The 273,372-nt window shown below is 36.2% G+C and overlaps 12 protein-coding genes and 1 long non-coding RNA gene across 19 annotated transcripts; 5 read left to right on the top strand and 8 right to left on the bottom strand.

The window, feature by feature from the left end:
* On the bottom strand, positions 1-2,360 carry LOC121374090. Its single transcript, XR_005958184.1, has 3 exons — positions 2,251-2,360; positions 1,550-1,668; positions 1-43 (listed from the first exon to the last, which is right to left on the bottom strand). It is a non-coding gene; the product is annotated as an uncharacterized LOC121374090 (long non-coding RNA).
* A 13,382-nt stretch (positions 2,361-15,742) lies between these two features.
* On the bottom strand, positions 15,743-21,141 carry LOC121375443. Its single transcript, XM_041502899.1, has 4 exons — positions 20,993-21,141; positions 20,292-20,410; positions 17,559-17,831; positions 15,743-16,151 (listed from the first exon to the last, which is right to left on the bottom strand). The coding sequence occupies exons 1-4, from the start codon at positions 20,993-20,995 to the stop codon at positions 15,956-15,958; spliced, it is 591 nt and encodes a 196-aa protein (XP_041358833.1). The 5' UTR covers positions 20,996-21,141; the 3' UTR covers positions 15,743-15,955.
* Positions 21,142-30,352: 9,211 nt separating this feature from the next.
* Positions 30,353-38,656, top strand: LOC121374689 (leucine-rich repeat-containing protein 74B-like). The gene is made up of 5 exons (XM_041501794.1): positions 30,353-30,529; positions 33,068-33,175; positions 33,793-33,886; positions 34,438-34,487; positions 38,447-38,656. Exons 1-5 carry the CDS (start codon positions 30,353-30,355, stop codon positions 38,654-38,656), a joined length of 639 nt encoding a protein of 212 aa, XP_041357728.1.
* On the top strand, positions 38,371-48,487 carry LOC121375747. Of its 2 annotated transcripts, XM_041503361.1 has the most exons (7): positions 38,371-38,528; positions 42,754-42,839; positions 43,668-43,862; positions 44,417-44,512; positions 45,983-46,255; positions 47,433-47,518; positions 47,950-48,487. In XM_041503361.1, exons 3-7 carry the CDS (start codon positions 43,743-43,745, stop codon positions 48,191-48,193), a joined length of 819 nt encoding a protein of 272 aa, XP_041359295.1. In that variant the 5' UTR covers positions 38,371-38,528; positions 42,754-42,839; positions 43,668-43,742; the 3' UTR covers positions 48,194-48,487. The 2 variants fall into 2 exon arrangements, with proteins under 2 accessions (XP_041359295.1, XP_041359294.1); XM_041503360.1 differs by lacking the exons at positions 38,371-38,528; positions 42,754-42,839 and having other exon boundaries at positions 43,550-43,862.
* A 5,187-nt stretch (positions 48,488-53,674) lies between these two features.
* On the top strand, positions 53,675-74,201 carry LOC121374882 (leucine-rich repeat-containing protein 74B-like). Its single transcript, XM_041502002.1, has 12 exons — positions 53,675-54,499; positions 57,145-57,329; positions 59,118-59,225; positions 60,171-60,264; positions 63,797-63,846; positions 64,460-64,538; positions 66,407-66,492; positions 67,638-67,832; positions 68,351-68,446; positions 69,196-69,456; positions 71,598-71,683; positions 72,295-74,201. The coding sequence occupies exons 1-12, from the start codon at positions 54,358-54,360 to the stop codon at positions 72,461-72,463; spliced, it is 1,551 nt and encodes a 516-aa protein (XP_041357936.1). The 5' UTR covers positions 53,675-54,357; the 3' UTR covers positions 72,464-74,201.
* A 54-nt stretch (positions 74,202-74,255) lies between these two features.
* Positions 74,256-121,410, bottom strand: LOC121374881 (ankyrin repeat and LEM domain-containing protein 2-like). Its single transcript, XM_041502001.1, has 11 exons — positions 121,059-121,410; positions 114,189-114,340; positions 113,187-113,384; positions 109,339-109,533; positions 106,845-106,967; positions 84,053-84,119; positions 83,620-83,789; positions 79,348-79,466; positions 76,193-77,848; positions 75,065-75,196; positions 74,256-74,494 (listed from the first exon to the last, which is right to left on the bottom strand). Exons 1-11 carry the CDS (start codon positions 121,375-121,377, stop codon positions 74,305-74,307), a joined length of 3,321 nt encoding a protein of 1,106 aa, XP_041357935.1. The 5' UTR covers positions 121,378-121,410; the 3' UTR covers positions 74,256-74,304.
* A 709-nt stretch (positions 121,411-122,119) lies between these two features.
* On the top strand, positions 122,120-149,503 carry LOC121375380 (phosphatidylinositol 3,4,5-trisphosphate 3-phosphatase TPTE2-like). Its single transcript, XM_041502801.1, has 16 exons — positions 122,120-122,206; positions 126,342-126,603; positions 127,498-127,704; positions 128,503-128,637; positions 129,038-129,204; positions 129,796-129,860; positions 130,888-130,948; positions 133,779-133,860; positions 137,437-137,587; positions 138,159-138,239; positions 138,644-138,749; positions 139,912-140,009; positions 141,362-141,457; positions 141,812-141,885; positions 144,938-145,054; positions 146,046-149,503. Coding segments are annotated over exons 1-16 (1,737 nt in total). The 5' UTR covers positions 122,120-122,172; the 3' UTR covers positions 146,047-149,503.
* An 827-nt stretch (positions 149,504-150,330) lies between these two features.
* LOC121374266 (WD repeat-containing protein 19-like) lies at positions 150,331-196,478 on the bottom strand. 5 transcript variants are annotated; one of them, XM_041501299.1, is made up of 36 exons: positions 196,398-196,478; positions 190,639-190,730; positions 189,809-189,874; positions 188,738-188,863; positions 188,276-188,374; positions 187,518-187,731; positions 185,990-186,102; positions 185,574-185,655; positions 183,922-183,957; positions 181,307-181,398; positions 180,259-180,499; positions 179,512-179,626; positions 178,938-179,044; positions 177,607-177,732; positions 176,895-177,044; positions 176,250-176,330; positions 175,673-175,739; positions 175,088-175,099; positions 167,559-167,731; positions 166,571-166,706; positions 164,520-164,581; positions 161,988-162,098; positions 160,890-161,125; positions 160,509-160,584; positions 160,081-160,163; positions 157,559-157,699; positions 156,994-157,083; positions 156,332-156,456; positions 155,891-156,000; positions 155,013-155,156; positions 154,475-154,571; positions 154,164-154,288; positions 153,423-153,504; positions 152,218-152,492; positions 151,762-151,838; positions 150,331-151,301 (listed from the first exon to the last, which is right to left on the bottom strand). In XM_041501299.1, exons 1-36 carry the CDS (start codon positions 196,401-196,403, stop codon positions 151,172-151,174), a joined length of 4,098 nt encoding a protein of 1,365 aa, XP_041357233.1. In that variant the 5' UTR covers positions 196,404-196,478; the 3' UTR covers positions 150,331-151,171. The 5 variants fall into 5 exon arrangements, with proteins under 5 accessions (XP_041357233.1, XP_041357230.1, XP_041357234.1 ...); XM_041501296.1 differs by lacking the exon at positions 175,088-175,099 and having other exon boundaries at positions 175,607-175,739; XM_041501300.1 differs by lacking the exon at positions 175,088-175,099.
* A 2,625-nt stretch (positions 196,479-199,103) lies between these two features.
* Positions 199,104-208,545, bottom strand: LOC121375610 (ATP-dependent Clp protease proteolytic subunit, mitochondrial-like). The gene is made up of 6 exons (XM_041503153.1): positions 208,443-208,545; positions 206,360-206,533; positions 205,409-205,505; positions 202,639-202,826; positions 202,100-202,205; positions 199,104-200,428 (listed from the first exon to the last, which is right to left on the bottom strand). The coding sequence occupies exons 1-6, from the start codon at positions 208,455-208,457 to the stop codon at positions 200,310-200,312; spliced, it is 699 nt and encodes a 232-aa protein (XP_041359087.1). The 5' UTR covers positions 208,458-208,545; the 3' UTR covers positions 199,104-200,309.
* A 1-nt stretch (position 208,546) lies between these two features.
* Positions 208,547-222,107, top strand: LOC121375611 (amyloid protein-binding protein 2-like). The gene is made up of 9 exons (XM_041503154.1): positions 208,547-208,772; positions 209,949-210,200; positions 210,631-211,729; positions 212,235-212,359; positions 213,211-213,316; positions 214,560-214,764; positions 218,049-218,229; positions 219,028-219,200; positions 221,314-222,107. The coding sequence occupies exons 1-9, from the start codon at positions 208,735-208,737 to the stop codon at positions 221,586-221,588; spliced, it is 2,454 nt and encodes an 817-aa protein (XP_041359088.1). The 5' UTR covers positions 208,547-208,734; the 3' UTR covers positions 221,589-222,107.
* Positions 222,108-229,206: 7,099 nt separating this feature from the next.
* Positions 229,207-249,215, bottom strand: LOC121375634 (leucine-rich repeat-containing protein 40-like). The gene is made up of 14 exons (XM_041503181.1): positions 248,967-249,215; positions 247,925-248,106; positions 246,657-246,730; positions 246,042-246,171; positions 245,524-245,647; positions 244,728-244,870; positions 243,336-243,508; positions 241,948-242,038; positions 240,454-240,611; positions 237,867-237,974; positions 237,112-237,222; positions 236,714-236,791; positions 232,377-232,562; positions 229,207-231,685 (listed from the first exon to the last, which is right to left on the bottom strand). The coding sequence occupies exons 1-14, from the start codon at positions 249,118-249,120 to the stop codon at positions 231,580-231,582; spliced, it is 1,818 nt and encodes a 605-aa protein (XP_041359115.1). The 5' UTR covers positions 249,121-249,215; the 3' UTR covers positions 229,207-231,579.
* A 4,309-nt stretch (positions 249,216-253,524) lies between these two features.
* On the bottom strand, positions 253,525-258,037 carry LOC121375095 (deoxyhypusine hydroxylase-like). Its single transcript, XM_041502331.1, has 4 exons — positions 257,589-258,037; positions 256,029-256,105; positions 254,709-254,952; positions 253,525-253,904 (listed from the first exon to the last, which is right to left on the bottom strand). Exons 1-4 carry the CDS (start codon positions 257,866-257,868, stop codon positions 253,561-253,563), a joined length of 945 nt encoding a protein of 314 aa, XP_041358265.1. The 5' UTR covers positions 257,869-258,037; the 3' UTR covers positions 253,525-253,560.
* A 3,427-nt stretch (positions 258,038-261,464) lies between these two features.
* Positions 261,465-271,088, bottom strand: LOC121375094 (histone PARylation factor 1-like). Of its 2 annotated transcripts, XM_041502329.1 has the most exons (8): positions 270,836-271,088; positions 269,903-270,092; positions 269,645-269,698; positions 268,335-268,490; positions 267,265-267,463; positions 264,734-264,832; positions 263,853-264,088; positions 261,465-262,111 (listed from the first exon to the last, which is right to left on the bottom strand). In XM_041502329.1, exons 1-8 carry the CDS (start codon positions 270,926-270,928, stop codon positions 261,807-261,809), a joined length of 1,332 nt encoding a protein of 443 aa, XP_041358263.1. In that variant the 5' UTR covers positions 270,929-271,088; the 3' UTR covers positions 261,465-261,806. The 2 variants fall into 2 exon arrangements, with proteins under 2 accessions (XP_041358263.1, XP_041358264.1); XM_041502330.1 differs by lacking the exon at positions 269,645-269,698 and having other exon boundaries at positions 270,836-271,083.
* Between the last annotated feature and the right edge of the window lie 2,284 nt (positions 271,089-273,372).

The raw sequence follows: 273,372 nt of genomic DNA, 5'->3' as shown, positions 1-273,372 counted from the left end.
CAATTTTGCCCTCAAGCGCTTTTCGGCTTCGAATTCTTCAGCACTGTTAATATTTAAATAATAAACTGTAGATATAGTTGTCGAAACCACCAGCAGAAATTCATCATTATTATATAGTTATATTTAATTGTTATTAGGGCCTATTAAACAAAAGTTTTAATGTTAAAATTGGGGTAAAATTTACAATAATCCCAGGGGTTAACTTCACCGTTAGATTTATTGTATATGTCATAGTTTGTAATGTTATCAAATGATGTAGAAAGGAGACCGAAGAAAAGTATTACACAGGAAACGGAAGATGTTAACAAGAAAGGTGGAGCGTTTTCTCTACTGACCTGCGTAAGAATGCAGTACAAAATATAGCGTTAGACATTTTTGTTCATAAGCGTACGAGACAGAACGGAGAAGGAGGGAGGGGCAACTGCCCCCTGGTACTGAAGAAAAACTCAAATTCGGGCCAATACGATAAAGACATTTTGGCAAATTGAGCTGGCCACATAATTCTAACCACAATATTAGTTGTAATCCTTTATAAAAATGCGTAGTGATTCGTTTGCAACCCTATAGGCCTATAGCTGTTCCGCAGTAATATAAGGAAGAACGAAGGAAATGGTTTAACCCCCCCACCCCCAATTTCCCAATTCCCCCAATGGTTTACCCCTCGCCTGTTACCGACTACGGTTGGGCTGCTGGTGCTCCCTTGCACCTGTCAGTACAGGTGGTCCCTCCTTCATCCACCCCAACCCTTTCCTGTCCTGGACGGAGGAACCGGCTGAGGCCGGTACTTGTGCCCAGGACAGGCGTGCGCTACAACAGCTTGCTCTGAATGTGCACGTTAAACAATTTCCCAATTCCCCCAATGGTTTATTTAACGACGAACTCAACACATTTTATTTACGGTAATATGGCGTCGGACATATGGTTAAGGACCACACAGATATTGAGGGAGGAAACCCGCTGTCGCTACTTCATGGGCTACTCTTTTCGATGAGCAGCAAGGGATGTTTTATATGCACCATGATGGCATCACATAGACAGGATAGCAAATACCACGGCCTTTTGATGTACCAGTCTAATATAAATACCTGTTGTTATTCGGGCATTTTCATTTAATTCAGGCAAAAATCAGCCTGCACCCCTACAAAAATGGAAGCCCGTACGTTAGTTTTTGTTGAATCAAGGTAGGCGACCATATATTATATACACGTTGATAACAAATACATGCAGAGTGTGCTTTAACCTTAACTGGGCAAGCGTGTGTAGGGTTGTGTGAAAATCCTCACCCCACCCCCTTCCTTTTTTCAATGTATGTTCTCGGAGAGCATGACCCGTCAACCCCCAACCCTCCTAAAAATAATAATAATAATAAAATAATAATTAAAAAAAAAAGAGAGAGAGAGAGAGAGAGAGAGAGAGAGAGAGAGAGAGAGAGAGAGAGAGAGAGAGAGAGACTCGCTTCTGCAAACGCGTCTGCATCATTATTGAAAATAAATTAAAACGAAATTGAATATCTGATGTCTGTTCTTAGGATGTTAGCAGTGGCGCTTACCTTTTTTTCTCGCTTGGAGAAAACGACATGTCGCTTCCAAACTCGGCGTCAGGACTGCTGCTGGGACATGTCTGGCCGTAGACTGCCGCGACAGTCAGACACAGCAACAAGATAAGTTTCTGTGAGGAAAATATAATAAAGTAGAAGCATTTTTAATAGAATACGGTGGCAGATCCAGAAAATCCAATTAGAGGGGGCCCCATGACCTTTTTCCTTTTTATTAGTTGTTCCTCGGATTCTCAAACGTAAAAAAAAAATTAAAAAATAAAATGCAAAAAAAAATATTAATAAATCAGTGCTCTAGCGGTGTCGTTAAACAAACCAAACCAAAAATATCCATAGACCGCTGAATATAAATGTTATCCAACTTGGAATACAACACTGCGTATTTAGAGAAAGTATATAAGTTCTAATAGAAATATATCTTTGATTTTCTGGCCAGTGCACCACGACTGGTATATCAAAGGCCATGGTATGTACCATCCTGTCTGTGGGATGGTGCATATAAAAGATCCCTTGCTACTAATGGAAAAAAATAGCGCGTTTCCTCTCTAAGACTATATGTCAAAATTACCAAATATTTGACATCCAATAGCCGATGATTAATAAATCAATGCGCTCTAGTTTTGTCGTTAAACAAAACAAACTTTAACTTTTGATTTTGTGATAATAATAAAATAAAATAAAAAAATTGTACTTACCATATTTGCTGGCTTGTAGACGATTCCAATTCCTGATTTCTAGTCGAAGATCGCCTTCTTGGAGAGTTGTCTAAGTCTTAAAACCGCTACCGACATTCTCAATTTATAAGATAACCCGTTTATTTTTTAGCCAATCACGAATTTTAACAACTTGATTTCCGGGTTATAAAAGTGAATTTTAATTTAATGAAAGGATCTTTTCATGAAGCAACCAGCCAATCACATTACAACTACATTTCCTGCTAGTACCGTGGATCTACCCGAACGGCGTGACTAACATATATAAAATTCATAAAGTCTATTATACTGCTTATAATCTATTCATTAATAATAGGCGACATCGCGTTATGTGAACATTCAGTAGCCACGGGGGGGGGTGTATGACGGCTTCTGATGTATTTATCATGAATGGATGGGTGGACGGTCGCGGGCATTCTACGTGGTGTCGTACATGGAGCTAAATTAAAACAGCTGGGGGGAGGGGGGCTGACACCATCACAATGGTCTGGAGACAATAATAATACTAATAAAAAAAAAAAGCTGGGGGGGGGGAGGGGGGGGGAACAGCCAGCCAGTCAAAAGTACTTTCAACTTAAAGGGCTTCTAGAAAAAAATTTTAATCTACTAGCCATGGGATCAATGATTTTAAAAATTTACTAGCCACGATTAAAAATCCACTAGCCCTACTTTACTTTTAAGTTAAAACAATTTTAATATATAATAGTAATGTCACCTAAGGAGGGAAATAGAGCTTAAAAACACCAACATTGGGGGGTTGGGGTGGGATCAAGATATTTATATTTACAAAATAGACTTAACTGCAACATTTGACACAAAAAAAATCACTAGCCGTCGGGCATGGCAATAGTAGTTATTTACTAGCCCAACATTGAATATCACTAGCCATGAGATTGGGGCTACCATAATCTAGAAGCCCTGTTTTAAAATTTGTCTAGAGGCTACTACCCCCTCGCTTGGTAAAGCCCGGGACATAAGTATCTGTGTGTGTGTGTGTGTGTGTGTGTGTGTGTGTGTGTGTGTGTGTGTGTGTGTGTGTGCGAGGAATTGCTATAGGAAAAGATTAGCAGCAAGGGATCTTTTATTTGCGCTTCCCACAGGCAGGAGAGCACAAACCATGGCCTTTGTTGAACCAGTTATGGATCACTGGTCGGTGCAAGTGGTTTACACCTACCCATTGAACCTTGCGGAGCACTCACTCAGGGTTTGGAGTCGGTATCTGGATTAGAAATCCCATGCCTCGACTGGGATCCGAACCCAGTACCTACCAGTCTACCACGACGCCACCGAGGCCGGTTTGCAACAATTACAACAGTAGTGTCAGACACACACACACACACACACACACACACACACACACACACACACACGTACGTTTTTTGTACGTGCTATTCGAACCCCCTCCGTCGTCCGGGCGTAGGTACTTTATAGACGATTCCTTAAAGGGACACGCCCTAGTTAACCATTACGCCGTTGTTTTTCGCTATTAAACCCATTTTTTCACAAATAAAATTGCACTTTACTTACCGTTTATTATTTAGAATATACATTTCCATTCACCTGAAGTGTTTTTTGGTAATTCTGGTAATCCTGGTGTTTGTAATACCACAAAATGTATTTTTCGTATTTCATAAAATGCCACGGGCCTCTGAGAAAAAACCGTTGAGCAGACAAGGTCTAATCTATTTTTAGAGGGGATATTCCCATTTCAATGTCACAGACGTTGGTATACCACGTGACCGTTATCATTTTGGTTCGGTTTGTTTTCTCGTGCACGGTTCGCGCAATCAACATCCGATTTATTGTCGTTTGCTTGTTGTTCATTTGTGAGATTTTTCTTCACAGTTCGTGAACATTTTCAGTAACAATAAAGTTCAGACAAGTAAGTATCTCAATACAAAACGTTACAAACCCTTAAAACCAATAATTTTGCTAAGTCTTACGATATCTGGAGAGGGGATACAACCAGGACAGAACAGTTGGAACATGTCCAGGAGAGGTGAAAGGAACGCACCCCAAGTCTGTGCGCACTCTGTGAAATTTGTCGTGACGTAGGCATTGTTGTGCTTCGAGCGACATCTACCGGTGACATCAGAATACTAACTTTCAAAATTATTTCAAGCAATTGGGACATGGGGATTCCCATGGTATTTATCGATATAAAACCTGCTTTTTCACTCCATTTGATAAAAACGTGATCTAAGTGTGTTACAGGTTTGTAGATTAACCAAATTATAATTTATTTTCGCTGGATGGAACTAGGGCGTGCGGCTTTAAATGGACTGTCCTGTGTTTGCAGCCATTATAAGATCTAACAGAGCCTTGTTTTGCCACTATAATTACATATATTCAATACATGTTTCGTTGTTTGGTATACTACTGCCTGTATATCCAATGTGTTTGCGGTCGTATGCTAATGTCTGTAGCAGTCACTCTTGATTTTACTTCATAATGTGTTTTTGTTTTCGTACGTACCAAATGACTGGAAGGTAAAATCTGGTTTGGGCTACTACAAACATTAGGACAACAACAAACATCTTGTTTATGTAGATAATGGCATTTTAAACAGGAAAATATCTTTAACGTGTAATTATAGTCATAAAAAGAAAAGATATATTGTTCGTAAATATATAAATATATTACAGTACCTTTTTTGTTGTTTTTTAAACATATGTATAAAAATAAAGGTTTCCATTTTGTATTTCTAAAACAGCTAGCAAATCATTTGAACAACTGGACCCGTGCTTATAAAACTTAAAGTCTAGACTTTAATAAAGTCCAGACTTTAACGTCATGGCAACGCCATTCAAATAGCATTACGTTAAAGTCTGGACTTTATTAAAAGTCTAGACTTTAAGTTTTATAAGCACGGGCCCTGGTCCCAAAATATACCGGCCTCGGTGGCGTCGTGGTTAGGCCATCGGTCTACAGGCTGGTAGGTACTGGGTTCGGATCCCAGTCGAGGCATGGGAATTTTAATCCAGATACCGACTCCAAACCTCGAGTGAATGCTCCGCAAGGCTCAGTGGGTAGGTGTAAAACGACTTGCACTGACCAGTGATCCATAACTGGTTCAACAAAGGCCATGGTTTGTGCTATCCTACCTGTGGGAAGCGCAAATAAAAGATCCCTTGCTGATAATCGGAAAGAGTAACCCATTGTAGTGGCGACAGCGGGTTTCCTCTCAAAATCTGTGTGGTCCTTAACCATATGTCTGACGACATATAACCGTAAATAAAATGTGTTGAGTGCGTCGTTAAATAAAACATTTCTTTCTTTCTTTCTAATTGTTGCAATATACTGTTCAGTACGTAAGCTCGATGTAATAAGCATTTACAAAATGCCGGTGATGGACATGAAGGTGTCGGTCCGAGAAGTAGAAAATCCTGTTTTCGGTAGTACCGGTGTAAACGGAATACAGGTCCGCCGGAACCGAGGTCCGCCTGGACTCTATCTCCTAGGAATGCAAGTCCTAGGTCTAGCATGACTAGGTATGGAAGTCCTAAGACTTACGTTCCTTGGGAATTCAGGTCCGCCTACTAGGAATTCAAGACCTAGCCGGACCTGCATTCCTAGAAAACCGAAATACAGGTCCTATAGCTTACATGTATGCAAATAAAAATGCAGTTACACAATTTAAAACAGTTCAATTTATTAATTGTTTTATTCAGTTTTACGTGTCTTGGCTGCAGGCACATCCGTCCACACTTTCAAATTGGCACCGTTTATGGCACTTTTTAAAATAATTCCATCTGTTGTCGACAGCAAGTATGATCCGCTTTTTGTTACCCCTCTGATGACGTATGGCCCAATCCAAGGTTTTTCCCCCTTACCACCTTTGCGGTCCTGGCGTCTTAAGTTTTTTTTTTAAACCTTTATTCCTACTGGTAAATTGGTGTGATAGTATTCATTAATCAAAAACATTGTGGAAACTAAATGGCAGCAGACTTTTTATGCACGCCTTTCAAAGTACTCACCTCCCGTACATAAGGTAAAAGGGAGAAAACTTTGTGCTTGCATGTTTGGATGTGTTGTAGGCAAATGCAACTTGATACAATAATGTGTCCCATTCTGCATCACCGTCGAGCTTCAAAAGCATGTTCTCCAGTGTTTGGTTAAATCTCTCTGAAATAGAACACATTGAGTTATCACTTTAACTACAATCTAAACGGATAACACGCATCTCATACAACAAAACGTTCTTTCACAACGTATCTTTATCAATTCACAAATTCTGTTGGTTTACATTGTGTTTTTACATATGATACAGAAATTTAAATATACATGTATATTAAACCATAACTACACTAATATATAATGATGTTATTTATTTGACAAAGGTCTTTGGCCAAGATGTTGGGAAGCGGTGTTTTTATATATGACATTCGAGTTATTATTCTAACGATTATCACAATCGATATTTAATACTACAGTAAACGTGTAGCAATAATAATAAAACGTTATAATAGGATGGCCCAAACTGATGTAGAAACAAGTTTACTTAGCATGTACAGAGTGTATGTATACAGTGTGTATGTATACTACCTGTCAGTCCATTACACTGCGGGTGGTAGGCGGTGGTGCGGCGGTGTACAACTTTTAGAGCATCTGTAATAGCATCGACGACGTCATTGTTGAACTCACGACCCTGATCGCTGATAAGTTTTTTGGGAAAACCAAAGCTGAATTAAAGTATTACATTTAAATTCAGTAGTGAAAACATTACATTTATTAATATTTATTTAGTTTGTAAAAAAAACAAATATTCACTACATTATTTGCATACATTTTTATTATTAATAAGAGATGCACATTTGTATGCATTAAAGGAATTAATAATACGCACCATTGTTTTAAAATAATGCTCATGAATTTTCATTTCATTTTTCAAATAATAGGAATGATTTTTTGCATTTAACGACGCACTCAGCATATTTTAATTACGGTTATTTGGCGTCACACATATGGTTAAGGACCACAGATATTCTGAAAGAGGAAATCCTCTGTCGCCACCATATGGGCTACTATTTCCGATTAGCAGCTAGGGATATTTTATAGGCACCATCCCACATACAGGATAGTACATACCACATCCTGTTACACCAGTTGTGGAGCACTGGCTGGAATGAATAATTTAATAAAGTTACCATAAAAATAGCTCCAGTAAAAACTCGGCAACACCAGATGCTTGCTTCGTTGGCAAAGCTTTTGCTTGAGCCCACTTTGTGTAATAGCACGTCACCGTGCAAATATATTTGTTCCCATTGTCAGTTTCCCTCAGAGGGCCAACCAAATCTATGCCGATCTATAAAATATAATTTTAATAATCTTTATATTTGCATGAACAATTTTTTTTTTTTAAATGTACGTAATATTTTGTAATTGAGTTGGAAAGAATGTCTGGTATCATCGATAGCTTAAAAAAAAGTAAAATTTGTTTTATTTAACGACGCCTCTAGAGCACATTGATTTTCATGTTATCATCGGCTATTGGACGTCAAACATATTAATCTTTTATATGCACTTTTCCACAGACAGAACAGTACATACCACTTCCATTGTTATACTAATCATGTGACACTGCTGGTTGCAACGAAAAAAGGCCTAATTATAGACATCCACTGAGGAGGATACATCCTGCGATCTCAGCACCTCAAGCGAACGCTCTATCATCTGAGATAATCACGCATCCCCCCAACCCACCCCTTCACCCCCCTCACCCAATGGTTTGACAATTACTAATGTGAATATGTGTATGAGAACGAGTGAATCAGTATCTTCAAAACATTTATTATAAATAACTTACTGTTCGCCAAGCTTCGGGCTTAGGAGTGGGGCAACTTTACTGGGTTTCCTGTTGACCCGCTGACATCTTTCACAGGCCTGGAGAAATTGCTTAACGTCAGTAACAAGGTTTGGCCACCAATATCTTTTTTGAATCTTGTCTAGAGTTTTATCTCTGCCAAAATGACCACCTAAAAGGAACAACATTGAGATTTATTAAGTTTTATAATATTTATTAGGATATATATATTTTTAATTTATGCAATATAATTTAATTGGTAAAATTAATACGCATTCAAAATAATATTTTTATATAATTATGCAGACGTATACAATAATGCTATTTTAACATTACATTTAAAATAATGTATACATTTTATAAATGTATTAATTTTAATAAGTAGCTGCCTGCCTATACGTACCCAATGGGCTGGCGTGCATAGAATTCAAAGCTTCTTGAATGTCTGTGTCATTCATTAGCACTTTTCGCCAGTTGTCACTAACACCCGAAGAGCCCGTTCCATCTAGAAGATCGTCATTTTTGTTTTTGGTTTTTATTTTAAAATAAGTAGCTGTCTGAAACAAAAAAACAATGACAACAATATACACATATTATAAAGTGAAATTGTTTTTATTATAATAATTAAAAAACTGTTTATTTAAAAAATATATATAAAGTTTTATTTACATAATTGCAAAACGGGTGCCCAGCCTTGGAAAGAAAGTGTAGCGGGCTTTGAATATTATGAATGAAAGTCCGGCGGACTAGGAGTACTAGGAATGAAAGTCCGGCGGACTAGGAGTACTAGGAATGAGAGTCCGGCGGACTTGGAATACGAGGAATAGAGGTCTGATGGACAAACATTGTGAGAAATAAACGTTACACACGCTATGACATATAGTATAAATATGAAACTATACTTCATAATATTATGTTATAGTGCTTACTTTGAAGTTTGTTTTGGCTGTCCTTCTAATGGCCCGTTTCTTCGAGTTTGTCGTTCCCCTTTCGTAAAATCCATCTTGCAAATATGAATTTTTTTCTTGTATCGTTGGTTTGAAACGTTTTTGAGTTGTGTTTTCTGTCATATTGAAAGCACGAACATGTTTGTATGAAGGCGTTGGTTTATATACGTTTGGAAAAAGCAAGATGCACGCACTGGTTTCAACTTCCAATAAAAGTGTAATATGATAACAGACATTTTATCACGTGTGTATTGTGTAAAACATGTCAATAGATTAATATATATAAAAAATTTTTTTACGTTGCTTTGAGATTCGAACCCATACCTATCGCATTCAGAACACTCCACTTATCCATTACACTACGAGAGAGAGCGGACCACTATTCCTAGGACTTGCATTCCTTTTACACCGGTAAGCCGAATAATAAATGTCCCGGGAAGTAGAAAATCCTGTTTTCGGTAGTATCAGTAAGCTGATTAATAAATGTCCCGGGAAGTAGAAAATCCTGTTTTCGTTAGTACCAGTAAGCCGAATAATAAATGTCCCGGGAACTAGAAAATTCTGTTTTCGGTAGTACCGGTAAGCCGAATAAATAAATGTCCTGTGAAGTAGAAAATCCTATTTTGGGTAGTACCGGTAAGCCGAATAACAAATGTCCCGGGAAGTAGAAAATTCTGTTTTCGGTAGTACCGGTAAGCCGAATAACAAATGTCCTGGGAAGTAGAAGGGTACAATTGATTTGCATGTTCTTCATTGTTGTATGCGCCGTGTTTTCTTTAACAACGAAGTGAGGAAGCGTATTCGCATAGTGGATTTTTTTTTTTTACAGCACTACCCTTATTATCTGTCAGGCGCGGGTCCAGGTGAAGGGTGCTGGGGATGCGCACCCGCTACACACCCAGCCTCGTCCTGAATTACGAAGTGCTCCCAAAAAATCCAGTGTTTCGGTCCAAACACAATAGTGACATTTTAATTATTAATCGGTCTCTGATCAGATGAAGGTTCCAGAATTGACAGGGCGATGTTTTGGGGTGGGTTTTTTTGTTGTTTTGGGTGGGTGGGGTGGGTTTTTTTTATATATATATATAGCATGGATTGCACAGAAAAAGTGGGTATATTTTAGGTTTTATGACCTCCTCACCTGCCTTGGTTCCTCCTCATTGGCCATGATACCCCAAACGCTTTCCTCCACGTTTTTCATATAGCCAAGGCGACTTCTATGACTTCGACTTTGCCCCCAAATGACCTCATTTGTACCCACAATGTCATGGCAGTGGCGGATCCAGAAAGTCCATTTATGGGGGGGGGGGGCGTTGACATGAGGTGGAATGCCAAGGGAACTTTGGGGGAGGTTTGGAGGGGGTCGTAAAAAAATGAAAATTAATATATAATAAAATTATAACTATCGCAAAATTTAGGGGGGGCCCTAGATCCGCCTCTGCATGGCGTGTCACAATATTATTTGTTTAGCCGGCATAACATTATTTCTGGTATAGATGGTTTCGTTGTAGCTACCGCGCGGAATTTGAACAAATAAAAAAGGTTGACGCATGTTTTATTGCACCCACTGGCGTATAGAGGATTTTATATCGGGGGGGGGGGGGGGGGGGGGGGGGGGGGGGGGGGCAACCCATATTGGGGGGACAACACCGTATGTATGTATGGATACATGGGTGGATGTATATATGGATGGATTCGGTGGACCGATCAAAAATGCGTTCAAATTGCGCACGTTTTTCCATTTCCATTCCAAATTCCATAGCACCAAAACCAATATAATAACATATGAGCATGTATATGTATGCATATGGCTTTGTTTATATTTGATTTAGGGGTAAAGCGCTCGCTTGATGTGCGGTCGGTCTGATATCGGTGGCCACTTGGGCTATTTCTCGTTCCAGCCAGTGCACCACGACTGGTATATCAAAGGCCGTGGTATAAAAAGTCCTTGCTACTAATGGAAAAAAGTAGCGGGTTTGCACTCTAAGACCATATGTCAAAATTACCAAATGTTTTACATCCAACAGTTCTCTAGTGCTGTCGATAAACAAAACAAACTTTATATTAAATTTTGTTTTATTATATTTTCATGTAATTATGCCATATAGACAACTTGATAATCATACCCAACTAAATAATCAGTGACATTTGATGAATCTGTTGATGTATCTGTGTGTGTGTGTGTGTATGTGTCTGTGTGTGTGTACGTGTACGTGTACGTGCATGTATATGTTTGTGCATGTGTATATGTTCGCGCGCGTGTGTGTGTACGTGTATGTGCGTATGTATGTATGTATATGCTAATGTGTGTGTGTGTGTGTGTATGTGTGAGTGTACATGTATGTGTGTGCGTGTGTGTGTGTATGTGTCTGTGTGTGTGTGTACGTGTACGTGCACGTGCATGTATATGTTTGTGCATGTGTATATGTTCGCGCGCGCGTGTGTGTACGTGTATATGCGTATGTATGTATATATGTATATGCTAATGTGTGTGTGTGTGAATGTTTGTGTGTGTGTGTGTGTGTGTACATGTATGTGTGTGTACGTATATGTGCATCTGTGTGTTCGCGCGCGTGTGCGTGTGTGTGCGTTTGTATGTGTACGTGTGTGCGTTTGTATGTGTACGTGTGTGTATGTGCGTGTATATGTATACATGTGTGCGTGTGTGTGTGTCTGTCCGCGAGCGCGTGTGACAATGGGGGTGTACATAGATCGTATATGACTTCCTAAAATGTATAACAGTTAAAGTAGCGTACGTGGCGGCATCGGTTTTCATTTAACAAAATACAAAGTGATGTTTATCTGCATTTTCTACCTTACAAACGATATATTTTTATAATTTCAACAACAAACCCCAGCCAATCGCATAAAGGAGGTATTTATTGGTGATGTCGTAGCCCTTCCTCGGATGAAAAAACTTTCCGGTTTGGCGCCGCATAGCTAAGCAATTTAATGTAAAGATAACAAACAAACAAACAAACAAACAAACAAAAAAATAGAAAAGTTGTATATACTTATTATAGCCTAGGGGTGTATGTAAGTCATCTATTTAAACACTTCTAGTATTATTAAAGTACATTTAAGGACTTATAATCATATGTGTATACAAACGTACGTGTGTGCGTGCGTTCATACTTAAATAGTCTACGTACGTACGTACGTACATACATACATACATACATACATACATACATACATACATACATACATACATACATACGTATACATACGTATACATGAGGTGAGAACGGATTTAATTATCCCCTGCGCCAGTGTGTTAATATCTATGTATGTAACAGTCAACCTCGACATACATACAATATATAGATATTCATACGTACTAGCCAGTACCAGGTCTGCCCACTGTGTCATACACGTAAGCGGGATCGACCGCGTAGATTGTAGGCCTCATGTATGTGATTTAGTTAAACAGCATACTTTTTTTTATGGATGCCTGGATAGCTCAGAACTCATCGTGGTTAGTCAGCAATTTGCGAGCGATTCTGTGCCATAGGTTCGAGTCCCAACAACGGCATGGGACAAGAGTCAATGATGTTATCCCCAGTGCCAGTGTTTTAATGTTTAAATGCATTAAACGGGTTAAACGCTACATATTTTGACATGGATTACAATTAATATTGTGAGTAGAATGGTGGAAATACATGGTGAAAATTGTTCAGGCCAGCTCATTTTGCACAAACGCCTCCATCGTTTTTATCCCCCTCCACCCCCCTCCAACTTCCCGTCTTGTACGCCTATGGGTCTTACTAGCAGTGTGGTCCTAATATCGAGAGGGGATATTTTTGACGCGACACGAGGCACCTGACAGTTATTCATGGAAGCAGTTATGACCTTGTCTAAACATCCCTTTGACTCTGTTTTGTGTAAAGATCCAATTATTAATACGATAACTTGATTTGCCGTCCATTAAGATTAAAACCTTGATGTCTCAGTTACCGAATTAAACGTCGGTAGGGGACGCGGACGTTTGGTAGGAGACGGGATTTAGCAGTCGCAAGAAAGTTATGTTTGTTTTGTTTAACGACACCACCAGACCACATTGAATTATTAATCATTGGCTGTTGGATGTCAAACATTTAGTATTTTGACATATAGTCTTAGAGAGAAAACCCGCTATATTTTTCCATTAGTAGCAAGGGATCTTCTATAAGCACCATCCCATAGATAGAATAACATATACCACGGTCTTTGATATACCAGTCGTAGTGCACTGGCTGAAGCGAGATATAATGGGCCCACTGACGGGGATTGAATCTCGGCAGACGACGCTTTACCACTGGGCTACACCCCACACCTCTTCTTTGATAAATAAGGACCCAGTGCTCTAAGAATTGAGCCCACTGACGGGGATTGAATCTCGGCAGACGACGCTTTACCACTGGGCTACACCCCACATCTCTTTTTTGATAAATAAGGACCCAGTGCTCTAAGAATTGAGCCCACTGACGGGGATTGAATCTCGGCAGACGACGCTTTACCACTGGGCTACACCCCACACCTCTTCTTTGATAAATAAGGACCCAGTGCTCTAAGAATTGAGCCCACTGACGGGGATTGAATCTCGGCAGACGACGCTTTACCACTGGGCTACACCCCACACCTCTTTTTTGATAAATAAGGACCCAGTGCTCTAAGAATTGAGCCCACTGACGGGGATTGAATCTCGGCAGACGACGCTTTACCACTGGGCTACACCCCACATCTCTTCTTTGATAAATAAGGACCCAGTGCTCTAAGAATTGAGCCCACTGACGGGGATTGAATCTCGGCAGACGACGCTTTACCACTGGGCTACACCCCACATCTCTTCTTTGATAAATAAGGACCTAGTGCTCTAAGAATTGAGCCCACTGACGGGGATCGATCCCAGACCAGACGCGTATCAGGCGAGCGCTTTACCACTGGGCTCCGTCCCACCCACCAGTCGGAACAGTGCTCGGTTGAGATGATTGGTGTTTAGGTCGCAGGATCGAACCGTCTCTGTGGACCCATTCTTTTATATTGGTTTTTCACCGTTCCCACCAGTGCTTCACGACTGGTATATGAAAGGCCGCGGTATGAGCTGTCCAGTCGGGGGGGGGGGGGGGGATAAGATCCCTTGTAGCTGGTTTCATCTGAAGAAAACGTTTGTTTTGTTGTTTAACAACACTAGAAGAGGAAGGAAATGTTTTATTTAACGACGCAGTTAACACATTTTATTTACAGTTATATGGCGTCTGACATATGGTTAAGGACCACACAGATATTGAGAGAGGAAACCCGCTGTCGCCACTTCATGGGCTACTCTTTTCAATTAGCAGCAAAGAATCTTTTATATGCACCACCCCACAGACAGGGTAGTACATACCACGGCCTTTGATATACCAGTCGTGGTGCACTGGCTGGAACGAGAAATAGTCGAATGGACCCACCGACATGGTTAACGACACTAGAGCACATTGATTTATTAATCATCGGCTATTGGATGTCAAACATTTCGTAATTTTTGACATATTGTCTTATAGAGGAAACCCGCAACATTTTTCCAGTAGTAGCAAGGGATTTTTTATATGCACCATCCCACAGACAGGATAACACATACCACGGCCTTTAATATACTAGTAGTGATGCACTGGTTGGAACGAGAAAAAACTCAGTCAGTGCAATGGATCCATCGAGGTGGTTCGATCCTGTGACGCAAGCACCTCAAGCGAGCACGTAACCGACTGAGCTAAATTCCACCCCTCATCTGCAGACTACGTGTATCAGAATTATCATGTTAGACATCCAGTAGCCAATGATTTATCAATGTGTTTTAGTGGTGTCGTTAAACAAAAACAATTTTAGTCCGTTTGACCACTACGCCGACTCCTCTCTCAGGTAACCACTAACAGCTAACCACTAACAGCTAACCACTAACAGCTAACCAATAACTCACTCTCCTGCAGTCAGCCAAGATAGTTGAGCTGAGGTGTGTGCTCAAGATAACGTGCTCGAACCATAATTGCATATAGACACGAAAATAAATTTAAACTAAATAATTACCATTGTTTGACACCCAAGTATTCAATTTTATTCTTTGTGAACGATTTGTATAATGTTTAGCGAGCAGTTTATTGTAAATGTGGTAATTTAAATGCATTGTAAAATGACGGGGGAGGGGGGTCAAATTTGTGTGATTTTGACAACGTCTTTAATACTTTTGTTTAACGATACCACTAGATCACATTGATTTAAAAACATATTAAAGAGAAAACCTTCTACATGTTTCCATTAGTAGCAGGGGATCTTTTTATATGCACTATCCATAAAGAAAGATGGCACATACCACGGCCTTTGATACGCCAGTCGTGTTGCACTGGATGGAACGATAAATAGCCCAATGGGCCCACTGACGGGGATCGAACCCAGGCAGACCGCACATCAGACGAGCGCTTTACCGCTGGGCTACAACCAACATCTCTTCTTTCATAAATAAGGGCCCAGTGCTCTAAGACATAAGTTGACATAAGTCGACAGCTGCGCCCATGGCAGGCGTGCGCTACAAGATCTTGGCCACGAATGTGCACTTAAGCCTTATAACTTGACCTGACCTAAGAACAGAGCTAAAAGGGAAAGCTTCGCTAGCTGCAATTAATTATATTAACTCTACTATACCGATACTGGTTTTTATTTTTAAAATGCTATTTAAAATATCCGCAATAAACTAGAACAAATTCAAATGTGTACTTCATTGATATTTATTTTTTAAACAAACATTGATGATGACAGTCTTTCGGGTTTTGTTTTGTTTTGGTGCAAGGTTTACAGGTGTTAATCCTTGCGCGAAGCTGGGCGTTGACGGACCTTTAAAAAACAAACATATTTGATGATGACAATGTTATTCCTTTCAACTGGTCACATTGCCATGTTTGTTTGTGTGCAAGCTTTGCACTTGTTAACCTATGCGTTTTCTGTAGAATATTTGTTCGTAACAGGTACAGTCCTGAGGCAGATATAGATAGTGGAAGTTGATACCCGCCCTCCATCCACCGATGTTGGTACTGCACCATCCAAAGAACCATACTCTAGTCCACGCCGTGGGAAAGCAGAAGGAGTTGCCGCAGTTACAGGGACTTGCACATTTCTTGCGGCTGTTGAAAGAAAGAAAGAAAAGCAAAAACATTTTAGGCTATGAATTTACAAAATGTCATGTCACGGTTCCTGTGCAACCAATGAATGTATACAGAATTGTTTTTATTTGGAATGAATGAATGTTTAATGACACCCCAACACAAAAATACACATCGGCTATTGGGTGTCACAAATTGTAAGTATATGAAAATATTGGAATCTGGGCCCGTGCTTATAAGACTTTTAGAGTCTAGACTCAATCTTTAATGACGTCAGGCACATACAATTTGTATGACGTTGCCTGCCATGACGTTAAAGTCTCAGACTCTAATAGAGTCTCGAGTCTTGTCATGTCATGTCATAGGGTTTTACGTGCACATTCAGAAAAAGCTGTTGTAGCGCACACCTGTCGTGGGCACAAGAGCCGGCCTTGGCCGGCTCCTCCGTCCATGACAGGAAAGGTGGGGGGAGGGGAGAGGATGGATCGCCTGCACTGGCAGGTGCAAGGGAGCACCAGCAGCCCGATCAAATCGGTAGCAGGCGGGTGGGGGTGGTGGTGTTGCTATGTAATTTGAATGGAGCAGTTAAATGCCAAAGAGAAAAGGCTGCGCAATTTTGATCGAGGGAATTTGGCGCAATTTTGAACGGTCTGTCGAAAGGTAAATGGCCGAGCTAATATAGGTTTTGATATTAGTGAATCGAGAGTAGCTCGTTAATTTTAGACCTCTACGATGATGTGGTGTCTCCCTAGGTTGCCCATAGGGCCCTTATAAAGGACCTGACCGCTTCTGGTTGAGCCATCACCAAGTACCAAGTTAGTCTCGAGTCTAGACTCTAAACGGTTTATAAGCGTATGATGTTGTTGCTTGGCGTTGTTGTTTGTTGGTTTTGTGTTTGTGTGTGTGTGTGTGTGTGTGTGTGTGTGTGTGTATACCTTTTTGTGTGTATATATACATGAACAAGAACGTGTGCAAGAGGGAGAGTATACTAGCGTGCATGAGCATGTGCGTGTTTGTGTGTGTGACTTCGCCGAACGTTACGGAGTGGTCAGTCAAACGTTTAGGATTACCAGAAGATGTAGTAAATTCCTGTTATACAAACCACCGTAAAGTGTAGATAAATTGGCGAGATGCACACACACACACACACACACACACACACACACACACACACACACATACATACACACACACACACACACACACACACACATAAACACACACACAACATACACGCAAGCATACATACACACACATGCATACATACACACACACACACACACACACTAACGTAAGCACAGATATACATACATACATACATACATACATACATACACATACACACGCACCAGTGGTTGGAACGAGAAATAACCCAGTGGACCCACGAAAAGTGGACATAGTCTTAAATTTGCGATTTATAAAACATACCTGCATGTTACTACCCGGACTTGCTGCCATGGTGCGAAGATGACGAAACATCTGTTCCTGTGGAATCTGTACAAGATTCTGGCGTTTGGTGGACACGGCTCGCAGTTCCTCTGCCAGTAATACCACCAGTTAGGTGCGATGCTTTGTAGTTTGGCGGCGGCGGCCGCCCGCCGCACCCTAGAAGATTCGCACCTATCTGCCGACTTCATCGCTGCAACAGCATCACGTCCAATTTTGCCCTCAAGCGCTTTTTCGGCTTTGAATTCTTCAGCACTGTTAATATTTAAATAATAAACTGTAGATATAGTTGTCGAAATCACCAGCCGAAATTCATCATTATTATATAGTTACTTTTAATTGTTATTAGGGCCGATTATACAAAAGTTTTAATGTTAAAATTGAGGTAAAATTTACAATAATCGCAGGGGTTAACTTCACCGTTAGATTTATTGTATATGTCATTGTCACGGGGATTCTATAATTCCCGTAACTGAATAAAACACGATTATCAAAATATCTCTCCTAACTGTATATCTATTAGATCTCTCTGTAACAGGCGGTTAAACCCTAGTATGGCTCGTCTCTAGGTATGATCAGAGATACGATCTTATATAAAGTATATATTATTATAGCACGTTTAGCTCACTAGAAACACAACAAAAACACAATACACTTTGGAATCTGTATTAATCTACGCTGACAAATGTACAGCCGTAGTAGTTAATTAATAACAACAATAATAACAACCCAGAACTGATCACTTAATTAGTTAATCTCTAGGTGTCTAGTTACACAATATGCGAATCACTTCACCGTTACACCACACCCACACGTGTGATAATTGAGAAACGCTTCCAGGAGAACTTAATTAATAAAGGAATTACAGCTCTATTCCTAACGGGTTAATTTTTAATTACCCCTAACTACTCATTCGGTAACCTTGTAACACAGAATTAATACTGGTACCGATCACAATAAAGACAATAACCTACAGTGTACCTAGGTCGTCTAGGATGACTGGCTAAGCTTTATATTACCAAATACTCGTATAATGTTAGAACAAAAAGTCTACGATTTACTTCGTCAGATGACCGAAGACACTGTCTAAAGAATATTGGTATAATACAGTATTAAAATATTTAAAGTCACATCAATCACATCAAGGTTATACACAGAGCAGAAATGATATTTACCAAAGTCCAACGGACTACGTTCCCTGGGAGCTTCCTTTTCGTTCTCCTCGATATCTCTAAAAACTAGCTATTTATTATAAATCAGAATTGGCCTGGGGGTACAAGGCGGTACCTCCCCCTATCATCTGATATTTCACCTCTACTAGCGTCGGTATATTTCTCTCTGATCGTCAGACTTACTGACGCCATCGTCGCCAAATCACGGTTGTAAAAACCGCACTCGCAGAGGTATTACGTAACTACTCGCCACATGGCCTCCACAGCTGGACTAAGTGCATATTGGAATGCCCGATCGCGCGAAGTATTACGTAACAAGTTGCCCACCTGCGCTAAGTGCATGTGGAACTGCACACGGCCCTCTAACACAATTAAAATCGCCACAGGCGAAACAAATTTAAGCGCATGTTCCGTCACAGTCATAGTTTGTAATGTTATCAAATGATGTAGAAAGGAGACCGAAGAAAAGTATTACACAGGAAACGGAAGATGTTAACAAGAAAGGTGGGGCGTTTTCTCTACTGACCTGCGTAAGAATGCAGTACAAAATATAGCGTTAGACATTTTTGTTCATAAGTGTACGAGACAGAACGGAGAAGGAGGGAGGGGCAACTGCCCCCTGGTACTGGAGAAAATACTCAAATTCGGGCCAATACGATAAAGACATTTTGGCAAATTGAGCTGGCCACATAATTCTAACCACAATATTAGTTGTAATCCTTTATAAAAATGCGTAGTGATTCGTTTGCAACCCTATAGGCCTATAGCTGTTCCGCAGTAATATAAGGAAGAAGGAAGGAAATGGTTTAACCCCCCCCCCCCCCAATTTCCCAATTCCCCCAATGGTTTATTTAACGACGAACTCAACACATTTTATTTACGGTAATATGGCGTCGGACATATGGTTAAGGACCACACAGATATTGAGGGAGGAAACCCGCTGTCGCTACTTCATGGGCTACTCTTTTCGATGAGCAGCAAGGGATCTTTTATATGCACCATGATGGCATCACAGAGACAGGATAGCACATACCACGGCCTTTGATGTACCAGTCTAATATAAATACCTGTTGTTATTCAGGCATTTTCATTTAATTCAGGCAAAAATCAGCCTGCACCCCTACAAAAATGGAAGCTTTTGTTGAATCAAGGTAGGCAACCATATATTATATACACGTTGATAACAAATACATGCAGAGTGTGCTTTAACCTTAACTGGGCAAGCGTGTGTGGGGTCGTGTGAAAATCTTCACCCCACCCCCTTCCTTTTTTCAATGTATGATCTCGGAAAGCATGACCCGTCAACCCCCAACCCTAATAATAATTAAAAAAAAAGAGAGAGAGAGAGAGAGAGAGAGAGAGAGAGAGAGAGAGAGAGAGAGAGAGAGAGAGAGAGAGAGAGAGAGAGAGAGAGAGAGAGAGAGAGAGAGAGAGAGAGAGATTGACTCGCTTCTGCAAACGCGTCTGCATCATTATTGAAAATAAATTAAAACGAAATTGAATATCTGATGTCTGTTCTTAGGATGTTAGCAGTGGCGCTTACCTTTTCCTCTTGCTTGGAGAAAACGACATGTCGCTTCCAAACTCGGCGTCAGGACTGCTGCTGGGACATGTCTGGCCGTAGACTGCCGCGACAGTCAGACACAGCAACAAGATAAGTTTCTGTGAGGAAAATATAATAAAGTAGAAGCATTTTTAATAGAATACGGTGGCAGATCCAGAAAATCAATTTAGAGGGGGCCCCATGACCTTTTTTCTTTTTATTAGTTGTTCCTCGGATTCTCAAACGTCAAAAAAAATTAATAATAATAAAATACAAATATAATTATTAATAAATCAGTGCTCTAGCGGTGTCGTTAAACAAAACAAAACCAAACCAAAAATATCCATAGACCGCTAATTGTTATCCAACTTGGAATACAACACTGCGTATTTAGAAAAAGTATTTAAGTTCTAATAGAAATATATCTTTGATTTTCTGGCCAGTGCACCACGACTGGTATATCAAAGGCCATGGTATGTACCATCCTGTCTGTGGGATGGTGCATATAAAAGATCCCTTGCTACTAATGGAAAAAAATAGCGCGTTTCCTCTCTAAGACTATATGTCAAAATTACCAAATATTTGACATCCAATAGCCGATGATTAATAAATCAATGCGCTCCAGTTTTGTCGTTAAACAAAACAAACTTTAACTTTTGATTTTGTGATAATAATTTAAAAAAGAAAAAAATTGTACTTACCATATTTGCTGGCTTGTAGACGATTCCAATTCCTGATTTCTAGTCGAAGATCGCCTTCTTGGAGAGTTGTCTAAGTCTTAAAACCGCTCCCGACATTCTCAATTTATAAGATAACCCGTTTATTTTTTAGCCAATCACGAATTTTAACAACTTGATTTCCGGGTTATAAAAGTGAATTTTAATTTAATGAAAGGACCTTTTCATGACGCAACCAGCCAATCACATTACAACGACACTTCCTGCTAGTACCGTGGATCTACCCGAACAAGGAACTACCCGAATACCACACGGCGTGACGAACATGTATAACATTCATATAGTCTATTATACTGATTCATAATCTATTCATTTTATTCATTAATAATAGGCGACATCGCGTTACGTGAACATTCAGTAGCCACGGTGTGTGTGTATGACGGCTTCTGATGTATTTATCATGAATGGATGGGTTGACGCAGGCATTCTACGTGGTGTCGTACATGGAGCTAACTTAAAACAGCTGCGGGGAGGGGGGCTGACACCATCACAATGGTCTGGGGACAATAATAATAATACTAATAAAACAAAAAAATCGGGGGGGGGGGGGGGAGGGTGTGAACAGCCAGCCAGTCAAAAGTACTTTCAACTTAAAGGGCTTCTAGAAAGAAAAAAAAAATCTACTAGCCATGGGATCAATGATTTTTAAAATTTACTAGCCACGATTAAAAATCCACTAGCCCTACTTTACTTTTAAGTTAAAACTATTTTAATAAATAATAGTAATAATCCGATATGTCACCTAAGGAGGGAGATAGAGCTTAAAAACACCCACATTGGTGGGTTGGGGTGGGATCAAGATATTTATATTTACAAAATAGACTTAACTGCAACATTTGACACACAAAAATTCACTAGCCGTCGGGCATGGCCATTGTAGTTATTTACTAGCCCAACACTGAATATCACTAGCCATGGGAGCGGGGCTACCATAATCTAGAGGCCGTTTAAGATTTGTCTAGAGGCTACTACCTCCTCGCTAGGTAAAGCCCTGGACATACGTATCTCTCTCTCTGTGTGTGTGTGTGTGTGTGTGTGTGTGCGTGCGTGCGTGCGAGGAATTGCTATAAAATAGGAAAAGAATGAACGAACGAATAGATGAATGAATGAATGAATGAATGAATTAATTAATTAATTAATTAATATTTAACGACACTCCAGGGCGAAATACACACACACACACACACACACACAGATATATATATATATATATATATATATATATATATATATATATATATCGTCACACATACGCAAGCACACACACACACACACACACAATCAAACCTGTCTTAAGCGGCTACACAAGTGGGTACACAATTTTGGTTTGTTTTATTTAACGACACCACTGGAGCACATTGATTAATTAATCATCGTCTGTTGGAAGTCAAACATTTGGTAATTATGACTCGTAGTCATCAGCGGAAACCCGCTACATTTGTTTTCTAATGCAGAAAGGGATCTTTTGTATGCACTTTCCTCACAGACAGGAAAACACATACCATGGTCTTTATCCAGTTGTGGTGCACTAGTTGGAACGATAAAAAAAACCCAAAAACAATCAGTTGAATAGATCCACCGAGGTGGTTCGATCCTGCGACGCAAGCACCTCAAGCGAGCACTCAATCGACTGAGCTACCTGTAAATCCCGCTCCAGGTGGGTACACAAAGGCAATCAGATGCATTCCAAAGTCATACACAGTAGATATATAGGGACTAAATGTTTTCATCGGGGATGTTCTAACGATCGCTTATTTGCTGCTCCGTGTTGCTGTTATTTAAACGCAGTTATTGTGGCCGCTTAATACAGGTATTTTAGCGATTTGATGTCGACACTTGGTCGGGAGATACCGAAACGAATCCCAGAATCCCCCATCCAAACCAGATTGCGACGTCTATGAACAAATATTCCGTTTGTATCCCTTTAGCCGATACTGGGACATGAACCCAATATCTGACAGCTTTACTTACTTACTTATTAACTGGTTTAACGTGTTCATATACCACTAGGGTTTCGAACACACCTGTCCGAGTTCGGCCTCCGATAAGATCGTGACAGCTTTAACGCAAGTTACTGTTCGCGTCGCAAAATAATGCAAAATTATAAAATATATCAGAGAAAGACTGCCAATAAATTTTTAGCAAAAGGAAAACGTAGCGCTTTAGTCAATCAATCAATCAACCAACCATTTAACTTGTGCTTACATCCACTGGAGGTTCAAACACGACTGTCGTGGGAACATCTTCCGAGATTCCCCGGTGGATGTGTCCAAAGACAGGACGCTTCAGTCATTTTACAAGACAACATCAATGTGGATTTTAGGACAGACAGACAGACAGACAGACAGACAGACAAACAGTTTATTAAAGTCTCACCTCATTACAACAGAATAACATTTAGCATATAAATAAAAGCAATAAAAATTATACAATTGTAATGAGCCACTCCATGCTGAGTTATGAGAGACCAGTCGCTAAAAGTATCTAAAAGACAAATAAAGTAAATAACCCAATATAGTACAACCCAGTATAGTAGGCCTACAGTTAAAACAATGGCAGCACACATAAAACAATAAGGTATGTGGATTTTAAGTGTTAAAAACAAAAGAAGCGTGAGCGAAAAGGTCGCCTAATGAGAAATCCCGTGTAGACCTTACACCAGTAGAACACATGGTTATAACAACACCGCGGTGTGGACGAAAGGATCTCATTAAGCAGATTGTTGGTACCTGCGATAAGGTGCTGATGCGTGTTATTTGTATTCGCTGGTTACAGGTTAGATTTCCCAGGTGCTGAAAAGCATAACACGTTGAAAAACATAAGGGTTTCTTTCACGTTAGATCGAAACGCAGACGAAGTGTGGCGGTTAGGATTATTACATAGCTCTTCGACACAAGCTTCTAGGATTCTGTATTAGCGGTAAATCTGGTGTAATCATTTCTATAGTTATATTTATTTATTTATTACTGAGCACTAAATAGAGAATAATACATAAGTGTCCGTTAGATACCATTTATCTCACGAGTTGTTTTAAAATGTATCTAACGAGCGAAAGCGAGTTTGATACGTTTTTAAGCAGCAAGTTGTGAGATAAATTGTATCTAACGGACACGAATGTATTATTCTATTTCTTACATATCCTGTTTTTACATCTTTTTCGACTAAAAGTTATTTACAGCTGTTGCACTTGTAGCTGATTTACGTGACACAGACACATAAATGTCACAGTCTAATCGATTTCCATCGTGTAGTTTTTCATTGGTTGTATGGCATTGGTGACCTGGACAGTCATCACCTAGGAGCTGCCAGTTGTATGTCTTGAAATTGTTAATACACGTACATGTATGTATTAACAACCATGTGTAACCAAAAATAACGCATGGTGCTCTCACCAATGGGTGTGTAAGAAACGTTTTTATTTAATGAGATGACAATCTTAAATATTAATTTTCTAACGATTTGCAAAATTAAAATAGTGTTTTTGAGAAATGTGTTGAATCCAAAATTGAGTTCCTGGAAGGTGTGTGTGTGTGGGGGGGGGGGGGGGGGGGGGCGTAGCCCAGTAGTAAAGCGATCGCCTGGTGCGTAATCGATCTAGGATCGACCCCCATCGGTGGGCCCATTTGGGCTATATCTCATTTCAGCTAGCGCTCCCCGAATTACGTAACAAAGAACGTAGTATGTACTTTCCTATCTGTGGGACGGTCAATATAAAAGACCCCTTGTTGCAAATCGAAAAGAGTAGCTTATGTACACATAAATTTCTTGATTGATATATAATACTTTGGAACATTACATGCATTTATACAGTAATTATCCTAAAATTGAGTAAATCCCCTAGTTTTGAACATTAACAGCACGGAAATGGATAATCTAAATAATAAAACTAATAGTCAGGGATCCAGAGCCAATGCAAATGTCAATAAAAATATCAATTATACAAAACGGCTCCAATAGTGAAAAATACGCCATATTGTCAGGGAGCCAGAGCCAATACAAATGCCAATAAAAATATCAATTATAAAAAAACGGCTCCAATAGTGAAAAATACGCCGTAGTGTCTAATAACTAGGGTATATCACTTTAGTATAAACCAGTGGTATATAATATGAGGGCTTATTGAAGAAGGCAGTAAAAGTACAAAACAAACTAGATGCACTGTTCATTTTGATTCAGTGGTAGCTGTATATCCCAAACGATGATCTTTCAGTCCAGAAATAACCGTAACCCGAAGACTAATGCCAACTCCAAGTTCATCGTACGGACTTTCAGAACAGAGAGATGTTCCCGCTTGTTTCATCACTGAACACATTCAGTGATTGGGGCTTTAAACACTGCATGGTTATTTTTGAATTATATCATTTTTGACAAATTATAACAACTCTATACATATTTATTAGTGGTCATGTTTCATATAAAGTGTCTGTGCATTAACGCATACTGCAAAAGTGTCTGCATTAACGCACATCGCAAAAGTGTCTGCATTAACGCACACTGCCAAGTGTCAGTCAATGAAGTACATGTTCGATTTAAATGGTATACCTCACTTTAACATCCTATATAAAACAATACACTCGATTGTAGTTAACCTTTAAATGATGTAGGGCTGGTATCTATATAGTTAACTGTGTATTTGTATACATTTGTAAAAAAACAAAAACAAAACCCACCCCAAAACATGAGAATGAAAAAAAACCCAAACCCAGCAACAATAACAACAAGAACAACAAATATCTAAGAAAAGTAACACCCACGTATTATAGCAGTATACTGGTCAGTTACAAGTAGCTTTCCCTACCTGCCAAACAATTGATACTGAGTGCAGAATGGATTTAGGAAAGCTGACTACGTGACAAGTAAAGCAGGATAAAGAAAAAGCGGATTGATGGTAGCAGAGCCTGAGAAATCAATTGCCTAACACTGACTTATAATGATGATTGTTTCACTGCAGTCTAAAAATAAAACCTCGTCCTTCAACTAACTTATCAGATCTCCCGCCGGAGAGGACCTAGCTTGTAGGAGGGCGTATTCTAATATCATTTGCAAAGACAAAATATCTCAAAGCGCTTCATGTTCAATTGGAAATGTTTCAGAAGTTAAAAAAAAATATCTGTCTGACTGTATCTTTTCTGTGCAAACATATACTGTTCACTGGTTAGAAATAGACTTCTCTGTGACAAAACAGACAATTGTATGTGGAGGAAGACTTATTTTTACGTGAAGATAAATGGTATATAATATATGCACAAGGTCTGTATGTACAGATAATGATTCCTATAGGATTATTATTCATGTGACGATACAGTATTCTCCGCGGTAAGACAGACCATTGGCCATGTAGAGTTAAGTGTTTTCGATGTAAAAGATACAGTTTTCTACAAGCAGACAGTTCGTTATATGAAGATAGATGACAGACCATTGGCTATGTAGAGATAAAGTGTTTTCGATGTAAAAGATAGGTTTTCTACAAGCAGACAATTCGTTATATGAAGATAGACGACAGACTATTGGCTATGTGCAAATAAAGTGTTTTCGATGTAAACGATACGGTTTTCTACAAGCAGACAATTCTTTATATGAAGATAGATGGTTCTCTGTGTATATATATACTGTTAGAACTCTATGTGAAACGAATGTTGTTTGTTTGAAGATACGTTTGCTTACTTAAAGGTGAGGTTATGTTAATTTGACGATAAATCATAATTAATACGCAGTGGCGTAGAAAGGGGGGGGGGGTTGCAAGGGGGCATGTGCCTCCCACACTTTTCAGATATTTTGCTTTATATTTGCTTTATAATAGTATAAAAGTGTGTAAATATAAAAGTGTGCCCCCCCCCCCCTTTTGGCACCTTCCTACGCCACTGATACGTAATAAAATACCAGTACCATTAGTAAAGACATAGTTAAGTAGATTAAAGGAACTGATTTGATGATGAATTGTTGGACATATCGGTACCGTTATTCCAGGCCTAACAAGTAAATTAATGTATTTGATGAATTACATAATTTCACATTTTGAATATATTGAGTTGATGATGAATTGTTGGTTTTAGTGACTGTTAGAATGATTGAGATTGCTTATTGTATATCAGCGAACTAATGACAATTCTTAAATATTGGAATAATAAAAGTTAAAGTTTGTTTTCTTTAACGACACCACTAGCGCACATTGATTAATTAATCATCGGTCAAACATTTGGTAATTCTGATTCGTAGTCATCAGAGGAAGCCCGCTACATTTTTCCATCAGCAGCAAGGGATCTTTTATACGCACTTTCCCACAAAAAATCGAATAAGAAAAGAAAAAAGTTTAATATAATACTAAACTTTGATACTCATTCACTTTAAAATAATACTTATTATACACGTATTCCCTGTCATATCATACTGTATTGCCTTATGTATGCTAAGCTACATTGCATTGCATTGTATTACGTTATGCTAAGTTAAGCCACGTTATGTTATGCGATGTTTGTTATGCTATATAATTATGGGTATTTTAATATGCATTAGCATATTTACTTCTCTCCCCCCCCCCCCCCCCCCCCCCCCACACACACACTTCCCATTTCAAACAAATATTAATCGAGAAGTAAAGCACTTAGGAATAAGTAAAAACGTGACTATCATAATATGAAAACAACTTTTTTTATATTTTCAAGGTCATTACTCGTGATAGTGTTCTACCTCTCGTGACAAAACGCAGACATTCTTATTTAACAGGGCTGTATATATATGCGTGTACTCAAGAGAAACTAACGCTGTCGCATGTTACTGGTGTTTTAAAAGCATATATTAGAAATGTTTAGGGCTTGCGTGCGTCAGTTATAGCCTTTCGTATCATTACTACACTGTTTAGACTTTAACAATTCTCTATATTGCATGTTACACACATAGATAAGCTGGTTTTAGGAACCATCTTTTTACACGAATAACATTCCATGTGTTTTAACAGAACTAGCTTGTAACATCGCTACAGATTATTTTAATAAGTTATCAGATGTAACAAGACAAAATCCGAAACATAAGTGGAAGCACACATAAAAGCGGTGAAACAGAAACATAGTCGTACTGTTTCAAATCGGCCTTTTCAGATTTCAAGTGTCCAATTCTGGACAAAGTTATCACGCAACATGTTTAGTCGCATATGCGCGTATCGCGTGTATCCTATCAAGAATGATTGACGTTTAGCTACTCAATTTCCACTTGTAAAACTTAGAACGAGATCTAACCAAGAACAATTATGGATCTGTTGTTATTTTGAATCTGACCACCTACCGAAGGACGATAACGTACGTACTGGTACAATATCGTGTATGCAAATCTCTAACAAATGTACGTTAAATATTTTGTAAAGGAATGTCTCGAACGCAAACTAACGTGCTGTAACTAACACCAGCAGAAGAAAGATAAATAGTTGCTACGACTTCATACTCTTTTTCTTAAACTCTCCAGTAGAATGTTATAAACATATTATTATTATTATTATTATTATTATTATTATAAATTTATTTACTCGTTGTGTTCTGGAAAGTGAATTTACAAATTACTAATTTTGTATGTTTCAGAAACACTGCCATTGCCAAGGAAATTAAACCTAAATTATAACCTGGTGATTAAAACAATTGGTTACAAGGCGGCAGAAAGGAAATTGTTCCTTCTCTCTGTCTCTGTTTGTCTCTGTCCCTGTCTCTCTCTCTCTCTCTCTCTCTCTCTCTCTCTCTCTCTCTCTCTCTCTCTCTCTCTCTCTCTCTCTCTCTCTCTCTCTCTCTCTCTCTCTCTCTCTCTCTCTCGCACGCACGCACGCACGCACGCACGCACGCACATTTCAGGCCCGTAGTCCATGAGGAGTCGTTCGACCCCCTCCCTACCGGTGGCTTTTTTTTTTTCAATATGCCCCCGGACCCCCTTAAGCGACTCGTCCATATTTGTCTCTCTCTCTCTCTAAACTTACAGAGACTACGACCCACCCCCCTTCTCAAAATCCTGGCTACGGGCCTGCATTTTTATCTAGGTGGGGAAACTCATATATTTTATTACTGTACCCTTAGTTATTTTAAGCTAGGTGTGGCCACAAAATGAAACATTTCAACAGTAGCTGTTTCTCTCAGATACTTCTGACAGACATGATGGAGACGCCTGGCGGCAGACGACAACATTCAGTTCATTAAAGATGCCCGGTCTTCCCCAGTTGACTAAAGTCCATCGAAGTCATTCCCGGCTACCCGACGAGAAGCTGCGAGATTTGGAGAACTGGATTGACAGCGTCGCGTCGTCGTCGAGTCTCACCGACTACAGCAACACCCCTCTCCCAAGAAACGGCTTTCCTGACGCCGACGCCATTACCTCTGTTTGCGGGACAGACGATGGTAGCTCAGTATTCGACAGTGATCAAGGTAACTTTATTAGGTTTGTTATTCATTTGGCTTATTTGTTTGTTTATTTGTTTGTTTGTTTGTTTTTATTTATTTATTTGTTTTAATTGTTTATTTGTTCATATATATAGTTATTTATATTAATGCTATTTATTAATTTACTTACTGGTTTTTTAATTATTTGGTTTGGGTCAGGAAGGAAGGAAATGTTTTATTTAATGACGCACTCAACACATTTTATTTACGGTTATATGGCGTCAGACATATGGTTAAGGACCATACAGATAGAGAGAAGAAACCCGCTGTCGCCACTTCATGGGCTACTCTTTTCGATTAGCAGCAAGGGATCTTTTATATGCACCATCCCACAGACAGGATAGTACATACAACGGCCTTTGTTACATCAGTTGTGGAGCACTGGTTGGAACGAGAAATAGCCCAATGGGGCCAGCGATGGGGATCGATCCTAAACCGACCGCGCATCAAGCAAGCGCTTTACCACTGAGCTACGTTCGCCGCTGTTACTGCTGCTGCTGCTGCTACTACTACTACTACTACTACTACTAATAATAATAATAATAATAATAATAATAATAATAATAATATACACATACACATACACACACACACACACACACACACACACACACTTATATATACATACATACATACATACATACATATATATACACATGTATATCAATTCTATTTATTTATTTACTTACAGTTTTTTGTGTAGTTTGGGTTTTTTGTTAGTTAGTTATTCATTATTAATACTACTACACGTACTACTGCTGCTGCTACTACTTCTACTACTACCGCGAAGTTTATGTATATCATTTTGTATTCGTTAATCATATTTTGTTTATTAATTACAATAATTTATTACTATAATATTAATAATGTAATTTTTTACGATATTTTACTCTTTTCAGAAGACCACGACGACATGGCACGGGCGAACTCCGTGGAGCTGCTGTCGTTGAAGGTGTATCGTAAAATGTGTAACAGACTGGAGATACCTCAACTGCGCACTGTGTGGAGTCAGCTCGGAAACGTGCAGCTCACGTTCAAAGATCTCTTTCTGTCTTCAAGAGGGGTCAAGGCCACGTGTTGTGCTCTTATGGTAAGTTTAGTTTTAGTTTGAGCTTGATTTCCATAAAAATGTGTAACGTGTTGCACGTGCATCCCATAAAATCTATAACACGTCGCAGATCACAGCATAGCAGGTCGAAGTTTACGTTCAGCTTAGTTTCAAAGATCTCTTTCTGTCTTCAAGAGGGGTCAAGGCCACCTGACCCCTCTGGTGTTAAGTTTAATTTTAGAGTAAGCTTGATTCCCATAAAATAAATAACACGTCGCAGATTACAGCAGAGCAGCTTAGAAACGTTCAGCTTAGTTTCAAATATAAGTTTCTGTTTCTGTCTCCAAGAGGGGTCATGGGATGGGACGTAGCACAGCGGAAAAGTGCTCACTTGATGGAGGTCGGTCTAGGATCGATCCCCGTCGGTGGGCTTATTGTGTTATTTCTCGTCCCGACCAGTCCACCACGACTGGTTTATCAAACCCTGTGGCATGTACTGTCTTGTCTGTGGGATGGTGCATATAAAAGATCCCTTGTAACTAATGCAAAAATACAGTGGGCTTGCTCTCTAAGACTATATGTCAAAATTACCAAATGTTTAACATCCAGTAGCCTATGATTAAGAAATCAACGTGCTCAAGTGGTGTTGTTAAACAAAACAAACTTTAAATTTAACTTTCAAGAGGGGTCAAGGCCACGTGCTGTGCATTTATGGTAAGTTTAGTTTTTAGTGAAGCTGGATTCCCATAAAATCGGTGACACGTCGCCCATCGTCGCATACTGCCACAGATCATATAACAGCAGATGGGTTTCAAAGATCTATTTCTGTCTTCAAGAGAGGTCAAGGGCAAGTGTTGTCCTCTCAGCCCTGTCAGTTAAGAAAACAGTCACATATATACACACACGCACGCACGCACGCATGCGCGCGCGCGCGCACACACACACACACACACACACACACACACACAAACATGCAGCGGATAATAGTGTCCATGACATTTTCCACAGTTAATGTAAAAGAGAGTAGTTTAATTTGTCAATATTATAAAAAATATAAATAATTACTTAAGAAAAGTGATATAAAAAATTGAAAGTTCCATGGCACAATACATGTTGCAAAAAAACAAAAGGAAAACATCGTGGTAATACGACGTTGCCTATTGCCGTGGTTAATTGCCAGTGATGGCTTATATGGAAGGCCTACGTTTAATTTTTAAGCTAAATCTGATTCCCATAAAATCTGTAACTGGTCGCAGACCAAAGCAGATAAATGGCAATTTATTTATGGGAATATAATCGCAGATGGTGTGCAACAGATCAGCGGCGGGTAGGGGGAATTGAATATCTTTATTCACAGTTTATAGTATGACATCTGCATCAATGAGAGAGAATAAAAAGGAAATGTTTATTTAACGACATTCTCAACACATTTTATTTACGGTAATATGGCGTCCGACATATGGTAAAGAACCACACATATATTGAGGGAGGAAACCCGCTGTCGCCACTTCATGGGCTACTCTTTTCGATTAGCAGCAAGGGATCTTTTATATGCACCATTCCATAGACAGGGTAGTACATGCCACGGCCTTTGATTTACCAGTCGAGGTGCACTGGCTGGAACGAGAAATAGCTCAACGGGCCCACCGACGGGGATCGATCCCAGACCGAGAGAATAAAACGTTAATTTCCCAGAGATATACTCTGGGTCAGACCAGTGAAAAGCTGTGTGTGTAGGTGTGGCTGTGGGCGTGGTTATTAAAGATTGATATGACATCGATCATTTAGACTGTTGTCTCTCGTACCTCAAAGCGTGCTCGCATTGGTCATACATACCTGACCCATTCATTTATCTTGAAGAAGGATCCTCCACCTCAGTGTGAGCACTGTCAGTGTACTCTGACGGTACGTCACATTTAAGATATATTTGGTCAAAGAAATATGATGGAATCTTTTATTGCAATTTATTCGTGATACTGAATTTTATTCTAAATTTTAAATTTACCTGTCTGTGATATTTATATTTTTCACAGTTCTTTACACTGTGCTTTAATTCACTTCTTGAATTTTTATATTAATGTTGATATTTACTATATTTTTGCATTTACCATAGTTTGACACGCAACCGCCGATTTATTTTTGTTGCTGGGGTGTCTTTAAACATTTATGCTATTTTCGCACCTCAGATGGTAAAATGGAAGTTTTAAATCTTGCTTTATAGCCTTTGCTTATTAGAATTCTGAAACGTAAAAACTGCCTTAGGGTGTTTCACCATGTTGCTACTTCGATGGGAGAAAGGAAAACCATTGGGATGTTTGGTACCTCATTTTAAACTAAGACTATTTGGTACCTAATATATTATAATTATTTTCGCAAATGCTTGATTTATTCATTAATAATCACAGAATCGAGCTTATGGTGCCTTCATTTTCCGCATTCCGAATCCACTTTGCACTGACGACTCTCCAAAAAAACCCAACAACCGCGCATGTGGAATACGTCCCTATCAAAATTACTAGTGCATTTATTTTTGTTGATTCATCGTATACTATGTCTAAAGCAAATGATTGTTTCTTATAGTATGAACCAAACACAGAAAATCTTGATTTGTCAGGAAACCATATTGGAAAGAAAGAATGCGACTACGTGGTCAGCATACTGGAACAGACAACCTCTATATGCGTTTTGGTAGGTAAACATGTTGTGGTTGTTGTTGGTGCTACATCTTGTACTACTACTTTTCTTCAGATCTAATAATATCCAGGGAGACTAGATATTTATTTGAGCTCACACCTTTGATGGCGGGAATAATCGCTTTCTCATTAATGACAAAAGCACAACATGAACTTAATTCTCAATCGGTGGCAACTATATTATTATTATTATTATTATTATTATTATTTAATTTTAATTTTAATATCATTATTATTAAATCAAATTCAGTGCCAATATAACACATTTTCAACGATCCATGTGTTCACTGAAAACGTTTTAGTTTATATCTTAATATTTGTTTTTGAAGAATTTAGTTTTTACGTTTGTCAAATGAATATATTGTAAAGCAGGGCCGATCCATACCAGTGGGGACGAGGAGATGGCACTTGCCTTCCAAGAATAAAACAGAAGTGCCCTATTTGTTAAGTTGGATACGACACTATATTGTTTTACCCTGATTTTATACAGACGCACCCCCCCCCCCCCCCCCCCCCCCCCGTTATTTTAGGTTAGATACTAGTACTATTTGTAAATGTTGAAGGCCTATCGTCAATTTATAATGGTATAACATTTGTAAATCATCTTTCTAGGATCTCTCCAACAATGAACTTAGCGGTATCAGCATACAGAAACTGGCCAGCTGTTTGGTAAAGAATGCAACAATTGTATCATTAACACTCTCAGGTAAGCAGCAACACGGTAAAAGCCAATACACATTCTGACCTCTGTGAGTATCAGTGAACACATAAATGATAATCATTAATATGATCTTTAATTTACTAAAACCCTGAACGATAAAACAGTTATCATGATGAAAATACATGTAGTAACTCTGCAGAAGGAAGAGTCAAATGGATGCTTTGACAAGGTCGTGACTGATCTCATTAACCATTGATAGGTGTTTCGCCTATAAGAGGCCTGCCATTACCCAGGACGATACATGTTTCCCATATGTAGGCGAACTGCCTCTCTCAATACTGGTTTGACCAATCTAAACCTGCATAAGACAGAGCTCAGTGGATATTGAGACTGGTGCGATTGCATGCACTCACGAATAACTGACGTATTTGTCTTTTGACAGTCATGTATTTAACTTTACTGGGTACTTCAAGACAATCCATTTTAGTTTCATATGCAACGAACTTAAATTGATTTTATAAGATAGATTTAATTAATTTCATTAATGCAATAAGCGTGATTTTAATTTGTGGTCTTTCGTCGTCTTGCTATTTCAGGGAACAAACTAACCGACGGAGACGCCGAGGCTGTCGCCTTGATAATAGCAGTAAGTTTACCCATACACACCGTTGTTTTCATTCATTCGTTTATACTTATTTTCGTACTTATATTCAATTCGATGTCCAGCGCTCAGCTATCTGTGCTATCTGTCCAGGTCAGAGGGTTAGTGGTTAGTTTTTAGTGGTTAGTGAGAGAGAAGAGGGTGTAGTGGCTACATTCGGGCTGGGTGGGAGCCGGTACCGGAGTGCGAACCCATAACTTACCAGCCTTATATCCGATGGCCTAACCACTGCACCACCAAGGCCGGTCAAAATAATATATATATATATAATTAAAATAAAATAAATTTAAAACGTAACCAATCTATCATAATTTCTTATTATTAAAGGCACATTCCTGAGTTTGCTGCATTGTAAGATGTTTACGACTAATATATTTTCTTGTTTAGAATATCAGTGTCTGTATATTCACTGTGTTTCTGGCCGTTGTAATATTTGTAAGAAGCCCAAATTGGATTTTGTCTTCAAATAATTTCATACGTACGAAAAAAAAATATTTTAGGAAATAAAATGAAATTTAACTTACAAATATTAGAACGATCAGAAACACGTTTAATATACAGCCACTAATATTTTATGTAGAAAAATATATTTGATATGTAATTCCAATCGTTAAAAGTCTCTGTTAGTCGATAACATCTTAAAAATTGAAGCAAACTCAGAAATGTCCCTTTAATAAAGCCTAAGGGCAGATTTCGAGAAGTATTCAAGTGAAGTTAATTCAGCAGTTACTCTATATCTTATTGACATTTTATAAGTTGTATAAATCTAGATCACTATACTAAACCTGTTATGCTTCGTCGAATGTAATGCTCCATTTAATGTTCTACATTTATTATTTGTGAGTTTATTATTAGAAAAATGTCTATATTGTTTACACACAAAAAGTCATCACTGTCTTGGAGAAACTAAATTGCGTGTTAACATTTTACTACTAATAGCATGTTAACAGTGTTTATACAGTATGTACACCAGACCTCGACGCTTAAGGGGAGCTATCACTATTACCAACATCACTCCCCTGAACCTAGTTCAAGGAGAGTAATTTATAGATCCTTTTAGCTTACGAATTTATATGGTATCAGTATTCTACTATCTTAAATGGCTTCTCATAATCTAAGTTACCGATGAAATTAATCCCCACCCACCCAATTTTTTTTTTTAATCAAACAAATTATATATATATATATATATATATATATATATATATATATATGTATGTGTGTGTGTGTATATATATATATATATATATATATATATATATATATATATATATATATACACACACACACAGTCAAACCTGTCCTAGCGACCACCTGTATTCAGCGGTCACCTGCCTTAAGCGGCCACTTTTTTCCTCCCAAACGATTTATAATATAAATGCACCTGTAATATATATTTACTACATATATATACATACACATATATAAGGCTTCGCTTGAACTAAATTATCGGTCCCGTCTGTGTTATTAGCTATATTTCCCTCGAACTGGTGATACATCAAATATCAAATGGAAAACCACCGAAAAGGGCCAACAATTGCCGCGCTCGCGCAGTTGGTTATTACAACCTTTGGATTATAATAATTTAGGCGGAACGAGTTATAGATGGACCGGAGAATCGCGACACTAGCCAAGCGATCCTTTCTTTACCATACCTGACATGTTGTGTGTTCAGCCAGCAGCTATCGGTAAAAGTCTTTCAAGTACAGCTAGTGTCACGGTGCCTTTTCGATGAAGCGTGATACCAATCAAACAATTGGCCTCGGCGAGAAGCGTTACTCTGAACACGTCTACCAGACCAGTTTTCAATGAAACCAGGGGCGAGGTACTCAGCTATCATCACTTCGGCAAGGGCTTCTGCATCACAGGAGTAATTTCTAATAAATCCTTTCACTCTGATATTTTGTTATATAACACACTGATGAAATGTTTAAGTTTGCAGTTAACAAAATAATATGGTAACAGGTCGTTTCGCCCTTATTACTAGTTCACCCGAGTCGTTTTGAACAGGGTTGATTCGTACCTCTAACCGAGTCGTTTCGCCCCATGTTTCGATTCGCACGAATTTTTATTTTGTTAATAAAGTACATTTATTCATTGATTTGTCCTATATCCATTGATTTTTAGATGTCACACATTGCGTGTTTATATTTACAGACAAAAATAATATTATAATTTTGTTTATTTCCAGTATCATTTACTCAAGCCATATACATGAAATACGTACAGCCCTTAGATAATATACAGACAATGTATTCACATTAATAATTAATTTATGAACAGTCACACTGCATGCTACTGATGTGCTGTGGTTTCTTGTTAAATGTACTACATACCCAGCTGAGGTTAAACGACTCGGTACGAATGAGATTTAGGGCGAACCAACCCTGGGTGAATAGGACTAAGGGCGAAACAACGCAGAGTTCGAAATGGTTTTAGGGCGAAACGACTCTGATTCGAATAATATGTATATAATGCTTTCGAGACGTTTCGGCCCCGCTACACATTCGGCACCAGTCGTTTCGGTCCCGGTTATTGTTGTTTTATAAATCAAATTATTCAGTCACTTGTGTTTTGTTATTAAATTTTATCGTAAGTATTGTAATTTCTTTCTCTCGTTCTCTATCTTTTTTTCTTTCTTTGTCTCTTTTTGTGATTATTTTTAATTGAACATAATATCCGAGTGTTAAAGAATAAATAAGAGCCAACCAACCAAAACTGTATTTAGCTTTGATAATCCAAAAATGAAAATGAACTGATTTTCTTGTTTGTGTAAATACAATTTAATAAATTGCAATAAATTGTTTTGCGTTGTTTCTACTTAATTATATTTCCATGTAGACCCTTCCTATAATAAATGTGGCTAGAATTGGAACCACTGATATTTGACGTCAGTAGGGGTTACATGTGTACAGAAATTAAGTACGATCACAAAGAATGTTTTCCATGCGGAGCACTCACTCAGGGTTTGGAGTTGGTTTCTGGATTAAAAATCCCATTCCTCGACTGGGATTCGAACCCAGTACCCACCAGCCTGGAGACCGATGGCTTAACCGCTGCGCCACTGAGGCCGGTAGGTAAATTGAAAGTAGCATCATTAAGACATGTTTTAGTTCAGTTCAGTTCAACTTTATTTTCGTGCTTATATCCCATTAAAGTTCAACCAAGCTGTCCTGGACACACATCTCAGTGTTCCAGCATTTAAAAGAAACCGCAAAAAAACACATATGGATGCACAGTTCCTGAACCTAGTCTGAGTTGTTTGTGATGGCATCGTGGGTTAGGTAAGTTCTGTCTTGTATCACTCTCTACCACTTGAATCGTTAGTGAAACAATGTTAAAACGTAATATACAAACATGAAAGTCTAAACATACTAAACGTAAGTTTCGCTTCCTTATTTTATCACCATATCATTTATCAGTGATATTCTACATGAACACGATGACGTACATGTTTATGTGTGTATGTGTGTGCATGTCACGGTGTATAATATGTATGTAGGCCTGTTTGCATGTATGCAAACGTTCTGACACCTATCTAATTCAACTTTCTAACTTATGTTACGGAAATATCCGATGTTGACCGAATGGTTCGGTCGAACTACCCGATGGGTCGAACACTTTCTCGAGCACCGACGGGGTTCGAGCCAACGAGATTCAACTGTGTGTGTGTGTGTGTGTGTGTGTGTGTATATATATATATATATATATATATATATATATATATATATATATATATATATATATATATATATATATATATATAAATTAATTCATGTCAGTGTCTGCTACGTATTTAAGTTATATAACCTTTTTTTATTGAATAAATATCTTATTCTGTTGAAAAGTCAAATTGAAAGAAAAAACAAATGTTTAACCTAAGTGAATTTTATATCTTGTAAACAAGAAATGTGAAAAAAATAACTTTAATATTTGTTTTACAGCAGAACCGCAGTATAACCCGGCTGTATGCCAGTCATAACGAATTCCGCGAGGAAGGCGGAAAGGTCATAGGCAGTGCAATAGGTATGTATAATCATGGACACAACTCTATGGCAAGGTCAGAGGTTGTGTCCACAACAGGCGTGTTTGAACAGTTCTCTAATGGAAGCACTCCATACAAATTACCCATACCTATACTAAACAGTTACTAAAAAGCTTAACTCTTGCGTTCGGAAAACTAAGACAATGGTAAAGTGTACCATGATGGGATCTGCCATCTAATATTGCACTGTTACCCTGATACTCATTGATGTGCAAGACAGTGCCAGTGTGGCGCTGGGGATTTAGTAAATTCAAGGAGTCAGTGGCGGATCCAGAAAATCCATTTAGGGGTGGGGGGCAGTGACATGAGGTGGAATGCCAAGGGAACTTGGGGGTGGTTTGGAGGGGATCGTAAAAAAAGAAACTTGGGGGTGGTTTGGAGGGGGATCGTAAAAAAAAAAGAAAATATATAATAAAATTATAACTATCGCAAAATTTAGGGGGGCGGGCCCCCACCTCCTAGATCCGCCTCAGAGTTTCCAAGTTAATGTCACATGTCTATCTCCTGATTCAACTTTAGTTGACATTTTGTCATAAGACGTACGAGTTTAAACCCTGTCTGTTAATGGTATAAATATAGCATCAATTTTACAACAACAAAAAAGGTTTTGGAGATGGTTCTCACTTTTTGTCTTATTCTAATCATACATGTGTATGTAACTATTATCCTGTTCAATTATTTAGACCCAAAGTTTTTTGCAAATGTTACGTTTATTTCCTATTTGATATTTGTTTTCTTTGCATTTACATGAAAACAAACCCAAACCCCGACAGGTGTTATATACAAATCATCATATAAAATGCACGAAGTTGACTTAATTCCACTTTTTAAAAATCTCTGTGTCGTTTGAATGCACGTTATTTCTCCTATAAATAACTACGGTCATTTGCATATCAAAAGCATCATTCTATAGTGCGTTTCAAACTAATGTTCGGTTCTATCGTCCTATCCGCACAAATCGTAGTATGACCTATATTTAAGAAAATATCTGTAAACATGAAGCAGGCGCGGATTCAGGTGGGGAGTTCAAGTGACAAAACCTCAGTTTGAAAAAAAAAATATGTATCAAATATTATAATTATATTGTGGAATACACAAGCGCGCGCGCGCGCGCTGAGAGGAGAGAGAGAGAGAAGAGAGAGAGAGAGAGAGAGAGAGAGAGAGAGAGAGAGAGAGAGAGAGAGAGAGAGAGAGAGAGAGAGAGAGACGTCATTTATGTAACGACGCACTCAACATATTTTAATCTATGGTTATATGGTTATAGGGAGAGAGAGAGAAGAATATGGTATGCATGCGATTGGTGGAGGTGTGACCCTCTGCACAACCCCCAACCCCACTTAAGGCTTCTTTTGTATATGGAGCGGGACGTAGCTCAGAGGTAAAGCGTTCGCTCATGGTAGTCGACTGATCGATCCCACATGGTGGACCCATTGGGTTGTGTCTAGTTCCAGCCTGTGCACCACAACTGATGTATAAAGGCTGTGGTATGTGCTATCCTGTCTATGGGATGGTGCATATAAAACGTCCCTTATTGCTTATCAAAATTGCTTATCGGAAACAGTGGCCCATGTGGCGGTAGCGAGTTTCTTTCTCACTGTCATAATGCTCCTTAACCGTTTTGTCTGACGCCACATAAACGTATATCAAATGCGTTGAGTGTGTTGTTAAATAAACATTTCTCTCGTATGTATGTGTAGTCTATATGCATTTCTAGTCGATTAGTTTATAGGTTGTTAGGTTGTTTGATAGTGAATGATATGGAAATAAATAGTTTTTGGTGTTAAAGAGTTCATGCATACATTAAAGTAAAACTCCTGATGGGTATGGAGAAATAACTTAATCAGTCGACGAACTCATTTCTTCATCACTATCTTCGTTAAGGGGGACTATCACAGGGGGTATTTTATTTCTTATAAAACTATTTTGTTTTCTAAAATCTTCTTCGATCTTTATTACATGTTTAACTGCGTCAGAGAAGTGTGTAGGTGTGACAGAGTTCAATGCATGTGCAAGTTCTCTCCGCACCGTGGTCATTTTACCATCATTATGACTAGCTATGTGCCCTTTGACTCGACTCCAGATCAGTTCTATCGGATTGAGTTGAGAATGTCTTGGCGGCAGTCTTAGACACAAGTCCCCATGGCGTTCAGCAATACCATCAGTAACAAATTGCTTTGCACATTTGTTACTTTTCACAAGTTCATAAAGAACTGGCTTTGTCATGTTACTCTCAAAAGGTATATTTTTGTTTCGTAGCCACGACTGAATTTCTTCCTTTTTAGCGTTTAGTGCAGGACATCGTGTAATCTCAGTTAATTTGTTGTGGTAGCTTGCGTTATCCATGGCGATAACAGAAGGTTCTGGTAGAGAAGGCATAAGTTGTTCTTCAAACCATTTGATGAAATTGTCATGATTCATCTCACCATGATAGTCTCCGTCTGTTTTTTTTGAGCCTCAAAGATCAATTCACAGCCATCTATCAATCCATATTTATCACAGCCAGCATGACAAATAATAAGTCTTTTTCCCTTCCCAGTCACCGAACAAAGTTTAGGAACTCGATCAGCAGCATCTGATTTCGACAGGTGATTGGCAGTACTTGTGCCCGGGTGGATATCTGTCCAGTGGTGGGATGTTGTGTGGTTGACATTCACCCAGGTCTCATCTTGATACACTATTAAATACCCCTGTTCTCGTAAACTGGATATTTCGTGGAGATAGGACAGTCTCCTGTGTGATATATTGGCGTCCTCAAAAATCACTTTTCCGGTTGTAGACATATGTTGGTATTTAAAATCGAGGTCATGGAGTGTTCTTCGTAAAGTTGATATGGATATGTTGATTCCACATTCCTCCCTTAAAGCCACGTTAATCTTATATAATGTAGGTAATTCGCCCTCTCTATAAAATCTGTATACTCGTCGTCTAATAACATTTTTATCAAATAAATCGATGGGTTTTCGGTCGCGTTTTTTAACAGTGATTTCTGTGCTTGGATTCGTAGAGGTTAGATTTTTCACAGTTCTTTTTACTGTTGAAACCGAAACTTTAAGTGCAACGGCAACTCGATCGACAATTCGATAAGAAGTATACCTAGGTCTACCGCGCTGATATTCATCTTCAAAATAATCGAAAACGTTCTTAATACACAATTTTACATCAACTGAAGTGTTTTTCGATTTACCCATATTTTTCCTCAAATAACAATAACAAGAATGTCGACTACTACATTTTCAATGAATTTATATACCCTACCTAACTTGTATTTTACGTGGTTTACACATTGCTACAATAGCACGTGCAGTCATAGATCGAAATAATGATGTTATTGACCAAGCAATGCTATCGTATTTTGAACATTCAGGGCTGTGTCTGCGGGATGAAAAAGTGGTTGAACCCATACGAGTCCGAACAATAGCCCTTTGGTTTTTCGCATTACAAATGTAACACCCCCACCCCAAACCCCAGCCCCTAGCACCACCCTAAATACTATATATATATATATATATATATATATATATATATATATATATATATATATATATATATATATATATATACGTATGAGTTCCCAATTTAGAGGCAAATTAAATAACATTTTTATTATTATTTGATGTTGGTGGCCTTTGACATTTTATCCCCCCCCCCCCTGGTCTTCTGGGTCCGGCCCTGCCTTAAATTTATTTATAAATTTGGAAAGCACATTCCTGCGGTGTGTGAGGTGATTTGTGTTTATTACTGTGCTACACCTCAGTTGTGTTTACATTAGCTAAATTTATTAAATATAATGCACCTACAAGAAAGGGTTACATGTTCTGTTTGTTTACATCTATGTTTAACGGAAAGATTAGACAATGCTGTTACACACTGCAAAACAATAATAACCTTGATTTAGTGAAACAAGCTATAATGGCCTTCACGTAGCCTCAGATCCCAATGTTTTGATATGCAAATGACCTTAGTTATTTATAGGAGAAATAACGTGCATTCAAACGACACGAAGATTTTTAAAAAGTGGAATTAAGTCAACTTCGTGCATTTTATATGATTATTTGTATATAAAACCTGTCGGGGTTTGGGTTTGTTTTCATGTAAATGCAAAGAAAGCAAATATTGAATAGGAAATAAACGTAACATTTGCAAAAAACTTTGGGTCTAAATAATTGAACAGAATAATAGTATGACTTTATTCTTGTTCACGTACAGGACGAAATACCAAACTTCTGGATCTGGATCTGAGCTGGAATCACTTGAGACGAGCAGGCGCAATAGGTATCAGTCGGGGACTCGAGGTTAGTGCACATTTATGGTAAGAGGGATGGATTGATTTTGACGAATGGGTGGATGGATGGATGGATGAGTGGGTGGATAGATCGATAGATGGATAGGTGGATGGATAGTTGGTTTTATGGATGGGTTGACTGTATGGATGGGTGGATAGGTAGATCTAGCTGACTGAATGCCTAGATGGATGGATGGATGGATGGATGTATGGATTGATGGATCCGGAAGGACGGATGGGCGCACATTTATGGTAAGATGGATGGATGGATTTGGATGAATGGATGGATGGATGGATAAATGGATGGATGGATGGATAGATAGTAAGATGGATGGATTGATTTTGACGAATGGATGGATGGATGGATAGATGGTAAGATGGATGGATTGATTTTGACGAGTGGATGGATGGATGGATGGATGGATGGATGAATGAATGGATGGATGGATGGATAGATGGATAGATAGATCGATGAATGGATAATTGGTTTTATGGATGGGTTGACTATATGGATGGGTGGATAGGTAGATCTAGTTGATTGAATGCCTAGATGGATGGATGGATGGATGGATGGATGGATGGATGGATTGATGGATCCAGAAGGACGGATGGACGCACATTTATGGTAAGATGGATGGATGGATTTTGACGAATGGATGGATGGATGGATGGATGGATGGACGGATGGATCCGTAGGTGGATGGATAAACGGACGGACGGGCAGAAGGACGGATGGACGGACGGATGGATTGATGGATCGATGGATGGAAAATACTCCAACGTATTAAATTTTAAGGGTTTATTGATGTTCACTGTATTAAATTTATTGTCTTTGCAGGTAAACCAAAGTTTGAAAAGTGTCAATCTGTCGTGGAATGGGTTCGGGTTCGAGGGAAGTGTTGCTATAGGAGACATGCTAACCAAAAACTCGACGTTGCTGTCTCTGGATATATCCTCCAACCGAATCAACCCCCCTGCCGTGATGGAACTAATGAGAGGGCTCACCAAGAACAAAGTGCTACAACATCTGAAGGTGATACAAATGATGCCCAATGCTCAGCATGCCACTATAGTACAAGTATACAGTTTATAAATAAACCAATCAATCAATAAAATAAATAAATAAATAAATAAATAAATAAATAAAAGGACTTTGGTGTCAAAAGTATCATCTTCACAACTGGTCTAGACCAGCCAGTATTAATAAAAATCCAGGAATATCAAAATGATTATATTTTTTAACAGATACGTAGGTCCGAATAGGTCCGAATTTAGGAAGCCTGTTTTTTGTGGGGGGGGGGGGGGGTTTGTGGTTTACACAGGGGTTTAAGCATTGTAAATGTATGTAGTGCCTCGTTAAATAAAACATTTCCTTGTAAATATATGTAGTTACACGTGTGTAAGTCAAAAACAGGCTTTGTAAATTCGGCCCTTAAGTCTAGGCCTACTACAGGTCAAAGAGAGAGATAATCATGTAACAGATATAACATGTAATTCCTAGGACTATAAAATACACCTGTAAATACTATAGTAGATATTAATATACAGTTTGACTGAATAAATATATTTCGTTTTCGCTATTTACAGCTCGGTCACAACCCCATAACAGCATCGTTTTCAAGTGTCATGTTGGAGGCTATCAAAAAGAGTCCCCATGTTGCGCTACAATCACTGGATCTGGAGGTGAATTAAACATGTTGTTTGCTGTTTTGTTTTCGAGTTATAGTATATGTTATAAAGATAGCTAGAACCTGAAGGAACCAGAGGCCATGTTTATAAAATTTTAACGTCCAAACTCAAGTCTGTGCAAGCAAGTCTCTAGATTTTAAATAAATAGATGTACGATATGCCCACTGTCCTGAGTTTAAAGTGTGGGGGGGGGGGGGGGGGGGGGGGGGGCAGTGGTGAGCGAAATTTTCAGGCTGGTCGGGTCATGATTCCCAAGAAAATACAATAAAAAAGAAGAACATTATATTGGAGGGGGCGGGGCAGGTGTCGACTCTTAATGAAACAAACACTTACCTCTATTCATATATGTCCATAACCACATCACAGGAGTTAGTAGTCGTCATCAGGTAGTGTCAGATCTATACACATTTTACAGTTATATACATTTAAAATAAATATGCTTATTAATGTCACACAGCGATTCTGTTCGCACATTTCTGAAGTTAAACTACATTCCAAAGAATGTACGTAGTATCGCTATGACATCAATACTCATATTAAAACGTAAACGCATTGTTGACGTCACGTCTAAGGAATACTGACGTTTATATGGTAACGTTTTCGACAATCTTCGTAACTTAACGAGAAATCCAAAATGTCGACTTTTATTTTGTTTTGTTTTGGGTTTGGGTTGTTTTGTTTGTTTTTTTGGTTAGTTTGTTTTGTTGGGGTTTTGGGTTTTTTGGTCTTTTTTTGTTTGTTTTATTGGGTGGGTTTTTTTTTTTGGGGGGGGGGGGATTATTTTTTTCAAAATGGAAGTATAAGGATCAGATTTCCAACAAAATCATACCGGCCTCAGTGGTGTACTAATTAAGCTAACGAACTTGACACTATTAGGAACAGGGTTCGCCTCCCGATACTGGCTCACACCCAGAGCGAGTTTAACGATTCATTGGGTAGGTATAAGGCTAGTACGCCGATTTCTCTCTCACTAACCACTAACAGCGAACCGCTAACTGTTTTGGACAGACAGTCCAGATAGTTGAGGTGTGTGCCCAGGACAGCGTGCTTGAATAAGCACAAAAATAACTATAAATGAATGAATGACAAAATCATGCGTATGAACGTCAGTTTATTATAACTACGGTCTTGTGGTGGGGAGTTGCAGGATGGGGGTTCAATTTCTTTTTAAGTGTGCCAATATATACTTCATTTGTTTTAATGCAATATGTAGCTATTGTTCCTACTAGAATTTAAACAAATATTTCCAAAGAGAGATCACGGGACCACTGTGATCCCCTTGGACCCGAGCCTGCCCCTGTTGATCATGAGAAGATTATACAATGCTTGATACCACACAGCAATAGCACATAATTGTGTCTTAAATATTTAATTATTTGTTAACACACCCAGAACACAGAATATCCACGTTGTATCGTTATGTATTGTAATCCTTAACATATTTCAAGGTCGTTTATGTTGCAGGGAATTGTTGTGGACAAGGAGTTCGAATCCCTAATGAATGACATCAATACGTCACGGCATCTGGAAGTGACGTATGAGATTTCTCTACCAATCGCAAAAAAGAGTAGAGATAAAATGCTGAAAGAACTGGAACTTCCGCAGTCGTTCAACATCGACCCGCTGCGCATGCTCCATCTGTTGAAGGAGAAGAACAGGGCTCAGGACTTCTTCCGGAAAATCAACAAAGATGACGACGATGGCTTGACGAGAGATGAGTTGTCTCTCTTGTTTAAGGTCAATAAAATGTTGTTTTACCTAATGAAGTTACTCACAATCGGTGTACATTTACCATAACAAAATATAACACATTCATTAAATTGTTTTTAATGTCAAATCCTTAGCGTGTCATGAAGTAGCCAAAACCCCTGCGAATACAGATCCCTCTCAATAATGTCGCACTTAGTTGGGGGAAGACAGTTCTCTCCTCAAACGAGAGAGAGAGAGAGGGGGGGGGGGAGAGAGAGGGGGGAGAGAGAGAGAGGGGGAGAGAGAGAGAGGGGGGGAGAGAGAGAGAGAGAGGGGGGAGAGAGAGAGGGGGGGAGAGAGAGAGAGAGAGGGGGGGGAGAGGGAGAGTGTGTGTGTGCTCGTCTTCGGCGGACCCATTGTTTGGGTTATTTTATCGTCCCAACCATTGCTCCATGAACTTGTATTTTAAAGGCCATGGTATGTGCTGTCCTGTCTGTGTGAAAGTTCATGATAATAAAAAAAGATCCATTGCGGCTAATGGAAACATGTAGCGGGTTTCCACTGAAGACTAAATGTCAGAATTACTAAATGATTGCATCCAGTGAGCTCTGACCTTGTTTTTCAGTTTAGTGCCAATGGAGAAGACCTATGCTTTTGTGGCATGGTCTCTTTACTGCATCCCCGGTTATTTTAGACCAGCTACGGTCCTGCTCAGTACCCATCTTTAATATTAAAATATATAAATTGCTTTAGTAGTTTGATTCTTGTGGGCAATAACCTGATGCATGTGGTAAACATGGATCTGATACAATGGAATTCTCAACTATTTCTTTAGGATACCAGAAACCTTATTGTTAAAGGGTAGCTCGGAATTACTGTTCGTGTTTTATATGTTTAGTAATCCGCTGCACAAATACGGAACCTCATACATACATACATACATACATACATACATACATACATACCTCAATAGCTCAAAAGGTATCGTGGCAAGTCTGCAAAGTTGCGGACGATTCTGTGCCATAGGTTCGAGTCCCAGCAACGGCACGGGACAATTTGTGAGGCCAGAATGGAGTTAATTATCCCCTGCGCCAGTGCGTTAACATGTAACAGTCAACCTCAACATACATACAGTATATAGATATTCATACATCAATACATCAACACATACATACATACATACATACATACATACCTGATAAGAGTGATTGTTTTATATCTACAGGAGGCCGGTATCCCAGTCACTGTGAGTGTCATTGACAAAATCATGGAGTTCATGGACACCAATGGAGACGGAACCATTGACATGGCGTACGTTGAATTTGTTCATCTTTTGTTTCATCTTCATTTCTGTGTTCAAGTTCGTTGCCATTCCAGTCTTCTGGATTCCATCCCCAGGACAGCGAGCTTGTACATGTTTGTTTAATACAAAAACGTATAACTGTAAACAGAATACCCTTATGGTATCAGTCAAGGCGTGTTTTTTGTTCTTGTAAAAGTTGTTTTATTAAAATTTTAAATAATTTCTCACTTTAACAGTCATTTATCTCTAGCCCATATGGTGTCAGATTATTCAGTCTTGTATACTTATGTGCTTGTATCGTATAATATGCACATGTAATTAAAAGGCAGCCATTGTAATTATATTTTCAAAAGACTGCCTGGAGAAGAAAAGCTTTTTTCCGATATTAGTCTAGCAGAACTTTTCCGAAATATTATTTGTTAACAATGATGTATTGCAGTGAGTTTCTGATTGGTGACCGGAAAATCACGAAGATCTCTCGGAACCAGGACCAGTCCGCTCAGTCACTGAGGAAACGAGACGCGCATTACATCAAGTACTCGAGGACATTCCGCAAGGCGCACATCGACCCAAAGAACTTTAGTCTCAAAGTGGAGGAGTCCAACAATCGGTTATCTCCCATTGACACAAAGCCGTCAGATCTGCGCGCGTTACAGTGGGAACAAACACCACTGAACAAATAACAGTTTTCATATAGACTGATTTCAGTGAAAACTTTGTTTAAATAATGCTGAGGAGAAATATTTATAATAGCAAAAGATAATTAATAATGATGGTTAAGAATGGTTTTTCCCAGAATTTAAATTTAACACCTTTAATTATAGTGTAATTCCAACAAACGCAGTGCTATGTGAACTTTTCTAGTTATTTATTTATTTCATTTCAACTTATGTTCGTGCTTATATCCAATTAAGGTTCAAGCACGCTGTCCTGGGCACACACCTGAGCTATCTGGGCTGTCTGTCCAGGACAGTAGGTTAGTGGTTAATGAGAGAGAAGAGGGTGTAGTGGTCTTACACCTACCCATTGTGTCGTTAAATCTCCCTCTGGGTGGAAACCGGTACCGGGCTGCGAACCCTGTACTTACCAGCCTTATGTTCGATGGCTTAACCACGACACCACCGAGGCCCAATTATTTAGGTTTTTCACACGTTTAATATTGTACAAAAGTTGCAAATAGAGGTTTACACTAAATGAACTGTTGGTTTGAGGGGGAAGTTTTAAACGTAAATACGTCAGCGTAGTCTTGATAATGACAAATGGAAATTACCGGTTATGCAATGCGACACAGATGCATATCGCATCTCAGTTATTATGTCATGCAAAACAAACGTTACGCACATACCAGGGGAACATCTTAAGTTTACGTCTGTGACTAGCAATTATACCGGCTATACGTTTACATGTGTTTGGCATCTTATTTCACGCAGAAACTTGCATCATTACAGAAGATGGAACATTTTAAGGACCAAACAAATTGAAATATGTGTATTTTAAACTATATTAGTTTTACTATTAGTGGTAATACGAATTGTGGTTTAGTCGTAAATTTACGTTTACGTGCAAAACTAGGCTTACGATGTTTTGTGAAATTGGGCCCCAAGTTGGTTACATCATGTAATTCGGCCTGCGTCGGACATGCGTGCAAATGCGTCTCGGGTGATGTTTTGCTATAGTTTATTTAGTACACGAGTGAAGAGAAATTCAAACATAATTGTTACCTTGCTGTACATCATTTTGCATTGTGTATGAACAAACAGCTGGGGAGTTGAGTCTACCAATAACGAATTTGTTATCGTTTTATGCTTTCAAGTGGATCGATTAACATTGCATTCTCTCAGAGAGTATTTTATTGTCGCTGGAATCACAAATGATCAGTCACAAACGGTATAAACTTGGGTAACATCTGTAAGAAGTCACCAGTATACGTGATTCATGGCATCCGTCTGACAAATATGTTTAACAGAGCCACTGTGTGTATCAGTGAGAGAGAGAGAGAGAGAGAGAGAGAGAGAGAGAGAGAGAGAGAGAGAGAGAGAGAGAGAGAGAGAGAGAGAGAGAGAGAGAGATGTTTTTTCCTTCAACACTAGAGAACATTGATTTATTAATCATTAGCTCTTGAGATGTCAAATATTTGTATCTGTAACATGTGGTTTTCAGAGGAAGCCCGATATATTTTTTTCCATTAGCAGCAAGGGATCCATTATATACACGTTCCAACAGACAAGACTGCACATATTACAGTCTTTAATATAATAGTCATGGTGCACTGATTGGGATTGAACCCCCCCACTTAAACAATAGGTTCACTGGGGAGATTCGATCCTTCGACCAAACATTTCTGACGCGTGCTCTACCGACTAAACTATAAGCTAGATCCCACCGAGACGGCGCGTATGGCCATGTTCTCGAATGACAATCGAATTTACACGCACACTTTGGACATTTGTAGAAGAACCTAGCTTTGGAATATAAAATTTAGTTCTTTGTTGTTTAGTATAGATGGACTAACCTTATGTAGTACTAATGTTCCAAAATACGAGGAACAGTCAGAATGTTCGTATAACTATGTATTAAAGGTAGGGTCAACTCAAAAAAGAGCCTTATGTGTTGGAAAGATGCATACCCGGACCACCAACACATACTGACACTTTAGCAAATGAAAAACGCGTAATTTTAGAGTTAATAAAAAAACATGATTATTCCTGCTAACTGGGGGCAGCCATTTTGTTTCGTTTTTGTGACGTCCGGTGGGATAGCTTGGGGCGAAGTGACGTCAGCTCCTGACCATCTCCTGTATATACAGTGTAAACAAAAGCAGTAATTTTCGACAAGGCGCTTCTCTTTGATCAACCTGACTTGTAAAATAGCATAAATGACGTAATAATATAATAAACTATTTAATTAAATATATTTCAAGTTGCATTAACGGAACAAAATGGGTTATAGTATTTTTCTCTGTTTAATAAACCAAAGGAAAAATGTACACTATTACGCCTATTGATATGCTACGTTGCAGCAAAAACGACAACCCACGATACCCAAGTGATAATTTTCTTTTCTTTGGGACTACGTAATTGGTCAGTTCTGTGGTTGTAGATGGAAAAGTCTACTTAATCAATAGTTTTACAGAACTATTTACAGTAATAAACCATGTCCATTACAATTTTAAGGGCGACAGGTAATATTCCACAATACCGGTATGTATTTTTGTGTCTAGACAGCGTCAATTAATTGGCTTGTCTGGTTACCAATCAAATACACACCTGCCAATCAGAAATCACAGGTAGAAGCAACTAACAGCATAGACCAATTAACTAAGAAAACACTCCGTGTATCATTTCAGTACGTAGGTTAATGCATGGGAAAAACATTGTTAATTGTTTCGACTTGTTGTGTAGCCACTTTGACAATGGTATTTTATTTTGTATTGAAAAATAATATATATAGTGTTGGATATACTTACTGTTGGCTTACTGGGATGTGTATTATTACAAAACATTGCAATGTACGACTATTTATCATCCCGCAAAAACCAGGTAGATTGTGTTTCTCTAGTTCTAAGGCTCATTCCTGACGTGACGCGTTAAGTATTACGTAACCACCAGCTCGCCAGAGGGCGTACTCACTAAGATGGTACAAAATGGCTGCGCCCGTTATATATAATAGCCGTCACATTTAACCGTTTTATTAATTAACTATATGATTATACGTGTTGATATTAAGCAATAATGTGCATTATATATCGTTGAATATGCATACCAGGCCAAATGCCTTAATTGTCCTCTCCTTTAAAAGCGATGGCAGTCCAAACGTTTCTACATTATATTTTAATATAATCACCCTTGACGTCAGTGCATTTGGCCTATTTATCCCTAAAGCTACTGATGCCAAAACATTTCTGGCTGGCCTATCAACCACTCTTCTATGGCAGTCTTTAGCCTTTCAACATCTTCAAACCAGGTACCATGAAAGAAGGCTTTCTAATTCCAGAACAGATAATAATCACCCGAGGCCAAAAACCTCACGACCTTGGATCATCTTGAAAGCTTTCACGTCCTTGCTTACATTTAGCAGACCACTTCACACTTGTGGAATAATTGGTATATATATATATATATATATATATATATATATATATATATATATATATATATATATATATATATATATTCACCAACCATTTATTTCAGTAGTGTCTTCACCTTCCTTGGTGAGAAAGTTGATGACGGCATTGTGTTTCAATCTGGTCAAATGCATGGTTTAGATAGGGTAGGTTACCAATATGTATTATATAGCAGAGATATAGACCAGAAGAGTCATGTTATTGATAGAATACTTGTATGAAAGAACAAGCTTTTTAAAAAAACCACCTCAAGCGATGTTATTTATAATCCGTCCCGACACCGGCCTCGGTGGCGTCGTGGCAGGTCATCGGTCTACAGGCTGGTAGGTACTGGGTTCGGATCCCAGTCGAGGCATGGGATTTTTAATCCAGATACCGACTCCAAACCCTGAGTGAGTGCTCCGCAAGGCTCAATGGGTAGGTGTAAAGCACTTGCACCGACTAGTGATCCATAACTGATTCAACAAAGGCCGTGGTTTGTGCTATCCTGCCTGTGGGAAGCGCAAATAAAAGATCCCTTGCTGTTAATCGGAAGAGTAGTCCATGTAGTGGCGACAGCGGGTTTCCTCTCAAAATCTGTGTGGTCCTTAACCATATGTCTGACGCCATATAACCGTAAATAAAATGTGTTGAGTGCGTCGTTAAATAAAACACTTCTTTCTTTCTTTCTTTATAATCCGTCCCATCCTCCTACAAAAGTTATTTTTTGTAAATAATATCATTTTGGTTTGACGTAAAGAAAAAAGTAAATTTGTTTTGGAAATTGAAAAAATACTATTTTTGTGTGCAATTTAAAACAAAAACCGGCTAAAAAACAAAAGTTACAGTAAATTCCGTAGTATAAAAAAGGCGTTCCTTGTGTAATGGACTATAGTTCTACGAATTTTAAAAACTGTCTGTTGTACTATTAAACCTGTATTATATATAGACAATCTCCTCTAGAAATAACTAGTTAACCAGGATATGACTTCTCCGACCCTAAATTAAAAACAAATTGTATCCAAACACTGGAGTATTTGGGTAGTTTGATACTGGAAGGATGGTTGCGCATATCCAGCACTATACTTTTCACGTGTGGTTCTGAATTATTTAATGGCAAATGAACGACAAAGTATGGATTTATTAAAGCAAGTTCATTAGGCTTTCTGTTTGCAGTCTTCATCTGCGATTGTTAAGCACTGTCAATTCATGAGGAAAAAAAATCAAAGTTAACTTGACAGTTAATGTCACTTGGCTTAATTAATTAATTTTGTTTTGTGAGTCATTGATATTGCTAAAAAAAAAAAAAAGAGAGGTTAATTCTATATTTGGTATTTTGATACCTTTCTTATGTATTGTATAAGACCTTGTAACTATGACAAACAAAAACTGAATATGTGAATATGTATAGTATTGTCTTCATAATTATTAAACTTGTCCGAATTAATTTGATTTTTGTTCCTTTGTATTTGTATATTATAAAATAGGAGAGAAAGAGAGGGGAGGGGGAGAGAGAGAGAGAGAGAGAGAGAGAGAGAGAGAGAGAGAGAGAGAGAGAGAGAGAGAAGGGAAGGGAGGGAGAGTGTTTGTGTGAGAAAAATAGAGAAAAATGGGGGGGGGGGGGGGGGTAAAGGCACACAAGTCTTTACGAACATAATAGCCCTACACGAATATATCATGCAGTGTATAAGTATTGGCTTTGTTTTGCACATTCACTGACGGTATTCCCAGCTCTTAAACTGAATTCGTTACATATTTACACAATCAGCTGTTTATGATTGTTTATAATCGTGCTCTTATTTGTCGCCGAATGATGGATCACAGTGCAAAGTTATATACTATTTATAAACTCAATCTGCTTCGTGCAAACAAACAAGTATACTACACAAGTACTGGTCAAATTGTTGTTTGGCCAAAAGTTAGCATTATGTACAGTGTTACGTTATTTTTGATTAACCTACAAGTCAAAGCATTACTGTGAGGTTTCTAACGAAACGTGTTCAGCCGTTACAAACGTGGATATGTTCGCCAATTTGTCGCATTACCCAACAGCAAGAGCGTGTCAATAAGAGTTACGAAAGGGCGATTATCAGCATGGCTAGCGGCCTGAAAAGGACCTGGTCATGCCAACGATTGTTCTGACGTGGTCACCACGAACCAGTTCTTCGTGGTTTTAGTCCCCTGGGCTCACTTGACTGGACTAAACGCTATTACGTTCTATTGTTCAGGCCCGTAATAAGGCCAGCATTGTCCCACTCTAGTCGACTCCACGTAAAGGGCAGGACACGATTATTAACGAACGCACCACGAGAGTTATATAGTAATTTCTGAATGATTTCTAATTAAAAGACCTGTGGTTTATGATAGGTGTCAACAGGAGTAGGAGAATACCAACTGGACATTCTTCAGTTATTCTTAGAGTATGTTTGGGAAAAGAACCCACCCGTTGCTTGCTAAATGTGATTCATGGTATTTGTTGATGCCCAGGTATTTGTAACATTCTTTCAGCCAAAATTCTTGATTTAATGTAGATTGCTGTGCCTGGTACGCTGAAAAATTTGAATTAAATTTCAAATATGAATTAAAATAAAACAATAAGTATATTGTTGAATTAAACATTCATATACATGCAAGAGTGGACTTTGGGTAAATCTGAAAACAAATTGTTGAAGATGATTTGGGTTTTGATTTTCTGGAATAATATACTGTGATCACACTCATCGGAAGATTGTTAATATCTGGATGTCGCTTTCTGAAGTCAAGGCTGGTGTAGCCAATAGGACAAGTGCACGAATGTCCAGAAAGAAGAGCCATGCGGCCAACAAACATGTGACTATAACAACAACCGAAATCAATGAGGATTTCAGAGATGATTCGTCAGATGGTGAGTGTTTAGAACTTGTTTTGTTTAACAACACGTTTAGAGCACATTGATTTCTTAATCATCGGCTATTGGATGTCAAACATTTGGTAATTTTGACATATATTCTTAGAGAAGAAACCTGCTACCTTTTTTCCATTAGCAGGAAGGGATCTTTTATATGCACCATCCCACAGACATGCTAGCACATACCACGGCCTTTGATATACCAGTCGTGGTGTACTGGTTGGAAATAGAAATAGTCCAAATGGGCCCACTGACGAGGATCGATCCCACATAAGTATTTAGAGTATAGAATTGTGGCAAAAAAGATGTTATATTAATAGAAGTAGAACAGGGTTTTTTTAGTTTTTAAAAAAAATATATAATAAGTATATAGGCCTCATGGTTTAGCGGCCTTGTATTACTTTGTAAAATCAAACACCCTCATGTTTACAAGAGTTAGACAGGGTGAACACTTGTCACCAATACTTTTTACTTCGTATTCAAATAATTTAGATTAAAAATACAACAACAAAATCTATTTGGTAACAGCAACGACAACGAAATGTATATTTTTACATGTAAAAATATACATGTATTATAAAATATTAAAAGTGAGTAATGTGAAGATTTCAATAGATCATCTACTTTTGTAGATTTGTGAACGGTTTTGTTATCTAAATAAATAGTAACATTATTTTATTATATCTTAAACATAGCAGATCATTTAACCAAACATAAAAAAAAATCTAAATCCTCATCGACGGGATGTAGCTCAATCGATAGAGCGCTTGCCTGAGGACCTTGGGTGGAAGGATCGAATTGCCTCTTTAGACCAAGCCAGTGCACCACGACTGGTATATCAAAGGCCGAGTTATGTACAGTTATGTCGGGGGAGGGGTATATAAAAGATCCCTTGCTGCTAGTGAAAAACGCAACGGGTTTCTTCTTAAAGGGACTGTCCTGAGTTTGCAGCCATTATAAGATCTGTACGTCTAACAGAACGCTTTAGGAAACTAAAATTACATATTAAACACATTTTCTCGTTTACATATCAGTCTCTGTATATCCAATGTGTTTGAGGCTTGGCGCTAATGTTTGTAGCAGTCATATTTCCTTTACTTCGTAATGTATATTTTTTTCATACTTACGAATATTATTGGAAGGTAAAATATGATTTGGGCTCCTATAAACATTAGGACCATAAACACCTTGTTTATAGAAACACTTATATTCTAAACAGGAAAATATCGTTAATGTGTAACTTCAGTCATTAAAAAGACGCTGTTAGTCGTAAACATTTTACAATGAGAGCAGACACACGACAGTCCCTTTAAGATTACGTGTCACAATTACCAAATGATTGACATCCAATAACCGACGATTAACGATCTCTAGTGGTGTCATCAAACAAAAGAAACTTTTATCCCAATCCTCATACATCTAAGTAAGCTATTGAAATGAGGTGTAAGTTTCCGTAACCAGAGACCCTGTGCGTGCTGTCCTTGAATTTTTTAATGCGACAGACGCAACCTAGATTGAAAATAAGACACCCGAATTAATAGATAAGCGCTTACGAATGTCTCGTATTAAACGAACCTATATTCAAGGAATTACCGTTTCATGCCGTGTATTCATAATACCGAGTCGAGCGTTCAGAAGATGCATGGAACTATTATGAATACACGTTTGTAATTCAATAATACTCTGTGTGCTATCATTTCTTAACTCAGCCGTAACCGCTTTACGTAACTTGATAGAATTAAAAACAGTATCTGTTTTGTTTATAGTTGATGTATGTTGTATGTGTGAAAATAATACAAGCTAGATGATATAAGATTTCTATTCTTGTATGTTAATTATGACCTAATTTGTGCACTTTGGTACAAGCAAACGTGTTAAAACGACCGCCTTTATTAAAATCACTTGTATTAAGATGTCATATTACCAAACCCCACCCCTAAAAGAACAACAACAACAACAACAACAAAACCCCACAACAAAAACAAACAAAAACATAAGAAAAACAAAGCAAAACGAAACGTAACGAAGCGAAGGCAAGCAAAGCAAAGCAACGCAAAGCAACGCAAAGCAAAGCAGTGCAAAGCAGTGCAAAGCTAAGCTAAGCTAAGCTGAGCTAAGCTAAGCTAAGCTAGGCTAGGCTAGGCTAGGCTAGGCTAGGCTAGGCTAGGCTAGGCTAAGCTAGGCTAAGCTATGTTAGGCTATGTTAGGCTATCGTAAGCTAAGCTATGCTAAGCTATGCTATGCTATGCTATGCTATGCTATGCTATGCTATGCTAAGCTATGCTAAGCTATGCTATGCTATGCTATGCTATGCTATGCTATGCAATGCAAAGCAAAGAAATGCAAAGCAAAAAAAAAAAAATATAGGCACGTGGGGTTTTTTCGAGACCATTAAAAACAAACAAAAACACAACAACTTTGGTGGCATTTAAAACACATTCCACTGTAGTCGGAAATTCTAGGACATTTAAGATCTTGTGGTAGTGGTTGTGGTTGTGGTGGTGGTATGGTTGATTGTGTGCGTGCGTTTGTGTATCTGTGATACATATTTTTGGAGCGTCTCAAACAAATTTATTCTGACATTTTGAGAACGAAATAGCCATTTTTAAAGATACAATTCATCAGCTGTTACTGTTTGTCAGATGGCGATAAGAAGGTACGCGACTCCCCAGTGACCACCCTGCGTAACATGTACAGGCAGATGTGCAACGTGCTGCGCGTGATCCCCAGCACGCGCTTCACGCGCCAGCTAGGATCCACGAAGGTGGTCATCAAGGATTATGGACTACACAGGAAAGAACTGAGAGCCATCATCGCCACTCTCCTGGTAAGATCATCGCTACTCGCCTGGTAAGATCATCGCCACTCTCCTGGTAAGATCATAACAAACAATAAGTGTTTAATATATACGTGGAGATATCCAAAAGCCATCATCGCCACTCTCTTGGTAAGACCATTGCCACTCTCCTGGTAAGATCATAACAAACAATAAGTGTTTAATATATACGTGGAAATATCCAAAAGCCATCATCGCCACTCTCTTGGTAATATCATCGCCACTCTCCTGGTAAGATCATAACAAACAATAAGTGTTTAATATATACGTGGAAATATTCATAAGCCATCATCGCCACTCTCTTGGTAAGATCATTGCCACTTTCCTGGTAAGATCATAACAAACGATAAGTGTTTATTATATACGTGGAAATAACTGAGAGCCATCATCGCCACTCTCTTGGTAAGATTATCGCCACTTTCCTGGTAATATCATCGCCACTCTTCTGGTAAGATCATCGCCACTGTCCTGGTAAGATCATCGCCACTCTCCTGGTAAGATCATCGCCACTCCCCTGGTAAGATCATCCACACTCCCCTAATAATATCATCGCCACTCTCCTGGTAAGATCATAACAAACAATAAGTGTTTATTATACACGTGGAAAGAATTGAGAGCCATCATCGCCACCCCCCTGGTAAGATCATCCACACTCCCCTAATAATATCATCGCCACTCTCCTGGTAATATCATAACAAACAATAAGTGTTTATTATACACGTGGAAAGAATTGAGAGCCATCATCGCCACTCTCCTGGTAAGATCATCGCCACTTTCCTGGTAAGATTATAACAAATAATAAATGTTTATTATATACGTGGAAATATCCAAAAGCCATCATCGCCACTCTCTTGGTAAGATCATCGCCACTTTCCTGGTAAGATCATCGCCACTCTCCTGGTAAGATCATCGCCACTCCCCTGGTAAGATCATCGCCACTCCCCTGGTAAAATCATTGCCACTCTCCTGGTAAGATCATAACAAACAATAACAGTTTTTAAATATTGACAGAATTCGAATGTACTTTACCGATTCCAGTGGCATTAGACAATCCTTGACATTGAGGGCTAACAAGTAGATCCCTATAAATCCCAGGAAGGAACTGAGAGTCGCCATTGCTACTCTCCTGGTAAGGACAGAATTCGAATATACTTTACTGATTTCCATGGCATTAGACAACCATGCCATTAAGGGCCAAAAGTTAGATCCGGCAAAATGAATAAGCGATAAATTCCAGAAAGGAACTGAGAGTCGTCATTGTTAATTTTGGCCCCATTCCACGAAAAACAAAAATGCACTTGAGGTGATCTTAGCTTTAAGATCGCTTCGTGGAACGGGACCCTGGTAAGATCACAAAGAAGCTAAATGTATTCGATGTGGAGGGAGTGGGCGAAAACATATGTATCACTGGATGGTCTCAAACATGAATTCCTCAAGGCGGATAGCTGCGTCTAGCCTCCCTGTATTTGATGTTGGGGGGGGGGGGGGGGAGACATGTTTTTATCTTTGGGTGATCTCAAATATGATTTCCTCAAGTGGGGTAGCTGCCTCTAGCCTCCCTGTTCCTATGGACTTGTTTTAAACACGTTTTCAGAGTACTCCTCGCAGTGTTGGTTGGTGTATCGGACTTGGCGCCAGGCGTTACAAAGGAGTACAGTACAGTTGTAAAGATTCCCATTCCATCTAGAACGAGGATGACTTAATTTCATCTGTAATGTTTAACACAAATCTAATATTTATTATATTTCCTTTTTTCTCTCTCATTTAATTCCATTGTAGAACGATTCGGAGTTTCGAGAATTGGAGTTTATAGGACAACGATTCCAGAGGAAAGAAGCTACCTACATATCTCGTTTAGTGCACGCCAAGCCCATGTTGACTCGTCTGGTCAGTTTATATAACCTAGTATACTTTCAGTTCTGTACCAAACACATATATGTACCAATTTTGTTTTATATTTTACACGGTCATTCTTAAACGTGTTTGTAAGACAACTATTTGCAATGGAAATCGTTCCAAGTTGGAGTTAATTGTTAATATTAATACTGCTACAATAAGCACGTAAGCTAATGTTATGAAGTCGAACGATTTGGCCTCCAGTTTACAACGCATCTCGGTTTCTGGTGATCATGATGTATTTGTTATGAATTCAAAATGATACATGTACCCAAATGAAGAATAATTATAAAGCCATATACATGTATTTCTTACACACCCGTTGGTGATAACATCATGCGTTATTTTTTATAACACATGGTTGTTTACACACGTACGTGTGTTAACAATTTCAAGACATACGACTGGCTGCTCCTAGATGATGAACAGGCCACCACTGCCATACATCCAATGAAAAACAACACGATGGAAATCGATTACAGTGTGACGTATAGTTAACCTGACAATCATGGGTCTGTGACACGTAAGCCAGCTGCAAGTGCAACGGCTGTAAATAACTTTTAGTCGAAAAAGATGTTACAATTTGCTTAAAACCTGTTTTTTTGAGGATATGTAAGAAATAGAATAATACATTCGTATTCGTTAGATACTATTTATCTTACAACTCGTTGTTTAAAAACGTATCAAACTCGCTTTCGCTCGTTAGATACATTTTAAAACAATTCGTGAGATAAATGGTATCTAACGGCCACTATTGCATTAGTCTTTATTTTTACTCTAATTTCTTTGACAATGACTGCATTAATCCATGTTCGATCATTAATTCTAAATATTTAATGGATCGATTCAGTATGCATACAAAGATGTAAAAAGTTTTTAAATTAACATATTCGCGATAATAAAAGTAGTAATTTATATAATGAATATCCATTTCAGGTGATTTCAAACAACCACTTGAGCGGCCCTTGCATGAAGATTCTGTGTGCTGCACTTATAGACGCCTCTGCCGTGAGACATCTCAATCTCTCTGGTATGTACTGTGCGACAGTGCCGTCCTGAAATTTTAATATTAATTCATTAATGGACACGTCGACTCTTAATGGTATATATATATATATATTGCAGGCTGGCCCGTTTTAAAACAGTAAAATTAGAAGACGAGTTTTAAACTTTTAAAATATCAGTATCATAACAAATCACAATGAGCAGATTTTTGTCGACTGCAGTTACTAAATCCTGATTTTACAAAAGAGTTATCCTCAACATGCCAGCGTCATGACAACTAGAAATTGTGCAACAGACTGTTCCTATAGAACGTTATTCCATTGTTGTCTTGCACATCATAGTCTTAAACCAGTCGAGATCTTCTGCAATGCATCTGCATGAAGTCTGTAGTTGTGTCTTACTCTTAACATCAGTCTCTCTATAATGCATTCATGTGGCTTTTGCCATCCAGTATAACGTGTTAGTAAAAGAGTAGCCTACGTGGTTTTCTGTTTCATATTAACCCATTAACTTGCTCTTTTCTGTTGTGGTTTAACGTATCTAGTACAGCGTTTTTCAGATTAATATAAACACATATGCCCCAAGTTCTGCCAGCAAACTACATTGTATTGTCATGTCATGTCATAGGGTTTTACGTGCACATTCAGAACAAGCTGTTGTAGCGCACGCCTGCCGGCTCCTCCGTCCATGACAGGAAAGGTGGCGGGAGGGGAGAAGAGGGACCGCCTGCACTGGCAGGTGCAAGGGAGCACCAGCAGCCCGATCAAATCGGTAGCAGGCGGGTGGGGGTGGTGGTGGTGCTATGGAATTTGAATGGAGCAGTTAAATGCCAAAGAGAAAAGGGTGCGCAATTTTGATTGAGGGAATTTGGCGCAATTTTGAACGGTCGGTCGAAAGGTAAATGGCCGAGCTAATATAGGTTTTGATATTAGTGAATCGAGAGTAGCTCGTTAATTTTAGACCTTTACGATGCTGTGGTGTCTCCCTAGGTTGCCCATAGGGCCCTTATAAAGGGCCTGACGGCTTCTGGTCTAATTGTATTTGATTGGTTCCCGACGTGGCCATTTGGTTTACCGTGAAGCGCATAAACCAGCCTCGCGAACGTTTTTCTGACCAAGTGTCGCACTATCAATATTGTTGTATATATTTTGACATATACTCTTTAAAAAAATAGTAGGGGAACTCTGATAAGAATTTACAATTGCCAAAACTGTAAGGTATATTAGCTGTGGTGAATGGTTATATGATAATAGTGAATTAATTGGGCTACATTACAACCGGTAGTTCAGTATTACAGTAGGTTTTATGACCACCAAAGATCTTGAAGGACGACTGGGGTCAAAAATGAAATTTGAAAGTTGACGGGGTTTTTATAAGTAAATCGCAAATTCAAACAATAAAAATGACTAAAAACAAAACAATAACATCTGTATGATCAACAGACAATCTAATTAAAATTAGCTCCAGTATTACATGTGATCTAACAGCAGCCCATTGGAGTTCATGTCCAGTTGATCTTTCATTAGACCAATCAAAACCTTACTTGTAAAATCATGCCAGTGACTTGAAAAGAATTTGAAAACATTCGGGTTTATGCCGAGGGTATACGAAATGATTCGGGTGAATTACGAAGTGTGACGGAAACTTAATTTCAATATAAAATTGTATATAAAATACGTTTCAAGACGGAAAAAAAACCCCGTGATGATATAGCCTTAAAATCTGTTTATATTAGTATACAATCCAGAGTTTATTACTGCACTTTTCCCCCTGTTTTTTCTATGTTGAAATAGACCAACAAGTTTGCCTATAGTCTCGATCGATATTTTTAGAATTTGTATGCTCCCGAATAACGTTATAAAAGGCGAAGTGTATTTGGTCAATATTTAAATTGTTATTTATAGATGAAATGTCACCTGGACATGGGAGTCCACGCAATGCTGTTAGATCTACTGGCGAGACCAGTAGAGGTAATTTTAATCAGATTGGATCAACAGAATGAAAAAGATTGACAGAAATAATGTTCCACAGTGATTAATGGACCTTCCTGGAAATTGTCAAAATCGATAATAACACCCCACGCACGTGTACGAGGCAACTGCGTGATGCACGTGCAAACTATGGAATGTGTTTCGGTGTGTTGATAAACAGACCTGAACGTTCTTTACTAGGATGTCTGTGGTCAAAACGTATGTTCGGTCTAATAGTTGATATTAACATTAATATTTCAGGTTCCACTACTTTTTTTGAAGAGTATATTTTGACACTGATATTGTACAGAATATATATATATATATATATATATATGCAAAAGTGAATGCTGGTGTGCAACCTTAAACATCTACCATCATAAGGGTGGGGGTATATCTTAGTGGTACAGCGTGTGATAGATCATAGGATCGATCGATCTCATTGGACTCCGCTTTTGTTGTTGTTTATTCCCACGACTGATACTCTTCTTTGTGGGGAAAATGTACATAAAAGATCATTGTAATTTAAGGCTCAAACTGCCAGCTGACAGCAGAAAGTTGGCCAACTCGACGGTTGCGTTGTAATTTCCCCAGCTCCCGACTTACGACGGGTGCGCTGTGATTAACAACTAATGGGTTATACGACGATAATCGAGTTATGACAGAAGAAAGTTGGCCAGCTTTCTGCTGACAGTTGGTAGTCTGAGCCTAGCATAATATCTTGGTAATTGTGTAAAATATAATGAACACAGACGTGTTTGTCTTGTCTGATGAAAATATATTTGTGAACCGGTAAAAAAAAAAAAAAAAAAAAAAAAAAAAAAAAAAAAAAAAAAAAAAAAAAAAAAAGAGAAAAAGAAGAAAAAAGAGAGAAGTAAATAAAGAAGCGATCAGTGACATGTGACGCAGGCTTTATGACTGCGCACAAGACATCAAGTAGTAAAATATGTTCCGTCGACTCTAAGGGCGGTCACGCGCTACCAAATCATGATGCCCTGTCACATTGACTGATGATGTGAAGTGATTGCACCAGCTTCTGAACTGGTGTTTATTACCGATGTCGTCTTGACCATTGTGGTCGTCTGTGTCATGTCAACGAATATGTGCTAGCGGGTCACAGCGTAGCTAGGACTTTTTGTTTGGTGGGGCAACTGAGTAGTTGATAGTCTAAAATGGTTAAGAAGTGAATTTTCTTTTAAGTTTTTATAATGCTTTCCGGATTTAGCTACGGCCCTGGTGTCAGGTGTATTAAAACTGTGGTCCATGGGCGTACATAGGATTTTGAAAAGGGGGGTTCCAAAATAGATTGCAGAGATATTGGGCATATATTTCTATGTTGAGTTTTGAAAAGGGGGGTTCTAAAATAGATTGCAGAGATATTGGGCATATATTTCTATGTTGAGTAAATATAATAATGACAGATATCAATGTCAGACATATTAAATTATAAAAAAGCGATTTCAGGGGATGTTCGGTCGAACCCATCGAACCCCCCCCCCCCCCCCCCCCCCCCCCCATGTACGCCCATGTGGTCTATCAATGAATTACTTAATTTTATATTATTACAGGAAATTTCATATATTACAGGAAATGGTTTGCTTGACCACGACTCGGACAGTGTCATTAAACTGATCGAAGTAAGTATTGTTAAGAAGAACGTTTCTCAATACACGGCCATATCTTCTATCAGTTTCCATGTAAAAGAAAGTATTTCTTCGTTTTAATCAATCGTGAGTGCGTCGTAAAATATAACATTTCCTTCCTTCTTTTTTAATCAACCATGAAGATTATATATATATCAGAGAGAGAGTGAGGGGTAGAGAGAGAGAGAGAGAGAGAGAGAGAGAGAGAGAGAGAGAGAGAGAGAGAGAGAGAGAGAGAGAGAGAGAGAGAGAGAGAGAGAGAGAAAGCGAGCGAGCGAGAGACAGAGACGGATGCAGATACGGACTGTCAAAAACAGAAATTTAATTCACTCATGTGGTCAGTTGGTATTCCCTGTAAGAAACAGTATTTATTGTCAAATATTACATAGGCAAAATATCTTGATAGTAGAACAGAGAAGTGTATCAATCATTTTGTTTAAATGTTTGTCTGAGCCCATAAACACAATTAGCAGTAATTCTATCATCGCGGGCAATCAATATTGATATATCGTGTGTCAGTATCTATCGACAGAGAGCGCTTTTATTTAATAAAAATGTGTACAACTCGCTAACTGGAACTGAAATCACTGTTTTGTCTTTGCTGCAGGAGATGTCGGGTCTGAGGGAATTGATTCTGAACAACAATGAGCTCGGCGCCTGCGGCATTCAACTAGGGAAGGCAATCGGTAAATCACCAACTCTAGCATAGCGGTAACTAGATGAGGCAGCGGAAGCAGCTGTCCACCCCTCCGAAAAAAAATAAGGCTTTTTCACTTTGGAAGGAAATGTTCTATTTAACGACGCACTCAACACATTTTATTTACGATTATATGGCGTCAGACATAATATGGTTAAGGACCACACAGATATTGAGAGGAAACTCGCTGTCGCCACTTCATGGGCTACCCTTTTCGATTAGCAACAAGGAATCTTTTATATGCACCATAACACAGACAGGATAGTACATACCACGGCCTTTGTTACACCAGTTGTGGAGCACTGACTGGAACGAGAAATAGCCCAATGGAGCCACCGACGGGGATCGATCCTAAACCGACCGCACATCTGACTGGAACGAGAAATAGCCCAATGGGGCCACCGACGGGGATCGATCCTAAACCGACCGCACATCAAGCGAGCGTTTTACCACTGAGCTACGTCCCGTCCCCTTTTTCATCTTGGAAGTGCTTTTTATTTGTAGCTGGAGAAAAGCCTGTATTGCTATGTACTAATTGGTTTTGCTGCCCACTCCCTTGATAGTTATTTTAAACCAGATACGACCCTTCTTAGTAACTGCAAAACGAGAACAAAACACGAAACCATAAAATTATCTTTACTGCCAGGAAGCCATTTAATTACACCGGTGGTCTCTGAAGTAATCCTAATGTCAAACGCAACACATACAACTAAACACTATTCTTGGAAAACAAACACGTGTGGAAGTCGTATAAAAGCAGAGTTGAACGAAATACAAGTCACGTTATGACATAAAAATCGAAACAGCTGATTAATTTGGAACAGTAGAGTGCAACTGTAAGATATAGAAAATATTTAGAAAATAATGCTCTTGAGTAGTAAATACGTCAAGCACCATTTTATCTAATGATTATTCAAGGTCAAATAAAACGTAAATTTGGGCTTGAACATTCCAAAAATTATCTATTAACTAGGGTCCAGTAAGGACCTAAATCAGAGATTAGACAATCTGCTTGTTAAGTAACCGTTATCTAGCTTATTAATTAGGATCAAACACAGGTCAGTATCATGGATTGTACATTCATTAAGAACGTTATGACGTGTCAAATTGTATTCTAAATCAGCCATTATTACACGCCTGTTATTAAATGCTTATACAAAGGTAGAGCCGGGACAAGTATTGTTATCTAAAGCCAAATATAAACCATAGCTAACAGTAAGGTTTAGATCAGGGGCCTAATTTACAATGGTCTCTTAGGCTCTGCTAGACAACAAAGCATCCTCTTTGCAAGTCTTTTAGCACTGCACTGCGAGATCGCAAAGTTGCGAGAGTTTAGTGAATTAGGCCCCAGAACAGCAATGTTTTATTTAGATATTTATGGCTGATGAATACATAAAATTATATATGTTTAAAAAGTGTGAATTGACGGGACAGTTCCTCGTTTATTATGTCCTATCTTGGACACATCGCTGGCGCCTACGACGCGAGTGCTTATAAAACAGCTTGCTCCCACGAGCGTAGGAAGGTGCCAAAAGGTTGGGGGTGGGGGGGGGGGGGGGGGGGGGGCGTTTACATTTACACACTTTTATACTATTATAAAGCAAATATAAAGTAAAATATCCTTTTCCTACGCCAGTGGCTCTGATTACAAAATTAAATCTTTACCTTCAACATCATGGGATATCTCAAGAGATAGAAGTAAAACAACGATAAAATAAATCAAGAGGATGAAGAATCACACTTCAATTCAATCTAATCAAAACATTCCTCTGTGTTGCCCCTTTGGCACCGATGAATGTATTGCTTTCCCCATATCATGAGAGGAGATTGTAAATATTTTATTATTTATATACGCAGGCGAGAACGACACTATCAAATTGCTTGACCTGAGCTGGAATCATATCAGAGGACAGGGAGCTGTTGGGATTGCCAGAGGTCTTATGGTGAGTAGGCAACAGGTGATAGAACTGGTCTCAACCTCAAAACCGTTTGCAATAATCAAAACGGTATTTTTTACACAAGTTAGTCTGATGGGGCAATTTGGCAAAACCGTGATTTTTTTTCATGAATCACTATCGGGTGCCTAGTTTGTAAGACTAATTTAATAAATAAGAACTTGAAAAGAACAGGTTAGTGATGTGTGTGCGTGTACGTTCATGAATCATTGTCAGCATCGTGGAGGAAAGGAAGGAAATGGTTTATTTAACGACGCACTCAACACATTTTATTTACGGTTATATGACGTCGGACATATGGTTAAGGACCATACAGATATTGAGGGAGGAAACCCGCTGTCGCCACTTCATAGGCTACTCTTTTCGATTAGCAGCAAGGGATCTTTTATATGCACCATCCCATAGATAGGATAGCACATACCACGGCCTTTGATGTACCAGTCGTGGTGCACTGTCTGGAGCGAGAAATAGCCCAATGAGCCCACTGACGGGAATCGTGGTAACGGGTGTTCACAATTTTTTTTTAGCATATCCTATCCCTTGAGCAAGTTCACCTCTGGTTTTCACTTACCTTAGAATATAGATTATGATTGAAAAACAAAATCCAACTCATCACAAGTAGAAGTTATAAGCACCAAAATTGTGTGTACATCAGCACCTATTGTTTATATACTTTGAGATTCGGGTTATGAATGGTAAAACCATAGGAGCAACTAGAAAAACAGGATTAGGTATTATTACGACTTTTTGTTGGTTTGTTTGATTGATTGTTTTAAAACAGAAACCATTTTATTTGTAAAGGATAATATAACTTTACTGAAATATAGGGTGGTAAAGCGCTCACCTGATGCGCGGTCGGTCTAGGATCGATCCCCGTCGGTGGGCCAATTAAGCTATTTCTCGTCCTAGCCAGTGCACCACGAATGGTGTATCAAATACCGTGGCATCTGCTATCCCTTCTGTGGAATAGTGTATATAAAGTTCCCTTGCTACATTACTAAATATTTGACATCCAATAGCCGATGATTAATAAATCAATGTGCTCTAGTGGTGTCGTTCAACAAAACAAACTTTTTTAATGGAAATACATACGTTAAACGCACCGTAGCATGTATATACGTTCATTACTACAGGAGAATACAAGTTTGAAAAACTTAAACCTTGCGTGGAACGGGTTCGGCTTTGAAGGGTGCGTGGCTCTGTCACAGGCTTTACAACACAACACCAACCTACAGATACTCGACCTGAGCAACAACCGAATACACCCACCAGCCATCTGGCAACTCATCGAGGGCGTCGTCCAGAACAAGACGTTGACTACACTGAAGGTAAGAACAGATGATGTTGTCATGGTCAGTTAGATATAGAGAATACCGAAGATTTAAACATGTATTATGGCATACATGTTATTGTGATACCTTATACATCAACAATTAGTTTTGAGGGGCTCTTTCCATCCTGCAGATTAATTGTTCAAGAGCTAAATAGCAATAATTGGCCAGAGATATTGCTATTTCATATTCACAAGTCATTAAAACTAAATAATATATAAAATTAAAGATTCCTTGAACAGAGACGGCTAGTTTCGTTAGTACAAAAAGTGCCACAAATACCATACCCTCTAGATTTCATACAGAATTTAACCAGACCTTATTGTTGAATTTACAGGCAACCTTTAAAGTTTGATGGTTTATAAACACGAACATTAAGCGAAGCAATGGTTCTTCGTCTGATGACATTTAGTTTAAAATTACTGACGTTAATATTTACAAATTTATGCTCAAATGATTAAATCCTTAGCATTAACAAGATTACATTACATATTGTGCATTTACTTTTTTTCCAGCTAGCTCTGAACCCGATTCCAGCTAATGTAATTTCAGTTGTGCTCGATAGGATATTCAAGAATAAACACTGTGGACTTAAAGAACTCGACTTGCAGGTATTATAATGAGTAGTCAATGCATCACCTCAAAATGCCTGGGAGTTGTGTTCTGTAATTTTACCTAGTCTGTTTGAAGTATCAACAAAATATCGTCGATGGTGAAGATCGATCTGATTAAAATCAGCTCCACTGGTTTAGAAGATATTACAGACAGCCATCAAGGGAAAGCATTCCTTATAGCGCTAGTTCTTACCATATTAATATAGAGAACATATAGAATTGAAGGATTGGAAATGACTGCATCAATCTGTATGCCAACTACAACGATGTCCAGTTAGCCTAGACTATATAGGTCCGTAGGAACATCCGGAGGAAGAGAGAGAGAGAGAGAGAGAGAGAGAGAGAGAGAGAGAGAGAGAGAGAGAGAGAGAGAGAGAGAGAGAGAGACTGACTCTCTAATGGAGGGGGTTTACAGCCTCAAGTAAGGAATCACAAGCCATGCTTTATTTTTATTTATATAAAAGTACGATAAAAAAACACGTACTTTTTTTTTGTCCTCTTTGGGCGCACACCCAACGACCGGTTACGAAGGGTCTGCTAAAGCTTAATTTGGTATGGCGGTTTCATAACGAGAATGGCTACTAAGTTTTTGATCCATACTGGAACAAGAATTAATCCATTTGGGAACAATTTACAGAAGGCGACAAGTAAATTATTTTTACTTACATTAATTTAATTACAAATTGTATAATGAAGCACATTTAATAATGAAGTCTCTTTATAATTAAGCATTGTTATCTTACTAGGGTATTGTTGTGGATATGAACTTTCTAGAAACGTTGGCTATGCTGGAGAAGGAGCGTCTGTTTCTGGTCCGCTACGAGACGATTCTAAGAAAGGGCGATAAGAGTCTGGTGGATGTCACGTGTAAGAACGTGTACAACGTGGACCCGATCAAGATCCTCTTCTTCATGAAGCACCACCTCCGCTCTATTGATCTGTTACTCAGATATGATACAGACTCCAACGGCGTCCTCTCAAGGGAAGAGCTTAAGAACGCATTTGAGGTGAGTTTAGACGTAAAACTAAGCATGTAGCAAATATTAATGAAGTTAAACAAAAGGCTCAGCTCCCTAGACCTCTTTATCAGATATGATGCATACTTTGGTGGGGTTCAATCCCAGGAAGAGCTTAAAAAAACATTTGAGGGGAGTTCATGCGTTTAGCTAAACATCATCTTTCCTCCATAAATCGTTCTCTTGGATATGATGCTAACTAATTGTTACAGTGTTGTCTCCAGGGAACAGTTTAAGAACACATTCCACTTGAGTTATACATAAAACACATGCTAAGCTAAGTGTCACCACCACTCTTCAAATCTATTAATTAGATATGATACGGACTCTAATGGTGTTCTCTTCACAGAATGCATTCGAAGTGGGTTTAAATTAACACAAAACATGGAATTCACTTTTAAGTTAAACAAAAGGTTTTGCTCCCAAGCTCACTTACTCAAATAAGACTGATGGGGTTTTCACAATGGAAGAGCTCAACAATACATTCGAGGTGGTGTTTAACACTGAATACATACGACGTTAAGCGTAAGCTCCTCCACAGATCTCCTACTCAGATATAATACAGGCTCTACAGTGTTCTCTCCCAGGACTAACTCAAGAACACATTCGATGTTTTTCTTGATGAACTAATGTAGGTTTAGATGTGAAACTCTGCCCAAGGCGAGATGGGTTCCTGAATCAATCTTGGTAGATCCAGTGCATTTTTTAACTCGTCCGTCAGAATGTTTACTTGCATTTGGCGAGCAGGCGAGTACTTTCTGCAACCCTGCCATTAGATAGTTTCTAGTTTTTACTAATGCTCCACGATTATTACAAAGGTTTTATTGCTTGGTTCTATGTCCCAATTTTTTTTTTAAAAATTCAAGAATGGCACTAACCCTTAATGTTCAGTGCTAGTCTGTTGTTAAATGATACATCATACACCCTGGTAAAGTGCTAAAAAACACATGCACCTGTTCACTAGAAAAAAATATATACACATGTATATACCAGGGGTGGGGAAAAGCCCTTTTCTCCCGGTCTGGGACCGATTCTCGATCTCTGAGACCGAAATTATTTTTTTAAAACGTGTGTTTGCCGGTCCCACTTTTGTCATTCTTGTTGGTCCGAAGCACCTGTCCATTTCTATTATTGGAACAAATTCTTATCCGTCAAGTGGACCGGCCTTCCCAGACATCGGTATCTCATGCAGGATTTAAAAGAATAAATAAATAGTAGTCAATATGGCTAGTGGCAAGACGTCTGTGATTTTGAAGTCTGCCTAAGTATATATCGTCAGTCCTACAGTAGTGTCAATCCACAGCCACTAGGCTAGACATTAATTTTGTCAAAGTTGCTGAGCCGGTCAAGAGATTAAACAGACGTTAACAATAACACCATTCTTGGTGAGAGAGCCATCAACGTATTACACTCCAATTAAAACAAAGGACCCAGAGTTTGCAACTGGTTACAATCAACACCTATGTACGGAGCTTTGTCGGGTCGAGTGTCCCAGTCCGAAGCAAGAGACTTTTGTGCAATACAAACTGCTTGAAATAGCATAAAATATACTGAAATAATCTATAAATGTATTTATTGTTGACTGTTCAATGTAGTCTATGTTCAATGTAGTCTATCCAATAATTATAAATGATTTTAAAATTAACAAAAGGTTTCCACTTTTTTGTTAACAAGTGGGAGTAAGCAGAACAGCTACATGTACTGGTTATCGCAAGAGCCAATAGAGGTCAAATTTCGTCCAATCAGTGATGACGTTATTAATCTCTTTGTCTAAACATGTGCTAGCTCAGGCTGTCAAACGCTTCAACGGTGCGATCTTTTATTAATTTTCAGGACAGTGCTGAATACTCGTACTTTTTATACGTATATGGGATTTAAATTCATAACTTTTATTCCTTTTTTATAATATTTATTCCATTATGTAAAATATATACAATTTGTGGGTGGTTTTTTTTTTTTTTTTCACTGATGTTATGTTTTTTTTATTCCTTTCTTTTTTCCTCCTCTCCCCCCTCCGTTAATGATGACATCAAGCGGGACCAATTGACAATTTTATTTTCCCCCACCCCTGGTATATACCACATGATTCATATCATTCCATAGTAAAAGAGAACTGTATGATCAATCTGCAGGCAGAGGGCTACCCGATCAGCGACTCAGCACTGGACACAGTCATTAACTACCTCGATGTAAACAATGATGGACAAATAGACCTAATGTAAGTATTTTAACTTCTTGTATCTCATTCAGCAACTTAACAAGTAACTCCTGTACAAGCATCGGAAAATGCCAGAAACTGAGTGGCCATGAAGGCTCAGTTATATAATCTTTGGAGATGGGTGGGACTGTGCCCCTTGGGCCAGGTGCAGATCTGTGGGGTGGGTCGAGGGGGTCCTACTCACAATGAAAGAAACAAAAATCCCCCCTTTTTAAAATAGATTCTCAGTAATATACAACTTCTATTGAAATAGTTGGATATAGCTCCCCTCCCCCACCTGCAAAAAAATACTAGATCTGCTGGTTTCTTGCTTTTGATGGCTTTGTACAAACATTGAAAAATGTTTTAGTGTTAACAAATGAATCATGGTCAAAGCACGTCAAGACTATCAGTATTTAACTGACACAACAAATTAAATTTTTACCAAACCTCAGAATGTAATGAAATAATGTTCCATGGTTTTTTTAAAGCACCTAAGAAAATAAATTATGAATAATTATAAAAACTACCATGATGTCAGGTGGTCAGTCAAGTTCCAATTAAAGTTACAATACAATATTTAACATATTCTGAGTCTAGAATTAATGACCCCTTACAAAACTGTATTGCAGTGAGTTGATCGAAGGTGAGAGGAAGATGAAAAGAAAGCAACTAAAGAAGAAACAAGACCAAGATTATCTCCTGAAGCTGGGAGATCTGTCAAAGAAAACCAAAATGGATGAATTTTCACAGACATTCAAGAAACCCCAGAAAACACTTCCCACTCAGAAGAAAAAGTAAACATACAAGTTCTGTCATGTACGACATATTCTCCAACAAAATAACATCTGTGACAGAAACATGCTTAAAGGCAGCATGATAACAGTTTACTCTGAAGTCTCTACTAAAAAAACCTCTATGAATTATTCTCAAACCCAGTGCATATATACTCCTGGCCACACAAATATTTGTATTTGAATGTCGGGCAACAATCTGGGATACAGAAGACAACTGAAAATGTTTGTCGTTAAACGGAGACCTGTTTCATAACAATTCACAGAATAGTAGATGTGATAAGGAAAACGGTATACAACACCGTCTCTAATAGGGCCAAATTTACAAAAGGTGCTCATCAGGGGCCTAATTCACAAAGCTCTCTTAGGCTGTGCTAGACAACAAAGCATCCTCTTTGCAAGTCTTTTAGCATTGCATTGCGAGAGTTTAGTGAATTAGGCCCCAGGTGTTCAAATGTTTATCTTAAATGCATGAGAGTCTGGAACATGGAAAAAAATAAGACTTGTATGCTTGTGGTTAAACACCTGTGATTATCATAAACTGTTAAATATATAGCTAAGGGAAGTTACATGCCACTACCTTGTGTTAAATTGGCCAAAACTGGGTGGACGGGATCCTAAAGTTGTTCTTTTATGGATGTGTGATTGATCAGCAGGATGAAGCATACATTAGGGCCTTTCTCTACATATTTTAATAACAATATAATATGCATGCAGTTGTATATAGTTGTAATGTGGAGGTTCGCCCCCCAAAACACAATATATTGTTTATGAGACTGAAATCACTGTGAGATCCAAATACTATACCAGGACACTTTTTGCACAGAAGCATCAATAATGTGCTTGTAAATGAATTTTACCACTTTTATTTTATATTTTGTGTTTAGCATATGTACTTCAACAAATGTGATATGGACACCTGTAACACAATCTGAGTGTATTATAAGAATTATACACGATAGTTAAATCATAAAACTGGAAGGACATTTTGAGACAATGTAGTTCCTTTGTAATGTGATGCAAGATGTACTGTAAATATGTAAATAAAGAAATAAAACTATATGACAATATGATAAATAGTTTGTATTCAATTACTTCTATGACCAAACAGTACACTATATACATTGTACTCATTTTATTTTAATTGCTGTACCAACAGAGCCAACAAAATAACCCATAGTAGGACCTCAAGCTGGTTCTTCATTCATAATGTCCTGTTCTTTCAACATCTTTAGCCAAAATATAATTTGGTATACCTGTTTTAAGACTTCGCCATATACCTTCCAGATCACCGAGAATAGAACAAGATAACATGATCACACACCCAAATCACTTAAGAGGGCTATTGCTGATACTCCCATTTATATTCAAATTAAGTACACAGAAAAGTAGTAAGAGTAGAAGACATAGCCCCTTGTCAAAATAGTCTATTTATTAAGATTTGGTCAAAAATTAAGAACCAGCAAGCAGTAACACAGCTTGGTGAAAATGAAGAAAAGTTCTCTTAAGTAGCCCAACTGCTTGATTTTGATGGAGTCTTAGTACAGGAATGCTGAAATGGACACGGCTGCATAAAGCAAGGTATATGCCTAAAACTCTCAAGGCTATAAGAATGTGACTTTAATTTGAATGACCATAAAGCCACTCTCTTTGCATAATCAAGAATACTACAACACAAATATGAATGACAACAACAATAAAAAAAACCCATCTTCTTCCATTTTCTTTAACTACATGTGATGATTAAAACATATACACTCAACAAGAAAGACTAAGTATCATAAACAAAGGAACAAATATTTTGATATTGATAAGTAATTTAATGAAAACTTTAAAACCGACTATGACCTAACTGTCATGTGCGGCTAATTTGGGCGACACTGGGAACAGGACTGTCCTGGGATCTCCATCCACACTGAGAGGTGAAAACGCCAGTCTTTTTGACCTGAACGAGGAGCTACCTGTAACCAGAGGACTCAGACACGAAGTGTTCTTCGAGAGTCTTGCTTCAGAGCGCAGTCGTGATGGACTTGGCCAGCTGCAATAAATAAACACAGAAAACTTAAGAACATTTTATATTTGATCTCAGATGTAATTTTGCCCGAATTTTAACAGATACATCCACATTCGATACAAAAGATTAACTTTTTTCATCAGCAGTATTATATATACATGATTAGCTTTATCCTAATGTTTTCGTGTTACTTAAGCCCTTGTATTAAAACAATACACGTGTACCTCAAATTGATAATGCATGACAAGCGTGCACTAAAACAGCTTGTTCTGAATGTGCACGCTAATCCCTATACCATAACCATACCATCAGAACTGATGTGAATGGGAATTGTAACATTTGAAAAATGTGTCTTAACCTACTGGTTACCAGACCTGTAATTTATAACCTGTACATGAATTACTAGTACCACGCTCTATGCTTATTTCGATGTCTGCATTTATAAACTAGGTCACACAAACGGTAAAACACAAACCACCAGTATTAATATTTTTAAAAATCTTTTATTTTTGTTTTGTGTCTTCTATTGATTTCAGTCTTTAATCTTGTTCATCTCTACCTCCTCTACCTCTCATCAACATTCTGCCTACAAACCTTTGTTTCGTATCTGCTGACAGCATCATCATGCGTTCCATCCACCGATGTGTCAATGGAAATTTGCTGGCGTCTATAGGTGTATCTTTGATAGCTCGATACACATCCAAGTCAGTCTTTGAGTGCCTCAGCCTGAAATTGCCAAAATACACATAAATTTGTGCGCTTGGTAAAGAATATTTTTATTCAGTTATGTTACAAATATACACTACCATAATACAGACTACTAAGAATATCCCATAGTAGGCTAGTGTTTTTCCTAGACATTTGGCAAGGCATGGTAGACTGAATACTTTGGGGTCATTTTCTCCATTTTCAGGGCACTTTTTTTGGATTAAAGACAAAAAAATAATTGAATTAAAAAATAAATGTAATTATCATGTGCTTGCTTTAATAAAAGAATGGCAAAATATACTGATGGAAAAAAATAAAGGATCACACAGATAGCAACAAGAAATAATGACTGCATCAAAAATCATTTCATATTATCAGAAGTTGACTGGAAACATATAGGCAGCACATTCAAAACAGCTATCATTCAATCCCACATTACAGCTTGGTATGAAATGCAGACATTACTATGCTAGTTGTGAATTAAATTTGGTCTACAATTTGATGTGTTCTCTTATTTCTTTCCATCAGTATATATAACAGGGATATTTTATTAATAAATGATACATTTTTTGAGTGTTTTCACTTTTATAAAGGCAATTTTAGAATTAATTACTGTAAAAGTCTTGCTTAATCTCAGGGTGGCATGGCTCTGATTAAGACAAGATGGTGCTAGATTACCGAGCCCTGGTTCCCCACCATGCTAAAACAAGACGGGGAAAACACAAGTTGGCTATCCATCATTTATTTTAAAATGAAGCAAAATTATTATGTCTGTTCCAAAACATAATTATTCTATTTTAAACTGAGGTTGCATTATAAAGAGCCTGTCACATACAGAGAGGGTGTACACAAAAAATATCACTCTTCTGTAAAATGGTGCAAAGTCTGAAAATTACAGTATTAATATTCTTTCAAATTCACTATGTGCTCACTCCTGTGCATGAATCTAGAGGAGTGTATTTTTCAAACATGATAGACTGATTATACAAGTTAAATCTGTAAATAATATCTCACCCCAGGATATGAATATTGAAGTTTGATTCAAGATCAGTTTTGAGGAACAGTGCCTGGACCGGTACCGTGTGCTGTCTCAGATTGTACTTCTCCTCACAAGTAACGTCCACAGTGACCAGCCGAGGAGATTCCAGACCCAGCAGCCTGTCTGCAAATTCCTGACTCTGGAGGGACACCACGATGTCAGGAAATACATTGTTCACCGAAGTCTTCAGGTCCTCATCCTTTGAGACCCAAACGTCAACCACAATTTCATGCTTCTCGGAATCACAGCTAGCAGGGGGAACACCCCTCTTGATGAGGACAATCACAGGTGCATTAAGGGACAGCGAATCGTCTTCCTCTTCCATTACTTTCAGATCCGAAATTCGTCGGAATGTTTCAGCTGCGTGGTGAGATTTACCTAAATTCAGAGTTATTTGCCCATATGGCATTGTAGTAGGGGATGTAGAAAACAATTTAGTATTTTCAGGTGTAAACATTAACTTCGTCTCAAAGTCGTTGCACAGATTACTAAGATTTGTGTTAAAAGAGAGTTCTGGTGTTTTCGGACTGGAAAACACACTAGATTCGTCAGCATTGGTATTTGTTGACAATGTCGCTGGATCCTCTTCACCATTGGAGAGTTTCAACTTGGAGAGAGACACGAGAATGATGTTTTCATCATTGTTACTCTTTGATGATGACAACTCCACATCCTCTTCAGAATTTCGCACATCAGCAGCTGCTGTGGGTGAAGTTTGTTCCGTTTCAGATGACTGACGTCGATAGGCCCAAGTATTAGGAGTATTGCTTTCCTCCCTCCTCTGACTAAAGAGTCCAGCTTCATCAGTCGAAAGAGATTGGTTACAGTTTTGTTCCACTTGTCCTGAAGGTCTCAGAGCTGATTCTTCTTCTCCATCACCAGGATGTGAAGTGATTATGCGTGTGCCTGAATGTGCAGTAACTGAGTTTGAGTTCTGATGTGAAGTGGGTGTGTCTGTCTGAGGACCTGGAGTGATTGAGTCAGGAGTATGGAACAGCGAAGCTCTAATGTGTGTGACCGTCTGGCCAGACATAACAGAGTCTTCTTCTCCTGCAGATGCATCATCACAGTTGACGCACGCTGACTTGGTTTCCGGCGACTCTGGCTCGCCGCTCGGATGCTGCTGTCTGTACGACCAGGTATTCAGTTTCGGAGTACTCGTCAGGTTACCAAAAGACCCCGAACCATCAGGCTGAGGATGACCCAACCCATTTTTCACTGTACTGTCACCCATTGCCACTTTTTTCTGATCACTATCACCACTGCCACACAGACCGTAGCTCTGGTTCTTGTGGTTATCACCGTTAGAACAACCCGAGTGGGATTCAACAGCAGATCCTTGTAACCGGACTCCGCCAGAAGCAGAAAGAGAACTGGCCTGAATAAGAGATTTGTTGTGTCGTCTGACAAAGCTGGAGCCAAGGTCGCCATGGTGATGAGAGACGGACGAGCTCTGAAGGATGTCCTCGGGGTGGATGTTCTGGAGACACTGTGTGAACGTCAGAGCGGACTGCTGTTTCTTGAAGTGTTTCTCCAGCTCAGTGACTCCGCTCTCTGCACCCAGGTCGACAAACGCATCCAGGAACTCCCAGTACTCCAACCATGGGATGCGCATCTCGTGGGCAAGCTGTCTGCAATACAGAGCAGTCATAGTGGGTTAAACTGTGTCTTTCAGTGTACCAAATGTTACATGGAATTGGTTTTAAAGAAGCATAATCTAATCCTTACCAAAACAATACTCAAATTTGTATAACTTAAAATATACATTGTCAATATATTGCTAGGATTGTATTTTTAATAAATTAAATAGGATACTTCACACAAATACCTAAAATTGTCAATATGTACCTGATATAAAAAAAAAAAATTAAATCATCTAGGAAACACAAAAAGCTATGGCCATTATATGTTAATTATTAAGTCACTTACAGGATTTCTGCCAGAAAGAAATTTTTGGGTATGGCGCTATGAAATTTAATATTTTCAATGTGTGTGCTGAATGCAACAACAGTCCCCTAGAAAGAAAATGAGTTAGAGTTAAGAAAATCAAACAGTAATGATATGTCATTAATTTTGTCAAAAGGTCAACTTAAAAAAAAAAAAATCTGCAAAACAATTTGTATATAGCGCCATACCCGTTTTACCCTCTGGCAGAAACCCTGACTCCCTGCTCCCGTCCCTTTTTGCTATAAATCTCATTATGAATTGCTACAAATACCAGAATGGTCAAAACACATTAGATTTGTCAAATTTAACAATTTAAATAACAAGCTTCAAGTCATGAGTAATTTAATTTTGGTTTTGAAAGCTAAATTTATGCCACACTGCCTAATAACTAGGGGTCATATCCTTTTAAGAAATGCTATCCATTGTTAAGCCATCGTACAGGTCGGTAGGTACTGGGTACACATCCAAGTACAAGCTTCCACTCGGAGGGTTTTAAACGACCCAATGGGTACAGGTATAATGCCACTACACTAACTTCTCTCTCACTAACCAATAACAATTAACCAGTAACCCAATGTCCTGGTCAGACAGCTCAGATAGCTGGAGTGTGTGCCATACTTGAACTTTAATTACATATAAGCACGAAAATAAGTATAATGTCAATGCCATATTCCATACTGAATATTGTAAATCAGGAAAAGTTAGCGAGCATAAAATGTTAGTGAATTTAGCGAAACCATACAAGACACCAATATTTCATGACGCCAAATTTAAAGAGACATACAACAGACTGTTCCAAAACGTTTGTGTGGTTGTCGTCTGTGATTAATTGAACTCGCAACAATGGTTAGATGTTATTGGTTACACCAAAAGGACAGCAAACAACAATATTTAGTTAGCATGCACATTACTGTAATTGTCTATTAAATTCAAGATGTCTGTAAGCTGCGTAACGTCAAAATTTGTCAAACAATTCTTTTTGCTGATTCTACAACTTCAGCTTATTTGTTTTTTAGTTTCTGATATGATGACCTCGTTAAAGTTTTCCGTCGCTAATATGTCACTTATTTGGATTTCGCTAAATGTTAAGATCACTAATATTTTATGATTTACAGTATTCAGTGTTGTCAAAAATGACTTGCTGTATCAGTATCCAGTTACCCAGACAGCATTGCGTACAAACCTTCCTATTCTCTCCAGCCCCTTGTCTCCATCCTCTCTCTTGATGCTGGCTACAGTCTTCCTGTCCCCCACTGGAGAGTGAGAGCGAGGCGAGCTCCACTGGCGGTAAAACAGATGTGCCTACAACACATTATACTGGTTTATTAGAGAGTAGCGAGCTCCACTGATGGTAAAACAGATGTGCCTACAACACATTATACTGGTTTATTAGAGAGTAGCGAGCTCCACTGACGGTAAAACAGATGTGCCTACAACACATTATACTGGTTTATTAGAGAGTAGCAAGCTCCACTGACGGTAAAACAGATGTGCCTACAATACATTATACTGGTTTATTGGAGTAGCGAGCTCCACTGACGGTAAAACAGATGTGCCTACAACACATTATACTGGTTTATTAGAGTAGCGAGCTCCACTGACGGTAAAACAGATGTGCCTACAATACATTATACTGGTTTATTGGAGTAGCAAGATCCCATGACGGTAAAACAGATGTGCCTACAATACATTATACTGGTTTATTAGAGTAGCAAGCTCCACTGACGGTAAAACAGATGTGCCTACAACCCATTATACTGGTTTATTAGAAAGTAGCAAGCTCCACTGACGGTAAAACAGATGTGCCTACAACACATTATACTGGTTTATTAGAGAGTGGCAAGCTCCACTGACGGTAAAACAGATGTGCCTACAAAACAGTATACTGGTTTATTGGAGAGTGGCAAGCTCCACTGATGGTAAAACAGATGTGCCCACAACACATTATACTGGTTTATTAGAGAGTAGCAAGCTCCCATGACGGTAAAACAGATGTGCCTACAACACATTATACTGGTTTATTAGAGTAGCAAGCTCCACTGATGGTAAAACAGATGTGCCTACAATACATTATACTGGTTTATTAGAGAGTAGCAAGCTCCCATGACGGTAAAACAGATGTGCCTACAACACATTATACTGGTTTATTAGAGAGTAGCAAGTTCCACTGACGGTAAAACAGATGTGCCTACAACACATTATACTGGTTTATTAGAAAGTAGCAAGCTCCCATGACGGTAAAACAGATGTGCCTACAACACATTATACTGGCTTATTAGAGAGTAGCAAGTTCCACTGACGGTAAAACAGATGTGCTTACAACACATTATACTGGTTTATTAGAGTAGCAAGCTCCACTGATGGTAAAACAGATGTGCTTACAACACATTATACTGGTTTATTAGAGAGTAGCAAGCTCCCATGACGGTAAAACAGATGTGCCTACAACACATTATACTGGCTTATTAGAGAGTAGCAAGTTCCACTGACGGTAAAACAGATGTGCCTACAACACATTATACTGGTTTATTAGAGAGTAGCAAGCTCCATTGACGGTAAAACATATGTGCCTACAATACATTATACTGGTTTATTAGAGAGTGGCAAGCTCCACTGATGGTAAAACAGATGTGCCTACAACACATTATACTGGTTTATTAGAGAGTAGTAAGCTCCACTGATGTGCCTACAACACATTATACTGGTATATTAGAGAGTAGCAAGCTCCACTGATGGAAAAACAGATGTGCGTGTAGGAGGTTTTATTTTTAATGTATATAGTTTTTTCAATATGTTTGTCAAACGATATTATATGTAGTAGTTGTCTGCCAAGTATTATAAAATTCTGAACAGCGGTTGCACGTGCAACTTGGGCTACACAGCACGTGGATTGGTTTCGCTGTCATTTCAGTCTAGCATAATTCTGCGTGGTTGTGGGGTTGTGGACGGAATTGTCGGAGAGGTTAGCGTTGGAACATATTATTCCTCATAGTTATATGTACATAATTCGTATAGTTACACAGACATATTGTAAGTTTATTTAAGCTGTACAGGAAAGAATTACGTAGGTAATTCTTGATAATACGTACAGAGTAATTTGTTGTAGTTGTGGAGGTATGAATATATCATTTGCTAATGTTACGCTTGTTGTAGTTTATAATACATTAGTTGGTACTAGTTTTGACAGGAAAAGATTTATTTCATTCTCTGCGCAACTAGCGTTTATAGGTTAGGGTATTGAGTTAGCGGTACAATGATAAAATTAATGTTAGTGTATTTATGTTGTTAATGCCTTTCTGACTATGGATTTAAAGTGGTATATTTAGTCAGGTAATTATATTTTATACATGTGTATTTTATTTAAGGAGTTCGTGGGTTGATGGTTTCAAGTTACATGTATTGGTCACCTGGTTTCTTGAACGGGTGAGTTGTATTTATGTAATGTTGTATACATGGACATTTTGTATACTGTTATAGATATGTATTATTTCAATATGTACTAGGATTAGATAAAGTCTAGATGTTTATTGATGACTGTAGCTGTCTGTCAAAGGTGTAGGTGGAAATGAAATAGTACATTAAGGTATTAAATGTAATATTGTGCTGCATAACAATTAGTATGTGGAGTAATGTATTTTTATGAATTAGGTTGTGTCATGAAGTGATATTGACAATGTTGTATTTGATCCTTTCAGGGTGTTTGTATTTGTATCTCAACAATCTGATGTTTTGTTGTAACTTGAGCCACTACCAGAATAAAGAACCTCTCAACCCTTACAGCGAGTCGTTGTCCCATTCTGTGGTGTTGTCGGCGATAAAATTGTTAGCTGTTACAACACATTATACTGGTTTATTAAAGAATAGCAAGTTCCAATGATGATAAAAAAATTTTTGCATACATAACAGTATACTGGTATATTAGTGAAAGGTTAATTCCACTGACTGTGATGTTGTCAGATTAAACTAACATGAAACCAATGAATACTGGTCTAGCTGCCAGCCTACATGAGTATATCACACGAAAGGCCTATAGGTAGTACTAAACCACATAACTTCCAGCTGGGTCAAAGTTTTGATAGAGAAGTTAACACAACAAGTCCTGTGATTGGTGATAAATGTGAGTGAGCCGACTGTAAAAAGAAAATTAGTTTCATCTGGGCAAAAAATGTGTGTCAAGTAGCCTTGTACTTGAAACATATATGGGGTGCCTGTAATAAAAAAAAGTACTCAAATTTTGTGTGGAACTAGGGTGGTCATAGACGCTACCAGTTATCTCTGAAATGAGCAGCTTGACCCCTATTTTTTTATGAATCATTTTACAGGTGAAGGGTGGTAGTATTTATATCTGTGGTGTTTATGTTGATTGATACGCTGCAAACGGGCATCTTAGCCACACATGTTACTATGATCATCTATGGGATTTGATTTGGTAGTATACACCATGTACTGGTTTAGTGGTCAGGATATAAAACCTGTAGTGTTCATTAGTAGGTGGAAGATGACTATATTTGGCATCACAGTATCACAGTGACTGAACTCAAGAGAATATAGCTGCCTATTTTTCTCAATGAATACTTTCAATAATAATAAACGTCCTGAAAACCTTCATGATTACGTTACTATCATTAGTATATTAACGGCAGCTGGCTTAAACAAAAAACACTGTGTAGAGTTATCCAGCTTAAAAAACACACAGAATACATGTGTCCATGTACTTGTAAATTAGAACCAAATCTAGAACATGGTTTAAACAGGGTTTCTGCCAGAAAGAAATTTTTGGGTATGGCACTATGGAATTGAATATTTACAATGTGTGTGTTGAAGGTTTAGGGTTAGGGTTAAGAAAGAAAGAAATGTTTTATTTCACGATGCACTCAACACATTTTATTTATGGTTATATGGCGTCAGACATATGGTTAAGGACCACACAGATTTTGAGAGGAAACCCGCTGTCGCCACTTCATGGGCTACTCTTTCAGATTGGCAGCAAGGGATCTTTTATTTGCGCTTCCCACAGGCAGGATAGCACAAACCATGGCCTTTGTTGAACCAGTTATGGATCATTGGTCAGTGCAAGTGGTTTACACCTACCCATTGAGCCTTGCGGAGCACTCACTCAGGGTTTGAAGTCTGTATCTTGATTAAAATTCCCATGCCTCGACTGGGATCCGAACCCAGTACCTACCACCCTTTAGGCCGATGGCCTAACCACGACCCCACTAAGGCCGGTAGAGTTAGGGTTAAGAAAATCATATAGTAATGATAAGAGTCATTAATTTTGTCAAAAGTTTTACTTAAAAGAATATAATTTGCAAAAAAATTGGGTATGGTACTATACCCGTTTTACCCTCTGACAGAAACCCTGGGATAACCAGTTGACACAACAAGGCAACCTTACTTAAAATGTTGGACATATTTATCACAAATGTTAAAAAATAAGAAATGGAAGTAGAACCTTAGAAGGTGACATGGGACCAGCCCGAGCACGAACAGTCAACTGGGGATCAATGGGACTTTTCCCAAGGTGCATCACTGGACTGATGGACTGATCAGGTGACCATGGCTGACCAATCAATGGTGCTGATGTGTTGTCTGTTGACCTCAACAGTGGAACATAGCACAAACCTGTGTATTAAAAAAAAAAAAAAAGTCATAATAAATCATAATGCAGTTCCGATTTAAAGATTATGAATACAAATAAATGGGTATTCATTAATAGTTTTAAAAAAAGAAGTAATATATTAATGTGGTAAAAAGGAAGTGTGTGTTGTGCTGTTCTTGTTTTGTTTTGGGGGGGTTTTAGGTGGGTTTTTTCACTCTTTCCATGACTGTCCAAATAAGGAATTTGCAAGCAACAAAAGAATGTAATTTTTTTTTTTTTTTTTTACCTTGCAGTAACTCCATTATTCTGTCCTGCACATTTTTCAATGGAGACTGGCATCTACTGCATATCATCTGAAACACAAACGATACCCATAAAACAAAAAGGGATAAAATATAATTGTTTGTGCACAATGATGTTAGTGTAGTTTATTATCTATACACGCCTCTGAGTACTGAAGCATTTATGGGTTATGTAAAAACAAATTCAGGTAACAAATTTAGTTTTTAGCTATCCCACCAAGAACATGCAAGTGATGTAAAACATTTAATGCACAAACAAAAAATGGGTTAAGGAAAAATGGGTTACGCAAACTATATTTACGCGAGTGATGCGTGAACAAAACTATCGCTCTCGCAATTTTCAGAGACCTGTGTATAGTAGGTGAACAACACTCATATATGGGGGGGGGGGGGGGCAGAGGATATAGCCCAGTGGTAAGGGGCTCGCTTGATGCGCGGTCGGTGTGGGATTGATCCCCGTCAGTTTCTCGTTCCAGTCAGTGCACCACAACTGGTATATCAAAAGCTGTGGTATGTACTACCCTGTCTGTGGGATGGTGCACATAAAAGATCCCTTGCTGCTAATCGAAAAGAGTAGCCCATGAAGTGGCGACAGCGGGTTTCCTCTCTCAATATCTGTGTGGTCCGTAACCATATGTCTGACGCCATATAACCATGAATAAAATGTGTTGAGTGTGTTGTTAAATAAAACATTTCCTTCCTTCTTCAAATATAGTACAAATCAAACAACTTCAAACATTACATAACTTTGATGGTGAACAAGTACTAGTAGATGATTAAATTCTATAGTCCGCCCCATCCTCCTATAAAAATGTGGGGGGTTTATAAATAATTTCAGTTTTGCTGGACGTAAGAAGAAAGATAAAAGAGTTTTGGAAATAACAAAAACAAATACTATTTTTGTGTGCAATTTAGAAAACAATTGGCTCAGAAATAAATAACTTGTAGTAAATTCTACAATATAAGTAATAAACTACATGTAAATGAACACTACTCCATAGCCATACTGTCTATATAAAGGAAGGAAATATTTTATTTAATGATACACTCAACCCATTTTATTTACAGTTATACGGTGTCGGACATATGGTTAAGGACCACACAGATATTGAGAGAGGAAACCCGCTGTTGCCACTTTCAGAGACCTGATCATGTCATGCAGCATCATTTAGGGTATGATAAATCAGTTATCGCATAAACTTACTTAAGGTATACATGGTTATTGAGCATTTTTAATGTTTTGATGGACAGCAGATACACCTATAGACATTTAAGCTGTTGCACTCAACCCTAACAGTTGTCAATCAAATCATCAAAAGTATGTAATGACCATGCATACCACAAGTAAGTTTATGCTGTAATGTTAACTAAATATCTTACATGTCTAAATGTATTCACATTTACATTTATGACACTGAATCATTTACCATAGTTTAACACCCAATAGATGATGTATTTTTCATGCTGGGGTGTCGTTAAACATTCATTCATTCATTCATTCATTCATGACACTGAAATTGCTCAGACATATTAGTGTTTTTACAGACATTTGGCAAAATGTAACTCTTGAAAAAAGCTTTGTTTAGGTCTGTAAGTCAGGTTTTTAGTACCAGTAATTAGCACAAGAAAGTATAAAATTAATACTGGTGTGTTTTGCATTAGAAAGAAGAACATATAATAATCATCTGCTTGCTGTTGCCAGGGAATGCTGTCCAATGTCCCATTTTCCTGGGCCTGCAGCACTTGCTCAGCTTAATGGAAGGCCCTTATCTCTATCCATATTTAAAGCAGTGCCTCCGACTTATTATACCTATTAACTCTAATTAATAGATGTGCTACTGAACAGTTTTTGTTTTCTTCCTGGTTCATTTAAATATTATTATTTACTATTATTTTTTTTTATATTTTTTTTTTCAACAAAACTGGCCCCTTGTTTGAGAATAAGCCCACCCCATGCTAAGCTCACAATGAGTTGTCTTATTTCTGGTCAAATACGGTAGCAGTATTTAAAAGTCAATAAAAGCCACCCAAAATACTTTAAGTAATTTTGCCAGTGGCAAGGGCTAGAAGAGATCTCTATATGCAACAGCAAACAAAAACTACTGGTAGTTATAATTATTTCTTTAAAATAGGAAAGACTACTGGCTTCACTCAGGGCATTACATAGGGTGCAGAATTAGAATGACTAAATTCAGTTTTATTTTCCATGGGTCAAGGAAGCTTCCCACTACATTTAACTAGAAATGATCTAGTAGATCTGAAGAAACTACAGTTTAAAAGTTTGTTTTGTATAATGACACCACTAGAGCACATTGATTTATTAAAGGAAGGGACAATCAAGGCATTTGACCTGGTATGCATATTCAACGATATATAATGCACATTATTGCTTAATATCAACAAGTATAACCGTATAGTTAATTAATAAAACGGTTAAATATGACGGCTATTATATATAACGGGCGCAGCCTATTTTGTATCATCCCAGTGAATACGCCCTCTGGCGAGCTGGTGATTACGTAATACCTAACGTGTCACGTCAGGAATTAGTCTTCAAACTGAAGAAACAAAACATACCTGATTTTTGTGGATGCATCGCAATATTCTATAATAATAGTCATCCCAGTAAGCCAGCAACAATTATATATTATTTTTAATACAAAATAAACCACCAATGTCAAAGTGTTGAAATAACTGTATTATGGTTTGTACATAAATTAACTCACATACTGAAATAATAATCGGAGTGTTTTCTTAATTAATTGGTCTTTTCTTTTCGTGGTTCCTGATTGGCAGGTGTATATTTAGACGGTCCCCAGACACTGTGTCTAGACACACTAAAAAGACGTGCCTCTTTCATTAAGATCACAGGGTGTTAACCACACGGACACCCCTCTAATCGTAATCGATCAGCCGTCCTGCTTTATTACTGTAAGTAATTCTGTAAAACCCTTGATTAAGTAGACTTTCCCATCTAAAATCACAAAACTGACCAATTACGTAGTCCCAAAAAAAAGAAAATTATCACATGGGTATCGTGAGTGGTCATTTTTGCTCGAATGTAGCATACCAATAGGCCTAATAATATGCTTTTTTTTTCTTTGGATTTTTTAAAAAAGAAAAATACTATAACTCCATTTTGTTCTATTGATGCAAACTGAAATATATTTAGTTAAATAGTTTATTATATTATCAAGTCATTTATATTGTTTTACAAGTCAGGTTGATGAAAGCGAAGCGCCTTGTCGTAAATTAGAGTGTTTGTTTACACTGTGCATAGAGCAGATGGGCAGAGCTGACGTCACTTCGCCCCAAGCTATACCACCAGACATCACAAAAACAAAACAAGATGGCTGCCCCCAGTTAGCATGTCTTTTTTATTAACTCTAAAATTACGCATTTTTCATTTGTTAAAGTGTCAGTATGTGTTGGTGGTCCGGGTATGCATCTTTCCAACACATAAACCTCTTGTTTGAGTTTACTCTACCTTTAATCATCTGCTATTTGATGTCAAAAATTTTGTAATTTTGAAATGTAGTCTTTAGAGAGGAAACCCACTGCATTTTTTTTTTCATTAACAGCAAAGGATCTTTTATATGCACCATCCCATAGACAGGACAGCACATACCACGGCCTATGATGTACCAGTCGTGGTGCACTGGACATCAATCCCAAACCACCGTAACACTGGGCTACGTCCTGCTCAAACTAATGTTTAAATACATTTATCTATATAATTATAGTAAATTTCACCCCTCCCCAGGGACAAATGGGGGGGGGGGGGGACCAACAGTAATGACATTTACAAAACTGATTTCAGGTATAGTATTTCTGGAAGTAGATACTATTTTTAAAATTGGTTTGATTTCCCATTTTACTGCAGGCCCCTGAGTGGGGAGGGGGCAAGCAGAATTACCAAATTCACAAATTAATTCCTTGTGTGTCAAGGAAGCTTCCCCAAAAATTTGGTTGGAATTGGTCAAGTAGTTTTGGAACAGAAGTCAAAAATGTAAAACATTTATGCCAAAAATGGATCAAAATAGGCAACGTTAGCCTTGGCTCAAGTGACCTAAAAATATGAATTTATTTCACTCATTTCCTTAGCTACCGTACTTGTACTTTTCACCGCTTTATAATGGAAATCCTTGAACTCTTCTGCCAGAAATGAGGTGTTCCAACAATAACCAAAGTATGTGTATCTTAGTCTTAGGAAAGGTTGTTACAGTGCTCCCATTTGTTTTTTTATTACAATAAATGTGTTAATATTTGTGTCATTGCATTTATTGTGTCAATTATGGTACGTGTAGTTGTGATTCATTAATTGGTGCACAATGAGACTGATGTGTATGCGGAGAGATCAATATTTGTGCTATGAATCGTTTATGATGCTGTTTGATAAACTAATTCCCCTTTGACTCATTTGCTTTACAGACTAGCAGAAAATTACATCTTCATGTATTTCATAAAACCTGGGACCAAATGTTTTTGTTTAACAACACCACTAGAGCACATTGATTTATTAATAATTGGCTACTGGATGTAAAACATTTGGTCATTTTGACGTTATTTTGTTTTTGACGACACCACTAGAGCACATTGATCTATTAACCATGGGCTATTGGATGTCAAACACATGGTCATTTTGACTCAGTCTTAGAGAGGAAACCCGCTACATTTTTCCATTAGCAGCAACGGATCTTTTATATGCACCATCCCACACACAAGTACTACAGCCTATGATATACCAGTCGTGGTGCACTGGCTGGAACAAGAAATAGCCCAATGGACCCACAGACGGGGATCGATCCTAAACTGACCACACATTAAGCAAGTGTCTTACCACTGGGCTGTGCCCTGCCCTTCCATGGACCAATTTAGGTGACCAACCACCATGTTAAACAGTTGACTATTTAAAACATATGTACTATGTAAATGGTTATGCCTTAAATACAAAGGCGTTATCCTGGGAACATTACAATGGTCAATGGCTATATTTTGTTAGCATTAATAAAGTACATTTAAACTCCGTCTCTACATGGGTTTCATAAATAAATAATATGTATAATAATCATGGCACAAAATTTTATTTGTATATATGAATTTAATAATATATATATACATTAACAATGAAAATGAAAGTTTAGCCTGAAGAAAGCAAGGTAAGTCACGCTTATGTCAAAAGGTCGTATAATATTTGGTCATTGACCGAAAATACAGAAATTTATCTAGCCATCATATCTTGCCAGGTATAGTGACCGCAGGATAAAATTAAAGTGACCACATATAATACATGTAGGTGACATGTTTATCACAGGTACATATAGCTCCTTGAGTAGGAAGAATTTTTTTATTTAACGAGGCACTCAACACCACATTTTATTTACACTTATATGGCATTGGACATATGGTTAAGGACCACACAGATATTGAGAGAGGAAACCCGCTGTTGACACATCATGACCTACTCTTTTCGATTAGCAGCCAGGGATATTTTATATGCATTATCCCACAGACAGGATAGAACATACCACGACCTTTAATATACCAGTCGTGGTGCACTGGTTGGTACGAGAAATAGCCCAATGGGCCCACCGACGGGGATCGATCCCAAACCGACTGTGCATCAAGCGAATGCTTTACTACTGGGCTACGTCCCGCCCTTTGAAGTAGAAGAGTTATGAAAAGTATTTTGCATGAAGATATTATAAATAATTATGATCATTAAATAATAATTAATATTATTAAATGGTTTTAAAACACACAGATACATGTACATATACTGTATCCTTTTTTTTTTTTTAAATTTTCAAACAAGTTTAAAAGTATGTGTATTCATATTTCAAAATAAAAAAATAATAATAAAAAATAAAAATTGAACTACCGTGAAAGAAACAACAAATATTAATATTTGTTAATAAAAAAATTCTGAAAAGTATTTCAATTAGTGATTGGTGGCCTTGATACAGCACAGAAAGGAGGTATATGTATTTACATATTAATAGCACATTGTGTTTCTATGGCAACTATGGAAATTACAATAAAGATAGCTGTGTATAAGCATGAATAACCCGCTGGGGAATAGCTAACCGATCCACCACAGCAGAGGACATCCACATGCTTCCCTAGCTATCCTAATATTAATATGCACAGCAGCTCACCACCATCCTGTTAGAATAATTAATTAATTTATTAGCTTCACTGTACACAGTACAAGCAGTATACCACATCAAACGTAACGTCAGAAAAACACTATTGTACACACACACACATACACATCCACAATGAGAGTTACGCCACAGGAGCTGAGTCAGTTTTGAATTGGGAACTCCCTCATAGTGATGGAGTACTTGGACAAAGTGGACCCTAGCCAGGGTTCTGATGGAGGGGTCAGTGAGACAACGAGTAGGGATGATGATGATGATGAAATCAAGCATGTCGATCCAGGTAAGAACTCGTCAATACTGATCAGTGCGTGGCAAAGCAGAGTGTGGCGAGTATTGATCTTATGATTTCTCTCTCTCTCTCTCTCTCAGATCTACATGCATGTACACAAGACTTGGTAGAGGCCATTTTCTGAGTTCAAGTAAAGTGTGTCATAGGACTCTTCATCGTAGTCCGTGATGACTACACTAGATAAACACACACACACACACTTTTAAAAGGTTAATTCAGCTTTTACTTATCTAAGGGTTTAAAGTAAATAGTTCCTTGGAGGGCACAGTTGTAGCAAATGTTCACTAACAGCAGCAATTGTTACAACTGCATTATTTAAACACAGGAAATGTGGCAACAAAAGTACAAATATTGCAATATATATTTTGGAGAAAAAAAGAAGAAGAAATCTAACAAAAAATCTTCAAGATAAACATGCTGACAAATGCTAGTCTTCTTTTTTTCATAAAGTCCATATCATTTTGTTTCTTTGTCTTTTATAATGGCTTACAAGTATGTATATTATACAATTTGTGAAGGACTTGCAGGAATGAGCATACAGGATTAATCCTGTGCCATACTACACCACCATATAAAACTCAACTATACAATGCACATACATGTACTTCGCTCTATAATAACACATGTATTGAGTACAGTACCGGTACTTTGAAACTCAACCAGTGTACATCCTGCTCTGTGTAATAACACATGTATTGAGTAAGGCAGTTTGACACTTAACCAGTGTACATCCTGCTCTTGTAATAACACATGTATTGAGTAAGGCAGTCTAAAACTCAACCAGTGTACATCTTTCTGTGTGTAATAACACATGTATTCTGTATGGTAATCTGCAACTCAACCAGTGTACATACTTCTCTATAATAACACATGTATTGAGTATGATAGTCTGAAACTCAACCAGTGTACACATTTCTCTGTATAATAAAACATGTATTGAGTATGATAGTCTGAAACTCAACCAGTGTACATGCTTCTCTATATAATAAAATATGTATTGAGTATGATAGTCTGAAACTCAACCAGTGTACACGTTTCTCTGTATAATAAAACATGTATTGAGTATGATAGTCTGAAACTCAACCAGTGTACATGCTTCTTTATATAATAAAACATGTATTGAGTATGATAGTCTGAAACTCAACCAGTGTACATGCTTCTTTATATAATAAAACATGTATTGAGTATGATAGTCTGAAACTCAACCAGTGTACATGCTTCTCTGTATAATAAAACATGTATTGAGTATGATAGTCTGAAACTCAACCAGTGTACATGCTTCTCTATATAATAAAACATGTATTGAGTATGATAGTCTGAATCTCAACCAGTGTACATGCTTCTCTGTATAATAAAACATGTATTGAGTATGATAGTCTGAAACTCAACCAGTGTACATGCTTTTTTATATAATAAAACATGTATTGAGTATGATAGTCTGAAACTCAACCAGTGTACATGCTTCTTTATATAATAAAACATGTATTGAGTATGATAGTCTGAAACTCAACCAGTGTATACACGCTTCTCTGTATAATAAAACATGTATTGAGTATGATAGTCTGAAACTCAACCAGTGTACATGCTTCTTTATATAATAAAACATGTATTGAGTATGATAGTCTGAAACTCAACCAGTGTACATGCTTCTCTGTATAATAACACATGTATTGCAGGGCTTCTAGAATTTTTATAAAATGCACCAGCCATGGGATCAGTGATTTAAAAAATTTACTAGCCACAGTTAAAAATTCACTAGCCCTACTTTACTTTAACTTAATATAATTTTACTAATTGATAGTAATAATCAAATATAATACCTAAACAGGGAGATAGAGCTTAAACACACTAACACTTGATGGTGGTGGTGGGGGTAGGATACATATATATTTAGAGTCAGCATTTGACTCTTTTTTTTCACTAGCCCTTGGGCATGGCAATAGTAGTTATTTACTAGCCCAATATTGAATATCACTAGCCATGGGAGTGGGGCTACCATAATCTAGAAGCCCTGTATTGAGTACGATAGTCTGAAACTCAACCAGTGTACACGGTTCTCTGTATAATAACACATGTATTGAGTATGATAGTCTGAAACTCAACCAGTGTACATACTTCTCTGTATAATAACACATGTATTGAGTATGATAGTCTGAAACTCAACCAGTGTACATACTTCTCTGTATAATAACACATGTATTGAGTATGATAGTCTGAAACTCAACCAGTGTACACGCTTCTGTGTATAATAACACATGTATTGAGTATGATAGTCTGAAACTCAACCAGTGTACACGCTTCTCTGTATAATAACATGTATTGAGTACAGTAGTCTGAAACTCAACCAGTGTACACGCTTCTCTGTATAATAACATGTATTGAGTACAGTAGTCTGAAACTCAACCAGTGTATGTTCTACTCTGTATAATAACACATGTATTGAGTAAGGCAGTCTGAACCTCAACCAGTGACAATCCTACTGTGTATAACACCACACTGAGTGGTCCGATTCAAATGACTTAATAAATTAATCTGGACATAAAAAGATTTCATGGACTGATTCAATATTCCTTGGCACTTTAAGATTCTTGAGTATGTAATAATGGTATTTATTACCCCAGCAGGCACTCATAACGGGGAAAATAAAAATGCATTGGTTTAACGTACATTACTAGTGGATGCTTTGATGCCAACCAATCACCTTATCGGTACTAACTATGACGTCATCACGATTTGGCAAAGCACACACAATGACATCACATAGTTTAAAGCATCTGCATTTACGTCTTTCTGATTTTAGTCTTAAACTTGTAATAAATTTGTAGTTTAATGCATTTCATTATAGATTTTTTTTAACAGAATATATAGAACTTTGGGTTTAAAAATTATCTGTGAACTGTGAATAAAATACAAAGTTAAAGCAATACCCAGAACAGTAAAGTAGTATACGTCATTTCTATATACATGGACGTGTAGCCGATGTAGGCTATATCGAAAATAAAGGCTTTTAAAACCCCAAATAGCTGGGGTGATAAATAGAATAACAAACTCAGCACCAGTTATTATCAAATTTATGTCCCTCGTGAAATAATGTTCACTTGTCACGAGCTTTAAACATTATTTCACTCAGGACATAAATTTGATAATAACTGCATGGCAACTTGTTTATTATCCTCTATATAAATACACATACAGGGCAAACATAACAAAACACTTCTCGGTTGGAACTAAAAGGTTATTACAAACTGTGGAGAATTTATCTGGTGTATTTTTACAAAGAACTAATATTAGTAATAATTTCCTAAAAGGTAGGTCCTTGAGAACTACACAAACATGTACCATAAATCAGAATACCATTATAGTATACATTTAGAATTACATGCATTTACTATTTTAATGATAAAGTTAAACTTAGGTCAAACAGACGTCTAAAGAAATATGAAAATTAGTCTATCAAAATAGGTGGTTGGTTTAACGAGAACAGTTTATACTACACATGTATCAGATTTATGGTAATAGGACACTATTAGGCGGTCTTGAGACAAGCAGCTGCATAATTAATAGAGGTTAATGTTTTATTTGATACTATCAGATTTAGAATAGTACAGTTACTATTAGAAGACCTCTCGAGACAGGTGGCAGCTTAGTAAAGGTGTTTTATGTAATGTAATGATAATAATGTCTTAAAAAATTATTATTATTATAATGTACATGCAACTATATTAATAAGGTCTGATTTCTCATTGCTAATGTCAGTATAAAGATCCAATAATATTGTCATGTGTAAAAAAAATTGTACTTGAATGGCTGAATGAATGAATAAATGAATGTTTAACAACACCTCAGCACATGAAATACACCGGCCATTGGATGTCAAACAATGCTCAGTCCAGTTAAAGCCATACTGTCACGGATTTAAGTACCTTATTTTTCTAAAAATGGATAAGTATCCTCGTTTAATCGAAAACCGTACGACTAAGAGGAAATGGCTGGTGCACATGCTCAGTCATGTCAGGCTATCAATTTAACAACATTAATGTTTACCTTGTTCAATTTAGAACTAAAATATACAAAAAGATAAGTACATACTCACATGTTATCTCTGTTCCATCAAGAATTGCACCAGGTGGAAAGAAAACATCGTTTTAAAAGCATTATCGAAAACCGTACTATGACGTTATCAATGTAATGCCAACAACACAAAATCGGCTTTTCCCGCGAAAACAGTCACGTAACCTGAAAGCGGCTATTCGGAAGTGACCAGTCATTACTCAATCGGCAGTGCTAGCAGACGTGTTTGGTTGTGTGGATACCGTTGTGCACCTGTTGCTGTTTAGGCATGCATTTGCATTGCATTCAGTAAGATTCCAGGGCACAAATTCACTGTAATAATACATTTCATTGTGCATAAAACGTATTCTTACCTCTTTTTTGTTTGTTGCATTTTTAAGGAAATTTGTTTTAAGTGTACTTCCTTAACAAGAAGATATTGTCGTGTCAACAATTGAACATGCACAGACATTACAAAATAAAATAATACAGTTTTCGATTTCGTACAGTTTTCGACAAATGGCGATATTAAAAATTACATTGTTTGAAACCAAATCTAGCTATTGCATCACCTTAACTGAACCATGATGGAGTGAAATCCATGTGAACCATCTCAGCAATTTTAGTTTTTGAATTATGGACCATTGCCATAATTCAATTATTTTTTACAAAATGTCATTAATAAATGGAGTATGGTGGTTATGAAGATGGTTGAATAAAGTACATTTAGGGACAAATCAAATTATTTTTGTTCAGGTAATACTTTGCTAAACCATTAAATAGATCAGTGGTCTGTGACAATATGCCTTTAAGCTAAACAAAACCCTTAACACACACAGTATACAGTACTTGTAGCCAGACACACAAGGTATGTTAAACTGTGTGGTGTGCTTGTGTCCAGTATACTTGAATTAAGGACAGCTGTCCTACAGCAACAACAACGTCCTGTAGAGACCAACCTGCTGTGTGTGTACAGAGATATACACATACCACACACTGAGTAACCCACATGCACATCTCTGTGTTATTAGAAGGTTTTTGGCCACTTACACAACAGTGTACACTACCTGCTTGTCAAACATGACTGAAGAAACTCAGGCAGGTAAGAATATAATTCATAAACCATTAATTAACTATAGTTTAGTGGGGTCAGTTTGGAGTGTGAGGACTGATAAAATGTATTGGATTTAGTGTTGTCCAACAGCATAAAAACCAATCAAGCATAAACATATTCTCGATTAAGTTCACTGTGCTAATGCATTACATACTGAATTGTATATTACATGCATTAACAGAACCGCGACCTCACCTGACCTATTAATCATTCTGACAACGCTGCTCGACATAGTAAATGACATATTATAACTATATTTAGGTGTATTATATGTACTTCACAAAACTGACATTTGCATGTTGGTTTAGACCATGTGCTAAATGTTATGACTATGTGCTAAATGTTATGATCATACGTTAAATGTTCAAACAATGTGTGACAATATTTAAAGATGGATTATTCCATGTCAAGTCACCTAATGGCTCCCAGATCACCCGTTCAGATTTCACTGGAAAACTTCCTGAAAATATCTTTACTAGCAGAATGGAGTTACAAAATGTATGCAAAACTTCAGTCCTTGATTTCAAATAGTTTGAGAAATATGGTTTGCCCCCTTTTCACACTTTTTATATTTTTTACCATGTTTGGAACCTGATATCTTGTCACTGGATATACATGTAGATAAGTAATTGTAAATACTATTTTACAGTTATTTTATCTTTAACTAGAACATTGACTATAGATGATCTCCATCAAATTTGTTAATGGTGGTTTCCCACTAAATGGGGTTTTTTTTTGGTTTCTTTTTAAATGTGAAGATTATAAATGTACCTTGAACTAGGGTTGTCACGTTTACATGTTTAAACGGTATCGTTTCCCTTAGGCCATCTAACTGTTTATTAAATTTGTAAACGTTTAAACGAAAATATCATGTGTATATATATATATTATACATATATATATATTATACATGTATATATATTAATCATTAATATTTTTCTCAGTTTTGTTAATACGTAAACAATATATACAGTTAGACCTCGTTACAATGATCATGTTCGTCCCTGGGTCACTTTGTCATTATATCGAAATTGCCGTTTTATTTCATGACACCACTAGAGCACATTGATTTATTAATTGTCGGCTATTGGGTGTCAATAGTAACAAGGGATATTTTATTTGCACCATCCTAGACAGGATATCACATACCACATCATTTAATATACCAGTCGTGGTGCACTGGTTGGAATGATAAATAGCCCAATGGGCCCACTGACGGGATTGGATCACAGACCATTATTAAATACTAAGTTGTTATCAATCAAGGCGCATTCACTGTCAATCTAATCAATTGGTACCTACTTTGTTTACAAAATGTCATATAACTAGTAGACTTGATTGTTTGAAGGAAGGAAATGTTTTATTTAACGACACACTCAACACATTTATTTTATGGTTATATGGTGTCAGACATATGGTTAAGAACCACAGATATTGAGAGAGGAAACCCGCTGTCACCACTTCATGGGCTACTCTTTTTGATTAGCAGCAAGGGATCTTTTATATGCACCATCTCACACAGGATACTACATACCACGGCCTTTGTTATACCAGTTGTGGAGCACTGGCTGGAACGAGAAATATGATTGTTTGAAGTTAATCCTTTAATTGAATAAGATTACATATCTACAGATCTAGCCGACATAGGTAACTTGGACAACATGTGACACTGTCGGCAAGCAACGAGATCAAGGATGTCAAATGGCTTTGTGTACTGCCAATGTGCTATGGCATCTGTGATTATGTAATGTCCTTGTAAAGAGGTGTTTTTAGACATCAGATGCATGTTTGTTCCTAATTTGCTCTGTAGGTGTGGGAAGGTGTGAATTCTGGTGTAATGAACAGAATAACATTGATGTACGTTCGTTCCCAACAATTTGTGGTCGGATGGTGTAAATGCCGTAGTAACAACGGTCGTTGTAATGAGGTCTGACTGTATTTGTTTTATAAAGAAAGTCTCTAGTAATTCCAGTATATATATTTTTAATTTCTATTATTATGTTTTTAAGGCAGCCTTCCTTTTTTCCTTTTCAAGCATAGTTGTTTTCTAAACATAAAATTCTTTAGATATGGTATCATAACTAGATGATTGTTACGGCTCATAATCATTATATTTTATCCTGTCACTGTTTGTACTGGTATATGATGAAAGATTAAATTAAGATGATAAACTGGCATCAGTCACGTGACGTAGGCCCTGTGAATCAATAGAGTTAGTTTAGGCCTACTTTACGTAATTGTATAATATAGCTGAGCTAAACAAATAATAAAATATTACTTTCCCTCAGTTTGAGATGCATTATAAGATAAAGGTCACAACCAGTTGAGAAAATAGAATATCAGCTTTATCCTGTTCTGGCTGAAAGGGAATTCTCCATTCTTGCCTACACATGACAAAATTGATAGTCTATGTCATTAACTATTTGTCAAGTATCTATGTCATATCGTGACCACAGTTTCATTAATTGTTATAGCTCCAGTGTCCTTTGGCATTACATATATAGAATACTAAACGAGCTTGCCTGTCATACCATTTTTATGAAATGAGTGAACAATTTTGGTTTCCAACAAGCGAAAGCGAGAGACTTCAAAACTTTATTTTTCATTATAAATTTCCTTAGAAAACATTATGCAACTTTTTTCTGCAAATCTAGTTGGGTTTTTTTGTGACTTTTTGTCAGAATGAAATATACTATCAATATGTTAAAACTTATAAAACTAAAAACATATCATTGATGAAATTTTTAATGCTGAATAATATAAGAAGTAATAATAATTATTATATAAATTAACAAAAACAGTAATTTCTCAGGCAATGAATGATAGTTGGGAAGTGAAATAGAACCCGATATAAATTTCAACATCAGTGTTCAGGTCTTGTATAAGAATGGACCACAATCACAATATTTCTATACCAGACCATCTGTTTTTCCATCCCCCAAATTTATATTTATTTGCCATATCCTCTTTTTTCATTTTCTTGAGGCTGATGTCTCATACAGAACCTGCAAGTTCCACTTTTTTAGGATATTAACCTAGATGCATTGGGAGACCAGTATTTATCATGTTGGCAATAGCTGCACCATCGATATCCAATTCAGGTTGCAAGCTGCTGGTGTTACTACTGTCTGGCACAAAACCTTTCAATGAAGCAACTGGGAATTTTTTTTTTTTTTTACTGAGCCTTATGTTGCCATATAGTCAGTAATAGTGGTATGTAAAATGACTGTTTCTCACAGGAAAAGAAGTGTTCTGAATCCATGCCAAGTACCTGGCAGGAAATGTGAACATGTTGCTGTCATGTTTTAACGACAACTACTCTTATGCATTTGACCTTCCTTTCTGAAAACGTCAACAACTGGCTTCTTTGTAAGATCAACCTGTCATGTATGTAGTATTCCCATGTTTCATAGGTGTACAGCCTCAACAGACCAGTGTTCTAGCCAGGATTTGGACAGGGCAGGGGGCTAGTTTAATTGTAGGGCATTTTTAACACAGATGTACTTTTGAAGGCAAATGCTGGATATGACAGAATATTTGACATTCAATAAAAAGCATGTACATGTAAGTATAGATACACAAATGTATGGCAGCACAAACTATTACAAGTATTCATGCTTCTTTTATATTTACTAACTACAGTCAAACCTCACAAAACCGGACCCTCTGTAAACCAGAATTCCCTCAAAATCGGAAATTTTTAGTGGCTCCCTTTTAAATATCAGTACAGAAGAGAACCTCTCTAAACCGGATACCTCTTAAAACCAGACTTTTTAGTTGGTCCTGAAGGTGTCTGGTTAAGAGGAGTTTCACTGTATATGATCATTTTTCTCTCCTTTTGTGGTGTGGGGGGAGGGTATCAGTTTCCAAAACCAGATTTATTATTCTTAAATTTGTATTAATGAAAACAAAGTACATCCATAACCATAATTATTGTACCAATGCATAAAATATTAACAATTATTGAATTAAATTAATTAATAATTGCAAACTCTCTGATCAACTAAAATTCTATTATTTTTTGTTTTGTATAGTTTGTAGTATTTTATACCATTTAATATCATCCACAAATGAAAATTTAAATAAATAAATTATTATATTTTGTAAATCTATAAATGAAGAAATAATTAAAGAAAGAAAGAAAGAAAGAAAAGAACAAACATGTAAATAAATAAATAAATTTATATCTGCATATATTTGCAACAAGTTGCCCATTGTATTTAATTTTTGACAGTTTTATTACAAGATTTTGCACTCATACTTTTATTAAATTACACATTTATACCTACAATCCTACATACCGGTACATCAAGTAATCAATGTTGCTAGTTTTGCTTTGGTCCATATTATAAGAATGCAATTAATATTGCAGTTATAATGACCAACTGTACCAATAAAAACTATATCTTGGACTGGGTGTTTTCACTGATCACTTAATATCATAAAAATTGTTTATCTAAAAATTACTTTCAACCTAGTTCATTGATATGACAGATTGTCAAGATTGTTATGGGCAAAAAAACTCAATGCAGCCGAAATTTGATCATTTTTGTTTACAAAACTATTACAAAGCTACGTTTATTTTATCTATACTCTGATAAATCTGATGTGCATTGATGTTTTTTTGGTTTGTTTGGGTTTTTGGTTTTTGTAAAGACAAAAACAAGAAATAACCTATAAAATCACAAATAACTTGTCTGTCTCTGTTCTCTTTAGGGTCAGGACGCAGCCCAGTGGTAAAGCGTCCGTGTCAGTCTGGGATCGATCCCCATCAGTGGTCCCATTGGGCTATTTCTCATTCCAACCAGTGCACAACGACTGGTATATCAAAGGCCGTGGTATGTGCTATCCTGTTTGTGGGATGGTGCATATAAAAGATCCCTTGCTACTAATGGGAAAAAAAATGTAATGGGTTTCCTCTCTAAGACTATATGTCAAAACTACTAGATGTTTGACATCCAACAGCAGATGATTAATAAATCAATGTGCTCTTGTGTTGTCGTTAAACAAAATAAACTTTATTTTGAACTGTTCTCTTTAAAACATAAATGCAGTCTATCAATCAGCTGTAGTTTTCTTAATTGTTCACAGGACTCGAGTACCCATGCAAGGAAGCGCACTCTCATTTAATTATATTCCTTCATTTTGCCGTATGCTTGCTGCCGGTTACTTTATAGCGCTATGAGACATGAAGAGAAAACAAAAGTGGAATGTGTGGAATGCAATACAATGGCATCATTTGGCATCCATGTTCAGCGATGGAATGAAGATGCATAAGGCCGTAATTGGTTTTTTTACTTGTTTTCTATTACATGCTGGAAAAATATAGGGTAGGTAGGTAGGAAAAACATTTTATTTTGGAAAATAATTTTATTTATGGATATTAAATAAAGGTGATGACTACCAGTATCCAAAATAACCTCTGCATGTATAGAAATGCATTATGCAAACCAACAATACCACAGTGTTTTCCCTAGAAATGAAGTAAGGCATGGTAAAGTGACGTTTTGGGGGCATATTTTATGTGCATTTTAAATATAAGAGCTTTTTTTCCATTATACAATTTTCAAAAGGACAAAAAACTTATGGCCATTTTATTTTCTATACCTATTTCATAACTTAATTAAAAAAAGGAAATATGTAGTACTATCCACATAGGTGTGTTTAAAGGCTTCCTTTTACATGGGCAACTTATAAATTTATAAAAGGTAAGACATTTTGATTTTGAGGCAACATGGTGCTAACCTATTTGTGGGAGCGTACATACAAAAGACCCCTTGCTGTTTACTCTCATACTAACACTTCTGTACTGGTCCAGGACAGACTTGGTTGAACCTTAATTGGATAGAAACCAGTAAATAAGTTATAACATTTCTTTTAATGAAAACTGAAAAGAAGGGTTCTATATTTATCTGTCCAACAATAACATTAAAAAAAAAAAGTTATGAATATTATCTTTCCTAATGTATTTAAGAAATGGTAGACTTACCAATTTTATAATTTGCAATGTTAGTTTTATTCTGTATGCATCCAATATTAAAGTACACACTTGGTTTGAAGCAATCAGTTGGTCCAATGAATAGAAATGCAGTACAAATGCTCAGGATGCTCAAACGAATGTTGAAAAGTAAAGTTTGTTTTATTTAACGACGCCACTAGAGCACACTGATTTTTATCTTTAATATCATCGGCTATTGGACGTCAAACCCGCAAAGTTCCCAGTGACCACTTACAAAAAATAACGAAACGCATCGAGATCTTACTGACATATTTAATCATTTGATTTGGCAGTAAACTCTATCAGTATCGGTAAACATTCCCTCCCCTAGTTTATCAGAAGGTCACTAAATTTCTACAAGGCCAGTTTGTCGCTGGAGTAAATCATTAAATATAGTTATTATTATTATTATTATTATTATTATTAATCGGAACACCTCGCTACGCTAGATGTAGAGTAAATCGGAAAAGATCGCACATGTTCGTGAAAACAATTTTCCGACTCTTCGCCCGATATCTCACGAAAGTTACCGAACTTCAATCTGAAGGGAAGTAACTCCATCAATCAATTGTTAGAAGAAAACATCTGTAGAAGATCTGGAATGGCATTCCCAGGAACTTTCTCTAGCGTTTAGTGGCCTCAATGAGACGACAGTGCCAGGCCTGTATCAATGCTCAAGGTGGACACACTCGCTACTGACTGTGCAAGGCACAATATTTCACAAGAACCGTTGTTCTGTTCGCGTGTCGGTTACGCAACTTTAAAATCACGAGAACCGCCAATCGGTTACGTGATGAACAATTACATTCTAAAATTAAAAGTACCATATATCAGTAATGAAAGGGAACTATATTCACGTAAACCGAACACTCAGTTACCTAAGTAAAACTCACGTGAACTGACTTCCGGTTACCTAAGATTTTTAAATATTGTCCCCTGCTGTGTGAACTTCGCTCTGGACCCCCTCTAGTAATGTGGCTCATTTGCATATGGCAGGTGCGCCCTTTTCATGGACTATTGCTTGTTTTCATACCTTCAGACATTTCTCTTTCCATGTTATAACATTTCATACACGGCAGTAAAAACGTATCATTAAAGTCGCACGCCCTAGTTTCAGCCCGCGAAAATTAATTATAATTTTGGTTAATCTACAAAACTGTAACACACTTAGATCACGTTTTTATAAAATAGAGTCAAAAAGCAGGTTTTATATTGATAAATACCATGGGAATCCCCGTGACCCAATTACTTGAAATAATTTTGAAAGTTAGTATTCTGATGTCACCGGTAGATGTCATTCGAAGCACGTCATGACAAATTTCCCAGAGAGCACATAGACTTGGGGTGCGTTCCTTTCACCTCTCTTGGGCATGTTCCAACTGTTCTGTCCTGGACAGCGAAAGGAATTAGTTTGGAACAGGAAGTTACTTTACCAACATGGGTGCTTCTGTTGAGAAAGTGGCTGCTGCAGCAATCATGATACTTGAATCGGAATAAGACGACAATGATAGTCATATATAAACTGCAATTAGCCTACATTTGCTATTCGGCACCGGGTACTAGGCGCTAACCTATTGTTATTAGCAATTAGATGCACCATTTATTATTGTTGGTAGTAGTGGTAGTGGTAGTGGTAGTGGTAGTGGTAGTAGTAGTAGTAGTAGTAGTAGTAGTAGTAGTAGTAGTACAGTCTGTAGGAACCAGAGGTGGGGAGGCATTTCCCCTCCCCAGGACGAAAATGTAAGGTTTTTTTTGTCCTACTCTATTTAAATAAAGGTAACAATATAGCTTGTGCCCCCCCCACCCCCACCCCCCAAGGTTGTATCCCCTCTCCAGATATCGTAAGACTTAGCAAAATTATTGGTTTTAAGGGTTTGTAACATTTTGTATTGAGATACTTACTTGTCTGAACTTTATTGTTAGTGAAAATGTTCACAAACTGTGAAGAAAAACCTCACAAATGGACGACAAGCAAACGACAACAAATCGGATGTTGATTGTGCGAACCGTGTACGAGAAAACAAACCGAACCAAAATGATAACGGTCACGTGGTATACCAACGTCTGCCACGTTGAAACGGGAAGATCCCCTCTAAAAATAGATTAGACCTCGTCTGCTCAACTGTTTTTTCTCAGAAGCGCGTGCATTTTTAAGAAATACGACAAATGCATTTTGTGGTATTACAAACACCAGGATTACCAGGATTACTAAAAAACACTTTAGGTGAATGGAAATGTATATTCTAAATAATAAAATGTAAGTAAAGTGCAATTTTATTTGTGAGAAAATGGGTTTAATAGTGAAAAACAACGGCGTAATGGTTAACAACTAGGGCGTGTCCCTTTAATTATGTTTTTCTTTTGTGTGTCACCATAACTTTTACTTTTTAGTATATTTAAAAAAAAATATACCTGGCTACAATCTAACTGTAGACCCTTGAACAGTCAACTTGGCCTGTTCCAATTGCTGATGACGTCATTAGCTTTCCAGGTGTTATTTTCATTTGATCCCAGAAAAAGAATGTACGTGTAATTAACCAATCACAATACAGAACACACTCACAATCAATTTACAATTTGAGTTATTCCGAATGTGATCAGTTGATTTAACGAAATGCATACACCAGTCTTGTAAATACTTTTTAACTCAGCTTTGCATACTTTCGTATGCTTTCTTACTGAAATAAGTTATACTGAATGGGAACATTTGGAAATTTTGCCGATTATATTATCTATCATATGTCATTTCAACATTTCCCCTCTCTGTTTTACTTAGGCCTAATATGCTGTCATAATTGCTGACATGAATTCCAAGGGCTGTAGACCAGGACATTGGTCAACTTTTTTTTTTATGTAGCATGCAAATTTGTAAACAGAATAAAACTATTGTCGAATCCCAAATATATCTGAATATTCCTGAATGCATAATTTGCAAAGAAACTGATCAAAATGATGTTAGGAGACACTTTTTTCTTTTCCATAGAAAGAACTCAGTACTATTTTTTTTAATATGATTTGTGACAAACAAAATGTATTATTAATGTATAATAATTAAAAAGTAGAGAGGGATATAATTGAAAGAATATTAATAATTTGTAGAATATATGTATCAAATTAATTAAACTATTTAATTACATAAAACTTTGTAACCTTTTTTATGTGCAACAGATGCTAATTTGACAATATAGAGGGCGAGCCCTGGCAACTGATAAATGAAAACAGAAAACAATATTGCGTCAAATACGCAGGATTCCTGTGTCATATGAAACCCTGTATGCTCACGCTTACATAGGCATAAAGGAAGCCACACAACCGCCAAAATGCCACTGCATTTGCCTGGGAAAGCAATTCCAAGCATTTTGACCTCCTCAGAAAATCCATAATTAGCTGACTTGTTCCAAATGGCTCAAATAATCAACACATCTTTTAGACCAATGGTTTACCCATTTAAAGTGAGCAGTAGACAAATAACTGATATATGTACACTTAGAAGGTCATTCAATTATGTGATATAATTTGTAGTTTTAATGCTAAACAGATCTGTGCAGCAATATAATAAGCAAATAATCAATTCATTTTATAAACTAATATGCAATTAAGTAGATTCTATTGTACATACATGTATAAAGTATATAAATCCAATATTTGAAGAGACAAGAATCTAGGCAACTGCCCATTATCGCTGAATATTGTTAATGACAGACTAACATCACCCAGAAACTACATGTAAGCTATCGCCCATTACATGTATCTCTAGATGGTTTCAATACACATGTATTTAGATTAATATCAATTTAAAAGAACACTGATATATTAATACAGTTAATTATTCAAATATTTAAACAAGAGTTAAATATAAAAGTCATTGGAACATAAATACAGTTATAATAATATATACTTAAATACAATTAATAGTTAATATATAAATCTAATATTTATGAAAAAGGATCAACAAAACCACTAGAGCACATTGATTTATAAATCATCAGCTATTGGGTATCAAAAATTTGGCAATTCTGACATATAATTATATAGTCTTAGCTAGAAACCCACTACATTTTTCCATTAGTAGCAAGGGATCTTTTATATTCACCATCCCACAGACAGGATAGCACATACCAAGGCCTTTGATACACCAACTGTGGTGTACTGGCTGGAACAAGAAATAACCCAATGGGTCCACTGACAGGGATAGATCCTGGACCGACCATGAACCAGGAAAACACTGGGCTACGATATTAAATATCCAAGAAACTAGGTAAATGTCTATTATTGCATATATCTATCCATCAACTGTCACCGGAAAAGTAACACCTATATCACACATCGTATTTGTGTTGATAAACGCAGTTACTGCAGTATACAATACTCACATCTTGTGGTGTGCCTCCATATCTATTCCTCATATTACGATAAACGTAGTTACTGCAGTATACAACACTCACATCTTGTGGTGTGCCTCCATATCTATTCCTCATATTACGATAAACGTAGTTACTGCAGTATACAACACTCACAGCTTGTGGCGTCTCTCCGTATCTATTCCTCATATTACGATAAACGTAGTTACTGCAGTATACAACACTCACATCTTGTGGCGTGTCTCTGTATCTATTCCTCATATTACGATAAACAGTTACTGCAGTATACAACACTCACATCTTGTGGTATGTCTCCGTATCTATTCCTCATATTACGATAAACAAAGTTACTGCAGGATACAATACTCACATCTTGTGGCCTCTCTCCATATCTATTCCTCATATTACGATAAACGTAGTTACTGCAGTATACAACACTCACAGCTTGTGGCGTCTCTCCGTATCTATTCCTCATATTACGATAAACGTAGTTACTGCAGTATACAACACTCACAGCTTGTGGTGTGTCTCCGTATCTATTCCTCATATTACAATAAACAAAGTTACTGCAGGATACAATACTCACATCTTGTGGCGTCTCTCCATATCTATTCCTCATATTACAATAAACAGTTACTGCAGTATACAACACTCACATCTTGTGGTATGTCTCCGTATCTATTTCTCATATTACAATAAACAAAGTTACTGCAGGATACAATACTCACATCTTGTGGCGTCTCTCCATATCTATTCCTCATATTACAATAAACAAAGTTACTGCAGGATACAATACTCACATCTTGTGGCGTCTCTCCATATCTATTCCTCATATTGCGATCAGTGCTAGAATACCCCACCAACACTTCTACAACATCTGGGAATCCAAACTTGCTGGCAAAATGAAGGGGTGACTCTCCATTCTGAAATAACCATTACATACACTGTACAAAAAGCCATTTATCAATACTAGCAGGCTTCTAGAAGTTTTATCAAATCCACTAACCATAGGATCAGTTATTTTTAATATTTACTAGCCACGATTAAAAATTCACTACTTTACTTTAAGTTAATATAATTTTACTAAATAATCATAATAATCTGTCACCTAAAGAGGGAGATGGAGGTTAAAAAAACTAACATTGGGGGATGGAGGTGGGGGCAGGATATTCATATTTACAAAATACTTAACAGTAACATTTGACAAATTTTGTTGACTAGCCATCAGGCATGGCAATAGTAGTTATTTACTAGCCCAACATTGAATATCCCTAGCCATGGGAGGGGGGCTACCATAATCTAGAAGCCCTGATACTAGGATGATCAGAAAAACATCAGATTTGCCAAAACTGATAATTTAAGCCAGATGTTTAAGTAGTGTGTAATTTAATGCAAAGACAATATAAGCCAGATGTTTAAGTAGTGTGTAATTTAATGCAAAGACAATATAAGCCAGATGTTTAAGTAGTGTGTAATTTAATGCAAAGACAATATAAGCCAGATGTTTAAGTAGTGTGTAATTTAATGCAAAGACAATATAAGCCAGATGTTTAAGTAGTGTGTAATTTAATGCTAAGACAAGAAGTCCACAGAATTAAATGTCTTGCCTACTATATAGTGAGTAACTGGTTACTGTCTTAAGATATCGGCTTTATCCTGCGAAGGTTAGAATAGCAAATGCAACAAGGCTCTACCAAGCTGCTTTCGCCATTCGACTTGAGCAGGATAAAGCCGATATCTTAAGACAGTAACCAGATATTTGTTTTATCATGCAATCCTACAGGAATAGTCAGAAAATCATTATTTATTCCATTTTTGTGTAAGCAAATTGAGTATCATCAACCTAGCAAGGCTTTTGACGTATGACATCATACAAGATACATTACGTCATTCTTTGTAAGACGCTAGCTACATTCTGTCACATTCAAAAAGTGTTTCTCAACTCCAATTCATAAACAAATATACAAGTTTTGTATTGTTATTGCAAAACTGAAATTTATTTGCATTTACTGTACTAAAATGATTTAAAGAGTATATTTACTGAAAATCTAGTCTGAAATACTCGAGTCGAGTCAGGCTTACATGTATGTCACGCCACCTAGATTTATCTAGTCAATGAATGACAATGAATACAGTGATTGCCGGATAAAAATGTAATCAGTGTCACTCATAGTTACATATAAATGTTCACTATTGAGATAAACATTCATAATTCAATGTTTTATTGTTTTTTTAATGACACCACTAGAACAAAAACAGGAATCTTTTTAAGACAACAAATACCATATAAATTAATAACTTTCCTCCTAATAGTAATATACCATGACCAACAGGCTACCAGCTTTAAAACTATTTTTAAAATGAAGGTTTCTTAAACTTGATTTTTCTCTCAGTGATGCAAATGACATTGAAAAACAAATTCACAAAAACTATGCAGTTTTGAAAAGTAGGGATTACGGTGAGCTTTACATCAATGAACAACAAAAACAGTGTTTGTGTAGCATTTTCTTTTCACGAATATTAACATGTCTCCCTTACTCCAACACTCCAGTAACTGACAGGTTAGACTAATGTATGAAAAATAAAAGCGTGACTTATGCAGGGCTTCTAGATTATGTTAGCCCCACTCCCATGGCTAGTGATATTCAATGTTGGGCTAGTAAATAACTACTATTGCCATGCCAGACGGCTAGTGAAAAACAAGTTGGCAAATGCTGCATTTTGTAAATATGAATATCCTGCTCCCAACCCCACCCCCCAAACTTAGTGTTTTTAATTGCCATGTCCCTCTGTAGGTAACATATCGGATTATTCCTATTAGTAAAACTGTATTAAGTAAAGTAGGGTTAGTGAATTTTTAATTGTGGCTAGTAATAAAATTTAATCACTGATCCCATGGTTAGTGGATTTTGTAAAAATTCTAGAAGCCCTGACAGCTTTAGAAATACCAGAAAAGTACATCTAGCAATTTACTTGTCTGCCAACATTTCCACTTGTCCAAATAAATAATATGTTTTATTCAAGTATAAGGATGTTTTTAATTGCTCAAAATGAAATTGCATTGAACATTTTCACTTGTCCACTGTACAACCAACAAGGTACATTTTGCTTATCCGAGCAGATTTTCACTTATCAGGACAAATGGACAAGTGCTTATTTCGAACACTGAAATGTATACAGTGTGTATAAATTTTGAAGCATGTGTGTTTTTGTAAATGATGAACTGAAAAAAAATAAAAAAATAAAATTACTGGTAACAAAAATATATATATTAAATTCTAAGTGACCACTAACCCCTCTGTCAGGCATGTTGAGATAGAGGTCTGCTAGGAACTGTACTCGTCTCGCCTGCGTCTCTTCACTGTCACTACTGCCCTCGTACAGCTGTTTTGTGAACTCAGGGTCCAGAATGGTCTCCAGAATACGTCGGCACATATTCGCCTGGTTCGCTTTAGAAGCCGTGTGAAGAGCATTGTAGCGCTGACCTTCCTGCGAGAGAAAAACAGTTAACATAGTAATTACTGGATGGATGGCACCAGGGCTAGCTCTGGGTGAGCAAAACAATTTGCCAATTTATCTTCAAATATGCAAAATCCACTGTTATTTTTCAACAAAATACCAATTATTACATGTATGAAAATGTTTTTGCCAAATCAACATAAAATTCGCCAATTTTTCCTGAAATTCGCAACTGGCGAATTTGGCGAGTGTCAGAGCTAGCCGTGGATGCTCTGCAATGATAAATGTGCTAGTATTCTGTGAAGTACAATACCACTAATTTTTAATCATTAAATTAACATGTTAACAGAATGCTTTAACGTTTATACATTATAATGTTATTAATACGTTTTTCCACATTGCAAATTTCACATGTGGTATAAATCTGTATTCCAGATATGAATCCATTCTTTTGAGGATCCATAATTAAAGTATTAAACCAGTGAAATTTTGATTTTATGTATTCATCTGAACCAACCACTATCCATCAAAAATAATGTATTATACATGTATATGTTATAACAACACAGTAGGCCAGCTCACAATCCATATATCAAAGGTATGAATCATCAATATAACAGGTATGTGTTTATTTAAAGGTCAATTTTATACTAAAATTATGAACTATGAGCTGTACAGTTTAAATCTATTTTACTGTGTACTTTAATAATGAGTAAAACATGTTATTTCTACTTTTGCTTTCCTGTAAGCACTGCAAAACATGTTACAATGCTAATAATTCCAAACTTTATATGCAACATTATTTTACTGTTTTTAGTACATAAACTATTCACAAATCAAATAATTTAAATTACTATTCAAGAGAAAAATCATACAAAATTATGTCACTATTCAAGAGAGTTAACTCTTGGTCCTTTTTAATTTTAGCCAAAAAACTATTTTAATGCAGGATTTTACCTCTTTTTTAATAAAACTGAAATATTTTTGACTATTAGAGCCGTTTTTGATAACTGAAATCATACTTTATTTAGATTTTATTGTTTAGATTATCCATTTTCATACATTCAAAGTTTTTTTGGTCATCCTGGTGTTTTTAATATATTTTAAAAAATGCACGTGTGTCTGTGAGACAACAGTTATGGAGTCAAGTTTTAGTCTATTTTTAGAGGGTATTTGATTATTTCAAAGTCACAGACTCATGTTTAACTCAATTGTAACTTTAGCCAAATGTGTTACAGGTTTGTAGATTAACTAAACTTAGCCAAATGTGTTACAGGTTTGTAGATTAACTAAACTTAGTGTTAATTTTTATGTGCTGAAATCTGGGTCTGTCTCCTTTAAGTCTTAAAATTGTGATGTATGTCTCTAAATTATGTAAAATGAATCCACGAACAACGTTTTATTTTTATGGCACAATGCATCAAATCTGATGAAACATTTTGTATATGGACATGGAAACTGATTATATACATGTAGGTAGTGATGCTTTACACTGAACTGAACATGAAGAACTATAACTCTGTATGAATACAAGTTGTTAAGGAGACACATACATGAACAATAATGGGTGAACTGAACATTAAGAACTATAACTCTGTATGAACACAAGTTGATAAGGAGACACATACATGAAAAATAACGGGTGTGTCCCCACTGAACATTAAGAACTATAACTCTGTATAAACACAAGTTGTTAAGGAGACACATGAAGAATAACGGGTGAACTGAACATGAAGAACTATAACTCTGTATGAATACAAGTTGTTAAGAACAAGTTGTTAGGAGACACATGAGACACATGAAGAATAACGGGTGAACTGAACATGAAGAACTATAACTCTGTATGAATACATGAAGTTGAAGAACTTAACTCGTATGAATACAAGTTGTTACGGATACACAACCATGAAGAATAACGGGTGAACTGAACATGAAGAACTATAACTCTATATGAATACAAGTTGTTACGGAGACACATGAAGAATAACGGGTGAACTGAACATGAAGAACTATAACTCTATATGAATACAAGTTGTTAAGGAGATAACATGAAGAATAACGGGTGAACTGAACTGAACATGAAGAACTATAACTCTATATGAATACAAGTTGTTACAGAGACACATGAAGAATAACGGGTGAACTGAACATGAAGAACTATAACTCTGTATGAATACAAGTTGTTTACACAACCATGAAGAATAAGAGACATGAACATGAAGAACTGAACATGAAGAACTATAACTCTGTATGAATACAAGTTGTTACGGTGAATAACTGAACATGAAGAACTATAACTCTGTATGAATACAAGTTGTTACGGATACACAACCATGAAGAATAATGGGTGAACTGAACATGAAGAACTATAACTCTGTATGAATACAAGTTGTTACGGATACACAACCATGAAGAATAACGGGTGAACTGAACATGAAGAACTATAACTCTGTATGAATACAAGTTGTGAACATGAACATGAAGAACTATGAACTGAACATCTATACTCTGTATGAATACAAGTTGTTAAGGAGACACATGAAGAATAACGGGTGAACTGAACATGAAGAACTATAACTCTGTATGAATACAAGTTGTTACGGATACACAACCATGAAGAATAACGGGTGAACTGAACATGAAGAACTATAACTCTGTATGAATACAAGTTGTTACGGAGACACATGAAGAATAATGGGTGAACTGAACATGAAGAACTATAACTCTGTATGAATACAAGTTGTTACATGAAGAATAACGGGTGAACTGAACATGAAGAACTATAACTCTGTATGAATACAAGTTGTTACGGAGACACATGAAGAATAACGGGTGAACTGAACATGGTGAACTGAATACAATACACAACCAGAAGAATAACGGGTGAAGAACTATAACTATACTCTATATGAATACAAGTTGTTACGGAGACACATGAAGAATAACGGGTGAACTGAACATGAAGAACTATAACTCTATATGAATACAAGTTGTTAAAGAACATGAAGAACTATAACACATGAAGAATAACGGGTGAACTGAACATGAAGAACTATAACTCTGTATGAATACAAGTTGTTAAAGAGACACATGAAGAATAACGGGTGAACTGAACATGAAGAACTATAACTCTGTATGAATACAAGTTGTTACGGAGACACATGAAGAATAACGGGTGAACTGAACATGAAGAACTATAACTCTGTATGAATACAAGTTGTTACGGATACACAACCATGAAGAATAACGGGTGAACTGAACATGAAGAACTATAACTCTGTATGAATACAAGTTGTTAAAGAGACACATGAAGAATAACGGGTGAACTGAACATGAAGAACTATAACTCTGTATGAATACAAGTTGTTACGGAGACACATGAAGAATAACGGGTGAACTGAACTGAATGAATACGGGTGATGAAGAACTATAACTCTGTATGAATACAAGTTGTTAAAGAGACACATGAAGAATAACGGGTGAACTGAACATGAAGAACTATAACTCTGTATGAATACAAGTTGTTACGGAGACACATGAAGAATAACGGGTGAACTGAACATGAAGAACTATAACTCTGTATGAATACAAGTTGTTAACGGAGACACATGAAGAATAATGGGTGAACTGAACATGAAGAACTATAACTCTATATGAACACAAGTTGTAACGGAGACACGTACATGAAGAATAACGGGTGTGTCCCCACTGCTGACCAGGTAGCGTGGGTTACTCCACACCAGTGATGTAAACTGATGCTCATCACCACTCTCTATTATGGTACGCAGAACCACGAGATCCCTCATCTTCGGAGCCTTGTACACACTCCGTTCCACCACCACACTACTCTTGCTGCTCTCCGCACCATCATTGCCATTAGTCTACAACGAAAATTAAAAAATATACATAATTTATATCTTTTTAAACTCGCAACAGAGACAAAAATGATATTAAGCAAAATATCTAGAATAATTTGCAGTCTTGAAAAGTAGTAGGTTACTTAAAGCAGGCTTTTCTGGAATTCTAGAAAACTCCACAGGATTTTCATCTACATGTATGAAGTGAAAAATTACTTTGAAATAAGATCATGGTAAACGATAAACTCCAGGCCTCTGAAAGTTACGAGAATGATCGTTTTGTTTGTGCATTGCTTATATATGCAACTCCAATTTTGCAAAACCGTTCCTCTTTTTTTTTTTAGCATTAACTTGAGGACATTTACATAATCAGGGCACAATATTTCACGAGAACCATTGTTCTGTTTGCGTGTTGGTTACACAACTTTAAAATGACATTCTAAAATTAAAAGTACCATGTATCAGCAGAAAGTGAAAATGAGTTTATGTTTTTAAATACATCTGAACCACCAATGTAGCACATAACCGTAGTTGAAGTGTTTTAGCATTAGATAGACCTAACTCATCGGTTACGAGAACTATATTCACTAAACCGAACAATTCGTTACGTAAGTAAAACTCAATTGAATTGGCTTCCGGTTACCTAAGATTTTGATATATTGTCCCCTGCATAATGGGTTATACCAAAAGGAAATGGGTTACCTGAATTTTTGTTCACACAATCCATAAATGGGTTATGCAAATTTTCAAATCTCAGAGGCTTGATAATATTCTTCAAAAATCAAAAACATTATTAACAGTCATATGTGAAAAATCTACGACACCTACTTGTGTGGGCAATGGCTTGCTGCAACTATCCTGTTTCGATTTCTTCACAAAATTGCTCGCCTCATCAAATGTTTTGAATGCCTTGAATCGAGACCCAGGATGCTCCTTGGCGACTGCAAATGCTGCTATCTTGTCTGTGAAGATGAGCTTATCTGCAATAAATGGCAACACATGACATTACATGTTTATAGCATGTAATCAAAAAATCAAAAATATATATCTCATACAAGCAAAAAAATTAAAAAGCATTTTTGGTCAATAACTTGTGTTTTGCTTGATGTACAAAAAAAGGAAAACTGTTTTAACATCGAGGTTAATTAAGACTTGTGTACTAGGTTCAGCCAAAGAACCTTTTCGCTAACATTCGCGAACTATTTGATTGCTTCCTGACATGGCCATTTGGTTTACAGTGATGTGAAATGCACAATCTGATTAAAATTAGCTCTACTGGTCTATTAACCAGTGGAGCTAATTTTAATCAGATTGTGAATTGCATAAACCTATTTAGCAGACATTTATCTGTTCGGTCTCACTGAACTCGGACCAGGTGTTCTGATCACAAACGCTTCACGTGATTCTGACGTGCTTGAAAGTGTTATTATTAGTTAATTTGAGGATGACAGCAGTGTCCAAATGTAAATAAACAATGAATAATAATGTGTACATCACAAAGAATATATTTATAAATATCTTTAACTTTAAACTGCTGTAAATAACGTTCTTTCTTATGGGCATTTTAACATGTCACTTCGTGTGTCAACAAGCAAGTCGACTTCGCTAGATGTGATTTTTCATGTTACATTTTGTGTCTTCGCTAAATAATAAAACGCTGGATTTAAAAAAAAAAAAAATTATTATATTATCATGGAATGCATGGGAAGAGCACGGTGGTAAACCAGGTAAGGCACCACAGCATTTTTCTTGCCTTTGACACCGTAATATTTTCAGGGCATAACGACAAGTAAGGAGGGCAACTACGGCAACTGCCGTCGGTGCCATGGTGAAATTCAAACTCTGGTTCTCATGATCACAAGGCAAGTAACCAAAAAAATGTATCCCATGCAATTTGAAATCCTGATATAGATTGGTCTATGAGGGTTAGAGTGTCTGGTAACTATCAAAATGTCCATCTAGATATAAATGAATGTTGGCAAATTACGGTAAGCCGATAGCGTACGTTCAGTTTTGAGACCCATGAGAAAGATATTAATGTTGAATAAAAATATGTTATACAATTATTAATAGTAGCTCATATATTTTATAGAAAGAAGATCGCCCAGATAATATTATTTGGGTAACTAACGGCATTATTTTTTAATATATAAGTCTTCCAAACGGAACTGCCACTGGCCGTTTCAAGCCCTGCTGGTAGTGTCTTTTACAAAATAACATTACTAGTACATTAGAAACCTCTATAAGATGCAAACACCACCTGTTTAAACAAAAATAATAATAAAGATGCAAATAAATAATATCCGGCCATTTCGTACCATAGTACCATGTAAATATAAAAAGCATCCTTTGGTCAATTGGGTTAATGATGGCGTGTTAAAGTAGATGTACACTGCTTCCCTTGGTAGACATACTTTCCTATACAGGTATATATGCAAGTAATTTATTTGCTTGATGGGGAGAGATGTAGCCCAGTGGTAAAGTGATTGCTTGATGCGCAGTCGGTTTGGGATCGATCCCCGCCGGTGGGCCCATTGAGCTATTTCTCGCTCCAACCAGTGCACCACAACTGGTACATCAAATGTGCTATCCTGCCTATGGGATGGTGCATATAAAAGATCCCTTGCTGCCAATCGAAAAGGGTAGCCCATGAAGTGTCGACAGCGGGTTTCCTCCTTTAGTATCTGTGGTCCTTAACCATATAACCGTAAATAAAATGTGTTGAGTGCATCATTAAATAAAACATTTCCTTCCTCCTTATTTGCTTGCTACTAATATATACTGGTACGAAATGACTAGTGTCAGGGGTCGAATTTCTATTTTTGGAGCGCACGGCAAGTGTTGCCTTTGGTTTAATAAGAAAAATTTGGGCACCATGGCAAATTGGAGGGGCACAAAGGCAAATGTTTCCTTCAAAAGACAGGCACGATGGCAACTTATTTCTATGACGTATCTGAGACAAAAATTACTTCATCTTATAGTGATCTGTCAACAAGCAAATCGACTTCAAAGATGTCATTTTTCATGTTACATGTTGCGGCATGAGTTCAACCCATACCCTCTTTCAATGGTTAAGGGTAGTTTTAGTGTTAGGGTTAGTCTTTAGAGCCTTGATATAGAGGGGTACGGGTCGAACTCTTTCCCATCTCATCGCTAAATACTAGTAATAAAATGCTGGGGTTTTTTTTTTTAATTTGAACAGCACGGTGGCAAACCAGGTACGGCACTGCGGCAAGAATGGATGGCACCAACGGCAATTGCCGTCAATGCGTGGTGACATTCTAACCCTGTAGGGTACAAAATGAACCAGGCAATATGGTACGAAATGGATGGTACAAAATGACTATGGTACGAAGTGACTTATGATTCATTATTTTTCGTGCCTGGACGAAAACTGGACATTGTACATAAATTTTTCTTCTTTTTTAAAATAAAAAATATACCATCGACGTCCCAAACTGCGTTCACCTAACGACAAAAACAGGAATATGATATTTACCGAAATATTATTCTACATTTCCAGCTACGATATGTGAAACAAAATAGATTGCAATCAATTAACATAAAAAAAATCAACAATGTGGATGTAAAACAAATCCATTCTAGTAAACAAAAGTAAAACACCCTCCGGTAAACAGGAAAGAGTGCGACGTTTCTAACTGCGTTCTGGCGCATGCGTTTGCAAAATGTATCGTAACACGCATGTGCGGTTCGTCATTTTTCATTTTTAAGGCCACTACATGAAAAAATATATGTTTCTTAAATATGCACAGTTGACGAACACTTAGTTTAATTTTTTTTTAAAGGAAAAATTCAATTTGCCAAGCGCTCTGGTCCGGTCCACATTTTATCAACACACATCGCTAAAACTTGATGTCGATACTGATAGGCATTACGTTTATACCAGTGAATAGTTTTTAAATATCATTTTTTAAATGAATTGATTCACAACTAACACGATTTATACAGGCATCGAAATAAGCATTGTGTCTGGTAACCCATTTACAGGTTACCACAAAATATAGCCTGGTAACCCATAGGTTACCACAACTATATGAAAGTTAGAATTGAATTCCTATTACTACTACTTTTAACGCCCTTGTATGTGTGTTAGATGATTATTGTAGTATACATGTATTTATGATTCATTCTGTATGTTATCACTGTTCTTAATGTATTACATATAATTCTTTACAAGTATGTGACTCATATTTAATAACTGAACAATTGAATAAATAAATTGATTAAAATTAAAATGTTCTGTTTTCTATTTTCTCGTATTTTATCATACAACAATGAAAGATAATAATAATTCTGAAATTGTATCGGTACGTGCGAACATCGGTACGAGAAATGAAATCCGGAAGTAAATTTATCTAGTGGGCGCTGCTTAAACGCGGAACCCGAAACCGATATGTATTAACCTGCTCATATACCACTGGAGTTTTGAGCATGTCTGTCGCGGGTCCGGTCTCTGGATAGCCAATGGCCTGACCCACGACAGAAGCTTAAACGTGGATTGCCGAAACTGTTTGCAGTTGCACAAGTGCGAACAAACATCGGTGCAATTTCGTATGAGAAAACGAAACGCGGAAGTAAATTCATCTAGTGGACGCTGCTTAAACGCGGATTAACTATAATTGCTTGCAATTGCACAAGTACACGTGAACATCGATGCAATTCCTTACGAGAAAATGAAATGCAGAAGACTGGAATGCATTGTCTGGTTTACGTTCAGAAATTTTTGTTGAGAACGAAACACCGTTCTCGACTTTTCTTACATGTGGTAACCTCCCAGTAACCTGAACGACAGTTCTCGACTTATTTCGATGCCTGTTTATACACTCAAAATTATTTACAATTATTGTGAATGGATTATGAATACTATTCACTACAACAGAGGCACAAAAATGGCTTTCCAGACGGTTCGTCCACTGGAAAATTCGTCCACTCACGTCGGACAATTCGTCAACTCGATGACTGCATTTTTTTCAAACATATTAATAGTTATTTCTTTGACATTGTAATCGTTTCTCAACATTATTTTGTGGTATACTATAACCAAAAAAGTAAAATAGAGTTAAAATTCAACATTAATATTTAGAGAACACAACGAAGATGTCAATAAAAATTAACAAAATAAGTTAACAAAAAGATCTCCATACTAACTATCCTCATAGCAGAGATGTCAAAAGAAAACAACTATTTTCAGGAAAACAGTTTCCCTTTTGGTCGTCCATAAGGACACTGCACAGTATCTTTGCACTGTTGACAAAGAGGTAAAACAGGTTTGTATTTTTGCTTTTAAAGGTCTGATCCACAACATGGTTACACCCCCTCACAACTACAGCACTGCAGACGCTATTAAATGTGAAAAGAGTTGTCATTTCTTAAAGTTTTGGGTACTACCAGTTCATTTCAAATGCCATGGATATCATCATATTTAATAATAAATGCAGGGGTTATTTGTCAAACAAATGCAAAATATTGACAGAGTTGATGTCTAAATATTTAATTTAAGTAATCTTTTCAGCATAATCGGCTATTTTCATGTTTACTCTTTATGTTTAACATTGAATCGTAACTCAGTATTTCTAGAAGTTCGATTACGTTTTAGGGAATTCCCCTACCAAAATAGACTGGAAATTTGTATCATTCTGCTTTTTAACAGTAAACTAGCGTAACATTTTGAAGATTGGATTCACAAGTTCCGAGTAGTTCCGAATGAGTACGAGAACACGTCCGAGAGCATGTGGTGTCAATAGCGTCTTCCATTTACAGAGTAGAATGTCAAAAATGTGCTCATTCAAATCAAATAATATTACACATGTATTTAAATCAATTTCAAATGAAACAACATTCAAGGAATCGGAACACCTCGTCACATTCCGCTACGCTTATATTTCGTGGAAATGTACGAGGAGTTCCGAATGGCTCTCGGAAGCTTTTTATTTGAAACTCTTCGGAAGTAAAATTGCGCAAAGTGTTCCGGGTCTTCTGGTAACAAGATCTTGGACTGACAGATCTCGTGGCATCTCTCTGCAGTTGTTGTTTTTAGAGTCGACGAAAATTAGGATTGATATTAATGGATTATTAAATAAAACAGGTGGAAAAAAAAAGGGTGGGGAAAAGGTTAAAAAAAGTTTAGGGTCGGCACCAAAAATTTAGGGACGGTCGGGTAACCGGAACCAAACTATTTTTTTTACTACACCAAATTGTAAAAATTAAATGCTTTGGCCTTGTTGATCTGGCACGTGTAAGGTCATGTGACACGCACCGAATATTAATTCATCTTTCTCCATTTGGAAAAATATCCGCCCGGTCCCCCCCTTCCCCAACCCCAACCCTAGCCCGAGTACTCGGACTGTAAGAGAGCTAGATGGACATTTGGACATAAACACGCTCTCATTACAGTCAGAGACCAACCTATGTCTTTTTTTGGCAATTCCTGACTACCAAACGGTAGGCAACGAGTCCCGCTCTAATACCACAACAATCCTATGTTTGACGTCAAATACCTTTACATCAATCATTTTCGAGTTAAGTGATACAAAAAAATCCACATATTAATCACTAATACACTTACTACAGAAAGAAACCCGACAGCACCCACATTCAGCTACGCTTCGTGACACTCCGTCGCAACAATTGCAAAGCTCGGCGATCTATTTCGAGACGTAGACCACGTGATCGCGCACTGGGCGATTCCGCCTTGTGCAGCAGTTACAGGGGCCGTCTCATATCAAGCGAAGTTACAACATGGAAGAGTTGGCTAATGCCGTTTTGGATGAATTTGGATTTCATTACGTCATTAAACCAAAACAATTACACATTATTGATTCCATTTTGAATTTGAAGGATACATTTGGGGTGTTATCGACAGGATACGGCAAAAGTATGTGCTACATACTGCCTCCTCTTATGAGACGACCCCTGTAACTGCTGCACAAGGCGGAATCGCCCAGTCTCGAAATAGATCGCCGAGCTTTGTAATTGTTGCGACGGAGTGTCACGAAGCGTAGCTGAATGTGGGTGCTGTCGGGTTTCTTTCTGTAGTATGTGTATTAGTGATTAATATGTGGATTTTTTTGTATCACTTAACTCGAAAATGATTGATGTAAAGGTATTTGACGTCAAACATAGGATTGTTGTGGTATTAGAGCGGGACTCGTTGCCTACCGTTTGGTAGTCAGGAATTGCCAAAAAAAGACATAGGTTGGTCTCTGACTGTAATGAGAGCGTGTTTATGTCCAAATGTCCGTCTAGCTCTCTTACAGTCAGAGTACTCGGGCTACCCCAACCCTAAACCCTAACCCCTAACCCTAAATAAAAATAATAATGGAGGGGACCGGGCAGATATTATACCCTCCATTTTAAGTCAATTTCTACGAGTCATGTGGACCCGATATAAGTAATTTTAAGGAATAAATAAAAACGACTTAGTAAAATTAATGGTTTTAGGGGTTTGTAAAGTTTTGTATTTAGATACTTACTTTTCTGAACTTTATTGTTTATGAAAATGTTCCTGAACTGTGAAGAAAAACCTCATAAACGAACGACATGCCGATAACAACAAATCGGATATTGACTGCGCGAACCGTTCACGAGAAAACAAAATGAACGGAATTTGAAGCATAACGCAGTTAGGGACGTTGACGATAAATTTTGCTTGTGCGACGTATAGATAATTTTGCTTACCATCTGTCAAGTGAGGTAACTTTGCTGCATCTCCGTCTGCCAGCGAAATACCATAATACACTGATGGCATCTCTTCACACACCACAGTACACGATTTCTCGGGTGGTCGACTTGTGGTTTCTGAACTTTTACTTTCAATTTGAACTTCATTTCCGGAAACATCACCATACTTGTCTTTATAAATCAAATTAGCTAGTTTTCTCTGAAATAAAGACTTTGTAGTTGAAGTAACTGGCCCAATTTTGTGTCCCCTATCAATTAACTGTTCTCTTAATTCTGCTACTGACAACGATTTCACAGAATTTAACACATCTTCCATTTTGAAAGGGCACCTGCTGGTGCCATTTCCTTATAGAAATACAACGGTGATTCTGATTGGACAAAGTAATGTGCTATAGAATACTATTAGTAATCAAACATATTCTACCTTAGAGAAAACATTATATACGCATCATTTGAATAATAATTATTATACTGTCATAAAAGTAAACTTTAAAAAAAAAATTCATTTGGAATTTGAATTGGCTACCGATATTGTTGTTTCTTGGTAGTAAACTAAATAAAATAAAATGCTAAAGCTAAAATTTAAAATAATAATATAATATACTTTTTATTTTTTACCTATTTTACATGTGTTGCGTACAAAACTATGATGCACAAATAAGGCAAAAATTTAAATAAATTTTTTAAATGGTGTTTCCAGTAACATGCAAAAATAAATAATTAAATATATGTATATGGGGTAGATACGGTTTCATTTATATATCTATTATTTATTATTATTATTATTATTATTATTATTATATTACTTTTATTTTTATTCATAATGCATTAAACACTTTTTTTAATTGAAAAAAACAAAATCGTCTATAAAATGTTTTGATGAATCGGCAGTCAAGGTCAGACGCGGTCGGGTTACAGGAAACACTTTTTTTATTCAACCTATTTCAGTATTTGTAACTGAAAATGGGTACTAGTGACCTAAAAACTATTGGAGCGTAAACGACCAAATCGTTGAATACCGGTGTTACCTATACTTTTATCGAGACTATATATGGGAATGTGCAGCAAGACTAGACTCCTGGAAAATGAGTTGGACACACACGTAAAAAATATGTCAACAAACGTGGACGATCAGGACGAAGATGGTAATATTACCAAATTTTTTATTTTGGCCATTTTTGAAAATTAAAGTAGGCTGCATGCATTGATGCAAAGTTTTATGGTTTGGGAGACCAGTTTTAGTAGACGCTGTCGGACAGAACTAGTTTTTTAAAATGTTAAGTACGTCATTTACTTGAGATTGTTTTTTTTGTTGGCTAAAGCCAACCTTTACAAAATAAATTATTGATTGGTTGTTTGCAGTGCGAATTCTAAAACAACCTTGAACAAGCGTAATAAAAATGTGTCGCCTTCTTTTGTTTGGAGCACCTAACCTTTTGTTTTGAACAATCGAGACTTGTGGTTATTCTGTTATAAAATTTCTACATAACTTTTAGAGAACCTGTCAAATTGACCTCCAAACACTAAATCTTTTTTCTTTTCTTTTTTGAAACAGTAGACACTTCAGCATAGTATTTAGTCAGATGTCAAACATGTTACTAGGTCAAGAATATTAAAGAAGAAACTTGCCATGTTCCTTTTAAATTTCTGAAGTTTTTACATAATAAGATTGTATGCCTGTTATTGTAATTGGCTAGTGTAAGGCACATATTAAAGGGACATTCCTGAGTTTTCTGTAAGTTTTAAGATGTTATCGACTAACAGGCTTTTTAATGACTGTAATTACATATCAAATATATTTTTTTGTATAAAATATTAGTGGCTGTATATTAAACGTGTTTCTAATCGTTCTAATATCTGTAAAAGGTTAAATTTCATTTTATTTCAAATTTTTTGTACGTACGAAATTATTTGAAAACAAAATCCAGTTTGAGCTTCTTACAAATATTAAGACGACCAGAAACACATTGAATATACAGATACTGATATTCTAAACAAGAAAATATATTTAATATGTAAATTTAATCGTAGAAATATTTTATTTGTCGGAAACATCTTACAATGGAGCAAACTCGGGAATGTCCCTTTAAAGGTCCAATGTCAAAGTTAAAACTACAATATTTCGTTATTTTCACATTTATTTGGAATAAATAACTACAAATTAATCTATCCCACTCATAATCTTTTCATATAATTAACTCTAAAAATAATCATTTTTAAAAGTCATGCACTGGACGACAAGAGGTTTTCAAATATTTTGTTGTTAAATATAGCATGGTCACTATATTTCTTTCTTTTTGTCAGTTGACCATACATAATTATTTGTAAACATAGTCTGTTGAACGTGTACACATAAAACAGTGACATCACTAATTAATGCGTGTGGCATACTCTCAAGATTCCCCATAAAATAATAGTTTTTTACTAGTAAATGGAATTATTTGTTTATAATTTTTTTATAAGCTTAAATGAATGTATAAATTTTATGTTTCACAGCAAAAATTAAGAACTATTTTTGGCAGAAACTACCATTATTGCAACTTTGACATAGCACCTTCAAGCTGGTACCACCCATTTTCTGTCAGACTCGGACCATGTAATTAGTTTCAACATACACCTCAGCTACATGTGTAATATATTTAAATTTTCAGTCATGCGGACAGCTCGATTACTGGTCAGTTTGTAACGGCCATGCAACAATTAAATTACAAGATTACGAGTCCGACAACTTTGAAGCTGTATGGGTTTTACACTATAACAGGGATTAAAGAATAAATACATTATATAAAGATTATAGCTATGGAACTTCTGTGATTAAACTGATTTGTCATTAATTCCATCATTGCTGGATTGTAATCTTTTCATTTAACACTAGACGAAAACAACCACATCAGAAGTTTTCACTATGGTTTTGAATATGTGAAAAGATACATTTTAAAAGTTTTGTTTTTCTTTCTCCAGTAATAATCAGGAAATTAGTTCAGTATCCTAAAAATTAACACTTGTAACAGTAACAACACTAATGCTTTTTAGATGAACATGGTATATTTGTATGTACTTCTTTAATTCTGTTTCAAACTTAAATGTACATATTTTGATCATAATGACAATGTCTGAAAAAAAAATATGAAGTATAATTCCTTGCAAAAATTACCAAGGCATGGAATTTTATGGGAACTTTAAGTCAAGTGAAGACTTGTTGTCTACAACTGTTTTTCCACTGGCATATTTTTTTACTATTTGAGCTGGGGTTTTTGATAACTGAAATCAAACATTACCTAGATTTTATTGTTTAGATTATCTATTGCCATACATCAGAAGTGTTTCTGGTCATGAATCCTGGTGTTTTTAATACCACAAAGTGCATTTTTTATATTTTTGATAATGCACATACCTCTGAGAAGTAACAGTTATGGAGTCAAGCTCTAGTCTACTTTTTAAAGGTATGTTTATCCATTTCAATGTCACAGACTCTTGTTTCACTCTGTTGTTACATCTAGTGTCAATTTTCACAGGTTAAAAATAGGGTCTGTGGCTTTAAGCAGTTGATTTTATAATCTATGTTATTTGGATACCTTTGCTATAGTGCTCTTTGTATTCTTCATGTCTGAAAAAAATAAACACTTAAAAACAAGTTGTTGATAAGAAATAAAACTTACCAAGATGGTTTCGACCAGGGAAAAAGGAAGTGAAAATATAGAACCAACATATGTTGCATTTTCACAAATCATTCGGTATGCTTAAAACATAATTATGACTGTAACAGTATTGTTCCCACAAGAGGGTGGTTCAGAGATTTGCATTCAACTCATCTCCACAGAAACAGGAAATTCTGCATTAGCAATGTTACATAAATATGTATGTATACAGGAAAGGTGTGTGTGTGGAGTGTTGTTCCATTTTAAAAATGTTTCCTAATTTTTAAAATGTAGCTAATGCCAAATTATTTTATTTTATGATTATGGTAACAATTAATTCCCCAGCCCCAACCCTAACCCTAAAAAAGGTGATTATGTTAAAAATACTTGAGAACAGCACTTAGCTTAATAACTTTTGCTTTTGTTTATTGGTATTTTAAATGCAGTCATTTTAATATACATGCACTGGGCCTTTGTACTTATTAAATATTGCTTCTGCTAAAGTTATTGCATTACATATTTAAAAATCCACCCAACATTATAACTTGTAAAATTATATGATCGATACGATTCAACAGAAGGCGTTTGTAATGAATAGCAAACCTAGTTTTACAGTAAATATTACATTTTTACACTCAACCAATCATTTCCTTTGTAACAAATGCGACCTTTGACCTGCATGTTTACTTGGTTGTCTGCATCAGTGCGTGTAGATTGTGTAGATATTTAACTATTTGTTGGTTATTTAGGAGATATGATTCGAGGATCTTGCTAAAAAAAAATTAAAATCTGTGGATATCTGTTGCAAATATATTGTAATATTCTGTGTTTGTGATGTGCAAATTCAATGAAGGGTGTTCTAACCATGTGTAAAAACGACCCTTCAACTTTGGGAACCGCCCCCTTTTCTGAAGTAAATTCAACTCGTTTTTAACTGTCTCACCTACTGGCACAGGCTGCTGGTAGTTTATAAGGATATAAATTATTTAAAAAACAATTTTGTACTATGATTTAAGCAAAACTATCTCATCTTAAAGATGCTGTTCTGGCTTTCCATTTGACAGTTTTTTTAATTACTAAAATTAGATACTTTTTTTATTGTTTGGAATATAAATGTTAGTATATTCAATGCAATTTTTTTTTTTTTTACTATTTAATATTTGTAGTAGCTCATACTTGAGTTTACATTAATAATTTTGCATATAGTAGGACATAATATTTATTTTGAGCAACTACAACCACTTTGTGACTAATACCTACTAATTTAAGACTACATATTTATCATGGGTGTAGGCTGGGGCTAAAATATTTTTGTTTACAGTGCAGTATTAGGCTATTCATTAGTATTACGTGTCCACGGAAAATGTAGACAAACACCCCTATCACTCCACTGAGACTTTCTCAGTAATTTTAGCTCCCTTTAGTATTTGAATTTATATCATACCAATATGGTAATATCTTAAATGACTTCCTATAATCTCAGTTGTTTGTGCGGGAGCAGTTAATCGCCCCTTAATTAAATAATACAATGATTGACATACTTATATTCAACTTAGGAAACAAAATCCAGAAGCCATTACTGCCTCTCCAGCAAAATTATCCTAATCAAATTGCTGCATTTTTTTATATATTTTTTTCACAGAGGACTTTGAGCACCTTGATCACAAGATCATGACGACGTACGAGAGGTTTGTCAATGATGGCAACACCAGTGACAACACCGGCGATGATGTCAGCATCCACGTGGATGATGGAGATGAACTGATGGACAAACAAGTACAGATCAACAAAGTGAACCAGAGGTCCGGTTCGTTCACTGTGTACAACACTGACACCACGGACGACACAAAAGTCTATATTGACGACCCGGCGGGAAACCCATTTGCACCAAAGTCTACTTATGAGTATGGCTATATGATATCACATTTACTACATGACACTGAGTGAAAATATCAGAAGTTATCCAGGGATAACCAATTGCGAATTTCAAAAAACGATTGGCAAATTTTATTTTAATTTGGCGAAATAATTTCATAAAACAAATGATATTTTGTTAAGAAAATAACTGTGTTTTTGCCATTTTTTGAATGTTGATGGATAATTTGGCGAAATGTTCTGCTAGCCCTGATATCATTGCTATAATATTGAAACTGATAACTAGTAATAAAGACCTGAAGATTGTTGTTCGGTCATATCGTCATTGTAAATTAAATGTCTACACTTGCTAGTATTATTAATGAACATATATTTAAAGATTACCCGGTACTAGACATTAAAATAAATTAATTATGTAGCAGTTTATTTCAGTAAATGATGTTTTCCTGTCTCGTTTACCATTACGTCAACATTTTAATTACAATTCAGCTTCATTTACAGGCACATTTCCACTTGTATGCCTAAAGACATTGGTTATATTTTGTCATATGTCAGTGTTTAAGCTGCTGTTTGTATTATCGCGAAAACAATAGATATGTCATTACCAATTCGCCAAAAAGCTAATTCAAAAACCGTGTGTCATTTGTTGATGAATAGCTATTTATGTAAAATAATATTCTGTTTAGCTAACTGTTACTTGAATTTGTCTCCAGATTTTCTTATCAAATTCGTCAAATTGCTATTAATTTTTGCCATTCAGTATAAATCCTAATATATTTGTTGCTTTTTAAAAGACATTTCTCCAATTGTCTTAAACTCTTGGAACTCCAGCTTCACAGCCCAATATGCTAGAATGTTATACCTGTATTTTTTTAAATTTTAAATAGTGTCAAAGCATTATTGAAAATGTCTGTTTGCTTCAGGTCGCTGAAGGAAGCTGTGAGTTCGGTAGTTGAGAATTTGATATTCCGTGCAGTGACTGTGCTACTGATTCTGCTTGACTTCATCCTGGTGATTATCGATTTGGCTCGGAACAGCTGCGCCACCATCGATAACGGGCTGGACATCACCTCACACATTATCATCTGTTTCTTCTTCCTCGAAGTCTCCGCAAGAATATTCTGTCAGGGGTAAGATTCATTTTCATTTTTTAATAATCATGGAGCAGGGCTAGCTCTGGCACTGAAGAAATTGGCCAATATATTTTAATTTTTTTTGGTGGGGGGTAGGGCATAATAACTGCATGAAACAATTGCTATTTTGTTAGAAAATAACTGCGTTTCTGCAGTTTTCGAAGTTTGATAAATAATTTGGAGAAATTTTCTGCGGACCCAGAGCTAGCCCTGAGAGAGGTGTATACTATTTAAGCTAAGATATTTTGATGTGTTTAAGAACTGACGTTCGTTTTTAGGATATGACCATACTTTGATGACAAATGCACTGAAAGGAATAACAGTATAAATTGAGACATTCGACTTTTTCTCTCCATAACTTATGAGGGGCGGGACGTAGCCCAGTGGTAAAGCGTTCGCTTGATGCACGGTTGGTCTGGGATCGATCCCCGTCAGTGGGCCCATTGGACTATTTCTCGCACCAGCCAGTGCACCACAAATGGTATATCAAAGGCCGTGATATGTGTTATCCTGTCTGTGGGATGGTGCATATAAAAGATCCCTTGCTGCTAATCGAAAAGAGTAGCTCATGAAGTGGCGACAGCGGGTTTCCTCTCTCAATATCTGCGTGGATCTTAACCATATGTCTGACGCCATATAATCGTAAATAAAATGTGTTGAGTGCGTCGTTAAATAAAAACCTTTCCTTCCTTCCATAACTTATGTGCTATATGTTTCACAGTTCTCATGATCTATAGTGACCTGTGTTATTTGACTGTTTCTTTACAATTTAAAATAGTAATGTTTATTTTTCAGACGTCAGTTTTTCTCGAGCATCCTAGACATTCTCGATATGGCTGTTGTGTTTATTTCATTCATCATTGACATGGTTTTCATCGGCATTGAGGCAGATAACTCATGTCAAGAATCGGACAATGTTGACTATGCAAAGTGAGTATCTTCGGTGTGTTGTTTATTTATTAACCAGTGCCCCATGACTGGAATATCAAACACTATGGTATGTACAGTCCTGCTTACGGGAAAGTACAAACAAAAGATTCCTTATTGCTTTTACGGTAGACCACATCAGGTTTTATTTCTCTCTGGATCAAGTTTCGAAATTACCATATATTCAACTCTAATTAGCCATAGTTTACTATGTGCTGAGGTGTCATTAAACTATTTATTTATTTATTTATTCAGGTATTTATTTATTTATTTATAAAAAAATTAATTTCATAACACTGAAAGTCTTATTAAATATTTTAAAATGGTAAATTGATGTGGTTTAAAAACTTTTATTTTGCTGTAACCAACCCACTATTTTAGTGTTCTGTGTGTTTATTTTTAGGTTGGTGGTGATTGGTCGAGTGGTGCGTATAATCCGGATAGCACGAATTGTTTACCTCATGGTTCTTCAAAAAAGACAAGTTACCAGGGCAACCAGAAAAATAATTTCTCAGAACAAACGACGTTATCGAAAAGATGGTTTTGATCTTGATTTGTGTTATATTACAGGTCAGTAAATGTTCTATCCATAACAGAGATAATTATCTTACATAAATGTACATTGCAATCAACTATATCAATTGTAATGGAGTCCTTCTTTAAAAATTTCCCTTTTTTTAACTTCCAGACACTTTGATAGTTGAATATACAAATAATTAATTATATTATTATCCACATAATTCAAATTATAACCAGTAACACAGGTGTCATAATGATGTCACCAGATCATTGAATGACGTCATAACACAAGGTAGCTTCCCCAGTCTTGGCTCTATGTAATCGCTTACAAAAAATAACATTATTTTGTTGTCTCCTTCTAGTTTTGTTGGAAACGTTTTAACACGGTTCTTGTTATTCATAAAAAAATATATAAAATAAAAATAATGTATATTATGGATAATAAATAAATTATTACATTAGCGTGTGAATCGTACTGATTTTACGAAACTGTTGCTCTTGATCAGGCAATACCAGAACCCTGACACTTGTTTCGTGAAACCAGTATAACAGTCTCGTATAATAATCTCTATGTAGCTTAGTTACTGTTACAGTAATTCCACTCACTGTGTCGGCTATTATTAGTTATTGTTTCTATTTCAGAAAGAATAATAGCCATGTCATTTCCATCTAAAGGAGTTATGGCGTTCTACAGAAATCCTGTCAGGGTAAGACTTATATTGTACTCTCCAGATGGCTGGAATTGTAATACTAGTATAGTGATTTCCCGAAAATTTGGCAAGGTATGGTAGACCAAACACTTTAAGGGCATTTTCACCATTTTCAGGGCATTTTTTTTTCTTTCATTAAAAATACACAAAAATTAATTGAAATAAACATAAATGTAATTTATGTGCTTGTTTTAATAAATGAATGGCAAAAGATATAAAAGGCATATTGTATTAATTAATAATACCTTTTTGGGTGTTTTATAAAGCCAGTTTTAGAATTAATTACTGAAAAAGGCTTGTTCAGTCTCATGGCAGCATGGTGCTGATTAAGGCAAGATGGTGCTAGACTATTGAGGCATGGTGCTGCACCATGCTAAAACAAGCTAGGGAAAACACTATAGTATTCCATGTTTCAATTAAATATCCTGTCGGAGTGAAGCTTGTATTCTAATTTCCACATTTAGATTGACCCATCAGTGTTGTGCAGTTGTTTGTAGGATTGATTACTTACCAACATTGGGCCCATTGTGTTCTTGTTACCAACCAGTACACCACAACTGGACAAAGGCCGTAGTGTGTGCTTTCTTGTCTGCGGGAAAGTGCATGTGAAAGATCGCTTTCTGCATTAGGAAAAATGGAGCAGGTTTCCTCTGATGACTGTGTGTCGGATTTACCAAATGTTTTGACATCCAATATGGTGACGGCTCATATATCAAAGATTACCATGCTGTTGTTCAGAGTATGTTGGGATTTACTTTGGGTCCAGTGGTCCTGCTTCATAACTTTGATAGGTTAATACTGGTATATTAGGAGATTTAAGACTGACTGGTTTCTTTATTATCCCTCCTTCCCCCCCCCCCCCCCCCCCCATCCCAACCAGTACCACTTGACTGGTATATCAAAGGTTGTGGCTATGGGAAAGTGCATATAAAAGATCCTTTGCTGCTGGAAGACAAAATAACCAGTGTGCTCTAGTGGTGTCATGAAACAAAACAAAAGTTTAACTTTCTTTATTGTTTTTCAGGAAGTTGCACGGTTTTTCAACACAAAGCATCCCAATCATTATAGAATATATAATTTATGTAGTAAGTATCGATTATATTTCTCACAACCTATAGTTGTCATGCTAATGAAATTTACAATAAATGTTGCAATTAATTTTATTTTTTTATATATATATATATATATATATATATATATATATATACTCTTCAAAAAAAGAAACGCAAAAGGGTACAAATGGGTTATAACTCCGATTTTATGTTTCCTACCGGTTCATGCTTTGTGAATATAAGGTCATTGCATGTCCCAAACACATTCCCACGATTACATTCGATAAAACGCAGCTACTGTACAATAAAGTTCCAAAATGTGAATATTCGCAAAAACGCAGCCACGTGCAAACCATGTCACCACTGCACATGCGTTGTCTGCACGTGCAACATGAACACCGACAGTATAAAAGTGCAGGGTGTTCGCTTGCCTGGCCTCTGTATCTGGCCGACAGTTGACAATCCAGGACATGCCACGTCTCAGTGAACCGCAGAGAAACAATGCCATCGGCCGACTAGACGCAGGCGAATCCAGAACGGCCGTTGCCAGGGCATTCCATGTGTCCCCAAGCACCATCTCCAGACTGTGGGACCGTTACCAGCAACATGGATCAACACGTGACCTCCCTAGATCCGGTCGACCACGGGTCACTACCCCCGGGCAGGACCGCTACATCCGGGTACGCCACCTTCGGGAACGATTGACTACTGCCACCTCCACAGCCGCAGCAATACCAGGTTTGCGCAGGATATCCGACCAGACCGTACGGAACCGCCTACATGAGGTAGGAATTCGTGCCAGACGTCCAGTTCGAGGTGTCATCTTAACACCACAACACCGTCGACTCCGACTGCAGTGGTGCCAGATTCATCGACAATGGCCTCAACTGCGATGGAGACAGGTGTGGTTCAGTGACGAGTCCCGATTTCTGCTCCGACGTCATGATGGAAGATGTCGCGTGTATAGGCGTCGTGGTGAACGTTATGCGGCAAACTGCGTGCAGGAAGTGGACAGATTCGGCGGGGGTAGTGTCATGGTGTGGGCAGCCATCTCACACACTGGCAGAACTGACCTGGTCCACGTGCAGGGCAACCTGAATGCACAGGGCTACATTGACCAGATCCTCCGGCCACACATCGTTCAGTTATGGCCAACGCCAACGCAGTGTTCCAACATGACAACGCCAGGCCTCACACAGCACGTCTCACAACGGCTTTCCTACACAACAACAACATTAATGTCCTTCCTTGGCCATCGATATCACCGGATTTGAACCCAGTTGAGCATCTATGGGACGAGTTGGACCGACTTCTCCGACAGTGACAACCACAGCCCCAGACCCTGCCCGAGCTGGCAGCAGCCTTGCAGGCCGAGTGGGCCACCATCCCCCAGGACGTCATCCGTACTCTGGTTGCTTCAATGGGCAGGCGGTGCCAGGCAGTTGTCAACACACGCGGAGGCCACACCCGGTATTGACTCCAGATGACCTTGACCTTGGTGGTGTGTCCTATCACTTACTCACAATGGACTAGAGTGAATTGTGAACAATCCTGCAACATTTGGTAATTATCGGACTCACCATTCAATAATTAAATCAATTCTCCAAATGTTACGACAATGTGGTTTTGCGTTTCTTCTTTTGAAGAGTATATATATAAAATATTAAATGGAATGGAGATTTTTCCTCAACTGTTTATTATTTTTCTGGTTAAGCTTACAATGCCACCTGTCATATTTCTATAATTGTGAATTATCAAATATACAAATTAAACCTGTATTAAGTGGCCACCTGTCTTAAGAGACTATTATAATGATACAATTCTGAATTTCTATTGGCCATGTAGTACAAAAGAAAGTATTTTAATAATTATAAAGTTATATATTCAGTGAGAAGTCAGCTACAGGGATCGAAACAGCCTGTGGCCAGGTCGCCAAGTGCAACCAATGTCCTGCTTGGCATTAGTCGTCCAAATAATACTATTATTTGTGCGATCTACTTTAAATCTATAGCATATGAGCCACTATTAATATTTGTATTGCATCTATTTATTCCATATTAAAATCTTGCTCGTGGTTTGTGGTTCACTTACCATAATTTGTTAACAACCACTATGTTTTGGGCCACCATATTTTTTGGCACGTTTCGAGCCCTGCAGCTACAGTCAAGAAATTATCTTACCAACTTATTAAAAACTATCATGTTTCAGTTACCTGAAGCTAGCTCTTTCCACCAAATATACCATAGACTATATATTCCCATAAAGAACAATAGTAACATGTGGTTAAAACTCCTACCATAAAGAACAATAGTAACATATGTGGTTAAAACTCCTACCATAAAGAACAATAGTAACATATGTGGTTATAACTCCTACCTGCAGCATTTCAATTGACACATACACCACAGATGTAAATACTACCACCTCTCACCCTTAAAGGAAATAAAAAAAATTAGGGGTTCAGTTACTCATTTCAGAGATAACGGGTAGCATCTATGACTACCCTTCTTCCGCACACAATTTGAGTACTGTTTTTTTTCACAGGTACCCCATACATGTTTCAAGCACAAGGCTACTTTACACGGTGGTACTAGATGAAATAAAATTGTATTTTTTGCCCAAATGAAACTATTTCTTTTTACAACAAACACACTCACATTTATCATCAATGACAGGAATTGTGGTATTAACTGCTCGATCAAAAGTTACGTGGCCCTCTGGTTTCAGTCCTAACAACATCAAGATAATGTAGTTTGACTGTAATTGTGTTAGTAAACCCCAATGTTTCTGGGCTTGTATTGTGTACTGAGATAATCAGCTAAGTACTACAGTTATTGTTAGTGGCTTTATTTGTTATTTCCAGGTGAACGTGACTATGATGAGACACTATTTCACAACAATGTCCAGCGAGTACTGATAGATGACCACAATGTGCCAACTCTCAGGTGAGTTCATTTGATGCAGTATATAACCGGCCTCGGTGGCGTCGTGGCAGGCCATCGGTCTACAGGCTGGTAGGTACTGGGTTCGGATCCCAGTCGAGGCATGGGGATTTTAATCCAGATACCGACTCCAAACCCTGAGTGAGTGCTCCGCAAGGCTCAATGGGTAGGTGTAAACCACTTGCACCGACCAGTGATCCATAACTGGTTCAACAAAGGCCATGGTTTGTGCTATCCTGCCTGTGGGAAGCACAAATAAAAGATCCCTTGCTGCCTATCGGAAGAGTAGCCCATGTAGTGGCGACAGCGGGTTTCCTCTCAAAACCTGTGTGGTCCTGAACCATATGTCTGACGCCATATAACCGTAAATAAAATGTGTTAAGTGCGTCGTTAAATAAAACACTTCTTTCTTTGATGCAGTATATGTTCTTTTATCCTGCAACCATTGTTTCTATTGACAGATTATAATGACAGATAAAGCAAAGTGATATCCGTATAGTAGCAGAATATAACTTTTGATATCATTCCCGTGGTACATTACAAAATCGCTCGTTTGACCTCTAGGTCATAATACAATGTAGCTGAAATAACAGAAATAATAGCTTTTCCCCTTAATTTTTATGATCTGCGGGATAAAGATAATAACTAATTAATGACATAGGATATCGGCTTTATCCTTTTTAGGCTGAATGAGAAATTCCAATATCCTACATCATTAACTAATTATTCTCTGTCAGTATAGTAGTTGTTCTACCGGTCTCAGTAGTGCAGTGGTTAAGCCATACACTTTAAGTCTGGTAGGTACTGGGTTCACACCATGGTACCGGCAGCCAGAGGGACTTTTAATGGCACAGTGGGGAGGTGTATAGCCACCACACCAATTTGCTCTCACTAATCACTAACAATTAATCACTAACCCGCTGTCTTGAACAGACAACTCCGATAGCTTTAATTGGATATAAGGAAGGAAGGATATGTTTTATTTAACAACGCACTCAACACATTTTATTTACTGTTATATGGTGTCGGACATATGGTTAAGGACCACACAGACATTGAGGGAGGAAACCCGCTGTCGCCACTTTCGATTAGCAGCAAGGGATCTTTTATATGCACCATCCCACAGACAGGGTAACACATACCACGGCCTTTGATATACCAGTCGTGGTGCACTGGCTGGAGCGAGTTAATTGGATATAAACACTAAAATAAAATCATTGAAGTAGTGGTTACAGCTTGCTAATTAGACACACGAATGTTTTACTTTACACCATTTTTTTAATGTCTTTTTTTATTGTTTTTTTTTTTTTTTTTTCACCACAGAATATACAGCATGCAAAGAAATGTTGATTCATATTGATATAAGCCTTTGTGAAGAGATACTGTGCTGGCTTTAGTGGTTAAGCTGTCAGTTCTAAGGCTGGTAGGTGCTCGGTTAGTAGTCCAGTACTGGTCTGGACAGACAACCCAGATAGTCGAGGTGTGTGTCAAATGGCATACTTGTAAATTTATTGAATAAGAGCATGAAAACACATTATTAAAATTAATTAATGAAAATACTTTTCACATGTGTGTTATTTGTACTTGGGATTAGCATGGTTGTGTAGGTAAAAGAAAAACCTTTAAAAATTGGCTCTACGTGTATTTATTTAGGAATATGTCACTGGAGCTAATAGCCATACTAGATTGTCTATGAATGGAACTTTCAACTTAGGTACAAGTATCAGAAAATGCCAGCAACTGAATGGACTAGTTATTTGTTAATCCACCTGTCAGTGGGTGGGTGGGTGGAGGTGGAACGTTCAACTTAGATACAAGTATCAATAAATGCCAGCAACTGAATGGACTAGTTATTTGTTAATCCACCTGTCAGTGGGTGGGTGGGTGGAGGTGGAACGTTCAACTTAGATACAAGTATCAATAAATGCCAGCAACTGAATGGACTAGTTATTTGTTAATCCACCTGTCAGTGGGTGGGTGGGTGGAGGTGGAACGTTCAACTTAGATACAAGTATCAATAAATGCCAGCAACTGAATGGACTAGTTATTTGTTAATCCACCTGTCAGTGGGTGGGTGGGTGGAGGTGGAACGTTCAACTTAGATACAAGTATCAATAAATGCCAGCAACTGAATGGACTAGTTATTTGTTAATCCACCTGTCAGTGGGTGGGTGGGTGGAGGTGGAACGTTCAACTTAGATACAAGTATCAATAAATGCCAGCAACTGAATGGACTAGTTATTTGTTAATCCACCTGTCAGTGGGTGGGTGGGTGGAGGTGGAACGTTCAACTTAGATACAAGTATCAATAAATGCCAGCAACTGAAGGGACTAGTTATTTGTTAATCCACCTGTCAGTGGGTGGGTGGGTGGAGGTGGAACGTTCAACTTAGATACAAGTATCAATAAATGCTAGCAACTGAATGGACTAGTTATTTGTTAATCCACCTGTCAGTGGGTGGGTGGGTGGAGGTGGAACGTTCAACTTAGATACAAGTATCAATAAATGCCAGCAACTGAATGGACTAGTTATTTGTTAATCCACCTGTCAGTGGGTGGGTGGGTGGAGGTGGAACGTTCAACTTAGATACAAGTATCAATAAATGCCAGCAACTGAATGGACTAGTTATTTGTTAATCCACCTGTCAGTGGGTGGGTGGGTGGAGGTGGAACGTTCAACTTAGATACAAGTATCAATAAATGCCAGCAACTGAAGGGACTAGTTATTTGTTAATCCACCTGTCAGTGGGTGGGTGGGTGGAGGTGGAACGTTCAACTTAGATACAAGTATCAATAAATGCCAGCAACTGAATGGACTAGTTATTTGTTAATCCACCTGTCAGTGGGTGGGTGGGTGGAGGTGGAACGTTCAACTTAGATACAAGTATCAATAAATGCCAGCAACTGAATGGACTAGTTATTTGTTAATCCACCTGTCGGTGGGTGGGTGGTGGTGGAACGTTCAACTTAGATACAAGTATCAATAAATGCCAGCAACTGAATGGACTAGTTATTTGTTAATCCACCTGTCAGTGGGTGGGTGGGTGGAGGTGGAACGTTCAACTTAGATACAAGTATCAATAAATGCCAGCAACTGAAGGGACTAGTTATTTGTTAATCCACCTGTCAGTGGGTGGGTGGGTGGAGGTGGAACGTTCAACTTAGATACAAGTATCAATAAATGCCAGCAACTGAATGGACTAGTTATTTGGTGGGTGGAGGTGCAATACAAAGCCTTCAGGGTTTGGGAATCAATGCCCACTTGTCAGTGTTCGAAATAAGCACTTGTCCGTTTGTCCTGACAAGTGAAAATCTGCTTGGACAAACAAAATGTACCTTGGTGGTTGTCCAGTGGACAAGTGAAAATGTCAAAGAAAAGTTTAATTTTGAGCAATGAAAAGCATTGTACCTGTGTACTTGAATAAAACAAACTATTTATTTAGATAAATACAAATATTGTTGGACAAGTAGATTTTTAGATGTATTTGTCTGGTGGATTAGTAAAAAATTATCCTTATTTCTATCACTGCTTGTTCCCTGCTGCTGCTGCTTATTGTTGACGACACTGTGTTGTTTCAGTGACATGCTGGAGTACACAAAGGATGTTCGAGACTGGATGGCTGCTGACAAACAGAACATCATCGCAGTGCACTGTAAGGGAGGGAAGGGGCGGACTGGAACCATGATCTGTATCTGGCTCATCGACTGCGGACTCTTTGAAGAGGCAGAAGTAAGCGTGGAGCAGACGTCAAGCTTCAGTGTCTTTGTGGTTTAGTTATCAAAACTGTAGACAGTACATGAAATATATTAAATGGACAGACCCTAGTTTTAGCCCATGAAAATGCACACTAAGTTTAGTTAATCTACAAACACACATTTGGATTAGGTTATAACACAGAGAAACTAAAGTCTGTGATATTTAAACAGGGAAATACTGTTTAAAAAATAACTAGAGCTTGTCTTGATAACCATTTACATGTATTTACATGTGTATCAAGTGCCATCACAGTCAACCAATCTAGGGCTTTAGTTCCAATTTTGTTAAAGTGGTGGAATTTTAAGAAATCTTCAGTGACAGGGGCGTCGGAAGCAGTACTTTTTGGGCCCTGAATGTTTTTTTTCTCTTCCTATGGCGCTCACGTAGTATGCATTACTTTCATGGCCGTACCAACTTTTAATTGCTTTCAATGCTCCTGCTGATCTTAAGATTTAATATTGCAAACAAGTTGATAATATGATGAAGTTCACAAAATAATTGACTGATATCTATTTACCTCAGTGTACTGATACTTTAATTGCAGGAGAGTTTGACTTACTTTGGAGATCGCAGAACAGACCTCAGCGTGGGGAAGACTTTCCAGGGGGTAGAGACACCTAGTCAGGTGAGAACATGCCTCATTTAACTGTAAATTACCACGATATACAAGAATACTGCCCTGCATTCATTTGATACAAGCAGTCCATAGCATTAGGAAACACTTGCTAACCTGGTATTTGTGTTTAAGTGTTGGTGTCATTCCTTATTTTTTTCCATCGGTATATGATTAGGTGGAAGTCATTCAGATCATCAGCAGGTGATTGCAACCAAACATACATATATAATGTAGCCCTAATATCTATCCAATATTTACATATTGTAAAGTACAACTAAAAATCTCGGTTTTATATATTTAAAAAAACAAAAACATTTATTATTCCATATTGTGTTTGATTCTTCTGAAAATACTAAAATGTGATCAACAAATCTAGTACTTTGTAATGATAATAAATAAACCTGAAATTGCAGAGTCGGTATGTTGGATACTATGAGAAGTTAAAAAATGATTACGATCGGCAGCTACCACCAAAAACCTACCTCAAGATGACATCGGTCAAAATAGAGGCAATCGCAGGTTGGTAGTGAAAGTTTCATTTGCAGAATTGAAATCACATGCTTACATAAGACAAACGAATATATTTGTTTATCAACACCCCATCACATTGTTGATTATCAGATCTACTATGGAGTAACATGTTCTAAACAATAATAATAATAATAATTAATCCAAAATACATTATCAACCCAGAGGTTACAATGAGTACATTGTTTCCATTTAACAGCAAGTGTTTTTGTACTGTTTCTACATGAGTTAGCATACACCATAGCCTTTAAGATATCAATCTCAGAGCAATGGATGGAATAGGGGGAAAAAACAAACAAGCATGTTGGTCTACTACATGGGAGATATAAGCTAATGGGTCGTTCCACTATGTGATGTGTGTAAATTGCACTTGAAACAGCTCTACCATTGAGACGCTCTCCTTTTCATTCTGTGTAGGATATACTTGATTTCAGTCTGTTACCAGGACCATAGGAATAATATGTGAAGTGGGGGTGAGGAGAACATGCTATACAATTGTTTTTATATAATAAGTAAAACTATTTTTATATATATACTCTTCAAAAAAAGTTGGGGAATCTGAAATATTAATGTTAATATCAGCTATTAGACCGAACATACGTTTTGACCACAGATATCCTAGTAAAGAACGTTCAGGTCTGTTTATCAACACATCGAAACACATTCCATAGTCTGCACATGCATCACGTGCGTGGGGTGTCATTCTCGATTTTGACAATTTCCAGGAAGGTCCATTAATCACCGTGGAACATTGTTTCTGTCAATCTTTTTCATTCAATTGATCATACAGTTGTTATTGTTTTGTTTTTAGTCATTTTTATTGTTTGAATTTTCGATTTTCTGATTAAAAAAACGTCAGCTTTCAAATTTCACCTCTGACCCCAATCGTCCTTGAAGATCTTTGGTGGTCATAAAACCTATTGTAATACTGAACTACCCGTTGTACTGTTTGCCCAATTAATTCACTAATATCATATAACCATTCCCCACAGCTAATATACCTGACAATTTTGGCAATTGTAAATTCTTATTTAGAGTTCCCCTACTTTTTTGAAGAGTATATAATACAGTAAAATCACTCAGTTCCTACAGCCGTGGTTACTCATTCTTTGTAGTTCATGTTTAAAATGTGTGTGGGTTTTTTTTGTTACAGGTGTGGGCAATGGAGATGGATCAGATCTGTCAATGGAGATTAGGGCCAATGGTTTGCTCATCTACAGCTGCCAGTTTGGAAGCAACACTAACTGTCAGGTAGGCCACCTACTAGTAAAACAGATTGACATAGTAGAATTGTTTGTCATTTGGGGCGAGACGTAGCCCAGTGGTACAGCGCTTGGTCAGTGTGGGCCCATTGGGCTGTTTCTCGTTCCAGCCAGTGGACCATGACTGGTATATCAAAGGCTGTGGTATGTAATGCCCTGTCTGTGGGGTGGTGCATATAAAAAATCCCTTGCTGCTAATCGAAAAGAGTAGCCCATGAAGTGGCGACAGCAGGTTTTCTCTCTCAATATCTGTGTGGTCCTTAACCATATGTCTGATGCCATTTAACCGTAAATACAATGTGTTAAGTGCGTTGTTAAACACAAAACATTTCTTTCTTCATTTTTTGTTTATCATTTTCAGTTTTTTCAGTGACATCGTCTAATAACAGAAAATTTGTAATTATGTGAGAAATGTGCTCGTTTTCCACACAGCTGATGTAGTATGCAGACAGTTTTTCATTGTTTCCATTTATTTATCAGTTTCTTGTAATAAAAGTGTAGACAATGATAAGAGAAATCTGTGTTTTCCACAACTAATGTAGTACACAGACAGTGATGTTACATTGTTGTTTACATAATTTATCAGTTACATGTGTAGTCAATGATAAGAGAAATCTGTGTTTTCCACAGCTGATGTAGTACATAGACAGTGATGTTACATTGTTGTTTACATAATTTATTAGTTACATGTGTAGTCAGTGATAAGAGAAATCTGTGTTTTCCACAGCTGATAAAGTACACAGACAGTGATGTTACATTGTTGTTTACATAATTTATCAGTTACATGTGTAGTCAATGATAAGAGAAATCTGTGTTTTCCACAGCTGATGTAGTACACAGACAGTGATGTTACATTGTTGTTTACATAATTTATCAGTTACATGTGTAGTCAATGATAAGAGAAATCTGTGTTTTCCACAGCTGATAAAGTACACAGACAGTGATGTTACATTTATGTTTTTATTTATTTATAATTTTCACGTAATAAAAGTGGAGTCAATCATATGAGAAATGTGTGTTTGTTTTCCACACAGCTGATGTAGTACATAGACAGTGATGTTACATTGTTGTTTACATAATTTATCAGTTACATGTGTAGTCAATGATAAGAGAAATCTGTGTTTTCCACAGCTGATGTAGTACACAGACAGTGATGTTACATTGTTGTTTACATAATTTATCAGTTACATGTGTAGTCAGTGATAAGAGAAATCTGTGTTTTCCACAGCTGATAAAGTACACAGACAGTGATGTTACATTTATGTTTTTATTTATTTATAATTTTCACGTAATAAAAGTGGAGTCAATCATATGAGAAATGTGTGTTTGTTTTCCACACAGCTGATAAAGTACACAGACAGTGACAGTATTGTTGTGGAACTACAGAACAGTCCGCGACTGGAGGGCGATATCAAAATCATGTTTCACTCGACAAATGTAAGTGTTTCATATATAAAACAATTCACAGTGACAGCCAATTTGATAACATAAATGCCATCTTTTCTTGCAGTTGTAATTTTCAAATTAAATAGTATTATTGTATTTAAGTTCTTCTTTAATAAAAATAATCCCCAAAGAAATAAAATCACTACTGAACAATCCATAGCTAAAATGATGGGTTGGGTTTGTCTTATTTAGAATTTTATTTTTAGGAGGGAACTTGTTGAAACAGATTTTAAATGTTTATTTTTTTTTTATCATTTCTATTCAATAAATTACATTTATATATAACTTATTCTTCCAGATGGAAAGACTTAATAGACATACATTGTTTAAATAATCTTCTTTCAGCCATCTCTTCCCAAGGGATATGACAAGTGTCCTTTCTATTTCTGGTTTAATACGGCTTTCATCGAAGATAACAGGTCAGTTGTTGTCCCATTGTAATAGCAGTGTTAATTATACAGAGTAATACATGAGTGGCCGTTAGATACCATTTATCTCACAATGAGTTGTTTTAAAATGTATCTAACATATCCTCAAAAAAACAGGTTTTAAGCAAATTTTAACATCTTTTTTGACTACAAGTTATTTACAGCCATTGCATTTGTAGCTGACTTATGCGTCACAGACATATGATTGCCAGGTTAAATATACATCACAGTGTAATTGATTTCCACCGTGTGTTTTTTTTATTGGACATATGGCATTGGTGACCTGGTCATCACATAGGAGCAGCCAGTCGTATGTCTTGAAATTGTTAACACACGTACATGTGTAAACAACCATGTGTTATCAAAAATAACGCATGGTGTTCTCACTAACGGGTGTGTAAGAAAATGATATAATGCATGGGGTCCACCTTGTCGGTGTATTCTTTGTTAACACTGGCAGCGTATTATTGGTTAACACTGGCAGCGTATTCTTTGTTAACATGGGCAGCGTATTATTGGTTAATACTGGCAGTGTATTCTTGGTTAACACTGGTAGTGTATTCTTGATTAACACTGGCAGCGTATTATTGGTTAACACTGGCAGCGTATTATTGATTAACACTGGCAGCGTATTATTGGTTAACACTGGCAGCGTATTATTGGTTAACACTGGCAGCGTATTATTGGTTAACACTGGCAGCGTATTATTGGTTAGCACTGGCAGCGTATTATTGGTTAACATTGGCAGTGTATTATTGATTAACACTGGCAACGTATTATTGGTTAACACTGGCAACGTATTAACACTGGCAGCATATTATTGATTAACACTGGCAGCGTATTATTGGTTAACACTGGCAACGTATTATTGGTTAGCACTGGCAGCGTATTATTGGTTAACATTGGCAGTGTATTATTGATTAACACTGGCAGCGTATTATTGGTTAACACTGGCAACGTATTAACACTGGCAGCATATTATTGATTAACACTGGCAGCGTATTATTGGTTAACACTGGCAGCGTATTATTGGTTAGCACTGGCAGCGTATTATTGGTTAACATTGGCAACGTATTATTGGTTAGCACTGGCAGCGTATTATTGATTAACACTGGCAGCGTATTATTGGTTAACACTGGCAGCGTATTATTGGTTAGCACTGGCAGCGTATTATTGGTTAACATTGGCAACGTATTATTGGTTAGCACTGGCAGCGTATTATTGATTAACACTGGCAGCGTATTATTGGTTAACACTGGCAGCGTATTATTGGTTAGCACTGGCAGCGTATTATTGGTTAACATTGGCAACGTATTATTGGTTAACACTGGCAGCGTATTATTGGTTAGCACTGGCAGCGTATTCTTTGTTAACATGGGCAGTGTATTATTGGTTAACACTGGCAGTGTATTCTTTGTTAACACTGGCAGTGTATTCTTGGTTAACACTGGTAGTGTATTCTTGGTTAACACTGGCAGCGTATTATTGGTTAACACTGGCAGCGTATTATTGGTTAACACTGGCAGCGTATTATTGGTTAACACTGGCAGCGTATTATTGGTTAACACTGGCAGCGTATTATTGGTTAGCACTGGCAGCGTATTATTGGTTAACATTGGCAGTGTATTATTGATTAACACTGGCAACGTATTATTGGTTAACACTGGCAACGTATTAACACTGGCAGCATATTATTGATTAACACTGGCAGCGTATTATTGGTTAACACTGGCAACGTATTATTGGTTAGCACTGGCAGCGTATTATTGGTTAACATTGGCAGTGTATTATTGGTTAACACTGGCAGCGTATTATTGGTTAACACTGGCAACGTATTAACACTGGCAGCATATTATTGATTAACACTGGCAGCGTATTATTGGTTAACACTGGCAGCGTATTATTGGTTAGCACTGGCAGCGTATTATTGGTTAACATTGGCAACGTATTATTGGTTAGCACTGGCAGCGTATTATTGATTAACACTGGCAGCGTATTATTGGTTAACACTGGCAGCGTATTATTGGTTAGCACTGGCAGCGTATTATTGGTTAACATTGGCAACGTATTATTGGTTAACACTGGCAGCGTATTATTGGTTAGCACTGGCAGCGTATTATTGGTTAACATTGGCAGTGTATTATTGGTTAACACTGGCAGTGTATTATTGGTTAACACTGGCAACGTATTAACACTGGCAGCATATTATTGATTAACACTGGCAGCGTATTATTGGTTAACACTGGCAGCGTATTATTGGTTAGCACTGGCAGTGTAAATGGTTTTACAGTAAATTGTAACTTTGGTGAGGAACTAACACCAGTTAGCTATTCTAGCCAAATTAAAACATACAAAAAACCCAGCAGCTACAGAGCACAGTATTTCACTTGAAACATGGTTCTGTTTGTGTCAGTTATGCAAACCATCAATGTGGTGACCTGTTTCATTCTGAAATTAAATGTGCAAACTTTAAGATTACCGGAACTATATGTATATTCATGCAGATACATGCTTAAGACAGATTTTGTCACTTGATAACTTGTGACCCGTCTGAACCAGTAACCCAGTCATAGGTGCCAGGAGATGACAGCAACTAGTGGTTATGGAGGGTGGCAGCTATAGATTAATTTGATTTCAATAGGGAGGGCCCAATGCATCATCTTGAACTTATGGGGCCAGCAGAACTTCCCACATCGGCAGAACAAAACATTTCTTAATATGTACAATGTATCAAGTGGAGATACTGTCACTGAAATGCTTCAGTTTACAGATATAGTTGACACAACTGAATAATTGATTACCTAGATAAAAAATCTCTTGGTTGCCGTAGACTTTGAAATATTGTCCGCTGACCAATCAAAGTAAGTATTTTCTCTGACCGGTATATTATTTTCTGTTATTTCTTGTTTTAGATTAATTCCAACTCACTAAAATTTCAGTAACGGTATTACCCAATTGGTATTATATCATTTGCTCTGTTTGTTAGTTATACATAACCAATGTGCATATGTAAATTTTCTCAAGGTTATTGCTCTGTTTCTAGGTTATACCTCACCAGACAAGAGCTGGACAATCCTCATAAAAAGAAAGTTGCTCACATCTTCAGGGAACATTTTGCTGTTGAAGTTAAATTCGAAAGTGTGGAAGCTCCAGCTTTATGGTGTGTATAGTACTGTACAAGTTTTCCCATTCCCACACATTATTATACGTTTTTTTTTGCAAAACTTCTGAATATTCTTGATATGTGGTAACCTACTGGTAATCTGAATGACAATTTATTTCCTAAAATCTCAAGATTTAGTTAAATTCAAATAAGTGACATATTAGGGATATAAAACTTTAGCAAGGTTGTCAGTCAGACACTAAAACAAAGTTTGATGATCCTATATGAATTGATAAGGAAGATATAGCCTGGACAAGTATTTTTTTAATGTGAAAATAGGTACACAACACACCATCACCAGAAGCTGTACTTGCATGCAAGGTTTGATGATCTTATATGGATTGATAACAAAGATATGGCCTGGAAACGAAACGAAACTTTACGGATGGATGGACGGACGGACGGACGGACAATGTCATACCACAATATTACCCATCAAAGATTAGCATATAAAAAATTAAGTTGAAGTTGTGGGGTCAGCTAAAATAATACTTTTTAACAATGTTAACATTATGCAGTTTTAGTAGAACATTGCAGTTATGTGCATGCTAGCTATTGTTGTTTGCTATCCTTTTGCTTTAATCAATAGCATGTAACCATTGTTGTGTTCAGTTAATCTTAAGAAAAAACAATCGTACACATTGGGGGGTGGGGGGTGGACAGTCTATTGTACGTCTCTTTAAATTTAGCATTACGAAACATTAGTGTCTTGTATGGCCTCGTTAAATTCGCTAAAATTTTATGCTCACTCACATTTTATTATTTATAGTACAATGTATTTTTGTAAGGAATATCTTCATTTTACCTTTTCTAAATAAAAAAAAAGAGAAGAGTACACTGTCATTAAGCCACTTTCACCCTGGCATATGGTTTGAAAATGTTGATACATTGTAACTGTCAATGGCCCAAGTTTGTATGAAGTACACAAAATATTTTTTTTTAGCATGTAACAATATAATTAACCTCTATATTTTTATTTTTATTTCAGATAAAATACAACTGTTCCCGATGTGCCGATTGAAATACATCTTCTTCTGATGTGCAAATTGAAATACATCTTCCGATGTGCTGATTGAAATAGATCAGTTTCCTATGTGCTGATTGCTACTATGAACAAAATGCTGTGATATTGGTCTTCCAAACCGGACAAAGGACGATTTTTTTATTCATGTGCTACTCCTGAAAGATATTCCAGAATTGATCACATGGAAGGAGACAACATACCTATTTTGTTTTATGCCCAGTGGTTATGTTGAAAGATTTTTTTCCCATGCCTTCTTAGCTGAGGGGAAATGTTATTTTGTGGGTGATGGATATACATAAAAATTGCCTCCCATTCTACACACACACGCACAAACACGCATACACAACCGAGATCAATTCTGGAGCAGCCTAAATGGAGTGTTTCTTTCATCAAGTGTATTAATACTCACGGTGTGACCTGTAACTATACTCAACCAAAACAGAAAGTATGCATGTAATCAATAGTCATTTATTTCATAAACCAGACGACATTCATGGCAGAAAGTATGGAATTAGATAAGTGCACCATTTAGGAGGTGTGTGTGCAGTAATATCACAAGTTGCACAAATGTTTGCTGCCAATGGACTATTACAGTAACCACCCCATGAAATAAAAATGTCAACAATTAAAGAAGGCTTAGAATGAAAGTCTCCAACATCGTGACTGCTCCTGCAGATCAGTAGGACGTGTGCCCGCCCCTGGCATTGATGCAGGCTTGACATCAGCATCTCATGGAGTGAATGGTCCTGTTCACGAACTCAGTGGGGATGTTTCTCCACTCCTGTTCAAGGGCCTGCTGCAGCTGTTGAAGGTTCAATGGCTGTGGGTCATTCCACAAGTGCTCTATGGGATTGAGGCCTGGCAACACTGCTGGCCAGGACAACACGTCCACATGGTGTAGGGACAGAAATGCAGTACACACTCTGGCAGCATGCAGTAGAGTGTTGTCTTGTTGGAACATCATGTGTGGATGCTGTGCCATGTATGGAATTACGACGGGAGCAAGGTTTTCATCCCAGTAGCGAACACTTGTGAGGTTTCCATCAATGACATGGAGATCAGTTACACCTCGCCCGTATATTCCCAACCACACCAATGACACTGCCTCCCCAGTATCTGTCAGCCTCCATCGCACAACAGTCCTGGTTCCTCTCGCCTCGTCTGCGCTACACTCTGATACGCCCATCAGCAACTCTCGAGTTGAATCATGATTCATCAGTAAAGAGGACATTTCTCCATTGATTCCTTGTTCATTGGATCCGTCGTCGTGTCCATTGCAGACGGAATTGACGATGGCATGCGGTAAGAATAGGTCTCCTCGCAGTTCGGTGTGGCCGGATGTTGTAGGCTCGCAGATTGTTCCTGACTGAGCAGTTCCGGATAGTGGTACTTCAGATATACCAGTCCTGCGTAGCCGATTTAACTCTTGGACAGCTGCTCTGAGGGCAGTCATTGGTGAATCCAGTGGCCTGCAAATGATTGTTCATTCTCTGTATAGTGACTGGTTACACCAAAACGTCTGGCAATATTACTGACACTGCGCCCAGCATCAAGCAACCCAACTGTTCTCTGACGGTTAGTTTGTGATAGGCATGGCATTGTCAAACAATATTTAATAGGCTTTATTTATTGTTTTTTTTGAAGGTGTGCACTCATGAAGATACCTTATTGAAATATCGGGTGTATGCATGCCCAACAACTGGCCCACAGCATGAAAATCATCTTTTCGGTCATGATGGCACTCCGAAACAATATGCACGTGCAATGTATGGTATAGTGTGGCACGTACGCACAGTGGTTTTCGATTATGGTGAAATGGCACACTAAATAAATATTCAAGATTTCAACATGCATACTTTCTTTTTTGGTCGAGTATAATTCATTTATTTTTTAAATTGTCTCAGGCTTTATAATGTAAATATTTTAAATTCATTTACACATTTTATATGATACTCAAAAAACACAAACGACGAAATACAAGTTGTTATTTCCATTTTGCCAAATTTCCTTGATAGCGAATGCACATTGTCATTCATTATAAACCACATAACGGTATTCATGTGCTTTACTTTGATTGTACGTTTTTTTAATTGCTAGTACAGTACAGTGTCTAGTCAGGCAGTTTTAAGATTTGACAGTATATATGCTTGTGTAGGTCTCCGAGAATTGAAAGTTTGGGTAACCCAAATATGGGTTGTGCAACTTTTTTTTTGCTAACCCATTTCATTTTGCGTAACCCATTATAAATATATTATGTGAACAGTGACAAATGATAGTGTACAATATTTTTAATGTCTTTATTTTTTTTTACGCAAAACAGACTTGCACGAACAACACGCAAATGAAATATTTTGCGTAATTGCAAAGGCCTATTGTGTACAAACCAGACTCATGTATATATGCATGTCCAGCAGTCACCTCGGTAGATACATTCTGCATGCATTCATTTGACGTGTGGTGTTACGAAATTCAAATGCTCGCTAGACTTGTTTTGGTGTTTTACATGAATATGACAGGGCGAGAACTAGTCAGATTCTTAGTGGATGATTGCGACTAAATCATCATCTTGAATGCAGTCCTGTCTGTGCAGGGAAGATTAAAATGCTGGCTGTTCATCCATGTATGTCCAAATCATCTTGTGCCGAATTTACAAAGACTGTTTTTCTCAAATACAGGTGTTTAAGCCTTGTAAATGTATGTAGTTACACGTGTGTAAGACATAAACAGGCTTTGTAAATTCGGCCTGTATCCAAAATGTTCAACAAATGTATTTTGTATGCAACTGATTTCATTTGTCCCGTGTCCGTGTACCTCAAAACGGTATTGGGTGGGGGCAGGATGTAGATGGTAAAGCACTCACTTGATGAGCAGTCGGTTTCGGATCGATCCCCGTCTGTGAGCCCATTGGGCTATTTCACATTCCAGCCAATGCACCGCGACTGGTATATCAAAGGCCATATCTGTGGGATGGCGCATATAAAAGATCCTTTGCTGCTAATGGAAAAATGTAGCGGGTTTCCTCTCTTAAGACTATATGTCCAGTGTACCTAATGTTTGACATCAAGTCAGAATTCCAAATGTTTCTTTGTTGCCACCATGTCTGTATAGTTTTGTTACAGTCCGCTTTTTGCAGTTTGTTTCAGGATGAACAAACAGATTGTTGCTGGTTTTAAGCACACATCATTGTTCTGATTTAATAAGGACCATGTATATTATGATCTTTAGTCGGAATAATTTTAGAATTATATTGTTAGTAATGTACACAATTAGTTTTATAAGTTGTTCTGTGTGTCATTTAAACAGAAATGATAGCCATTTCATGTGATATATTATCATAATGGCATTTATTCATTTAGTGTTTTGTGGTTACTGGTACCCTATCATTTGTTATATAATTAAAATAAAACTGTTATTCAAAATTATTGGTGTTATAAATATCACATAATGTGCTGGTGAAATTGTTTACTCGCTTTGAAACTTGGTTGTCACACGAGACCGAAAACCATAATGGGTTTTTTTAAGTGACACCATTTTATTTTTGTTTTAAATGTATTCCGATTATAAACAAGTTTGCATATGTGCAGTTCAGAACTGGAATAAATCGAGAATATTAAACGATTCCTGTAACAATATGTTTTCTATTACACATCACAAATGAAACGGAGTGATGTACATTAGAAAAGACACAAGTTATAATATGAACAGTGCCTTATAGGGATGAGTAATGTTACACCGATTAGATAAATCATTCAGCAGGTGTTAGATTTGTGAGGGAATGGTTTTATTTGGCAGGAGGGGTGGGATGTAGCCCAGTGGTAAAGCGCAAGGTCGGTCTGGGATCAATCCCTTTCGGTGGGCCCATTGGGTTATTTCTCATTCAAGCCAGTGCACTACGACTGGTATATCAAAGGCCGTGGTATGTCCTACTCTGTCTGTGGGATGGTGAATATAAAAGATCCCTTGCTGCTAATCAAAAAGAGTAGCCAATGGAGTGGCAACAGCGAGTTTCCTCTCTCATTATCGGTGTGGTCCTTAACCATGTCTGATGCCATATAACCGTACAATATTTCCTTCCTTATTTGGCAGACTTCATCCATCACATCAACACTACATATATCACAAACTACTGGGCTGCATAAACAGTTTTTCATTGGTTTCACTGAAGACATTCTCTAAAACAGCATATTATATCTTCATCCAATAAAATATTTCTACTCATTTGTGAAAACAAAATTAACAAACCACAAAATCTGTCATAAATAATTTAATAACTGGACAAGGATGCTATAGGTATCACAGTAAATGTGGAATGTCGTCACACAGAACAATGTACAAAAGAAACAATAAAGCCATCATACGGCCTCCTACAGTAAGACATTAATTATATCTTTGAGTTTAAACTGAACAACTAACAATCATTAGAATTGATTTGTTTGAAAAATATAAATTATTTTTTATGTATAACAAGTGACAGTCAGTATTGCTGAAATTTAGATAATCGTGTTACATAATAACAGTCTCTTGGTCATTCATATTCAATACATGCCGATTTGTTCTAAATAAAAATGATTTTGTGAATGAATTTTAAAGATAAACACAATAAAGTGAATTCAATATGTCATATAGTGTTAATATGTAAATTTATTCCAAACTTCCTGAAATGTTAAAATTTGCAACTCATTTTACAAATGCAGCAACATAATACTTCACACTTCTGTTTGGCTGATTATAGTCAAATGCCTGTCCACCATTTTTTAGTTGCTGTAATTTTTAGAAGAGAACAAAATAAAGTTACAAAAAACTTAATCAGTTCTTCAGAAGATGAAAACTAAATTCTTCACAGGAAGGACACTGTCTACGGTGAAGTAAATTTACCTGTTAGTAAATTCAATGACTCGGAAACTGTTGCCGTCTACTTTGTGAATTATTCACTGCTCTTTTAAAGCTAAAAGCATCCAGTGACAAGATAACATTCTCCAAATTGTAGTGCTCATGGGTTAGCAATGAATGTGTATTGTGCAAGTTTGCTTAAGTAATTGGACGGAATAACTTGTACATCGTTGACAGTAGAACCCATCTGACTGGTCAGTTTATTCAGCAACATTGTCGTCAGTAGCAGCACCAGGAGACAAGTAGGGGTTGGCATCGGCTAGCTTCCGAAGATTTTCTTTCATGATTTTCTCACTACACATTGGACAGTTTGTTTCAGTTTCAAGAAGTCTGAAATAGAAAAAAACTCACATTACAAACATTTTCATTCAGTGTTGTATTAGATGAAACTGTCCATTACTCCCAATAACAGAAAACAAATTGTAATTTTGTGGAGGTTGTTTGGCACATAAAATATCAAAAGGATTTTGTTCTAAATTGGTCACTGACAATGAATGAATGAATGTTTAACAACACCCCAGCACGAAAAATACATCAGCTATTGGGTGTCAAACTATGGTAAAGGCAAACACATAAAATGCTGTTCAACATCAATATAAAACTTCAAAAGTTAAATTAAAACACAGTGTGGTCAATGACAATGTCAAGTTAACATCCTAATAAAAACTATCTGTGCCAGTAGAAATGAAACTTAAAAGAAACAGTGTAAGAGGTTAACAAATGAACAAATCTACACCCTTTCTCTTTTCATTCAAGAGAGATGGGGGAGGGGGAAGGAAAAAGGACATACTTGATATATTCCGTAAATATTGCTGGAAAGTCACACTTGGGACAAGCCGTTAAATCTTCCTTCAGCACATGACGACCCTGTAAAAACAAGTTAACAAATATTTAATCTATACAAATTATACACAAACTGTTGTACAAAGATTGTGTATGGCAAATTCCTCATTTATATATACCTACAACCTGTGGCAATTCACGTGATTTTCTGTTTTAAAAAAAGTTAAAATAAAGTACGGCAAGTTATTGGTAGTATATATACTGTTGAAATACAGTAGGGCAAGTTATTGGTAGTATATACACCGTTGCAATACAGTAGGGCAGGTTGATAATGTACAATATCATTATAATACAATAGGGTAGGTTATTGGTAGAATACACACTGCTGAAATACAGTAGGGCAGTCTGTTGATGTATAATATCATTATAATACAATAGGGTAGGTTATTGGTAGTGTACATACTGTTGCAATACAGTAAGGCAGGTTGTTTTTACACTCAGGACAGATGAGTTCTGTCTCGGGCAGCTGGAAACTGCAGATGGGGCACAGTGTGAGAGGCTCATCCTCCTCCGTTCTGTCGGGTTTCCTCACAATCTGCTCTATCTTCTTCTTGTACTTGAGGTCAATGTCATTCCGGTATTCAGGCCGCATCAACATGGCTGCATAGCTGAATGCAGAGTTCTTCAGGCCTGATCGCTGACATTCAACAACAGTGGACGTTAGCAGTGGGACAATATCTGAAATTAATTAATAACGAGCATTCTTAGAGTACTGCTAAAGCAATACACGTCCCCCCCCCCCCCCCCCCCCCCGTATCACCTAAATTCAGAGGCCATAACTGTCAAAAATGGGTAAATTGTCATGAAAGTCAAACTTGATATGTAATAGTATAATATGATAAAGCAATACATAAAAGTTCAGCTCAGGGCAATGTGAAATAAACATCTGAATAAACATCTGAAAAACTATGTGGGATAGACGGACGGACAGACTAATTTCTTCATACAGGGAATATTTAGTGGTTCACTATCTAAAAGTAGTAACATCTATAACACCGTTATCTGAATATTTCTATATATGTCAACTATGGTCCAATATCCAGAATTAATAATATGTAAATAACAAATAGTAGTCTATGTATATTTCACCATACAGTTGATAAGTTTTTTTGTATATTTCTTTATATAATATATATAAGTAAGACTTATTGGTTGATATTACCAAATTCCGTAACATTTGTTCAGTTTTAAATATCAATAAAGAAAATAATTACGCATGTTAACACACTGATTGTAACAAATGTTTGCAAATTCACTTAAAAATCAATGACTTGTATTAATCAGATAAAAGGGTTTTAGGTGTGGTGTTTGATCTTAAAACATTAAAAACCAAACCCAGTGTTTGAGATGGACAGATGTTGAATGTTTGTATTGTGTGTGTGTATATTTGCCACAGGGATAATACATTTCACGGCTAGCTCTGCCACTCGCCAAATTCGCCAATTGCGAATGTTGACAAGAATTGGCAAATTTTATTTCAATTTGGTGAAAAAATATTGTTATAATTTATATTTTGTTGGAAAATAGCTATAGGTTTGGCATTTTTTGGATAATTTGGCGAAATTTTCTAATCATCCAGAGTAAGCCCTAGATTTTACAAAAACCTACGTGATGGAAATTTGCTGATATTGTTAGCGACTCTAATCAGCATTCTTGCTCCCTTCAAATGGTCACCTCTTTTGATATGAATCTGGAAAATTAACACCCAGCAAAAAATGTAATCGAACATATATTTCATACAACAGAACATATTATAATTTTACTATTTCAAGTTTAAAACAAAATGAAATATTAGGAAAACATACCATTTGCACATCCTTCTGAAAAAAGTTTGCAAGTAAAGTAACTGAGCATGATTGCTCTGCTTCCAGTCTTACACAACTGACAAAGCTTCACAATTATGGTTTATTATCAATCTCGTTCAAATAACTGAGTTAATAAAAACCATGTCATAACATGACATTGCTTCTCCAGTCCTAGCTCAGACTGTACATGTGAAATATGATGTCATTTTGTCATTTCCATCTAGTCGTGGTTGAAACGATTTGAGACAGTCTTTGTTATTCATAAAGCAATACAAGAATCCTGACACTCAATTCGTAAAATCAGTACAACACACAAGCTCGTATAATAATCTCTATGTATGGAACTAAGAGCTATTTGGACTTGGGATAAAAAAATATATATCAATCATATCAATTGTAGCCATTACTGTCAAAAATAATGCCCAAAATGTGGATGCACAACCCAAGACTGAATGCAAGCCAAACGCCACTTGTATTCTTGACAAACTTGTCAACTAAGCAATAAAGATTATTTCAGTGTAAAGAATCATTAAACTAGTCTAACCTTGGCCAGTATGTAACTGTGAAGGATCATCAAGTTGGTTGCCATCTCTGTGGGTATCTTAATCTTGTTTTCCTTCAGCTCTTGGTACATACTGAACAGTAGATCATGAGCGTTTCTGTAGTTACCTAAACAAAATGCCAAAAAATATGCAATACTTCATATATCACACAAAACAAAACACATAATACTTCACATAACTTGTGCAGAATAATATGTTCCCAAGACAAACACAGGCAGTCATTTCCAATATGGAAATTTAAGAAAGTGAATTAATAAAAATGTGTTAATATTATTGTTAATTTGCTAATTACCTGCATTCTGTTCTTCTCTGGCAATGATAATGGCTGTTCGTGCAGCCTCGGGATACTGTTCTAGAGCCATGTACAGTCTGAACAAAAACTTGGCATCCTGCAAATATCAAACAGACAATTTTACTGGTAAGATGGTGTATGCTTTAAAGAAACAAGTTTTACAAATTAAATGTATCTACTACCCTTTCAGGATTAGTCAACATGGTAAAGTCTTTATTAAAGCCTCTTTTGGCATTTTACAAATACATTTATACGCGACCATACCATTAATATGCATATTAGAATATTCTTAAATGGACCTTAAAAAAAAAGAAGGTTTATCATAATATATCAGTCTACTTAAAAAACCTTTTTGACATTGTTCCTACAATTCTACAACCAGCTGAATAGTCTGAGCCTTGAAATTTACAAATGAAGTATATATATTTTAATAATTTGTGATCTAACAAATATATTATACACTGAACATTCAGGAAAATCACACTTTACTATTATATTAATTATAATCTGCTTGAATACCTGATACTTAAAAACAAACCTTGGGTATTCCGTCGGTCTCCCCCATGAGGAAATCAATGAGCTGTCGAGTCAGCTGGTCGTCGTTAGCGCGTCCCACTGTTTCTATCGCCAGTTCGATGGCCTGGCTGTCTTCTCCACTGCAGCGCAGGAAATGTTTCATAGCCTGATGGTTTAACAAATACTCTAGTAAATAACTAAATGATAAAAACTAGAAATGGCAAGTAAATAATAGTAGATATTTAGTCATTGTACAGGTTTAAAATATACCTTCGCTGCAGTGCAGGAAATGTTTCATGGCCTGATGGTTTAACAAATACTCTAGTAAATAACTAAATGATAAAAGCTAGAAATTGCAAGTAAGTGATTATCGATATTTAGTAATTGTACAGCTTTAAAATACACCCTTGCTGCAGTGCAGGAAATGTTTCATGGCCCGATGGTTTAACAAATATTCTAGTAAAGAACTCGAAAAATAGCATGTAAGTGATGAAAACTTTTCAAATGGCAAGTAAGTGATAGCAGATATTGATTAGTTGTACAGGTTTAAAATACATCTTCTCCACTACAGAGCAGGAAGTGTTTCATAGCCTGATGTTTCAACAACTATTCTAGTTTATTAGTTGTAATATTGTATAGGTTTATAAATAATATAATGTGAATACTCAAGTAGGACAAAATATTAGTGTGTGCATCTGTGTGCATTTTGACAGGAGGAAATTATTTACTTTTTGTTATTTTGTTTATTTCTAATGTTGAAGAATATATCAACAGACTTTATAACTTTATCTGTTATTTTGCTACAATGAACCACTAATATGAAAAATGCAATTGTGGGTTGGGGTGGGGTTATAATTACAACAAAGACCATCGTTTATTATCTATGGATGTAATACTTACCCGACTGTACTGTCCACTGAGCAGGAAGAACTTGCCAGCAAGAAAATGATTTTTCTCATTCTCAAAGTGAACTGCTATACTCTGGTAGTCTTCAGGAGTAGCGTCCGAACCTGTATAAGCGGTAACACAAATATTTATATTATTCTACATAAATAAAAGACACAAACAATGTACTAAGCCAAAAATAGGATAAATAGTAAACCAAACAAGCAAACAGCAGATGTATGTAAGATAGTTGAGGTGTAGATTAGGAACTGCTAAAAGTATGGTTCCACTTATAGATCCAATGCCAACTAAAACAATCTTTCACATGTACCAATGTGGTATAGATGTTATTCCTTTTAAGGGTACATAATGTGTCACCAGAGACATGGCTTGATGATTTCTTTACATCGAATTATGTAGTCAAGACAGTGATGAAGACTTGTGACAAATGCTCACCGATGATATCTGCATAGATCTCCATCTGGTTGTGACTCTGAGCAAGCTGAAACGCCTCGTCGTTACATTTGGACATCACCAGGAACTGGATAGCAGAACCATAGTCGTTCAATTGCTGGAAAAACCTGAAATTTCCAGTCACATGCATTGCATTAACATAATATAAGTTTAATTCAAGTTTATTAGCTGTATTTTAGTTCCATTAATGCATTAACAACATTCACAAGTGAAGAATTCTAAATGTTTAAAAATCTACAATTTTATGTTGTAGGTCAATGTAAGTCTATTAACTCAATAAAATACACTATTATACCAACACGCTCATAGCCTACCATCAATACTACAGACTTCTCTAAAAGGTGTCTAGTTTCTAAACTGTGATGAAACAACAGTAGGTGGCAGGCAGTCATTTTCAATGGCTACTGGCTCTACCATCACCATCCAATTTTTACGATTACAATTATATACATCACTGCATTCAATCAAGATAGCCACCTAGTATTCTCAAACAGCATTCTACTTTTAAAAACAACGAACACCCTGAAATAGTAGTTTGGTTTTGATGAGTATCATAAAGTAGTCCCAGAATCAATCCAAAACTACAGTCTAATGAGAAACAGTAAAAAAAAAAACGAAAAAACCCCAAACAGGATCAGTCTTACTTGGCCACCATCTTGGCTCCTTCAGTGGACTGAGTATCTCTGACAATCTTCACAGCTTCCTCTGGGTTCTGCAGGAAGTCCAAGTTGATTCTGGAAATAACAGCTCAGAATCATCATTGGGTTATGATAAAATACAGAATTAAGAGGTATCTACTGATTAAAATGTTTCTAGTTCAGTACATTCCTGTAAGTACTGTTTATCTTACATATTAACATAAAATAGCAATTATAAGCATTGGGCTAAAAACAAATTTCACACACAGCAATTATGTACCATACTGAGATAAATATTATATCAAAAGTTTTTGATGTCCTCTAGGACTTTTCTTTTAAATACTTGTTATGGACCCATAAGATCACATGATGGTAATCTTAGGGGGTCAGGGATCATAAAATTATTACCATACAAGCGTTGTAAAACAAGACATATAAAAGTTTACAACTCTATAGTTAATAATTTAACATAAATAATGAGACATAAATCTAAAAAATGACAATACGCAAAATTGGTGATCATAATCCAACAGCAGTGAGCAAAATGTATAAAAGCATATGATTTCAATACCTGATGACATTGTCCCATTCCTTGGCCATCCTATACGCTTCAGCTGCTTCCTTGTATCTTCCATCAGCCTCTTTGGCCTTGGCGTACTGGGCATGGATCTTTGGTGATGTGATGTGCTGAAGCAAATCACCAACCTTTGACCTAGTGAAAGTAAAAGTTAAGACTTCGAAATAAAGACTTAATATAATAAGACTTCCTGATAAATGTATAAAACGTAACAATCATGCAAAGGAGTGGGATTTAAAATATATTTATAAAGCATCAGAACTGACATTATACAGATTGCATATAACCATTCACTTAGATTTTTGGTCAAATACGACATCTAGAGAAATAAATCACTGTACGTTGACTGAAAAATACTGAGTTACTCATGCTTAAGCAGGCCTGCACAAATTAAAAATTTGCATAACCGGAAAATCGGTTATGCCAAAAAAAATTGCATAACCTATTTTGATTTGCATAACCGGTTTTTTTTAAAAATGAAAAAGAACTTTAAAATAATTTTAATAAAGAACACCATTGTCATGTTGAAGTAAAAATGAACTGTAATAATATACCTTTATAGTATACACGTCAAACTTATACAGTCAAATTTTTCATCGCCATGTGTGATATTTGACAATTTCCCGTAATCAGCCGAAGTTTACCGATTAACGTTTATTAATGGAAGTATCGCAATTTCTGATTGGCCGCATTTTGAAGGAATTCCCTTCGGTGACATCCAACAACCAATGAGAATATCTTACACTTCACAATATAAGTATTCTAGCTAGACTGGTATCTGCCATTTCCGTAACATTTAATTATAATAACACGTCGGAAACCAGTCAAGTTGTTTGTACCCGCGATGTATCGTACGGTCACACGTTTTCGATCGACACGCGTTTCTGATCGTTCACATTTGTAATTGCAATAGTGCGAGAATGTGCGAACACTGATGTCACCACAAGAACGAAAACGAACACGGAAGTCACTGCTTTGTTCCGAGAGAAAAATTATTAAATACTTATAATTTTTTATTTATATTTTATTCATATATTTCGCTTAAGCGATCGAAAACCGGTGACTCTAGGACATTTTATTCAGAAAGTTTTGCACGAACGGTAAATCGGTTATGCGAAATAAATTTGCATAACCGACGCACGAACGAAACGATCGTTCGTGCAATTTGTGCAGGCCTGTTAAGCCAGAATGCATTCATATTTAACTGTTACATACTCATTTCCACATAACAATATCAAACATACATTATCATTATTTACTAATAAGAACAAATAACTTCAAAATCATGAAATCATGAAACAAATATTTGACAAAGTATTTCTCTATTTAACTTAATTTTTTAATGGATCGATTTCTTAAACATTTCCTACACCAGACTATGTTACCAGTGGTAATGATATGTTAATGGTGTGATATGTTGGTTTAAACAATATTTATTACCGTATTTGACCGGAAATAAGCCCAGGGGGCCAAGACAACTCATTGTGAGCTTAGTATGGGGTGGGCTTATTCCCAGACAAGGGGCCAGTTTTGTAGAATTTTTTTTAAATAATAATTAAAATAAATAACAATACTTAAATGAACTAGGAAGAAAACAAAAAACTTTCAATAGCACATCTATTAATTAGTGTTCTATTTGTTATTAATAAATAATAATTGTTTATTAATTAAATTGTGGGTTTTTTTTACTAGTATCTAATTACCAGAAACACACCTTCTATGTTACAATTACTTACCAGTGCTGTTTAGTTACATCCAAAATTTAATGCTGAGAAGACTTAAAACAACAGCAATTAACAACAAACTCAAATAGCGTATACACACGTTTCTGACACAGACAGCCAGCTTACACTACAAAGAATTATCAATGTAAGGTCATTGTTCTTAGCCAATCAGAATAAGGTATTTGCTTAATTAGCATTAACTGCGGACCCATTGTGGTGGTAAAAATAGACATTGGTTTTTAGTTCATACTTGGGCTTGGATACTTCAGAGAAATACTGCAGGCATGAAATTGAAAACAATGTTACACACTGTTATTGTTAGCCTGCTAAATCTCACTGGTGGTAAAATATTGTGTTACATTTGTTTTTAATTATCTGCAGGAGGTATGACCTTTTAAATGAACTTTGAGCAAACTTGCAATTTCGTGTTATTTATAAGGTGACGAAGTTGGGGGTGGGCTTATTTACGAATGAGGGCCTAATTTCTTAAATGCTATCAAAACGGAGGGGGGCTTATTCAAAGACATGGGCTTATTTCCGGTCAAATACGGTAACCATTAAATATGCTGTTTTTGGGATCGCCAAAAGGCATGAGCCTATATTAAGGCCTCTCTCTGGTAAGTTAATGGTGTGATGTTTTAATCTGTAGGATACTGTAGGAAATATATTTTGCCTGACACTGTGCAAGTCGACACACTGCACACCACATGTAGTGCATTCACCGATTCATATTGTTCAATTTTTGTGAAACATGGCCGACTGCATGATAATGATGGGAATGAAACAACTTACCAGTTTTTGCCTCGAATGTACACTGATGCAGCTTTATCATAATAGTGGCCCTCCTCGTACAACAAGGCAGCTTCCGACCATTGCTAATATGTGATAAAAACATGGAAAACACACTTAAGAAATCAATTCAGAGTGGTAAAGACTTTCTTTCACAGCTTACACCATTTAAATCACTGTTCATAAAATTGCAGTATTTAAAAAATAAAAATAAAGACAACTGTTACATTGTTTGATTTAACTACCATAATCAGTTCATAGCCACACTTTGTATATACATAACACATTACTTTTTCAAATATGTTCAACAAAGTCAGAAATATGTAGCACTTGATAGAAGCATTAACCATGGTGGAAAAGTAAACTAAAAATTAACATTTTGAGAAAAATTGAAATTAATAAATTTATGCTTCAGTATTGTTATAACATACCTTCATACTTTCCAGGATTGCAGCGCACTCTTTCTTTAATATCTTGCTTGGCATTCTGGTTGCCATAGTGACACCTCTGAAATAATACATTTTATGAATAGTAAAGTTTGTTAATCTTTTATCTTGCAAAATATTAAAGTATATAATGTTCATTAATGTACCTTTAACATAAATATCCCCAAAACTAAACATTCTCAATATATAAAAAGACATACAGCCTTCAAAGAACAAGGATATGAATAGTTTTCAGGTGGCATTAAAATTTGGAAATCCAGAACAAAATGTGGAGTTTTTCATCCTTGAAATACAGATGGACACTATAGCGAAGCTATTTTTCCTTTGGATAACCCTTTGAAGACGTGTATAATATCTTTAACAAACCTGCGAATATCTCCCATTCTGATGGACATGCGTGCGATTCCCGCTTCACAGACCTCATTGTGCTCCTCCTTCCCGTCCTTGGTGATGCCCTTCTCGTAATGCTGCAGCGCGTTCATGTAGTCCCCCGTGAACTCCAGCTGCTGGGCATACTCGCGAGAGATGTAAGGAATCTGCTCCGGAGCCAGCGCTTTGGCCAGCTGCAGGGCACTGTCCCAGTGGAGCAGGTCCCTCCTCATCTGAATAATACATCATACACATTAAACACAATATTCAGTGTTCGTCAATCCTCCTCATCTGAATAATACATCATACACATTAAACACAATATTCAGTGTTCGTCAATCCTCCTCATCTGAATCATACATCATACACATTAAACACAATATTCAGTGTTCGTCAATCCTCCTCATCTGAATAATACATCATACACATTAAACACAATATTCAGTGTTCGTCAATCCTCCTCATCTGAATCATACATCATACACATTAAACACAATATTCAGTGTTCGTCAAGCCTTCTCATCTGAATCGTACATCATACACATTAAACATAATATTCAGTGTTCGTCAATCCTCCTCATCTGAATCGTACATCATACAAATTAAACACAATATTCATTGTTCGTCAATCCTTCCATCTGAATACACAATCAAAACCAATATTCATTGTTTACTACAACAAAATTCACTGTGCATTGTTTATAAAAGTATAATCCATTGTGTATTGTTTTACAATAACAAAAAGCATTATGCACTGTTTACAATAACAAAATACATTGTGCACTGTTTACAATAACAAAATAAATTGTGCATTGTATATAATAACAAAATCCATTGTGCATTGTTTACAGTAACAAAATCAATTTAGTATAATATTATTGTCTACAATAGCAAAAGCTATCTTCATAGATAATTGTACATGCATCTTATATAGCCCTCAAAAATGTATTGGAAAAATAAAATATTTAAATGGACGATCAAACAAATAAAATTTAAAGTCTTTCAAAGACTTCTTGCAGATATTTTAATTGGCAGAACTGCAAATGATATTTAAAAATGGACCCTCAAAAGTGTGCGAGTATGCTATAACCTTACCTCAAGAGCAGCAAGAGGGTAACTTGATGCTAGGAAGAGATCCTGAGCCACGTTGAACTCTGACAGAAACATGGCAATGTAACCAGACAGAAGGTTCTTGTCTTCTAAAGCCTGTAATACACAATATAAAGAGATGCATATTTAATAGTCATTAATAAATACCATTTGTTTCAATAGTTTTCATATGGTAACAGGGGTCAAAATAATAAAAAAAATAAAAAATAAAAAAATAAAAAAAAAAAAAAAAAAAAAAACAGGGGTCAAAATATATGCTATTCCGAAATTGGTGATTTTCCAAAGGGACTAATAAAACAAATCTTTCAGTATTCCATCATGAATAGCTGCGTTAACACATGTAACAGCGGAATCCAAAAATATTTCAACTCCCGAGTAACCATATTAAACATTGAAGTACCATCATAACTTTTATCTACATACATTACATTAACATTGAAAACTTATACTGCCTATCTAGATACTAATTTTCAGAAATACAGTCAACCTTCGATAACTCCAACTTCGATCTTTGAAAAACGCCGATCTCTCGAAGTGAAACGGCGGTCCCGGCCGAAATGCTATACAAACTAGTAATAACAGACTTCGAACACTCAAACTTCGAACATTCGAAAAACTCTATCTCTCAAAGTAATTTTTTGGTCCCACCATAAAAAATTAAGGGATATTGCACTTCCAAAACTCGAAGTTTGTGGAGTGACTGAGCCTTTTAACTGTACCGGTAATACTTTTAAAGAAAAATGAATTGTCAACCAAGCCAAGCGTGAGTGCCCCGACTGGTCTCGGCTATCGATGATACACGCAGTAATTACAGAATAATAGATCGCCGACTATGCGGAACGAAATGATCCTACATACCTGCATTTGGTTGTCAGTGTTTGTACACGGCAGCGGGCCTCATTACACAAAGTACGGATAGTCTTGTAATCTTCAAAGAACTGTTGTAATAACAATTAACACGGTTTGTTTTTTCTCTTAAACGAGTGAATCATGTCTGGTCTCGGCTATCGATGATACACGCAGTAATTACAGAATAATAGATCGCCGACTATGCGGAACGAAATGATCCTACATGCCTGCATTTGGTTGTCAGTGTTTGTACACGGCAGCGGGCCTCATTACACAAAGTACGGATAGTCTTGTAATCTTCAAAGAACTGTTGTAATAACAATTAACACGGTTTGTTTTTTCTCTTAAACGAGTGAATCATGTCAAATTTGTTATTTGCTATTTAAGTGTGAATTCAAAACGATTCATTACTAGTCATTTAGTTATGTTAGAAACTGAAATGCTGCTCAATCTGTGCAAGATTACAGAGTAATGAAAGACGATTTTTTAAGCAAGTGTGCCAAACAATCTTTAATTATAAAAAAATTCTGATAGTTCTGCTCTTTGTACTTTGTGATTTGAGAGCTATAAATTATTTTGTACTGTTGTGAATGTTTTATATGTGAAAAAAAGTATATAACCTAGTGCTATTTGGCATACAGTGTTTTGATTTGTTATGTTATGTCCCGCTATGTTAGTGAGGGTTTTTTAAAATGATTTTTGTGATTTACAATAATTTTGCTATTTATATTGTGTATTTTTTATTTGGTAAACAAACGTACTTCGTGCTAATCGATATCCAGTATTTTAATTTATTAATAAATACAATAAAAGTACATAGAGATGTACGTCAAATTGATTGGATTTATCTCGTTTCTGTTAATATTTACTTAGTTTTATCTTATACACAGAAGGAATGTGCTAACATCTGTGTGTTGGGGACAGGGATGGAGCAGCAAACGTGTCTTCCGATATCAACGAAATGATAATACTACAATGCAGTTTCACTTTGGGGTCTACTGTACGAATTTCGAAAACTCAAACTCCCTGAAACTCGAACTATTTCGTCGTCCCCTTCAACTTCGAGTTAACGAAGTTCGACTGTAGACACATTTATCCTGATTAAGTTCTTGCATTCAGCTCTTTTATCTTCCAACTCATTCACCTGCTGTTTGGAATAGAATTACCAGAAAGTATTAACATTCATAGACAGACATGTTAACTTTCCACTGGTGGTCATGTGAAAATCTTTGAATGATTGGATCTAAAGTTATAAATTAAAGTATTAAAGGTGCAGATCCTAGTTTCAGCCCGTGAAAATGGACACTAAGTTTAATTCATCTACAAACCGGCAACACACATTTCGATATGGTTATAACAAGAGGGAAGCTAAAGTCTGTGATGATTAAACAGGAAAAAAATTCCAAAAATAAACTAGAGCTTGTCTCAGTAACCAAAGACAAATGTGAATTTTTAGAATTATGAAAAATGCATTTTGGGGTACTGCAAAAACCTGGATGACCAGAAGCACTTCAGGTGTGTGAAAATTAATATTCTAAATAATAAAATGTTAGTACTTCTAATTTAAATGATCAAAAGTGACTTTAATAATGAAAAATATGTTGTAGTGTTTAAAAACTAGGATCTGTCACTTTGACCTCATTGTAAGATTGAACAGCTATTACATACCTTAACTTTCTGCAGTGAGGAAACCATTCCAGCATCTCCAATGTATCTGTACACACGGATACCTAAAATACATAATCATGTACTTTTTTCAAACAAAAATAGCATCAGAATTTAGGGGATGACATTTCTAAATTTTATGTAATTAGAAATTGGTTCACATAAGTTTCACCTAGGTAACAAAGAAGGAAGGAAATGTTTTATTTAACGACACACTCAACACATTTCATTTAGTTATATGGCATCGGACGTATGGTTAAGGACCACACAGATACTGAGAGAGGAAGCCCGCTGTCGCCACTTCATGAGCTACTCTTTTCGATTAGCAGCATGGGATCTTTTATATGCACCATCCCACAGACAGGATTTTGCATACCATGGCCTTTATTATACCAGTTGTGGAGCACTGGCTGGAACGAGAAATAGCCCAATGGGCCCACTGATGGGAATCAATCCTAGATCGATTGCGCATCAGGCGAGCGCTGTACTACTGAGCTACCACCTAGGTAACAAATCATTCAGTTATGTGAATTACACTTGTGCAACCATTGAGTTACCATGTTTCTGTACTACAGTTTAAATACGTTTTAAATACACTGATTTTTCAATGACAGTATTTTAATGTACTATAAGCATCAAGTGTCCAAAAATCAGTGTTGAACCGTCTGCAGCTTTTAATTTTAGCACGTAACAGTTCACCATGTAACTGGTGGTTCGCATGATTTTAAAGTTGCGTAACCGACACATAAATAACAGAATGATGCAGGGCTCGAAATGCAGTGTTAGTACATGCACCGGTGCATGCTGATTTTTGCGTGTGCATGTAACTTTTAAAACTGGGTGCACGCGGTGCATGCTAATATTTTTCAAGTACTGTGTATTGCGTATACTAGTATCCTGTTGTCTACCAGATTCAGACTCAAGTTGTTGAATTTTGCGTATGCATTTCGTAATCTGTTCGCCACATGAAAACGATAACTTTTATCTTATGGGCGCATCCATTTTGTATCCCATAATCCTACTTACAACAATGGCGCCCTTTCGGTCATTTCCGTGAAATATATTTGCGAAAATTGCCGGCAATATCTCGGTTATATCCGTGAACGGTATTAGGGAAAGTGGTCGAGACTGACTTTGGGGTATCCACGCGCATAACACAGTTGTTGTCGTCACTGACAAATTGAACTCCGCCAGATCTGTGATCAATACAAAGTACCGTAACTGCCTTGAACATTTTCGACCTCAGATATGGGCACTTGATCAGATGATTGCGAACGTGCAGGTGCGTTACTCGCATAGTTTACTTGAAGTCAGCCAGTGATTATTTCAATCGCAACTTCTCGTCGAATTCCGTAGGCTAATCTATATTATACCAACAGATCTTATCGAGTTAAAAAAGTTGATAACTTGCTAATACAAAACACAAATATTCGTACGTTTTTGTAATAGGCCTATTATAGATTTCTGTAAGGCGTTTACGTTGGGTGAAATTTTCAAATTTGATCAAGAATCAGTAATAAACGCAGTTGTATAACGTTCCGGTACTGTTAATAAATAAATATAGGTATTGCCGAATAATTCCGAATAGTTTCGTATAAAAACAACGAAGTTGCCTTATTTTTGGTGTATGCAGAATTTTAATGGAGCATGTAACTTTTTTTTCAGCATGCACTTCGTGCATGTAGATTTTTTTTTTCATTTCTAGCCCTGTGATGGTTTATGTCGAATATTGTGCCCTTAGAAATACGACAGTATAGTGTTGCTTTGTTACGTTGTCATTGCTGGTAAATAGTGGAATAACTCACAAGTCTTTCATGTTGTATTTGCCATTTATTAAATAAAAAGCTATGTGTACAATTGGGTGCATACTTGTGCCCATTCTCGTCTGACAACAGAATTTGTTTATTTGTAAGTGCATTAATGCTATATAATTATGATCCGTAGTTTCACCAGAGTAAAAAATACATTTTTGCCAAAAGTGTAGTCTGAATTTTTTAAAATCCAATCTTTCAATTCTGTCAAAGCTCGTAAGTTTGTTTTGAACGATATCTCACCAAAATCCAGGTCTAGGTTCTGTAAAGCAGTTTTGCCGAGATCCTGCCAAAGTGGAGTGCTCTTCAGCTGTTCACAATAGATCCAAGCATCCTTAAAACGCCGCAAAGCAATGCACTGCTGAGCAGCTGTTTGCATCTGCAATGTGCATAAAACATTTTTAATTAAAAGGTATTTTATATAAACAAAACAAAAATCAAATCATACAGTATACTACAAAGCAGAATGTAACTGTTTCTTACACCCCCATTATAGAGAAACTTGTGTGAGATTCTTTGGTAACAAAAAGCAATCTCCCAACATATGTGTGAGATCTATTTATTTAAAGACATCTGATTGGCTGCTCCACTGTGGTAACCTGGATGCCAAACCCACAGCATTCAATAAAAGTAACACTACAGGAAATGACTGCTCTGTGACATATAAGTTAACCTTACAAGAGCAATAAATTAGTTTTAGTTGGAAAATATGTTCAATTTTCAATAAAACCTGTTTTTTTAGGTATGTAAAAAATACAATACTGGTACTACATTTTTACTCATTAGATATATTTTCAAATAACTCATAACATAAATGGTATCTCAAAGTAATTCATGTCATATCTTATACATATATATATATAAGACTCACATAAAAAAACAACTATCAATGTTAAAAACATGGCATTTTATAAATAAGTAAATGCAATTTTTTTTTACAAATATTTAATTTGAAATAAAACTATTCCAAATCTTTTATAACACATTTTTTGACAAACATATCAACTATATTTACTTTTTAAAAATATTTAATTTAGATCTTTAAATTTGGTTCAAAGAGTAAAATAGTCATTAAATGATATAGTAACAACCTTGACATTCAAGAAAAATTGTTTCAAGCGATTAATTTTTTCTAAATTGGTAATCTATGACCTGGAATCGTAAATGTAGCATTGGCATTACAAATGTGACACTATACAACAGAGATCTAATACTTTCTACTGATACACACCTCTGGTGGAGGTAGATTGTGTGCATCCTCATTGAAGATATTGGTGTGAGTATCCAGCAGCAATGTTCCCAACTTGCCGTTCTGTGTTTGCAGAGTGATTTCCCCATTGTAAAGCAGGATAGGAACCTGACCAAACGGAAGTCTGCTGGAGCCAACATAAAGGACCTGGGAACCTAAATTACAGAAATACATTTAATGTAGTGTATACTGGAAAAATAAAAAACTCTTCTGATCACAAGAGAAATATATTTCAAGGAGATACTAAACTATACCCAGGCCCGTAGCAGGTGGGTGGCCAGGAGGGCCAATAATTTTTTTTTTTTTTTTTTTTTTTTTTAAATAACCTTTACATCTTGACTGAATGTAAAAGTTGTAGCGAGACTAACGGATCGAGATTAACAGCACGAGTTACAGTAACGGGCAAATAACCTTTGAATCACGTCCCCGGACCCCCCAAATACCTCATTCAATAGCCCCCCCCCAATGTCCACCATGCTACGGGCCTGATACCTCACAAAAGTGTAGTTAACACAGTACATTCCATTGTGTCCTAATTATAATAAAATAGACAGAGAATATACACTGTATTTCTGCTTCAGTGTTAAATGAACTCTGAGAAACATATAAACTGTATGATTTAAAAATGTAAAAAGCTTAATACCATAGACAAATATATTTAATGAGTAACTTGTCCCTGTGTTTTTTTTTTTCAAATACTCAATGTCAGACAAGCAGTGATTATAATTGCCAGCATCTTTTGTATGCACATGATTTCTTGGGAATTCATAAATTACATTTGAACAGTTATTATGGACAAAATGTAGTATATTAAATGTTTACAAAACCTCAGTTAACGTTTTAAACATTTAAGCATTTTGTCATGGATGAGGTAAAGTACCTGATTACTATTAAATGTTTTCGAACATTTTGTTCCAAAAGTAACATAGCTTGTTTTTATCCTGCAACTGTTTATACTGACTGATTATAAAGAAAATTCATAAACTGCTATTAACAGATTATCACTTGTCACGTGACCTGTCTGACCCAATTCATTTGCCTTTGTTCTTTATGCCATTAAAATTGAAAACAAGTTTTGTGTTATGGTAAAAATAATACAAAAATTATGTTTTTATTTAGGAATTACGAGTCTGAAAACTATTCAATGACGTGACAAATATAACATAATACAAGAATAAAGTCATGAATTGTTTGCCATGAGTAAAATTACGATGAGATGAAGATCACTCTCCTGAAATGGTTTTAGGCAAACAATCACATGAACTTGCCAATAAAATACATTAAATTTTTTATTGCAGGATGATCAATCTGCTACGCTCCTACAACTTTCCAGAGGAGTGTGGACAGAAGCAGAAATGATCACTCGCCTTTTCTGTCAAAGAATGGACACCCACTTAAAGCAGTTATTTAAAAAAAAATAAAAAAATTGGGTGTTGATAAACAAACCTATAGTTTATGTCCTTTCTTTCCCTTTCTTTTCTCCCCTCTATGCTCATTTTACCTATCCATTTTGACCCTCAGATCATTTAAAAAACCCAAATATGGATATGCTTGCGCAATGTAGACAACAAATGACATGAATGTAACTACCATATATACCATATATATGTATATATATACATGTGTATATATATATACGTATATATATATATATATATATATATATATATATATATATATATATATATATATATATATATATATATACAGTGTATATATGTATATATATACAGTGTATATATGTATATATATACAGTGTATATATGTATATATATACAGTGTATATATGTATATATATATATATATATGTATATTTTTAAGTTTCAGCGAGACGGTAGGACGTGTTTTTTGTCGGAGCTCCGCCAATCTTAATATCTTCAATATCCTGTTTCTTTTGTTTTAATTTTTAATCAGTTATAATATGTAAATTTCTGTATTAATTCATATATATGTACATGTGAAGAATGCGAGAATACCGTTGCAGTGAAACATCGGTGAAAAAGAAGAGAACTGTTGTTAATGACGAGAATACAGGTGGTTCCAACATGGCGGCAAGCCGTTTCTATAGAAGTACACCACAGAAAACGCCAGTCAGTTCTGATTTACATGGAAGTGGACTGCCGACATCTCCAAAACATTGTACTACTGGAAACAATGTTATTATCAGCGAGCTGCTTTGTTTTGTAATAAACAAAATGGATGTATTACCGCATGATACCATTGTAAAATTGTGTTTCTGATGTTTTTACAGATCACGAAGTTGAGGATGCTAAAACAATCTTATTTGACCTTTGCTATAATACGGAAAGTTGTGGACGTATGATAAAACGAAAGGGTGTTGAAAAGAAAAAGAATAACATTCATGATATTTTGAATTTGCTGCATAACACTGAACCAGATGATGTACCATGCTTCGCTGCGAAAGATCTGAATAAACTGCCGCCAATTCTTTACAATCATATGGACATGGCCATTATTTTGAAGGAACTTGAAATAATGAAAGGCAGTATTGCTTCTTTGCAAACAGCCCAGATGGCCACTGCTGAGATATGTCGAAGTACATTCCAGAATAAAAAAGAGATTGTGCATGTTCAGTGGGGTTGGCTGTCGATGTAAGCCAGGAAAAAATGATGAAGATACTGATATTGTGAGTTCTTCACCCGTGAACGATTGTGTACACGACAGTGGTTTAGAGCGCGAAAACAGTCACACCTAGCGACATTAATATCTTGAAACAAAGCCAAAATGTAATAACTGAAAAGGAAGATGGTGAACTAGATGACAGCATAACACATGCAAAACAGCTGATACGAAATTGCAAAACCCCTAATAGGCAATCGAGCCCAGTACGACCAGATGAGCCTTTATCTCATGTTACTAGGGAGATGTCTCAACACACAGGGACTGCACGCAGTTTTGCTGATATGGCTGCTGGATTGGCATCTAATGGCATGGAGCTGAATAGAGAAAAGAAAACAAGAAAAGCTGTTCCGCACAGAAGTGGTGTTGATTCAGAGGGATTTAAGTTTGTTGGTCCGAAGCGAAAAAAAGCCGGTAGTAATAGGAACCGCACAGTCATCGGCACTGCGGGGAGTCAAATCTACACCGGTACCCGTTTTCGTAACCAGATTAGCGCCGGGAACTAAGGAGTCGGACATACTTGATTACGTAAGGTCAGTGCTGGGGATTGATGTCTGGTGTGAAAAACTCAGAACACGATATGACACCTATTCGTCGTTTAAAATCCTTGTTGACTCCAAAAACATCGATAAACTAATGAGTCCTAACGTGTGGCCAGAAGAAGTTTTAGTTCGAAAGTTTTATGTGATACGACATTAGCAAATATCATGAAAGAAGAAATTAAGATATGCTCATACAACTGTCGGTCTCTTAAAACATCGGCGCCAGATATTCATGAATTATGTGATGCTAATGATATATGTTTGTTGCAGGAGCACTGGTTAGCAGACTATGATTTGTCAAAACTCTCTTACATACACGATGATTTTTATGCTCGAGGGGTATCTGCTATGGATACTAGCAGTAATCTACTAGCCGGACGTCCATATGGTGGAGTGGCTATTCTATGGAGGAAGACACTCGGCAGTTTAGTTAATGTGTGTACATATGACGATAGTAGAATAATAGGATTAGAATTAAATTGTGAATCATCGAAAGTACTTATCTTGTGTGTTTACTTACCGACTGATTCGCCTGAAAATTGGGAGGATTACGTCTCGTACCTTGGAAAATTGCATGCCATATCAGAGGAATCCAACACTCCAAATGTGTACATAGTCGGTGATTGGAATGCCAATATTAAGCGGCAGTCAAGGTTTGGTGCTGAATTATATAATATGTGTTCAGAACATGGTTATATATTATCGGATGCTGTTCTTTTAGGTACAGATACGTACACATATATTAGTGAGGCGCATGCGACAACGTCATGGCTAGACCACTGTTTGGCTACTACAGCTGCACACAATGCAATAACTAATATGAATATACTACATGACATTGCGCCATGGGATCATCTGCCATTACAATTCACCATCAGTGTGAACGGTTTGACCAAATGCAATTTAGCCAAAAATCACATACTGCCAAGAACGTCTGTAAACTGGTCAAAAGTTACTGCTAATGATATAAATACGTATAGAGCTGAGTCAGATATTTCCTTGTCTCAAATCGTTTTTCCTAATGATGCAATTTCTTGTAAAACTCCAAACTGCAATATATCTGGTCATCTACATGGTATTGATAGTTTATATAATGAAATTGTTAATGCATTAAAATTGGTATCTCAACATTTGATTAAAGGTAATAGTGACAATCACAAAAATGTGCCTGGGTGGAATAACTACGTAAAAGATCTACATCTCATTGCTCGAGAGGCCTACTTGTTATGGCGAGACAATGGTAAACCTAGAACAGGACTTATATGTGAAAATATGAACAAAACACGTAGGCAGTTTAAATACGCTCTTAGAATGTGTCAAAATGAGAACGATAGAATGAAGGCAGATGCTATAGCACAAAATTTGACCGACATGAACTTTCGTGAATTTTGGAAAAATATTTCTAAAGAAAATAATAAACGAACTCTATTGGCAACAACTGTGGATGGTGTGACCGGGGAAGAGAATATTGCAGGTTTGTTTAAAGAACATTATAAAGAACTTCTAAATTCTGTGACAGGTCAGCATCATCGAGCATATGTTGAAGAGTATATTGCTAATGATTCAAGTTATGTTGCTGAAATGAACGTAAATCCCAATGAGGGTAATGGAGTTTGTTTTTAAACTTAGCAGTGGGAAATCAGCAGGGAATGACGGTCTCTCAGCGGAACACCTCCAATATGCGCCCAAGAGATTATTCGTTCTATTAGCAGTTTGTTTCAGTGCCATGCTTGTACACGGGCATGTATCTAGTAGTATGACAGATGTTATTCTTGTTCCTATTGTGAAAAACAAAACCGGAGACATAACAGATAAAGGCAATTACCGTCCAATTGCATTAGCAACTGTGATATCAAAAGTTATGGAACATGTACTGTTATCACGAATAGACCTGAGTACATCAGATTATCAGTTTGGTTTTTAAAAGTGGGACATCCACCGATATGTGTTTATTTGCTTTTAAGGAAGTTATTAACTTTTACATTTCACAAGGTAGTCCTGTGTATGTTTGCTTTTTGGATGCGAAAAAAGCCTTTGACCGAGAGTAAATCACTGGACATTATATATGACACTTTTGAAAAAAGGCGTGCCTACTTTTGTAGTTCGCTTTCTCAAAGCATGGTATTTAACCCAATTGTTTAGTGTAAAATGGGGTGCATATATTTCCTGTAATTTTAATGTAACAAATGGCGTCCGTCAAGGTGGGGTAATGTCACCCTTATTATTTAATATATATTGATGACCTTAACCTACAGTTGTCAAAATGTGCAGTTGGGTGTAATGTTGGTGGGGGTGTTTCTAAATAACTTCAGTTTTTGCTGATGATATGTCACTTCTTTGCCCATCTATTTCTGCATTAAGAAAAATGTTAACGATTTGCGAGAAATTTGCAGAAGATTATGATATTATATATAATACAATGAAAACTGTTTGTATGTGTATTGAGCCAGAAACTCTGAAGTTGATCAATGTGCCTTCGATATATTTGTGTGGTGATGTACTGAAATTTGTTGACAACTATAAATATCTAGGTCATATCATATGCAAAACATGAAAGACGATAAAGACATTAAACGACAGTATAGAGCCCTTTGTGTACGTGCAAACATGTTGTTTGCGGCGATTTGCGAAATGTTCAGAATCTGTTAAAACACAATTATTTGTGAGTTATTGTAGTAATTTGTACGCGGGTGCATTATGGGTGAAATTTAAGCAGGATACCATGAAAGATCTTAACATATGTTATAATAATGCATACCGATGGATGATCGGACAACGACGACCATACAGTGCCAGCAAGATGTTTGTCAGTCATCGAGTAAAAAGCTTTGGCGCTTTACTTCGCTCAACAGCATATTTCGCTGAAGAGCAGAATCGAAACAACTTCAAACGACCTACTTGCCCACCTGCGGTGTACAACTGTGTACGTCAAATCTGTATGTGTAAATCGCTGGCACAAGCTGCTGTATATTATGTAATCAGTTTTGTATGTGATGTTTATATATGTTCTATGGATCTCTGATCTGAAATAAAAATCTATTATTATTATTATATATATATATATATATTATATATATATATATATATGTATGTATATATATTTATTTATCATATAATATCTTAGATTTTCAGAGCAATCAAAGTATGCGATATTTTTCAGATCACATACTTTAAGAATTTGATAACTTTGCAAATTAGATGTAAATTAATCGAGGTTACGGCACTAGGTTTATTGACATTTAAGCAAACGTACTTTGGTGACACTCCATAATTGACGTATGCATTCATACTCCTTAAATAAAACCATTTCAATGGTAATTTGACACTGAAAGCTGTCCAGCATTCAGAAAACAAAAAACATTAGGCCCTAATTTATTTTGATGTAAGGACATCCAAAATGACATCATTCGAGTTCGACGTCATTTCCATTCAAAAATACAACACACCACATATTCTTAAGTCATTTGAATATCTAGTAATGGCTGACTGGAATTAAAGTTGCGTGTACAGTTTACAAAAACATGTTGTATGAAGCTTGAGATTATATGATAAAGAGATTATTACCCTCGTGTATTTTGGTATCGTCAATATCATATATTAGGAATAAAAATAATATATTATGCTCGCCAGAGGCTCGCATAATACAATTTTTATTCCTAATATATGATATTGACGATACTGAAAAACACTCTGGTAATAGCCTCTCTGTCTCTCTCTCTCTCTCTCTCTCTCTCTCTCTCTCTCTCTATCTCTATATATATATATACGTGTGTGTGTGTGTGTATGTATATATACATATATACATACATACATACATACATACATACATACATACATACATATATACACATACACACATACATACATACAAAAATACATAGATGGATATATATATACACACACATACATGTATATATGAAATATGTTATAATTTTATTATTATTGTACATTGTAAGACAATGATTCAAGGCATCTCAACCATGACACTGCCAGTGATCTGGGGTAATAAAGTTTAAAAAAGCTTGTTTGTTTAAATTGAGCATATAATAAATGAGTAATAAAGCTGATTTCCCCACTCTTCTTGTTGAGTTGCAGGACAAAAACAGTAACACATTAATATATAGGTTATTAGCTTTATCCTGCCATGGATGAATGGGGAATTCTGCTTAGCAAGCCTAACAGAGTTCCCCATTCTTACCATAACAGGATAAAGACGAAAATCTGTTATTCTGTGAATTAGTTGGTTAGTAAAAATAAACAGCAAAAGAAAACAAAACTTGCACCAAAAACTCTTGACTCAAGTCATGAATATTTCATAAGAACACTTACTTTTCAGATTCACTGAAACAAATATAGGAATTCAGTGAAAAAACATTAGCTGCTAATTACTGGTAGCAAAAGACCACATAATAAAATTACCAGACAGACTGGAAACAGATTAATTGGGAACTGAACAGGATTATGAAGAAAGGTTATTTTGTTTTCAAATCATGCATGTTTAACTTTCAGCCTTAAAACACAGAGATGAAAAAGACACTGGACAATAGGTTGGGGAAATTTTGAATGTTTTTGAAAAGTATCGGGTATCAATGAGCTTTTACTCAAAGGACAAACACAAAAAACGTTTTTGGGTAGTGCTAAAATGCAGAATTCTCAGATATTCTGGAGGATTTTCATCTCTGAAAACAAGTAAACATCAGCTTACAAACAAACGGTTGTGTGCTGAAAAACAGTGCCACAACACAGCACACACCAATGTTTCCGAAGAACAAACTTCAACCAAGTTCAACAGTTGCTGTGTGCATGCAAACTTCATGTACACATGCAGAGTGACAATTCTTAACTTACAAACTGTGGCCCCAAAATTTGCTGGTTCATAATACCCCATATAATGTGACGTGATGTGTGGCGTACCCTTCACAGACTCGCGGCAATACACATATGAGTGAATCTGTTCACTGTCATAGGCCACAAACACAGCCTGAAAAACAAAACAAATTATAAGTAAAAAAACCACAACCAGATATGGTCGAAAGACACATGCATAAAAACAGTACAACAATTTAATTTTTTACTGTAACATTTATTTTACTGTCTGTTAATGCCTTCATACACAGATCATTGTTTCTGAAAGTGCTTTTGACAAGTACATACAGACTTGATTATCCACTTAACGCAAACTGAATATTGCTTCTAAGACATGCTTAAGTAATTCTAGTTTTAAGACTATTAGTACATATATTTACATAAAAAAAAATTCTATGAAGAGAGTAAACTTTTTCACAATCTCAGATCACCATTTTTTAAAGTGGTTTTGAACGTTATAAAGTTTTTACATATTTACCAAAACCTATTTACCATCCTAAAGCAACAAAATATTCCTTCTTATGAATACACAAATAAGTAATTTTACTTTTAAAATTATTAGGATATGTATGGTATGTTTTTTTAACAATAAATCAATTCTGAACAGCCATCGTAATATTCTCACCTTTTCTGATGAGCTGTTGTCCCAAAGTATTCCTTGTGTAGCTGATGACAATTCTGGGATGTTGATCACACTGTCCATCACCTACAAACACATTCAGATCAGGTAACAATCATCTGTGCCTTGTTATATGACAAACAAACAACACAACTCTAACTAACACCAGTCTGTGCACTGTCCCAACACATTGTACATTATCACTTCTCTTTCATGTCGGAATAAACACCGAAATGTCCTTTGCGGTAAGGAGACTGATATACAATACATCTATGACAAAAATGAATTTAATGGAAAGAATGTGATTTGAGAATTAAAAGGTCAGTTCATTGGTACCATATACATATAGTGGGTATACATTTCACAAAGAAAAACAGACATAATGTAGTTGGATGTTGAATACAGGCATCTTGTTCGAAGAATTAATTTCCATTTTATTAAATTTGGACATGTACAGGCCCTAATCTATCATCGTTAAAATATAATAAACAGATGACAACTACAGAAACACACTTTGCATGTAATATAATAGACATATGCTTCTATGAATAATGTCAATTCACAACTGTTTTGTTTTGGGGTTTTTCAATCATATTTTTTTCAGTTGAATTTATCTTTCAGACTATGATAGTACATGAACAGAATACTAACTGGATTGTACACAAAGCCTTCAGATTTGTCGTCAATGAAGATGAGTCTCGTGCCACTGGGATCAGGATACACCTTGCGAATACCGGTCACATGGCGGTACTGATTCACAAACTCCCAGTCTTCAATAAAGAAGTACTCTATGTTTCCTTTCTGAAATATCACACAACTTCAGTTTACAAGTTACCAAATCTTTCAATGTAATCTAAGACAATCGTTACCAACACTATTTTTCAAACATGCATCAATGGAAAATAGATGAAACTCTTTCATAAACAAGGACATAATTTTATTCTTCTTTAAGTTGCTCTTATAAAAAATATACTTTGTCATTGAATTTCTAGCAAATCTTTATATTCATACTTAATTTAGTAGAATTATTTGAATTTAAAACACTAATTAACACAATACAAACAATGTTAGAGGTAATGTGGTCTTGACTGCCAATCTGGACTACGTGTACATCTTTTCCCCAAAATTCTACAATCACAAATAATTAATGTTGTGAATTAATCTAATTACAACAAACCAACAATGATGGCAACTCATATCCATGCCAAACATGAGGAACTCAGGTGTGAGGTCATGACAGGTTATACGGATATCTTCATGTTCTTTATCTGGGAACAGTCGCGAGTTTTTTTTCTCATCCATTGTATAAATAATTAATGTTTTGAATTAATGTAATAACAAATCAACAATAATGACAACTCACATCTGTGCCAAATATGAGAAACTCAGGTGTCAGGTCATGACAGGTGATGCGGACATCTTTATGTTCTTTATCCGGGAACAGTCGGGTTTCTCTCTCATCCATTGTATCAGTCATTTCACCATCAATCTGAACACACACAAACAGAAAACATATAGAGAGAGTAACAGGTTAATGAGGTAGGATATTGGCTTTATCCTCTGAAGATGAGAAAGGGGAACTCCTCGTAGATTTTTGAGTGAAATTTCCCATTCGTCCTGAACAGGATGAAGCCAATAACTTACATCATTAATCTGTTATTGCTTTTATCCTGCAACTCCACAAGAAGAGTGGGGAAATCATCTGTATTCCAAACTTTCGATATTATCAAGTTAAACAAGAAAGCCTTTTGCAGTATGGCATACAAAACGGCTTTATTCTTGTAATATGATATATTTATTACATCCATAAATAATTATTAAACATATAATTAATTCCCACCTAAATATATAATTTTTCTTATATTTACTATGATACAAAACTATTTCAATTAAAATTATCAATGAAAAAACCCACATGCAACTGAATAGATCATGAGTCAAGTCAGACAAGTCATATGACTTTACTTTATACAGTCACTATATTTGGTCAGTACAAACATTTCATCATCAATCTGAACACACACACACACACACACACACACACACACACACACATACACAGATACAGACACACACACACATACACAGATACAGACACACACACAGACACAAATAATAACATGGTGGAATACCAATGTTGAAATGTATTGTATCCGTGATTTCATCATTAGTCTCAACAATATTTAACAATATATAACATCAAGTTAAAACTGTGATATTAGTTCTTTACGAAAATAAATAATAGATCTTGAGAAAACACTCAACTTATTAATACCCTGAAACAACATTTTATAACATTTATGACTGATGTAAAAACACTTGATTGTAAAACACAAAAATAACTAAACAGAAAATAAATAGCAATAATTATAACAGACATATGAGAGGCAGATTTCGCTAAAGAAGAATGAAAGTAAAGTAATACCATACCATATGAAGAATGAAAGTAAAGTAATACCATACCATATGAAGAATGAAAGTAAAGTAATACCATACCATATGAAGAATGAAAGTAAAGTAATACCATACCATATGAAGAATGAAAGTAAAGTAATACCATACCATATGAAGAATGAAAGTAAAGTAATATCATACCATATGAAGAATGAAAGTAAAGTAATACCATACCATATGAAGAATGAAAGTAAAGTAATACCATACCATATGAAGAATGAAAGTAAAGTAATACCATACCATATGAAGCTGAACTTTTCCTTCAAAGCTGACCGCAGCATAGTCTGCATTCACAGCAATAGACTGAACAGTTCCCAAGTACTCTCGGTCTTTTGGTTTCGCTGGACCTGAAACAGGTGATTACATTATCTTTACCCCCTATACATCAAGTACATAACATAAGCATGTGTTTGACATCAGTAAAAATTAAGAAGAATGGAAGGAAGAAATATTTTACTTAACGTCGCACTTAACATTTTAACTATGGTTATATGGTCAGATACATGTATATATGGTTGATGACAACCACACATAATGAGGGAAAACCCACTGCCGCCATGCCACGGGCTACGTTTTAGGGTAAATGTCTGGCTAATGAGCTTTTTTAACAATTAAAATAAATAAAAACAGACATTATTAATTACATGAGCTGGAAGGAAAACCTTTGTGTGTAAAAACTGTGTTAATCCAAGAGCTGCAAATTTTACTTCCGAAGGACAGAAACACTTCCAATGAGAATATTTGAAATTGGTCAAACACATAATCGAGTGTCACGGGTGTTAACCTCATCTGTTGTTAATGACGAACATCATACCTTCATTGTTAAGTAGATAAAACCAGGCTCTGTTGTTCATCCCAACACCCAGATGATATGGTCCAACCCCAAGGAAAGTTGGTTCAACTTCAATGGCTAGTGTCATCGGTGGTTCCTAATAATGAAATAAATATAAAAGAATGGTAACTTTTGTTAGTGTACCAATTTCAACACAACAACATCTTCAACCCATGGAGTTAAACAGGATATACCAAAATATATTCAATAACTTTTATCATTACATCGACACTAAAAAAGCCCTTAAAGTATGCCGAAACCAACTGCAGCAGGATTGGAGAAAAAGTTACACTAGGTATAATCCTTTACAATGCATAGAGCATTTTAAACTATTATTTCAACTTCTTTTCAGAACCTAAATAATTTATTTTTCTCATAATAAATTACAGAGAATACAGACTGTGGACTCACTTGAGCCTTCAGCTAAGGTGACCAAAAAACTCAAATTCGGCAATATGTAATTGTTGAACAGCCCCTGTTATAATAATGATGTACACAAGAGCCAGGTGGATCATGTGCATGTTAGACCCATTACATCAATTAGATGACTATCTGTCACAACCTTTACCTGACTATTAAAAAAAAAGATACATGTACTATTGTTATGTGTGATTATTTTGGCTGTCACAAACAAAGAAAACCCGCACTGAAATAATATTTTCTGTATTTCTTCCTTCATACAAACTGAACATGTTCTATCAGCTCTAGCCGACTTCCTATACGGACTACCTGTGCCACAGGATCCTCCACTGTAACTTCCAGCAGGGACGTGAGATGCGCGATGCATGTCTGTGACGTGGACGCCAACATCGGAAGCCTGGCCAGGTAGACATGAAGATTACCCCGTTGAGTGGATACGGCCAGAAGCTGACCGTCATCTGTCCACGAGATATCGTCCAGGCCACGCTCGTCCTCAAGTGTCACTATTGCATACATCTCCTTCAGGTCAGACAGGTTGTGCACTTTAATACTGAAAACAAACAAAATAAGCAGGTTGTTCATACAAATAACTTCAAAGATATAGTACTGACTCTGTAGCCTTTGTAGCATGTTTCAGAAAACTGGAAACTTTTTAACGATTAAAATTATGTATCAATTACATTTTCTTTTTTAGAATATCATTATCTGCCTACCATTAGACTACTATTTCACCTCCCAATAATTTATTATAAACAAAAAAAAAGTATTATAGTATAGGGTATTGAGATACTAATAACATTAACATGACTAGAAACTTATTGGATATATAGATACTGATATTCTAAGTAAGACAATGTGTCAATTGGAGTCATGTTACACAGGGCTAGCTCTGCCACTTGCCAAATTTGCTAACTGCGAATTTTAGTAAAAATTGGCTAATTTTATTTTGATTTGGTGAACAAATTTCATGTATTAATTTGTATTTTTTTGGAAAATAACAGTGATTTAGCATTTTTTAAGATGATTTAGCGAAATGTTTTGCTCATCCAGGGCTAGCCCTGCAATGTTACAATCACTACAAAGTCTGCAATCTCCCTTTAAGAATATGATACAAAAAATGCAAAACAAGAAACAAAATAGTTTGTGATAAGCCAAGTTGCAATGCCTACAGTAATACAGTTTTGTTTTTGTTTGTTGTTTACAATTTATTTCCCATAGTATCATTTTTAAAACTTTATTCTATCAGATATCTTTCAAAGAACATCAGAAGAAAACTGCCACTGTTTATAGAGCATATAATTAAAATATAAACATAGGGATATATATTTAATTTTGTAACTCAACACACTGCACTCACCAGTTGTCACCACATGAAGCTGCTTTTCCCAGCGATGTGGAAATGGCGATCCCAGTCAGATTGTCCTTGTGGTTTCTCGCTTGAAACAGTTCCTAGTGACACAACAACATTATAAATTACTAAAACAATGCTGGGTGTCCACTAGCAAGATATAAGAACTCCCACTGTACAGAAAATAAAAGTATATATTTAAACATGATGTCCTATACACCATTTAAACCATTACAGACTTTCATTTATGAGGGGTATGAGCACAAGTACACTCCCATCAGTTTATCCATGATTCTAGTCTGAACAAAGCACATTCCTCTTCTTCTTTTTTTTAAACACTGCTATTTCAATGAGTTTCTGAATCTAATCCATAACAATAAAAACAAATTCCTTACATTTTTGAATAAACTGAATATTGTACTTAAACTTAGCAAATATGATACAGCCGTAGGAATTTAATATGTAACCTAATAATAAAATATGTACTTGTGTGGTCCATTCTTTAATTTTTAAGAAAAATCAGTTTATTTGTTTTAGAAAAAAGTGCCATAAAATATAAGATATTGCATCAATAAGAATTATTTTGATGCGTGCAAACCTCCACTCCCATCCCCACCTGACACTCACCCACCCACTCATCTTGACATTTTGAGCAGAATGAAAGACTGCCATTACAAAAATGAAAGTCCAACATTACTGTAATATTCATATGCTAATAAAATAAAATAAAAGTCTGCCATTACTATTCATATGGTAAAAATGAAAGATCATAAAAAATGTACGGTACTTATTATATGAAAAACATATGAATGAGGCCTTTCCTCAGGAATTTTTTTATAGTGCTTACAGTTTTCAGTATCAGTTTAACAAGTACCGGTATCTGTTCTCAAATCAAGCCAATATAAGTGGGGGGAGGGGGTTAGTGGGTTGAATATATTTTAATATTTTTTTAATTTATATTTATATTATTTATTTAATTGTATTATTATAATCATAACTTTATACTCCATTTTCAATGTGTTTAAGAAATTAGGCCCTTATTTGTAATCAATCGTACCCACCCACACTCAATCAATACCATAATAAATGAAAATAAAAATGCAAATTTGCTCAAGACAACAAAAAACTAACAAACAAACAAACAAACAAAAATGCAAAAGGTCAAATCTCCTGTAATAAGAACATAGTAATAAAAATTTAAACACAAACGTAGAACATAAAATAAAACCAGTGAGATTATATCAAGATGTCTTCAAAGCAGGCTAACAGTAAAATAAAACACAGTTTTAATTTCATGTGGGCAGAGTTTATTTGATGTTTTAAGCTAAAATCAAAATCAAAAGAATGTCTATTTCTCAAACTGGTGAATTTGACGACTGCCAGAGCTAGCCCTGTGTGTCTTTGTCATCCTTGTTGGAAAGAATTAAGGACTACCTACATGCTGTGAATTGTTGCTTTTGTAAGTCTTCACAATATATATTTTTGGATATAAATAAACAGATGTGGTGAATAATTTTAATGTGCTTTTTGGGTGTAATTTATAAAACTCACAATAACAAAAATCACAGACTAGGCTTGTTTGATTTCAGAGCAGCATGGTACTAATCATATTTGTAGGGAAATAGAAGGAGAGACAAAATTGTATCACACTTGAAGCATGCCAGCTTCATTGTCTATGACAATGAGCAATTGACCATTGTCAAAGGAAAGAGTGTTGATGGCATCATACCTAACTAGGTATGAAGGACCTGTTTCACCAAATAGAGGTGTGAATAACTGTGTACTGTTATGTTTCAAAAGTTGTTACAACCAACAGTTGATCATCACACATGGCCAATTAAAGCGTAGTGACAGTTGATTTACACCACAGCAAAGTGCTTATTTATATACTTAAGGCAACGTGGACTGCTACGCCATATGCCTCTGGGGAAACCCCTGTGAATCTATGAATATGAACTGGATAGGAGAAACAAACTACCGGTACATTCCATTCACTTTGTCTCAGTTATATTTGATCATGATCACAAAATAAAACCTCTCTCTGAGTAAGTTTTCACATTTGTCTCAGACAATTATATGCTTTGGCAACATACTCACAGCTGACATATTTTGAAATACTCCTGTTACATAAATAACTTCATTAAAAACAAATAACTACAAACCAAAAGTTAATTTTCTATTTCGTCTATCAGTGTAACTTTTTAAAAAACCCAAATGTTTTAAATCAGGTGACACATGTGTATTAACAACTGAATATGTTTTAATTAGTAAGCCCGAACATTTGAATGCAATCAATGAAACAGGAACTAAATAAGTCACCTATTAATAACTACTATATATATATATTTGTGGCATTCAATGTTTTCAATGTGATAATCATTCAATCAGTGAACATGTGACACTGTTCAATAATTTACAAGATGCATCATAAATCTAAAAATAAATCTAAAAATCAATTTTAACATTACTTTGATTGTGATTCCATACGATAGTCTTCTAGCTTAACAAATAATGAACCTTTGAACAACACAAAATCAAATGCAATCAACAAGAAAGAAGATTTTAAAGTTCAAATCCTTGAACATTTCAAATTATTTAACAGTGAAAAGTGAGAATATTCTCACCAAGGCAGATGTTTTTCCATTTCCAATATCAGCAGGCTGGTAAGACAATTTAAACATATGATTCTAACAAAATATTCATTGAGAGGGATATCACAGATTGTTTTACATGAGCAGTACAATTGATATTTCAAGATATTAAATTCAACATGTTATTTTAATTTCTAAAAGCAAATTCCCACAATTATGCCACTAGATAGTAATATATAACTGAAACACAGAATTTATAAACATATTTAAAGTTATTTACAAAACAAAAGAGAAAAAAAAAAAATGTCACTACATTGAAAACAAACGTATTTCCAGCAAATATAAGTAAGGTAAGAAATGTAAGAAGACACTTGAATCTTCAAATCAATCACAAAAATTTGGTCAATTATAATCCTATTCTATTGGGGAAAATGGACAAGATGGATTTTACTTAAATTGTGATGAAAAAAATAACCAAAACCAATGCCATAAAAAACCCTAATATTAAATAATATGTAATGTGGTACAGTGAAATCCCTCTAAACTGGACATATCTACATGCATGGGATCAAGTAACAAGTATGTGTTTTTGAGGTATCCAGTTTACTGAGGTTGTTAATCTTTATAATTGTATCATTCTGTTCTCTAATGGTTTTTAAAAATGGAAAATAAATGTCCAAAATAATACTAACAAAATGTGAATAAAATGGTGCATTTATGATAAATCAAGACAGCAACTTTTCACATTATGCTCTAACATTTTGAAAATTGATTTGAAAATGAACATATTGTCAAAGAAATGTCCCTTTATTTGATTAAGAGCAGACATAACTCTATTTCAGTTATCTAGGTCACAAAACCGAGACAAAACACTTAAAAACTATGAAGTAAGTTTATTTTGTTAAATTTGCAAAAGAAAAGATAATTTAAAATTTGCAAAAGAAAAGATAAATTTAAATAAATGGAACAGTCACTTAAATCCATGTTTGTTTGCCAGCTGCTGCATTAAATACTTTAAGGTGCTAAAAACAATAATAAATTAGGGCAGTTTAATAATAATTTTGACACCAAAGTATGCTGAAGTAGCATGAAGACAAGCATTTATTTCAAAACAGGGGTATGGGGCAACTGACTTTTATCAAGTATTTTCACACAAAATGTATTTCACTCTAATGTCTTAGGCTCTGGCCTATGCAATGTTCTGGATACCCACCCGGACTTCAATTTAATATCAATTTCAACATCGTTAAAACATAATAAAAGTTATTTCTGAATGTAAGGCCCCCCAAGTTGGATAACGCTTTTTTTTTTCTCCTTTTTTTCTACGACATATTTGTGTGGAGGGTAAAGGAGGGGTCTCTTCTTCTTCAAATGAAACAGCCCACTGAGATTATTAGCTGTTGACACATATGTTTCATTTTCATAAAGTCGGTGTAAATTAATCACCTAAGATGTACGAACGTGATTACTTCTGTTGTTTATATAAGCGGTAAAATAAGTTTCTCATTTGTATTATAGAAAAAATGTATACTATTTCAATTGTAAAATGTAGGGAAAGGTCTTTATACACCTGATGATCAATTTTAAACAGAAGATATTTTTTTTGAAAATGTTACATGATAATAACAATATAAATGCAAAATAAAATTTTAAAAAATTAATAATTTACTACTAACAAAACCAACCTGGCCAATTTCCTTTAGGTGAGTGGAAATCACAACAAAAAACCCTCTAGAGAATCCTATTAAAATATAGCCATCACCATACCTACAAACAATAAGCAAAATATAATATTATTACATGTAGCCATTTATATGTACAACCAATATATAAAATAGAATCCTATTAAAATGGAGTCATTGTTATATGTACAACCAATATATAAAATAGAATCCTATTAAAATGTAGTCATTGTTATATGTACAACCAATATATAAATTTAACATTAAAATGTAGCCACTGTTATACCTAAACAGTGCATTCCTGCAGTGCAATATGTCATTGCTTGCCTTGCAACCTGTATCATACATTCTCTAACTTCTGCTATAGGCAAAACAACAATATCATACATGAGAATTGAAACATTGTTTGAAAGACATACCATTTGTAGGAGACAATGTGGCCGTATCTTTCTTGAAAGGCGAGCTCAATGGGATTTTCTGGATCATTGATGTTATAAAGAAACAGCGTCTTCTTACCCACCACTACACTGACCTGTTAAAAGAAAACAACATTGTAGCACAACTAATGTGAAGGTGCAACTTGTCTGAAGGAAGGAAATGTTTTATTTAACAATGCTCTCAACACATTTTATTTACGGTTATATGGCATCGGAAAATTGTCTGAATACCAATAACATTTAAAGAATAAAGAATATCACTATTTATTTTGTTACATTCTGTGCATCTTGATTCCCCTTATGTCTGGGTTTTCTCTTTTGTTCAGCCTTGTGCACTTACTCAATATAATAATTGAAAAAAAATATTGGTAGCTATAATAATTGGTTCAGATTCTGTGCAAAAACATTACTATTTTCCAAGCATAATGTACAATTTTGTATTTTAAAAATCTTTTTTCAGGATGTGGTAGAATTAAACTAGGTAAGAACAATAATGGAAATATTATTGTCTGTCTGTCTGTCACCTGTTTCTCTCACACACACAGTGTTAGATTTGTGGAGCACACAATATATTTTTATGTCAGTATTTACCATCAAAATATTAACTTAACAAATATGTTTTAATTCAGCATTTTTACTTGGCAGTTTGGTCTCATTACATACAACTCCAAACAATGTTTTCTTAAATTGTTGGGTAGTTACTGCTATCACCAGAATTATATACAATCATAACCACAGAATCTGCAGTTGCATCAAAACTAGGATGTGGACCTTTATTTTAACAGTGGATATCCAAAGAAAACCAATCTAATTAAAAACTAAATGTCATCACTATTATCTGTAATGATTAAACAAAAATTTAATCACAAGTGTGATCATATTGGGGTTTTTTTTAAGTCAGAATGCATTTATGACCCTTCATGGAAATTTGTTTTTTAACAGTGAGAACAAACTGAAAACCATTCTAATTAAAGACTGAACGTTGCCACTATAATCTGTAATCAGGGCTAGCTCTGGCAGTCACCAAATTCGCAAATTGCAAATTTTTAAAACAACTGGCAAATTTTATTTTGAGTTGGCTTAATAAGTTTACTACATTTTATTATAAAATAACTGGTTTTCTGTCATTTTTGAAGTTTAATAGATAATTTGGCAAAACTTTGTGTTCAAGCAGAGCTAGCCCTGCTGGGGCGGATCTAGGGGGGTCCAAGGTGTCCGGACCCCCCCCTCAATTTTGAGAAGCGCCCCTTTTATTTAGGATTTTTAGGTTTTTTACAAATTTATTTATTGTCAGTATAGAACACTGTAGAATATGTCTGCCAGCGTCCCTGTTGTAGCACTATTATACTATGGTCCATGTAAACCGTGTGTAATTTTTCAATAGTGCCTTTTCATAATGTTATGGTGCCCTTTTTGTCTTGGACCCCCCCCTCATCAGAAAAGCTGGATCCGCCCCAGCTCTGTGTAATGATTAAAAACAAAACTTGAATCAGGAGTTTGAACGCCTAACCGTATTTTCTCCAGTCACACTGCGTTCATCGCCCTTCATCTCTGAGAAATAGATCTCCATGGGTTCACCTCTGAGGGTGGTCTGCCGAACAGTGTCACCCTCCGCATTGCTGATGCTGATCGAGCGGTCCTCGCTACCTAGAGCCAGCAAGTTTTCCGCACTCCAAGCACCACACGTAATCTTCTTCGTATGTTTGCCAATTATTGGAATTTTCCTGTAAAACAAAATAAAAATTCACAACTCATATTTACATTACATTTTTTTTATGCAAGTATAAGTCATTTGAATTTAAAAAGATATAGTTAATGAACTCAGCACAATGGAAAATTGGCTACTTGGTGCCAGATATAATGTATATGAATGAATGAATGAAAGTCAATACAGTGTGGTTTAAACAGTGTCAACATTTTAAATATTAAATAATAATTAATATGTGAAAAATATAGGAATTTTTAAGCCTTATTATGTTATGTTACATTCAGGGTTTTTTTTTTTTTTTAATTTCATCTGATTTCAGCTCTTTTTGTTGTTGTCTCAAATGTTTTTTAATACTAAACTGGAATATATGCCATGTTTGTAACAGAGCAAAAGAATTGGACAATTACTACATGTACTTGAATGTATACCATGTTTATATCTATAATTTAAATTTGTACATGTATGTATGCAACTGAGTAAAGTAGATGTACTCTGGGCTGGAAGCCTTAAAGTAGAATAAAACACTTTTGTATTGTATCGTATGATTAATCAGTTCTCACTTAGAAGTTTGATGATTGTAGATCATAAGATTGCCTTTCTGTGTGCCGACTGCCAGCTGGGGTCCCTTTTCTGACCACTTCAGAAATGTCAGTGTGTCTCTAAACAAATACAGGTAAATTAATTTTAAAATCTTGTAATACAGAACACACCAGTTTTCTGTTTTAACCATAAATAGCACTTTTAATAAAATTACAATGCATGGGATGTTTTTAATTTAATACAAATACATACATTCCTGTTTGATTCACAGTAGTGGGTTTGACAATACAAAACAATGACATGAAATTAAGAGTTCTACATTAATAATCTTCAATACAAAACAGCTATCTATAATACAAATACTGTGTTCTCCTTAATCAACTTTTCACCAGAATCTTATCCATAACAATGCCAACTGTAAATGATCTCTTCAGCGCATCAAATATCTGTAGACTATAATGAGAATATTGATGAGTTCTTACTTGAGTCCGCTGTCAATCTGTGATATCCTTTGTTTGTTACTGTCCCACAGAAGAATGGCGTGAGATTTTTCACATATAATTGCCAGAATGTCACCATCCAAGTCCCAGCCAAGTCCAGTGCACATTCTGAACACACAAACATAAAACAGCTTTAACAGCATCTGTAAACTTGTTACATTATCAAAGAAACAATGTTATACATGTATCAATCAGCTTTTGATTTTCAGCAGACTACTGGCTAAATTGTCTGCTATTAATTTTATCTATTAAAGGGACAGACCCTAGTTTCAACCCATGAAAACAAACACTAAGTTTAGTTAATCTACAAAACTGTATCACATTTGGATAAAGTTACAATTGAGTGAAACATGAGTCTGTGACATTGAAATGGTGAAATACCCTCTAAAATAGACTAAAACTCGATTCCATAACTGTTACTTCTGACACGCATGTGCGTTTTTAAAAATATGAGAAATGCATTTTGCGATATTAAAAACACCAAGATGACAAAAAACACTTTGAATGTATGGAAATTGATAATCTAAACCATAAAATCTAAGTAAAGTATGATTTCAGTTGTCAAAAACGGCTATAATAGTAAAAAATATGCCTTAGATTTAAAAATTAGGGTATGTCCCTTTAACTATATTTTCTTTTTCTTTCTTTTTGTTCTTGATATAGCAATCAGTTTTAGACTCCTTAAAAATTATATAAACAACTGTTTTAAAGTGTCAATGACTTCTATTTGTATTACTTTGCCTTTATCTTAAAATTAAAATTTAGTATTGACAGTTATTTGCATTCAAGTCACTCTATTAATGGAATATCTTGAGCAGATCACATTTCTCTAACTAAATAAAAGAAATTAAAACATTAAAACTTTATACCTGAAACTAGTTTATCAAAGGTCAGATAAAATAATCTGCTTTCAAAGTTTTAATATATCAAAATTAAAAAACAACTAGCTACTTGTACATTTATTAATTTGAAATAAAAGAAATATGAGGTAACTGTACTTAGATTGGCTGTAAGAAATAGAAAGATGTATACATGTAACTAAAACTTATTTACCCTGGCAGGTTGATTTCCTCACGAAGTTCCCCATGTCTGTCATAAATTCTTACTACATGGTCAGATCTAAAAATCAGAAATAATTATCAATCAGGGACTAAAAATCTACACTGACCAATAGGGGTGTCACAATACACCTACTTCACAACACAATATGTATCACGATATCCGATTTGCAGTGTTTTCTCAGTAAAACAAGAAATTGAAGATTGAGTAAAATAATTTGAAAATAAGAGATAAAACATGATAAAAGTGAAAAATTGATTAAACACGGTTTTAATGTGGAAATACCACATCATAGACATAAGAAGGCACATATCTCTCTTCCCTTCCTTGAAGGATACGAAATTAAAACATGAATCGATATATGGTAACATATGAATCGATACACAAGCAAGGGTATCGTGTATCGATTCATCAGCAGTAGTATCATGATACATCGATGCATCAGTGTATCGTGACATCCTTACTGACCAATGGCAATGAATGAGGATTAATTTTCTTGTTTATATTTGTAAATGTAAGCTATTTTTCCTGATATCGTGCTTCAAAAGAAATAACTAATATATTAGTAAATAAAATAAAGACAGCAGTATTTATATAAAATTTTAGATGAAATGAAATCATACATACTGTAATCTTCTGATATTTGAGTTTTGACTATAAGTTAGTAAAACATTTTTGTCTGGTTTTAACTTTACTTTATTATTAAGTTAACCTTTAACTTAGAGCCATTGTAAAGTTTGTGAACTTTCTATTTCACCTTCAAGTCTCAAATATTGAGACATACATGTAGTTAAAACAAAATTTTCCATAGACCGACTTCTCACCCTGTGGTAGCCAGGTAATTTCCAAGTTTCTTCTGCCATCTGTAAAAGATTCCTCCTTGTCCATGGGACTTATCAGCTAAACTGAACACTCTCTGAAAAAAGAGAAAAAAAGAACATGCATTAAAGTGACAGTCATTAACTACATACCGGTAATAACAAAACATATTCATAAATTTTTGTGCAAAATGTATCAAAGCTTCAAAATAAATGGCCAGTCACAGATGTTGTCCGGTACAAATTTATCATCTGTCAAGCTTTGGCAGTCATAAACTTAGTATTAGCAGTCATTTTGTCGGATGCAAAATGAAGTATATCCATGTTGAAGTAGTCGATGTAGCATGTTTTAAAATGCATACTTAAAATAGTTTTTTGACCAAATCATGCTGCATGCACTTGCTTATAAACTGTTTCTAGAATGCCTTCGCATTTGCCTGGGAAAATGTTTCCTATGTCTATTAATAGGATGTGACATAATAGCACTCATGATGACATCATATTAATTATGTCACATAATTCAAAGGCTTCTTGCAGAGTATTTGTTAAAAAAGTAAAATGACAGACGGCCAAAAAATGTATGCTTTTTGTCCTAGGAGATCTTAGCAAAGTCATCTAGTATGTATGTGGAATTTGTGTCATTGTAATGTTTTTTTTCATAATTTCTGTCTGGACAAAATATGGGTAAAATATATAGGTAATAAAAGGTAGGAGAATAAATACATATTTAACAACTATGATAAATTATTCTCCTGCCTTTAATTACTATTAGATTTTCACCACTTTCTGTCCAAACATAAATTGTGCAAAAAAACACTGACATGGATTCCACATATATTAGACTGAAACCATATCACCTATATCGACTTTGTTAAGATCTCCTAGGACAAAACACATGCACTTTTTCATTGCCTGCCATTTTGCTTTTTTGTGGAATACTCTTTAAGATGGGTGGAAGCCTCCAAATTATGTGACATAATTAATCTGACATCATGATGAGTGTGTTATACCACTGCGGATGTCATGACATTGTTAGATTACGTCAAATCAATCCACCCCTCTTGAAGATTTAAAAGGTTTGTTTTTGTTTAACGAAATCACTAGAGCACATTGATTTATTAATCATGGGCTATTGGATGTCAAACATTTGGTCATTTTGACATATAGTCTCAGAGAGGAAAACCGCTACATTTTTCCATTAGAAAGAAGAAGTAAATGTTTTATTTAACGACACACTCAACACATTTTATTTAAGGTTATATGGAATCAGACATACGGTTAAGGACCACACAGATATTGAGAGAGGAAACCTGGGCCTACCGACACAAATCAATCATAGATCGACCGCACATCGAGCGAGCACTTTACCACTGGGCTACATCCCGCCCCCCCCCCCATCCCTCCATTTTTCCATTAGTAACAAGGGATCATTTATATGCACCTTCCCACAGACAGGATAGCACATACCACAGCCTTTGATATACCAGCCGGAACGAGAAATAGCCCAATGGGCATACCGATAGGGATCGATCCCAAACCAACCGTGCATCAAGCAAGTGCTTTATCACTGGGTTACGTCCCACCCCTCCTTCCTCCCCCCTTGAAGAGTATTCTATAGATAGATAGATAGCTAGTTTAACGTGTCCATATACCACGGGACTTCTGTACTGACTCTTGAGCGATGAGGTTGTGTTCCGAGAATGTGGTGATTTCTCTCCCCCCTACCCTAGGGGCTGTGCTGCGCATGCTTGGGCCTTTGTCTAAGTATCACGTGGAGCACAATGGCGACTCCGCGACCATCACGCTAATATACGGCGTGGATAGGAAGCGTCGATCACCCAGCAGAAGACGGAGGAGGCGACCTAAGACTACACAGGGGGGGCCTAACTTGGCGGCCCAACCTGTTCCAAAGAGGAGGACGAGACCGACAGGGGCGGTGCAGGGTGATCCAAACTCGGTGGCTAAACCACCGGGGGGCGGTTCATTCTGCGCGGCCGCCCTTATCTACTCGACCGAAGCACTCACCAGGAGCAGCCCAGGGGGGACCAAAGCTGTCAGCTCCACTGACAGTGGTGGCCCCTCCTGTAGACGCACCAGTGCAAATGGACACAGGACATGTGGTCATTACTGACCCCCCGGCAAGTCCACCAGCACCTCCGGCAGTTGTTGCCGTTTCAGCGTCGGTCCAGTGAGAGCCCAAGAGGAGGAAGATGTCGACGGCCACCATACCGATAACATCCGACCAACCCCATTGGATTCTCGTCTGCGACAAATTTCCAGCAAAGTACCGAGGAGCAGTTATCGGGGATTTCTCTGACAGCAAGCACCTCAAGGGACCGTGGATAGAAGATCAATGGCGCCAACTTCCAACAGGACAGGGGAAGTACCAGCTACAGGCAGCCATCCACTCAAAACAACTCTACATGACAGCACAGCAGGACGGACTGTACAGGCAGGGACTCCTGATGCCATCGATGTCCAACGCGACCATTCATCGCATCCTAAAGATGGTACTGCGGGACATCTATCCAGGAGCCATCGACAGAAACATTCAGCTGTTGACTGAAGGACTCCCCAACTTCAGGCCTGAACAGTCCATCACCTCGCCTTAACTAGGACAGGTAACCTCCTTTTTTGGGCTTAGTTGGACTTCAATTTTTTTTCCGGCCGAGTTCAAAATTCTTATGTTTAGTTTTTTATAAATAGTCCAACACACTTCATTTTGGCGCCCGTTCAATTGCTCAAATCACCTTAAAACCTTTTAGACCGAGCAGTCAAACTTATGTTTGGGTTTAAATTCTTAGTCCGGACATGATTGGGATGCAGTTATTCTCCTTAGACCTAGTTTTTTTACAGGTAGACACAAGGAATCGAACTTCAGCCAATGACAACACGGCTATTACTTGGTGTCTACTTGTCGGTCCGCGCAGTCGCTGGACCTTTACTAAATGGCTTTATTCCAAATTCCGTCCACCTCAAACTTACCCCCTCCCCCTTCCTATCCTGGACCTAGTCACTGGCGAAGTCAGAGATTAAGCCCATGACAGGCGTGCGTGAAACCTTTGTGGTATATGTGCACGTAAATCCCTTATAACTAACTAACTAACCATATACCACTAGGGTTTCGAACACGCCCATCCCGAGTCCGACCTCCGATAAGATCGGTGGCCTGACTCGGGATGGGGGGTGGGGTGGGTTAGAGTTGAAAATGGGCAGAATTTTTAAAATAACAATTAGTAAAAAAGTTAATAGAATTTTAAAAAAAAGAAAAAAAAGTTACAAGCCAAAAATAAAAAGAATTGACTGCTCGACCGAATATTTATATAATTTGGAGCATTTTAGAAGGACAGTCCAAAAATAAATAAGAGAAAGAAGAGAGGATCGGACTATTTAAGATTTAAAAAAAAGTAATTTCAACATAAAATTTTGAACAAAGGTCTAAAGGTTTAAAGTCCGATCTATATGTCCACGTGAGTGGCCTCGTTAAGGCCGTTTGGAAGGGGGGGGGGGGGATAAAAAAATGCTTGCAACCAAAATTGTTTTGCTGTATAGAGTATTTATATATGAATATGAAAATGCATCTTTTTCAGCTAATTATGTACAAACTGGAATAAATCTGAATTACAAAACCGTATTGCCAGTTAATATATTACTTAGATTTTTCAGTAGGGGTGGGGGGATGCACTATCTTCAGAGTTGGAGGCCTGTGCACCCTGCAACCACCCACCCCCTCTTCTAAGGCATATGGCATTAAATCAAGAAACATACGAAAATATGGGGGTAGGTGAATATTTATGGAGGGTGTAGTTTTTTCTTTCCTTTTTTTTTCAAATACATTTTTTAGAGCTGATACTTTTTCATTATTGAAAATAGCATTCTTTAAGTTGGTTCAAATTCGGAATTGTTTTATGTAACCCATCAATTTCTGACCCCCACCAATTTCATAATTTTTGCCATGTTGTTGCTGTTGTCGAATTCAGGGTCATATCAAATGCTTGTTGTTGATTTCAGCTTGTAAAATACATTGGCTAAGACAGTTGACTTCACGTTATTACAACTATCCCATTTACATCAGTTGTTTTTAATAAAACAAGAATAAAATTGAAATTTACAGTCTATTTAAAATCTAGCCAACGTTTGTGATGTCACCTCATAGTCTTACAAATATATTTTATCTAACAAATGTCTTGATTATTGTAAAATAATTTAATTCAGTGCATACTTATAACTGCAATTGGTATTAATACTGTATGTTCATTTCCCGCTATCATGATATGAATGCATGCTCTCAACAATGGGTGCGAATGAACAAAGACAAAAGACCATATGTAAAATATGTCAGGCAGGATCAACAAACGTACTGAAAGTGCTAAGATATTGGAAATAGTGTTTTTGAAGGCGTAAGCCACTATTTTCGAAACTGATCCGCAACTGGATAAAGTGTTTTGCAACTGGGCGTAATTAGGCCTACGCTAGCACTAGCCCGAGTACTCTGACTGTAAGAGAGCTAGACGGACATTTGGACATAAACACGCTCTCATTACAGTCAGAGACCAACCTATGTCTTTTTTTGGCAATTCCTGACTACCAAACGGTAGGCAACGAGTCCCGCTCTAATACCACAACAATCCTATGTTTGACGTCAAATACCTTTACATCAATCATTTTCGAGTTAAGTGTTACAAAAAAAATCCACATATTAATCACTAATACACATACTACAGAAAGAAACCCGACAGCACCCACATTCAGCTACGCTTCGTGACACTCCGTCGCAACAATTGCAAAGCTCGGCGATCTATTTCGAGACGTAGACCACGTGATCGCGCACTGGGCGATTCCGCCTTGTGCAGCAGTTACAGGGGCCGTCTCATATCAAGCGAAGTTACAACATGGAAGAGTTGGCTAATGCCGTTTTGGATGAATTTGGATTTCATTACGTCATTAAACCAAAACAATTACACATTATTGATTCCATTTTGAATTTGAAGGATACATTTGGGGTGTTATCGACAGGATACGGCAAAAGTATGTGCTACGTACTGCCTCCTCTTATGAGATGACCCCTGTAACTGCTGCACACGGCGGAATCGCCCAGTCTCGAAATAGATCGCCGAGCTTTGCAATTGTTGCGACGGAGTGTCACGAAGCGTAGCTGAATGTGGGTGCTGTCGGGTTTCTTTCTGTAGTGTGTATTAGTGATTAATATGTGGATTTTTTTGTATCACTTAACTCGAAAATGATTGATGTAAAGGTATTTGACGTCAAACATAGGATTGTTGTGGTATTAGAGCGGGACTCGTTGCCTACCGTTTGGTAGTCAGGAATTGCCAAAAAAAGACATAGGTTGGTCTCTGACTGTAATGAGAGCGTGTTTATGTCCAAATGTCCGTCTAGCTCTCTTACAGTCAGAGTACTCGGGCTACGCTAGCACCAACAATACGGTTTTGGTGTCAAATGTTTACCTAAATTGGCATTTTATATCACTGTTTAGTGTTTAATTATATGACTGATCGTCTTTATTCGCAAGCATTTCTTTTAAAGTCATACGCACGCATGTTGACTGAATTCACAATTTTGTTTGAAGTGATCTGGAACTGACGCATCACCTGTACCACCCCCTAGCCCCCCCCCCCCAACACACTTTTTCACGTTTTGTTTTCTCAATCTATGTTGCTACCTTTTTCCTCAAAATAATCTATTCACGTATTATGCAGTTTTAAATATACGTATACTGTCACCATACAATCAATGCACATATATACCTTCATTTTTACCGGTGCAGCACGTAACAACAACAAACATCAGCTGCAGACAACTGTGGAATGTCAACCAGACTACTAAGCAGTATTACGTCGTCATTTTAAAGGCAGCACATTTCAAACAGTCTATCGAGAACCAGTCGATGGTGCTATTTTATTGATACTATTATTAATATTGTTAAAACTGCTTAAGATAAAAACATAAATCTTCAGAAGAACCTTCCCCGTTCAGCTAAAAAAAATATAAATAAAAATAAAATAATAAAATGCGTGAAATTGTGCGTGAATGTGTGTGTGTGCGTGTGTTGTCAGCTTGGCTTGACGTAAAAGGAAAACTATTTTGGGGCCGTTCAACAAAAACATAATTTTATCAGCTTGTATACATTTTATTAATACGTTGTTGAAATATGCACCAGAACCGTACATGGAGGGGGTGTTTGGGACGAGTATGCACCCAGTGGTAAGAAGATGTTTTTTTCCGATTCATTACAATTTAATTGCCACCAAAATGTTCTGCAATTAACCTCACATCTTGCATGGGTTCCATATCTACATGATCATTTGGCGGGTTCTCAGCTAAGTCTCCTTTAAAGTCTGGATCTTTTCTAATTACAGCAATGTTTTGCAAGACTGCAGTTGCAATTATAACAGCAAATCTAGTTTTTAATTTCAGTCTAAGTGTGTAGGGAAGAAACGCAAATCATCGTCGCTTCCAAATTTGGGTGTTGATTGAATGGTATCCTTTTCGATTTAGAAAACCTCCTCTCCTGGATTAACAACATTAGTTTAAATCAGAAAGCTATTTTGTAAATAGTCGGTATATAAAAATATTTATCTCCCACCCCGATATGATCTCGAAAAGGTTGAATCATTGCAGTGCAAAGAACCTATTATTGCACGATGTAGAATGGACCATCCCATCTTACTACATGCATGTGCTATTGTTCCCACGTAGTCATTTTTTGGCGCATCCAAATTGGTATTGACTATTAGAGTGTTGAAATCTTATCAATATACACTTTTAGTTTGATTTTCTTTTATACTCTTAAAAAAAAAAAAGTGGGGGAATTTGAATAGGAATTTACAATTGCCAAAATTGTAAGGTATATTAGCTGTGGGGAATAGTTATATGATATAGTGAATTAATTGGGCAAACATTATAACCGGTAGTTCAGTATTACAGTAGGTTTTATGACCACCAAAGATATTAAAGGACGATTGGGGTCAGAAGTTAAATTCAAATAATAAAAATGACTAAAAACAAAACAATAACTGTATGATCAACCGAATGAAAAAGATTGACAGAAATAATGTTCCACAGTGATTAATGGACCTTCCTGGAAATTGTCAAAATCGAGAATGACACCCCACGCACGTGCACTGCGTGATGCATGTGCAAACTATGTAATGTGTTTCAGTGTGTTGATAAAGAGACCCGAACGTTCTTTATTAGGATGTCTGTGGTCTAACAGTTGATATTAATATTTCTGATTCCCCTACTTTTTTTGAAGAGTATATTATAAAAATAAATGCAAAATATAGTATGCCAACATCAGTCAAATTATGTATAGAGCAGGATGCACTCACCTATCATCATTATTTTAAGTTATTTATGACTGCAGGTAGTCATGTTTTATACATATCTTTTAGACTGTCATTTGCAGAGATATGGTTTGGAATACATTTGTATATATTAAAATAGTATTTTGGTTTTAATTGTCACAATGTTTAAAACAATGTATAAGATTATTTCTTTGTTAAATAACATTACTCTAAACTAAGAATTAAGGCTATACCATAATTTATCTTATTCTTAGTTTTGTTATTTTTAGTGTAGTTAAACTACTTATTAAGAATACCATTTTTGTTAACCCACAAGCAGTAATTAACTAAGCTGAGTTTAGGATAAACCAGAGTTCACTTAAACAACCGTTATGCATTCAGGCCCTGCTGTTTAAAATTCCTCAAAATACATTAAATAGAGTATCCCATTGTAAAATAGTTCAACACCCATAACCACATCATTATTTTTTGGTAAAAATCCTGTGAGGTAATGGTCAAAGTAAGGTACAAAACAATATATCCAAGAACAATATCCTCTTGACAGCTTACAGATTATTTTGACTAATACTTTTGAAATTGTTTTGAATAAATTGATCTTCACATACACAATTACTTACAAAAGGTTAGCAAATCCTTTCTGGCTATGAGCACATCTTTGTTTACCTCAGTACTTATGGTTTGCTCATGTTCAGGCACAGCAGAGAAGGGGGCTTGGGAAGGGGGGGGGGGGGGGCCTCCAGCCCCTCCATTACTTCTAAATAAAAAATATTAGTAGTAAATCTTGAGGCAGAGATGAAATGTACTTGTAGAATGCAGGAAATTCCATTTCAGGACATCTAGTTTTCGAAATTTTACAGGGGAGCATATCCCCAAACTCCCTAGAAACTTTGCTTTGTGCCCTCCCCCCCCCCCCCCCCCCCAATGTCTACTTGCTTCCACCATGCATGGTGTATACACATTTGTGCATGTGTGTATGTCTGCATGCTTTTGTGTGAGTGTCTGTGTCTTTGTGTGTACACAGACAGTACTTATTTAAAAAAAAAACCAAAATGGGTCCTAAGGATTAAGAAAAATGATCACACCAAAAAGTGGTAATATGTACATTTTAAAACTGGATTCATAAAAAAGCACAATAACAATCCAACAGACAACAAAGCCATTTATTCATTATTCAAATTGTCCTTGCAGCATAAGTAATAACACTATCTAGATTAGCCTGTCAATCAATCACCCAAACTGCTTACATCCCCTAATGGTTCAAGAATGTCTGTCCTGGACACATTTGCTAGGTTTCCAGGTAAATGTACAAGTGTATGATACTAATATTGCCAGCATTAGACATCATACACATTGATAAACAAAATATTCATGTTTTTTTCAGTATCGCAATATCCTACTTATTAAATATTCAGAGATTATTAATATTTTTGTATATTTCTTTTTAAAGGCGGCTGCTAATTATATAATGCTTCCACTCTATTGTCAGACATTTCAGTGTATTTCCCTGTTACCAAAGGAAATGTTTTGAATCAAGTTAAATGAAAACTGACAGTGTTGAAGTTTTATGGACCCATCATAAAACTTTAATGCCAAGACTTAAGAGCTTAGCAGTCTCCAGACTTTAACTACCAGTATATGCAGCTGGTATAAACAAGATTTTGATTCAAGTCTTGGATCTAGACTTTAAAGTTATATAAGCATGGAGCGTTATGTTACACTTCATACTATACTCAAAAAAAGAAGAAGGAAAATCAATTACATTTTGTATTCTTTTGTTGTTTTATCGTAAATTTCATAAATATGTAGTAGTACATCGATTTAGATTTTTTTGTTTTTTTAAACTCTCACACAATTAACATCTTTCTCAAATGACCATGGCTATTAATGTCATTTTGCATATCATTTCAATCACTAACATTTCCACTCAGAATCAAGCCGAGTTTACAAATAAATTCAACACAAATTAGCACCAAATATTGGTCGAATAGTATATAATATGGAGGTTCCAGAGTATATGGAAGTACAGAGTAGTCAATTATTTAATTGCTGGATGGTGATATTGGAAACTGGGGTTGCACCTGTGGATACAAGTGTGTTTTCAAGACTTATTACCATAAATAAATGCAATCCATTTCAAGACTCAGAAGTGTTATGTATTTAGATTTTTTTTTTTTGAATGTCATATGATAAATGCAAAGTCACCCAACAGTAATGATGGCAATAAAGTCGATCCCAGGTTTCTTGTTATTAGACGTACATGACCCCAGATCAATCACAGAAACTGTCAATCAACGGACTGTATTAGACCCGATTGAAGTTATATTCAGCATTCAGGAAATAAATTAACAATTATCACGATTTGTTTTGTATTTCCTCATCAATTGTGGGTGGATGTTCCAAAACCGAGTCAATTAAACCAAAGGACTTTGCTTCATGTGGGCTCATAAATCGGTCTCTCTCTATACTCTGTTCTGAAAAACAAACGAAAGAATGGTTTTGAAAAATACATAGTTCAAATTAAGCATGTCTTATTAAAATGTTGTCCAACATTAATTATTCACAATAAATGCATTAACCCTTTCCGACTATGGAACGGGAAATCCTGTTTAAAAAAAATCACCATTCAGACTACAGAACGGGAAATCCCGTTGTGTGTTTTCAGTTTATATTTACCACAAAATTTATCACAGGTTGACATGCGCAATAGAGGCGGTGCTAACAACAACATCCTGTAGAAGTTTTACATGGTTTGCCATGAGAATGTGCTCATTTATTCGGAACTTTTCAGCCTATTTGGTATAACTGTTCTGTTAACTGCAAAAGCGACATCAATTTTCGATAATACAACCTTCATGGATAATGACTGCGATAGTGATGTTTTATCGGAATGTAAGAGTGATAATTCCGATGGAATTCCACTAGCTGAAATACGATCATGAATTCAAGATGACATACCACTTTCGAGATTTGCACGTGGTCGGAGAGATTTTCTACATTCATTTACACATTTTCATAGAAATTTGGTATGTTTTTATAACCAGTGATTTTGTTTAATATACATCTATATATGTATGTATAATAATGAGCTCCTTCTCATAGAAAATTGATTTATGTTTACAAATATGCTTGAACCAGTCTTCTACTATGAATAATAAATAAGTTATCATCAAATAACCATCTGTAAATTTAACTGTCAAATATATCAATTTCTGGGCCACTTTGAAGACAATGGGTTAACGAGTCTGAAAGGGTTCATATGTTTTAGAAAAATAGACAAACTGTTAAGTCAGCATATTTAACCTATAATCATTCCCACAGGGAATGCCTTTTTTCATACTATGGAATTTACTATAAGTTATTTATTTCTGAGCAGATTGTTTTATAAATTGCACATAAAATATTATTTTATAGTTATTTTCAAAACACGTTTACTTTTCTTCTGACATCAAACCAAACTGAAATTATGTTAACATGTTTTTTAGGAGGATGGGACAGATTATAAATGGCTATTTTGTGTTTGAAATACTAGAACCACATATGCTACTCTTACTGAACAGCAGCAAGGGATCTTTTATCCATATATATTGTCCATTAGACAGGATAGTAGTATACACCACAACCTTTGACATACCAGTCCTGGAATGCTGGTCACAGAAAATGCCAGCAGCTGGAAGGACCAGTTATATTAATTCAACTTTCAAATGCAAGGGCAATGAATAAAGAACCTCCCTTGACCCCCCGATTCCTCCACCTATACTGTTTGGGACAGAGAAAACCAAACAGGTCAATCCCATGACCCACCACACCTCAGACCAGAGCTCCAGCCATGATCTACATCCAACCCTGAGGTGCTCAAACACCAAGGTATTGTAGGCAATGACTTTCTCTATTGTGTTACAAGCCTGTTGGCCACGTCACTAAAGACAAGCAAGTACTGAGGCCTATCTCGGTGTAACTCTTAGTGAACAAACACCTTAGTGGAGGGGATGGGGGTAGCGTTCCCTGCATTGGTTTCTTTCTCACTAGGCATCATCATCTGTCCTGGACAAATATAGCTGAGGTGTGTGTCCAGGACAATGTGCATGCACCCTTAACTGGATATAGAAATAAAAACCAATCAACATCGAGTGAATGTATATTACCTATTACTAGTAAAGGCTGCTTGGTGTGTTTTACATAAAGATTATTTATTTGTTTCTTCAGTTTTATTATTTCCTCTGCTTGTATCTGAATATCAGTCGCCTGTCCCTAAAAGAACAACAACAACAACCATTTTTAAAAAACATAATAAAAACAGAATGAATACCTGAGATACTACAAAATACTGGCTGTTGGTGTGTGGAAAAGCAATAAAGTTGTAGGTCAAGAAATGAATAATATTAAATTTACCTAAAGTCTGTGGTGTTTGTTCTTTGTTTTTTTAATTCAATAGGTAATAATTTATAAAATGAACCTACACATCAAATTGACATTTAATGTTATCCAGTTTATGTTAACAGTTAATGAGTTCAGTAATGAATGAATGAATGAATGAATGAATGAATGTTTAATGATACCCCAGCACAAGAACAGACATCGGCTATTGGGTGTCCAACTAATTTAAGTACATTATCATTAGTTCAGATACAGTATTACATGCTGTATGGAATTTAAGGTTATCTATAAAGTATAATATACCAACCACTGCATGGCCTGATGGCTGATGTATCATAACACGTGAATTTGGCAGCGAGTACCTCATTCCACTGCTTCCGGCACAGAGTAAAAGTGATGCCATACTGGATGCCTGACCAACACACCATGTGGCTATTGGAGGCTGGATATACTGCATTGTGTCATATATTCCAAGACCTGCAGTCACTGAACCGCCTAGAAGAAAACATTCACCAGATAATGGCTGCAAGGAGTTGGGTATATGAAAGATCGAAATGGCCATTCACCAGTACTTAAACAACAATCTTAAGTTGATTGTCAGTACAAGTTCTTCCATCTTTGTTATCTCCTTATTACAAGTCTTGTAACCTTCATGGGTACAACAAGTATAACATCAGAGTGCACCTCAAACAGTGATAGAAATAAGCATAATTTTTCACTAGACCACTGGACAAGTATATCTAGAAATCTACTTGTCTACCAATATTTTCACTTGTCCAAATAAGTGGTTTGTTTTATTCAAGTACAAGAACAATGTTTTTGATTGCTTAAAATGAGAATGCATTGGACATTTTTACTTGTCCACTGGACAACCATTGAGGTACATTTTGCTTGTCCAAGCAGATTTGCACTTGTCAGAACAAACGGACAAGTACTTATTTCGAACACTGCTCAAATTAAGTGTATTAAATTCATGTGCAACTAACAGTAATACGAAAAAAAGAGAAAATGAACACATCTTAGCAACTGATGCATACCAAATGCCTGGTCCTATGTATTCACATGTTTTGATTGTATATCACCATTCACTTTTGCATCAATTTCAATGCAATGGATTTTTATGTTACAATAAATTCTGTCAAAATTAATACGCTACTGATAGAAGCATGTGACTGCTACGTTTTAAAAAGTACAGCCACTTTGTAATTACCTGTACCATGCAAAAAATAATTTTCATTTCAATTTATTTTCGTGTTAATATCTAATTAAGGTTCAAGCACATGTCCTGGGCTCTTTGCCCAGGACAGTGGGTTAGTTGTTAGTGGTTATTGAGAGAGAAGAGGGTGTAGTGGTCTTACACCTACACATTCAGTCATTAAAACTAGCTCTGGGTGGGAGCCGGTATCGGGCTACGAACCATGTACCTACCAGCCTTATGTACGATGGCTTAACCACAACACCACTGAGGCCAGTTCAAAAAATCAATACAGGCTAACCACAAACATTTGAATTATCCACTCTTATGCCAGAGTACCGTATCATTTTGCTGATCAATATAAAAGTGGCAGCATACCACACGGACAGTTGTTATCATGTAGTGATAAAAATAACTTCAAACCACTGGGTTATTTAAATCTTACAGAGATAAATTTACTTGAAATTATTAAAGAAAGGTCTCTGTATTTGATATTAACTTTTCAATAAAGACCTATTCCTAAATGAGACTATATTAAAGGTAGGGTCAACTCAAACAAGAGCCTTATGTGTTGGAAAGATGCATACCCGGACCAACAACACATACTGACACTTTAGCAAATGAAAAACGCGTAATTTTAGAGTTAATAAAAAAACATGATTATTCCTGCTAACTGGGGGCAGCCATTTTGTTTTGTTTTTGTGACGTCTGGTGGGATAACTTGGGGCGAAGTGACGTCAGCTCCTGACCATCTCCTGTATGTACAGTGTAAACAAAAGCAGTAATTTTCGACAAGGCGCTTCTCTTTGATCAACCTGACTTGTAAACCTGCATAAATGACGTAATAATATAATAAACTATTTAACTAAATATATTTCAAGTTGCATTAACGGAACAAAATGGGGTTATAGTATTTTTCTCTGTTAAATAATCCAAAGGAAAAATGTACACTATTAGGCCTATTGATATGCTACGTTGGAGCAAAAACGACAACCCACGATACCCAAGTGATAATTTTTCTTTCTTTGGGATATGTAATTGGTCAGTTCTGTGGTTTTAGATGGAAAAGTCTACTTAATCAATAGTTTTACTGAACTATTTTCAGTAATAAACCATATCCATTACCATTTTAGGGGCGACAGGTAATATTCCACAATATGGTATGTATTTTTGTGTCTAGACAGCATCAATTAATTGGCTCGTCTGGTTACCAAATACACACCTGCCAATCAGGAATCACAGGTAGAAGCAACTAACAGCATAGACCAATTAACTAAGAAAACACTCCGTGTATTATTTCAGTACGTAGGTTAATGCATGGACAAAACATTGTTAATTATTTCGACTTGTTGTGTAGCCACTTTGACAATGGTATTTTATTTTGTATTGAAAAATAATATATATAATGCTGGATATACTTATTGCTGGCTTACTGGAATGTGTATTATTACAGAACATTGCAATGTATGACTATTTATCATCACGCAAAAACCAGGTAGATTGTGTTTTTCTAGTTCTAAGGCTCATTCCTGACGTTATGCGTTATATACGTAACCACCAGCTCGCCAGAGGGCGTACTCACTGAGAAGGTACAAAATGGCTGCGCCCGTTATATATCACATTTAACCGTTTTATTAATTAACTATACGATTATACTTGTTGATATTAAGCAATAATGTGCATTATATATCGTTGAATATGCATACCAGGCCAAATGCCTTAATTGTCCCTTCCTTTAAGCTGCTACACAAAGTAACAAAACAGGAAATGAAGATGGCATGTCTTTTCCACCTTAGACTGTGAAAACAATATTTTAATAATCCCACTGAGAGCATTCCAAGTGCCTGACATTTAAAATAATAATGTATTATTATGTAAGTACCTGGACTGTTAATGTACATGTGGACTGCTTTCTTGTTACTTTCGGATTGTAAGAACAATAACTGAGCAACAACTAAGCTGGAGAGGTCATCAGTTATCTGGAAAGAAAAATATTTCAAATCAGATCAAGACGACAATGACACTATTTATAAAAAGAAGAACAGGTGGTCTTAATGTAAACTGTTAACTAAGTTAAAGTTAAAATTTGTTTTACAACACCACTAGAGCACATCGATTTATTAATCATCGGCTATTGGATGTCAAACATTTGATAATTTTGACATATAGTCTTGGCGAGGAAACATGCTACATTTTTCCTTTAGTAGCAAGGGATCTTTTATATGTACCATCCCACAGACAGGATAGTACATACCATGGCCTTTGATGTACCAGTTGTGGTGCACTGGCTGGAATGAGAAATAGCCCAGTGGGCGCACTGACAGGAATCGCACCTAGACCGACTTCACATCAAACAAACGCTTTACCACTGGGCTATGTCCAGCCCCTTAAAAAATAAGATCACATTTACACAAACTGACAATTCAGAGATATTATCACTCAGTAAGTTCATCATGGAGAAGAATTTTACTGAAATTTTACAAAATGTATTATCAGTGAATTAAAATGGTGTACAATTATCACAAAGGTTTTAAAAGTATGCCAGACTTTAAAGATACATTTTTTTTAAAAAGGTACTAAAACATTAGAAATATTCATCTAATCTCAATGAGCAGCATACGTTTGACCAATTTAATTTTCATCCATATTCAAATTCATTATTAAATACTAGACAGATTGATGGATTAAAAATTAGATATTGTTGGGGGAGAAATCAATGGGTCAAATGTATGCCAAATGAGTTTCAGTTGGTTTCCTAGTTCATTAAAATAAACCTTGGCATATCAGTGCTTATATGCCGAGGTTTATCTTAATGAACTATTGGTTTCCATACTGGTCCCATAATGCAGATTATTCTCTCCTTGAGTAGTCGAGAGAATATATCATATGCACGTTCTCCTCGTCCCGACTGTTCAATCACTATAGGAACCATGGGCAGGCATCGGGTTGCAGACCTATGAATCCATCGTACATTTACTCTGTGCTGTACATGTAGCTTAAGCATATGCTGAAATAGAAAATAATTACTGTGTACTATATTCATAATTCACCATGACCATCCCAATATCTAGCTTATTCAAATAAACCTTGGGCATACTCAGTGTATGCACGTTTATTTTATACTCATACCCTGTGGAGTCGCGGTCTCTATTAAGTCGCGTCATTTGGAATTTCCCCCCATTTTAAAGTAATACGCCACTTACCGTCTGTTTGTGTTCCACGTCTCATAGTTAGATGTGTAGACAGGCAAGTAGCTAAGACATTTTAAGTACATCAAATTCTTTGTTACATTTTACTTTAAAAATTATTTGTTCTACACATGAACCACAATAGGTAAAAAACACATGACCTGTATGTCAATTAAAACATTTGTAGGTTTTTTTTATTTATTGCAATCATGTCTGTGTTGTCTGCATGTGTGTGTTTATTTTTAAGTACAAATTGCAGCTATACTTTGTTCTTGTGATGTTTTATGCTTCTATACTTGAAAATAGTAAATAACACAACTCAATAGAGTTACGTTTTTTTGTTCAATGAGCAGGGGCAAGTGATTTCGGGTCGTTTCGCCCTCAATCCATTTTGAACCCTGCATTGTTTCGCCCTTAGTCCTATTCACCCAGGGTTGGTTTGCCCTAAATCTCATTCGTACCAAGTCGTTTCGCCCCCCAAATAAATATATTTATTATAGTTTTGAAGTCTTTTTTCTTCTGTTCATTCATTATTAAATATTAGGTAATTTTCTGTCTTTGGATATCAATGCCTTATCAGCTGTTTATTTTCTGTCAGCTGAACCTATGCAAAATCAACATACTGTACTCGGCTTTTGAACCTCAGTTGGGTATGTAGTATGCACCTATGGATATCCATCACAGCACATCAGTAGTATGCAGTGTGAGTCTAATGCCTGTAGGACTACATATTTCGTATACATGGCTTGAGTAAATGATAATAAACAAAATTATAACATTATTTTTATTTGTAAATTTTATATAAACACGCAATATAGATTGCAATGTGTGACATCTAAAAATCAGTGGATATAGAACAAATCAATGAATAGATGTACTTTATTCACAAAATAAAAGAAAGAAATGTTTTATTTAACGATGCACTCAACACATTTTATTTACGGTTATATGGCGTCAGACATATGGTTAAGGACCACACAGATCTTGAGAGGAAACCCACTGTCGCCACTACATGGGCTACTCTTTCCGATTAGCAGCAAGGGATCTTTTATTTGCGCTTCCCACAGGCAGGATAGCACAAACCATGGCCTTTGTTGAACCAGTTATGGATCACTGGTCGGTGCAAGTGGTTTACACCTATCCATTGAGCCTTGCGGAGCACTCACTCAGGGTTTGGAGTCGGTATCTGGATTAAAAATCCCATGCCTCGACTGGGATCTGAACCCAGTACCTACCAGCCTGTAGACTGATGGCCTAACCACGCCACCACCGAGGCCGGTCACAAAATAAAAATTTGGGCAAATCGAAACATGGGGCAAAACGACTCAGTTAGAGGTACAAACTGACCCTGTTCAAAACGACTCTGGTGAACTAGTAATAAGGGCGAAACGACCTGTTACCGCGGTAGGCATTTGCACTTTGGATTGCATCAGTTCTGTAGATTTGCTGCATTATTGGTTCAAGAAACAATAAAAAAAATTCTTCAACTAATAATTATAATAAAATCACAACGCAGTTTTAAAATATACAAATACAATGAATTTAATCATTAAGTATCGCGAATCACCAGGGACCCATGGTAATGAAGTTACATCCGATATCGAAAATAGGTAGTCATCGAATTCATGTATTGTCATGAAGCATTTTGGTATCAATGGATATTTTTAAAATCTGCTGTTTAATCTGCGGCTATAGAGCAAATCTTATTTAACTGCAGCATAATTATACCTTTAATAAATGCATGATTTTATGAACGTCCAACAGCAGTAAACACGTGCGGACTGTCAAATGTTTAACTTGTCGATTAAATACCGTACTTCCGGGTTAAAAAACCTCGATTTCTAAACAGACCTCAGTAAAGCAAAGGGATATTCAAAACGGGCAAAATAATCAAGACCTCCTTGGATCCAGAATTGTTTATCAATGGCTGAATTTCCAATAAACATTGCTCGTGTATACTAGTAATCACATAGGTGTACTAACAGTAACTGTGGACTTTTGACGCTTTTCAGTTTTTGAAATGGCATATGAACGACGAGGTACATATGTTATAAATAGGTGAGATATCTTACTTGGTCTTCTTTCTCCTACAAATTAATACAGTGCGTTATTTGTGATGTCATAAGATGCTCCTTTTATTTTCAATATTTGTTCTTTTTCTTTTAGAACTATAAAAAAAATACTTTTACTTGACGTGAATGGCAGTATATCACCAATGTTACATTCGAAAAATATATTGACATGCATTATTGATTATGTTCGTGTGTGTCTGTGTGTGTGTGTGTGTGTGTTTGCGTATGTGTGTGCGTAAGTGTGTGTGTGGGTCTGTGTATGTATGTGAGAGAGAGAGAGAGAGAGATATATACAGTAGAATCTCATTGGCTTGAATGTTTGTCGCTCGAACCAAGGACAAAGTCCAGAATTTTCCATTTATTAAAACCCTTATATTAAGTGCTGGTAGGTCGAAAACCTCTCGGGTTATTTTGAACCAATTTGTTAGTCCAATCTATAAAATCAACCATATTTCACTCGAATGGTTATGTCTGTTTGAAGAAATATGAAATTGAAAAAAAGTAGGTTATATAAATTCAGAATAAAAAATTTCAGTGGAATGAAGTAATCACAGAAAAATGTGTGTATATATGTGTGTGTGTGTGTATATATATATATATATATATATATATATATATATATATATATATATATATACCGGTACAGTAAAACCTATCAAGACCTGAATTCCCTCAAAACAAGACTTTTTAAAAACCAGTACAGAACTTAACCTCTCTAAACTGAATCCCTCTTAAAACCGGGGTGGGACATAGCCCAGTGGTAAAGCGCTCGCTTGATGCGCGGTCGGTTTAGGATCAATAAACGTCGGTGAACCCATTGGGCTATTTCTCATTCCAGCCAGTGCTCCACAACTAGTGTAACAAAGGCTGTGGTATGTACTATCCTGTCTGTGGGATGGTGTATATAAAAGATCCCTTGTTGCTAATCAAAAAGAGTAGCCCATGAAGTGGCGACAGCAGGTTTCCTCTCTATATCTGTGGTCCTTGGCCATATGTCTGATGCCATCTAACTGTAAATGAAATGTGTTGAGTGTGTTGTTAAATAAAACATTTCCTTCCTTCCCTCTTAAAACCGAACATTTGTCTTGGTCCCATGGGTGTCCGATTTAGAGGGACACCTTTCACTGTATATATATATATATATATTTTTTTTTTTATAAAGGTATGTGCAACCACCTTCAGTATCGGCACCTGTGTCAGGAATCCAACAACAAAATAAGATGCGATTAAAGGTGAATCGGATTGCTTTAATTCAAGAGATTAAAGTTGAACACATTTTGCCTACTTTGTTGGCTGCTGGGGTCGTGAATAAGGAGGATGAGGAGAAAATACAAACTGGGGCCAGTCCAGGAGACAGAGCCCGAATTCTCATAGACATACTACCAACAAAACCTGCCAGTACAGATTGGTTTAGGTGAGCATTTGTTATAATTGTACTTCATTGACATTTTTATAAATTTACAAGAGTAACACAATACGCGTGGTAAACCTTGATATGCGTGATATATTTGTAATATTTTACTTAGAACTGTAACTATTTGTTCTTTATTTGGACATAAAGAAACATTGTGAATCTCATACACACTTATTTAGGGCCTAAATATTTCTCTCAGAATTTAGTTTGTTCTAATGTATATATATTCATCCTGTTTTATTAACTTTTTAATTCAGAGCAAATAATGTTCAGTGTTCCATCACAGTTTAGCTTCATACAGAAGCCGTTTCTTTCATTTACTTAAATAATTTCTTTTTATTTTGTTATTAGTATTATTATAATACTTGAAAACTTTTAATGGTATGAAATTTATTTTTAAGTCTGTGGATTAACTTAATTTTATGTGTAGGTATTTTCAAGCATCATTGAAGAATCCAGATGCTGAAGTTGAGGTCAAACAAAGATACCGTATGCTTTTAGACTTTTTGGATAACACTGTCATTCATCGGCCATCATCTCAAAATACACATTTTCGAAGCCCGAGTCAATCAGAAGATATTAAATATCCAAAATATGAGCCACTTCCAGCTATTACTGAAAAGAATCAAGCAGCAACAGTGCCAGAAAACACTGGTTCTGATAAAGACACAAATAATGATAGTGACCCAGAAAGAGAGTCTAGTGATGATCAGCCAGAACTGGACTTAGAATCTTCAGGCACAAGTTCCAATAGCCAAACGTCCATGAATATGACATTAATTAAAGGATTCATCCATCAGTGGGTCCCAACACCTGACAACTTCAAGTCACTCATAGTCCTTCCAGAGAGTCACAGGGAGTTGTTGAAGCAGTCAAAATATCCTGAAGATGATGAACAGCTGCAGGATGAAAAAAGAGTTTTACAGAAAATGAAGAAACTAGAATTTGTTGCTGCTTTGGTGAGGCAGAAGCAGCTTCCAAATGGATTTGAGTTGTGCATGTGTGAAATGTTACATGACATTCTCAGTAAACCAAATACTTATCATCTGTATTTCAAATATTTCACAATTCTCAGGAAGGCTGAAGTTGATTTAGTGAAGGAGATAACTGATTCCTTCCAGTCACTTGTGGATACTGTTAAAATAGCCAAGAATTTGGATATGCTGGATCAGATTGTGAACACAGGCTTTCAGCTTATTGATTTTTTAACAGAATATGAACATTTCTCTGAAGCTGAATACATTGCCCATATATTACTGGATTTCCTCAACTCAAATCCCAATATTGAAACCTGGGTGGCCAAGTACAGATGCTGCGTCAAGTTAATGCACCTGAGGAACAGGAACTATAACTTGACTGGTGCAGCAGACGCCTATTTTTGTGCCATCCAGATGACCTGGACTATTTCTCAGATGTCTTTTGGACAGAACATAGTGAAGGAGAGTGAGTTGTATGGGGAATTGAGTCACATGCTGCTAGAACAGGGAGCAATCACATCAGCTTTTGGCTGGGCCAACAGAGCTCTTCTTGTATGTTTGATTTAGTTTTTCATTTTTATAAATGTATTTGGTCATTATGTTTTATATATAGTGATACACAACCTTATAGTGGGTTTAATCATCTAGACTATCAAATACCTTACTTTCAGTGCATAGTTTTGTAAGATATTACAAGTGGTTTAAAACTATGTTTTGAACAAGGCAAACATTTCTTTCTGGAGAAGCTGAATTACGAGGATTTGTCAATTTAACATTTATGATTTTGTCATTACATTTTTAACCAAGAAGCTGTCATTGCATCTATAAAATCTTATGAACATGTACATTTTAAAAGGACTTTTATTTGTTTTACCAGAGATGAAAATCCTTCATTAATTTCGGGAATTCTGGATTTTTATGCTTCCTGAAAATGGTTCCTGTACTTGTTCTAAAATAAAAAGTTTACAGTAATTTTAAAACTTTTAAAACTTTTCTTGATTTTTAATCAGTGGTCATTTTCATCTCTATTTTATTTTCTGGGTACTTGCTTGTTTAGGAGGTCCAGGACACCAACTGGGTACAGATAATACACACACTGTGTACAGCGACAATGGCATACACCAGCAGATGGCAGGTCAAACGAGCTGAGATGCTGGCTGTTCATTGTGTCCAGCTTGCAAGGTTAGTCACTACCAGGCCTCTGAGAATTCAACATTTGCATAAACTACATGTATTTACGGGTTATGCAAAAACAAATTCAGGAAACCCATTTCGTTTTTAGGTAATCCGTCATGACCATATAAATGATGTCACAAACTCAATTCCCCTATACGAAAAATTTGTTACGCAAAACTACACAAATGTATCCTTACAAAACTTTTGCTCTTGCAATTTTGAGAGGCTTTCAGACAGAGTATACAGGCTTTATAATCTTGGCACCATGATGTTTTATATTCTGGAATTATTATGGATTCAGGTTAAAATATGGAGTCTGAACATCTATAATGCTGTATATTATTGATTATACATATGTAGTTTAGAATTTTAACTGCTATAATCACAGCATAAATTGGGATTCTGAATCACCCTCCATCATCCATTATTTTAAGATGTTTCGTATTTAAATCACTCATCATAAAAATAAATTTTAGGCTTTTAAAACAAAAATATTCCCATATCAATTGTTGGCTGGTTAGTTTTGGACAGCTCACCCAAGATTACTATGAAGTATTCTATCCTTATTCATTTTATATGAAATCGCAGACATATGCATGAATCAACATGTACAGTACTCAAATACCTATACATAGATGGGTACATGAACATTGCCTTTGATTAATAATAATATAATTATTCTTCATGTCACCTTCTCTGTGTGGATTGTCAACATTGATTATGTATGTATATTTGGTGACTTAATTATTATTAAATCCACTTTGTTTGGTTATGTTAAAAAAAGTGTTAAAGAAAAAGAAAAAGTTTGATTACATGTGTTTGTATCCGTTAATTTTATTCTGACATATTCTTTCCAGACTGCATTTTGGAAAGCATCATCCACTGTATTTGAAAGCCCTGATTCACTTCTGTCACTTCTCAAATGAGTTTCTACAGGATCAAGCTGGTGTTAAAATAGCTTTTGTATGTTTCCATTTTTCTTATTATTGTCATACTCATGTTTCAAAATATGTTACTTTGTTAAACACCTTCGTAAATTATGTAATTAATCTGTAGTAGTATATAGTGTAACTGGCAAGGACGTTATTAAAATTTTACCACATGAAACTTTTGCAAACATCCCTTGGTATCTGCACTACGTATCTGCAATGAAAATAATTTGTGAGTATAAATTTAAAAACTTGAGGATGAATGTGAACAAAGTGAAATTTACATGCATATATTTTCATCTGTTTACTCTTTTGTTCTTATTCACAGTCTAGTCTTATCTAGTCTTACATAACAAGGAGGGGTAGTAAAAATAGAGCAACTAATATATAATATAGGTTCTTCGTCAACTAGACAAAAAAACAAACAATTGAAACTAGAGCACATTGAATTATTAATCATCGGTTGTTGGATGTCAAACATTTTGTAATTTTGACATATAGTGACTCGTAGAGAGGAAACCCACTACATTTTTGAATTAATAGTAAGAAATCTTTTACATGTATATACATCATACCACAGACAGGATAGCACATACCACGGCCTTTGTTAAACCAGTAATGGTGTACTGGCTGAAATGAGAACTAGCCCAACCGACAGGGCACAATCCCAAACTGACCCCCCATCAAGCAAACACTTGGGCTACATCTCGTCTCTCTAAAGAAAACAGACATTGTTCTGAAAACAATAATTCTGAGTTGCCTCCCCCTGCCCCTTCCCCTGCCCCTGCCCCTGCCCCTGCCCCTGCCTCCAGCTACATGTACAGGTACAGGCCTTGGTTTCCTCTGATGACTATATGTCAGAATTACCATGTTTGACATGCAATAGCCGATGATTAATAAATCAATGTACTCTAATGTTGTCGTTAAACAAAACAAAAGTTTTTTTCTGAGTTGCCTCCCCCTACCCCTGTCTCCTACAAGGAGATTCTTGATGCACTCAGCTACCGGTCTCAGTGGCGCAGTGGTTAAACCATCGGACTACAGGCTGGTAGGTACAGGGTTTGCAGCCTGGTACTGGCTCCAACCCAGAGCAAGTTCTTAAGGCCACTACACCCTCTTCACTCTCACTAACCAACTAACAACTAACCCACTGTCCTGGACAGACAACCCAGATAGCTGAGCTATGTGTCTAGGACAGCATGCTTGAACCTTAATTGGATTATAAGCACAAAAATAAGTTGAAATGAAATGCACTTAGCTGTGTCCTTGTGTTTCAGAAAGCTCTCGAGCTCTCACAGAAGATATACGGCCATGAAACCCTGCAGCAGGCTCTGGCTCACCGAGCAGTCAGCAAGGCATTGATGGTGGTGCAGCAGTTCGACTCCAGCGAGCACTACCAACACGCCATGGAAGCCATTCGCATTGCCAGGTCTCTGCTGCCACAAAGTCATCCCATGTTAGGCATCTTCCTGCACACATTCTGTAAGTGCTCACACATTGATATGACAGATTACTTGTACCAGTGGGAAAAAAGAAAGTAAACACCATGTTAAATATCTTTCTGAACACATTCTGTAAGTGCTCACACATTGATATAACAGATTACTTGTACCAGTGGGAAAAAAGAAAGTAAACACCATGTTAAATATCTTTCTGAACACATTCTGTAAGTGCTCACACATTGATATGACAGATTACTTGTACCAGTGGGAAAAAAGAAAGTAAACACCATGTTAAATATCTTTCTGAACACATTCTGTAAGTGCTCACACATTGATATAACAGATTACTTGTACCAGTTGGAGAAAAGAAAGTAAACACCATGTTAAATATCTTTCTGAACACATTCTGTAAGTGCTCACACATTGATATAACAGATTACTTGTACCAGTGGGAGAAAAGAAAGTAAACACCATGTTAAATATCTTTCTGAACACATTCTGTAAGTGCTCACACACTGATATAACAGATTACTTGTACCAGTGGGAGAAAAGAAAGTAAACACCATGTTAAATATCTTTCTGAACACATTCTGTAAGTACTCACACATTGATATGACAGATTACTTGTACCAGTGGGAGAAAAGAAAGTAAACACCATGTTAAATATCTTTCTGAATACATTCTGTAAGTGCTCACACATTGATATAACAGATTACTTGTACCAGTGGGAGAAAAGAAAGTAAACACCATGTTAAATATCTTTCTGAACACATTCTGTAAGTGCTCACACATTGATATAACAGATTACTTGTACCAGTGGGAGAAAAGAAAGTAAACACCATGTTAAATATCTTTCTGAACACATTCTGTAAGTGCTCACACATTGATATAACAGATTACTTGTAACAGTGGGAGAAAAGAAAGTAAACACCATGTTAAATATCTTTCTGAACACATTCTGTAAGTGCTCACACATTGATATGACAGATTACTTGTACCAGTGGGGGGAAAAAAAGAAGTAAACACCATGTTAAAGATCTTCCTGCACACATTCTGTAAGTGCTCACACATTGATATAACAGATTACTTGTACCAGTGGGAGAAAAGAAAGTAAACACCATGTTAAATATCTTTCTGAACACATTCTGTAAGTGCTCACACACTGATATAACAGATTACTTGTACCAGTGGGAGAAAAGAAAGTAAACACCATGTTAAATATCTTTCTGAACACATTCTGTAAGTGCTCACACATTGATATAACAGATTACTTGTACCAGTGGGAGAAAAGAAAGTAAACACCATGTTAAATATCTTTCTGAACACATTCTGTAAGTGCTCACACATTGATATGACAGATTACTTGTACCAGTGGGGGAAAAAAAAGAAGTAAACACCATGTTAAAGATCTTCCTGCACACATTCTGTAAGTGCTCACACATTGATATAACAGATTACTTGTACCAGTGGGAGAAAAGAAAGTAAACACCATGTTAAATATCTTTCTGAACACATTCTGTAAGTGCTCACACACTGATATAACAGATTACTTGTACCAGTGGGAGAAAAGAAAGTAAACACCATGTTAAATATCTTTCTGAACACATTCTGTAAGTGCTCACACATTGATATAACAGATTACTTGTACCAGTGGGAGAAAAGAAAGTAAACACCATGTTAAATATCTTTCTGAACACATTCTGTAAGTGCTCACACACTGATATAACAGATTACTTGTACCAGTGGGAGAAAAGAAAGTAAACACCATGTTAAATATCTTTCTGAACACATTCTGTAAGTGCTCACACATTGATATGACAGATTACTTGTACCAGTGGGAGAAAAGAAAGTAAACACCATGTTAAATATCTTTCTGAACACATTCTGTAAGTGCTCACACATTGATATGACAGATTACTTGTACCAGTGGGAGAAAAGAAAGTAAACACCATGTTAAATATCTTTCTGAACACATTCTGTAAGTGCTCACACACTGATATAACAGATTACTTGTACCAGTGGGAGAAAAGAAAGTAAACACCATGTTAAATATCTTTCTGAACACATTCTGTAAGTGCTCACACATTGATATAACAGATTACTTGTACCAGTGGGAGAAAAGAAAGTAAACACCATGTTAAATATCTTTCTGAACACATTCTGTAAGTGCTCACACATTGATATGACAGATTACTTGTACCAGTGGGAGAAAAGAAAGTAAACACCATGTTAAATATCTTTCTGAACACATTCTGTAAGTGCTCACACATTGATATGACAGATTACTTGTACCAGTGGGAGAAAAGAAAGTAAACACCATGTTAAATATCTTTCTGAACACATTCTGTAAGTGCTCACACATTGATATGACAGATTACTTGTACCAGTGGGAAAAAAGAAAGTAAACACCATGTTAAATATCTTTCTGAATACATTCTGTAAGTGCTCACACATTGATATGACAGATTACTTGTACCAGTGGGAGAAAAGAAAGTAAACACCATGTTAAATATCTTTCTGAACACATTCTGTAAGTGCTCACACACTGATATAACAGATTACTTGTACCAGTGGGAGAAAAGAAAGTAAACACCATGTTAAATATCTTTCTGAACACATTCTGTAAGTGCTCACACACTGATATAACAGATTACTTGTACCAGTGGGAGAAAAGAAAGTAAACACCATGTTAAATATCTTTCTGAACACATTCTGTAAGTGCTCACACATTGATATAACAGATTACTTGTACCACTGGGGGAAAAAAAGAAGTAAACACCATGTTAAAGATCTTCCTGCACATATTCTTTAAGTGTATCAGTAATATTACTGTTGAGAAAATAATAATAACAATAATAGACCATGGTGAGCAATTTTAATAAATGTCATTTTAAACATTTCTACACACATTCTCTGCATTCACACTCATATCAATAACACATTATGGCAATACCAGTGTGGCTCTGAGAAAATCGAATCAACCCAATGTCAAATATCTTCCTACACACACAATCGTGGAAAAAAAACAGGTTAAAAAAAAAATGCAAACATGTGGCAGCTAAAATTGTGCATGGTTCTCTCTTAAGAAATTAAAATCCATTCTCCCAGCCAATAGCTGAGTTTCATTAAGCATACATTTACCTAGCAGGGCCCCGTTCCACGAAGCGATCTTAGCCCTAAGCTCACCGTAACTGCACAGCTAACATATGCACTTACGGTGATCTTAGCGCTAAGATCGCTTTGTGGAACGGGACCCAGTACACAAGGCATGCATGTAAAATAAATATATGCAGATTTACTGCAGTTGACTTTGTTGTGTTTTAGCGTTGTCCTTACAGTGGAAGGCGGTTCACGACCTGACCGAGGTCCAGGACACGACCCTGAGTTGGTCGGAAGCCGAGGCGAAGCTGGCACTGAGTATTGTCACAGAGCACTACGGGCCGGTCAGTCTGCGGGCTGCTCAGCTGTATGCACTGCTCGGACAGATATACGCGAAGATGGAAAAGTAGGTTAATGACTTCTTAACGAGTTCTCTCGTTTGTAGTCAAGACAGTCCATCGCTGTACAAGATTGTGTTCAAAATGCATTCATATTTGGGTGGGGGGTTTGTTGAGTGGTTGATGGATGAATGGATGTTTGAATTCTGTGTTGATATAGAGAATAATACATGAGTACCAGTTAGAGACGATTTGTCTTACAAGTGGTTGTCAAATGTATCTTGATGAGCAAAAGCGAGTTAAATACTTTTGGGAACCACAATTTAATTATTAAAAGTTATTATTAACTTTTTTCCCCCAGACCAACATGTCACATCTGTAAAGGTTAATGTATTTCAGAATCCAGGATAATGTTCTGTAATTAATGAATTAAAAAGTATGTTGAATACCACTTAATTAAATTAACAATTAAATGTGGTTGTGATTTTAATTTACTATGCTATGTTTAAATTCAAAAGATAGATTATACCAAGGCTGTAGCTATTGATTTTTTACCGAGTATTGGGGGAATTAATCGTAACATCAATGTTTCAGAATTGATTGACATCAGTAAGTGGATGTATGGATGGATGGGTGGATGCTTTATTGGGTGGGTGGATGAATTGTTGGATGGGTGGACGGGTGGGTGGTTGGATTGATGGAAGGATAGATGGGTGGTTATTTATTTATGCGGGTGGTTTCTTGGGTGGGTGGATGGGATTTGTATATGTTGGATAGGTCAATGAATAGGCTGGTGGGTGGATGGGTGGTTTGTACATACACAAATGCCACTTCCACTGTACATTATACATGATGCTATGTTTCAGACTGGGAGCAGCTGAAGAAAACATGTTGAAAAGTATTGAATACATGAAGCTGTGTCAGCCAGCCAATAGCAACTATGTGTTGTTGTCCATGGCAACACTTGGCACCTTCTACACAAGTCAGAAAAAACCCAAGCAGGCCATTTCCCTTTTGACACATGTTGTTAACACAGTTGGTAAGCATGTATATCTTCATAACAAACTGTCATGATAGTTGTGAAATAAAATACATCTGTAAGTGTTGTAAATATGAACTGGTCAGCCTTTCCAGTCTTAGCAGGCTGTTGCCAAGGTCATGATTCTATCTATAAATAAGACTCATTTGCCAAAGAATAAATGGGGACCCAATTTTAAATAATTTTTTTACAGCCAATCTAGTTGTCATATCACACTTGCTATTGATATTTTTGTTAACTCTGAATTATGGATACATAGCTTCATAACCATAAATCAGAAGAGAAAAAAAAGTAAATTTTTTGCCAACACTAAATGTTTTCAAAACTGCTTATGGCAATAAGCTCTAGCTAAAGAGGAAGTAATCAGTGTATATTTCAAGTCACTAGAAAGTTTTTAAAATGTTTAATGACACCACTAGAGCACATTAATTTATAAATCATCGGCTATTGGATGTGAAACATTTGAGAATTCTAACATGCAGTCTTAGAGGAAACACACTACATAGTAGTAAAGAATCTTTTCTGTGCACTTTCCGACAAAAAGGACAACACATGCCACAACCTTTGATATACTACTCGTAAGGCACTGGTTAGGATGGTGAAAATAAACAATCGGAGAATGGATCCACCAAGCAGTTTGATCCTATAATCAAAGCATTTTAGGCGAGCACTCTACCAATTGAAAGAAAAAGAAAGAAATGTTTTATTTAACGACGCACTCAACACATTTTATTTACAGTTATATGGCGTCAGACATATGGTTAAGGACCACACAGATTTTGAGAGGAACCCCGCTGTTGCCACTACATGAGCTACTCTTCCGATTAGCAGCAAGGGATCTTTTATTTGCTCTTCCCAAAGACAGGATAGCACAAACCATGGCCTTTATTGAACCAGTTATGGATCACTGGTCGGTGCAAGTGGTTTACACCTACCCATTGAGCCTTGCGGAGCACTCACTCAGGGTTTGGAGTCGGTATCTGGATTAAAAATCCCATGCCTCGACAGGGATCCGAACCCAGTACCTTCTAGCCTGAAGACCGATGGCCTAACCACGACGCCACCGAGGCCGGTTTCTACCAATTGAGCTATATTTCAACTCTTCTATGCTAGAATGCACTTGAAGCTAGAAAGTGAATGAAGGAAGGAAATGTTTTATTTAACAATGCACTCAACACATTTTATTTACGGTTATATGGCGTCGGACATATGGTTAAAGACCACACAGATATTGAGGGAGGAAACCCGCTGTCGCCACTTCATAGGCTACTCTTTTCGATTAGCAGCAAGGGATCTTTTATATACACTACCCCATAGACAGGACAGCACATACCATGGCCTTTGAGGTACCAGTCGTGGTGCACTGGCTGGAGTGAGAAATAGCCCAATGGGCCCACTGACGGGGATCGATCCCAAACCGACCACGCATCAAGTGAGCGCTTTACCACTGGGCTATGTCTCGTCCCGAAAGTGACTGATGCTAATCATTAGCACAAGTCAGGGTAAAAGATTGAATCAAGTTTTCTTGTCATATTATATACTCCACACTAACAGGGAAGACCGATACACTTGGTGCACTCCTTTCACCTCTCCTGGACATGTTCCAACTGTTCTGTCCTGGACAGCGAAAGGAACAATTTTGGAACAGGAAGTTACTTCAACAACATGGCTGCCTCTATTGTTGTGGTCAAGCATTCGATCGTTTCAATTATTAAACAAAATAAACGCTTTAACTTACACACTACAGTAAATCAGAATAATGATGTTGCCTCTTTGACTGGGGGTTATGTTGTTTAACTAGTCCTTGTAATTTTTATACCTGCATTTGGCTAGCCAATTAGTAATTTGTACTTTCCTAAAACACAAACCTTGCATTGTCCGCCATTTTATCTTCCGGTTGCACCACGTCGTCGTCTTGCAGAGGCAGAGTAAGTCCTGAACAGTGTTCCCGTTCACTCCATTGCTGAGCAGAGTACTCTGGCTCTCCAGAAGAGTGAAAGGAGTGCACCCACTCAGTCTAGTATCTGTGAATTCTAATTAATAAAAGATCTTCAGGCATGATGATTTCATTTAATTTAGTATGTAATAAATCATTGTTTATTTTTATTTACAGAATCAACCGGTTTTTATCTGAAGTGGGTGCATATATGCTATGACAATCTCATCTCACTTCTACAAACTGTGAATGATAATGATGAGATGGACAAGATATCCGTTCAGCTGTCAAAGTGGTTGTCGGAGAACCCAAAACATGACACCGAGGTAACACTCGACACACTGGATGATCAACCAATCAACTACAACAAGTTTATTAGCATCCTCGACAGGTGGGTCACCGGAGTCCGGAAAGCTTTGCAGCATGCTGATGAACAGAAAGAAGACCAGTAACTCTAGTTATGCTAGGTTGAGACTGTCAACTGTCACGATAAAGTTGGCCAACTCGACGGTTGCATTGTAATTTCCCCCCAACTCCTGACGTACGACTGGTACACTCAGATTAATAACTAATGAGTTATACAACAAGTTATAAGAGCACCGAAACTAGTAACTGGACAGTCATAGAAGTAGCAAGAACAGAAAGTTGGCAAACTTTGTGCTGGCAGTTGGTAGTCTGGGTCTAGCACTATAGTATCAGATATCTGGTGACAATGAACAAAAACAAGACCAGTAACTCCGACACATGGGGTATATTCAGAAAGGCAAACACTTGCATATTGAATAAATGAGCATTCTCCCTTCTGAACATTACTAGTGGTGATGAATAGAAACAAGACCAGTAACTCTAGTTCTGATGTGAGACACCTGGTGATCGAGCTCCATGGTAATGGATAGAAGCGAGTTTAGTACTTCTAGATTTACTACCATGGCTCACTCTTATAAAACAATAGAAACAAGACCTCAACAGAGTCCCCAGCAGGGGTGGGGGAAAATAAAATTGTCAATCGGCCCACTTGATGTCGTCACTACTGGGGGGGGGGGATTAAAAAAACAAAACATTTAAAAAACGATATTTGCCAAATAGTTTTTAAAAAATCAGTGATGTTTGTATAGTTTTATCTTGAATCATGAACGCGAAACGATAAACATGAAAAAATACACAAAATAAAAATTAATCACATATGATCAGTGAAAAAAACCACAAATTGTATATATTTTACATAATAGAATAAATAATATAAAAAAGGAATAAAAGTTATGAATTTTAATTCCCATATATGTATAAAAAGTACGAGTATTCAGTACTGTATCTTAAAAATTAATAAAAGATGGCACCGTTGAAGCGTTTGACAGCCTGAGCTAGCACGTTTAGACAAAGAGAGTAATAACGTCATCACTGATTGGATGAAATTTGACCTCTACAGTACATGTAGCTGTTCTGCTCACTCCCACTTGTTGAAAAAAAGGTGGAAACCTTTTGTTAATTTTAAAATCCTTTATAATTATTGGATACACTACATTGAACAGTCAACAATAAATACATTTATAGATTATTTCATTATATTTTATGCTATTTTAAGCAGTTTGTATTGCACAAAAGCCTCTTGCTTCGGACTAGGACACTCGACCCGACAGAGCTCCGTACACAGGTGTTGACAGGTGTTGATTGTAACCAGTTGCAAATTCTGGGTCCTTTGTTTTAATTGGAGTGTAATACCTTGATGGCTCTCTAAACCAAGAATGGTGCTATCGTTAATGTCTGTGTAATCTCTTGACCGACTCAGCGACTTTGACAAATGTCTAGCCTAGTGGCAGTTGATTGACACTACTGTAGGTCCGACTTCAGTGACTGGCGATATACTTGGGCAGACTTTAAAATCACAAACGTCTGAAACACCAGCCATATTGACCACTATTTATTTATTATTTTAAATCATGCACGAGATACCGATGTCTGGGCTGGCCGGTCCACTTGACCGATAGGAATTTGTTCCAATAATAGAAATGGACAGGTGCTTCGGACCGACAAGAATGACAAAAATGGGACCGGCAAACGTGCGTTTTTAAAAAAAAATTTCGGTCTCAGAGATCGAGAATCGGTCCCAGACCGGGGAAAAAAGGGCTTTTTCCCACCCCTGGTCTCCAGTGCTTTAATCTGCTGATAACTACTTAGGCTAGGCCTACTATTTGTGTGAAGGAAACATTATTAAAACCTTGAATGAAGGCCTATGTTTTAATATTTTAGAAATATTAACTGCTGGCTTTTATATTTTTGTCCAACAAAATCCTTTGGGAGTTTTTCTGGTACATTCCTGTGCCTTTTGAAGTATACATACACCATATAACTATATGAAGAGTATTTTAGTATACATGTAGGGCCTAATAAGAAATATAATGTGGCATTTTATCAAAAGTACTTAGTATGTAACCCATTTTTCAGTATCACACTTTTTAGTAAAAATGTGTCATTGTTCTGCTACAACTATTTGGAATACTACATTTTGTATTTGTACATGTATATGTAAATTACATGTATACAAGTCTTGATATCATTTCATCATCACTGCAGGTCTGGATCCAGGATTCTTAGTGGGGTTGCCTGCAACTACTTAAATGGAAATTGTATATTAGTTGTGAATACACTTTAAAATAATGGGGAAATATTTTTTGTCATGAGCAGGGGAATGCAAACTCCTTGACACCCCCTGGATCCACACCTGTTTTGCATGATAATTTGGAGTAAATCCAGAAGTGGTTTATTTTCACAATGTGAGTTGTGAGTCATGTTCACCACGAATATTACTGTGCCAAAAGAAAATATCTTGATATGTTAAGTTAATATCAGTTGTGCCTTTAATAACAAGAAAAGAAGTTTAAATGGTTAAGCCATCATGTTTAAGCCTGATGGGTGCCAGGTTTGTATCTCAGTATCAGCTCCAACATTTGGGAGAACAGGGCTCATTTTACAGGTACAAGTTCACTAAAGCAACATATTTAACTACTAACCATTAACATGTTCTGGAAACCCCATATAGCTGAGGTATGTGACCAGAACCACATGCTTCAACCGTAACTGGATATAAACACAAATATAAGTAAACAAATGTGTTCCTTTCTTTGTGCCATATATAGCTTATTAATGCATTAGCGATACTTTAGCACAAATAACAAATAGTTTATTTTGTATTTTGTGGTATCTAGCAAAAAATTAACAATGCCAGTGCCATTAGTAGATTTGTTTCTTTTTCACTGGAAAGGAGTTTCTAAATTACATTGTATGTTGTATGGCAGTATAATTTTATAATCTTACAAACTGTTATCAGGGCTAAACTGTTTGTTTATTAAAGGCATACTGTCACGGATTTAAGGACCTTGTTTCTGTAAAAATGGATAATAAATAAAAATTACATTAATTGTTGGAAACCCAAATCTAGCTATCGCATCACCTTAACTGAACCATGATGGGAGTGAAATCCATGTCATCACTCTTGGCAATTTTAGTTTTTGAATTATGGACCATTGCCATAACTCAATTATTTTTACAAAATCTCATTAAGAAATGGAGTATGGTGGTTATGAAGATGGTTGAATAAAGTACATTTAGGGACAAATAAAATTATTTTTGTTCAGGTAATACTTTGTTAGACCGTTAAATAGGTCAGTGGTCTGTGACAATATGCCTTTAAGTTGTTTAGAGTGATTTATTAGCTATATTGTTTTTGTTATTACATCATTTGATATGCAAAAGATATTGTGATATATTATATGTTTCTGCATTTATACTATAATTTATAATATATTTATTTAGCTTTATTTTAAAATGAAAATGTCATGAAATATGAGCTGTATGTGTTGGAAAGATACATATCTAATGCACCATTACTTACAGTTTAACAAGTAACAAACATTCGTACTCCTAAATTAAGGGGCCATAACTCTGTGAAAAATGGGTAAATCACCATTAAAGTCAAACATGAGCTGTAACAAAACAAAATATCTTGAGGCATTCACCACATTGTGATAAAAAAAAAAACATTAGGAAAATTAGCAGGGACAGACAAACAGACACAGACAGACAAAAACAGGACAATTAAAATCTATAGGCCTCTCCGGTTGGACCAGTAGGGGACTAAAAAACATAAAAATCAACAGACCAGTATGCTCATTCTTCAGTATTAAAAGAAAGACTTGAAGTGATGCGTTAAGTATTATGTAACTATCAGCAAATAACAAGGAAGATTCAACAGGATGAAACAAAATGGGCATCACATTTAAAAGTACCATTTTATTAATTTACCAATACAATATATCATATTAAGCAATAATTTGCATTCAATATCATTGAATATGTACACCAGTTCAAACGCCTTGACCCAATTATGTACGTATATTTTTGGCTGTGAAAATATTTGTTACACAATATGAGCTTAAGTTTACATTAATTTATTAGAAGACTGTGATATATTTAAAGTTACTCGAATGTATTTTTGACTTGTATGATCTTATTTTACATTATTTTACCATTAGCTAGCTGTGAACTGTGAATGTTTTATCTTATATATTATAAGCTTTACTTTATATACATTAGATCATTAGAAGGCCGTGAAGAGCTGAAATATTTTTTATTTCTGTACCAGCATTTGTTTAAAAAATATATACTATGACTTACAGTTGAGTAGAAATTAGAAATGTCATTGTTGTGCTCAAAGGCATTGACCCTAGTTATTAATGTAAACGTTTGTTGGCTACTAGAGCTTCATTACCATTAAATTAATCAGTGCTTACTGTACAGGACTTCTAGATTATGGTAGCCCCACTCCCACGGCTAGGGATATTCAATGTTGGGCTAGTAAATAACTACTATTGCCATGCCCAACGGTTAGTGAAAAAATGTTGTCAAATGCTGCATTTAAGTCTTATCAGTGCTCTACAAAGCAAGTTTAAATTTACTCTTTCCTGGCCAGTAAAGTATAATATTTTAGTCGCCAGCCACTTATATTTAGTAGCCTGCTAATATATACTTGTAATTAAATCGATTCATCTGCCATTTTATGGCACATTACTAATGCTGTAATTGTTATTAGAACCGCATTCGAATGAACCCGCGAAGGGGTAATTCCTAGTTGTTAAATAGTAATTACAAGTTGCTGTTTGTGTCCGGTTCCACTAAAACAGTGAACGACTATTAACTATCATTATCAAATTCCGTACCCAATAATTATATTAAACTAAATTACTATTTTAATGGCACTGCTAAGATAGGCATTTAAATTGCAGTACTCAAAAGTTAAATAAAAGCATTGCGATAATATCTACCAGGCTTCAACGTGTTACTAGTAGTTACCAATCGGCTACCTTACTTTTGGTTTAAATAATATTTATTTTTGTCACATACTGCCTTGTAAATCTATAAATACTGTTTTATAAATAGTTGTGTCTTTAAAGCCGTCTAAAGTCGAGTCATGAAAATAGAAACATGTTTTCATCCTGCACTGGTGAAAATGACTTCCGACCTGACTGAAACGACATTCACAACTGGAGACTTCGTTATCATTATTATTAATGTTCAAGTTTCAAACAGACACGTAAAGACACACAGTGACTCGACAATGATCTCATTTTAATACATAAATAAAACATGGCTCTAAATGGGACAGGGCCGAATTATTTCCAACCGCTTGAAATTCAAGTTAAGGGAGATAACATAACGAAGTATTACCTACCTTAACGTCACTGTGTTTACTCTTGAATACTGGATAATGGTTATTCATAGTCCGATTAACTTGTCTCAAACTTTTATTTTTCAAAAAACTACCAATAGAAAACACGTTTTATGGAAGATAAATTGATACTGGTCCACTGTGTTTTCAGATATCCAGTTTTGTTTACAGATTAAAGTAAAATTATTGGACAGTCGCCAACTGGCGAATGTGATTTTATTTTTTAAGACACCAGGGAATGTATTTAGTCGCCATGGCGAGTGTTTTACTCACTTTGTAGAGCACTGCTTATTTTGTAAATATGAATATGCTGCCCTCACCCCCATCCTCCAATCTTGGTGTTTTTAATCTCTTTAAGTAACATATCCGATTATTACTATTAGTAAACTTGTATTAAGTAAAGTAGAGCTAGTGAATTTTTAAACGTGGCTAGTAAATTTTTTAAATCACTGATCCCATGGCTAGTGGATTTTGTAAAAATTCGAGAAGCCCTGGCTTACAACGTCTTGCTTAGATGATCAACTTTGGCAAATTCAATGTATTTCTGGTCATCCCAGTGTATTCAGTGGCTCAAAATGCATTTTATACGAAAGAGAAAAGATACATACATTAGAAACTAGGGTCAGTGACTTTATTATTTAAAGGTTCAGTGTCAAAGTTGAAATTATAATATTTTGTTATTTTCACATTTATTTGTAATAATTTTACTACAAATTAATCGATCCCATACATAATCTTTCCATAATTAACTCTAGAATTATTATAATAATTTTTAAGTCTTGCACTGGACGAGTAATTTGTGGCTAACTATAGCATGGCCATCATGTTTCTTGGGTAAGGTGATGGCAAAACATTCTGGGTAAACTTTGTGTCTTGAATGTGTACTCATAAAACTGTGACATCACTAGTAAATGTGTGTTATACGTTCTCTGGATTCCCCCCATAAATGTATTTTTCTACTAACAAATGAAATTATTTGGTTGTAAAAAAATTTATAGGCATAACTGTTTCAAAGCAAAAATTAATAAATATATTAATAAGTCTTTTAAACTTACATGTAGTTCAATTAGTGTTAAGCAGACACATGTTGGAGGATATAAAGTGGCCTGTTAAAACAAGTTTGACAAATTAGTGTTATGGTATTTTGATGATATTGAGATGATACAGGGTAGAAGTGCTATATTTGGGTGTTTTTTTTTACAATAATTAGGATTGTATTAATTTTGTACATTTGTGGAGCACAATCATTTTCTTTTCACATTACCTGTCCCAACAAGTTCCAATTTTACACATATTTTAAGGACTAGTCAAGTATGTTAGGTCTTTTGAAAATTAATGGATGTTTTCTCATGAGGATGCATATCTATATTGCACACACACCTACAGTTTGTTTTATTTGATTTTAAGTATTCCACATTATTTTAAATATACTATATACTACCAGTATCCAAATGTAGAATCTGATTTTGCCATTTTAGAATTTTGCTTACAATTATTATTGGTTTGTATTTTACATATACATGTAATACACATATATAACTGCACTGTTTGTTATTTTGTTTTGCATTTAAATATTTTCACATTGTTTTATTCTACAAATACCATATATACCTTTTAGTTATTTGTGTTTGTTATGATTCATAGGAATATGTTGCAGTGATGAATGAATGAATGCATAATGAGACCTCCAACTTAGTGACAAATTGTCGGGACTGGTTTAAAAAAAAGAAGACATATTTTATATTGTATTCCAAACTGACATTTCCTGTAAAAGTTTGTTTTGTTTAACAACACCACTGGAGCACATTGATTATAAATCATCAGCTATTGTACTGGATGTCAAACATTTGGTAATTTGACATATAGTCTTAGAGAGGAAACCCAGTATATTTATTTTTTTCCATTAGTAGCAAGAGATCTTTTATATGCACCATCCAGACAGGATAGCACATACCACAGCCTTTGATATACCAGTTGTGGTGCACTGGCTAGAGAGAGAAATAGCCTAATGGGCCAGCCGACGGGGATCAATCCTAGACTGACCGCACATCAAGCTAGCGTTTTATCACTGGGCTACGTCCCTCCCCATTTCCTGTAGAGCAGAAGCATATTATATAATTAAAATTGTATGACTGGGCCCAAATCAGTTATCTACTGATTCACTGGGTTGGGGTTTGTTTGGTTGTTGTTGTTGTTTGTTTTGGGGGGAGGGATTCTTGTCTTCTTTTTTGGGGTAATAGTGTTTTTCATAACATACATACATACAATAGGAGTCATGTTTTGATTTTAAAACTTTTCTTTCTGAAAAAAACTATGAATATGAATGCTAAACAAAACACAATAAACAATTACATTTAGAGCTTTATTGTAATTTTTTAAATAAATATACTGTGTAAGTAACTAATTACATTTATTGCCGTAATTACAAGGTGTAAAACCAAAAAAAATATATGGCTGGGATTAGATTCAGCAGTCGAATAAACATGGAAAACATAACAATGTTTCCTATCAACATATTATGACATTTTTGTAATCATAAATTTAACTTTGTAAATAAATATAATGAAACATGAAAAAACACAACCAGAAATATATAACTCATTTATAATGTAAGGCCATGATAATACATCCAAAACATTTCAATTAATGAAACTGTTTTCACTTAGCCTAACCATACAAAAAGACGAACAATATGGCTGTCTTCATGTTTAAAGACATTGTTGAAATAAAAGATTTTCAGCACTGAGGTGATAAAAAATATTTGAAAACAAGATTTAACAAAGCAAATTAAGGAATAAAATGCAACAATTTCAACTGCTAAGACACAAATGTTGTATGTGTGCATGCCTGATGCAGTCATTATATACATGAATCAAAATCACATTTAGTTAATTTTTACTGTTACCACTTTATTATTTATAATCCAACAATATGAATGAAAAGTAGTTTTATTTGTTAGTTAATTGTGTTCATTGGCAGTGCTCCATTCGTAATAGAATCGGGTTAGTTTTGAAAAATTGATTTTAAATGCACCATTTTATAACAAACAAAAAACATTTGATGCCTGAACTTTTGATTGTTGACATGCACACCTTAATGCACAAACCACAGTATTCAGTATACACACTATAAACTTAGACACAAATAGATTTTATATATAAATGTGATTATATTCAGTAATTATATGCTCATAGTATCGCTTGAATGAAAAAGTTACAAAAATATATTACTTTTAGAGTGTCACATTTTATTAATATAAAACATACAAAGCTACCAGCTTAATATACTTGCATGTTTCTCACCGAGCAGTACTTTCGGCTATCAAAGCCAATTAAAAAAATCACCATTATTAAATACTATTTATATAAAAAGGACAGAAATATTTGTTAAATTACAATTCAGCACATTTTAAACTACTGTTATATTGACACTTGGTCGAGAGAAAGAGGAAACTTGCTGCTATTACATAGGCCACTCAAACTGACCAAGCAGCAAGGGACCTAGTTACCTTTTATGTGCACTTTTCTATAGACAGGATAGTACACACCATGGCCTTTCATGTACCGATCAGGGAGAACTGGTTGGGATGACTGATTATGTGATGATCCACTGCACCTCAGGGAAGCGCTCTACCACTGAGCTTCATCCTGCCCCTATAATTCTTATTTTACAAATTACATACATGGAATAATTACATGTGAATTAAGGCAAACCAGATTATGGTGCACTTCTGTAATTTCCACTGTTCGTTCTAGTGTGGCATTAGCACCCTACCTTTTTATCAATCAACATAAAGAAAACTCACATTTGCCTAGCTTGCCCCAGGTGTGTCGGGTTGGTGAATCAGTCGCCCTTAGTAGATCCAGTTATTTTCTAGTGCCCCAGATTGGTATGTTAAAGGTCAAAGTATGTGTTACAAAGGTGTATGTTAAAGTCTTGCTGCTACTCTGTGGTAATAAGTCTCCATAACAGAAGTCTCTAGACCAAGAGTAGGAATAACTAGACACCAAATAGCCATAGGTTAATGTGGTTATATTCCTTTTCTTTCAATTTGCATACAACCTATTGAATGTATATAACTGGACTTGCCAGAGACAGTAGAAAGTGAAGGACATAGTATAAATAGCGAAGAATGTACCAGAAAGTGTGACTTCTTCAAATTAATCCATTATTTGTAAAATGTTAAATGCGACAGCAAAATTAATTACTATTATCATATTTTTAATGAAATATTTCATTAAAACAGTAAGGAATATTACGAAACAAACAGGATCCTTTTGGTGTTTGGCTATTGATATATATGATGCATATGTTAAATGTGCAATCTATGAGTGTCAGTTTTCGACAATCTTTAGTGTATTTCATCAGAATATATTACTATCACCAGTATAAGGTTCAAAAAGATTAATTTGCATGTTCATTCCATCATAAAGATGTGTGGCTCTTGGGCTAAAGCACTCTACTTGTTACAAAATTGTGGGTTCAAATCCCTGACCTGAACACAATTTGTTTTTCAAATTGCATTGTTCATAGCTGTAAATTCTTGAAAAATAATCTACACTTGGAACAACAGTATGACGTCACATGAATAAATTATTGCAGGATATTTAGTTCTCTTCTAGTTATTAGTTCAAAACTGAAAGACAAATGCAACCTGTAATTCTGATAGAGAACATTAAGTAGTATTCATAAACAGGCACTATATATCACGTAATAATATATCACGTAATGATCCTGCCTCTTAAATACTCCAGTATTGCTGGTGTCCCTTTGGTGAGGATCGCAGGCCTTGGATTTCTACACGGGTTGCCACTCAGCTGCAGAGATCTGAAGAAATCAATATTCATATAAAAATAATCAGATTTCATAAAACAGAAACAAATATTAACCCTCAGTTAATAATAAAATAGTAGTATTAAAATTATTGTCAATGTCAATGTACATAGCAAACATATTAATTTACAAATGGATAAAGAATATTTCAAGACTTAATATATGTTTACAATACATCCTAACTATCTCAAGACCTACAATGTATGTTGGACTAAACAAAAGTAAAAACCAGTCGAAATTTGATAGATTATGTTCAAATGAATTAAAAATATTTCAAAACTGATCTCAAATGCATCTGTAGAAAATCGTGGGCTGGGAAAGTTAAAAGGGTTCAGATGAACTTCTCCACCTCGAGGGCTAAAACAATATTTACAGTGCAACATATTCAGCTATTCATATTGCTGTCCAGGAAAAATGTAGACAGCGGGGTCTGCTAGGTTCATATTCAACCCACCCACCTCAAAGTCCAGACCGTGAAAATATAGTTTTCTTCATTTTGACAGAATATACTGAATGGCAGGGATTGGTTCATGTACACTTTCACAAAATTTATCATTACATTTATTTGATACTCACTTAGCGGGAAGGAGAAAACATGAAAGTACTCCTAAGTAATAAATGTTAAAATAATCCTCTTAAAGTAAGTACTATAACTGAGATTAGAAATACTTCTTTATGAACATACTTGAGAGAAAGACAGTTGCCAAGCTCTGGAGGAATCTGGCTGCAGTTATTGTTCTGCAAGTCGAGTGTCGCAAGCAGAGGAAGTTTCTGAAGTCCAACTGCATCTATTGTGTCAATTTTATTGTCGGCCGCAAACAGTATCTCCAGCTTTTTCAGCTCAAACAGAACAGGGGGCAATCGAGTGAATCTGAAAATGAGTTTCGCTTATAAAATCATGCTTTAAGTTATTGTTTGCTAAATACAACATGAAGCTGAACATGATGAATATATTTTGTACATATTTAATATAACTTTATTTTTGCAATTAAATGTATGGTCAAAAAAGTTACATTCTCTGGCTACCATATTATAACATCATGTACAAATGTGAAATACAAGCTCAAATGCACTTTTTAAAAAGTTGTGTGTGTTCACTATGAACGGATATCGTCAAACGTATACACTTGATTCGTCACCTGTGCCGCCATAGCCAGACCTGTCAACCCTCCCGGATTCCGCGGGAGTCTCCCAGTATTTGATCAAATCTCCTTTCACCTGTGCGGGAGACAGTTTCTCCTGTTAAATGACATTTTTGTAAGCATAAAAAAAAATCGATCCTCTTTTGTCAAAATAACAGAAGGGAAGTAACTCTGCCTTTTTTTCTCATTCGGAAAATGTCGACTACTTTCGGTTTCCGAGAATGTAACAGGCCGAATTGTCCCGACTGTTTAACCTTTGCCGAAGTGAGAATTGTGGGATAGCCTATTTATATTGTTAAAAAAGCACATGGAGTTTATAAAATGATGTGTTATTATAATGTTTGTTGTCATCGTAATGGCTACGAAGCGTGTTGCCGCTAATTAAACAGGCTGTGTATTGACATTCAGTGTTGCCATATAATAAAAAAAAACTATCCAATTTAGTTCCAATAGCCGATGATAAGATTAAAAATCAATGTGCTCTAGTGGCGTCGTTAAATAAAACAAACTTTACTTTTAATAACACCTCTGAATTGTAAAATGTCTTCCCACTGGATTACATAATGCAACTATGACAAATCTGAGTTGACAGCGATACACACGATGCATGTTAAAATCACGTCACAGCAAGACAACGAAAAGACCAATTAGCTGTATAAACATACTTGTGTCAGTTAATTTTGTATGTTTGTGCGGTAAAATGTTGGTTATAAGGGTACACTTCAAGAAATTATTTTTGTACAATTAAAAAATGTTGTTTGACATTGACATAAAGTTACTCACGGAAATGGGTATAATTCCGGTATATTTCACACGATGTCCGTAAAGAGGTTTTACTTATGATTAATGAAAATACAATGTTTATTGCATCATTATAATGATTTTAAATCAGTACCACGCCACCGTTCCTCATTGTAGTAAAAACTGAATATTAATTTATAAGATTTATATAAATTTGTCTTTGGTATTAGGTACACTAACCACAAATGATAATGTAACGCAACCTGTAAGGCTGTAAGTGTAATACCGTAAATGTACTAATTAAAATTTTTATTTCTTGTTCATGTTCTTAACATTTTTGGATAAAATATTTTTTTTTGTTTAAATATGTATTAAATCATAATAATATTTAAACTTAAAAAAAAATAAAAATAATAATAATTTTTTTTTTTTTTTTTTTTAATGCCAAGATCTAAAGTTAAGAAGTATATATGACATTATAAAGTATTCATATAACTTATTGTAATAATGTTTTTTTTAAATCTTGCGATTTTGGGTTAAATTGTGTGAATTTAAAAAATCTCCTGCTTTTTGACCAAATCTCCTGCTTTTTCAACACACACCTCCTGCTTTCTCTTGACTAAAGGTTGACAGGTCTGCATAGCTCGGCAAAGCACAAACGACAGCATGTTGTCAGTTTCAGTTAACATGTGCTTTTGCCGATTTCAAATTGTAGGGTTCGTCTCAAAAAATTTAAAGAAATCTTGCGCTGTACAAAGAACGTTCGGTTGAGGATACGGTATAGTCTTTAGTTAAAACCGTTTGATCTTGACAACATATTATTGACAGTCATACCTTCCTATTTCAGAATTGATATTTTATAAAGTGTGAGTAGAACTTTCAAAGTTTAGTTTGTATACTAGTAACACATTAATCATGTATATATTTTAAAAATAAAATATACTAAAGTAGACAATGAACGTTTTCACTTCTTAATTTTATGTCTTAAAATCAACAAATTCAAATAAATATTATTTTGTTTGGAAAGGGTAAAGTTGGGGTGGGGGGTGGGGGGGGGGGGTTGTTAATGACATCAAAGATAAAGCTTATTGATGTAATAATCATCCGACCCCATACAACTGTAAATAAAATGTGCTGAGTGCGTCGTTAAATAAAACATATCCTATCCTTTCTTCTGCTGTTGGATGTCTAACATTTGGTAATTTTGACATATAATCTTAGAGAGGAATCGGGTGCATGTGCAGGGGGAGGGTATTGGAGGTCGAAACCCTTACTTGCCCAAGCTTAAAAAAAATTGAAATGTATTTTTGGGGGGAGCATGGCCCCATATAAACTTCGCTTAACACAGTCTATAACCCCAACCCCGCTGAAATCCCTGTACATGCGCCTTGGAAACATGCTACATTTTTTTTTAGCATGGGATTGTTTATATGTACCATCCCACAGACCGCGCATTTAAAAAACCCACCTTTTTAGGTCTAAGTAATGAATAAAAATAACATATAGTCTTGAAAAATGTTACGTAAATCGAACACAGTACCCTCTTCCTCTACCCCTAGAGCGTTACGTAATTAGTAACACCCCCTTACATGTAACACATATGCCAACAGCTGGCCACTGTCAAAATTTCAAGGCAAATCCCCTACTCACCGAACCCTGGAACGGCGTTGTACCATACCTCTATGGATATAAATGTTTTGGAGATATGAGACGACCCCTCAATCAAGACAGTTAAATTTGTTCAAAAAATTGCAAAATCTCACGTGATCTCTTGTTGGGTAAAACTATAGGAGATCGGTTCCACTTTCAAAATCATGGCTTTGTTTTTGACCTGGATAAGCCAGCGTAGTGAAACCAATGCAGAGTGCGGCGTCATATTATATGCACCAAACGTAATTGGATTTTCTGTTCTATATGCTTAAATAATAAAAATATTCCAGGGAATGTAGTTTTAAGTAAATTAAATAGGCAACGTGTATAAAAGTAGAATATTTGAGAACATTTATTTACATATGTGATATTTTTTAACATTCGTTACTACATATCAGTAAAAGCAAAATCATTTCCGAAGTATGCAACTCTGTTAGTGAGTGTAATAAACAGTATATGTATCTGGATGTAGTCATAGTTGGAAATTAATTTAACATATGTACAATACCATGTACAATTTTAATAGAAGTATCCCGGATTTGTGTGAGAGAAGGTTAATCATACATAACTAACATTAATACACATTTTAAAATTTAACCTAATTTAAGCCATCACTTCGATGTCACACTGCTGTTCTAGATGTAGATTATTTTTTTCAAGAATCTACAGCTGTGAATAATGTATTATGAACTTTTTGTGCATTTAGGTCAGGGATTCAAATTCACAACTGACTAAACTCGTACATTTTAATAGGCATCGAGCTCTAGCCCATGAGACCACACATCTGCATCATCAAATGAGCATGTAATTTAAGCCTTATAATTTATAACCTGATACTAGTTATAGTAAGGCATTAGATTAACATCAGTGAACCACTTGAGAATTTACTGGCCAAATCATTCAGGCAATGGAAGAGTTTGTTTCGTTTAACGACACCACTAGACACATGGATTAATTAATCATCGGCTACTGGATGTCAAACATTTGGTAATTCCGACGCAGTCTTCAGAGGAAACCTGCTACATTTGTTTTAATGCAGCAAGGGATCTTTTATATGCACTTTCACACAGACAGGATAGCACATACCACAGCCTTTGATATATCAGTTGTGGTGCACTGATTGGACCAAGAAATAGCCCAATGGGTCCACCGACGGGGATCGATCCCAAACAGACAGCACATTAAGCAAGCGATTTACCACTGGGCTACGTCCCGCTTCCTCAGGCAATGACTAAAAGGATCTTGTCATTAAACAATTTAGTTTTTAATTTGACAATTAATGATTCAACAGATGATAGATTAGTTGGAGAAAGCACCCCTATGGAGCTCATTAATTATTTTTCATGAATCCACACTTACTTATATATTCACTACTATATACTGTTTTATATTTTTTTTAAAGGTTCAACCCACCCCACCCCACCCCCAAGGGTGTGCGTACATATCCAATGCATTTCTAGAGTTCAGACTTTAATAAACAAAACCTTACCTGTTGTTGGAAATAGTAATTTCTCTCAGATTATCTAGGACATCCATTTCATGAGGCAAGTCTGACAACGTGTTACACCTGAAAAAGACAATCACATAACTTGAGGTCTTGAAAACAATTCAAACTAAGGGAAATACCAGAACAATTGATAACTGATGATAATTCTAACATGTCCTAACTCAGAGTATAGAATTAACATTGTGTGTGTATGTGTGATATTCAAATGTAATGACATATTTCCTTAACAGCTTTGTCCTAGAGTGAAATCACAAAAAATAATTCAATTTTAAAACAAGTTTTATAAATATGACATGGCAGAAGCTAATGAAATATTGAATTATAACAACATGAAGTGCGTAAAAAGACACAAAATAGAAATATGTGTAATGACGACAAACCTAAGATCGAGTGTTGTCAACTTCAGGTAGAGAGAAATATCAGAACTAAGTGATGAAATCTTGTTGTAACCAAGGTATAACTCTCTTAGTGTATTGCCAATATAAACCAAACTGAAATTAAAAATTAAAATATGTTACTACAGATATATTTAATTAAGTTCAACTAGCTAAATATTTTGTATATTCGGTATCATTTACTGTTTTAATTCTAAACCAATAAAAATACTCTTCTCAGGGTTAACTAACAGTTGAAATACCCTCTTTTTTTTAGAATTACTTTTAAAATTTGTGAAAACACATGAAATGAGGTGTGTCCAATTTCAAAATATTTTAAACCCATAACCATCTGTTTTATTTTTTATTATGTGACTTCAAATTATTTTCTGGCAGAAAGCCTGGTCTTGGATCATTTAATAATATAACTGTCAGTTGCATTTTCTAATATCTGTACAACTTAACACATGCTGTCATGAATCAAAGATAAAAAGAGATAAACTAAACAACAGAAAAGATAGTTAGATGTTGATATCTTCATCCTATTTGTTTAGTAAAGATTTGAAGAACTATGTTTTTAATAATTGACAATAATGAAAATGTCATATTTTTTGTTTGAATAAGAAACACAAAACAATATCCATTAATTTCAAAGATTTTAGGGTATGTAATTTTATCATCCGCACCTCTGGCATAAACCCTGAAGGAATATCTGAAAACATGTTAGGTAAATTACATTAATATAGGTAAAATGTGAATACTTCTCTGGTACGTTGGTGAACAGATTTTTGTTGAGGTTAATGGAGACAACACCACTAGTTTTGGCCTCCTCCATGATGTCTTCAGGAAGTGTAGTTGCTTTTCTGTTGCTGAAATTGTGAAGTATTTAATGCAGTTAATTTTTAAACATACTGTAAAGAGAGATTTTAAGGAAATAAATATACTCTTCAAAAGAAGAAACGCAAAACTACATTGTCGTAACATTTGGAGAATTGATTTAATTATTGAATGGTGAGTCCGATAATTACCAAATGTTGCAGGATTGTTCACAATTCACTCTAGTCCATTGTGAGTAAGTGATAGGACACACCACCAAGGTCACGGTCATCTGGAGTCAATACCGGGTGTGGCCTCCGCGTGTGTTGACAACTGCCTGGCACCGCCTGCCCATTGAAGCAACCAGAGTACGGATGACGTCCCGGGGGATGGTGGCCCACTCGGCCTGCAAGGCTGCTGCCAGCTCGGGCAGGGTCTGGGGCTGTGGTTGTCGCTGTCGGAGGCGTCGGTCCAACTCGTCCCATAGATGCTCAATTGGGTTCAAATCCGGTGATATCGATGGCCAAGGAAGGACATTAATGTTGTTGTTCTGTAGGAAAGCCGTTGTGAGACGTGCTGTGTGAGGCCTGGCGTTGTCATGTTGGAACACTGCGTTGGCGTTGGCCATAACTGGAATGATGTGTGGCCGGAGGATCTGGTCAATGTAGCCCTGTGCATTCAGATTGCCCTGCACGTGGACCAGGTCAGTTCTGCCTGTGTGTGAGATGGCTGCCCACACCATGACACTACCCCCGCCGAATCTGTCCACTTCCTGCACGCAGTTTTCCGCATAACGTTCACCACGACGCCTATACACGCGACATCTTCCATCATGACGTCGGAGCAGAAATCGGGACTCGTCACTGAACCACACCTGTCTCCATCGCAGTTGAGGCCATTGTCGATGAATCTGGCACCACTGCAGTCGGAGTCGACGGTGTTGTGGTGTTAAGATGACACCTCGAACTGGACGTCTGGCACGAATTCCTACCTCACGTAGGCGGTTCCGTACGGTCTGGTCGGATATCCTGCGTAAACCTGGCATTGCTGCGGCTATGGAGGTGGCAGTAGTCAATCGTTCCCGAAGGTGGCGTACCCGGATGTAGCGGTCCTGCCCGGGGGTAGTGACCCGTGGTCGACCGGATCTAGGGAGGTCACGTGTTGATCCATGTTGCTGGTAACGGTCCCACAGTCTGGAGATGGTGCTTGGGGACACATGGAATGCCCTGGCAACGGCCGTTCTGGATTCGCCTGCGTCTAGTCGGCCGATGGCATTGTTTCTCTGCGGTTCACTGAGACGTGGCATGTCCTGGATTGTCAACTGTCGGCCAGATACAGAGGCCAGGCAAGCGAACACCCTGCACTTTTATACTGTCGGTGTTCATGTTGCACGTGCAGACAACGCACGTGCAGTGGTGACATGGTTTGCACGTGGCTGCGTTTTTGCGAATATTCACATTTTGGAACTTTATTGTACAGTAGCTGCGTTTTATCGAATGTAACCGTGGGAATGTGTTTGGGACATGCAATGACCTTATATTCACGAAGAATGAACCGGTAGGAAACATAAAATCGGAGTTATAACCCATTTGTACCCTTTTGCGTTTCTTTTTTTGAAGAGTATATAACAGTAGTACATAGTTTAATCATGTCTTAACACATACACCCACAAAAAATTAAGTAAGGTGAGTTTTTGGTGGGGGTTTTCATGAACCATGTTTTCAACTACATGTATATGTTGACTTATTTTAATATTATCAATAATATATCATGCAGACACACCAAAATGTCAACATAATAAAAATTTAAAAAAATTATATCTCTGCAACTGCAGTTAAAAAATATCTCATGTTGATCATAAATTGTCAATTTAAATATTTTTTTTGGAGGGAGGGGGCCATGGGGGAAGGAAGAGTATATACACACGTACAACAAGTGCTTCATGATTGACACATCAAAGATGGGTGCTGTCCTGCCTGTGGGAAAGTGCATGCAAGAGATATTGGAGGGAGGGGGCCATGGGGGAAGGAAGAGTATATACACACATACAACAAGTGCTTCATGATTGACACATCAAAGATGGGTGCTGTCCTGCCTGTGGGAAAGTGCATGCAAGAGATATCTTGCTGCTACAGGGAACAATGGCTGAAGTGAACTGTCATTCAGGTGTCAGTTTATATAACTTAAAATTCTCAATACCTGGTGAACTATTAAACATTCTGAATTTAAAAGTTGCAAACTTCAGAACATAATAAATTTCTTGTTTGAGGTAAATGATTGGGTTTACACAAATTCCAATTAAAGTAACTGACCAATCCTCCTAGTTACATTATACCAAAAGGCACCTACTGTGGTTATACCCACAATTATTTAGTTGTGTCCCTTTTTCTTAAATCATTGTGCACATTTTTAAAACCTATTTTAAATAATAATAATAATAATAATTGTGTACAGCTCCTAACTGTATTCAAGTGAGGACATTACTGTAACATTTACACAATGATTTTACATTCCGTAATTGTGAAACTGTACCTGTAATCAAGAGTTTTAAACTGATGTAGTTCATGTGCCCGAACTCTATCACTACTCATCCCCGGCAATGGTGAATCCTTGTCTCCGTCAGCTTTACTTACTACATCAGGTTCTTCCATTCGACTCTTCAGATATTTTTTCAGACTGACTGTACCTCTCTGAAATCCAATAGGACAAAATAATAATATATCACAAGTATGATTTCAAACAAATATCAGTAGGACTTAACAGCTTGCAAATGTTAGTTAAAATCATTAATAACTATGGATGAAAACACAGAAACATTATGTACCATTATAATAGGGCCTACATGACAAAGAACTAGACAATTTTAAGGTTCCGGTCATTCAGACCAGGATTCTGTTCCAAGAAGCAATCTTAGCCCTAAGATTACCTTAGGCACATAGCTACTCTATGCACTTAAGTTGATCTTAGGGCTAAGATCGCTTTGTGGAACGGGGCCCTGGTGCTTATAAAATTTTAGACTTGAGACTCTAATAGAGTCTGAGACACTAATGTCATGACAACGCCATACAAATTACATGCATGTGACGTCATTAGAGATTGAGTTTGGACTCTAAAGTTTTTTTTTGGGGGGGGGGGGGGGGGGGGGGGGGGGGGGAGTGTTTGGGGTGAGAAGCCCAGTGAAAGGCCACAATACCCCATTTAAACTTTCCAGTGCCTAGCACGGGTCACATTTAGTCAATTAGGCCACACTTTTTTTTTCTTTCTCGGATTATTGATCCGCTGACGTTAATTTTGCCAAAATGAAAAAGAATTTTTTTTTCAGTTTTCAGCCAATTTTTTATTTTATTTTCCCGCCTACTTATGATTTTTACAGTGGCGGTGTCAGGAAATACGAAATAAATAAAAATGCAAGCCTTGAAATATAAAGCTAAATCAGTAGTTACAAGCCCATCCTATTACAACTCCGTAAGATTTTGTCGGTGCACTTTCAGCTTCGATCTGGAAGTGTTTTATTTGGTGCAGTGCAACCTGGAGTGGAGTGGTATATAGAAAAGTGGAATTCAATCCCATCTGAAACGGAGTGCCAAAGAATCGTTCTCTCCCTTGACATTTAATTAATTAATTAATTAATTAATATGGTTATTTAAATTTTATCTTGATGGATTTTTATTAAAAGTAGTACAAAGTATGTTTTGAATGGTGTTAATACTTTAATTTATACCCAACTCCGACTTTGCTGAAATTTCATTTCATCTGTCGACAAGTTCAGAATTTAGACCAAACGCATTCAGTATGGCCAATATACGTCACAAAACAACGTGTTGACGTCATTGTGTTGACTGAAATTGGTTGTCTTACTGAAAACATCCGTAATAAAAAAATTTAAAAAATAACAGGAATTGGGTGAATTTTATTTTAATTTTTATTCCATCCTCCGATATCGTCTCCTTCAAAAAAAAATTCGTAATCCTAAAAAAAAAAAAAGTGTTGCCTTATAATACATTAAAAAGGAGTAAGATAAGTTACCATGACTATATCTCTTCTGATACTTTTCATTGGGTTTCCATCTAAAACAAGGGAGTTCAAGGAGTCAATGCTTCCTAAGGCGTATGGAAGTCTGAAAAATAAACAAAATTTTCAAAAATTAAGAGAATATATCTAGTGAATATAACAAGAACATCTCACCATGTGTGTTAATGAGTTCTTACTTTCTGACATTATTAATGGTGAACCTGAAGTTAAGTCCCAGAGTCCCAGCAATAACGTTATTCTGAGTTCTAGTTCTCAGCCACTGAGATCATTGTTGGTAGTCTGTATCTAGAAGTGGGTGTAGAAAGTACTCACCAGGTCCGACGGGTGATCTGTCTTTTTCTGACTGACTGTATCATAATTTTATTTATTTAGTTTATATGTATATATGTATATTAAAATATTGCTAACGAAAAGTATATTTTCTATAGGCTGGTGGACAAGTTGAAATTCTGGTGGGCTAGTAAATTTTAGTTGGTTCTGGTCCGGCGGGCTGGTGAAATATTTTTCATTTCTGCACCCCTGATCTAGATGTAGGTTTAGGCTGGGGCACAAACCCTCCAACCTTTATTATTATTCGTTTTGCGATGAGTTTTGTTATTCAACATCACCAAACTACATTACATTAATGCTGGAGTACTTAAAATGCTGTTATTTTATTAGCCACCGACATCAGTACTGGTAAAGTATTCAATAAAATAAATGCTACTTTATGTTATAATTCTCACCCATTGAGATCACTGTTAAAACATAATAACATTAAATAATATTGTTTACGTTTTATTCTCACCCATTGAGATCATAATTGGTTGGGCGTACAATATTTCCTAAAATATTATTATTTCATATTTTATTTTCACACATTCAAATCATTATCTGTGTGTATTGTCAGAGGGATCAACTACCCCCCCCCCCCCCCCCCCAATAATTTGTAGGGCCTACAATATTTCATAAAATATTATTATTTCATGTTAATTCTCACTCATTCAAATCATCTGTGTGTATTGTCAGGGGATCAACTAACACCCCCCCCCCCCCCCCCTCCAGTTCTGGAGCAAATATTTCAATTCGGGAAAAACGATGGAGAAATAAAAGGCAAAATGAGTTGGACTGAAAACTTCTCAGAATGTATTTCCAACATTCTACTCACAATATTAATTGTAATCCATGTATAAAGGTGTAGTAATTTGTTGGATTCTTACATAGCTGTTTTAAACTGACACTAATTTTGAAAATAATAATAAATGTTGTTATCCAGATTCCAACATTTCTGTTTAATCTGGGCAAAAATCAGCCTGCCCACTTATAAAAATAAGACACCACGTGCCTAAGATTATTTGAAAAGAATTTCATAAAATACTATTATTTGGTTTTTGAATTCTTACCCACTGAGATCATTGTTAGTAACATCAAGTCTCTGGAGTCCTTGCAACAAGGTTATTTCATCTGGGAGGTTTGATATCTTGTTATCCCGAAGGTCAAGGACAGTAACACTTTTCAAATGCACCAAATGCTCACTTGTCAAAGCATTTAACTGGTTGTTTCCCAGATGTAATTCCTGTATATGAAAATAAATCTTAGTCTGGTTACTAGGCTTACATTTTATGCCACAAATATCAACAAACACAAATTATGTTTCTGATGGGAACATGTTATTGTTAGTAATTTGACCTTTTTTACCTAAAATTATGAATCAAATAATTTTTTATTACCTAAACAAAATGTAACAGAATAGTGTCATAAAATATTAGAATTATTCATTAAAACATTTTTTCAAAAACAAATGCTAAAACCTTAATAAATATTTAATGAACATACCAGCAAATGAGACAAATTAACAGATAATTCTTTAAAGTCACAGACCCTAGTTTTAACCGGTTAAAGTGGTAAAAATTACAATAAAGTGAAATGAGTCTTTGATGCTGACACGGAGATATACCCGCTAAAAATAGACTAGAACTTGTCTGGACCATAACTGTTACTTCTCAGAGATATGTGCAATTTTTAGATTAAAAAAATGCATTTCATGGTATTACAAACATCAGGATGACACAAAACACTTTAGATGATGATGATAACTAGTTTAACGTGCCCATATACCACTAGGGTTTCGAACACGCCCATCCCGAGACCGACCTCCGATAAGACGGTGGCCTGACTCGGGATGGTGTGTGTGTGTGTGTGTGTGTGTGTGTGTGTGTGTGTGTGTGTGTGTGTGTGTGTGTGTTGAAACTGGGCAGAATTTTGAAAATAGCAATTAGTAAAGAAGTTAATAGATAAAATAAAAAAATAAAAAGGTTACAAGCCAAAAATAAAAAAGAATTGACTTCTCGGTCGAATATTTATATAATTTGGAGCATTTTAGAAGGACAGTCCAAAATTAAATAAGAGAAAGAAGAGAGGATCGGACTATTTAATAATATATATAAAAAAAAGTAATTTCGACATAAAATTTTAAACGCAGATCTAAAAGTTTAAAGTCCGATCGATATGTCCACACTTTAGATGTATGTAAATGGATAGTCTAAACAATAAAATACAAGTGACGTCTAATTTTAATTGCCAAAAACAGTTCTACTAGTAAAAAATATGTTGTAGTGTCTGTCACTTTAATACAATATAAACAGACTTGTTCAACCACATATGAAACATATTACTCATTGTAACTTTATCACCTTTAATAACATGATTAAAAAAACCACACACACAAAACACCTCACCATTTTAACTATATTATTTAAAATCCACAAATAGGAAACATGTTTAAACATCCTTACCTTTAAATTGCCACAGTTCTCAAGTATTGGTAAATATGTCAATTTGTTATGTCTTAAGTACAGTTGCTCAAGACGGCGCAAATTACCAAACTCTTGTGGTAACTCCACTAACTGATTGTGAGTGGCATCAAAATACTTCAGTCCTAAAATGAAAAATCATTTTCTCTCATCCTCAGGTATATAGGACAGGGCTATCCCATGAAAGAAAGCTATGCCATTGGATATCATGTGCTTGCGTTTAGGTTATGTTAAGCCTTAACATAACGTCATTGGTAATATGGTGTTATATTAATGCAACATGCTGATGTGAAATCATCAGACTACAGTTTTAAATCAATATTTTGTTATTATAAAAGTTATCTTGTTAATTTGTTGAGTTCAATTACATTTAACACATGAAACAAAGACAGCAAATACAATACACTGGATTTAATAACTAATAATTTATGCCTTTTTGTTCATTTTTTTCTGATTATATTAAATAAAGTTTCAACTATATGTCATGAGTCCACCTGTTATCTGAACAGTAGAGTCTTCAGTAGTGACCTCACACGTTCCTATTGAGCTATGCATTTAGTACCACAAAATACGAACCTACCAAACATAAGACCAAATGCATCATCGATCAAAGTAATAACCTATGCAGTAGACTGTCATATTCATTACTGGGCATGGAATGTTAAATGATGATGTTTCATCTCAAACCCCAATTTAGATTGGTTTTAATAAAGTTTTTAAAAACTGAATAGGTAGTACAAATGGAGAATATTTTCATTAAGAAAGTGTTGAGACAAACCATTTAAATCTCCTATTTCTGGTGGCAGTGTGACCAGCTTGTTGTTGGAAACATTTAGCTTGGACAGCTGAGATAAATATCCAATAGATGGAGGAAGCGTAGACAAAACGTTGTTTGATACATCCTGCAAAACAAACTTACATGTAGTACATATTCTTTAACAAAACAAAAAATACTTATATCATGATAGTCATTATAATAGTATTTTTCTAGGTGTTATAACAACCTGTCTCTTTTCTTTGTGGCATAATTTTCCATACTCAAAAAGAGAAATTGCCACTAATTAACTTTTTAACTAAATACCAATATTTATTAGTTAAAAGAATATAACACACTGTTGAATGTTTACAGCATACATTAGACATTAGTTTTTGACCATTTTTAAAACTGCAGAAAACTGTTTTCTTTTCATAATATATAAACTAATTTTCATATGTTTGGACCAGTCCATTGGAAGGGGGAGGGGAGAAATGCAGTATGGTTGAGAGGTCAGGTGTCATTGAAAAGAAAATACTCACCAAGTCCTGCAGAGAATCAAGCCGACCAATATCATCACATAATTCTGCCAGTTGATTGTGTTCCACATGAAGACTGACAAGACATTTCAGGTGACACAAGCTACTTGACAATGTTGTCAGATGGTTGCGACTGAAGAAAGAAAACACAAGTCGCTCATTTACAGGGCTAGCTCTGGGTGAGCAGAACATTTCACCAAATTATCTACTAAACATCCAAAATTGCAGACACCCAGTTATATTCTAACAAAACATCAATTGTAATATGAAATTATTTCGCCAAATTAAAATACAATTTGCCAAGTGCTTTTAACATTCGCAGTTGGTGAATTTGGTGGGTTCCCTGCTACATTAAAGGTTATTATATGGAATTAAGAAAGCAATTACTACAAGCACGACATCAACAAAAGTACTTTTACAGGTGGCCAGTACTGCTTCAATAATACTGGGACAAATAATGTTGAGCACTCAAGAAAATCTCTATCACAGACTGAAATTGTAAAATAATTGTTTTCTGTCAAAGCAAAAAATAAATAAAAAATTCTGAATAATTATATTATCAGCAAAAGACTGTCGGTATTTAAACATTAGATTTAGCTAAATATTCTAAGTAATGACCTTATGTCTAACTTCTGTAAATTTTCCAGTTGTCCCAAAGCATCTGGTAAAGACTCCAGTCGATTGTCATGAATCTAAAACAAATATGTTGTGAATCTAAACCAAATTTTTTTAATATAACAAACGACACAAGTGACAAATAAAACATGGGAATGTCAAGTACAATGTAGTTCTTTATGTTGTACATACCAAAATAGCTGTAACCATAATCAAAATGTTCTAAATTCATAGTCTACTTCTTTTTTTTTCATTTCATACGCTATATACTAGCATGTTTCTTTGGTTATAATCAATTACTACAGATGCCGTAATACAAATGTTGGACAATACTTATCGCAATATTTTTCTATTATATCATATCATTATTTGCGCTTATATAGTTTGTACATGTGTTAGTATTACTGTTAAACGGGTACTATTTGTGTTTATAATTTTTTTTTTTTTTTTTTTTTTTATTTAACCGCAAAAATTACTTAAGCAAACAGGTCTAATTACTAGTCAGTTACATTAAGAAAAAAACAAAAACACCAAGAAAAAGACAAATGTAACATGGTACATTTAGTCATAATACTTGTACTACAATATGGTAAAACAATAAATACAAAACACAACCAACTGTTAAAAAAACTAATAGTCTGTTTTGTTATTGTTAAAAAATAAAATTTGAACAACATGCTTTTCAGTACAGCTTAAAATTTATATTTTTAACTGGCCAATCAAAATAAAGGACACTAACTGTTTTGTAAAGTTCTGATAAATGTTAAACTCGAGACGATAGCTTTTTTTCTGTACTGGGATTACATTAATTAATTGTATGTGCCACCTGTGAATAGGCCTAAAAGATGCACTCATAAAAAAAAATTGTGCCCTCCGTAAAAATTAAAAATGGCGAGATGGCTGTATTTTCTATATCGCACAAATTTACTCCCACAAATAATACCCATTTTACAGTATATTTTCAAACAGAAACTACCAGTTTGAAAAAAGAATAAATAGATTCACTTGACTAGTGTATCATTTTATATAAAATGTTCATGAAATTAGAGCCCTTTAATAATTGACAATTGGTCTTTGCAATATCTTGTGGTACGTATCGCAATTCAGGATCCTGACAATACAAATCACTAATAATTAACCACCATGCTATGCAAATGAAATATGAATTTACACATGAGTAACATTTTTACTAAGAATTCATCAACAACAGCTAATAAAGCCAAGTTCTGTGTTTTGAAACAAACTGGTTGCTGTAGAAATATTATTCTTACATCTATGACAGTTAGTGCAGGCAACTGTTTCAGATCTTCTGGCAATGATGTCAGCCAATTTGATGCCAAAATCAGTTTGGTGAGATCTACTTGCTCCCACCAACGATCCTCGGTATTGGCTAGAGAAACATCTCTGCATTCTTCTGGAATATCAATATTAATACGCCACACAGCATCTGGCACTGCAATATGAGAAGCACTTTTTAATCAGCATCATAATAACCTGGTGCAAAATAGAGTGGATTAACTAATATTAAGAAATTAATAAAATATCAGGAATTTTTTGTTTTTAATTATAGTGACAATGTCTAATCAATTTAAAAATTGTTAACAACATGTAAGTTTAAGGCCATGAGAATGAAAGTTATAGATTTGCATCCACCGCCCGCATGCCATGAAAGGTACCGCTGAAAATTTTCATTATTTAAAAAATGTTTCATTAATTGCACAAAAAAGGCACTTAATGATCATCACACAAATTCAAGTTTCAAATCGTCAATAGTATTGTCAATAGTGGTAATGTGTACGAGAATTGCCGAACTCTTGATGTGTGGAACGATGTGATTGGTTTCTGTTTCAGCACATCAAATAGACCAATGGAAAACTTCGGCTCTCGCACGTCCACCTTCAAACATGTCAAAGGGAAAAATATCCGCCCGGTCCCCCCCCTCCCCTAACTCTAACCCTAACCTTAACCCCAACCCCAACCCCTAACCCCTAATCCCAACTAAAAATAATAATGGAGGGGACCGGGCTGGGGATGACTAGAGCTAGATAGGCCGTGTTCTCAGCCAAAAAATAAAGTTGTTTGGTAGGACTTTTCTTTGGCACTGTCACGTATAAAAATTTTTTTTAAATACTTATAATAAATAGACTTAGGCTTAGGGTTTGTGACAGTGCCAAGGGAAAGTCCTTCCTTTTTTCTTTTCTTTTTTAAAGGAGTTAGGCTTTGATCTCGGAGTTAATCTCCAAGATTATTATTTTTAACAAGTGGGTGCTAAAATTACAGTAAGCTATATGCAATGTTAAATTAACATCAAACCTTGTGTTAAACTTCTGCCCGATATATTTAACTGTCCACTTTTACGCGCCTGTTTCAAAACTTGCGGGTGGACCGTGTCATGGGATTCCGCTTTTTGATGGAATCCAGCTTTGGAACCCATCATTCTTTTTTGTACACGACCTCTTCCTGCCATACTTTAACGGTGCGTAGTCTGCTAGTGTTAACAGGATAGGGTATAAGGGTTTTCGGCTTTACAAAATCTAAAAACAGCGAGCTGTCAGATGACAAATTTTTATTTGTCGAGACTAGAGTTATCTTTCCTTGAAACATATTTCAAAGATGATTGGACATTTGTAAGGCGGGTTATACTGTAAACAGGCGTAATATGGCATGGTGGGCCAACTCTGTGGGTAATCAAAATAAATGTGACAATTTTAAATATATTTGGTTTATTTACAGTGGGAAACAATCATTCCCTAGTTGCATGTAATTTTTAATTCTAAATCCCAAACACACTATCTGCTACAATTGTTTAGACAGGACAGCACATACTACAGCCTTTGATTTAATTAACAGTCGTGATGCACTGATCGAAATAGGGAAGAAACCCAAATCAGAGAATGGGTACACAGACGTGGTTCGATCCTCAGATGAGTGAATATCAACTGTGTCACATGGAATCACTCGGTATTTTTATATTTGATATCTTCCAAAACCTATCCCCGTCAGTAGGCCCATTGGGCTATTTCTCGTTCTAGCCAGTGCACCACGACTGGTATATCAAAAGTACTACCCTGTCTGTGGGATGGTGCATATAAAAGATCCCTTGCTGCTAATCGAAGAGTAGCCCATGTGGCGACAGCGGGTTTCCTCTCTCAATATCTGTGGTCCTTAACCATATGTCTGACACCATATAACCGTAAATAAAATGTGTTGAGTGCGTCGTTAAATAAAAATTTTTTTTTTTTCCAAAACCTATATCGGGTACGTTTGCCAAGAAACTACCTGCATTGTCACTATTGTTATGGATTTTATACTGGATGCAAGGGAATGAAAATTCTATTTGAAATATATATATCCGTAAAAAAAATAAAAATAATAATTAATATACATAATTAAAAATATTATACAAGTATTTGCTCATGCGAACAAAAATATGTAGAAAATTAGGCTGTTTATATTGTGAGCTTTTTATTAACGAACAAGGAAAGAAAGTTTTTTGAGCAGTGGTGATATCCAGAATCCAGAAAATTTCAGAGGATGTTCAATACACATCTCTGAAGAATACTGTATTACGGTATGAAATTATTACAAACAGGATTTGTCTGTAAAATCCATCTGAAAGTTCATTTAACTGTAGAGCCAGCCATCCACCCAGAACCCACCTTGTAAGCCTGTGCATTCCATCTTCTGGGGGGCGGGACGTATCCCAGTGGTAAGGCGCTCGCTTGATGCGCGGTCGGTGTGGGATTGATCCCCGTCGGTAGGCCCATTGGGCTATTTATCATTCCAGCCAGGTAACCACGACTGGTATATCAAAGGCTGTGGTATGTACTACCCTGTCTGGGGGATGGTGCATATAAAAGTTCCTTTGCTGCTAATCGAAAAGAGTTGCCCACGAAGTGGCGACAGTGGGTTTCTTCTCTCAATATCTGTGTGGTCCATAACCATGTCTGACGCTATATAATGCGACGTTCACACAGTGCTGATTATGGCTCTCGTTTGAGATCAGACAGCGCTACGACACGAAAAGTGAAAAAGTTGGATTACTATCCTCAATGATCTGGAATGTCCTATCATTGTCTGAACGCAGTCGTATACGTTCGTAACAAAGTCCTACGGATCGCGAATGGTCCGGAGAGGTCGACCAAGCACTCCCGACAGTTAGGTGCGTCCCGTAACATTCGGGAAACTCAGCCGATTTTGTCTAGTCGGATTACAATCGTGACTGTCGTGACAGATTCTGCTGTATCGGATCAAAATCGTAACAATGTCCTGTGTTGTCTGGACGGTGTTCTGTGGGTCGGGACGCTGTCTTGATGAACGGGCATGATCTGGACTATCACGTGACTAACGGTTTTCTAACGGATGTCTTCCGTCAGCGTCGGTACACTGTCGGATCGCATTCGGGACAGATTTGGTAGTTTTTTTTACCATGCGAAAGATACAAATCGGATCAGAATCGGATTGAGAACTGGAGAATCGGGACAAATTCGGCTGGAAACGGCTGAATCGGGACGCTTCCTGAACAATATCAGATTGTTGTCGTGATTTCCCGCCACAAATCACAGGATCTTGATCAGAATTTTGACAGATTTTAATCGGGAATGGGCCTATCAAGGACGGCAGTAAAAAATCCTGAATGTGTGACTGAAGCTTAATCGTAAATAAAATGTGTTGAGTGTCATTAAATAAAACATTTCCTTCTTCCATCTTCTGTATAATTCGTGGCAGGCAAGCCAAATATATCAAGTCTCCTCAATGGAAAGGAATTAACCCCAACATTATATTAATTTTCACATAACTGAATCAGCCCTTCAAGGTAAATAAAGCCTTTTATGTCCATTTCACTGCAGGTGAGGAAAAATGACATCCAGACTCAATAAAATGGAATCCCAGTCTCCATTGAAAAATTTACATAAACTGGCCAGCAGCCACCCACCCAAGCCTCTGCATCCCTCTCGTCTGCCCATTACGTAGCAGGTGAGATAAAATGACACAACTGCAAGTCTTCTTAATGAAAAAGAAATTCTCCATTTGCTTTCTGCCTATTGTACTAAGTTCAGCCTGTGAAAATAGACACTATTTTGGGGTAATCTACAAGCTTATGTTTGGATTAAGTTAAAACAAAGTAAAACATGATTTTGGAAATATCCTTAAAAATAGACTAGAGTTTGTCTCCATAACCGTTACTTTTCAGAGGTATTGCATTTTAAAAAATATGAAAAATGTACTGCGTGGTATTAGAAACACTAGGATGTGCAGAAATGAATAAATCTAACCAATAAAATCTAAGTAATGTCTCATTGAGATTAATTTTAATTATCAAAAATGGTTCTAATATTGAAATATATTCCTTAGTGTTTAAAAACTAGGGTCCATCACTTCAAGGAGTGACAAACATAACAAAATTGTACGAGTCTTTATCAACAAAAGGAAGATATCCTACTTGAAATTTCACAACTGCAGACATGGCAGCCCACCAAAACCTCCTCTGCCTTTTTGGGGAAGATGCCACAAAAGATTATACTAACAAACTGTGTGTGGATCTCTTTCATTAAAAGAAACAGGGATATACCAATAAAATGTACAGTCGCTGTCAGAGGTCTAATATATGGTAATTGTGAGGAATTGTCCAGAGTAGGACAAGGGATTCTGTAATTGTTTTGGAGGGGGGGGGGGGGGGGGGGGGGGGGGAACGACGACAAATGACAACTGCATTGTTTTGGGTTAAAGGCTCTTTAATGGCTGACAATAGATTCCATTTTTATATCCCCAAGTATGTGACACCAGGGCAAATGGAACTGGTCACACTTAAAAGGATTGACGTATCTTAAATCTTCTCTAGAAATATCTTCCAATAAATTGAGCAAACATGAAGTATCAACTCCAGAAGAGCAAACTATAATGTGGACTAATATAAATTACCATTCAGGTTTCAACAAATCCACTGGCCCTCGGTCCTGGCTAGTGGAAATTATCAACTGTATTACTATAATACATTGGGCACTGGTCAAAGCTTCTTGAGGGCCAGTGACTTTCTCAAACATTTGTCAAACATCGACCCTATTATTGTAGCAAAACAGCATGTTGGTGACAAATTTAGTTCCACTGAAGAGTGCCTCTTTTATTTTATTATGACTATTAGGTTATGCAGTGATCAAAGGGGCCAACTCCCATAATTATGGTGTAAAAACAGGGTTGATTCCTGCATCTAGAAATGAATATCATATCATGGTTTGCTCGCGTTTTAGTAAGTTACTTCCTTTTTCAGACACCTCAAAGTAAAGAGTGAAAATATTTTACACTCGCAACACTTCATGTGTTCCCTAATATCTGTAACAAGTCAACGACCATAATACGACAATGAATAGGCTGCCACATTAAATCATACACAAGGCTCGAAATTCATCTTGTGGAATGGAAAAGAATATTTGTGTCTGACATTTTAATCCGATAGCAAATGCTACAAACTGAGTACTTCTAGAACACTTGTAATAATATAAACTACCTTTATTAAATTTTTTAACAATATCTAATTTAATATTGGTCATCCAAATGTCACTAAATTTTTTTTTATCTTAATTGTAAGCTGTTGTACAATGCTTATTTTTATAAAGTACAATATGCATTTGAGTGGCAATAAGCTTTTGCTCCCTGCCAGTTTCAAGTCTTGATATGATGGTGCATGATTTGCTATATCTTAATCCACTTCAAAAACAAAGTCTGCCAAATTATCTCCTGTCGAGTCCATTGTGTTTAGTTAAAGTCAATACTCTGTTAATATATACATATATAAAAAATTTAATTGTGAAGGTTTTTCACAATTAATTCCATAGGAATTTACAACTAGGAAAGGTAAAAAAATATGCTGCTATAGATAGATTCAAATTTTATTAAAAATATAACAGGACTATTTGATAGTTACTAGATTTGCAGCATTAGCATCATTGTTAATTTTGACCAGACTATCGGCATACTGAAGCTGATCGTTGTTCTCATATTCACTCATATCCAAGGCAACAAGACAACTCTCTTTCACAACTCGTTCAGGGTCTTTCAAGTAATCCTTGAGAATGTCTATACATTCTGGTGTCGCTATGGCTCCCAGAGCCTCGGCACATTCATGTCTGACCATTGGGTTCTCATTACGGTCGCACAGGTTTTCAGAGAGCTGCTTCACACAAACATCACTCTGAATCTGTCCAAGAACGTAGGCAACTTCATGTCGAAACAGTGCACTTTTACATTTCAACCCTGCAAATAGAAATATGCAGTGAAAACATACAAGAAACATAATTCAATAAAAAAAAAAAAATTTAATCACTAGAAAAACAAGCTTTCCTCTAAATATAGTATTGAGTTCAGATTTTTCTGATGCAAATGCATACTTGTATTCAAATTTTACAATAATACAAGAGATTAAAATTTAATGGATTCATTTATTAAACACACACAACAAACTTTCAAAGACTGGTCATAATACAAAACAAATGTTAAATCATTTAATAACAATGATTTAAGAACTGGGTTCTTACACAGAGTCATCAACTAAATTCCATGACTTTTAAGGAGTTTTTGTTACGATTTTTAAAGTGTTTTCTACAATTATCAACATAATGAGTTGATGCAAATTGCCATTCTTCTTAAATAGTTAACAAATAGTTTGCTACCAGCTTTCATTATCCATTACCCATCTCTAACTTCCATGACTTTCCTGGCCTGGAATATGACGTTTGCAAATTCCATGACTTTTTAATATTTCCAGACAGATAATTTATTAACGTCTCATCTTATGTACATAACACATTTACAAAATAAAACAAACATGAAAGTACATGAACTATTCATTATGGAATTATGAGAGACAGTATATTTAAGTAATACAAGTAGGTAGCATTAAAATAATAATAACAACACTATTCATTTTGTGTATATAAAACGTCTCTACGACATTGTAAAATATAAAGACAAGTTTTGGCCATTATAAATGCAAGGTTAGGCTCCAACATTAAAACACATAACTTTTCCATGAACAATTAACCTGTCTATTTTCATTACCTTCAGCCAAAGCTTGAACTGACTCTGAAGTGGCCGTATTTCTAAGTGAGAACATTGCCCTGTATCTCTCAAAGAGTGGCTGGGATTCGTCCAGCAGTAACGCCTTCAGTTGTAACACTCCCATGTCAACTGATGCAGGTGCTGGGTCTACAGACTTGTAAGGATTCTGTGATAGACAGCTTTCTTTCTCTGGGTTGTTCAACCATTCAATTCGCTTCACTGCAAGCTGGCAGGTTTCTGCGACCTAGAAAAACATTAATGAATGAAAAAATAGCCACTAGTATATAACTCTAGAGTGATTTTATAACTTATACAGGCCTTCGGATTTCACAGAAACAATCGTTTCTGGTAGTGTCGGTAAAATAATGGAACCAAAATTTCATTTTCCATGATTATTATACGAGTACAACTGTTCAACAACAATAATATATATATATAATTAATTTTTAAAAACAGTTTCCGATGGGTTCCCATGATCACAAGGCACGGAACCAAAAATGTACATGTACATCAGCACTGCTTAAAGATGACCGGCCTCATGGTTAGGCCATCGGTCTACAGGCTAGTAGGTACTGGGTTCGGATCCCAGTCAAGGCATGGGATTTTTAATCCAGATATTGACTCCAAAAACCCTGAGTGAGTGCTCCTCAAGGCACAATGGGCAGGTGTAAACCACTTGCACCGACCAGTGATCCATAACTGGTTCAACAAAGGCCATGGTTTGTGCTATCCTGCCTGTGGGAAGCGTAAATAAAAGATCCCTTGCTGCCTGTCATAAAAGAGTAGCCTATGTGGCGACAGCGTGTTTCCTCTAAAAAAAAAACCAGTGTCAGAATGACCATATGTTTGACGTCCAATAGCCAATAAGATAAAAAATCAATGTGCTCTAGTGGCGTCGTTAAATAAAACAAACTTTACTCTTTTTTTGCATAAAGATGTTATTAAATTAACATAATCTAAGCATAATACAAATATATTAACAACTTATTAGTAAAAAGGTATAGTCATTTGTATGTATGTGTGTTATTTGAAGTCATGTTTTCATTAAATAATGTAAAGTTCATGAACATATCTCTAAATTTAAAGTAGAACGTGTCAGTATTGTAGTTATGTACTAATATCTGTAAATTAACATTCAAATAAATTTTCAAACAAAAAATTGCGTATTGACATAAGACAGCTTTTTTCAAAGAGATTGTCTATTCTACCATAAAACAATTTTCAAACAGACTTGAACCCCCCATAAGTGAAAAGAAACAGCATAACCATTCTGACATAAAGAATAATTCATTGTGCTACTTTGTTTATATTTACATGTACCTCAATTACTGGATCGCTGGAATATTCTTTTAAGAGACTTAAGACCTCAACTGATCCAATAGCACCCAAAGCTTCACCTACAAATAAAATATAGTACATTGTTATTATCATTGTAGTGTTATACATAGAAATCATTTTACATCAATCAATATTATTACATGTCAGTACTGATGTTTCAATGATGGATCCAGACTGGAGGGATCACAGGGTCCTGTTACACACTACCCCCCCCCCCCCCCCCCCCCCCTCCCCCAATCACCTGTTTGAAGTTCCCGTATTTAAAAAAATTATTCATCATCTGTAGGGTCGGTGTTGATAAACCAAACAAATCTTTAACCTTTTTTTTTATCATCTGCAGTATCCATTAAACTGCCCTGAAAACACATCTGTGAGCATCTTTATTTTAAAATGTTTTGGGAAACATGACCCTGAACCCCCCTACAGATCTTGCTATATTTGGGAGCAGCTAATTTCCCTTCAACAAACTCCAATTGTCCTTTTTAGAAGTTGTGACCCCCACCCCCACCCCCCCTGAAAAATCAACAGTTTATCAAATACAATAAAAAATATTACTCCAGATGAGCATTTCCATAAAAACGGTATATTTGAAAGAAAAAAATAATCGAATATTAAGATACTTTTTAACTTTTATGATCAGACATAACCTAAAGAACAGCTCAAAATTTTTGCACACATCATTGTAAAAATAAATGTATTCAAACAATAAAAATGTACCTATCCAACAGGTACCAGAATCTTTCATTATAAGTAGTAGTTTGCTCTTACAGCTCTACTTCCAATAATTTCACTAGAACAATGAAAAGTAGGTCATGGTGACCTAATAATGACACACAAGTGCTAAACATACAATAAGCGAAAGGTGGACATATAGATAATAGAGAGAGAGACACACACACATTTGAATCAGGGTCATTTAGCCAAAGTCAATGTTTTTGGAAATAACAAAAAATACTATATTTGTGTGCATTTTAGAACACAATCGGCTCATAAATAAATAACCAGTATAGTAAATTCCATAATAATAGTATGAAAAAAAAGGCTTCCCTTTGGGAAGGGAGCCCTATAAAACTTGGGGGAACAATCTCAAGTGGGAAGGGGTGGGCAAAAGGCATATTTATATGCAAGGCTCGACCGTATCAGTTAGAGGTAGCCCAGGGTGTTTTGTCTACCAAATGTTTGCTCGGGCTACCAGATGTCTAAACCTGGTAGTCCACTGGGCTACTATATATTTGTTTTACAGGTCCAGTTACTCTGCAATCAACATGTACAACTTACTATAAATGTGTATTTCTCATGATTTAAAAAAAAAAAAAATATTTTCTCCAATTGTTTTAAAATTATGGGGCAACCCATTTTTACTAGGGGCTATCAGATTGTATAACCTGGTAGCCCTGTTGGCTATAGCTGAAAAAAAAGTTAAGGTCAAGGCCTGATCTGTATAAAGAGATTGAAAAGAGGCTATTTGTCCAAGAATGGATGATCATGAAGACACCAACATCCCCCTCCCCTTCCTGGCATGGACTAAGTTTAGGAGTTTACCTGCTTCATGACGAACCATTGTTTCCTGGGTATCGTCTTTCAAAATGTTTACTAATACTGGAATGGCATTTGTATCTTGCATCTGACCCAGACAATAGGCCAATTCGTGTTTCAGAAGTGCAGACTGGTCATCAAAACATCGTGATATCGAGTCGATTGCCAAACGTCCGCCAACATTTCTTAGTGTAAATAAAGCTCGGAATCTTTCAGTTAATGGTTTCGATTTGTCCTCCAATATTTGGCCAACAGAAATTACTGACGCTTTATCATCTAAAGACATTTTCCCTTTTTCTAAGTTACAAAATCATAATTTTTCACGTGTGGCTACGTCAAATATTTGTTACATAGACAGAAAATGTCCATATGCATGATGTGGGCATGCGCAAGTTGGCCGAAAACACTCGAGTACCATTCGGAATATACCGGCCTATTACGGATACTCCGGCCGGGTAGTAACGAATGATCTCGGATCCACGACTTTCGTTTCATTTCGTGTTCATCAAATAAAACCCAAACTAATGTATTCTCGTGTTCAGTACGAGACGTAGCTCAGTGGTAAAGCACTCGAAGTATGATTGACTGTAGGATCGATTACCCTTTATGGACTGAAGGCTGCGTTATTTGCTGTGTTGTCTATGTATTGATATAAAAGATCCCTGGATGTTTTATGATCATTAGCTTTAAAGTTTGTTTTTGTTTAACGACATCACTAGAGCACATTGATTTATTAATCATCGGCTACTGGATGTCAGAATGAGTAGAATTTTCTTTATGAATTATATTAGAGATGCGCATCAAAATTTTAAAGGCCCACTATTTAATTTTTGGATGTAAATTTCAAAATTGTCCACTTAATTTTTGTTCTGTCCCGGGACAAGCCCCTGGCTATTCAGAGACAGGCCCATGGATGGACATGCTCGAAACTCTAGTGGTATATGAGCATGTAAAAATTATTCACACTCACTGGATGTCAAACATTTGGTAATTTTTACATTTAATCTCGGTGAGGAAACCTGCTACATTTTTCCATTAGTAGCAAGGGATCTTTTATATACACCATCCCACAGACAGGATAGCACATACTACAGCCTTTGATATACCGGTCGTGATGCACTGGCCGAAATGAGAAATACCCGTTATCTCAGAAATGAGCAGCTTGACCCTCAATTTCTCCAATTCACTTTACGGGTGGAGGGTGGTAGTATTTATATTTGTGGCGTTTATGTCAATTGATACATTTTAGCCACATATGTTACTATTGTCATCTGCGGGATTTGATTTGGTAGTATACACCCTACAGTCCCAGTTTCCTTGAGATTAAGTGGGAACAATGTATCTGCAGAATGGTCATCCTACAGATGAACGATTCATGTCAGAATCTACTTTGCACTCTTCTTGTGCAGAGTATGTATGACTGATGCGAGCACGACACAACTATTTCATCATTCCTGCACTGCCTATAGGACTGCCACTCTCCCAGGACTGGCTTGACAGCATGAAGCTTGTTCGCAACTGCACCATTCCACTAATCTTGCCACTAACAATTAACAACTAACCCATTGTCCTGGACAGACAGCCCAGATAGCTGAGGTGTGTTCCCAGGACAGTGTGCTTGAAACTTAATTCAGTATAAGCACAAAAATCAAGTTGAAATGAATGAATGAAAAGTAACAAAACCTCCCACCCACCTCGATCGAATGGCAAGTGCTTCCTTGCACCTGCCAGTCACCTCTCACCCCATCCCTTTTCCTGTCCAATGCCCATGACAGATGTGTGCTACAACAGCTTGTATGTGCACATAAAACCATGACCTGAACCGGCCTCGGTAGTGTCGTGGTTAAGCCATTAGACATAAGGCTGGTAGGTACAGTGTCACAGCCCAGTAACAGGTCCCAAACAGATAAGAACTAGTTTTAACCACTCAATGGGTAGGTGTAAGACCACTACACCACTGTCCTGACCAGACAGCCTTCACTTTGATTAGCCCGACTTGTAAAACAACATAAATACCCAGATAATTAACCAAGTGATAATTTTCTTTTCTTTGGAACTACGTAATTGGTCAGTTTTCTGATTTTAGATGGGACAGTCTACTTAATCAATAGTATAAACCAGTTGATATAATGTCCATTACCAGTTTAGGGGTTACGTGTTAATTGTTGAAGAACATTTTAATAAGTGGAGGCAATTAAAAGAATATACTAATTAACAGAGTAGTCATTTTATCATTTCAGTATACTGCTGTGATGGACCTTCATGACCAGTTATTTTGGTTTGTTTTGTAGCCAGTTTGACAATGGTTTATTTTGTATAAGAAAATCATTTATTTGATGGATATTATTACAGAACATTGTGACGTATGCCTGTTTTATCATTCAGCAAAATGGCTGCGCCCATTATATATAAAAGCTTTATACATTTGTACTGTTTTATTAATTTAATATATCATTATACTTAAGCAATAATGTGCATTAAATAATGTTGAACAGGCATACCACACATTACCAGTCCAAAAGTCTTGCTTAATCATCCCTTTAAAACATTTCTTTCTTTGAGCTGTGAACATGCTTATTCATGTACACTAATGGAGATCATCACCTTCCGACACCACTCTGGAGAGGCTACCAGTGACCAAACTGCTTCTAAGCAAGAATGGCAGCTGTGACTACTACACTTCAGAGTCAGACTAAATAACTTATATAAATTCCTTGAAAAATGCATAAAGTTTGACAAGAACCCCCCCCCCCCCCCCCCCCCCCCCAAACATTTCCAACTATTATCTGTTTTAGTTCCACTTCCTATACCTGAAGTTAAACCATAAGGGGTAAATAGATCCGAGCACAATAGTGAAAACAAAGTCAGTTTTGTAGGGTTTTTTGTTTTTCCTAAAAGAATAATAGAATAAAGAAAGAAAAAGTAAATTTGTAATTGTAATTTTATCATTCATGATCTCATTGCTCAAATTTCTATTATTAATCTCATAACATACACGATATTAATATATTAAAAAAAAAAAAAAAAAAAAAAAAAAAAAATTTTTTTATATACTTAACACTCAGTTAACTCAAAATGGTGAGTTTGCATGTTACATGTTTGTATTGCGTAACTGTGATGTGGTCAACTTGGTCTTAACAACTCTCTATTCTACATTCAGAATAGAATCTGACATCAAACACAAACACGCATATGCACAAACATAGAGTGTAGACACCCATACAGTACACACACAAATGCCCGGTGACACTAGCTTGGATGATCTCTGTCCAATCCCGCACTCTGTGTATAACAGCACATTTCATCGGTTCCACCTCAAATCTGTATAAGAAAACTCACATAACTGCAGTTGTCAGGTGAGAATTTAAAAAACTTGTTCTGGCCTGGTTGACCCACTACTTTCAACTGATAACAATGTCCAGCGTGTCAGTTTAACAACATCTTCGTCTTGGTTCTTGTGATATGTTGTTTTAATTAATTGAATGGATAAATGATTAGACATTTTGAATATATGACATGCTGACAAGCAATGTTAAGATGTCACACATGAACTGTTCAAAATGACACCCATTAATAAGTAGGTCTAAGGCCCACTTTCCATGATTGCATTTCCACATGTTTCATCGTCTGTTTCGAAGCATGAAAATGTAAATTTTTGCAAGTGGATTACTATACAAATTTTTACTTTGTCCGAGTGTAGTTTGAAACCAAAAGTACATGTTTCACGTTATGATATTACTGCATTGAAAAACTCGCATGCGGAATCATGTATAAGCAAAAGGTACTGTGTAAATGAATTGTATCAATACTCACATGTTAATGGAAAACGGACCTTAGATATTTTCATTCTCCAGTTATATAGAAAAATGCAGGCACAAAGTCTTTGAAATGTCTAAATATTTTACTGTCCAACCATTGTTAATAAGTGGCTGCAATTCTAATTTTGCATTTGAAATGGAGTGACGCCAAAAACATTTTTAATTACATAACTTATTTTACTTTGCATAACTGTTTGTTTTATTACTGATTTTTTTGTTGTTGCTAGGATTGATCATTCAGTAAACTTTGCACAAACAGTAAATGGTGATGTCACATAAACGATCATATCTGTCATGTGTCAAAACACGCATAATATTTACTGTAACAATTGGGAATTCCTGTAAAATGCAACTGTACACAAATATTCTCCATTCCCCCACACTCATGAACTTGCATGTATTACATTCAAGCTAATTCACTCAGATCTGCCGAGTGTATTCTGTTTTTCAAATGAGCATTGATGATTTGTCCAAACTCTGGTCGATGCAGCAGCTCGTAGGCCATGGGGAGAAGATGAAGTATAGTCGAATGGAATGTTTTTCCACCATATGTAAACAAATCCAAACCAAGTTCAAGTCCTTCTCCATAATCACATTCATCATTAGCAAACTGGATAAAAGTTATCAGCTCTTGCAGAGGCTCAAAGTTATCATCCCGCTCTTTTTCAGATTTACTGTCAACAATTTTCTTGAACATCTTTTTTAAATCGGCTAAAAAAAAAAATACCATTACCATAAGTGAGTTCAATTACCAACAAATATGTCAAACATTACGTATTTAAGAAATATCTTTATATTTTGATGTAATTAATTTAAATTTTTTAAAACCATGTAGTGAGCTGAACATTCTTAGATGCAACTATAAACTAAGTTTCATTGATCTAGGATTTATTTGTGAGAAAAGAACCTAAACACAAAAACTAAACATAGCGTTAAACACTAAACTATTTGAATTAAAAATTAAATTTAATAAATTAAAATGCATTGAGAGGAACATACAAAAAATAAAGTATAGTTTGTGGCCAAGCTAATCATAAAGACTTAATGTTGGAGCTAAAAGCAAAATTTGACATTGGTTTTGTCAAGGTGAGACAAAAATTAACAAAGAAAAAAATATTATCATCTACAAGACAATTAAGTGCATGCAAGTTCTGCTTTTGTTTCAGGCAGAGGTCAAGTGCCATACTAAAAGAATCCTTCATATGTGTCCATGTGTGGGACAGGGCTATTCCACCCTCGGGTACATAATTTGTTGTCAGGGACGAGGCTTGCCGAGTTCCTGACATCATATTATGTACCCGAGGGTGGAATAGCCCTGTCCCACATGGATACATAATGGATTGTTTTTCTCCCATTCAGTAGATGAAAACCAAACATTTTGGGAACACGTGAAAAACCTAGATTTTTTTTTTTTTATCTTACAATAAAATAATCATAACCATTGAAAAGATCATACCCAAAAATGGTTTATACTAAAAGTATAAACCGAAAATGATAGTATAATTTCATTATGACAGCAGGTTTCCTTGTTTTTATGAAATATAAAAAGCATTTCTTGCGTTATTTTGCCATTTACGTGATGTCACCCAATGTTAATATCAGCTCAAACAACAGAAGTCACATGGTCATGCAAGACTGATTTATTCCGTATAGACTGTCATGGAATATGCACGTCTTGCATGGCTAAGGATGGGAGAATATAAGACTCCATCATATGCAGTCATGTGGGATAAAAAAAAGTACACCCGAGGTGGTGAAAAGTTTGTCACCACCTCACATTAATATGACATCATATATTACCAACAACGTCATGTTAAACGCAAGCGCGTAATATCCCATGTAAGATAGAAATTTCTTACATGGCTTTCTTTCATGGGATAGCTCTGTTCCATATACCCGAGGATGAGAGAATAATAGACTCCATCATATGTAGTCATGTGGAATAGAAAAAGTACACCCGAGGTGGTGGAAATTTCAAACCCAGACAAGGCTTGCCAAGTCCCAGGGTAGAAATTTCTACCACCGAGGGTGTACTTTTTCTATCCCACATGACTGCATATGATGGAGTCTTTTTCTCCCATCCATTTGATAAAGACATAATTATTTTACACGAACAAACAAAGATGGCTGAAAAAGTAACTTCTTTATTTGGCAGTTTTATCATAAATAAACTACACTATCATATTTTCCGCATCAGATAATTTAACACTACAAATAAACAAGATAGTTTTCATAATGAAGGTTTTAATAACAAAATACTGATCTCAAACAAACCAACTCGCATTGATATGATGTCATGTTACCAATGCTGTTATACTCCCCATGTTAAATTCAATGACGTCATAGCCCATGCAAGACAGATTTATTCCACACAAGCTGACGTCATGGGATGGGTCTGTCTTGCATGGCTAGGGATGAGAGAAGACCCTATCTCTAATATAATCCAAGTTACCTGGTGTCTCTGGAACCTCCCTGTATCCAATATCATTCTCATCTACTGGTACGACGATACCAGCTCCATGAAAACTTTTACACACAACCTTCTTATCTCGAGCCTTCATGTTTTTAGTTTTCAAGTCCAACGAACAGTTTTTTGTTTTAGCAAATTCCACTAAACTCTTTGAGAGGTGTTCCAATTTTTTCTTAGTTGCACCTTCTGTTGATTTAAGCGTCTCATCTATATAATATCTGTAAGAAAATTCAATAGAATAAAACGTTCTGCTAATAAATCATATTTGCCCTTCAATCAGTTAAAAAGTTAAAATATTGATTTTTGACTAATTGGATGGCAAACATTTCGTAATTTTTTACTCATAATCACAGAGGAAACTCAATACATTTTTCATATTATATTTAGTAACCAGGAATCTTTTATATGTACCATCCCACAGACAGGATAGTACATGCCATGGTGTCTGATATACCAGTTGTGGTGCACTGGCTGGTAAGAAAAATAGCCCAATGGGACCACCGAAATTCACGACAGCAATCAGCAATGCATCTACAAAAGCTTGTGTTAATTGCTGCCGCAAGATGATATGAAATTTCACAAGCTACTCTTAGTGGTTGTTTAATGCCTATTACCTGCTGTTAGCTACTCAGTGCAATAAAAAGTCAATTTCAGATATTGTCAAATTAAGAATATTCACAATTGCAGCCAAGTTGTAGTCTCATACAGTTGACATTTTTGGTTTAAAGAATAAGACAAAAATACCATAATGTTGAGCAGTTGCATTATGCCTTTCATCACTAATGTAACCAATGAAACTGAACAAACATACGACACAAAGAAACATGAATACAACAATACTATGGTGCATGTAATCAACTTACTTAACTGCAGCAAACAGGTTCTCTCCCCTTGGTGTAATGATACCATTGTCCTTAGCACAGTTGGCCGCGACAAACACTGGTAATTCCTTCGGATCATCCCTGAAATCAAATATCAATCATTTGTCTTTGTTTTAGCAACAATCGTGCACAAAGATCTGATTACTTCTAAACAGGTCTCTCGGTTTGGTAATATAATAAAAGGAAAATGAGGACAGAAACACTTGTCACTTTGCATCTATAAGCATGCATGAGGAGGTTACGAGTAGCTGATTACTTATGGAGAAGCTTCCTAAAGCTAATAGCTAAAAGCTAAAATGTTTGTCTTATTTAATGACACAACTAAAGCACATTGACTAATTATCATTGGTTATTGACTGTCAAACATTTGGTAATTCTGACGTAGTTTTCTGAGGAAACCTGCTATATTTCATTAGGTCAGGTCAGGTCATGGGTTTTTTTACATGCACATTCAGAACAAACTGTTATAGCGCACACCTGTCATGAGCGCAGGTACCGGCCTCGGCCAGCTTCTCCATTTATTCCAAACACTATAAAAATGAAAGGCACAATTATTCTACAAATCTTTCCTATGCAAGATAAAAGTCAGGGAATATTTCTTTAACAGCATCTTTTGATATATCAGTTATGAAGCACTGATCAGAAAAACACCAACAATTCCAGAGAGGACGATCGATACAATGACTCATTCAGGGGTGCAAAAAAAATTAATATTTCACTAGTCTGTCACATGGGTACTAACAAAAACATTTCTATTCCACGAGAATTTCTACTAGTCTATCAGTCTACAAATGTTCATTCATTAAACTAAACACACACAAATCTTTTTATTGCAGCCTTTATATAAAATGGATGAATACAGGTATGTTATTCATGATGAAGAAAGGAATGTCTTACTTAATGACACTCCACACATTTTAATTATAATAATATGGTGTCGAACATATGCAGGCCTTGACCTTAAGTTTTTTCAGTGGTAGCCCACCGGGCTACCAGACTATAAAATCTAGTAGCTCTTAGTAAAAATTGGTAGCCCCACAACTTTTAAAGAAAAGAGGAAAAAAAGATAAATAATTTATTTTTATTTAAACGTTTTAGGGTGGGTTTTTGTAAATCGTGAGTAAATGGACAAAAGGATGGCCTCAAAAGACGAGTAAATATGGTATGAAAAAACAAATCTAACCATAACCACCTAACAACCGACTTATTCTTCCTGCATTAACTTATTTGGTACGATTCCAGAAATACACAATAGTATTTATCACTATTATTATTATTTATTGTTTTTAGGCCTAATCTCGTAATGAATGCTTACAAAATATTATTGAAACACTTCATACGGTTTTCACCAGTAGAACAGTATGTCTGCTAATCGTATGATCTTCAGATCGATATTGCATATTTTAATACTTAAAATGGCTGCAACTATGTTCAATAGGTGTAATTTTGAAGAATCTTAACAAAACTTGCCTTTATTCCAAAAAATAGCGTTTTTTATTGATGACAATAAACTTGTAAATGCCGAAAGCCAATTATCCCAGACAGGGGATCGCCATGTGTGTTTGTGTTACCACGTGACAAGGTCAGATGTTATTTTGAGCGAGGTTATCACGCAAAGCCATAGCAAACGATAAGAGACATTTCATTAAAATTAATCTGTAAGAAAGATTAATATTTTTAACATTGAAAATATTCGTCAGTTTATACATTTATTTAACATAGTAATAGATATTAATTTTTAAACAATAATTTGACTATTGAATTATCGTTTAGTTCAGACTTCAGCTGGCAGTAAATAGTCTTGATCATAAAAAGCGTTTGTTATAAGTAGGCGTAAAAACAACGGGCCGTGTTGCTGATTGTCATAAATGACTATGCATAGTTAACCCATGACCCAAATGAAAATGCCATGAGATGATGACCCGTACGAACCAGGTATATCTGGCCACTGGATTACATCAAATTATTTGTTTTTGTCTGTACTGGCAAATATACTCCTTTATTTCACTAAATCGTATTGTGCAACCGCCACCTGTGGGTCACACTAGGGGAGCAATTAACAGTTACAGCGACTCCTGGCAGCTGAGAGCGCGCACATGAAAGGTGGCATTTCAGACACCGATGAATTAAACGTCTTGTTGATTGTTGAGTGACTGGACATGCCAAAATATTTGGTAGCCCGGCGGACTACTAGGATTAGACAACTGGTAGTCCGAGTGAGAAATCGGTAGCCAAAACACCCCGGGCTACCGCTAAGGTCGAGCCCTGATATGATTAAGGACTATACATATGAAACAGGAAATGGTTACTTTTTCTGATTAGCAGCAAGGATATTTTATATGCAGCATCCCAGACAGGATAGTACATACCACAGCCTTTGGTATACCAGATGTGGAACTGCCCAAATAGCTCAATAGGCCCACCAACGGGCATCGATCCTAGACCGACTATGCATCAGGAGAGCACTTTATCACTGGGGTATGTCCCAGCCTTATTAAAGATAAATGTTTTACCTGAAGTATCCTAAATGCAGCTGTTTCTTGTTATCTCCTCGAATAACAGTCAGAAACTCAGGTGGGTCGTAGTAGTATCTCCAGTGACGTAAGAAATTGGGCGTTCTGTCTCGACGGTTCTTGCTAACATTCTTGTGTTTGCCCACCAAGATATCAAATGGTCCCACCAGTTGAAATCCCAATGCTGACATCAGTGCCTCTAAAAAAGCCAAATATTTAGTTGTACGTTTAAGTCATCGAATGATTAATATTGATTTGTAAAGAGAGTCATACAATGTTGTGCCGTCTAAAGACAACAAGAGGTCAATAGGGGCTGAAACACTCACCTGGTATTAAACTATACCTCTGAAAAATGAACCATAGTAATAACAATTTATCACAGGTAGTCATTTGGTGGTCCCGCTAATTCGACATTAACATAACAAATGATGACATACATATGTATCTGTTGTAACCTGAACAAATAAATGATCCACTTTTAAAACAGCATGTATGCAATGATATTTTGTTAATTCAGGGCTAGCTGTGCCACTCGCCAATTGTGAATTTTAGGATCAATTGGCAAATTTTATTTTCATTTGGCGAAAAAATTCCATGTAATAATTGGTGTTTTGTTGGAAAATAACTCTGGGTTTTTAATTTTTTTATATAATGTGGCGAAATGTTTTACTCACCCAGAGCTAGCCCGGTAATTCTAATTTCACCTGTGACATAATTTGAAAATAAATGAAGATATACACTGTTGATGGTCAGGTCACGATTAGATCATGTGTAGAAAATTTGATTAATATCTCCACATTTTTTAATCCAATTGGTTTTCCAAAAATTAAATCAGACATTTGGATTTCATGTGTTGGTAGCGTATCAGTAAAATCACGGAACCGAAATTTTGTATCCTATGATTAATATATCGAGTATGACTATTCAACAAAAACAATATAAACAGTTTATGATGGGTTCCCATGATCACAAGGCATGGAACTGAAAAAGTGTTTCTCATTCAATTTGAAATCCTATGGCCTGGAAATTGTAACAATAAATTAAAAACTAGTTATGACATAGATACCAACCACAAGGGTCACTTGGTTCTTCCTTCTGACAAAACTCCCAAAAGTAGTAGAAGTCATCAGGCATGTCTACGAGGAATTTATTTTTGATATTTTCTTTAACACTGAGTGGAGATTGTGGCTGGTCTTGTTCTTCCTCTGTATCACTGACGTCAGCTTCTGAAACAGTAGTATTAAGCTGATGTAAGATTTAAACTTTCCATGATAACTGTTTAAAACACTGATAAATTTAACAGACAAACATGTATAGCATTTCTTTAACAGCTTTTTGAAAAATTGCTAAAGAGAAGATTTTCAAAAAGGTATTAAGTTTACATACATGTATGTTCTGCATGAAATCAAGTTTTCTTTCGTTTTGATATCTAGATTATGGCGGTCAGCGAAATGTTTGGGTATGGCACTATGAAATTAAATATTTACAATGTGGGTGCTGAATGCAACTGCAGTTGATAGGGGGTATGAGGGGCCTCCCCCAGAGAGAAAATGGGTTAGGTTTAGGGTTAGGGTTAAGAAAATCATACAGTAATGATAAGAGTCATTAATTTTGTCAAAAGATCTTGGAACTTTAAAAAATAATATAGATCTGCAAAACAATTTGAGTATGGTACCTAATACCCATTTTACCCTCTGGCAGAAACCCTGGTGGTTCTGAATGGCAAAAAGTACCACAATCATTATTTTTAGACTTGTTTTTGAGAGGTGGGAGCATGATTACACCCCTAATACCCGTGAGTTTAATCTGAGGGGTGCAACAAACATTGATTACTTTGACCTGTGCAAGTTCCCCATTCTCGACAATATGAGGAGTGCAATTTGTCGAGTGCTCTTCTGGGTGTTTTAAAAATGAAAGTCTTTATTTTATGTTTTCTATACATACTTTGTTTATATATATATTTATTTTGGGTATACAAAACAAATGGCTCTCATTTGAGAATATTTTTATAATTTAAAAATAATATCCAGGAACAGAAACTAACACTGACCCTCACGCCCCAGGTGAGTAGAAACCACTAGTAACTTTTTTTGACTAAATCAATAAATGTATAAGTGTTGCTAATAAACAAACAAAATTAATACCTAATCTAGAACATATATCATAATTAAATAGAGATTTGATTCCATCCAAAATGCAAATATATTTAAATGAACAATGTGCATTGTCAATATTATACTTGCTTTCTAGTAAACTGGACTATTTTTGCTATTTTAAGTATTTATTTTATTGTTTTTTCAATGTAATTCAATGTGAAAGTTTACCTATATTTAATTAATTTCCACTAAGTCCCTCACTAAGTCCCTCACTAAGTACATACCAGCCTCGTCAGATAAGCATGAAGCGTTGTCTTCTGAGGATACTGTTTCTTTCTCTTAAAAATGCAAATATATTTAAATGAACAATGTGCATTGTCAATATTATACTTGCTTTCTAGTAAACTGGACTATTTTTGCTATTTTAAGTATTTATTTTATTGTTTTTTCAATGTAATTCAATGTTTGTCATCAAATAATCAATGTGAAAGTTTACCTATATATTTAATTAATTTCCACCAAGTCCCACACTAAGTACATACCAGCCTCGTCAGATAAGCATGTACCGTCGTCTTCTGAGGATACTGTTTCTTTCTCTTCATCTTTTTTGTGTCCACCTGCTTTAAGTGTACTTTCACTCTGTTCGGTTTTCTTACCAAAGAAGTTATCCAGCGTTTTTGACTGCTTAGCTTCATTACCTTTCAACTTTTTGGTATCAGAATTTTCTTCTTCCTAAAACAAAAGTAAAATTAACAATAAAAAAAGAGAAAATAAACCAGAGCATTATTTTCATTATTCCATTGCTATTAGTCTGCCTGTTATCTGCAATGAACAATATTAATATTATGTATTAAAACATTAAGTAACATCAGTATCAAATAAGAAGACCATGTTGCAGTTTTTTTTACCCCTTGGTTAAGTTAAGAAATATACTTTAAAGCATACCACAAATGGTACATAGCAGTGTTGTTTGTTGTTAAAAATTATAATTATGGAGTAATCAATAATCGTGCACGTTGCATGTTTTTCTAAAACTTACAAGCATGTGCAAACCAATGACATCACATTTATCAACAACTGAAGAAATAACACTTCCGGGTTGTTAACAGGACCGTGGGTATAATATACCCCCCCCCCCCCCCCCACCCCAACAATATTTGTTAGAATTAGTGTAAGCTTAGGGTTAGGCTTAGGGTTATACCTTTTTAAAAAATTTATTCTATAAAAGCAACATAATCTTTATATTTCGTAATCCAGTATCACTATGTTTTGCCTTTGAAAAATTAGACATTTTGACTATTCTTTGTAAAATTTCCTCCAATACGGTGCTTTTATTTGTGCTTTTGGTAGAAATATAGCACAGAAGACACAATGAAGCATTATGGGACTAAAGGTTCGTTTTACTCCGTAAACACTCGGTTCATTCTGTCAAAATACACGCTATAAGATTTAAAAGTATTAAAATGCAGTCTCACTTGTTGATCCACTGCAGGGCCAAGTGAATACAGTGCTCGGCTACAGTCCCGATGGTCTGGAGTTCGAATCCAGACCCTAGCACTTGATATCATAATTCAATACCCCCAAATGGTGGGGGTGCGGGCGGAAATCTTTCCATAAATTGATATTTTACAAACTTCACTAGTTCAGTTGATATCAAGCAATCATGGAGATAAAAAGAGCTGAACCGACTGCTCTTGACAAACCGAATTTATCCTTTTAAAAAATATTAATCAGTGTGTCCACTGTGCATCTCATAATTTTCTGGGAACATTTTGTTCAGTATCGGGTCGCAATTCGCAACTGAAGTTCTAGAGATCTCTACACAATTTTAAAACATTAAACAGTAGATGCTAATAAATTTTTAGTTAACTGGAAATATTACTAATGAAATTTTTTTTAAACAAAATGTTCCCCGATTTTTTTTCATGTAGTGGCTTTAAAAAGTGAAAATGACGAACCGCACATATGGAAAGTTTATTTTTCGAAATGCATGTGCCTTAATGCAGTAAAAACTAACATACTTTTCTGATTACTGGATGGTGTTACACTTTTGTTTACTAAAATGGATTAGTTTTACGTCCATCTTGTTGATTTCATGTACTAATTGGAATATATTTTATGTACCATAAATGAAAAATATAGAATATTCTTTCCGTATTGTAACGTTTTCATCATTAGGCGAATGCAGTTTAAAGCTTGTTTTATTTAAAGTTAAGTTTTAAAAACACCACCAGAGACATTGATTATAAATCATTGGCTATTGGATGTCAAATATTTGGTAATTTTGATGTACTCATGATGTAGGCCTATAGTCTTAGAGAGGAAACCCACTACATTTTTATGGATCTTTAAGTTTTAATAGTTTTATATAAATGTGCAATCCTCCAGACAGGATAACACATACCACAGCCTTTGATATACCAGTTGTGGTGCACTGGCTGGAACGAGAAATAACCCAACAGGCCCACAGACGGGGATCGATCTTTGAACGACCACGCATCAGTCGAGCACTTGTGGGCCAGAACTACGTCCCGTTCGCAATTTGCTTATTTGGGACACCGATTTAGAGTTTTGCTGGTAAAGCAGTATTTTGTTTTGTAAGTGAACAGTCATTTCAAAATTAAACCTCTTCAAGCTTTCGCTTTGGGTGTCTATACTGCTGCGTATGCTGTGGATTCGTACGGTAGCAATTAGCCCCATATTTGCATATAGGTTTATTTCCCAAATCCCGCTTCTTTTGAGTGGCCATAGTAAATTGATTTGTTATTTAATTCCACCAATATATTTTTAGCACTACAGTTACTGCGTTTTATTACGACTTCACTTTTAACTTCTGATATGTGGATTGAAATTAAAAAAATATATATATAACATGATATATAACATGGTTATATAACTGAACAATAAAGTAGTGGATGCATTCATACTTCACAAATTACCTTTTTTTTTTAAATTTAAAAATTACTTTCAATGGAAGGATAGAAGAATATAATGTTTTAAACACTCTCATCACATTTTAATTACGGTTAAATGGCGTTGGACCACACATATGAGAGAGGAAACCCACTGCCGCCACGCAATGGGTTAATACTCTTTCTGTTTAGCAACAAGGAATCTTTGTTATGTAGCATCTCACAGACTCAGAGAGGATGGTACATTACCACGGCCTTTGTTACATCACTTGTGGAGCATTGGCTAGAACGAGAAATAGCCCAATGGGTCCACCGACGGGCATCACATCATCCTATGCAGTACATCATCCTATAATATGGAATAATTAATTAATAATATGGAATAATTAATTAGCCTCCAGACTAGCTATAATTCAACCAAAAGCCATAATGTTATTATTTTTTCATAATTCTAGAATTTTATTAAAAATAAAATATATAGAGGATTAGTCACAAGTATTTTTTAATATGGAAAATATCAACCGAGTCAATGTTAATCGGTATTTGTCGAGGCTCTGCCAAGACAAATGCCGATTAACTAGACGAGGTTGATATTTTACATATTAAAAAAAACGAGTAGCGAATTCTATTTATCCTATAACACTTCTAAACTAACATTCTAATTACATTTTTAGTAAATCACAGTACTAAATTTTCGCCATCGATAATATGACGTCATCACGATTAGCACAGATTAGTTTGACGTCACGCATTTTAAACAAATCTTTGAAAACGTTACGCTCAGGTACACAGGTCTTGTTGGCTTGTAAGCAAATGACCCATCCATTGCAACAAATTACCTAGAGACCTTGCAGATTTGCATACCATTATTAACCGGGTTAATAAAGTAAATTATCACATGGGTTTATGACATGGATATCATGGGTAAGTTATAGGATAAATGGTATTTTACACTTATTTTTAATAATTGAAATGGGTTGTGATTTGTTGGGGGCGGGCAGTTTACAAGCACTTATATTATAGGTCGTGACGTCATCAGACTTGTTTACACGGGAACCTTGGTAAAATGTTAGACTGTTCACCTCTCGATACTAGTACTT

The sequence above is a fragment of the Gigantopelta aegis genome, chromosome 6, assembly GCF_016097555.1.
Source record: "Gigantopelta aegis isolate Gae_Host chromosome 6, Gae_host_genome, whole genome shotgun sequence".
In the NCBI taxonomy this organism is placed as follows: Eukaryota; Metazoa; Mollusca; class Gastropoda; order Neomphalida; family Peltospiridae; genus Gigantopelta; species Gigantopelta aegis.
This window is presented reverse-complemented; position numbering and strand designations above follow the sequence as displayed.

Bases quoted from the DNA above. Each gene is read 5' to 3' on its own strand.
- LOC121375443 (XM_041502899.1), bottom strand. The intron at 17,832-20,291 runs GTAAGCGCCACT...AAATATTAACAG, and splicing joins TCTCCAAGCAAGAGGAAAAG to TGCTGAAGAATTCAAAGCCG. The intron at 16,152-17,558 runs GTATGTTTTATA...TTCTTTCAACAG, and splicing joins GTCCGGGTAGTAACATGCAG to CCGCAAGAAATGTGCAAGTC.
- LOC121374689 (XM_041501794.1), top strand. From the start codon at position 30,353: ATGGCACGGGCGAACTCCGTGGAGCTGCTGTCGTTGAAGGTGTATCGT. The intron at 30,530-33,067 runs GTAAGTTTAGTT...TGTTTCTTATAG, and splicing joins CCACGTGTTGTGCTCTTATG to TATGAACCAAACACAGAAAA. The intron at 33,887-34,437 runs GTAAGCAGCAAC...TTGCTATTTCAG, and splicing joins TGTATCATTAACACTCTCAG to GGAACAAACTAACCGACGGA.
- LOC121375747 (XM_041503360.1), top strand. From the start codon at position 43,590: ATGGATGGAAAATACTCCAACGTATTAAATTTTAAGGGTTTATTGATG. The intron at 43,863-44,416 runs GTGATACAAATG...CGCTATTTACAG, and splicing joins AAGTGCTACAACATCTGAAG to CTCGGTCACAACCCCATAAC. The intron at 46,256-47,432 runs GTCAATAAAATG...TTATATCTACAG, and splicing joins AGTTGTCTCTCTTGTTTAAG to GAGGCCGGTATCCCAGTCAC.
- LOC121374882 (XM_041502002.1), top strand. From the start codon at position 54,358: ATGTCGCTTTCTGAAGTCAAGGCTGGTGTAGCCAATAGGACAAGTGCA. The intron at 54,500-57,144 runs GTGAGTGTTTAG...ACTGTTTGTCAG, and splicing joins CAGAGATGATTCGTCAGATG to ATGGCGATAAGAAGGTACGC. The intron at 71,684-72,294 runs GTAAGTATTTTA...ACTGTATTGCAG, and splicing joins GATGGACAAATAGACCTAAT to TGAGTTGATCGAAGGTGAGA.
- LOC121374881 (XM_041502001.1), bottom strand. From the start codon at position 121,377: ATGGAAGATGTGTTAAATTCTGTGAAATCGTTGTCAGTAGCAGAATTA. The intron at 113,385-114,188 runs GTAGGTGTCGTA...TTTTCGTTGTAG, and splicing joins GCAAGCCATTGCCCACACAA to ACTAATGGCAATGATGGTGC. The intron at 84,120-106,844 runs GTGAGTATTGTA...TTTGTGTTTCAG, and splicing joins ATGGAGAGACGCCACAAGAT to ATGATATGCAGTAGATGCCA.
- LOC121375380 (XM_041502801.1), top strand. From the start codon at position 122,173: ATGTCAACAAACGTGGACGATCAGGACGAAGATG. The intron at 133,861-137,436 runs GTGAGTTCATTT...GTGTTGTTTCAG, and splicing joins CACAATGTGCCAACTCTCAG to TGACATGCTGGAGTACACAA. The intron at 141,458-141,811 runs GTAAGTGTTTCA...ATCTTCTTTCAG, and splicing joins TCATGTTTCACTCGACAAAT to CCATCTCTTCCCAAGGGATA.
- LOC121374266 (XM_041501296.1), bottom strand. The intron at 189,875-190,638 runs GTGAGAAGTCGG...TCTGATTTTTAG, and splicing joins AATTACCTGGCTACCACAGG to ATCTGACCATGTAGTAAGAA. The intron at 161,126-161,987 runs GTAAGGTTATAG...TGTATTATTCAG, and splicing joins ACCCTCTTGCTGCTCTTGAG to ATGAGGAGGGACCTGCTCCA.
- LOC121375610 (XM_041503153.1), bottom strand. The intron at 202,827-205,408 runs GTACTTACATAA...GTTTTCTTCTAG, and splicing joins CATGTACATTAACAGTCCAG to GCGGTTCAGTGACTGCAGGT. The intron at 200,429-202,099 runs GTAATATACATT...TTTGTTTTTCAG, and splicing joins GCAGCCTTTACTAGTAATAG to AACAGAGTATAGAGAGAGAC.
- LOC121375611 (XM_041503154.1), top strand. From the start codon at position 208,735: ATGGCATATGAACGACGAGGTACATATGTTATAAATAG. The intron at 214,765-218,048 runs GTAAGTGCTCAC...GTTGTGTTTTAG, and splicing joins CATCTTCCTGCACACATTCT to CGTTGTCCTTACAGTGGAAG. The intron at 219,201-221,313 runs GTAAGCATGTAT...TTTTATTTACAG, and splicing joins ACATGTTGTTAACACAGTTG to AATCAACCGGTTTTTATCTG.
- LOC121375634 (XM_041503181.1), bottom strand. From the start codon at position 249,120: ATGGCAGGAAGAGGTCGTGTACAAAAAAGAATGATGGGTTCCAAAGCT. The intron at 246,731-247,924 runs GTAAGAATAATA...TATTTGTTTTAG, and splicing joins CTGCACTAACTGTCATAGAT to ATTCATGACAATCGACTGGA. The intron at 245,648-246,041 runs GTGAGTATTTTC...TTTGTTTTGCAG, and splicing joins TTGATTCTCTGCAGGACTTG to GATGTATCAAACAACGTTTT.
- LOC121375095 (XM_041502331.1), bottom strand. From the start codon at position 257,868: ATGTCTTTAGATGATAAAGCGTCAGTAATTTCTGTTGGCCAAATATTG. The intron at 256,106-257,588 runs GTAAACTCCTAA...TTTTATTTGTAG, and splicing joins AATGGTTCGTCATGAAGCAG to GTGAAGCTTTGGGTGCTATT. The intron at 254,953-256,028 runs GTACATGTAAAT...ATGTTTTTCTAG, and splicing joins CCAGCGATCCAGTAATTGAG to GTCGCAGAAACCTGCCAGCT.
- LOC121375094 (XM_041502329.1), bottom strand. From the start codon at position 270,928: ATGATATCAAGTGCTAGGGTCTGGATTCGAACTCCAGACCATCGGGAC. The intron at 268,491-269,644 runs GTATGTACTTAG...CTACTGTTTCAG, and splicing joins ATGCTTATCTGACGAGGCTG to AAGCTGACGTCAGTGATACA. The intron at 264,833-267,264 runs GTAAAACATTTA...ATTTGATTTCAG, and splicing joins CTGCATTTAGGATACTTCAG to GGATGATCCGAAGGAATTAC.